General features: G+C 35.1%; 2 long non-coding RNA genes across 2 annotated transcripts; both read left to right on the forward strand.

Moving 5' to 3' along the window:
• The first annotated feature begins 10,807 nt into the window (after positions 1–10,807).
• Positions 10,808–200,721, forward strand: LOC109493090. The gene is made up of 6 exons (XR_006586081.1): positions 10,808–11,067; positions 156,538–156,643; positions 157,275–157,433; positions 167,755–167,805; positions 195,519–195,551; positions 199,777–200,721. It is a non-coding gene; the product is annotated as an uncharacterized LOC109493090 (long non-coding RNA).
• A 1,231-nt stretch (positions 200,722–201,952) lies between these two features.
• On the forward strand, positions 201,953–237,437 carry LOC123380389. Its single transcript, XR_006586083.1, has 4 exons — positions 201,953–202,271; positions 202,422–202,464; positions 229,068–229,154; positions 235,053–237,437. It is a non-coding gene; the product is annotated as an uncharacterized LOC123380389 (long non-coding RNA).
• The last annotated feature ends 50,921 nt before the right edge of the window (positions 237,438–288,358 follow it).

The following is a 288,358-nucleotide window of genomic DNA, read 5'->3' on the forward strand; positions in this document are numbered from 1 at the left end:
GATGAGAACAAGCATATAGATTAATTCAGTGGAATAGGGAATGAGGAAACACACTTGTATACTCAGTTAATTTCTGAAAAATGTACCAAAGCAGCTCAGTGGAAGAAAAAAACATTTTCAACAATCCATCCTGGAAGAAGTAGATACCATAAATAAAAAAATAAATAAACTACCTCACACCATACACAGGGATTGAATCCTACATGAAGAAGAAGGTTAACAACCATACATCTGTTGAAGGAGGTGACAAGATGCCTTTGTGTGTCAGTTGGTGGCCAAAATTAAATATGTTTCCAGAAAAAAATGTTGAAATCTAGGTCTTGGGATTATGAAGTCTGAATATCTATTACCATCTGATCAGAACCATATATGAAAGATGTCAGGCAAGAACCATCCAGCTGAGCACTGTTAACCCACAAGATGATGAGAAATAATAATTTCCTTTTTAGACCAATATTTCCTGCATGCCTTGTTTCTCAATAATAGATAACCAAAATGGAAGAATCTCACTACAGAGAGAAAACAAACAAAAACAAAAACAAAAACAAAATAAACAAAACAGTTGAACATATGCACAGACATTTAAACATGGCAGGAGATAATCCATAATAATGGAATTCAGATGGCACAGACAATTTATGACCTCAAGAATGTATTGGCAATAGATAATCCGAAAGAATGCATGCTATGTAACAGACCTATGCTAGATAAAATAAATCACAGCTTCTCTGTATTTTACTTGAGAGACTGAATTGTATCCTAATCATAGCTGAGACTTAATGTGAATTATGAACAGTGCTGGATATACCTTACCTAGAATGCATAATATATGACTTGAAGTGAAATAATATTTAATAAAACCTAGTATTAGTTATATTAACAAGCCAAGGGAGTAAGCAAAAGTTCTTATTGTAATTAATTAACTTGACTACCCTAAGTACTTTTTAGTAGTAGATAGTTTATTTTATAGCAATTAACTGTTAGAATAACTATATATTTATATTATCATGAACTTGTATTGTTTTAAACTGTAACTTGACTGAGGAGAGCAGTGTAGTTTGAGAATATAAACACTATTTATTATATTGTTTCTTGAGAAATTATATTCTGGATATTAGAAAACTAGGTTATAAACAGATAATTAAATGTGAAAATTAATTCTGTTTAATGGGGATCAATTACCTAGTGTGAACAATATAAATCGTTTAAGCTTAGTTGTTAAAAACAACATGCATATTCAGAAAGTCTATGATTACCCTTTATGAATAATAAGTAGATATATTTTTAGTCAAATTACCTACTATATGGAGGAATGCTAACATCGCTTACCTTGACAATGAACTTTCAGTTCCAGGTCAAGTTGTAGCTAAGCATCTGCTGTGGCCATATGTCCTCTCAGTAGACTGCCACACCAGGTGAAATTTGTAATGTGACACCAAATTCTAACAACTATCACAGGAGAAGCTCTAGTCCTTAAGGCTTTCTTTTGCTTGTCCCCCCCAACCCCCTCTCCCAGGTCCCAATTTCAGCTAATATTAGTTGGGTTCCTGCCATGGAGCTGGAGAATATTTCTGACCACAAAGACTCTCCCACTGGCATCTAGAAAGTGAACGTAAGATTAAAAGTCAGAGAAAGAGGGGCGTCTGGGTGGCTCAGCCAGTTGAGCGCCGGACTTCTGCTCAGGTCATGATCTCACGGTTCATGGGTTGGAGTCCTGCATGGGGCTCTGTGCTGACAGCCCAGAGCCTGGGCCTCCTTCAGATTCTGTCTGTCTGTCTGTCTGTCTGTCTCTCTCTCTCTCTCTCTCTCTCTCTGCCCCTCCCCCACTCCCATTTTCTCTCTCTCTCTCTCTCAAAAATAATAAAAAACATTAAAAATTTAAAAATAAAGAAAGAATATATTACTCGTGGTGGATGGGTCCTAAATTTTTCATTCTCAGAGACTCCCAAAGCGTGATTAGATTTTTCTACTATTTTGAGTCACCCTTGGTACTTTAGCTCTCTTCCATAAAGCCTGAATATCCTTGATTCAGTAAGATACTTTCAATCCTTAAGTACTTACAAGTCTGATTCCATAATTAAACTGTTGTGTCCATTATTCATTATTATAGGTCAATCTATTTGCTCTTTAAACAGAATGGAGTCTCAATGTGTCAGTAAATGAAATACACTAAAATATGTTAAATTAGTATAAAAAGAGGAACATTAGATATTATCTGACATAATTTTAAAATAAATGCAAGTATTTTATTTTATTTTCCATTCCCAAGTTCTCAAACAACAGTTTGGCATAGAGTAGGAATGGGGAAATTCAAATATGGAAACACCAGTGTAGCTAAAAGTTACTGTATTCAATTGGACAAGATATACTTTAGATTTTACACTTGAAATGTACTTATAAAAATTGTACCTGGATACTAAAACTATACCCATTACATTGCTGTTTTTTAAAATTATTATTGAAGTATAGTTGGCATACAATGTTATATTCATTTCTGCTGCACAACATAGTGATCTGACAATTCTCTACATTATGCAATGCTCACCCCAGTAAGTGCAGTTACCATCTATCACCATACATGTTATTGAGTTAAAGCCTTTCCTAATCTCACCTAGAAGAAGAGAGGTTTATAATGTTTTGATCAAGTTTGGGAAAATGATCTGTGCTGGACAGAATTCTAAAACACCCATGTTTCTTTCCCCTGATATATGTGCCCTGTGTAATCCCCTTCTCTTGAGTGTAGTGAACCGATGAATATGATAGGATGCTATTCCTGTAATGAGATTATGAATCCCCTCACGTTAATCAAGACAGAGATGATCAAAGTGGACCTGACTTAGTGAGGGAACCCATTTGAAAGAAAATGAAGCATCAAAAAGATGCCCCCATGTTGTCCTTGAGAAAGCTGATCACCAGGCTGGGAAGGCCATGGGAAAGAACACAGTGGGTAGCCTCTTAGAGCTAAGGGCCTCCTTCCTATGCAATTACAAGGAAATGAATTGTGCCACTAACTAATGAGTTTGGGAATGGATTCCAAGCTTAAAGGGGAATGATGCTCCCTGCCAATGCTTTGATTGCAGCCTGTGGGAGCACAGGACCCAGCTAATACATGTCTGGACTTCTGACCCGTGGAAATCGTAAAATGATAAATGGTATTTACACAGCTAAATTTATGGTGATTTGTTGCAAGGCAATAGAAAACTAGGTCATATTGCACTTATACTGTCTCCAAAACACTAAGCTGAATAAGAATGATAGCAAGCATGCAACTCTAAGTCCAATTCAGATAATACCAAACCAGCCTCAACTGACTTTTGTTCTTTCTCAGCTGTGAAAAGCTTAGGTGCTGCACATTTGGAAGGCATGACATCTGTGTTTTTGAGGTTGAAAATGTAGTAACTGGATGAAAAATGCACAAATCTATTATATATCATAGATCATATCACATATTGCATAGCTTTGGGAAAATCAGAATAGTGACAATCTTCCTAAAATATGTAAATCGTCTAATAATATGTGAAATTATATATATATAAACACACACACACACACATATATATATACGTGTATATATATACACAAATCTGTGGGATAGCTTCTCAGAACTCAACAATCCAAACTGCTAGGCATCTTGTAATTAGGAGGGAAAAGATTTACATGTGACCCCAGGTAGAAGGCAGCAGCATAGGGGTACCTGGTTGTCTTGGTCAGTTGAACATCTAACTTTGGCTCAGGCCATGACCTTGCGGTTCCTGGGTTTGAGCCCTGTGTTGAGCTCTGTGCTGGAGCCTGCTTTGGATTTTGAAGCTTCCTCTCTCTCTGCCCCTCCCTCACTCATTCTCTGCCTCTCTCCCTCTCAAAAATACACATTAAAACAAATTAAAAGGGCAGCAGCATATGACTTAATAGTCCAGGTTGACAAACCATGTTGTGTGAAATGTCAGCTTTACCTCTTACTACCTAGGTATTCATAAACATGTTATTTAATGTCTTGGTGTTTCAGTTTTCAAGTCTATAAAGTAGGGATATCACTCCCTTTTGTCAATTCTTTGCAGGCTGCATGAATTAAAGTATGCAAAATCTTTCTCACACATAATAAATGCTTATAATTAGCTTTACTGTACGTCAAAAGTATAGAAGACCTTAAAGTGCTGCCTATAGAACATTACTACGAATGTTTACATTTTGTTATTTCTAGCAAATAATACCTACACTGAAATAATTCTCCTCAAAAATGGTAACTCTCAAAACGAAGCATTGTGTTCCAATGCATGCTATGCGTAATTAATGTGTTGCTTAGCTGGATGCATGATTTGTCAAGGTCTTTAAAGAAGATAATGTTGATTTTTAATCTAAAATTAGCAACTGATTTGTTTGCTCTGTTCAACATTGTGTTTAGTCTTCCTGTTCCCCTTCAAGTTACCTTATTTGCATATCTTTAAACCACCCTGTTTGGTTTCATCATGTGGCCATATTCACAGTTTGCTTGGTTGTTTATAAATTGCCAAACTGAATTCATCAAATGAATAATGAATACTACATATGACATTCATTATTTTGATTTTCAATAGAGTAAATTGCATCCAATTTGTTACTCATTTCACTTTGAAATGAAACAGATAGTTTTTCCAATAATTATTCTCTTTTATTGACAGTAACCAGTCTCTTACATGAATACCAAGTAATGGTTTTATTATATATCTATAAGTATAACTTTTCCTCAAATGGAGACATTTAGTTATTAAATTGATGATTTTTTAATGAAAATTAGCATTGAGCAATACAGCCTAAACAACACAGAAAGTAAATATCATCCCTGTGGTAAGCAGAATAATGTATTTCCTTACCCCCCAAATATCTATATCCTAATCCCAGAGACCTGTGAATATACATGTTACGTGACAATTGGCAATTAAAGTTGCAGGTGGGATTAAATTTACTAAAGAGTTTCCCTTAACATATGGAGATTATTCTAGATTATCTGGGTGGAACCGGTGTTATGGTTTAAAAATGGAAGAGAAATCCAGAAGAAGTCAGAATGATGCCATGTGAGAAGGATTCAATCTACCCTTTTGAAGTTGGAAAAAGGGGGCCTTGAACCAAGGGTTGAGGGCAGCCTCTGGAAGCTGGAAAGACAAGGAAATGGATTCTCCCCTAGAGTTTCAGGAAATGAACATGGTCCTGCCATCCCTTGATGTTAGGTGTAACCTGTGTTAAATTTCTGACCTACAGTACTGTAAGATATTAAATGTGTCCTGTTTTAGGCCACTGCATTTGTGGTAACTTGTTATGACAGCAGTAGAAACTAATATGGTCCTCATCTTCTGGAGGGGTGCTCTCCTGGCTGACTTATAGACTAGCAGACTAGGTGCAAATTGAACACCTATGACCATAGAGTCACTTAAATTCCAGACAGCATAGTTTACAGAAGAGGAATATTTCAGGAATCCCCATTAGAGAAATGTTACAAGAGTGACAGCAAGTCCACCAACAGGAACACATCTAGCAGTTGCTGCCAATTTCACAATAACTTCCTTCGGGGGGTGGGGGAGGTTAGCTTAAGACATCACATGAATCTATTGTATATACTCTGTTTACCTAGTAATTTTAAATTTTACTCAAATTGTGATAAATATCATACAGTTTTCTATATTTTGCTTAACAGCTTAGAGATAGAGCCCCTAGATCCATTGTTCACATTGCTTATTCAAGGGAAATATATTTGTATATATGTAAATATAAATTATATATATAAATAAATTATAATTATGAATAAATTATATATATATATATATATCAAAAAAGAATAAAGGAGAACCACCGTGAGTTTAGAACTATATGGCTATATTCACTCATGAATTTGCCATAATGAATTGGAAGGTGTTTTTTTTTTTTTTCTTCCATCCTCTCATAAGAACCTTCTTACTTTGCTTGCCAGCATTTGAAGAGAAATGAAAGAAATAGTTCATAAGGTATGAAGGAGTAGGAAATTCCTTCCTAAAGTTGTCATGTTATCTTTCTGGCCACCTGGCCCACATTCTGACACAGAGAGACCAGTTTAGTTTATTATTTAAAGCTGAACACATTGGTTCTTCAAGAGAAGGCTAAGATCTAAAGGAGGTACTTCACTGCAGACAAGAAATTACTGTGACCTTGACTACATGTTTCATTAATAGTGAACTATTTTCATTTCAACTGTCTTTTTATATTAAAGCAGTAGGTTGTGGTGAACGTAAAACCATGGAGAGCAATTATGGCATATTAAATTGACATATTAAAGATTTTTGACGTTATAACTATTGAGAGTTATTTATTTCCAGAATGACAGTGTGGTACATATTAGAAACAACAACCTAAAATGTGGCAAATTTTCTAAAAAGATTTAATTTTAAATTTTAAAAAAGAAGTTTTTCATAGGTCAGATAAAGCACTGATTTATGAGTAATTATTTATTTTTTTCTCCTTTATCCCTCTTCCCTCTCTTAAAGAAGCACAGATATCTAACTCCTTAAAAAAAGAACTGGTACAATGAAATTAATATGTTGCTTCTCGCTGCATTAAAATGCAATACATAATAATAGAACTGGCAAATTTAAAATTTTTACAAAATGAGAAATATACAAGCAAGGGTCAATACACATAATGCTTACAATGTGAAGGCATTTGTTTTAAGCATTTTATATGTATTAATTCACTTAATTGTCACAAAAAAGTAGGACTGTTATTACTTGAGTTTTGCACAAGACAGGTCACACAGTGGATCTGGTAAACATAATAATCCTGCTAGTAGAGAAAGTTTCTTTTCTATGTTTCTATCCAAAACATAGATTAAAATGAGTTTCGGCTCTTTGGTTGCAAATGATAGAATAAATGCAAGAAAGAAAAGGGAAGATAGTAAAAAAAAACATATTTTAAGGGCACAGTAACATCTGGACTGGCACATTCAGGGAATAAGGAAGAGGTTGGAGCTATGCAATAAAAAAGCACTTAGAATTACATTAAAAATTTTTTTTTAATATTTATTTTTGAGAGAGACAGAGACAGGATGCGAGTGGGTTAGGGGCAGAGAGAGAGGGAGACACAGAATCCGAAGCAGGCTCCAGGCTCCCAGCCCTCAGCACAGAGCCCGAAGCGGGGCTCAAATTCACGAGCTGTGAGATCATGACCTGAGCCAAAGTCGGACACTCAACTGACTGAGCCACCCAGGCACCCCATAGAATTACATTTTAATCTTTCACTTCTTAGCATTTTCTTCTGTTGCTTTGTTCTTTCTTCTCAGTAGACGAGTCTTCTCAGTCCCCTTATCTGTTTCATAGAGGTTGGCCACCCCATAGCTCTTGAGGCCTTTCATTCTGTGATCAATCCATATGAAGTTTCTCCTAATTATACATTCTTATGCTAAGACATTAAGTTGGTTAATGTCTCAGATACCTCAAGCTTAGTTCAGGTATCTGTCTCTGTCAAAACAGTTCTACTATTAATAACTTGTCATTCGATGGATAAAAGAAGTCAAACAGAGGCAGTGGACTAGAAGATACTGTCATTTTGGTCACGGGAATTTTCCAATGTAAACTAATGTATTTGTTATATATTATTAATTCAAACTCATGTGATACCACTAGCTGAGGATCTGCTGTGCAAATTATGTAACTAGACAAAAATCATCAAAGCTAAAATAAGCTATTATTTGGCTCCCAACTCCCCCCACCTGAAAGATGCACAAAAAGGCTATGAGAGCACAGCGAAACTCAACAATACAAGGAAGTATTTATACGATTATATTAAAATAGTATAAATATATATAATTGTTGCTATATGCTTTTAATGCATTTAATGTCACTAGGTGTGAAATAGCTCATTCAAATCTTAAGATTCTTCTGTTAGATGAAAATTTTTGATTTACTAAAAAAATAAATTCCATTAGTATATACACATGATTAAAAAAATAAGCAGTTGTAATTTTATTTTTTTTATTTTTTTTTAAATTTTTTTCAACGTTTTTTTTTTATTTTTTTTATTTTTGGGACAGAGAGAGACAGAGCATGAATGGGGGAGGGGCAGAGAGAGAGGGAGACACAGAATCGGAAGCAGGCTCCAGGCTCCGAGCCATCAGCCCAGAGCCTGACGCGGGGCTCGAACTCACGGACCGTGAGATCGTGACCTGGCTGAAGTCGGACGCTTAACCGACTGCGCCACCCAGGCGCCCCAAGCAGTTGTAATTTTAACAGGTCAGTCTTGTACCTGTTTCTAGCACATTTCCTGACAAGATATATTTGGAAACTTATTATTAATTAACCAATTTACGCATAAAACATAAATCTTATGAATTTTGGGGGGCTTGCAGCACACTTTGGAAAACTCGCAGTGGACAAAAGTAGCATTAAGTGTATGCGGAGTATAAGGGGTGGACAGCCGAACGGATATTAATACAAGCAGGAAATAGGACCGTGGACCATTTCAAACATGAAATACCTTATATATTAAAACACTGTTTTAAAAAATGAAAAATAACTAAAACTAAACAATATTTTGTTTAAAGATAACATGTGATAAAAATATAAATAAAAAGGCAAAATTCAAAATTTGGGTTATAATTATTACCTCTGGACAGGGAGGGCAGCCATCAGGGATTTGGAATCTGAATGAGGGAAATATTAGATAAAGAGAGCTAGGGACATATAACAATGTTGTGGTTCTTGAATTGTCTACAGATTCTCAGGGACTCTTTTATGGTTCATAACTTATGTGCATGCCACATACACTTTATATATATCAAATATTTAAAATAACAAAACTAAAAAAGGAATATATTGATATAACTTAATATAAAATTAAATGCTGTTTTATAAACCAATTTTGTACTTTAAACTTTGTTCTTTAGAGTACAAAGGAACACAAGTTCTAAATCGGTGTTTCTTGGGGGCCATATGTTCCTTAAGGTTGTGAAAATTTCTTCCCTTTCTCCTCCCTCACTTTCCCCTCCCTGTCCTCCTCATTGGTGATTACCATAAGAAATTTTTAAGTGTCTGCATTTACTTCAATTATAAGTTTAAACAATGGGTACTAGTACGTTCTGCATCATTTCAATGGTTACCTTAAAAGTCATAACTATTACAACTATAATGGCTACATTAGAGAATGAATTTACTTCTATGTTTACAATCTGCTGAGTCAACAAATCATTTTACTTTTTAATGATATCAGGTTAATAAGAAAGGAATGGAGGTCAAGGAAAAAGTAAACAAAGTATTCTTGCCAAGACACGACCGTGGGATCTCATAGCACACAATGTAAACTCAAATTTTAGAGTGATTTGAGTAATAAAACTAAAATTGATTCAAGAATGGAATCATCACATACCTGACACTAGAGTATGTGTAGTGAACTCAAAAACCCTTACTGGTGTGGCAACTGGTGTTTTTATATTTTAAGTGGTGATTCGGCTTCAGCAAAACACTATCTGCATTTTTTAATTTATCATCTAATTTATCAATTGTTTAACGATTTCTATTTAATTAGTATTTTTTTTGGTTTTGTAATTGTATGATTGCATCATAGTTTATTACTAGCTCCATGTTTATACATTTTAATTAACTTTATGATTAAACAATTTACCGTCACTGAAAACAGCTAAATATATTTTTCTCTTAAAGGCTGTCTGTCACTAGTTGAACATGTTTGAGATTACCAGGTTGAGTCTTGAAAAGCTCAAATAATTTTCAAGAGTGGTGTAATTTGGATGATGAATTTTCATTTGAAAATCTGAGGGAATCATAATTAACAGAATAAAAAATTTGCATCTCAATCACAGTTGTAAGTTACTAAAAGGAGATTAAACCAATAATATTAGGTAGCAGGTAAGAAAGCAAACATGTTTATGCTCCCCTATTGAGCATTCCACAATATAACTTTTTAATTTTTCTAAGAAAGGTTGGAAGATACTATATGAATTCTCATTAGAAAGATATTATAACTACCTCTGTAAAATACGACTGGTATCCTTGCCTAGCATTCCAGCTCACTGCACACAGCTCATTATATACAAGATATTCACGTTTATTTGTATAAATCGATGAATGAATAAATAAATGAACAGATCTTGCAGAAATGTATTTCATATTGGTAGCATTTCTCTCCTTCAATAGAAAATATATTCCAGTATCCTAAGTGTCAGATACTAGTTATCTTTTCTGGTCTATGCCTGATCATTTCATGCTTCTTTTAATCTCCTCGTGTTTGTTTTCTTGCTCAAATGCTTCTTTTAAGTGCATCTGGATGTATTTAAGTATCCAAGATGCCTTCAAAGCCAGTGTCATTTCACTAATATATAATTAAGATTTTTAAAGTACAACATCTTGCAAAGTTTGAGATTTTGTATATGCCCCTAATGTACAGTAGATATGGAATTCCAAAGATAAATTACCATGTGAAGAATTCACCAAAAGAAACTTAAAATAATAAAAATAAATTGATCTTAGCGTTTGAATCCTCTCACCTCCAGGATAGAAGAGATAAAAGAAAGAAAGGAGAGAGGGTTTTGGAGGAGAAGATGTTAGGAGGAAGATATTTTTGGATAAAAATGTGATGTGATATTCTTTGCTTCCCCTTCTCCCTCCCTATACTTGAACATTCTTGTGAGTGCAGACTCTCACACGCATCTGTGGAGATCTTAATATGTGATGCCTTCATGTGGGAGGCAGAGACCACTAGGATCTGAGTTCCACCTTGGAACGCTCACGAAATAAAAAGAACTTAAAAACTCTTTAGAGAGTCACGCTATTTTGGGGTCGACCTACATACACTCCCTGATTGTGTGGTAACAATGGATGCCTCTAGGGTTCTCTTCTATTGGATGTGAACTGTGCAGAACAAGTCATCCTGATTTCTGTCCAATAGCGCCACCTGGAGTCACGGAGGGAACACAGCAGCACGAAGCTGAAGGTGCATATTCAGAGCCCAGGAAAAGAGTGGCAGAGAAAACCACCTAGAGTAGAAGTTAAGATAAAGGTAGAGGAGAGGTAGCCAGCAGGAAACCATAGAAGAACTCAGGAAAGAAACTCTCCCAAGGTATGTCAGTCCCCTAGAGATGAATGGTGGGTAAAGTAAGAACTGTCCTTACCTTGAAAACAGCATCTAGAAAAGAGGTGAAGGAAAGAGCTGTTTATGAGAGGGGTTTAGATGAATAAATGGAAACGCCAACTATATCCATTTTTAATCCTAAAGGCTTCCAGCCTGAAGCAGGCTGGTGTCAACGTAAAGTGATAAACATACTCTATTAAATTTCAGAGTTGTGAGGAGTATCTTGCGTTGAACGTTCTAATTACAGAAATGCGTCTGTCATAACAATTTAAAGTTTCTCTACAACTGATTTTATCTAAGGTTGGGCAGAGAAGTCCTGAAAATTACCTCACTAAATATATTTTAAAGGGGCAATGGTTAACAAAAATACATTTGCATTTTGGATTCATCAGAAGGAGCTGTTCAACCTCTAGGTCACATAAAAAAAGGTAAAAGTTTTCTTAACTAAGCTAATCCAGTCTTCTATGCTACACTGTCAAAAGAGGGGGTTGTGTTCTTTGACAAGGTTATGTCTGCAGTGCAACCTGCCGGATTCTGTTACAGACACTGTAGTGTACTTTGGAAATACTATATAGGTGCTCATTTTCAGCTGAGGTCAGGGGAGAAGCAGGATTTTTTTCCCCCTTTTCTTTCTTCTTTAATGGCGAATGTCTAGGTCAAGTCTTATATTTGCTTTAAAGTGTGGATTTGGAGATATCTTCCATAGTGAGAGGCAGTTATATTTAAGCAACCTGGAAAATTGAAAGTAAAGTGTTGCTTGAAGAAGAGTCCTTCTGAATATGTTCCCACACAGATTTAAAGCTGTTACTGCCAGTTGTATTTTCTTTTTCATTTCTTTTATATTTGTTCCACTTGCTGCTTTACAGAATCACCTGAGTACTTACCCTTAGGTGTATAAATTTGGCAATGGTGCCATGGAATTGGTGTTCAAGTAAAGCAAGTTATCTGGATTATCATCATTTTCATTACACACTCAGCAATTTCAACATCTTCCCTGCAAAAGATGTAGATGAGAGTCTACAATAGGTCTCATTTGAAAATTGCATGTATTTTGAAGATATATTAATATTATGTGTCTTTAAAAGCTACCATCAGGTGAACAATTTCCTGTACAAGTGGGCATCTTTTATTAATATCTGTTGTTTGGGATTGCTACTTGCAAAGTAACATTTAAGATTTCTATTGGTCAATCAGCCTTTCAACACTGAAATGCAGCCATTGCGTCTTGTTTGAACATCGTGTATAAATATGAGAAGATAATTACAAAATCTTTTCCATGTCATGAGGTTTCTGTAGGGCTTAAAAAATGATGAAGAGAGATTGGTTATCCGTTGGCTTATAACCATTTTATTTTATTTTTTTGCTGTGATATAATTGTTTTATGAACACATAATTGAAATGAATAAATAAAACAACATATCATATGCTTTTGATACTAGAGTTTATCTCAGCCTTTATCATATTTATCTCATTGTCATGACACTTAACTGATTTTCCAGTCTACAAATATTTTTTTATCATATTGCCATGTCGTTAGTTGAGTAACATCCTGAAGTCTCTCATCAAACAAGTAAAGCAGAAACTCAGTTAAGTTCATCATAAATCTACGATACTGTCAGGTCACAAAAAAGTGTCATTTCACATTTCCTAACACCTCATGTGTAATACATTTAAATAGCACAATTTATTATATAAACAATGTTATTGTGCACGAATTTGTGTACTACTACAGTAATTTGAACAAAGTGTTGTGGTAGCACAAAGGAATAAGGAACAAATAGTGCTTTAACAATGGAAAACTTTTGAAGGAGGAGGTATTTAAACTGTCAGAAAGAATGAGTAAGAGTTTTCCATGCTAAAGGCTACAGAGCATTTGAAATGACGCGGCCCCTGCCTTGCCTTTCTCCCTTCATCCCTTCTTTCCTTCCTTCTCTCTTTTTGAAAACTGTACCATCGGTTTATGTTTTCGTCCAGAAATCCATGAGTGACTAAAGATTGTTTTTTCATAATATAGGTATTTTTTTATGATTATCAGCACAATTCCCAAATATAGAGTATTCCCATTAACATATATGGCTTACACATGTTAAAACAATCCATTGGTTTTTAACTTCTATGTTTGTGCTATTTTTGATATTTAACTTCCATAGGTCTTTATTTTAAATCAAGAATTATACGCTTCTCCCTGTTGTCTTTCTCACATACTTTTTATACGAAAGCTATTAGTCTGTGCTTTTCAACATCATTTCAAGAAACTATTTCTTTTTTTAATTTAATTTTTTTATTTTTTTAAAATTTACATCCAAATTAGTGAATGAAACCTTGCCATTTGCAACTACATGGATGGAACTGGAGGGTATTATGCTAAGTGAAATTAGTCAGAGAAAGACAAGTATCATATGACTTCACTCATATGAGGACGTTAAGAGACAAAACAGATGAACATAAAGGAAGGGGAAAAAATAATATAAAAACATGGAAGGGGGCAAAACAGAAGAGACTCATAAATATGGAGAAGCTACTTGTTTCTTAATTGTCATTCAGTATGAAGAGGTGAAATAGACTCTTGCTTCCAAATCCTGTAATTTACCCGCATTTAAAAAATACTAGAGGCTAATATATTTCCTTTCAATAAAACCAATGTCACCTTGTTTTCCTATAGAACCATTAAAAGGTCCCCATCAGCATCTTTACCAAAGGTGCTTCCCTGTCCTGGTAATTTGTGCTTCAAGTACTTCGCTGATTGTGCACTCGCTCAGGTGATATTTTGAGTCTCATTTATAGTAGATCTGTGAGTGTCCTTTATGCCTTTATACCAGATGTAAATCTATTTTGCCCCTAAAAATAAAACATCTGAGAAATGTTGAACCCAAACTCTTATTGTTTTCTTTCACATTTTCATTGCACTGTGCCTCTAGAGAAGGGAGATATACTTACATTTTATATTTATACATACATTTACGTGTATATGTATTTATAAATACATATAAAAATTAAGAAACAAGAATGTAGATGAGCTAAATCTCTAGGTCTTTAAGGAAATTTACATTTCATTATTTGAAACAGACAAGAGTAATCAAATAAGCTCATACCAATGTATACCACGCTATAGAGTGGTAATAGGTACTATGAGGATATATGGAGCAAAGAGAACAATAGTGATGGTGTTGCTATTCTTTACTAGACCTGACAAAGTAGCCCTCTCAGATGAAGTGACTTCTGGAAAAAAAAAAAAACTGATGAAAGAGGGGGAATATGCTATGCACAAATATTTGAGGGACCAGCTCCAGGTTCAAGGAAGAGCAAGTACGAAACCCTGAGTTAAGAGCATATTTATGACCATGTTCAAGAAATACAAGGAGGATAGTGTGGATTCACTGATAAACTAATAAAAGTGATAGGATGTTAAGTGACAGAGGTAGGTAGGGCTGGAAGGGGTAGGTCCATGCTTCCTGATCTTATTGAACTAAGCATGCTATGACAAATATATGGATGTGTGTGTGTGTGTGTGTGTGTGTGTGTGTGTGTGTGTGTGTGTGAGGGGGGTATGTGTGTACATATAGGGACTCAAATATGACAAACCAAAATATGTCACTTATTTTGAGTTGATGCACATGAGGTTCAACAGATGAAGAAAGAATCCTTCCCAGAGTTTCCCTTGTCTGACTGAAAGCAGAAACTTTGGGGATATGAGGACTGCCGTAAATCTCCTCCTCTGGGCCAGTTTTATGGCCACGATGAAGATGGAAAGTTGGCTCCAAAATGGACCTCATAAACAAACCATATGCTATTAGTTTCCCCCATATATTTACCTTCTCACAGTTTACTACCTTGAAAGCCCAAACCCTTTCCTTTTGTCTTGTCATTTGTCTGAACATTTATTGTTCTCTGTTTGCATGTTGTGTCAGCCAAGTTTCTAACCACTCCTTTCCCTCCCCGCACATTAATGAGCTCCCATTGTTTTCTCTCTTGTGCCCCTGTCTTTTGTGGGTCTAATTTGTGGGGCACCAGCCAGAGAAATTAGGAGGGTAGAGGAAAAAGTTTTTCTTCTCCTTAACAATATATTTTAAATTTTGCCATCTTTAAGTGGAAATAAAAGATTATTTAGCCCACGTAATCATAGTGTTTTCTAAAGGCAATATAATGTACTAACAGTAATATGAAAGAAAAATAAAAATAATATAACTTATAAAAATATGGCTTCTAAAATAGGGGCGCCTGGGTGGTTCAGTTGGTTAAGCATCCAACTCTTAATTTCGGCTCAGGTCATGATCTCTCAGTTTTGTGGGTTGGAGCCCGCATCGGGCTCTGTGCTGCCGGCATGGAGCCTACTTGGGATTCTCTCTCCCTTTCTCTCTGCCCCTTTTTAAGTTTTTAAAATAAACTTAAAAAAATATGTATTTCAATATAAAGACACATCTATACTTTATGACAGAACAAAGTTGTCGATGCTGGTCTTCGTATGTACCCTTAGTGTGATTCTTGCAGCTGTGTGGCTGTGGCCTGAATTGGCAATTCAACACTACAGACACTTTCGATTACAGTAATGGGGCTGTTTAAAAAGTGAATGACTGGGGTGCCTGAGTGCCCAGTCTGTTAAGCGTCCGACTCTTCATTTTGGCTCAGGTCATGATCTCACGGTTCCTGGGATCGAGTCCTGTGTTGGGCTCTGTGTTGACAGCCCGGGATCCTCTCTTTACCTCTGTTTCTGCCCCTCCTCTTCTCTCTCTCTCTCTCTCTCTCTCTCTCTCTCTCTCTCTCTCTCCCTCTCTCAAAATAAATAAACTTAAAAAAAAGAAAAAAGTGCATGATTGCTTGGTTCTGATGAAAACACAGTCAGCCCTCCTTTTACTTGATTTACTTAATGTTTACCTTCTGAAGAATGTAAATTTACTAAACTTTTATCTTCTCAGGAATGTAAATACATGTAAATTTATTTACATTTAAATTCTAAAGTGACATTAGAGTCTAGGCATACAACAGAACATGCTGAGACATGCAGGGCGATTTTTTGTTGTGTGGTATTATCTTTGAATTTCAGAATATCCTACTCTCTGGACTTTTAAAATATAGTTGTGTCACAGTCAGTGGGATAAGCAAGGTACTTTGAAATTTATCCAAAATTCTTCCTTGGATTTTGGTAAAAATCTTAGTTTTATTCTAACTGTAATGGCATGTGTAATGGCAAACCACGGTGGTTTTTTGATGGAAAGTGACATCAGATTAATATTTTAAAAGGATTGTTCTGTTAAGCTTCAGGGTGTGAAAATTAAAAACCACAATCAAATCAAATGACTTTATTTACAAATTTATGTTCCTTTTTATTATTTTCCTCTCAATGTTTCAAAATAATATATTATTTTTGGACAAATATTAAATGTATTAAAAAAACAGAACAGTCTGTTCCTTGTTCTGTTAACAATAACCCAGTTACCAAGCTTTAAAGTTATAGTAGAGACATTCAGTCTGAAAAAGTTCAGATGTGGACAGTTGGGAAAATAGTACAAAACTGAATATTTGGAGTTGATATTTGTTAAGTTCTAAATAGCGTCTGTGTAGTTAACCACTATGTAAATGTGGGCAGCTACCCCTCCACACTCATAAATGTGAATCTAAAATTGCATTCTCCCTTTGAGTGACCTCACATTAAACTTAACACTATATTTTTGGGATAACAGTTTCCTTTCTCATTTTAAGAAAATACATAATCCAGCAATGAATCGGAAGAGCAGGTATCATTTTGGCTTAAAAATGAATTTCTGTTTATCCTCTCCCTGTCTGCTTGTATCTCCTGATACAAGTTTTCCCACCTCATAACTCATGCTGAGAGTAAAGTGACCAGGGTAGCTGGAAAGACTACTCAAATCAAAGAGATATGTGGTCCCGATGGAGACAATACTTCTCTCTGAACCTTATATCATGCTCACTTGATTCAAAAAATGGTAGTTTAAGGGAGATGTTTTTTTCCTAGGCCCAATTCATCAAATATATTAGAAAACTTTTCACACTAAAAAACTGTGTGTAGCAATAAATCACTCAATAGTATCTGTAAAAGAGGAAAAGAAAAGCCGCTTTAATTGTTTAAGCCATTAAATCAGTCAAGAAGGACATACCAATTTAGGAATTTTGACAGTCAAATCTTATTTATGAACCATCTGCTAAGTTCTCCATCAATTTTATCATTAATGTTATATTTGAAAGCATTTGATTTGGTATTAACGTCCAAATGTTAACATATACTAAAATTAGTAAAAATGTGGGCCCAGGATCAAACAACATTGCGTGTATAGAGTAATGAGGAGACAGTGTAGTAGTTCATTTAAAAGCAGGGACTCAAGTCTGGCTCTGGGGGTTTACATGTTAGCTCCATCACTAAGCAGGTATGTCACCTCAAGCAAATGATTTTCCTTTTCTACACCTCAATTTTTCTATCTATAAAGGAATTTCTAACTACACGTCTGTGGTGAGCATTAAAATAATGAAGTGCATTTAAAATACTTAGAGTATGTTTGGTGCATCGGAATCCGCAAATAAAGATGTGGAATTATTGCTGTGATTTAGAAGATGAGGTGTATTTATATTTTGACTTAAGAAGAGGAACACATTTTTGATACATAATAACTACGTATCTCTTAACTATGAGCGAGGACATAGAACTGAGTACTATACTATGCTTACAAGATACTTTTTCCTATTGTATCATGAACTGTGATACATTTAAGTTTCTCTTTTAAAGTGCAAAAGTTCACTTACGAATTTTAATCTCTTCTGCAGAATAGGCAGCTTCTATTGACACAACAGGGATTAAGGGCCAGATGTATGTGTTGACAGCCCTTGGATTCCTAAATAAAGTTGCACACATGGCTTGAGTTCATGCCCTTTTATGAATTTCCTAATATTTAAAGATAAAAAAAAATGGCTATGGTTAAGTTGGTAGTAACAGTTAATTCTACAAAGTCCTAGGGTGAAAGGGAGAAGAGAAATAATAGTTGAGAAGCTGCCAAATTAAAGATACTATGAAGATTATTTCAAAGCAAGAACACCTCTGCCTTCACCTCATCCGTTCAAACAAATTACCCATAGGATATTTGACTAAATAAAACAAATAATTGCTTCTATGTTTAACTTCAGTTTTAATAGAGACATCTTTGTTAGAACATATTAAACTTTTCAGGGAAAATAGAATGGAGAAATTATAGACATTTCCAGGGATATGAAACAAATTGTTATTCTAAATTTAGACATTAACAAGAATTTTTAAATATTTTCTTAAAAAAAAGAGAGTGGTAAAATAACAATTCAAGATACTTTATTAAAGTTGACAACCTATGTGGGCTCCTGGGTGGCTCAGTTGGTTAAGTGTCCAACTTCAGCTCAAGTCATGATCTCTTGGTTCATGGGTTTGAGCTCCATGTTGGGTTCTGTGCTGGCAGCTCAGAGTCTGGAGACTGCTTCTTCAGATTCTGTGTCTCCCTCTCTGCCCCTCCCCTGATTGCGCTCTGTTTCTCTGTCTCTCAAAAATAAGTAAATGTTACAAAATATTTATTTAAAAGTTGACAACTTAGGAAGAAAACCCTCCAAAAGACAAGAACATTGCAAAATATTTATCATATTTTCAAAAGCTTCAGTGATACAATTGTCCCGGTCCTTAAATAAAGGCAAATAAGATATGGCTCTGGGCTTTGTGTTGCTTCCAACGTGTTGGGAAACAATGAAGAATTGTAAGAACCTTGATGAGTATTGAAAAAGAGGTATATATACATAGGGCTAAGAAGAACATTGATGAAGGCAGAGTTTGATGGGGAATAGGAATTAATGAAGAGATGAGGTGAGGGAAAGGAATATTGAGATTGAATTTTGAAGATGCACAGGTGTTCCTCAGACCTCTCAGAAGACATGCATCATAAGCAGAGAACACAGAGAAAAATATTTGGAAGTATGCTGTGATACTCGGGGAATTGCTTTAGTCTGAAATGAATGGATGGTACATGCTATGGAGTGGGAATGGCAAAGGTTGATAGAAAAAGAAATTATAAATATACCTGGTCTTAACATTCCTTACAAAGAGACATTAGTAATCTAGTACCACAGTGTTAAACTTTTTTTCCAGGGCAATATTTTCCTACTTCCTGATGAAAAAGATTCCCTAAATCTCTTTAATAACTGCCCCTCCCTTCAAAGTGCACAACTGGAGCCCCATTATTAAAATACAACTTATTTGATTTTTTAAAGACTCAAAATTCAGTTCTCAGGAGGCATATGTATTGGCTTCAATCATTTGAAATTATAAAGGACTGACAGATAGATACTTCTTTACTGAAACACATTTTGATAGACAAGGATAAATAAAAGATGCTAGAGATAAGGACATTTCCAGCAAGGGAGTGAAAAAACACTGTAAGGAAAGTTAGCCTGGCTTCTTCCATTTGGTCTCTGGGCCTTATCGTGTTACATAGTAAAACTAAGGAGAGAATTTGCTGTATGTTTCTTTTTGTTCATTCACACAAATGATTTTTTTTTCTGGATAATTTAAGCTAAGCTTCGTTTATAAAGTTAAATGCCATACAAAATCATGGCAGCCACTGTGGAAAACACTATGGAGTTTGCTCAAAAAGTTAAAAATAGAACTATCTTATGATCCAGCAATCACACTACTGGGTATGTATCCAAGGAATTTAAGAATACTAATTCAAAGATATACATGTATCCTATGTTTATAGCAGCATTATTCACAATAGTCGAGCTATGGCAGGAGCCCAAGTGTCCATTAACTAATGAATGGATAAAGAAGATGTAAGACTAGATAGATAGATCGGTAGATAGATAATGGAATATTATTTAACCATTAAAAAAGAATGAAATCTCACAATTTGCAAGGGTGTGGATGGAGCTAGAGAGCGTAATTCTTAGTGAAGTAAATCACAGAAAGACAAATGCCATACAGTTTCGCTCATGGAATTTAAGAAAAAAACAGAAATTGAGAAATCAAGAAATAAACTCTTTTTTCAAATGTTTACTTTTGGGAGAGAGAGAGAGAGAGACAAAGACAGAGTGAAAGTGGGGGAGGGGCAGAGAGAGAGGGAGACACAGCATCCGAAGCAGGCTCCCGGCTCTGAGCTGTCAGCACAGAGCCTGACATGGGGCTCGAAGTCACAAACTGTGAGATGATGACCTGAGCACAAGTTGGACACTTAACCAACTGAGCCACCCAAGCACCCTGAAATAAACTCAATTATAGAGACAAACTGATGGTTATCCAGAGGGGAGGTTGGTGGGTGAAATAGGTGATGGGGATTAAGGAGCATACTTGTCATGGTGAGCACAGGGTGATGTATGAAAATGTTGAGTTACTATATTGTACACCTGAAACTAATATAACACCGTATATGTTAATTAACTGGAATGAAACTGAAACTTAAAAAAAAAGTTATGGCAGAAAGTCATACCAAAAAACTTAAATTTCTGTTAAAATTAATGGTGTTTTCTTTTCAAACCCAAGTTAGCCCATTAATGCAGCAAAAATCAAAACCTACTATTATGTTATTAGAACCATAAAAACACTATTCATCAAAGCTCTGGATTTTTATGGGTGAAGATGTGAAGACTATCCTATTATTTTTTTTATGATTGTTAACACTCCCATTTTATGTTATTTGTCTATCAAATGTTTGAGAAGTTATTGTGCTTCCTACTCATTTGTGTAGCACTTACTGTCCAGTGTCTACAATGAAATTTATTTTTTCTCTGAGTAATGTTCTCATCTGTTAGTGCTGTACAGCTCTCAGTAGCAACAATAGCAGCAGGAATTGCCATGATGTTCTAGAAGCTCTCATAAAGATAGAAGTATCTGAATGTCTGAAGGAAAGGGCTGAGGATTCCCTCTTCAGTTCCCATTTACCTAGATACGTATTTGGCAATATTGATTGGGTGCTTACTATGTATCTGGTAACTTCTTTATGTAATGGGGATGCAAACCTGAATGAAACAGAGTTACTGTTTCAGAGACACTCACCAAAGCCCCAGTGGAGTAAATACACACATACACTTGAGCTTGCGAAGGCCCCTGTTCTCTACGCCTCTCCCTTGTTATTAGGGTTCCCGTTAGTTTGGGCAAGCCTTTTCACCCCACTTCAGAGTTGATAATGAAAATGCAGTGGAGATTAAGATGCAAACACCTTCCCTATAACCTCATGTTTCACTGATAATGGTATTTATTGGTGGTGGTAACACACTGAAATATTTCTATTGGTAAGAATCTAAATTTCAGTGTAGGCCATGGTTGAGTTCTAATGGCTTTAGAGCAGAGTTTTGAAATGTCTAAAATCAGATTAAGGGGACTTTACTATGATCATTTTATTTGCCTGAGGATAATTGGGCTCTGTATACATATTGCCTTAAAGTCAAACCCACACATTACACATTATATTTTATATAACATATAAGATTACCTTTCATAGTTCAAAATTTAAAAGTCACATGTGTATACCATATATATAAATGTATTCAATGGCTACATATATGTATATGTATATGTTATACAACAAAATAAATGGACTCCAAAAGTTCCATAAATGTAAGAATTTTATAGTCTTGAATATAACATCTGGTATTTTTTTAGATCCTTGAGATAACTTTGCCACATGAAAATAATCAGCTTACAAAAATTATTCTATATATTACCAAATGTCGAATATTTAAAAGAAAGTATCTGTTTAGTTTATTAAAAGTCAATTAAGCAAGCTCAGTCTTAACCTTGTCTCAATGCTTTAATAAAACTGCATTGCATAAGGGACATATTTTATCACCCAGGTAAAAGTGGAACCTGAAAGCTATTGAGCAGTGTAGATTTCCCAATGTATCATAATTACAGAAACACCTGTGTTAAATAACTCTGAGTTGAGCCACTCTAAAAATATAGAGTCCTTAATAATCCCGTGAAATGAACACATTGCCAACAAGCCACAGGTGTTCACCACAGGAAGATATAAAAAATGTGATGATGAAGGATGTGATGACATTTCCCAACCCATAATATATATATCCCAAAATGAACTTATGCATGTATAATTGAGTTGGTTTTTAAAAGTTGTTAATGTGGCATTTGTTTTTTAGAATAAAAAGCAATACAGTTTCCCAAATGTGAATAATATATTAGTTTATAAAATTGGATGCAAAGGGATAAAATCAAGCAAAGAATCAGAGGCTTAGTTAAAAAAAAAAAATTATCCGTGGTAACACTTGACTTGCCTGTGTCTTACACTGAATCTACAGATGTATGCAGATAAGTGGCTATATGAATGAATGTTCATTATAATAAAATACAGCTTTTGAATTTTCTTAATTCAAGCAACGACCTTCAAATAGACTATTTACTGTAATAAAAAATTAGAATGTTTCACCTAAGATTGTATTTGTTATGTTCACATAAAAAGTTATATCTATAGGGAGCCATAATCAAATTGCCCCATATTTCTTTAACATGTACACTAACCTTTCTATTTCATTCCATTTAACATAAAATAATACTTAGCAAGGCATATTGCGAGCTTTATTAATGCCTACCAGACATTGATGTATAACTGAACTCAACACATGTTTATCCAAGCTGATGGAAGGCTACAGAAGCATGGATAATTGAAAGTTAGTAGGTAATTCAGAAAATTGCTATGCAGTCAAATGCACATACACAGAAACAAACTCACAAGTTTATTCAAATGTATTCCCCCCTCCCGCTGCCAGTCCTGTAAGTAAGTGGTCCAAAGTGGTAGATGAAAAAGAAGTGGTTTCTGGTTTCTGCCAAAGTACATGCAGGTAATAAAATATATGTGCCACCATCTGACCCACCACAGCGAAGAATGTCTAGGTTTCTACTTCTAGAACCTAACTGATGACTTTATGTTTCTATGTAGGTAATTCAAACCTTTCCCTCTAGGTTGGTTGTACCTGAGGTGGTCCAGTTGTAATACCAGAATATTAGCAGTCTAAAGAAAAAAGGATTAAGGTTACATAGCAGTTTGGTAGATCTGACTGGGACACAAGGGTCAGTACAATGGACTATAAATCAGAAACAGAAATAACTCCTAAATCTGATATTTTTGACATAAAATATATCATTAAGGATATGTAACTACTTCAAAAGAAGTCAAATGCCAGTCGTGTAAATAAGATAGAAATGTATTTCTCATTTGTGTTCAACATGACCTGCTAGGAGCAGCAGGTGATGGGTTTCTCTGCTCTAGAAAGTCAGGCAGGCATCCGCCTTCCTGTATTTTGTTGTTTCAGCATCCACTGCTGGTGTCCTCATAACCGTGTCCATGTCTCAGCCCACAGAGGGAGAGGGAAGAGGAAATAGAAGCAAGCAGTTTTCCTTCAATGAGGGCGCTAGAGGAATCCAGTGTTATATATATTCCAGAACTTAAGCACATGTTCTAGGCTGGCTGCAATGCAAGCTGTGAACTTAGTCTCTAACTCGGGGCTCATTTACTCAACTAAAACTCAAGAATTCAGACTAAAAGAATGAAGAGAAAATGAATATTTGAAGATAAGTATAGTCTTTTCCAGAAGAGATAACAAGGAGAAATATTACCATAAATTATAATGAATAGCTGGGATAGTTTTCTCCCTTTCTCTTTCTCTCTCTTTCCCTCCCTCCCTCCCTCCTCCCTCCCTCCCTCCCTCCCTCCCTCCCTCCCTCCCTCCTTCCTTCCTTCCTTCCTTCCTTCCTTCCTTCCTTCCTTCCTTTTTCTCATAAATGGCTGAAATCAGGTAAGATTCCAAGGAAAGAAAATTAGACCACCCCCCCCTTTTTTTTTTGGAAGAAGCTTCCCATGCAAAGATTCTAGGAGTGTCAAAAGTTCTCATCTTCCCTGAGGCACTATATTCTGAAAAAATAAATTGTTTGAATTCCATACTAAGTGGAAAGTTAGAACTTAAAGGGTCATGTTCATAGCAATGCTCATATTTTCCAGTGTTCTCCAAAATATGTCCTCTTAATTACTAGTCCCATGAAACAGTTTATGGAAAACTTATTTTTTTGTCAAGTAGATTTGGGAGACATTGCATACTATATCTCCACTTGGATAATTATAAGATAATTTAAAATATTAATGTATAGTTTATAATGTATAGTTTTATACATAGTAAAGAAAGCTTTAAATTTCTTTGTTCCAAATCAGTTTCAGAAAATTGATTTAATTCAAACTCCTTATTTTGCAAGAGAGTATAACAAACAAGAACCAAGCATTTATATACCTTAATGAGAACTAGATAAGTCAATTAACCTACTATTGACAATTGTATTGATTTAATCCAGGGGTCAGAAAACCGGTTCAAGGGCCAAAGCAGGACCGCTGCCTATTTTCATAAGTAAAGCGTGATGGGAAAACAGTTGTGTTCCCTCATTTACACATTGTCTATGGTTCATTTCTCACTGCAACGGCAGAGTTGAGTAGTTACGACATAGACTGTATGGCCCACAAAGCCTAAAATATACACTGTTGGGCCTTTTACAGAAAAATCATTTGTCGAGTCCTGATTTAATTCACTCAGCAACATTGTATGATGTCAATAGAAGTCAGTATCCCAAGCACCCCAGTGTATCGCAGGCCTACTTATAGAAGAAAACCAATTTGATATGAAATTGCATTGAGCTCAGTAAAACCTTTTGGAAACAGTAATTATTCTTATCGCAACCTATGTCGTTCCCCCCCCCCCCCACACACACACAACTTACTGGTGAGCAATTGAGCTGAATAATATCTAAGACATCTCAACTGGGTTTTGTCTGTTACTTGAAAGCCACTGAACTCCAATGATGCCATCATGTTAAGCACCGATGGTAGGGAGACGAATGGGGGCATAGTACCGGCTTTTGACGAACTTCCCAACTAGCTCCCTGTCCAGTAGAGAAGATAGAAAAGAAATCCATCAGTTATTATATGGCGACAGGATCTCTAATAATGTTAACCAAACTCTATCTGAGAGAGAGGTATGCCACGCTGTTTAATCGTAGTCTCTTTTTTTTCTTTTCCTTCGAAGTTACCTGTTACATATATGGCAGACATTGTTCCAATTACTTTCTATGTATTAATACATATAGTCATCAAAACAACTATAAATATAGTACTTTTCAGTCTGAGAAGACATAGATTAAAGGGAGAAAAAATTTTTTTACTCAGAACAGAATGTGCCAGGACACAGCGCAAGACAGGTGCTGAAGCAGAGAAAGTGTTTTCTATATTAAGTATTTCATATAAGTGATGTAATTTTTTTTGTTCCAAATGCAATATCAAAAAGGATGGGAAACAGGAGTGTATGGACCAACTCAGAGGAGCATATTATCTAGAAGGTTGTATCACAATCAGAAGAAGGATAAAAAAAATAAAATACCAGATGGCAGATATTGATGTCAGATAAATTCAGAGACAATGCTTAATATCATGATTTTGGTTTAGTCCAGTTCAGTTTTTTGGCATCAGGTGTGGTGAGATCATATTGTGAAATTTCTGGGTGGCTCCATGATGGTTTGAATTACTTCACAAAACTCCTTTTGATGTCTGATTCAGTCAAAACCGTGCAGTGTATATACAAGCTGACATTACAAAAAGTAGTTCAAATAAAATAATAGTTTATTAAATTATATTTTATACACAGACATATATGGATACCCTGGCATTGACAAAATACCAATAATATGATCTTAAGAGGTTATCCACACAGCTAATTCCATCATTCTGATTTCTAAAATATTAGAAAAGCCTTGTACTGCAGTGGGCTGACTTATATTAGTTACAGTACAAAACTATTTTTTACTGAAATAAAGTATTTGTATTTGTGACTTCTATCTTAATAAATTATATCTAGTTTTATAGCTAGTATTTTTGTTTTTAAAAATTTTTTTTCAACGTTTATTTATTTTTGGGACAGAGAGAGACAGAGCATGAACGGGGGAGGGGCAGAGAGAGAGGGAGACACAGAATCGAAACAGGCTCCAGGCTCCGAGCCATCAGCCCAGAGCCCGACGCGGGGCTCGAACTTACGGACCGCGAGATCGTGACCTGGCTGAAGTCGGACGCTTCACCGACTGCGCCACCCAGGCGCCCTATAGCTAGTATTTTTGAATAACACTGAAAAGACACTTAAATCTTTTTTAAAAAATATTTATTTTATTGTTTTAAAGCTTATTTATTTATTTTGATCAGGAGAGGGTCAGAGGGAGAGAGAGAGAATCCCAAGCAGACTCCACACTGTCCATGCACTGCCAATGCAGAGCTCACTGTGGGGCTTGATCCCATGAACCATGAGATCCTGACCTGAGCTGAAAGCAAGAGTCAGATGCTGAACCAACTAAGCCACCCACGCACTCCTCAAAAGATAATTTTAATACTTACTGCCATTAAAGCATATTATCAGGCCATTATAATATATTTGTTGACAGTATCACTGTTACATTCTTTGGAAATAAGACTTAATTCAAAAATGCCATTGGAAAAGAATCCAGCTTTTCAAAATCTTGAAAGAGAGAGTCAACAGACATAGAGATAAATGTTTAATTTTGGAAAAGCAATCTCTCAAGTGTATAAATATGACATAAAAATAATCACTGCCATTTATAAACTTAAGCAAATGCATTTAGTTACCATAATAAAAACAAGTTTGGCAAAAAATTTTATTGCTGGAAAAGTAATTGAATACTGAAATCAATAAATATTTACATAATATGTGGAAAACCAGATACAATCTTTCCCTTGTACTTTGAATTAAGTGCAACCGGACTGAAGGATTATGTCCAATTATGACTTCCGAAGTTAAAGAAAAGGTTCATGACATAGGATGGAATAATATGTAGGTTGCCCAAGAAGATATGTGGGGATACCATCCATTTACATTCAGAATAATTATGGAAAGATATGAATTAAGTGCCATTGTGGTGTCTGTAGATTTTGTGTTTTTGGTGATGTCTTTGGTCCTTTGTAGCCTTTGTTGCTTTCCACTCACAGACCCAGTAATTGCACTACTAGGAATTTACCCAAAGGATACAAACATGCTGATTCAAAGAGGCACATACACCCCAATATTTATAGCAGCACTATCAACAATAGCCAAATTATGGAAAGAGCCTAAATGTCCATCAACAGATGAATGGATTGAGAAGATGTGGTATGTAAATACAATGGAATACTACTCGGTGATGAAAAAGAATGAAATCTTGCTATTTGCAACAACGTGGTTGGAACTGAAGGTTATTATGCTATGTGAAATAAGTCAGAGAAAGACAGATATATGATTTCACTTATATGTGGAATTTGAAAAACTTAACAGATGAACGTAGGGGAAGTGAAGGAAAAATAAGATAAAAACAGAGGGAGACAAACCATAAGAGACTTTTAAATACAGAGAACAAACTGAGGATTGATGGGGGTGGGAGGTGGATGGGTGGCTTACATGGGTGACAGGCATTAAGGAGGGCACTCTTTGAGATGAGCACTGGGTGTCATACATAAGAGATGAATCACTGAGTTCTCCTGAAGCCAAGACTACACTGTACATTAACTAACCTGAGAATAAAAAAAATAAAGAAAAAAAAAAAAAGATATGTGGGAACATACTTGCAAGAAAAACAGGTTAAATAGCAATACATGATGAGATTTATTTTATTTAAAAAATTTTTTTAAATGTTTATTTATTTTTGAAGGAGAGAGAGACAGAGTGTGAGCAGTGGAGGGGCAGAGAGAGAGGGAGACACAGAATCCAAAGCAGGCTCCAGGCTCTGAGCTGTCAGCACAGAGTCCGATGTGGGGCTCGAAGCCACGAACTGTGAGATCGTGACCTGAGCTGAAGTCGGACGCTCAACCGACTGAGCCACGCAGGCGCTCCATGATGATATTTATTTTAATGTTTATATACTATAAACCTTGAGAACAAATGGGAGTTTTAACCTACAGCCTGACGGTAAACACTGGATCACTTAGTAACATTAGTAAAAGGAAAAATGGGATTAGTAAGAAGATTCATTTTCCAAACTTCTGTGTTGAAAAACTAGCATTGGTCATATCTGGGACAACATCTAGTCCTTGAATCAAAGGATGGATGGAGGGATGATGAGTAGTGATGCAGCAAACATAGTGATAAACCAAGACTTGTGTCATTAGAAAGATCATCTTAGACTTATACTGTGTCAATAGATTGTGACTTTCCTGAGGGGGGAAATGTAATATTCCTCTTCTATTGTTCAGTGACCAAAACAAGTATTCTAGAACCAGATTGTCTGAGTTTAAATCCCAACTCTTCATTTTATCAATTCTGTTACCCTGGGATCAATTCATTTCTCCAGACCCCATTTTAAAATCTTTAAAATGAGAAAAATGACAAAGCCTGTTTTATGATATATTCTAACATCAACTTTTAGATTTCATAGAAGACCAACACAGATTAAGCTCTGCAAGTAAAATATCTCTTTTGGCATGTACTTAATTGACACCTTTGTTGATGTTTGTTTTTACAAACTGAACTGGTAGTATAAAAAACAGCAAGGTTATTATCCTAAACTATATTCCAAAACTTTGGTGATGCTTATGTATGTACAAAATGTCCCTTGGTTACATTATAAGCCCAGAAGATATTCTGAATGAAAGTCTAGACAAAACTATGATAGGCACTTGCAAAGTAAATGTACTCTTCCAACTTCTTATAGTACCATTTATCGCATTAAAATTTGGGGGGAGGGTGGAGAGGGTCTTGGATCTGAATCTTGAAGTAGCCACTTATTATCATATACATACATATACACATATGTATGTATATGTATATATATACACACATATATATGTGTGTGTGTGTGTGTATAGTAATTGTATATATACACATACATATAGTGGAATAAATAGCAAGAAAAAATCCTCTGTTCATAAATAGGTAGTTTCCTCAGACTCTTGTCTGTTCTCCTACAAAGAGCAACAGTGTTAAAATGTATATAAAGATGGAGACTCTCTTGAACCTTTTAACACAAAACTTGAGAGGCTGATCAGACTCTTCCAGACTTTCTTTACACAGAAAACGTTAAAGAGCAAGGCTACCTTCAAAAGCAAAGCTACCTATCTGTCTCATTTATCATTTTAAAAACAATAATACAATTAAAAGGAAAATAAAAGAAATCTAAAAACAGAGAGGAAATAGCATATCTCTGCTTAGTGCTGTCTAAAATTCCTTCTTTTTCTCAAAAATTCAACTGCCAAGACTGATGACCCTGTTGTGTACTCTTGGATATAAAACTGAATTTACCAGATTTAAAAAAACCCAATAGCTTCTCATTGAGTGAAATCCTGCCTGCAGGAATAAAATTCAGGCAGTCTGGAAGCCCACGCTTCTTAAAGGAATGGTATAACTGAAAAAAATTGGTAAATGGTTCACTTAAATTCATAGTAATCCTTCAAATATATTCTGAAATTATTTGAAATTGGTGGAGAAACATGCAGGTAGCCAGGGTCACCAGAGGTGTTATGAGAAATCGAAATGGTTTAAACACCCTGCCATAAACTAAGAATGGCAGTCTACCCCTTGAAAGATATAGAATTACAACTTAGAACTGGGTGCCTTTGGGATTTCAGCAGGAGAGAAGTTTGTCCCCAGCTGGTAGGACCGCTCTTTCAGTAAATAATTTACCTTTCCATAAACTCAAAACTTACTATGTTTTTATGTACATTAAGACAAATCACATATAGACCTTTTGCCTGCTGGTGTCTTTCTTTTAGTTATACCATTGTAATTATTTTTGCAAAACTACCATCTTTCTAAGAGGGAAGAGAGAGAAAAAAAATAAAGCCACTAAAATGGGTCATTTGGACTGTCGGTGGATTATTTATTTCAGAAGATCCAAAGCCTGCATGCCCTTATAAGAAAGTTCTTGTCGCTAATAATGTTCCCATCTCCACCTTAGCTTCCAAATTCCCTGAATTGTGGAACCAGCCCATCTGGAGTCAACAGGGAGACTCTTGTCACTTGTTCCTCTTTTCTTCTCATGTCCCTAGCAAACCCCTTTTAGAACTAAGATATGGGGTGTCTGGGTGGCCCAGTTGGTTAAGTGACTTTGGCTCAGATCATGATCTCATGGTGGTTTGTGAGTTCGAGTCCTGTATCGGGCTCTCTGCTGTCAGCATGGAGCCCATTTAGGATCCTCTGTTCCCCTCTATCTCTGACCCTCCCTCTCTGTCTCTCAAAAATTAATAAATAAACATTAAAAAAAAGCTGAGACACATATTAACACATTCAGGATTTTACAAGGTCAGGCTCATTATTACAGTCAAAGTTTCATCAATTAACATGAAATACGTGCTAACAGGGTGGAATTTTTTGATTCTAACTTACCCATGCTATTCATCACTAAATATTTTGATAACATTCAAGAAAGATTTGCTATGTTAAAATGTTGTCTCCAAAGTTAGTAAATATAGTCCTCAAAGTTAGGACATATATATAGTAAAAATATATGTCCCAAATTAGTAAATGAATAAAAGCCAGTTAGAGTGTTGTATCTGTCAAGTAACTGACTGATGAAGCATTTTTTATTTTTATTTCTTAACCAAATAAATGATGTGATAAAAATAACCATAGTCCAAGAGCAAACCACTGCCTCATACTATATGTTTGGTCATCTCACTTTGCTATGAACTGGTAATTTTTCATATATTTTTGGGCTAGATACTTTCATGGTGTGAAAATGTGAATTAGTTTTTACAATTTGCCTTCATTTTCTATTTTCCTAAGAGTGTCCTTTTAACTGTGTCTGAGTCCCAGTCCCTGTACAGAGAGCAGCATGAGATTTCTGTATTTGTCCATTCAGCGTGGATTTCTAAAAAAAACCTTCAAGGAGTTTTAGTTCATCTATATCACATTCATGACTCATTCAGCTCTGATCTTTCCGGATTGTTCTTTCTATTGCAGATGTTCTGACTAAAAGATAATTCAGTTCGTAGTGTTGATTCTGACAGAAGAAAACATGAATTATGTCTTTAGTTTCATAAAAACAACACTTCTGGAGAATGGAATAAAACACATAAATATATTCACTCAAGACATTTTAAAACCTTAGGAATTAGAGCAGGTTTTATGACTATGTCAGGTAAAAATGGTATTAAAATATTTTGCAGTCCTTTATAGTATCTTTAGTTTAAAATAAAAAGGGCCTTTAAAAACAGCAGTATGAAATGAAATGTCAACTGTGTAGGATAGAAATTTGTCAGTAATACCAAGAGAATTAAGAAAGAAAGTACTCTCATAATTAAATAATTTTACTTCTGGAAATATAACCTAAAAAAATACCACCACCCCCGACCACCAACGCGCACACACACACACACACACACACACGCACACACACACACATATCTGTTACATTTTAATAAAGATGAGATGATTAGCACATACTGTAAGTCTCTGGAGCTCTAAATAACATGTAGCAATGATAAATAAATATTAAAATATAATAAAATTCACGACAGTGCTCAAAGGATGGCAAATTTCTCCGTAGTCCAAAGGTGGAAAAGAATCTTCACAATGTTATGTGAGGGATAATGTCATGGGGCTCATGATTTTCAGGAACAGCCCTGGGGAGATTGGATTCCAGTATGGTAACTAAGACTAAACTTCCCATTATGTCACTGATGATTAACTAAGGGACATCATTTTGTATTAGGATCTGGAGCAGTTTCCTGTACTCTCTTAAAATCCAGAGACAAACTGACAGCTTCCTGGAGTTGCCACGTTTAGAGTAGAAAGAAAGAAGAGAAGGCCACAAAATGGGACTTGCACCAAGGTATTCACTGATTAAGTGAAAAGATCTATGACATTAATCATATGAGCTGAGCACAGAAAACCTCACTCTCATTAAGAAATGTACAAGACTGGGGTGACATGTTAGTTGGCCGTGGTGGCCATAACTAGGGACACACACACATGCAGAGAGATAGATGGCGGAAGGACAGAGAAGGAAAAAGAGACGCTCACATTCAGGATGAGTATACAACAGAGCCCTTTTTTCCCAAAGAATTTGAAGAAAACTAGCGACTAAGAACAAATTATTATCAACTTACCTCACAATAAGTGTTAAGTGATAGATCACTCTAAACATAAAAAAAAGTATTTCCTCAAAGTGATAAAGGAATAAATAGCATACATAAAAATGATAAACTATAATATGGAAATAGCATATACTAATAAAAGCAGATATTTATTTTAAAAAAACCATTAAAAATTTTAGGAATAAAAATTATAATCACTGAATAATAAAAGGTAATATCACAATATTTAGGATGAATTCTAGAAATTACTCAGAAAGAATAAGAAATATGGAAGATAGTAGTAATTAAGTTACCCAAAATTCTGCACAAAAAGCAGAGGAAATAAAAGAATAAATGATATATTTAGAACCTCCAAAAATAGCTCCAGAAGTCAGGATTAGATGACATACTAGAGTTGCAATTTTTGAGGACATAATAACTGAGGTTTTTCCAGAATTGATGAAAAACTAGCTGAAAACTCGGTGAAGACTAAATAGGATAAATGAAAATAAGCTAACAAAAATAAGTGTATCAGTAATGACAGTATATCAAAAGGACTGCAGTCACCTCAAGTCGGTATTTTTAAACTCACTTTTTTTTTTTGCTGTTTACTTGATTTACATATAAAATAAACCGATAGTAAATATTGGACCTCTAACTCTAAAATGCTAAGCATTGATCAAAAGAAAATACTAAGAGTACTATAGTACAGTGCATTAGTTACCAAAAATATTGCAGTTGTAACAAAATTACCACAAAAAGTGGCTTAAAACAGCACAAATAGATGACTTTACAGTTCTGGAGCTCAGAAGTCTGCAATCACTCAGGTTCTTTCTGGTGACTGGGGAGAATCTGTTTGCTTGCCTTTCATCTGAATAATCCAGAATAATCTCTCCATCAAGATTAAATTTAATTACATCTGTAATGTCTCTTTTGCCATTATATAAGGTAATATTCACTAGTTCCAAAGATTAGGCCATGGGCATTATTTTGGGGGCCATTATTGAGCTAACATAGGCAGAAAATTAATAAGGAAACTATTTGGAGAAATATAATTCTTGTATAAATAAATCTATACATTCGTTTTGCATCATTATCTGAATATAATTTTTCAAGAACTTAATGTGGAAGAGCAAATTATAAAAAAACAGTAAAAATAATGGGGATTTTTTTACTGGTTATGAAGATACACACATTTATAGTAATTAAGAAACAAGCAAAGAAATAGTATTTGCCAACTGGTATAGGGAAATGTGGGTTTACGTGGAAAAATGCAAATTAGATATTTACCTTATACCATAAAAATAAACTTCAGATAAAGGAGACACAAAGATACATAAAAAACCTGAAAGCACTAGAAGGAAATAGAATTTCTTTACAACCTCCATATTATAAATAATTTTTTGAATCTAGCAAAAATATTAAAATTCTTAAAGAGGAAGGATAATACATCTGACCATGCAAAATTAATTGTCTGATTGATTAAGCAATGCCAAAAACAAACAAAAACCAAAAAACCTACTCCCTGGCATAAAACATTTGTCACATTGTGGAGTTATAAAATTGATATTATTGAACATAACATTCTTCGTTTACAGCACATGTGATTTTCAGCAAAATTAAAGTGATTAAAAAGTATCCACTTTAAGATTGATAAAAACTTAAGGTAAAACTGCGATTTTGGAATAATTGTTGTTAATACTTATTAAAAGAAGTCAACAAGAAGTTCTGAAGATACTTTTTTGATACGAAGATATATAATTAATGCATATATTTATAAAAAGGGAAATTTTACTTTTCTCTCTAATTTCCTAACAGTCAAATGACAGCGTGTTACATAGGAAATTAAATACAGGGTCTCCAAATTTTAATTACTTCTTTTTTCATTGGCAATGCTCTTTTCTCTTGAATTTTTCTAGAACTTTTTCATACTCTATCAACGTAAAACGTTATTTTAATAAACTTCCAAAGATGGTGACTAACTGCTAAACTTGAAATATTTTTAAGTTTTAGTATTAATGTATAAGATACATGTCAATACAGAGAGCCAATGAGTCTGAAAGCTGTTACTTTTAAGAAAGGAAATACTAATATTAAGGAACTTGATTTTAATTGATTCATTTTACTGTTTTGTCTCACTTAGCAAATTAAACGCTGTTATATCCATAAAAAATCACTTTAATAAAGTCCATTGATGAGGTAGCTGGCTTCAAAATCTTACTAATGGAAATTAAATAATCCTATTCTCATTCTTCTCTGAACACAGAGGATAGCCAGTTATCACTGTCATGGTTTATTTGCATGAAAAATGCTTTTGTTGTTTTGATAATCTCATAATAAGTTGATTTGCACAGTGACTGTATAGGAGGAGAGAGCATTCTGTACCGTATTTTAAAATGAATTAAAATGAAGAATGTTTCTGAAATGAGCATTTATTATCTCAAGAGCCTGGGCCAATTAAACTTTTTTTTTTTTAATTAATGTATTCTGTACTAAAACAGAAAGCTTATAAGCCTGTCACTTCACTGTCAAAAAGAGCATTGGTATTTTTTTAAGGAGTTTTTATCCTTTTGAAGTATTCAGAGGTTAGAAAATCATCTGCAAGGAATTCATTACAAGTGGTAATAAAGGTGATTAATATTTTGGTGGCGAGAGAGAGAGAGAGAGAGAGAGAGAGAGAGAGAGAGAGAGAGAGAGAGAGAGAGAGAATGACAACTCATTTACCTCAGAAATAATCACTGTGACTTCATGAACAAAAGCTGCGTTTGAAGTTTACATAGTCCATCCAAGTATTTTGAAGCTCTTCTTCCTTTAAGGACAAACTATTAGGTGAGGTGAATTTGTAAATTAACTTTTAAAACACATCCTCAGGGGTGCCTGGGTGGCTCAGTGGGTTAAGTGTCCCACTTCTGCTCAGGTCTGAAATCACCTTTTGTGAGTTCAAGCCCTGCATTGGGCTCTGTGCTGACAGCTCAGAGCCTGGAGCCTGCTTTGGATTCTGTGTCTCCCTCTCTCTCTGCCCCTCCCCCACTCACATTTTGTGTCTCTTTCTGTCAAAAATAAGTAAAAGATTAAAAAAAATTTAAAAAACACCCCCAAACTATCTTCCTGTTGCTCCCTGTCTCTTTCCCTTCCCTTCCCCTCTCCTCTCCTTCCCTTCCCTTCCCTTCCCTTCCCTTCCCTTCCCTTCCCTTCCCTTCCCTTCCCTTCCCTTCCCTTCCCTCCCCTCCCCTCCCCTCCCCTCCCCTTCCCTCCCCTCCCCTTCCCTCCCCTTCCCTCTGTCTTTTTTTTTTTTTTTATTTTTACTTGATTGAATCCTGAAGCCTTTTAAAAAATCAAATCATTACCTTTGGGCCCATAGTTCCAAATCATTTTACACACTTGTGAACACTGTATGAGAAACTAGTCAATAGATAACCTCTCCAGTATGTGAGGGTTGTTCTAGGACCTGTGCTTTTCATGTACATTTTAGAATCAGTTTGTCAGTATCTACCAAACAGCTTGCTAAGACACTGATTTGAATTGTGTTGAATTTGGTGATCAAATTGAGAAGAATAACATATTCACAATACTGAGTTCTCTAGTTCATGAACATAGAATATCTTGTCTTCTATTTAAGTCTTCTTTGGTTTCATTCATTGTTTTACAGTTTTACCTACAGATCCTGTAAATATTGCTTTGTATATTTACACCTAAGTACTTAATTACCTTTGGTGTTATTCTAGATAGTAGTTTTTGGTTTTGGTTTTGGTTTTTTGTTTGTTTTGTTTTTTAATTTGATGTCCCAATTGTTTATTGCTGGTATAAAGGAAAGCAATTGACTTGTGATTGGATGATGTTTGTGTTTTGGCGTTTTATACTATGACCTTTGCATACTTACTTATTAGCTCCAAATGGTTTTTGTAGAATCTTTGTGGTTTTCTATAGAGACAATCCTGTAATATTTGAACAAAAATATTTATTTCTTCTTTTCAAATCTATTATTTTCATATCTTATTGCATTTGCTAAGACATTGGTATAATGTTGAATAAGAATGGTATGAAAGGACATCCTGGTCCTTTCTTAATTTAAACAGGAAATTGTTCACTTTCTCACCATTAAGTAGGAGGTTTAATGTAGATTTTTTGAGTATATTTTCTTTATTAGATTAAGGTAGTTCTAAGGGGATGGGTGTGCCCTTAGGCCCAGGGTAGGGAAGCTATAACAGGTTAGGAACCCACATCCAGAACAAGTTACAAAGTTAGAAACCTGGGGTAGGGGTCCGGGGCTCAAGAAAATACAAAACAAGGGATTGGATTGGGCCATCAGTGAGATGGAAGGGACGGGAGGAAGGTCTCTTCCAGCTGTGGTTCAACAGTAGCTTCAGGTCTGACCCTCAGAGTAGAGGGACCAGCCGGAAGTGGGGTAAGAGGGTGGGGGACCAGCCCCCTCCCTTCTTTGCCCCCAATTCCTGTTCAAGGATCTCAGTTACTTATTTACTGAGAGCTCTTATCATGAATAAATGTTTATTGAATGCTTATTCTGAATCTGTTGGCATAATCATATGTTTTATCTTATTCAGTCTGTTAATATAATGAATTACATTGATTGCTTAATAATTGTTAAATAGCCTTGCTTTTCTACAAATAACATCACTTGGTCATAACATATCTTCTTTATATATTGCCAGATTTGATTCTCTAATATTTTAAGAATCTTTTGTCTACATTCATGAGAAATGTGTTTGATGTTTTCTTCAGTTGTAGTGTCTGTATCTGATTTTTATTAGGGAAGTGGTGGCCTCACAAAATTAGTTGTGAAGTCTTACCTTTGCTTCTACGTTTTGAAAAAAATGTGGGGAACTGGTATCATTTCCTTCTGAAATATTTAGTACAATTTACTAAATTTACCAGGAAAGCCATATATGGGTTTGGTGCTTTCTTTTGTGGATGTTTATTAATTTTTGATCCAATTTCTTTAATAGATATGAGTCTATTTATCTTATCTACTTCTTCTTGTGTGAGTTTGTGTCTTTTGAGGACTTGATCAGTTTCATGTAAGTTATCAACATTATTAGCATAGACTTGAATGTGTTATTTAAGTATCCTTTTAATGTCTCTCTCTTTTTTTTTTTAACGTTTATTTATTTTTGAGACAGAGAGAGACAGAGCATTAACGGGGGAGGGTCAGAGAGAGGGAGACAAAGAATCCCAAACAGGCTCCAGGCTCTGAGCTGTCAGCACAGAGCCCTACGCGGGGCCTGAACTCACGGACCGCGAGATCATGACCTGAGCCAAAGTCGGCTGCTTAACCGACTGAGCCACCCAGGCGCCCCCTTTTAATGTCTCTTTAATCAGTATCAACAAGCCCTTTCTCATTTCTGATATTGGTAATTTGTGTTTTTTCTCTTTATTTTTTGGCTAGGCTGGCTGGTGGTTTATTCACTTTATTGATCTTTTCAGTGAACAACATTTAGTTGATACTTCTGATTGGTTATAAAACGGGGTTCCTACTACTTCCTCTTAAGGTTTGGTAATTTGCTAGAACTGAAAACTGAACTCAGAAAAACACAATGTACTTACTAGAGTTCAGGTTTGTTATAAAATAATACAACTCAGGAAATGCAGATAGAAGAGATTTATAGACCAAGGTATGAGGAAGGGGTACAAAGCTTCCATACCCTTTTTCATGTATGCCACCCTCCCGGTACCTTCGTGTGCTGATTAAATTATTGGCCATTGGTGATTGAACTCAACTGCCAGCCTGTCTTTCCTCCTCAGAGGCCTGGAGTGGGGTTGCAAGTTCCAACCTTCTAATCACTTGTTGGTTCCCTTTGCAACCAGGTTCCATCCTTAGGTTCTTTCCAAAAATCACCTCATGAACATGAACTGGGGTTGAAACAGGTGTGTTATGAATAGCAAAGGATATTCCTTTGACTTTTATCTCTCCTTAGCTATTTTGGGAACTGGGAACAAAATCCAAAAATGATAACAAAAGGTGTTTCCATCACTTTTGTTCTTATCATTTAGGAAATTACAATGGCCAGGAATAAAGACCAAAAATAAAAACATATTCATTAAATGCTATTAAAATTCCCTCTAATTTACTGTTTTCACTTTCCCCACAACTTTAGATAATTATGTTTTCATGTTTATTTAATTTAAAGAATTTGAAAATTTCTCTTGAGACCTCTTCTATGACCCGTTGATTATTTATGCTGTTTGTCTTCCAAATATTTGGGGGAAAATTCTAGCTATTTTTTGTTGTTGTTAGTAGTTGTTGTTCTTCTTCTTGATTTCTAGTTTAATTCCACATATTTGAGAACTTACTTAACATGGTTTGTATTTTTGTATATCTTTAAGTAGTGTTCTATGACAGAATGCAGCCTGTCTTGGTGAATATTCCATGTGAGCTTAAAAGGGTATATTCTCCTTTGAGCACTCTATAAATATCAACCAGATCATACTCAATTTTACGTCATCTGTATCCCTCCTAATTTTCTACCTGTTTCACCTGCAAATTAGTGATAGAGGGGTTTTGACGTTTCCAACTATTTCAGTAGATTTTTCCATTTCTGTTATCATTATATCAGTTTTTATCTCATGTACTTTGCTTCATCTTTTGGTGCATAGGTGTTTAAATGTTTACATTTATTGGAGATTTGAACCATTGCTTATTATGTAACAGTACATCTCTTTATCTTTGATGGTTTTCCTTATTATAAAATCTGCTAGGACTTAAATGAATGGTGTCACTTTAGCTTCCTTTTTATCAGTGTTAACATGGTATCTATATTCTATTCTGTATTCTCTTGTAACCTGTCTGAATTTTTATGTTTAAATTGAGTTACTTATAGGTAGCATATATTTCTTCTTGTATTTTTTTATCCACTAAGATAATTAATCTTATTTTGCGTTTTTAGAATATTTATACTTAAAGTGATTATTGATATAGTTGGATTATTATCTACCAATTATTTTTTTATAATTTTTTTTCAACGTTTTTTTATTTTTTTGGGACAGAGAGAGACAGAGCATGAACGGGCGAGGGGCAGAGAGAGAGGGAGACACAGAAACAGAAACAGGCTCCAGGCTCTGAGCCATCAGCCCAGAGCCCGAAGCAGGGCTTGAACTCCCGGACCGCGAGATCGTGACCTGGCTGAAGTCGGATGCTTAACCGACTGCGCCACCCAGGCGCCCCATTATCTACCAGTTCTGAAACGTGCATTTGTTCTGTTTCTTTTTCTCCACCCACCCTTCTTTTAACCTTTTCTCAGCTTAATGAAGCGTTTCATATAATTACATTTTCTCTCTTCTCTGAGCTCATCATTTTATTTTTAAAAAAGTGGTTTCCCTAGAATTACAGTATGTGCTTTAAATTAACCTTAGCTATTTTAACTCCTCTGTCTGATTATTTCAATATCTGTGTCTTATCTGAGTCTCTTTTTAAAAATTGTTTTCAATGTTTATTTTTGAGAGAGAAAGAGAGAGAGACAAAGCATGAGGAGGGGAGGGGCAGAGAGAGAGTGAGACACAGAATCTGAAGCAGGCTCCAGCCCTGAGCTGTCAGCACAGAGATCGGCACAGGGCTCCAACTCACAAACCGTGAGATCATGACCTGAGCCACAAGTCAGACGCTTAACCAACTGAGCCACCCAGGCACCCCATCTGAATCTATTTTATGAGGACTTGTCTTCTTAGACTTTTTTTTTCTTGCCCTTTTTCATGCTTTGTAAGTTTTTGTTAAAATCCATATGTGTTGTATGGGACAATAAAAAGCAAGGTAAATGGGCCTTTAAGGTAATGACTAGGCTAGGGAGTCCAGTGTTTTATGCTTGTTGGAGCTTGTTACTGAAGATTAGGTATTAGTCTTCTAATCCTTCTAGTGTCTTTGTTTTTATCTCTTCTCTAGACTGGGGATTCCATGTATATTCCTCCAAGAGTTTGTTTCTTTCTCCTTTATTTCCAGTGTAGTCCACTATTATTAGACTAAGCCTTGTTGGTTTGGTTATAAAACGTGGGATAGGAGGAGCTTTCTATGGTTTTTTGATTAATTCCCAATTCTTTTAATGGCCCCGTGTTTTAGTTCTGTTAACCGTCACGAGTATTTCTCTAGTGATACAGCTTTTTTTTTTTTCCTGCTGTGTCATACTCCTTTCTTGAGAGACAGCATCCCACCTATTTTCTTGACATTCTGTCAAGAAATTTTCTTGACATTCTGTCAAGAAATTTTCTTGACATTCTGTCCCCTGTTATTGTTTCTACCCTTTAGGTGAGATAGAATCTCAGAAGCAGCATTGTGTGGGGAGAAGTTCCTTTCTGCCAGTTGGGATAAGATCTCTGAATTGCTCTCTAGCGAAGCCCTTTTTCCTAGAGAGGACACCTAAGTTTTGGAGGAGACAGTAGGCATGCTTCACAACGATTCATCTTCTTTTCATTTGAGACATAAGAAAAATCTTTCTTGGATCCTCACCATAGAATCTCCTGGCTTTCTAGAGAGAACTCATGAAACTGTGGAAGTTCTACTAAGAACCTAGGAGTTTCTGGCTCAAGCTAGTCTACAATTAGCCTCCAGGGTTGATCAAAATTACCAAGTAAGTGGCCACACTAGCTTATAGGTTCAGGAATATTTACACTAGAAGATCAAATCTCAATTGCAGTAACACTCTGAATTTGCCTGTCTGTCCGGATTTCAGAGTAGCCTGTGGCCTCTGTTCTGTGATGAGTACAAGAAAAGTGACTGCTTTTTAGTAGCTGACTTTTAGTACCAAATACATCTCATATTGGACATGCTGGGTACCCTGAATTCCTGACCCTCTCTGAATTTCTCTCAGAAGCAAAAGTTTATATCTTTGTTTTTCCCATTTAGTTGCCTAGTTTGGTTTCCACTCATCCATCTGTTTTGCATCTTAAAAAATTTGATATCCTTATTATTTCTTTTCTCTTAGTACTTGTGGATTTATGTTTTTCTTTCTCTCCTTCATTACCATTTGGTGTCATTTCAGTGGCAACAATTAGCCAACACGTGTTTATTCCATACTTTGCTAACTTAACCTCTTTCCCACATTTCTTTAATTGTTGAATGTGTGTATTAACTAAGCACATACTATATGCAGGTCTGGATATGAATGGTAACACCATTTAGTTCCTGGCCTTATAGTAATTTGAGCACAAACAGATGTTTATAGTAATTGTGAGCACTAACAGATGAGAAAAAGTATAAATATTATATTGAATTAAGCAGACTTGACGCTGGAAACTTTATTTTTCTTCTTAATCTTATTTTAAAATCCCTGGATGGGCTATTTCTCTCCTTATCTCCATACAAAGTCTTCATCAGGTTCTATAGATTTGCAATCATGCAGGCGTTCATTTCATGGATTGGTAGATTTCCTAGATTTCAATCATACAGTCAACTTTCTTTCCACTGATTAGGATAATATGTCTCTTCTAGCTGGCACTGCGTTTCTAACTTCCAGTCAAGAGATTCTATGAACTGAATAGAAGGGTATTATATCTTAGAAAATGTTGAATTTGAAACCTCTGTGAAACTAGGACCTGCCTCAGTTGCAGAACACTGCCTCACTAAAGGTCATACCCTTCCTGGAGCAGTGGGAATCTGAAAACTGAGTGAGACTAGAATATTGAGATCCAGACACCTTAACCAGGTATAGGACAATTATGATGAAAAATAGTTACTCTAGAGCTCTGTTTGGGGTTGTCTGTTATGAATGAATGTTTGAGTCTCCCCAAAATTCAGATGTTGAAATCCTAACCTCCAATGTGATGGTATTAGGAAGTGGGCCCTTTGGTAGGTAATTAGGTCATGAGGGCGGAGTCCTCATGACTAGGATTAGTGCCCTTGTAAAAGAGACCATGGAGACCTCTCTCACCATGTCAGCCATGTAAGCATGCAATGAGAAAATAGCCTTTGTACCTCAGAAGAGGAACAGCCCCAGAACCTGAACATGGTGGCTCTCTGATATTGGACTTTTAGAACTCCAGAATTGTGAGAAATAAATTTTTGTTGCTTAAAAATTATCCATCTATGATATTCTATTATAGCAGGATACCCTGACTAACATGTTAGACAAAGCTTTGTGGAGCCTGAATCACAGTGTGACTTTTCTCTCTGCCCAGTCCTGCTTCATCCACTTCCTTTCAAAATTATTGTTCCTTTAGTAGACAATTTATACCCCCAAACTCTATCCCAGCATCTGCTGAGAAGCCAACTCGTGATGATAACAAAAATCAGTTAAAACAGGAAAATTTCAGAATATTTGTTTTCACAATGTTCTCTTTAGCACAAGTTGATTTGGAGAAGCAGTTACCAACATGTTGTGTGTGCTACAGAATTATATTTACCTCTAAAGGACAGATTAATTCTGGGGCTAATGACGAGAGTACTTGTGCAACAGCAAAAGGGTCAGTTCTGTCATTTTTTATTACATTTGTATTTGCATATTAAGTATTTTCACCAAACCAATCTCTCAACTAGAAAATACGTAAGCCACTCCAATTTTGTGTTTTGGTTTAGCAGCTAAAGTTTAGCCTAAATTAGAAAAAATGGTCAAAAACTTGACTTAATTGGGCACAAATATGTTAAAAATATACAACTGAATGAAAGCACCATATTTCACTTTTCTTTGGGATACCTATTCCCCCCAGCTTAATAAAAGCAGAGCGCATGACAAGTGTAGCCCAGATCGCACTTACCTGAGGACATTACTGTAACAATGTGCCCGTCATTTCTTCCCTTTACATTGCAACATATATACATAAAAGTTCTACCATTTATTCTTACACCATATTCAAATATGTTGCATATTTCCCAGGATGTATTCATTCCCAATTCAATACCACTAACTAGATTAAAGTTCCACAAAGAGGAAAACTGTATCTTGTTTTAGTTCCTTGCATTGTATGGGACACAAAATGCATACATATACTTACATATATGTGTGCATGCATGTATGTGTGTGTGTGTGTGTGTATACACAAGTACATATGTGGTAGGAACTTGGAAAAATGTAATTTCTAGGTCATAAACTGATTCATAAAAGCTTGTAAAGATATATAACTTATTCTAAGAAAAAAGGTGAGTTCTTATCAACTTTACTGTGAATTAAAAATTTTTTTCAGCTATAATTAATTGTACTTTCTTTCAGAGCCCCCCTACTTTGCTTTTCATCCATATTAATAAACCTATTAGATTTGATGCCCTCTAATCCTTATATGCTGATCTCCCCACTTGTCTGTGAACACCTTAAAAGTCATGCCTTTATATTAACTTCTAAGCCCTAGTGCCTAGCAAAGAGTCTGTAATGTAATAAAATTTCATAAGTTTGCTGAATATAATTTAATCTACATTAACTTTTTTCCAGGCAAGCTAAATTATTAGAGTAAGATACAAAGGTATTAAAGATTTTGCCTAAAATGAAAAAAGTACAAAACCAAACACGTATAATGCTTGTAAAGTAGATGGATTTAACTGATTATTTTTGTCTCAGCCACTGTCAACAAAAGCAAATTAAGAAAATACAAAGGAACATTAATAAGTCTTTGCTGTATTTGTGCAATATTATGTTTTTCTTCCACAGCTGAATGATTTGTGACAATGAGAATCCATAGTAAGATTTTTAAGTAGTATTACTTTGAATTATCTCAAACTGTTAGCATTATGCCTCTTTTTTTCTTCATTATACTTCTAAATTCAAGGTAAGGTCTGGAAAAGAAATTTAAATAGATAGTCAATAAATTGAGGAAAGATTTTTTTTAAATCTTTTTTAATCTTCATTTATTTTTGAGAGAGACAGAGTGCGAGCGGGGGAGGAACAGAGAGAGAGAGACACACAGAATCCGAAACAGGCTCCAGGCTCTGAGCTGTCAGCACAGAGCCTGACACGGGGCTTGAACTCATGAGCCATGAGATCATGACCTGAGCTGAAGTCAGACCCTACTGGCCAACTCTGTCTTAGTTTGCCTTTCCTTTATCTTTGTTCCTTCCCTTCAGTTATTTACTTAATCACACTCTATAGCACCTGTGTGTTGTTCACCTATGCATGTGGAATGCTGCTATTTCCCTTGCTCTCCTTTTAATGGCCACTATCTTTAAGTGATCGAAATACAGACTTTTCAAAATAAGCCCTATTCTCTCACCAGCTGATAAGCTCCTTATGAATCATTTAGACCCTGGACCTACTTTAGATGTGGAGAGAGTACAACTTACTACGGACACTTTCATATTACCCATGTGTAAATTGAAACACATTGAATGTGGAAGCAATCATCATCATTGTATGATTGTTATAAAAAATCATTACCTTTCATGCTGGAAATGTCACTTAAATGTCAGTTTGGAAAATATAGAAATCCAACATGGGCCCTAACTACATGCTGCTTAATTCACCTATTTTAGATGAAGTGACATTATACTAACCAGCCATCATCTTGTCACTAAATATTTTCTTGATAGAGTAAAATGGCTAGAATATACACAATTTATCAACTAAATGATTTCAATTATTCCTTTTTATTCTCTACTTGTGAGACCAGCTGTGCAAACCTTAACAATAACAAGAGAAGTAAAATACCAGAGGAAATATATGTTTTCATGGTTCCTATCTGGTTATGCAGAGTAGGAAGGTTTAGCTATTTTGGAACTTTGCCTACATGAAGTTCAACTTTATAACTTCTCTTTCCTAGTAAAATATAGGTTACAAAAGTCTCCAAAACAGTTAGGTGAAGCAAATGTCAGAAGATAAAGAGTCTTTGCTATTGGAACCCTTCTGTTAAATCTCTAGAAATAATTTGATTTTTAAAGGCAAGTTGAATCTAGTGACTCATTAAATAAGGAAGCATGCAAATAATTTCAGAGGCAAGAAAGTATTATTCACTTATTTATAGTCCCCAAAATATCGTGTAAGGCTTCTAAAAGTTTCATCCACATAGTCTTTCACGCAGGAAATAAACATATCTCCCAAAGAAGTCCAGCTTGCGTGGTATTTAATGAAGTAAATAAGACTCTATTGCATGCAATTTCAGTGGAGACACATTAGTGGCTCTGGAGGGGAGAGATAACACAGTGCCATTAACAATGAGTGTTTACAGCTACAAACAATTTAACTAAAGGAAACCACATGCTTTACAACTGGTCTGTCTTACAACTAAAACCTAAGTCCCATGTGATCTCCCTAGTCATATAAATTAGACTATATCATTAAACAGAAGATTACAAAAGGAATTGTCATTTTTAAGAAGATATTAGAATTCAGAGAGTTGTGAAGAGGACGTACAATTATTAGCGGAATATCAGGGTCTGCATTTCTTTGGCACATTTCCCAAAATAAAGCCCCCACTCTGCTCTCTTACCAAAAGTCACAGAACAATACTGTATAAAACAAGTATAACTGTGAAGAAGGATGCCATTAAGAAGTCACCACAGGGCACTCAGGGACTCAGCGATGTTTCCTCATGTCCCAACAGCAGCAACTAGTTTCATCTTCCATTACAGGGAGTGGATACTGAAGAATTTTATCACTTCTCCCAAAGCATTTATATCTTCTCTATCCTTGGCCTCATCTTCAAATTCACAGAAATAATTGAGGCTAGCAAACACAATTTCTTTGAGTTTATTATACCTGTCATCTTCTATCCCTATTGTTACCTCTATAGTCTCACAAATTTCGTACTTCTTTCTCTAATCCAGTGGTTCCCAAACTTGATTGTGCAACAAAGTCATTTGAAGGGTTTTTTAAACATGGACTGTTGGGCTCTAAGCCCAGACTTTCTTCTTCAGTAGATCTGGGGTTGGGTTTGAAATTTTTTCATTTCTAAAAATTTCCAGGAGATGCTGATTCTGCTGGTTTGGGGAACTCTTTGAGAATCACAGGTCTAAGAAAAAGATGTGAGCTTCATCTTATCCGAGTTTAATTTTAGCACCTGCTCTGAATGACAACCCATTTGAACTTATTTCAATCTTTTCCTATTGTTTTTATTCAATTTATCCTTCATAATATAATTACAGTTAAATATAATTATAATGTATTAAATATATAATATAATATAATATAATATAATATAATATAATATAATAATTTTGGAGAGCTTTTGATGGCTGTGTGTTTATTAAGCCAGTGGCCATGTATTTTTAATATGCCCATTTTATTACCTAACACTCACCTCTCAGTGCAGTGTATTCTTATCTTCTATTTTTCTAAATCTTTTTTCTATAAATTACCATATTAAAAATTGGTAAAATTCCTAATTACCATATTAAAAATTATTAACTCCTTCAACCTTGGCCATTCTAACTACCCTTTCATCTTGAAACTTAACTGTGTCTTCTGTGCCACCTCTCATGTCCTGCCATTATTTCTCTGTGCTTCTGTTTTCTCTCTTCTCAAATCCATTTCTGTCTTGGTCTGTCTGGGCTGCTATAAAGGAATACTATAGACTTGGTGATTTATAAATAAAGAAACTATTTTTCACACTTCTGGAGCCTGGAAAGTCCAAGATTAAAGTGCTAGCAGATTCGGTGTCTGGTGAGAGCCTGCTTTCTAGTTCACAGACTGTCTTCTCTCTCGACTCTCACTCACATGGTGGAAAGGTGAGCTCTCTAGGGTTTTATAAAGGCATAAATCCCACTCATGAGGCTCCATCCTAATGACCCAATCAACTTCCAAAGGCCCTACTTCTTAATATCATGTTAGGGGTTAGGATTTCAACATATGAATTTTGGAGGGACATAAATATACAGTCCATTGCAACTCCCCTGCCTCCTTTTTGCTGGCATTTACGAGGATTGTCTCTATCATTTTTGTCATCATTCCTTGCTCACACTAGATGGATTAACTCATTCACACCCACAGGTGTAGCAGACACCTATATACTTGCACCCTTGTGAATCTCAAATCTGCCTCTGAAGCTTAGAGCCCTCCCCGGATCTGTACAACCAAATTCCTAGTGGATGTAATTACCCAGATGTACCACAAAAACTTTAAACTCCACAAGAATAGAAGATGAAAATTTTATCTTTGTGTAACAATTATTTTTTATTCATTAATATTCATGAAAAACATCTCCACTTAGTGGGTTATGCAATAAGAAATTTAGGAGATCTGCTCTGCCTTACGTGTTATCGGTCAACTAACCCTCCCAATGTGCCTCAATTCTTGCTACAGTTTGCCTTCTACATCCAACTTTCTCCAAATCACACTGTTATATTGCTGCCAGTGCAAAATTTCTGAAGCAAAACTCTCATTTTTTTTTTTTACTCTCCTGTGCAAAATCTTTCCTAGGATCTCTCCCTCTAAATAAGATTCAAAAGGTCTGCCTACATGACTAAACTTAATACCTGTCTCCTCTCTACTTAAGAGTTTACATCCTCACCTCCCAATTTAATTGCAGTTTCCCAAAGATAATATGTTACTTTTTATTCTTCTTGGTATTACTGGAATTTCTTACATTCTTTTTTAAGCTACATTGACATTTTCCCTGTGCAGTTTACTCTTCTCCTTAAATAATATACTTTAAATATTCTTTAGAAACTATCACACCATTTGGTAATTTTTAAAAGTTGGATTAGTCTCCTGAATTTGTTTCTTTATATCAAGAATTTTGACTTATATGTTTTATGTACTAAAAGTCTATTAAAGTGTCTGGGCACACAATAATTGCTAAATAGATGTTTATCAAAATGAAGTTAGATTTAGTAAGAGGATATGAAATCATTTGAAAGTGAAAGGGTCAACAAAGCCATTGTTTCTAGGACCCAAGAGAAATAAATACAAACAAAGACTTAATGCAAATATTCATAGCAGTTTAATTCATAAAATTAAAAAATGGAAATAATCAAAGTGTCTGTCAACTTGTGAAACAATAAGTAAAAAGTGGAATATCTGTACAGTGAAATTATTACTAAGCAATAGAGAGGAATGAACTATTGATAGACACAACATGGATGTATCTCAAAAGAAAAAAAACAAGACAGTGATCTAAAGAAGCTAGTCACTGAGTAGTATATACTCTATAATTCCATTTACATTAAATTCTAGAACAAAGGCTCCCAAGGAAACTTTTTAGGGGGATAGAAATGTTCCGTATCTTGATTTGTGGTGGTAATTTATGCATTTGTCTTTCAAACTTAAGGATCTGTACACAAAAAATGGATACATTTTATTGTACGTAAATTATAACTGGATTTTGTTTGTGGTTGGTATATAAACCTGGCTTTAGATCAGATGTTTCATGGTCGTGTTTAAAATCCATTAAAGATAAGACACGAAATGTGCATGCATGGAGATCTAGAAAAAGGCAATATAAAATGTTAAGAATTGTGTTAAATTGGAGAATGCATGCTGTACCTAAAAATTTTCAAATTTAAATATTGTTAAATATTTCTGTAGCCGAGGAACATAACTCCCTGATAGAGCCAGTCCATGGAAATTGCTTAGTAACTCCTACAGTAGATAAAATAATAGTTTTTGCAAGATCTGGCTGAAAGGAAAATCAGATAATTAAGTTAATTTATTACAATAAAGATAAAAGGTAAATTTTATCTTTTGTCATTTTTTACATTAAAATAGTTCTGCTATAAATTGACCCGGTGAGATATGGTGAGTCCAAAAGTATAAACTATTTTCTAGAAAAATATGACCAGTCCATGTGAGGTGAATTAATTATACTCGTATATAGAGTAAAATTTAAGAGGTGTGTGTGTGTGTGTGTGTGTGTGAGAGAGAGAGAGAGAGAGAGAGAGAGAGAGAGAAAGAGAGACAGAGACAGAGAGAGGGAGGGAGGGAAAAGAGAGAATGAGAGAGAAAAGGATGGAAAGAGGGAGAGAGAAGATATATATACATACACTTTCACACCAAAAACACATACATATATAACTGGCCTTTTGCAAAAACCATTAGGCTGCAAAAATTGTATTCAGCTGGTGAAACCCTTGGTAAATAAGCCAAAGAGACTTGGATCTTTTCTGAATTAGCTGCATTTGAGGTGGTCTTCACTGTCCGTTCTCTCAAAACATTTTTAAACATTTTAACAATATTTGTTCTTCCTATCCAGGAGCATGGAATATCTTTCCATTTTTTGTGTCTTTTTCAATTTCTTTCATAAGTTTTCTATAGTTTTCAGTGTATAGATTTTTCACTTCTTTGTTAGGTTTATTCCTAGGTTATTTTATGGGTTTTGGTGCAATTGTAAATGGGAGTGATTCCTTGATTTCGCTTTCTGTCGCTTCATTGTTAGTGTATAGGAATGCAACGGATTTCTGTGCATTGATTTTATATCCTGCAACTTTGCTGAATTCATGGATAAGTTCTAGCAGGTTTCGGTGGAATCTTTTGGGTTTTCCATATAGAGAATCATGTCATCTGCAGAGTGAAAGTTTGACCTCCTCTGGGCTGATTTGGATGCCTTTTATTTCTTGTTTGATTGCTGAGGCTAAGACTTCCAATACTATGTTGAGTAAGAATGGTGAGAGTGGACATCCCTTTCTTGTTCCTGACATTAGGGGGAACACTCTCAGTTATTCCGCCTTGAGGATGATATTAGCATTTGGTCTTTCATATATGGCTTTTATGATCACAGGTATGATCTTTCTATCCCTCCTTTCTTGAGGGTTTTTATCAAGAAAGCGTGCTGTATTTTGTCAAATGCTTTCTCTGCATGTATTGAGAGGATCATTTGGTTCTTGTCCTTTCTTTTATTAATGTGATGAATCACACTGAGATTTTGCAGATATTGAACAAGCCCTGCATCCCAGATATAAGTCCCACTTGGTCGTGGTGAATAATTTTTTTATTCTTTTATTATTATTTTTTAATCTTTATTTATTCTTGAGAGACAGAGAGAGAGGCAGAGGATGAGTGGGGGAGGGGCAGAGAAAGAGGGAGACACAGAATCTGAAGCAGGCTCCAGGCTCTGAGCTGTCAACACAGAACCTGACGTGGGGCTCAAACCCATGAAACATGAGATCATGACGTGAGCTGAAGTTGGCTGCTCAATGAACTGAGCCACCCATGCACCCCCAAGTAATTTTTTTAATGTATTGTTGGATCCAGTTGGCTGACATCTTGTTGAGGATTTTTGCATCCATGTTCATCAGGGAAATTGGTCTATAGTTCTCCTTTTTAGTGGGGGTTTTGTCTGGTTTTGGAATCAATGTAATGCTGGCTTCATAGGAAGAGTTTGGAAGTTTCCCTTCCATTTCTACTTTTTGGAACAGCTTCAAGAGAATAGGTGTTAACTCTTCCTTAAATGTTTGGTAGAATTCCCCTGGAAAGCCATCTGGCCCTGGACTCTTGTTTTTTGGCAGATTTTTGATTACTAATTCGATTTCTTTACTGGTTATGGGTCTGTTCAAATTTTCTTTTTCTTCCTGTTTCAGTTTTGGTAGTTTATATGTTTCTAGGAATTTGTCTATTTCTTCCAGATTGCCCATTTTATTGGCATAAAATTGCTCATAATAGTGTCTTATTATTGTTTGTGTTTCTGCTGTGTTGGTTGTGATCTCTCCTCTTCCATTCTTGATTTTATTTATTTGAGTCCTTTCTTTTTTCTTTGTGATCAAACTGGCTAGTGGTTTATCAATTTTGTTAATTGTTCCAAAGATCCAACTTCTGGTTTCACTGATCTGTTCTGGTGTTTTTTGTTTGTTTGTTTGTTTGTTGGTTGGTTTTTTGTGGGTTTTTTTGGTTTTGATAGCGTTGATTTCTGCTCTAATGTTTATTATTTCCTGTCTTCTGCTTGTTTAAGGGTTTATTTGTTGTTCTTTTTCCAGCTCTTTAAGGTGTAAGGTTAGGTTGTGTCTCTGAGACCTTTCTTCCTTCTTTTTTTTTTTTTTAAATTTTTTTTTTTCAACGTTTATTTATTTTTGGGACAGAGAGAGACAGAGCATGAACAGGGGAGGGGCAGAGAGAGAGGGAGACACAGAATCGGAAACAGGCTCCAGGCTCTGAGCCATCAGCCCAGAGCCCAACGCGGGGCTCGAACTCCCGGACCGGGAGATCGTGACCTGGCTGAAGTCGGACGCTTAACCAACTGCGCCATCCAGGCGCCCCCTTTCTTCCTTCTTTAGGAAGCCCTAGATTGCTATATACTTTCCTCTTATGACTGCCTTTGCTGCGTCCCAGAGGTTTTGGGTTGTGGTGTTATCATTTTCATTGGCTTCCATGTACTTTTTCATTTCCTCTTTAACTTCTTGGTTAGCCCATTCATTCTTTAGTAGGATATTCTTTAGTCTCCAATTATTTGTTAACTTTCCAAATTTTTTCTTGTGATTGATTTCAAATTTCATAGCGTTGTGGTCTGAAAATATGTATTGTATGATCTCAAACTTTTTGTGCTTGTTGAGGGCTGATTTGTGTCCCAGTATGTGGCCTATTCTGGAGAACGTTTCATGTGCACTGGAGATGAATATGTATTCTGCTGCTTTAGGATGAAATGTTCTGAATCTATCTGTTAAGTTCATCTGGTCCAGTGTGTCATTCAAAGCCATTGTTTCCTTGTTGATTTTCTGATTAGATGATCTGTCCATTGTTCAAGTGGAGTGTTGAAGTCTCCTACTATTATGGTATTATTATCAATGGGTTTCTTTTTGTGTGTGATTAATTGATTTATATATTTAGGTGCTTCCATATTGGGCACATAAATGTTTACAATTGTTAGGTCTTGGTGGATAGACCCTTTAATTATGATATAATGCCCTTCATCGCTTGTTACAATCCTTATTTTGAAGTCTAGATTGTCTGATATAAGTATGGCTACTCAGGCTTTCTTTTGTCGATCATTAGCATGATAGATGATTCTCCATCTCCTTACTTTCAATCTGAATGTGTCTTTAGGTGTAAAGTGGGTCTCTTGTAAACAGCATATAGATGGATCTTGTTTTTTTATCCATTCTGTTACCTTATGTCTTTTGACTGTAACATTTAGTCCATTGACATTTAGAGTGAGTCCTGAAAGGTAAGAATTTATTGTTGTGGAAGGGGGGATGGGCTTAATGGGTAAGGGACATTAAGGAATCTACTCCTGAAATCATTGTTGCAGTATATGCTAACTAACTTGGATGTAAATTAAAAACATAAATTAAATAAAAAACATTTGTTAATGTTTATTTATTTTTGAGAGACAGAGACAGAGCATGAGTGGGGGAAGGGCAGAGAGAGAGGGAGACACAGAATCCAAAGCAGGCTTCAGGCTCTGAGCTGTCAGCATAGAGCCCAACGGGGGCCTTGAACCCATGACATGTGAGATCATGACCTGAGCCAAAGTTGGATGCTTAACTGACTGGACCACCCAGGCACCCCCCTCCCCCCAAAAACAAAGCGAAACAAAACACATTTTTTTAAAAGTTGGCATCAGGTTATTAAATCTGAGGTTCTTGGTAACAGAGAGAGGAATCTTGGGTTAATTTGGTATTTTGCCCTGAAACCATTGTTATCAGTTCAGACGCTCAGGACTGGGCTATCAAAATGCACACAGAAATGTAAAGTTCAAGTTATCAATCTGTAATGATAATCAGGAGCAACAGAATAGACATTATGGAGCAGAACACATATAGGAGCAGAGCAAACCTGTAGAGAAGAGTCATCATCTGCAAAGCAGATTGCCACAAAGGCCTGATTTATGTGTGTATCCCACTGGGAGTCTTCCTCATTAGCAGATCCTCATTTGTAGGTTAGTGAGGTCTTGACTGTACATCAGACTCACATGTAGATGTTTTACAAATATGAATCTGTCCTAGAATCACTTGAGAATGTTTAAATCTAAATTTCTAGGGTGAGATTCAGGCAGCTCTGTTTATTTTCAAAGATTCCCAATAATGCTAATGCCCCTACAAGTTTGAGAAGAAGCTCTTGGTGGGTCTCTTTTCACATAGTTTACATGCTTCTCTGACACAATGTGCTCCCCCATGTTCATTTCTGCTGTAAGTTGACCTAGGTGAGCGTCTTAACTACATATTTAATTCTTATTCCCATGTTAAGTTTAAATGAAGTGATTTTGGTAAATATGCTATGTTAGGAAGAGTGATATAAAGCACCACTCCCAGTGTTTAGAGGTCAGGTGCCTACCAGATGCATTTACCTATAGATAGTCCAGAGGCCAGAAATCAGCACTAACCTTCCATCCTTTCCATGTCTTCTGCAGTTATTTTAGTTAAACCCTCATTACATCTCACCAGGACTATTGTTTTAGTTACCTAATTGGTGCTCCTGTCTCTATTCTCTTACTTTTCTAATCTATTCTACACAGTCTTGTCAAATTAATTTCCCTAAATAACAGTTCTATTCTGGGCATAGTCCTGTTCAAAATCTTTGCCTACTTACTAAAATACAAATGTTATTCAAAGCCTCTAAGCCCAAGTCTACATCTATACTTTCAATTTAATAGTTCTCTACCCCTATTCATACAATGCTCCCCAGTCAAGCTAATTGTCTCCAAAATGGCCTCATGGTTTTCTGATTATTTGATCCAAAAAAAGTGCTGCTTTCTTTCTGGAATACATTTCCCCACCAAAATAACTTTAACCCCCAAGAGGGGGCTAGTGACCCATGTCTGAACACACAGGTTTTTATTTTTGTTTTTTCCTTGTTTAAGTGGTTACTTGTTCGTAAAGAGAATCCCTCCCAACAGGAAGCTAATATGGTCTTTATGTCCCATCTCTCATTGATATATACCGATGGCTAGAATCAAATTCTACCATGACCCTTCAGTCAAATACAGACTGGAATACAATTGAAGAAGAGAAAACATTTATGCTAAAAAGGCCACATTATATTTACCAAAAGGTAGGGATTTTAAATAACAACCAATAACAATAACCAATCAATAACAACAACCAACCAATAACAACAAAAATCTTGGGGAATATTTAAAAATGGTCTGAATCCGATAAGTGATTTCATATATGAAAACATCTGCATTTGGAATGCTTATTTGAAAACTGAGTATTGTGCTTCCACTTTCTCTGGCTGATTAATAAAAACCTTAACTAATCATTGACTCTGTTTAAAGTAAATTGAGGGGCCAGATAGCCTCTGCTAAAATGCAGAGAAAATACTCTAAATAACTATGAATTAAGGAATTTTTTATGTATAGTGTACTGTATTCTTACCCTCAAGGAACATTTCTTTAAAATACTCTCGAATATATATTTCTTGACATATATTTGATGCATACATTTGTGTGGAAAGCATCAGCCTGTTGAAATGCTCTTTAGTGACTGATTGATCTTTTGAATGAGGATGCTTAGGAGAGCATCAGCTTATGGGCTTCCTGATATCAGCGAGAATGGAATGTTAGAGGTTTTGGAAGGTAGCCATAAGATTAATGTAAGTGGCAAATTCCTACCGTTGGGATAAGTCAGCTCTCCATTTCTGCACCTCAGTTTAGTCATCAGAGATCTTAATCATCTAGCCATTTCACAGGATGCCACACTTTATTAAAGAGATCACACCTATGTGTTTTGGAGAAAAAAAGAATTAGGTACCCTAAACACAATAGTAACCCTGCCTGTGTACTAGATAATAAAAGGTCAATTCTATTAAAAGAGCATATTCTATCTCTGTAAGGTTTCAGGCCATGGAGTGTTATGTTAGCATAAAGACTATGCCAAGTTATTCTCTCCTTAGTGATGGACAAGGTGATTACCTTGTTGCTCCATTAACAAAATAGCTTAATAATGTCTGGTATCTTCTTTTGAGCCACCGTGGGTGCTTTGTTGCATGAGCGATGAAAGCAAAAAAATTACAGATCATATTACTGATGGGAAATTAAAGTAAAAACATTTCTAAATACATTATGGCTACCAGCTGGTCCATTGTGTGGGATGCTTATCTCATTCTACCATAAAGAGCTGAGGATTCAAAACTACTTAAGAGTTTGGTAGAATTTCAGGATTTTTGCCTGGGCCACACTCAAATAAAAGAATCACAATGGAAAATTCAAAAGGCTTAAGACATTTCAGGACATTAAGTATTCTCTTTGGGAAAATACTTATTGTTTATACTAGGCTTTGGGAGAAACTGAAGATGTCTATACCTGAAAAGGTAAATATAGACATGACCTGAACCAATTCAAACATGAAAAGCCTGGAGGAAGTTACCTGAAGTCTTCCATTTACAGGCACACCAGGTCCTGCCACAAAGACATTACAAGTTCACACTTGTCCTCTCTCTGGTTCCCCATGAAGACTAAGTGAGGTCAAGTGTCCATACCTGTCCATAAATCCCTCTGCTCTATGCCTGTACCAGCTGCAAGATGGCTGCTTGACCTCACAGAGACAGTTGTACATGTCTTAGCCAGAAAATGAAAAAAAAAAAAAACAGTAACATAACAGGATTTGAGGGTTCAATGGAGTATGAAAAAATAAGTCATCCTCGATGTTGGGACTTCTCTTCCAAGCAATAGAAATTCAGTTCCATTTTCTTCATATATGTTTCATTTTATCTTTTTGCTTCTGCAAAAATTTCTCATCAAGGGTGACCAGGTTCTCTTGTGAGAAGAGACTAATGTCTTATAGAGATGAAGGTTTTTGCTTTCTTTTATACATTTATCTGTACTGTTTGTTTTTCTTCTTTTTTAAATGTTTATTTATTTTTGAAAGAGAGAGAGACAGAGTGTGATCAGGGGAGAGGCAGAGAGAGAGGGAGACACAGAATCTGAAGCAGGCTCCAGGTTCTGAGCTGTCAGCACAGAGCCTGACATGGGGCTTGAACCCACAAACCATGAGATCATGACCTGAGCTGAAGCTGGACGCTTAATAGACTGAGCCACCCAGGCGCCCCTGTACAGTTTGATTTTCTAGCCATGTATATTCATTTCTTTGTGTCAATAGCAGTTACATAAATGGTGACTTCAAAGCCATTTTAAGTATGTATTTTATAATTCTCTACCAAAAACACTGAAATGTTACTAAAAATAAGTAAATGCAAGAGTACTACTGTAGAGAGAATTGGGGAGGTAAGACAAAGGAGAAGTGAAAAGAATGTAAGAATCCTGGATACTACATAAAACAAATCAAGAAATACAGATATGTTATAAAAAGATTTACAAGTAGTACTATTACTAAAAATAATAGTATGAAATTCGGGAAGGAGAGTAATAGGAAGTGGGGTGAGTGTATTTGAAATAGAGGTAGAAACATATGTTCTAGCTATGGAAGGAATCACTTTTTGATCTTAAAAAATAAAACTTATAAAAGTGTTACCTCCTAGAACAATGATTCTTAACTGGGGAGCAAATTTTGCCCCAAGGGACATTGGTCAATGACTGAAGATATTTTTTTTGTCTCATACAAAGAGAGAAGATAGATGCTATGGGCATGCATTGGTAGGGGGCAGGGGATCCTGTAAAATATTCTATAATGCACAGGACAGTTCCCCCCCACACACAAAAATTGTCCAGTCCAAAATGTCAGTAGTCCTTAGAATCAGAAAGCCTTTTATAGATAGCACTGTTAGGATAGTGGGGAAAGAAGAGAAGGCAAATTTTTACTTTCATCTATTTGTAATGTTAGAATTTTCATATCTTTTATTATTTCCATATTCATCTTGTGGTTAAAGATTCATTATGTTCCAGAAAAAAATTTTGAAAACACACCCACATCTACATATGTAGATGACATTTTTATTTGAAAAAAAAATCCCAGAAGAATCAAAGATTACAATTAAATACACACATACATGAAGAGATAAAATCCAAGTTGTCCTCAGAATTATCCTCAAATGACCTTCCAGTTATCCTCCAAAGTACTAAGTCCTGGAAGATAAGCTCCGTGGACCAATTGCCTTTTAAGGAAAGAGGTTTGATCCCAAGAATTCACTTTCTATCCTACTCGTTATTTATATGTAAACAGAACATAATTGGAATCTTAGGTTTCACTGGCTGTTTTGGTTTTCAGAATTGTGCAAAGGTGACAAAATTGGGCCTGTGCGAGTCAGTCTCATTACATTGTTCCAGAAGATTCCTTAGTAAACATGTAGTTTGAGGAAAGAATGGGTTGTGCCTTTTCATCTCCCCTCCCCAAGGTGCTTCTTCCCTTATATGGCCTCAGAAACAGGTGTCAAGAACATCTTTTCACATACTGGGAACACTGGTTTCTCTTCTTGGCTGATGCATGCTGAGCCCAAAGATGTCATATGTTCACCAAACAATTCAATCAGAAGTCAAAATTGTTCTTAAGAAAGCATGATACATGTTCCAGAAGTTTTCTGGGATTGACTTGCACTGATAAAATGGGGGCTTGCCTCTTGTCAAAACAAACCAGAATATGGGTTGTCATCTGAAGCAGCTTAAAACATTAGGCCAAGAGAGAGGGTTGCAGTAGAAGCAGCCTGCATTTACCGAGTTTGACATAGCTAACATATGTGTGTTTTCCCTGGGGCCGAGAAGATAGCCTAAAACACAACCAGCGTAAGGTATCTGCCAGCTAGAACAGGAGAGAACTGTTGGAGTCAAGGAGTGCATAGCCCTTACCAGGAAATGATGTATGGGGATGGTGGGGCTCAAAAATTCACTAAAATAATAAAATATATAGCATTTGGGTACCTGTCATAACAGTGGATCGGTCATAGACATCAGTCAACTGCAAATAGTACCAACTAACTACAATCATGTTACTCCTATTTTTCTTATTCCCTCTCCTTCAGATCTGACCATGGAGAGTTAGAAGTCAGAATATGAGGAGAAACATGCAAAACAGGGCCATTTCCTATTTTTCCACCAAAATGTTTAGGCTGTGGAAAATGTTTACATGTGGTATGAGGTTAAAGTTAGAGCACAGACCAAATCAGATTTCTTCAATGCAAATAAAAAAAAAAAGGACATGATTCAAGACCCTAAAATGTCCAAAAAACAAAACAAAACAAACAAACAAAAAATGAGGACAAGAGAAAAGCTTAAGTTGTTAATTAGTTGTGTGTGTGTGTGTGTGTGTGTGTGTGTGTGTGTGTGTGTGTCTGTGTGTGTGCATGCGTGTGTGCATGGGAAGTTACACCAAAATAAATAAGAAAAAAGAAGATTCCAAAATGAAGCTTTACACAAACTATATCCCTTAGAAAGCAATGCTAGCCAGTCACGTCATGACTCAGAAGCCATTTTCCTATGCATCCTCACCAGCCAGAAGCTGTGTGTTCATTGACAATGTAGCAAAACCTGAGGGGGAGCCAGGCACAATTGCCTTTTGCTCCTGGGAGTTGTCAGAAGGGCATACACAGTAGAGAATCTTCTGAAGAACACTGATAAAGCACTCACAAGGGAAATGATCAGCTTTAACCCCATCAGGCCTGGAGAGTCCAATGTTATCTTGTAATAGGTCTAATTAAGTAAGAAATTTCCACTTTTTTTTTCCTTCACATTGCATCTTTATGCATTTTCCTTAGACAGAAAACTACAGCCAGTTGCAAGAGAGATTTGAAAATAGTTTTGAAAATAGTTTTGAAAATAGTTGCCCATTCTGTATTTCCAGACTAAAGTTTCTCACCTGCTGAGTGAAAATTTAATTATCAAATCGGCTCTGTTTTCAACCCGAGCAAAGGAATAACCTCAACATGAAAGAAAAGTGAGATGGAAATATTATTATATGCTGATTATATGTCATGAATTGTGTTGGTTCCAAGTACCAAAATTGTGGAATTGTGTGTGTGTGTGTGTGTGTGTGTGTGTGTGTGTGTTTGTGTGCAGAGAGAGATAGAGAAAAACAGAGAAATATTGGTTAGAGGCCCTTATTTCATGCAATTTAAGAATATATAGAAGACTAAAGATTGGGGAAATGTGTTCAGATAATTAGTGATTAGTTCTATAAACTATAAGACAGAGGTTGATAATCTGGCTCACTGGCCAAATCCCACTCACCACCTACTTTATAAATAAAATTTTATAAAGACACAACTGTGCTTATTCATTTATATATTGTCTATGGTTGCCTTTATAGCACAAAGGCAGAATTGAGTAGTTGGGATAGTCTGGCTGAAAAAACCTACATTATTTACTATCTGTTCATTTGCAGGAAAATTTTTCAATCCTCTTGCTATAAGAAATTAAAAGCAATGAGAGATTTTAGGTTAAAATTATGAGTTGACTATATACATATAATTTCACCCTCTCTGAAACTTTGCTAAAGTGATTAAGGAAAAAAAAGATTAAAAAGAAAGTGAATCATTAGAAGGAAGGGAGGACAAAGGAATATATTATACATCAAAAAATATTGAAAGCTAAGAAAACAGATGGTTCAGTGTTAACAGAAATTAACAGAACTAATAATACTGAATTCTAAGCAGGAAATTGGGAAAGCTGAGAAACAGAAATATTTTATAGTGCAGAATCCTTAAAAAGTTCATAAATGGTAACAACGGAAATAGGGATGAGGGAGAAAGTAATTTTGATAATGTTTGGCTGAACTGAATGTCAAGACATTAAAGATGTGGGATCCTTTTATGTATATTAATGTTAAAGTCTGGTCCCTCTCATTGGTCAAGATTCTGGAAAGACCATATTGATCTCTGTAAAATATCTGTGATGATGATAGAAACTATTGTATCTCCAGAAAGCTATACAAGCCTTTATTACTGGGGTTGCCTCTGGGGAGAAAATCTAGGTATCCTGGTGAAGGTTATGAAGAAGATTTATTTTTATTGATTTGACCTTCTGTACCTTTGGCAGTTTTTTCATGAACATTTATATATCACGAATCAAAAAGCAATGATATAAAAAGCACCTCCCAAAAAGATTGTTTTTCTTTTAAATAATGTTTTTACTACCTTTTCCAAGAAGTAAGCCGAAACTTGATATAATTCTTTTTTCTGGATTTCTTGTTGACAGGAATTATTAAACAATGGATTTTATTTTACAATGCTGAAATTCAAAGTTGTTCAGACCCCCAGAAGTCCTCCGATGTATTCGGCCTCCCCCACTATCCTGAAATACACATAGTCCACTGATAGGCTCCGTGTGTTCCAAAATGGCTCAATTGGGAAATGTAAGAAAGGCCAGCTCTGAGAAATGAGAGGACACTCAACTGCGGATGAAAACATAAGTTTCTTTCTAAGCAAATTTTCTTAAGAATCTCATCTACTCTGTTCCCAGTTGAGGGTCCTATCTCTCACCTCCTAGAACCAGACTTACACCTGAATATTATGAAGGAAATCTGACATTAGGCAAGTAAGTGTATACACACATATATAAAAGTGTGTATATATATACATATATATATACACACATATAAAAGTATATATATAAATAAATATATATATACATCTGATAAGTACTGTTCTATAAAGGAAAATTGCTATATGCTTGAAGAGCTAACATATTGGCATCTGATGAAGTCAGCCAAGTTATAGAGACTGTTTCTTTGAACACATTACCTTAGAACTGATGTTTTAAGAGTGAGTTAGAATTTTAAAATGGAGAGGTAGGGTAGGTAGAATCAATTCTGATAGAGGAAACCACATGTATAAATTATTTATGGCAGAAGACAACATGGAATTTTGGTGCATCTCTAAGAAAGGCCCATATGCTTGAAAGGGACAGAACAAGGAAGGATATAGTGGTATGAGGCTGGACAGGAAGCCGGAGCTATAGGGAAAACCTGTGGGTGACATGAAGAATTTTCCCTTTATCCTGAAAGCAATAGAAGACTTGAAGATTTTGTACACTAGAACCACATGATTTGAATAATCTTTTTAAAAGATTCCCTGATAAAATTGAGAGTGGCTTACAAAAGTACAGGTATGGAGAACAGATAGCTTTTAAGAGGGTGCTATAGTACATCAAATAAGGTATTGTGATAATGTGGATTTATTGGAAAAGGGACTAACACAGAAGGCTTCCAAGATCCAAGGATTCAGTTCGGGAAACTGGAAGTATGATAGAGAAATTTCCAAGACAGCGACCACTGGGGAACATTTGTCAAGCATGTACGTTGTGTGTGTTGGGTAACGCTAATAGACAAGAAAGTCACAGGCCCTCCATTCACAGTATTAAAAACAAAACAAACATAGAATGAGAAACAATTGTGTTATGGATTTTATTACAATACAGGGAACCAAGACACCATTTTTGCTAGGAGTCAGGAAAGGCCTGCCTACAGAGTGATATTTCAGCAAAAGCCTAAAAAAATTAGAGGTAGCCTTGTGAAATGTTCAGGAATACTTGTTCTAGGCAGACGGGATGCTGAAGAGAAATTACAGCATGAAACTGAAAGAAGTTGATAATCTTAAATATCAGAGAGGGAGAATAAAAGCCAAAGAAATGTGATAAAAGGAAATGACATAAAATGTGGATAAAGATTTTAGGTGAAATTTACTGCAAAATTGTTTAAAGGAGGATATATTTGGAAACAAAGTGAATATTCATGAATCAAAAATGTATAAATACATGGCCTTACATCCTGTGGATGCATATTGTGGATATAGTTAATAGATTAGACATTGTACAGCCATAAAGCATAAAATTGTATATGCAATACAAAAAATGTTTATGCTTTCACATCAATATAAAATATTATGATTGCAATTAGCAAATCTCTATGGATGATTATAGCCTTTTTTATTATAATTTTATGTATTTTAGAAATTTCCATAATAAATCTATACTATTTTACTAGTAGTTGAAGCAAATAAAAAGAGAAGGCTTGAAAGTTTCTCGTGGGTTTTAGAAGACTTTCCAATATAACAAAAATGGAAATAGCTTTATTTGTTTAAGAAGTAGCTCTAAGAAAAAAAAAACAGGAAAGAAGAAATGACTTTATTTACTGTTGTGGGTTGAATTGTATCTCCTAAAGAGATATGTTGAAGTCCTAACCCCCCAGATCCCCCAAATATGACCTTATTTGAAAATTGGGTTTTGCAATGTAATTACTTAAAAGTAGGGCAGTGGAGTGAGACCTTACTCCATTATGACTGGTGTTCTTGTGAGAAGACAGACTTTCCCAGAGGGAAGACAGTGTAAACATATGGGAGTATACTTAACAGGGAGAGAGATTGGAGTAATGCAGCTGTAAGCTAAGAGATGGCAAGAGATGATTTTCATCTCCAGAAGCTAAGTAGGAAAAAAAATATCCAAAGTCCAGAGGAAGCGTGATTCTGGTGATACCTTGATTTTGGATGTCTTGTGTCAAGCACAGTGAGAAATAAATTTCTGTTGTTTTAAGCCATATCCTGTTATGGCCTTAAGAAATTAATTAGCTCAGATGAAATAATTTGTTAACCAACAAAACCACCTAAATCAAGAGCCACTCCTCTCACTTAAAAGGACCACTGAATTCATGTCCAGATTTTAATTGCACCAGAAAGCAAAGGTATGATTTCGGATGTATGTATATGAGCCTATGTATGTTTTTGTGTCTTTGTGTGTCTATGTGTGTCTGTGGATATCCAGGAGAAGCACTGTTTAGAAACAGAGAGATGTGTCTTTTTCTGTTTTTCTGTTTGGATTCCGTTAAAGTTTCCTATAGCTTGTGTTTATGTGAAAAGGGTAGACTAGCACATTTCAGATATTTTTAAATCAAACTGACAATGCTGGTGTGAGGACCACACTCTACGTATCTGATTTATAGTCTCCAAAAGCCCAGCTTTACGGTGCTTTGAAACATGGATTGGTTTCAAGATTTACTGATCAAAACATAAAGAAATGCAATCATATTCAAGATGAGAACTGTCTCTGTGACAAATCAAATAGTCCCTATTTTATAGGCATTCAAAGACTTCCCACAAACTCAGATTATTTTCCTTACAAGTTTGAAGATAACTTAGCCAAGGAAAATGAATGCTTCCAAGCTTCAGTGCTTTACCACAATTAACTTTTTGCTGACAGTAGTGTGCTCACTTTCTTTCCTCTTTAATAAACACCAAGTGGAGCAAACAGAATTACTTTCCTAAACCTCTTTGGTGAAATGATGATAATGGATCCAATTCCTTGATCAGACTACTGTAATAAAGTACAGCTAATTTTTTATTTTACCATGTATAGTCCTTTTCCCTCCCTCCCTCTCCTTGTTTCTAGTCTCTTCTCTTCTCTTCCCTTCCTCCTTGCTCTCCTTCCGCTTCTCTCTCTCTTTTCCCTTCCCTCTCTTCTTCCCCTTCTCTCTCTCCCTCAATGTAAGTCTTCTTTTCTTCTCACTCCTATTCTGCCTACTGTCACCTTATCCTCTTAGTAACATTTTAATGTGTGATACCATTTTGGTCCTCAAAATATTGTGCTAGTCTGTACAACTAAATGAGCAAAGTTCTGCAAGCATCTTTTTTACTATCATAGAAATATATTCATTAACCTAATCCCAGTTAAATTATGGATATGCATAGTGATTTAATACATTTCAAGATTTCTTAATGAAATGGTTTTATTGCTCTAAAATGTAAACATTATGCATTAGAAATGCGTTTGGAAAGCCCCGTGAGCAGTAGAATTTATACGTTTTTGTTACTTCCTAAAAATGAATGTGTCTGCTTTTTATACTGACAACTCGCTGAGAAACACAATTACTTTTTTAAACAACTGGATGTCATAGATTTACAGCCTAGTGAAATCATTTCTAGATTTAAAAATATGTCTATACTAATGTTATGCTTAGGAGGATATACTGAGTTTTCTTTCTCTCTTAAAATTATTTTATTTTATTTAAATTCCAGTGTAGTTAATATTCAGTGTTATCTTAGTTGCAGATATGCAATTTAGTGATTCAACAGTTCCATATATTACTCCGTGCTCATCAAGATAAGTGTAGTCTTCACCTATTTCACTCATCCTCCCCGCCCCGCCCCATATATCAGCAACAGAAACTCCTCTTGCTTTTTTGGATTTCAGTGACCCCAGCAAACAACTAGGCAGAACAGTACAAGATTGCATGTGAGATATCTCCAAGGTACAAACAAAAATACCAAACTCCTCATGATTTATCAGAGGTGGCTATGACCATCATAAAAAACAGTTCCGGAAGAGAAAGGGGCTTGTTTTGGTGAGGAAGTGCGTCAAGCAGTGTGATTGCTAACAAAGGGGTAACAAACATGCATATTTTTGTAATTTTCCTGAATCTTAGGATCCAAAGACACACCCAGAAGTGCTGGGGTATAGAAGAGAGGGCACAAAAGATGGCAGAGGGACACAGCAAGTAGATAGAGGGCAAATATCACCATTTTCACCACCATTGCCACTACGGAGATTATGAAGTTCCCACAGTGAAATACAACAGGCTTTATAGAGCCCTAGGGTTCCCTTCTCATGGGTCACTGGTACACACAGGGAGGGTTACAGGTAGGAACCTGCTGGCCGTGCCAAGAAGGTTTCTTGTTGAGGACTTCCGTCTCTGCAGTCGGTGGTTGCTAAATATGTAACAAAATTTATAGGATGCATGTGGGGAAAGTTAAGGAATGAAGAGCCTGAGAATGAGATTTAAAATTTTCCCTGTCACTTTGAAGTTGGTTGTGACCATGTGACTACTCTGGCTAATAAAATGGAATTGCAAATGATCTGTGTTTAAAGCCAAATCATGGCACCACTGATGCTTGGCTATCAAGCCCTCTCTTGTCCCACCATAGTGATTGAAGACACTTTGATATCCAGATGATGCAGTTATATGATTGTGGAGCCTTAATCATCATGAGTCCTAAATCACTATGAAGACCTGATACTCTTTCCCAACTTGCACTGAATATGTAGATTGAAGTGTGTGTGTGTGTGTGTGTGTGTGTGTGTGTGTGTTTGCTCTTAACTTACCATGATTAATATAATACCCAAGTTCTGAAATAAATGGGGAATATGGAAAAAATGAGATGGAGGTCAAAAGATTAAATGGGGGACGCCTGGTTGGCTCAGTCGGTTGGGCGTCTGACTTCAGGTCAGGTCATGATCTCATGGTTCATGGGTTCAGGCCCCACATTGGGCTCTGTACTGACAGCTCAGAGTCTCAAGCCTGCTTCAGATTCTGTGACTCCCTCTCTCTCTGCCCCTCTCTTGCTCATGCTTTGTCTCACTGTCTCTCAAAAATAAACATTAAAAAATTAATAAAAAAGATTAAATGTATGGTTGATACAGGTTAAATTATAGAACAAAAAATGTGATAATAGATCTTCTAAACTCAACTTACAAGCTAGGTAGATTAGCCACCATAGACAATGCTGTCCCTAATAAGTTCTCCCTATCAGATGAGCATTCATGGGGAAAGGCAGCCCACAGTATCCCAAGGGTTTTCTTCCACTATCAAAATTGTTCCCTTGGGTTGGTTTTGGAATCCCTGGTGGGAAATAAAGATTTAGTCCCCAGAAGGCTCTGAAATATATTGAACAGCACATTAATTTTATTACCTCCAAAACCACTCTAAGTCTGAGAATTAACTCTTTATTCAATTTCCCTTTCTTAATTATATCCCAAATAACATTCAAGGAGATGGATGAAATACTCCAATGGATAGATACTCAATAATAATGTACCACTGGGGCGCCTGGGTGGCGCAGTCGGTTAAGCGTCCGACTTCAGCCAGGTCACGATCTCGCAGTCCGTGAGTTCGAGCCCCACGTCAGGCTCTGGGCTGATGGCTCAGAGCCTGGAGCCTGTTTCTGATTCTGTGTCTCCCTCTCTCTCTGCCCCTCCCCCGTTCATGCTCTGTCTCTCTCTGTCCCAAAAATAAATAAACGTTGAAAAAAAAAATTAAAAAAAAATAAAATAAAAAAAATAATAATGTACCACTGACAATGTTTTAAATATTAAACACCTTTTATTTTTAAATTTTCAGGGTAATTAAAATTTGAAGATTAAATATCCTTGTGAACTTATGTCCAGATACATTAAAATCCAAAGGAATTAATACGTGAAATATTAGTTTTCTTGCCAAAGTGACTTTATGGATCCAATGACCAAAACTTCTTAAGTTAAAGATGAGGGACCATGTTACCTTCTTCATTTATTCCATTTTTCTTAATTTGCTGATTCTCAAACTAAAAAATTTTCAAAATCTGGTAGGAGTTGAAGTTATCTCAGGAGATTCAGCCCAGTTCTTACAGGAATGGGAATAGTTAACTTCAGAGAATTAATTCAACAAGTATCTGAAGTCTTCCTTTTTGAAAGAGTCCGGCAGTTAATACATTTATATTAGTTCTTTTGTTTCATAACAGATCACCCCAAACCTAGAAGCTTAAAACAACAATCATTTATTTAGTTCACCATTTCATGTGTTGCCAATTTGTTTTGGAATCAGCTTGATGGTTCTTCTAGGCTTGCTTGAGTTACCATGGCTGGGTTATCTCATTGGACAAAGCAGGCGACAAGCCTAAAGCCAGTCAATACAGGAAAGAAAATAGACTTCACTGCTTGATATTAGTTGCTGAAACATTTTGTATCTGTTTTGGAATCTACTACAAACACAGAAGATTGTCAAAGCGCAATCACCAAATGTAGAAAATATGCTTATCTGTGGCCTTTCAATTAGTTTCCCAGATTTTGTATCCCAGACAATTTGAGTTGCCAAAAAATAGAGCAAAAGTGTATTTGGATAAGAATGTAGTTAGGGAGAGGAAAAAGTCATTATGCTTTTAAACTCACCACAATGCCAGTTATTTTATACCATCAGTTGAGACCTATCCAATGTGGTAGTTACTAGCCATATGTGGCTATTTACATTTGAATTTAAATTACAAAAATTAAGCTAGATTAAACATTTAGTTCCTCAGTTACATCAGCCACATTTCTAGTGTTTAGTAGCTATACCAGGCTAGTGGCTATCATATTGGGCTGTGCAAAATAGAATAATTCCATTATTGCAGAAAGTCCCATTGGAGAGAGCTGATCCAGACATTGTGACCTGTGAACATATATAACCAAATGATAACAATACTTTTCAGTTCAAGGGATTTCCTCAATACTGCAGTCATTTGTGTGTTGTCTCGTTTATTTGTTTGTTTTCCTTGGAGGAACCACAATCCATTCAGAAATTATAAAAAAAGGGTGTTCTACAAATTAAAAATTTCTGCCCTCTCTGGAAAGTGACTCCTAAGACATGTGGCCACAATCATCAGCCTGAATTAGTCCCATGGCCAATGTTTCCCTTCAAGGAGATCATAAGTACACTGCTATTATGTGCCTAGAGGAAAAGCAGAAAAAATTGAAAGTAATGTACAATATCTCATAAAGTTTTACACATTTCTTATTAAGTTTATTCACAAGTAATTAAACTTTTCTTGATATTGAATATATGATCTTTTATTATATACCAATTAAGATTGGTTATTTTTACTTAGGTAAACTTTTGATGTTTTTATGTTAATTTCATACTGTGCTATTGTTTTTCATACTTTTTTCTATTGATTTACTAGGTTTTCTAGGTATACAATACCATTACTTGCAAAGAAAGGTAGCTTTATTTCATTTCCAATTTTTACCTCAAATTGCATTCTCTTGTTAATTATTCCCTCCAATACTATTATAGCCTCAATTAGGAGTATACCTATAATAAAGCAGCCATGGAAAATGATCCCAGTGGCAAAACATAAAGTAATACAATCATTTGTCTACATTCTCTTGAATGAAATATGACCAGAAGTTTGGATCTACTTCAATTCATAGACAGCAGCCAACAATTTTGCTGGATGACCAAGGGCACAAAGGAACAAGACTGGAACATATATGACAAAAACTCTGGGGAAGAATTTTGTGTATGGACTTCTCAAAATGAGCAAACACGATGGCAGTGTTGATTTCCTGTGTCAATGCTCATCCACTTCAGAGGAGTATCAGGTAGTGAATATGACTTTATCTGTGGCTATCTATCAGCCTTCTTCCTTAGCTACTCTGTACTTGTTCAAGGGGCCTAAATATCACACAGACATGGGATAGAGTTAGAAGCTATGTTTAAGAATCTGAATTATCCCTATGACTGTTCACCAACACTGATAAGGTACTCTCTTCCGATAGCAGAAATCAGTGCTGAGTCCCTTACATTAGTGTCTTGGGAGAAAGTCATCCATCTTTTGTCAGATTGATTAAACTGGAATCCTTCAGGTATGGAGAGACGGTTTATCTTCACTGGAACAGACAGGTATTCAAGGGATGGATTTGGGTTTCCTCTCCAAAGTGTAGGTGGCAACATGACCATCTGCAGACTTAAAGAATTCCTTGTTCACTGTATTACTATCCAACACAACATTGTCTTTGAAAAAGGAATGCATTTCACATGAAAAGAAAGTTAACATTGCACTTATGTTTATAGACTCAACTTTCTTGATGGAACAATGTGATCACCTACAGAATATTTATTTGTAGTATACAGAAACAACAGAGATATATTGGAGTCGTATCCTACAGAGGCTAATGTTTTGAATCTACAGTAAATATGTGTTGTTCTTTCCCTCATAGTCAGAATATACAGGTCTGGAAATCCAGGGATAAGAGTGACTCTTTTGCATTTTATTTATTTCTATTAACTTTATTGAAGTATAGATTCTATTCAGTAAACTGTGTCCTTTTATATTATATGATTTGACGAGTTTCAATAGATACGTAAACTCATATATTCACAGCCACAATCAAGACAGAAATTTTGCATGAGCTCTAAAAGGTTCTTTTTACCTTTGCAGCCATGACTCAATCCATTCCTGGCATTTAGGGTCAGGTCTAGAAGATGTGAGGTCTTTAATGCAGAGCTTGAGCTGGGAATTTGAAGCCCTAACCTCATTTTTCCTTCATTTACTTTCTCCAGAGCAGTTAGGAGGAACCAGTCAATCTAAAATATTCTAAGATAGCAAATACATGGTGACCCTGAGCCTTGCCTTCTACAGATATTTGATTAGGAAAATCCAATGGTGACATTTTGCATATCTCTATTGTCACATCACACCATGGCTTACCTTCCGATACCAGTGCTGCCTTTGCTACAAGAAATAGAGTCATTAATGCCTACAAATATGAGTAGATTAGAGAACCCATTCCAGAAAACTCAGAACTAATTCAGGAAACTCATTCTTAAGATTCTGTTGCTTAAAAAACCCTTCCAGTACCAAAATTTGAATCAGTCAGGTTTTATTTACGATAGAAACACAATAGTGCCAGAAATATACTAAGACATTTACCACAAGGAATAGATTTACATGACTGCTGGCTATGCAGGTCAAAAACTGTGGGCCAGCCTGTCAGGAAGGGCAGGCTGAAACATGGGCACAGGTTAAGGCTGTTACTCACAGGTAGAATTTCCTCAAGAAAGTCTCAACTCTGCTCTTCAGGCATTTCAAAGGATTATATTAGGGCATGCAGAATATATAAAGTCAACTGATTGTGGACTTTGATCACTTCAACAAAATACTTTCACAGTTGGGGCACCTGGGTGACTCAGTCGGTTAAGCATCTGACTTTGGCTCAGGTCATGATCTCATGGTTCATGGGTTCAAGCCCCATGTTGGGCTCTGTGCTGACAGCTCAGAGCCTGGAGCCTGCTTTGGATTCTGTGTCTCCCCCCCTCTCTCTGCCCCTCTCCTGCTCGTGCTCTGTCTCTGTCTCTCAAAAATAAGTAAATGTTAAAAAATAATAAAAAAAATACTTTCACAGCAACACCTGTTCTGGTGTTTGATTGAATAACTGGGGGGACTGTAAACTTTTATAGTTGACACATAAAAAAAAAACACATCTATACTATCCACGAAATATATGTTTTTCATTCTTTTGTTTATGTTTTCTACACTATTGAATTTTTGCCTTGATCTATCTTTAGTTGAAGAAAATATTTAATTAGTTAACTATCAACATGTAATTGTACCATAAATTTGCTGGCTTAAAATAACACATATTCATTTTATCACAGTTTTTGTGGGTCAGGGATCCAGCTACTGCTTAACTGGGCCCTCTGCTTCATTGTGTAACATGAGTCTACAACGAAAGTGTCATTAATGTCTGGGGTCTCAAATATAAGCTCAGCAGAATAAGAACTTACCTCCAAGATCATTTATATAGTTGTTTTTTTTTTTTTTTTGGCAGTTTTCAGTTCCTTTTAGGTTCTTGGACTGTAGACATCAGCTGTCATGTGGACTTCCCTAACATGGCAACGGTTTCATGGAAGTCAGTAAGGGAAAGTTTATACTACAAGACAGAAGTCAGACTCTTGTAAACTGATCATGAAAGTGACATTCCCCTAAGTATTGAAATATTCTATTGATTAGAAGAAAATGATTTAAGGAAAGAGAATCATACAAGGCTATGATATGAGGATGCGGGCATTACTGGTGGTCATTTTAGACATTACCTACCATAATTATAGAATTATTTCTTATTATTTATGTTATGTCCGTCTCATTCATCTTACATTGCCTGTAGTTCGTTTTATGAAACTCTTTTCTTACATAATTTTGTATTTTCTTAAATCTCTGTGTGTATAACACCAACAGTCCCTTTCTCCTTATATCTCAGAAAAAATAAAAGCTATCTTCTCCTGAACAGAATTTTCTCTGTGGTAAGTAATTATTGAAACACACAGGTTAACCTGAAATATTTAGTCACTCTGGAAATTTTTTAAAAAAAGCAAAACTTAATTTTTCCACAATTTGAAGGTACACCTGGCTAACCAATTACACTCAGAACTTTATATCCACTCAGCCACATGACACTTGTCTTTCAATTAAAAAAAATAAAGTCTTTTACACATTTTTCTAATGATGGATATTTTATTTCTCAATTAAATATTTTTATTGTTTTATTCAAGAGTCTCTCGTATATCTGAACCTCCTGCTATGTACATCATTAAAAATATTATTGGACTGCACAAATCACAGAGTGTAGGACTGATAATGCCCAGAATGGTATGGGGGAGATTTAAAAACATAAATATTCAGCTTTCAATTTTAGCAGGTGCCTCCATTACTACATTATTTTAAGGAAGAAAAACCATACAGCTTGTTAAAAAACTTTATTGTGATCATTGTTACTTCCTCCCACATCTAAAGTCCTTGTTATCTTTATATTTTCCATCTTTTATAGTTCCTGTATTTCTGAACACTTCTACACTAAAATTTGGTGCAGTAATATTTAAAACATTTCAGTTACAGTCCCGACCTACCTTACATTTAAAACCTTGACATCTTTTCCTGGAAAGTTGCTAGCTACTAGCCTACTGGGAATGCTAAGCCCACGCTTAGCCCATGGAAACTGAACCATCCACCATTTCCAACACCATTTCCCCATGTGTGTCTTCTGCAAATATATCGATCCATAGTTTCAATGTCTTTGTTTTTCACTGGTTGATAATTGAGTTCATCCCATCCATTGGAGTTTATGGTTGTCACCTCAGATTGTGCCTTCTTTCTATTACAAACTCAAAGGTTTATGCTATGAATGAAATTGTTTCCTACCCACCCCCAACTTCAAAGATTGTAGCCTTGACCCCCACGGTGGCAATGTGTGTTTGGAGATAGAACTTTCAGGATACCACTCTGCATGATAAATAAAGTATGAAGTGATTTACATAAAGCCAAAAATAAGAAAGACAAAGAATACAATCCCATACACAGATGGATATACAGAACAGGAAATGCAACATAGTTCTATCAGAGGACTCTGTATCAGACACCCAGGCCTTCAGTCTGCCAGCTTGCAATAATGTCATCTGCCTGGAGTGGTGATTTCATCAAGCACTCTAATAAGCTCACTTAGCTTTTCTCACAAAGTTTTCAGGCAACTTTTGGCCTCTTCTAGCACTTCTGAAAACTGTAGATATGTGCCTATCAGCCCAGCAGGCACAAGCAACCAGTAACAATCTCAGAAAATTCTATGTACTTAGTAGTACGTGGTTGATATCACAAGAATATCTTCTCTTTATCAAGTGCTTATCAGGCCTAAAGTCTATCCTTCCAGGAAATTACACACACTCTCATTTTACAGTGAATAACATTAGCATACCTGTATTTAGGGAGCCATTAAATATAAAAAAAAAACAATATATGTGGCTTAATCTGATTCTCCTGATAGATTTTTTTAATATATTTTAAATCTCAGTAAATTGCTTTTTAATAATTCACAGAGATATGTGAAACTAGATTTTAGTGTTCCCTATTTTTGTTTCTATTTAAAAACTTAAGAAAAAAAACACTATGGCTGATTTGGGAACTATTTTCAGTTCCTCTTCCTTAAATCTTCTTAAAACACTAATACAAACTCACACCTTGTCACCAATTTCACATGAAACATTTAAAAGTATTAATTATTCCAAGGAACACAAAGTAAGATCTATATATAAGGCAACCAATTTCTTCTTGTATATTTTCATTTGTCCTGTGTGTACTCACTGAGTTATTTATACCTAATCTTCATGTTAAAATTAAAGGATGTTTCTAATGTAGAAACACTACATTAGAATATCTACACTAATTATATCATGACCCTTAGATAATGTAATTATAATAGCTAAGTTTTTTAAAGTTATTCCAATATTATGAGACACTAAATGGAAGTTAACTCATAGATTATTAAAAAATATAGAACTACATACCCACTAAATATTCAATAAAAGAGCAAAAAAAGAGGTTATATACTTTGTCTAATATATAATGCAATACAAGTGGACTTTTTAAAAACTTCTGTCAATGTCAACATAGATAGTAATTTTTTACACACAAAGGTGTAATATTTAGTGTAATAGGATTCATCTGCTTAATTTTTAAAAGATGAATTATTATTATCATTATTATTTATTTCAAAGACTTTAGATTTTAGAGTAGTTTTAGGTTCACAGCAAAGTGAATAGGTAAGTATATATTTCCCATACACTCTTGCCCCTACACATGCATAGCTTCCCCCATTATCAATAACCCCAACCAAAGTAGTACATTTGTTTTAATTGATGAATCTACATTGACAAATCATAATTACCCCAAATCTATAGTACACCTTACTCGGAGTTATACTTTAATTGGATTTGGATGAATGTATAATTATATGTATCCATCATTATGGAATCATGTAGAGTACTTTCAGTGCCCTAAAAATCCTGTGCTCTGGCTATTTATCCCTCCCCACCAATCCCTGGCAACCACTGATCTTGTTATTGTCTCCAGAATGTCTTCCGGAATGTCACATAGTTGGAATCATACAGTATATAGCTTTTCAGATTGGCTTTGTTCACTTAATAATATACTTGATAAGCTTGATAGCTTATTTTTTCAGTGCTGAATAATATTCCATTGTCTGGATGTACCTCAGTTTATTTCCCCATTCTCTTGCCAAACGGCATCTTGGTTGCTTCCATGTTTTGGCAACATGCTCCCATGTTAATATCAATATGCAGGTTTTTGTATGGACATAAGTTTTCATTTCCTTTGAATAAATACCAAGAAACACAAATTGTTGGATTATGTGGTAAAAGCATGTTTAGTTTTGTAAGAAACTGCCAACCTATCTTCCAAAGTGGCTGTACCATCCTGCATACTGACCAGCAATAAAGATTCCTATTGCTTCACATCCTCGTCAACATTTGCTATTGTTGGTGTTTCAGATTTAGGCCATTCTAATAGGTGTATAGTGTTATCTCATTATTTTAATTTGCATTTTACTGATGACATATGATGTAGAAATCTTTTCATATGCTTATTTCCTATGTGTATATCTTCTTTGAAGAGATATCTGTTAAGGTCTTCAGCCTGTTTTTTAATCATGTTTTTTTTTTCTCTTGTTGATATTTAATTTTTCTTTTTATATTTTGGATAACAGTCTTATCAAATAGGTCTAATGCAAATATTGTCTCCCAATCTGTGGCTTGTCTTCTAATTCTCTTGATATTATTTTTCATAGGTCAGAAATTTGTAATTTTAATGAAGTCCTACTTATCATTTATTCCTTGTGTGGATTGAGCCTTTCTTATTTTATCTAAGAAGTTATTGCCATTCCCAAGATTGCTTAAGTTATCTTCTGTGTTATCTTCCAGGAGTTTTATAGTTTTGTATTTTACATTTAGGTCTATGATCCTTTTCGAGTTAATTTTTGTGTAAGATGTAAGGTCTGTCTCATGGTTGTTTTTTGTTTGTTTGTTTGGCATGTAGATGCCCAGTCGTTGCAGCATTATTTGTTGGAGAGACTATGTTGCTCCACTGTGAGTCTTATTATTTTTCAGATAGAATTATATGTTTTTCTAGAGTAAGAAACATAAGCAGCTAAACTATCAAACAATAGTAAAAAGCTTATAAGTTGAAATACTTTTATCCAACAAATTTTAATTTTTTAATTCTTTCCAGAGGAGACTATTTCAGTATTTTTAGTTACATTCTGGTATTTGTCTCCATATATATAGATATTTATTTATACCCTGCTATTACTTGGTATTTTAATTTAAATGATCATTTCTTGACTTCTTATATGGTAATGAAAATTGTGCTCTCAAACCTCAGTTCTCTCTCAGCTGCTTCCCAGTATCCCTCCAACATAGTGATTTCATGATTTTTCAGATTAAATCATTATCAATATTTACATGATTATACCTATGAAAATATTTTTAAATTCTTATTCAAAATACTTCTGAGTTAGTTTTTCTTCTCATGAAATTTCTTCAAATTTTTCCTACATTTGAAAAGGTTCATGATTTATCCTTTATTTAGTTTTTAAAAATATGTATGGATATATGTATGTATGTATGTATGCATTTATATACAGACACACCTTGTTACTTTTACAAATATTTCAAATAGTTATCAATGTATTTTCTAAAATTCCAAGTAAGCAAAATATATTACAAATATTTCCTGACAAACATTTCTCTCCTGTCTCTCTAGCCTCCTTTTCCGTTCTGGAATGTTATAGTCCACCCCACAGCAAGTGTCCTGGATTTTTTTTTTTTCCTTCTCTCCTACTTCAGATTTCAGATTTTCTAAATCCATTATTTCTCAGATTATTCTTGTTTTACCTGTGTTATCTAAGCTAATTCTCTAACAGTATCCTGAGAATGATCAACAAAGTAAACATTTTGAACTCTTTCATATTGCACTTCCTTTTCCTTCAGAATTCTAAAGGCATTGCTTCACTGTTTTTAAATATCTTCAGCATTCCTATTAAGCAATTCGAAGCTCTTTAGATTTCTATTTCTTGGTATGCAATTTTGTGCTCTCTGACACTTTTAAGATTTTTTTCACTCTCACTTGTATTCTCATATTTTATTAGGATATGCTTTGATGAAGGTCATCCTTTCGTTATGCTGAGTACAAGACTGATCTTTTCATACTTGTGGAAAATCTTCTTCCATGGTTTACTTTTGCAATTCTTCATCTTAATTTTTGCTTTTATTAATTTCTTGTTCTCACATTGCTTCTCAGACGTTACATCTTCTGGGCATATCTTCTAATTTTCTGTCTTTTCTCTCATTTTCCATCTCTGTCATTTGTGGGAATTTTTAGAATCATTCAATTCTTCTGTGAAGTTGTTTTAGTTTGAAACAGCATATTTGAGTATGTAAGAAGTTTTTATTGCACACTTATTTTTTATTTCACATAAGTTATTATACTTGATTTTTAAATATATCTTCTCAGTGATCTTGAGATATAAATGTTTTTTCTTTTCCTTTTATTATTTTTATTATTTTGACACTTGTCCCTCCTACTGGAGTCTTTTCTCAAATATCTGGATATCTTTGAATGTCCATTTATATTTAAGAATTTGTCCTTAAAAATCATAAAAAATCTCAATATATGTGTTGATGAATGAATGAAGGCTCATGAGAAGTGGGACTGCTCAGGAGGAGGTATGTATACTGAATATTTTTAGATCTCCTTTACCTGTCTTCTTTTTGAAACATATTCTCCCTGATCCTTTGACTTCTTTCATTTCATTTCATTTCATTTCATTTCATTTCATTTCATTTCATTTCATTTCATTTCATTTCATTTCATTTCATTTCATTATCCTGGTTATTTTTCTGATCTTTCTTTAATGCTCCTACTAAATTTCCAGTTGAGTATCTTCTCCTATGAGTAGAAAATAATAAAAGGAGACAAGGTCAGAGGGTAGCAGGGCCCAATTATGTAGAGGTTTTAGGCCATTACTGGAAATCTGGCTTTTATTCTGGGTAAAACGGAGAGGATTGAAGGGTTGGGAGTGGAGGAGTGACATGATCTAATTTTTAGAGGACGTAATGGCAAAATTGCTACACATAGGTTTGAGATAGGAGAGTGGGAGGTAAGAAGGGGGGAAACAAGTTAGTGGCTGTAAAGTAAACTTGGTAACAGTCCAATGTGTTTGTTTTAAATGTAAGAGGGACTAGCTGGAATCTAGATTTTGTGTTCATAGCTATTTGTTTAGCTGTGTACCTGTATTATGTTCTTTGCTAAAATTATACAAATGATGGATACTTTAGGTTTCCAAGAGGCATTGAGACCAGTTAGAAGGATTTTCTGCTGCTTTCTTATTGACTATTCAAAATAATATGACACCAGTTTAATTTTGTTTTCTTGCTCTTTCTTTTCTTTCTTTCTTTCTTTCTTTCTTTCTTTCTTTCTTTCTTTCTTTCTTTCTTTCTTTCTTTCTTCCTTCCTTCCTTCCTTCCTTCCTTCCTTCCTTCCTTCCTTCCTTCCTTCCTTCCTTCCTTTCTTCCTTTCTTTTCTTTTTCTTTCTTTTACATTAGTTTCAATGTCCGTTATTGAAGAAATTTTTCAGGCATATCCTAAACTCCTGTAGAGAGTCTTTTGTCTGACTGAACAGCGCTTGGAGGTAACACTTTAGATGCTTCTGAGGCCTTACAAGATTTTATAGTTTATCTTTCAGCTTCATCTTTACCATGGTTTCCTGTGAGTGCCCTGGATATTGGGTTGGAAAATATTTATTAATTTTAGTATTTTTGCCATTGGAGAGACTTAAGAATCTTCAAAACCAGCAAGATCTAGCTTCTTTTCATATAATTTCTTCAGCTTATCACTTTTGTCTTATACAATAGGCAGCAGGAAGAAACGAAGGTAGACTTTCATTCCTTTGCTAGATTACCTCATCCTTTAAGTCCATTTCCCACCTTCCGTATCACTATAGAAAATAAGATTGCTGAAAGTTCTGCCACTTGGTGCCACTGATCTACTTTCCTATAGTTTCTGCCAAGATTTTTCTCATTTTCTTTTAAACCATCCCCAGTTCCTTATCAAAGCCCCAAATTCTGTGAATAGTTTGGTCAAGGCTAAAGCTTTCACTACTTCTTTCCTCAGAATACTTAATCTTTTTAAACTTCTGCCCCCTGCCATTTTGAAAGTCTTTCTCACAAGTAATGGTTTTGTTATGAGGGCCTTCCACTTGTGGTGCAAAATTTCTATATTAACTATGAACTAGCCATGCAGTAGTCATCTATCACTCCATAACAAATCACTCTCCAATTTAGCTTTTTAAAGCTATAAGCATTTACTATATAATATTCCCCATGGGTCATGAATCTGAGGACAGCTAGTTGCATGGTTCTGGTTCTAGGTCCCTTATGAAATTGCATTCAGGTGGTCAATCAGGCCTTAGAAAAGCTTCCAAGTTCGCTCATGTAGTTTTTGGCATGCTTCAGTTTCTCACTGGTTGTTGGCTGGAGACTTCAGTTTCTTGCCACATTAGTCCCTCCATAAGTTCCCTAAATGTATTCATAATATAACATCTGGCTTCCCCAAGAGTGATTGATGACAGAGAGAGAGAGAGAGAGAGAGAGAGAGAGAGAGAGAGAGAGAGCCCAAGCAGAAACTTAAGTCTCTTATCATCTAATCTCTGAAGTGATACGTGGCATACCATCACTTCTGCTTTAGCTAAATCATAGAGACCCACAGCCTTGGTAGAATGTGGGAGATGTGAGCGTCAGGACAAGGGGGTCACTGGCAGCAATCTTTTAGATTACTGACCACGCTGAGTAAAACTGAGTTCCTCTCAGATCATAAGCAGCAAACTTAGATCTTTTCTTGGTAAACAAGTGACTACCTTAAAGTGGGAACTACAGTGTTTCTGACACTGAAATTTCTCTTATGGCAGAAGTGTCTGGCACTAAAGCATTCAATGAACTGCAGTAACTCATTTTATGGGTCATTGGATTTAATGGACAGATCTTTTTTTTTCTTCATTAATGATAGTTCATTTTCAGAGCATTGCTATTTTTAAGAATAAAATGCATGGAAGCTATTAAAAAAGCCAAGACATTTTAGAATTACAATTTCTGCCTCAGTTTTCACAAGAGTCAATCATAATGGGAACTGGCATCCAATATAAATATTAAATACAGGCTGATTTCCCTCCTGGTCATATGCATTTAGATGGTCCCTAGGGGTACACTTTAGACATCATGAAACATAGCTTTTTAAAAGCAGTTGCCATTTTTATCAGAACTGATTTTGTTTTCCAACAAAGTAAGCATTTTAAAAGAAAACTGCCAAAAATCATGCTATGTGCAGGTCTAGATATGAACCAAATATTTCCGTTTAAGAACATATTCAGTGTTATCAGGATATTTTAAACAAAAGACATATACTTCGTAATTAACATAACTAGACAAGTTGAAAGATACAATAACTGTTCATTTGGTTTTAATTAGGTTGGAATTATGTCTTGGTTTCAACAAATTCTTTCTTTAATTAGGACCCCAGGTCTCCCATTGAAAAAACAAACTATTGATATACTAAAATCTTCACTGGATGAATCTCCTGGGCAATACACACACACACACACACACACACACACACACACACACACACACACATACACACACACACACACACACACATATATATATACATATATATATCTATATATATTTCAATCTCAAAAGTTTAAATGCTGCATGATGCCATGTATGTAATAGTCTCAAAACGACAAAACTATAGAAATCAAGAACGGATCAATGGTCGCCAGGGACTAAGGCGGTGGGCAGAGTAGGTACTAAAAGGATAGTACTAGGGAATTCCTTTGTAATGATGGAAGGTTTTTGTATTTTGATTGTGGTGGTAGTTACATTAATCTATAAATGTGGCAAAATTGAATAGAACCACACACATGTACATGCACACACACACACACACACACACACACACAAGCATGTGCATGTAAAAATTGGTGAATTCCAAATAAGACCTCTAGATTGTTCCAACTGACCAATAAACTTCCTAGTTTTGATATTGTACTTACAGTAATGCAATATGTCATTGCGGTGGAAAGTTGAGTGAAGAGTACACAATACTGGTCTGGACTACGTTTCCCATTCTTGTAAGTGTATAAATATTGAGCTAAAAAGTTAAAAAATAAAATAAGTGAGTAAATTATTAAATGGATTGCAATCAGAATAGACGTGTTTAATTCCATATTTCACATTTTTTCATGGGAATATATGGAGTCCGTACTTGTCAGAATTCAAGGAGAATTAAACTAACAATAAAATGATAATTTAAGTAAATCATAAATATATAATTTAACAAATAAATGTGAAATACTAAGAATTACACTTTGAGCTTGATATAAATGAGGGCACTGCATTTAATAGCATTAAGTTATTTATGACACTTTTATGTTACTTTAGTGAAATGATGAAAGTCTGTCCTTAAATTGCAAATTACATTAACGCCAAAATCTTATGTAAATGAATTAAAGGTATTATTCTCCAAGGTTATACAAATTTAATGTTACATTATTTTTTTCTGTTATGACATCAAAACCAAAGATATCCAACCCTCCTATTAATGTTAAAAATTATTTAATAGTCACACATCACATTATAGAACAGTAAATTTAACTATTTAAAAATGGAACTAGGAGAATGTGCCTAGAACAGGATAAATTCTTTTGTCCATGGACTTATTTATTTATTTTTTAAGTCAGCATGACTATATTTTTCTTGGCAATTATCCTAACATATAAATATTAAAAAAAAACTCTTGGTAATTCATTGACCTGGCATTTAAGATGGACATTATTGCATCCTTAATTTCTCTACTGAGAGAATTTTTTCATAATTTAAGTTGAAATGTATATTTAACACCAATTATAAAATATTAGTGAAAATAGAAAAGCAATTTCTATTGAATAATGGTACACATTTTCTTTTTTTAATTGAAAAAAATTTTAATGTTTATTTTTAAGAGAGTGAGAGAGAGACAGAGCACGAGCGGGGATGGGGGGGGGTCTCTCAGAGAGAGAGAGGGAGACACATAATCTGAAGTAGGCTCTAGGCTCTGAGCTGTCAGCACAGAGCCCGACTCAGAGCTCGAACCCACAGGCTGTGAGATCCTGACCTGAGCTGGAGTCGGACGCTTAACCGACTGAGTCACCCAGGTGCCCCTATGGTACACATTTTCTTTTCCTTACTATTAACAGAAGTAAAATTAAATATTTTAAGTGTTTTTAATAAAATATTTACAGTTCTAATGTAAATTATGCTCCTTGATTTTTTTACTTCTATATTGAATATAGAAATTGTTTTTGTTAACTTCTGGAAAATGAAATAAGGTGTTAAACTGAGATGTAACATTTGTAAAGGAAGATACAGAATATTCTATCCATGTACATAAATAGAAACAACTGAGAAGCTACAAAAATTAGTAAATATTTATTATAGTTCAAATGAATCCTTAAAAAATGTGCCTCCAAGGAAAATAAAACAGAGGAAGTAAGGATGTAACATTTAAAAAATCTGTCCCTGAGATTTGTTAACATATCATGAACTAAAATGATTTTAGGGGTGTATAATTTGTATATCAATTGGCAGTGTGCTTCATAATGGAACAGAATAAAAGACTCAGAAATACATCCAATTTCACAATTTAAAAACAAATTAATGTATCCAAATGAATGAATCATAAATATTTGGGAGGGAGCTCATTATGAAATAAATTATGTGCAGAAAATTCGCTATTGTTTGGAAGAGGAAATAACAAAGCAGAACCATATAGCTTAGCATTCATCAACAAATTCACAGATGAATTAAACATCTTTTTAAAAAAGAAAAGTATAGTTGCATATTTAATACTTCAGAGGGTTTCTGAGTCATATTATGCAAAAGTGACATTTGAAAGGTGTCAAGGAAAGCAACAGCCATAATCCTGTGCTTTTTGTGTGTTGAGATTCAGCAGACATGAACAGTTGGGAGGAGGGGGCTCTGGGTGTTTTACCTAAAACTCTTGCTTCATGTAGAGGAAGCTGTGATCATCACTAGCAGCATCTTGGGTTTTAGGCTCCTCCCTGACCCCTAGAAATCTAGCAAAGGCCTCTCCTTACCCTCAATCCTCCAGTACTTCCTTCCAACCATTTTATTTTCATTTAAGTCTGTGTAATTATTTTTTTTGTTGGTATATATAGATTGGTTTCTATTTTTCTGACTAAAATGGGCTGTTACAATGACCATTATCGGGATGTGAGATTTAAACTGGGGTAGAGGAGTGCGTTCAACACTTGAAATAAAATGTTATTTTCAGGGAAATTGTAAAAATATAATTTTGTTCAACTCAAGGTCTAGATGATTACTTCATGAAACATGATTTACTCACTTGATTTTCATCAGTTTCTGGCATAAGTCTATTTGCTCAATAGTCTCTAATTTAATTTTGGATATTACATACCTGAAAGTTTTCAGTCATACGACGGTCTAAGCAAATTACGAAGAAAGGCAATTCCACATGTGTGTTGAGTATGTCTCACTATGAAAAACTTGGATTATCCTGTCAAAATTGGCCTACCAGATTTAATGTCCTCTTGAAACCTTAATAATACTTTCTCACAAAGCAAATCTGATAATAAAATACAGGGAAACAAACTAGCCTAGTGTTTTTCTTCCTGAAATATATTACCTAATGATTACAGAACTTCTATTGGTTACAAAATGAATGTTTATTTTTAGAGATAGTATGGATTTTGTAGAGGAATTTATTTTAGCTGCTAAGTTCTGAATGTCTTTAATCCTTAGAAATATTTTTCCATATTTTATTATAATACACATTTTTTATTGATCATTTTTCATAATTGTTTTAAAATGATTGCATTAGATAATGCTATATTTTAGAATAACCACTGGGCAATGGCTCATAGTACTGTGATTTAGAGAATGTACTTTGGTTAAGTCCACCAAAGCCATGGACTAGTAAGCCAAATTTTCGTTGGCTTGAGATGTATCATTTATGATTACTTCTCAGTTATCCATGTGGAGAAGCTTGTTTGTAATTATAAAGTACCCAAGCAGCCAACAAGATAATGTATTCTTTGGGACCAAAATAAATTAGTGTGAAAACTTAAGATGCCCATAAAGACAAAGGATTTTTTTATGTTTATTTATTTTGAGAGAGAGAGAGGGAGGGAGGGAGGGAGGGAGGGAGAGAGAGAGAGAGAGAGAGAGAGAGAGAGAGAGAGAGAGAGAGAATATACACAGAAGGGGCAAAGAGAGAGGGAGAGACAGTCCCAAGCAGGCTCTGTGCTGTAAGTGCAGAGCCTGACTCAGGGCTTGAACTCATGAACTGTAAGATCATGACCTAAGCTGAAGTCAGACTTTTAAACGACTGAGCCACACAGGTGTCCACCCCCTTTAAAGATAAACTTAATACAAGAATGCTTGCTTCTCCTGAAATTTGTAAGAATGAATTCATTCCGCCCACAAACTTCTCTTCCCATATTATCCTAAGTAAGATCTAGTGCTGAAACTAACTAAACAGAGCCCCAATGTATACATCTTTTCCCAAAGCACTTACATTGTAAGATAATTAGGAATATGCTCAGAAAACAATCTGAGGATTGTGCATAATTAAAACCATAATTTTGCAAGCATTTCTGCCATTTTGGTTAGAAGAAATGTTTGTAGTGATTATAAACCAGGATTTGCAGCTTCTGTAATACGGAGGTAGAGAGAAAATTGGGAGCAGCCTTCAAAGTATGGTGCCTTTCATTTGTGTATTTGAAGATACACCAATGGAAAAACAACTACAATCTGGCACCTACAAAATATCAAATTCTTAGGTAGATTAACTGAGATTCGTGCTCACAACATTCCCATGGGGAATTTGTTTCCCAAATTTACATGTGAGAAAATTGAGCCTGGATAGTATGGTAGAGATGAATAGCCATTTGCTCAGATGTATGTTTTGTTTGTTTGCCTTGTTTTGTTTGATTTTCTTACCTTTTTTCTAGTGTTAAGAAACAAAATTAAACCAGATATATTTGAAGATCTCATTGGCTGTATTAAACAATTTATAAATTGGGCAGCATCCCAGCTAGCAAGGGATGGGGGGCTCAGTTGAGCTGCAGAAAAGGAAAGGTTTTTAAAAGCAGACAGGGAGAAGAAAAAAGAAAATTATTAGCAAGCAATGCATTATTTTAGGCAAGGTTGCTCTCCTAAGATAAATAAGATGGTATGGATTACTCCCAGTGCTGATCAGGAAATTCCATTTTGTCGGTTAAAGGTTACATTTCTGGGAGGGTTGAAACTGCAGTTAGGTTAGGTATTAAATCTTGGTTTGCTGATGTGGGACCTTAATATCAGTGACTCCATTTTGGCCTATGGTTTTCTTTTTTAATGCTAGTTCTTATAAAATTCATTGTGTCCACATGACTAAATTAGATCAATGGAATTTGTATATTGGTGTAGAGGTGACCTGTTCCATTTCCAGTCCTGGTTCATGTAAGTATCCCACAACCTTTTGCCATGATTTTTTTTTTTCTTGTGGCTGGGTTGGGAATAACTTCTAAGGAAACCAAGGAAAACATATTGTGGAAATGAGGGTGTGTTGGTCAGCCTGGCTACATGGAGGAGGCTTACTTGCCTACATGTCCACTCATTTATCACAACCCTACCATGCTTGGGGCACCTGAGTGGCTCAGTGGGTTAAGCATCTGACTCTTGATTTCGACTTAGGTCATGATCTCATGGTTCGTGAGATAGAGCCCCATGTCGGGCTCCATGCTGACAGCAAGGAGCCTGGTTGGGATTCTCTCTCCCTTACTCTCTGCCCCTCCCCTGTTTGCATTCTCTCTCTATCTTTCTCTCTGCCCCTCCTCTGCTTGCATTCTCTCTCCCTCTCTCTCTCTCTCTCTCTCAAAATAAATAAATAAATAAACATAAAAAAAAAACCCTCTACCCTGCTTGAGCCATACATTTTGTATGCAGTTAGTCCTCTCCAACTAATTAAGTTAGTTAAATTGCCTGAATTCTCAAACTTGGTAAACGGAAGAAAGAATTCTTGAATTCAAGTCATAAGATTTAAAATCCCAATGTATCTACCACAAAGTCTGTTCTGTGTGTGTAAGTGTATGTGATGACAGATAAGCATGGGTACAGTAGGATCCTTGTGACTGATCATTTACAAGGTACATAGGTGTTTCTGAAGAAATTGACATATAACCAGCAGGACTTTGTAATGTGCACACATATTTTAAAAGTTGTTCTTTCATTTGCTGAAACTGTTATGTGTCACTGTTTAACTTTTAGAACTATTTGGCTTTGTAAAAATTAAAGATAATATTACTGTGGCTGTAAGCATTACATACCAAGAGTCTCTGTCCTTATCCTGTCTTTTACTTGGGAAATCATCCATGATTCCATTTTGTTTTGTTAGAATCATTGGGTGTCAGTCTTCTGAGGGCAGGCGTTTGGTTGCTGTAAGTTATCAAGCAAGGATTAACAAACTTGACTAGACAGCTACTGGTAGTGTTTCTTTGTGCAACGACTCTACATAACTTGCATCAGATGTATCTTTTATTTGAATGGATCACTGTTGAGTAGGAGATAATACCATCTATGATTTGTGTAGTATGGAATAAGTAGAGAATTATCCTAAATGGAATGAATTAGTAGATTCTCTATCATTAATACAAAAACAAAAGGGAAACAGTAGTCCTCTTGCCCCTGTTCCTCAATGATTTCATCCATCAGGGTGATTGTCTCCACACCCGCAGATCATCAATCCATTCCTTTTCCTAGGGACTTTTTTTCCCCTAACACAGACTCCTTCTATCAACCCTAAGTACAACTCAGGGGGAGTGATTGTATTTAAATACAAGTCTGATCAAATGTTCAATAACTTCTTTTCAAAGGCCTTTCATTGCCACTTCATTCTAAGGTTATTAGGAGAAAGTCTAACTTTCTATATTCATAACTGCTAATTCTAAACTTTTAGGAGAACAAATCCTGACCTATTTTAGATCCTACATAATTAATTTTTGAATAAATCTTGAATTTATTCAATTTTTAAATAATTAAATTTGAATAAAAAATGAAATCATGTTTGATAATTGTGGCTTGGGAAGGTTGGGTAGTGGGGAAGTCATGAGCCATGCATTAAAATTTTCTATGAATGGATGTTGGTGGGATAAAGGACTCCAGAACCCCCAAAAGAATAGTAGAAAAATGTTTTTAAAGTGACAGTGAGCAGTGAAGGTAATAACTTTACATCTAGATTTCAGACAGCCAGGTTTCAATCAAGGCCAGAAAGTTTAGGGAATATTCGATTATAAGATATAGATAATTAAAAGGTTTCTGTTTTGTTTTTGATTTCCTTTAGTGGGTCATGCCTTTCATGTTCCATATTCTCCATACATTAATGGTATGTATATATAACATCTCCTTTGATGTTATGATAGGCTTCAAAAATACTACAGTATGACTCAGCACTCTCCCCTTACCCCCCAGTCTCCTCCTCTCCAGTGTTCATTTCCATTAATGTCATTACTTAACATTTCCCAGTTATTTAGCTCAATAGCCCGAGTCATCCCAGAATTTTCTCATTCCCATTAGGATTTTAACTCCTCAGTATTTCTTCAGTTGTGTTCCTGTTTCCATCCATGGTATCTATGCTTTTATTCAGATTATCATTTCTCTTGGGTATTGCAATCATTTTCCACATATTTCCTGACTTTACAGGAGACTCTGGCAGAGAATTTGTAGCAAAGGCTTTGTGTCAGGGCAAAATACACTTGGATATGCATTCTGCCCATGCTAATGACCTTGGACAGGTTGATTGCCTACATTTTTCTTATTTGTAAATCACTACAAATGTAGTGATGGGGTTCAGGAAGGCCACCCTTGAGTGTGTCACTTTGGCTTGTGGATTATTTCAAGCTGAAAACAGTCAAGGCCGAAGAGCCTCAAGAAGAGCTTTTTCCTCCCCCTTAATTGCCTATAAGAACTTAGATAGGGAGTCTGTACCAGGAAAAGAGCTATTACCAAAGATAACTTTTTTGTTTGTTTTTTTTAAATCAGAAAGACTTCTCTACTTGGCATGGCAAGGCACTCATTTATTTAAGAAGCATTTGTTCTTTCCATCTTCCTGTTAATTGTCCTCCTGCCCTTTAAAGTCCCAGACCCCTACCCCCTTATCCACCATTCATGTGACTTAGATGATTGTCTCTCCTTTTCTCTTCATTCAGGAGGCATAATGTACAACACTGTACCAAGGTTCTCATATATGCTTACTATATTTTTTCTTCCCTCCTCAGATGCAGAATTTCAGAGACTTAAAAAGATTTTGTGACCCCTAAATTGTTATAGAAATACAACTTACATTATATATTTGTATGTTCAGTTATATACTTGTCAAATATCCATGTATCAAGTAATTTTTATGAGTTTAATTGGAAATTGATTAAGCCATTCAGAAATTTGACTGTGTATATCAAACAAATGCCAGTACACATTCATGAAATATTGCTAAACTGAAGATTGTATTCATGAAAATAGCAAAGCATTAGATTCTTAAAATATTGTGATTTTAAAACTAGATGATAATGAGACATTAAGCATTATTAAATAAAGATAGGATATTTATTATAATGTAGGACTTCAGATTTCTTATTTTGGAGGTCACTGGAATAAGGAGAAAGCAAAAAATGCTAAAGCATACATAATATAAACTAAATGGCTACATATATTTAAATTCATATATACTCAAGGGTACCACTTCTGACAAATCTTACTAAATGTCAAGCTTAATTATAAAACTGAAGGCAATTTTAATTATCAATTAATATAATTTTAGAGGCTTTTAAGAATTTGAGAATCTCTCAAATCTTACTTAAATCAACTTCATTGATTGTTAATGCAGCCAGCTGTCTTAGATTTCAAGAAAATATATTTACTACTAACATTTTGAATAATCTTTTTAAAGCCAACAAATGGCTCCAAAAATCTATCAGAAAGAATACTTAACTATAATATCCTATAGAGGAGATTTTTGTGTTCTCTGAATTTTATAATAAAATGTTTTACAGAATTTTTTGTTAATTTAGCATCAGCTCAATAATGCATGCATAGGAAAAAAATATCTAAGAGACTACATGTATTAGTTATCTCTTGCTGTGTAACAAATTACCACAAACTTGGTGACTTAAAAAAACAACACAGTATTTATCTCACAGTTTCTGTAGTCCAAGAGTCTTGTCATAGCCTCTCTAGGTCCTCTGAAGGCGGTGCCCAATCTTGCCAGAATGGGGCTGTCATGTGGAGACTTGAATGGTGATGCATCTGTTTTCACCTCACTCAGGTTGTTCGCAGAGTTCATTCCGTTGCTGCTCTAGGACTGAGGCTTGGGCTTCCTGGCTGTTGGCTAGAGGCCATTCTCAACTCCAAGCGATTGCCTTTGATTCCTTTAGGCTACAAACTTTTATGGGCCAGTGTTTTTGCCATTTGAACTCCCCATTGTGGCCATTGACTTCATCAAGCCAGCAAAGAAAATCTCTAGAGCAAGCCTGCCAGCAAGACGTTGTTTTATGAAAAGTGCACAATCACAGGACTGATTTCTCATCACCTTTCCATATTATATTAGTAAGAAGCAGGTCATAGATCCTGCCCACACTCAGGGGAGAAGATTATGTGAAGAAGTGAATATTTGGAGGGGAGATTATACAACCTAGAATCTTTCCATCAGACTATAGAAACAATAAACTTACAAAATTTTAAGTCTAGTTTCAGGTCAGGAACAATGATTTGGAAACTACTCTAGAAATTCAGTTCTCTGAACAACATATACTTCCCAACACTTTCCTAATGAAGGTTTGGGAATGTCATAGTTTATCCATAATTGGTTATTGAATGAATAGCTGATGAATGATGAAGGAATGATGAATAATTATGAAGGAGTAATGAATAAATGAAGGATTGCATGTTTAGTTTTATCTTATACAGCCACTAAAATAAATGATTTCTCCATAAACAAATGAGAAGTAGATGAATAAGGGAGAATATAAGCTTAATGACTTTGGTTTTTTGTTTTGTTTTGTTTTGTTTTGGTGACAAAATGTGTCCTTTTCCTTTTTTAAAAAAAATAAGAGATAAAGGTTCACTGAGTGCACTTTATGAGAATGTTCACCTAATGCACTTTTTCCCCATATACTCACCATTTTTCCAATACAATAGAGTCCAATGAGTTCTTTATAAAAGGCAGAGACATTTGGAAAATTAGGAACCCTGTTTCCATTTCCCTGTTTCCACATTATTACAAATAATGGTCCAATGCAAATAATTACAAATTACAAATAATACAAGTGGTACCAACAGTATATATGGAGGCAGTTGTAGCAATACATTTAAAAATGTAAAATATGGGGTACCTGGGTGGCTCAGTCCATAGAGCATCCAATTTCGACTTGGGTCATGAACTCATGGTTTGTGAGTTCAAGCCCCAAGTCAGGCTCTGTGCTGACAGCTCAGAGCCTGGAGCCTGCTTCAGATATTGTGTCTTTCTCTCTCTCTGTTCCTCCCCTGCTCACACTCTGTCTCTCTCTCTCTCTCTCTCTCTCTCTCTCTCTCTCTCTCAAAAATAAATAAGGATTTTTTTTAATGTAAGATGTATTACTTACCAGCCCAAGGATAAAATGTTATAGTGCAGATGAAATTAATAAAGCATTTTTATCTTCCAACTGTGACAGCTTTTTATCTTCAAGCATATTAGACCTACATACAGCAGGTGCATAGCCCTTAGTGGCAGGCCAGTTACTCCCTCACCACATGTTGCTGTGAAAATTCATTGCAAGGGAGCAAAAATAGAAGATTTTTTTTTACTGCTGTTTGCAATCTCTGGTCAAGACAAAACTGCACAACGGGGCACCTGGGTGGCTCAATCAGTTAAGGTCCTACTCTTGGTTTTGGCCCAGGTCATGATCTCATGATTTCATGAGTTCAAGCCCCGCGTTGGACTCTGTGCTGACAATGCAGAGGAGACTACTTGGGATTCTCTCTCTCCCTCTCTTGCTGCCCATCACCCCTCAAGCTGTCTCTCTCTCTCTCAAAATAAAAAATAACTTTAAAAAATTAAAAAAAAAAGACAAAACTGCATTTGTAGCTCTGAGATACAAGAAACAATACTGGTAAGAACATGTTAGGAAAAAATGCAGAAGAGTTTTTTCATGTCACAATCTATGGGAGTGTAGAATTTGACTTGTTCATGTAAAATTGGAAGCTCTGAGAATATATCGAATTCAAGTCTATGTCATTCTTGCAAATAGATGACTCTTGCTTAATTTAGTGAGTTATTCTATTTAAATAAAGGCTGTGAATATTTTTACTGCAACATTTTTATAAAAGCATAAATTTAAATATAATTTACTATTTTCACATTTTAGAAATCAATATTTATATGATGCTATTTTGAGAAACGTTTGGAAAATATGCACTATTGGAATTATTAGGTTGTTAAGAACTCCTTCTGTAGCCTCTTCCTAGCTCCTATTTTCTCCCTTTTGAAAAAGAACATTTATGATATTCTGGAACATAACACAATAGTTACTTAATTATTGTTACTTTCAGATAGGAATAAAAATAACTAATCTAATACACTTTATTTATAATTGATGCAAATGAAATTATATAAATATTACTTTAAATTCAAAACAGATATCAGCTAACCACTGACATAAATGTTTGTAAACTTATTCAATGGAACTTTAAATGTTTCCCTTCTCTCCAGAAGTTCTGCATTTCTAGCTAATACTGTTCAATGTGTCTTGACAGACTACATAAATTTTACATAAATTTCCAGCTTGTTAAACTTTTTTTCCTATTAAGAACTTTTGAAAATTTGTCAATCTATTATTGTTGCATATGCATGAGTGGTGTCATACAAACAAACGCAGAATTAAAAGTGTCTGGAAATCTTTTAATATTTTTCACATTTCATCTCCTCTAAGCCAAAGATATTCTTTTAAATATGTGTATAAAGTTCTCGTCACTTCCTCATTAAATATTTCTGCAATTCCATTAAAGCTTTCACACATGATAGCAATGCCATCTTAGGCCTGGAAACACATTTTCTTCACATAATAATGGCTATACTGAATTTTTTTTAACTGTTTAAGTTATACTCATCTTCACTATCAGTTGAAAACAAGGAGTATGGTCTCTGCGGGCATCATATCCCATTGACAGACGTGACTTCATCTATAGACACAGTATTGACGTTGCAAACTGCATGTTTGTATCCCACCAAAACTCATATCTTGAAACCTTAACTCCAGAGGTGGTAGTGTAAGGTTGGGGCTTTTAGGAGGGGATTAGTCATGAGGGCAGAGCTCCCATGAATGAGATTAGTTGCTTTATATAAGACACCACAGAGCTCTCTCTCACTCTTTTTATACCATGCAAGAATAAAAGGAGAAGTAGGTTTTCTGCAGCCTGGAAAGGGATTCTACCAAAACTTGACCATGCTGGCACCCTGATCTTGGACTTGAAACCTCCAAAACTGTGAGAAATGAATGTTTGCTGTTTAAGCCCTCCAGCCTATGGTAACCTGTTATAATAGTCTGAACTGACCAACACACTGGGTAACCTGTGTAATTGTTGATCCCAGTTATGATCTCTTTTGACATTTGGATCTTTTTTTTTCCCAAAGATTTTCTTTTAAAAACAGACATATTGTGAATGATGCATTGCCATACTCAACTCCTTTTTTCAAAACAATACCATATTACATTCTAATCATCAAATATTTGGGGACTGGCACATACTTTGAGATGTGTCATGAAATGTTGTACTTTTAAAGTAACTTTATAGAATGTCTTTCATTATATTTGGTATACATGATTTTGAATTGAAATGTTAGCTATGTTTTTCCGTTATAATGAGGCCAGATTTAACTTGATAATTTCCTATTGGTGATACAGGTAGTTATTTTGCATTTCTGTCCTCAATATTATCCTTGTTTCTCCAACAGGCACTCTGGATTGAGGGTCTTTGCATGTACTGCTCTTTGGGTACAAGTGTTTTTCTCCACATCATGCCTGTCTGGCAAAATCCATTATTCCCCTTAAGACCTTCCTCAAATATCATTCTCATAAGGAGGTCTACACTGACCCTATTTGCTCTCTGGACCTTTTGAATTTTTTCCAAAGCCAAGTCCTCCCTGTTTACTTTACTTGGAAATAATTCAACTAACTTTTACCATAGAATTATCATTAGTTATCATAATATGTAAGTTACTTATTATACCTGTATTGTTTATTGTCCCTGTACTCCAGAAGACAGAAATAATTTATTTTGTTTATTGATGTGTCCCACACACTTAGAAGAGATCCCAACATATAGTAGGGAATGAATACGTACATGTTAAATGGGTACACCAATTTGGGAATGAATAAAGGAATCAGTAAAATCCTAGCTTCCCTAAATGACATATTGGAAGTTTTTGGTTTTTTTATTAAAAATGAAAATGCAGATTTATATTTTGATACACTTTTGAAGTAATCAAAATTAATGAAAAAGATCATATGTTTACCATAATGATCTCAGAACAATTTTGGAGGTCTGAAAGAAAAATAAATATCTACAAGAGTAATTTCTTTTGGTGAACAGGTGGAAAGAATACACAAATTTAGAGAGCATGTGAGTAAATATTACCTCTATTACTTATGCCAATGTATAGAATTTAGTTTCTACCTTAAAAAAATCAGACCACCTTATTGTTATTTGATCCTTACCAAACAGAACTGTGGGCTATGTTTCAGAATTTATATACCTGATTTTTAAAAATTTATTTTAGCAGTTCTGTAAAGCTTCCCATCATAGTTATTCCTTTTTTCTCTTTTCTCTATGATGTTCAGTAGAAAACACATACCTTATTTTACCTTGTCTAGAGGTTGTGTTCATACAAAAAGGTAACTTCCTAATTAATAAATTTCCAAGGTGAAAAAACCTAAGGTATCCAAAGTCTTTCCAAAAATCAATAATCACTTCAAGTGAAAATTAGTTTAAAATCATTAATTTAGTTAACAGTTCAAGAAATACTTACCCCCCCCTTCCATAAGTCCAGCCCATAGTATTGGTTCATGACTGAAGGAATAGATCATTATTTCCTCTGCTGAATACCAAATAAAGTAATAGACTGGACTTTAGGAGTCTAGTTTTAGAAAAAGAAGAAAAATATCTTCACACACTGTAGCTACATTCAGACTGGTGAAATGGTAGTGCAAACCTTGGGAAAGGACAGTCATATTTCTTATCAGAAGAGATCTCACAGGTATTGGTTCATTGATGGAATTGCACTGGAATTTCAGGTGGAACTGTATACACCTTGAAGATTCTCTACTCCTCTCTGTGCCTCTTTCCCTTTCCCCCTCCAACTGAAGTATATAGAATGTACCACTGAGGTCACTATTAAGGCATAAGGAGTTTGATTCTCTCTATTCCCCTGAAAAGTATAAGTGTTGGTTGGAGGATGTTACAAAAACACTATAATTTTCCTGAAATTCCACTCTGGACAACAAGCTGTGTAATCAGTGTCCCAAGGTTTCAGATACCTCTCAGGGCAGTAGTATTTTGTAAAAAGGTTGAGATTAAGAAAAAAAAATTGCAACACAGTTCAAACCTTATCATTAATACTGTTTATCCTTTCATAAACATCAGTGGCTGTTATGGACTGAATGTTTGTGTTTCCCAAAGTTCATATGTTGGAAACCCTAATCCCTAATGTTATGGTATTAGGTGGCAGGTCCTTTGGGAGGTAATTGGATCAGGAGAGCTGAGCCCTCATGATGCAATTAGTCTCTTGTCAGAAGAGAGCTTGCTCTCTGTGTTCTCTCTGCCATGGAGGACACAAGGAGAAGGAAGCCATCTGAAAATTAGGAAACAAGTTCTCACTAGGGGCCAGCACCTTCATCTCAGACTTCTTAGCCTCCAGAACTGTAAGGTACGTGTTTGCTGTTTCAGCCACACAGTTGGTAATGGTAATTCGTTAATAACAGCCCAATCTAACTAGGACAGTGGCCATATCAAGTTTTACATTTGATTTAGCAGTTTGTTAATATCTTTTAAAATTCAAAATATATCAACCCTCTTCACTTCCCCTTCCTGCCCAGTGTTGGTGGAAAAAACATCCTCAGTCTAGGATTCAATGCTCTGCCAGTACTCGCACATCACTACATGGTACAATATGATCTATAGAGCCAGAAAACTCAAATTAAAGTAAATTTGCATCAATAAGGAGATGACTGAAAAAAATTCAGTGTATCATATCATGGAATAATATATCTTTTTCAAAATAGTGAGTTTCTTCTGAATTTATTGACTGAAAGAGGCTTCCATGATGCTCTATATAGATCTATATAGATCTATATATAGATCTTCCTCAATTTACGATGAGATTATGTCCCAGTAAACCTATCATAAGTGGAAAATATTGTTAAGTCAAAAATGCATTTAATATTCCTAACCTACCAAATATCAAACATGGTAGCCTAGCTTAGCCTATTTTAAGTGTGCTCAGAGCAGTTACTTTAGCCTACAGTTGGGCAAAATCATCTATCACAAAGACTATTTTATAACGAAGAGTTGACCATCTCATGTAATTTACTGAATACTGTACTGGAAGTGAAAAAATGCAATGGCTGAATGTGGACAGAACAGTTCTAACTGTATCAGTTTTTCACTTTGGTTCACGTGGCTTACAGGTTGCCTAAAATCTCTAGAGGGTATCATACCACACGTTGCTAGTCTTGGAAAAGATAAAAATTTAGAATTCAAAGAATGGTTTCTATTGAATGTGTATTGATTTTGCACCATTGTAAAGTTGAATAATTGTAAATTGAACCATAGTAAGTCAGCGACTGTCTGTACAGTATTATATCTTGATGTAAATCACAAATGAATAAGCAACATCCAAAACTTATATAATTTCATAACCATGAAGAAGGATTTTGAAGGAGAAATACTAATCTAGTAACACTGTTTATAGAAAGGAGGTGGAAAGGGGAAAGTAGAGGGGAAGATGCAGGTTAGATTCTAATAAAACAAGTAACTAAGAACCTCAAAAATGTCCAGCCACACGGGTGATGTTTAAAATGGCAAAAACTTAAGTAAACACCTGTATGTTTATATGCATATATATGCATGCCATGGGAGTTTGGATGGATTGATTTTGTTACTTCCAAACATGATATTTTGTTGCTAATTAAAAACTGATGCACATTTTTAATTAACATAAGACTATTGATAGAAAAAAACCGGAACCATCTTATATAGTGTAATCTCATTTATTTCAGGAGATACAATGGAGAATTTCTAAGTTTTCTTTAGAAAATTATATTTTTAATTTATTTCATAACTAAATAGTGTAAAAACAATAAAATATTTCACTACAATTCAAAAACAGGAAATATGGAAAATCTATGAAAATTGTGAGGAATGCTCTTGGGGACAGTAGTGATTCAGAGTGAAAAGGAACCAAGGTGCCATATTTAGTAAAACACATTGTGCAAGCAGTGACATCTGGCCCTTCTCCTATCCAAACATTTTAGTTTTCATCTGCCCTTTGCAGGTGGTTTGTTAGGGAATTTAAGTGGAAGTGTATAGTCACTAAATCATACCATCCTAGATTTCAATTAATTTTTTTCTATTTTTAGATTTAAGTGATTTTAAACAATTTTCTATGTTTCCTGAACTAAAAATTCTGCATTTTAAAACTAATACTTTGCAGAAGGCTTTTCAAGGTAACATGGTTGTGTCCCTTTCTCCAACTGCAGGTCCCAAATATTCCCACCTGCTCTTGCTGTCACTACACCTCATTTGAGATTTCTTTTTCTCCAATGCCTGGCTTCCAACATCCACAGAGCAATGAACAAGAGAAAGGGTTAACAGCACTTGAATCAGATACTGAGATATTACAAGTCTACCCTGGTCTTCTGGGGTTTAAGATCTCAGGATGTTCTCTTAAACTAGTTGATTCAAGGTCCAAGTAAAATGCCACATAACAAACAGCTCCTTAAGATGTCTGCCATCCATTCCTTGCCTGCTTCCCCACTTCCCTCAGACCAGGACGGGGCCAAGCAGGCAGTTGTAAACAAATGACAGAATAATTGAATAAACAATTATAAATTCATCCTTCACTTCAATTCTTATATATTCTCATAGAATTGGGAAAGGAGGTTGAAAGGTGATAAACAGTCACGTGTTAGGCTAAATACTTCCAAGTGGAATGAAAGGTGAAGTTGCATTGTCGTACAAGAATTTCCATCCTAGCACTCCCATCCCTGCAATTTAATCTCTGGAGTGGTATTTAATTCAGGATAAAATAGTATTCAGCTGGTTTCTTGCTTATTACCATATTAATATTATTAATACTTAACTCAGTATCTCATTATTCAGAATTGAGGTGGTAAAGATCAGGTTGTATTTATGGCTCTATATAAGGACTGAGAAGGTTCTGGCTCTAAGACTAGCCTACTCTGTCCTCCCATCTGTCTGGTTGGAAAAGCCTTATTGAAATCCTTCTTTGTAGGACAAAGCCATAAGTAATGAGCTTTAAATTTACCAGGGCTAAATCTACACCAGGAAAAATTCTAAGAGTATGACCAAGTTTTTGGATGCTACCTCTGGACAGTCAGCATATATCACTAAGCAACTAAATAAGCTCCTGTGCATAGAACTTTAAGTGCAGTGCCCAACACATGATGATGATGATGTTAATTTATTGGCAGTATTGCACTGATTCCCAAATGGTTTTGGTCTCAGGGACTCAGATAAGCTCACTTGGATAAGCATCAGTTGCATAAGCATCTGACTCTTGATTTCAGCTCAGGTCATGATCTTACGGTTTGTGAGTTTGAGCCCCTTGTTGAACTCTGCTGATAGTGCAGAGCCTGCTTGGGATTCTCTCTCTTTCCCTCTCTCTCTGCCCCTCCCTGCTTGCAAGCATTCTCTCTCTCTCATATATATATATATATATATATATATATATATATATATATATATATATATATATACATATATACACAATGTAATATATAATGTAATATAATATATAATATATATTAATATATTAAAAGCTCAAAAAACTTTATTACATGTTAACATGGAAAACATACTTTTTTATGAAAATAAGCGTATTTTAGAAAATATTTAGTAAGAGGTAGTGTTAGTTTTCTTTAGATAACTAGATATTTCAGTAAAATATGTAGACATATATAGAAATAGATTTATTATGAGGGATTGGCTCATGGATTGTCAAGACTGAGAAATCCCATGATCTCAGTCTATACACTGGAGCCCCAAGAAAGCCAGTGGTATAGCTCTTCTCCAAACTTGGAGGCCTGAGAACCATAGAAGACAGTGGTGTAAGTCCCAGTCTGAGTCTGAAGGTTCAAGCACCTGAGCACCAATGTCCAATATCCTAGGGCAAGAGAAGATGGATGTCCCAGCTTGTACAGAGAGTACATTCATCTTTCCTCTTTTTGTTCTATTCAAGCCCTCAGTAGACTGGATGATTACTACATTGTGGGGAGTGGTCTACCATTTCAAATACTGAAGGACATCCTCACAGACACTCCCACTAATAATGGTTTACCAGCAATCTGAGTATCCCTTAGCCCGGTCAAGTTGATACATCAAATGAACCATCACCTAAGTGACAATGCTTTATACTCTTTTGTTTTTTCAAATGTCTTTAATAGTTGGTTCAATGATGTTCAAAAGAAATATAGAGCAAGGCACAAGTATTAGCCATATATACAATTTTACATTTTCCTGTTTTAAAAAAAAGAACAAATTACATTAATCGTAATATGCTTTCTTTTTCAGTATATCCAAACTATTTTCAATTTAACATGTAATTAATGTACACAGTTATTAAGATAGTTTACTTTCTTTTTTCACACAAAATCTTTTAAATCCTATAGTTGTTTTGTACTACAGCTCAGTGCTCAATGGCCATGTGAAGATAGTGGATATTATACGGAACAACACTGGTTTGGTGGAAGAAAGCTACTTTCAATGTGGTGTTGATATCACATACCATTTGGCTTCTTGAAATCTTCTCTATACTTATTAGAAAAATGAGAATAAACAGACAATAATTTATAACTTATTATGAAAATAATTTGATCTCAGAGACCTCCTGAAATTGTCTCAGTGACCCCTAGGGGTCTCTAAACTACACTTGGGAGGAACTTCTACACTGAAGAGGTGAATTGATTCTTGTCTTCCGAAGTTTGAAAGTGTAGTGGGTCTTTCTTTCCTACCTCTTTGCCCCTCTTCAGTGGTAACAGAAATATACTGGCCTCCCTTCTACTGTGTGGTTCTCAGGAAACTCATAGAAGTGGTTGAGTTGGGAATGTAAGCTTGTGCAGCTTTCTGTTCTAGATTTTCTTGGCTGCCAGGTCAACCTAGGAAATAGAAAATCTTTCCATAAGGCTCCTGCCTCCTTCAGGCTTACATTGGAAATGCTCATGTTTACTTAACTCTTGCCTGAGTTGTTTGCTTATTTGTTTCTTTTAATCATTAGTCCCCTTTAAGAAGCCTCACCCCCAAGGCATCCCTGCTCCCTTTTCACCCATCTGCCATGTGAATGAGAGAAGGCAATTGGCCTCTTTCTTTCTTTCTTTCTTTCTTTCTTTCTTTCTTTCTTTCTTTCTTTTTCTTTCTTCCTCCCTCCCTCCCTCCCTCCCTCCCTCCCTCCCTTCCTTCCTTCCTTCCTTCCTTCCTTCCTTCCTTCCTTCCTTTCCTGCTATCTTAATTTTTAATATTTTATTTCCAGTATAGTTAACATAGTGCTATGTTAATTTCAGGTGTACAGTATAATGATTCAACAATTCCATACCTCACAATTCCAGTGCTCATCACAAGTGCACTCCTTAATCCCCATCACCTGTTTCACCCATCTCTCACCCACCTACCCTCTGGTTACCATCAGTTTGTTCGCTGTTGTTAAGAATCTGTTTCTTGATTTCTCTCTCGCGCTCTCTCTTTCTCGTGCTCTCTCTCTCTCTTTTCCTTTGCTCATTTGTTTTGTGTCTTAAATTTCACATATGAGTGAAATCATATGGTATTTGTCTTTCTCTAACTGACTTATTTCGCTTAGCATTATACTCTCTAGTTCCATCCACGTCATTGCAAATGGCAAGATTTCATTCCTTTTTATGGCTGAGTAATATTCCAGTGTATATACATGATATGTTTAATTGACAATGGGCTGTTTTCTAAAGAGTGTAACCTTCAATTCAATGTTCCAAGCTAGTTGTTTCTCTGTTTCTGTCTCTGTCTCTTCTCTCTATCTCACCACCCTACCTCACTGGTAAATATTAAGCAATTTCAAAGGGCAGAGTAATCTGCTCTCTCTACAGTGTTCTCTTTACAAACCATTATTTTCAGGTAAAGTTTATGCTCTCAGTCTTTCAGCCTCTGGCTTTTAAAAATCTCTAGTTCTTCCAAGTCACAAACACGTTTGTCTTTACTGCTTCCAACTCAAATTTACTTGGCTCCAAATTGTCTCTTCCATCTTTTCTCTTTTCCTATTTTTGTACCCGCACTGCCCTGAGCTCACTGAACATAGAGGTGGTCTAGTTATCACCTAAATAAGATACAGTTTAAAAAGAAAGAAAAAAAAGGGAGTGAAGGAAAATTGGGGAAAAATACAGTAACCGTAACAAAAACTTGAATTAATATCTCTGGATCTTAGCCCTCCACAGATGTAAATTGAATACTACGTGGTTTCTATGATTTTCTTTTAAGAAATTTAATGATCAAAAAGTGACATAAGAAAATGCCAAAAGTAGAAACAAAGAAATGCTGTTTTAAGGAAGCCAGCTGTCTTGTATGTTTGCCAATTACCATGTTGTAAGGGCAAATAAAAGTTATAAATAATCTCCCTGTTAATAAAGGATGAGATGCCTTCCTTCCTTGTTCTTAGATCATTTACTTTAGAAAATTTATCTGAAGCACTGTATCCATTTTTGGGAAATATTTATAAGTCCTTTTGAAAATGAGATAGAACCTTTTGCCAGCATTCGATCCCAAGAACATTTTTCTCCAGGACTTAGGAGCCATCTCCGAAATGTAAACATCACCTCTTGTCTCTCAATTTCTGTGTGAGCAGGGGCCTAACTTCCTAGGTGAGCACGTGGCATCACGTTGCAGAACCACCTCCTTTCATAAAGATATGAGCAGTTTATTTGGCCCATAGATAGAGCCAACTAGTGAACACACATGGTCACTCCAGTGAATCCAGGATGAACTGCAGGATTGTCAATTCCTCTTGAGGACTAACTGCTTATCTTGAGAACGTTGTACCTGCTCGGCTTTATAACGGGGTAAAACTTATTTTTGTCTTCTCTGTATCTTAGCAGATTGCCTGCAATATGCATCACATTCTGGTTTAATGCTTGCTCAATAATAATTTTTTTTCTAATCCCTTTGTTAAGATATCTGGGTTGGGAAAAAAAGTTTTAAATTATATTTCCTCCACACTTTACCTTAACAACAACAACAACAACAACAACAATAACAACAAAAGAGATGGTTGGAGAGACAACAGCTAGACAAAGGCCAAACTGTTACAAGTTCTAGGTTGACGAAATGCACACTATTCAGCACTCTGTGTGGTTGCACACTGCCTGGCTGGTAAGCGGCGTGGATACGAATTGAATCAAGGCCACCCTTCCTGCTGTGCTTTGTGCTCCGGACACAGAGGTGACTGTACTGATGTGCCAGTAGAAAGATGGAAAATAGGCTGAGCTCTAGTGGAAGGTCTAGAAAATGAGTGAGAATACTAGGAACATTGTATCATAGCATAATTATAAAACTGAATCGATTCCCAGACAAAAGGGCAAATACTAAACTCTCAAGTTAAAACCAGTGTCATGGCTTTCTTAGTGAAGCTAGTTCCACATGCACAGTTCCCAACAGAAGAAAGTGAACCCATCATTGTGGGAAGAAGCAAGGTTGGCATTTGAGAAATTTGGGCCAAGGCTAGGTCCTAGAAGAGTGAAGTAATATCTATCAATATCACAGATAATACATTGTGAACAATCCTCTCAATGAAACAACTAAGTTACTCTCTATATAACATACACATATGCGTGTAAACACACACAAGGCATACACACACACACACACACACAGAGGCACAGATACAACGTTACACTAGCGTGGCATAAATCATAAAGTAGAGAATTCACAGACCAAAACCAAAGGGAAGGCAGGCACCATAGAGTTATGACAGCCTAGCCAACTTTCAAAAACCTGTTTTCTAACTGAATCGTGGAGACCAGGAACTATCATTTGATGACACACAGGGTTGAAGGGCAGAAGATAAAACTTAGGACTGAAGAAGAAGAGAGGCTTAAGCTAGGGCCACAAGAAACACAGCCTATATGCAAGAGTGGACAAGAAATTATTCTCACCATGCAAAAGAGTAGAGTAAGATTTGTCTTCCCTGAAGTGATCAATGATAGGATAGGGAGAGAAATTCTGTTCAGAAAATTTAAAATCGTAAGTGAGCCCTCAGTATTTTATTGGATGTTTTTCATGTTGCTAATTTCTAGGAGTCTTCTTCTTTATATTGAGGATTTTTCTTCTTTTATAAAAGTAACATCTTAAATTTGCAGATACCAATTAGATTGTCTTAAAGTACTCACCACAGGGGCACCTGGGTGGCTCAGTCGGTTGAGTATCTGAGCATCTGACTTAGGCTCGGATCATGACCTCGTGGTTTGTGAGTGCGAGCCCCACATCAGGTTCTGTGCTGACAGCCAGACCCTGGAGCCTGCTTCAGATTCTGTGTCTCCTTCTCTCTCTGCCCCTCCCCAGCTCATACTCTGCCTATCTCTCTAAAAATAAATTAACACTAAAGCGCTCACCACAGCTAGTTTACTTGCTACATGGTGAGGATAGATAATAACAACAGATAACAATAGATAATTCCCCCCCCCCCCCCCCCCCGTGATGGAAAGCTTCCCATACTGGATAGGTGAGATCATAGCCATTCTTCAGTTGGGTAAACTGACAGACAGGGAGAGGAGGACATAGGGCACCATGCAGGGTGCCTGGGAACCAGGATCTCTGTGAGGCAGTGTTTGTAGGAGAGAGGAAAAGGTGGACCCTGGTATCCATGGGAGTATGTGATTGACTTGTTCGAATAATTACACTGGCTGGTAGGGAACTGAAACATGCTACTCAAATATCAGCAGGAACTGGCCTGGTTTCCTCAATAAGGAAGACTTTTTGGCTCTGGCGCCTTATCAGTGAGAGGAGAGAGGGGAGGGAAATGGTGGGTAAGCCATTCCAGGTCCTCTCCATTCGTGAGATATCAAGAGAACACAAAATATTGCACCTTAATGTTAGGATTTATACTATGAATTCCAACAGAACATATAAAGTATGAGGAAAATTTGAATGAATGAATGAATGAATGAATAAAAGACAGCAAAGCTCTGCCTGATATTGTTGGAGAGAAATTTAAAAGGAGACAGTAAGAAGATTCACTTATATATTTTGCAATTTCATTGTTTATATCTAAATAAAGCTGAAATAAAAATATAAAGTAATGAAAAAAAGATTCTTTAAAGCCTGATTGATTTCTTTTAGTGTTTAAAACAAGTAAAGGCAAAAAAAAATTAAAAAAGAATAAAGGGGCGCCTGTGTGGCTCAGTCAGTTAAGTGTCTGACTTCAGCTCAGGTCATGATCTCACAGTTCGTGGGTTCAAGCCCCGCATCGGGCTCTGTGCTGACAGCTCAGAGCCTGGAGCCTGGAGCCTGTTTCAGATTCTGTGTCTCCCTCTGTCTCTGCCCCTCCCCCACTCACACTCTGTCTCCCTCTGTCTCAAAAATAAATAAACATTAAAAAATTTTTTTTAAATAAAACTAGTAAGGGCAAATAAAGCTTATTTGACTTGAGAAAAATAATGATTAGAACACCTATTAAAATAATATTTAAATCTCTATTCCCATGTATTTATTATTTTGTAAAATATCCATTGTAAACTCATAATATTTTAATTAACACACTGTGTATATGTATTTGGAAATCTGTATCACTAGAATTAGATTGAGACAGAGATATAGATAACATTCCTTTCCTATGAATGTTGCTGGTAAGCATGCCCATAATTACCTTTTAAGTTCAAAGATTATGCAGTGTTTTTTACAGAATTTATGCAATGCAGATTGCACACACACACACACACATTCACACGTTCGTTTACTGAACAAGTTTATGCAACATTCAGTAAATATTTTTGAATAATATGCCCTGAACTGTTCTAGTCCTCAAGAGGAAGATAGGCACACTCTCAGTATGCTCATGACACAGGGAGGGGACAGACATGTATATGCTGAAACTTAACAGAACCTTTATATGAGACTAAACATGATCCAAGTGTTGTATGTGTGAAAGATGAAAACACTTGTAGTTAAAACTAGTAATATATATATGGGTATATATATATATGTGTGTGTGTGTGTGTGTATATATATATATATATATATATATATATATGCATATATAGTATACTATATACTATACTGCATACTATATATATGCTACATGTATACTACACATACTAGTACATATATACTGTATATATATATATATGTGTACATATATGGAAATATTAAATTGTTATTAAAATACAATAACCCAAAAGCTATTCAATGGCTTCTAGAGCTAGAGTTTCGTATTACTAGTAAGGTTTCATGTTCATACTTTGGTATTGTTTATAATTATTAAAACTATATAGGCAATATGACAATTTTCAGAAACTCATTTAGAGTAATTCAATTAAGCACATCTTGACTAATATTTTACCAAATAGAATCTCCATATACAAAAACGTAACTTAGCTTTGTGGAAATTATTGTATATTTTGTTTTGTATGTTTTGGTTAGGAATTTTTTTTCTCCGTATTTAAACCATGCCATTTTTTCATGCCATTCCACATATATCTTTCTCATTCTTTCTAATTGCTGCATACTCTTTTGTAGTTTGATGTATTATACTTTATCTAGTCCTTTCAAATGTGGTGGTTATTTAGGTAGCTCCTGTATATTTATATTTAAAAGCAGGGTAAAATAAAAGATTTTATCTGAATCTTTGTGCCTTACCTGCAGACATTTCTCTAGGACAGTTAGCAAAATGAGGCATTATCAGGTTAAGTGCAATTTCTTTTTTCCAATGTCTTTTTTCCCCTTACAATTTCAGTTTTCTTTGGGATTCTTTTCTTGGTTCTTCTCTTTTTGCCTATTCTTGTTGGTGAGTGCTTTGTGACATTGTTCTTTAATATTAATAAATAGCTTGTTTAATTAATTAATTGGTAGCAAAGTGTTTTAAAATGTATGTTTTGGAGTTGCTTGCCTTAAATAAATTATTCCTTGAAATAGAAGGCCAGCTGTGGAGAGGTACAAATGAATGAACTTTATAAAATGTCAGGCTCTTATTAAAATAGTTGAAAGGATGGGCCTGAATTTACCTTAATTGCAGGTTTGAAATCAGACCCCAACTGCTTTCGAGACTCAGATCCATTCAAAGCCACCATTCCCCACTGCTAAGATTTAGGACAAGATGTGATGCAGCTTCATGATAAACAGTTGTAGGCTGATGGAAGAAGGAAGAAGAGCCAATAATGCTTAAATTGTATCATTTTCCATGGTGCTCAAAACAGGCTACCTTCCAGTACATCTGATTCACTCCGTTAAGTAAATACCAAGGCCCTTAAACTCAGCAGGAATATTGTATTTCACACAATCTTATGAACCTGGTTTTCTGAGAGCTACGTGGTTTTGTTCATTACACTGAGAAAGGCCACCGGGGTGTGGTAATAAACAGAGAAAGGCATTTGCCAAATCCAAGTGGCCTCAGATTTATTTCTTGAGCTCCGGAAGCATGACCAGTGAACCAAATCAAATGATCCGTTCTTCTTTGGGCAGTACAACTGTACCAGCAAAGAGGAAAGAAAGTTCACACACAAACAAGGAAGTCTTTGGAACAATAATTTTGTAGTGATTCTCAGCCTTGGCTGAACCCTGAAAACATCTGCACGACTACTTCAAAATATCAATTCCTAGGCCTCACTCTGACCTTTTGATTCAGAACCCCTGGTGGTAGGTAGGTAGCAGGTATTGGCATGTTTTATGGTTATGTGATGACTCAGTACACAGTTGGCTTGGAAATCCCTAGCGGTTTGTGAATAAAGAACAAACCACCCGGCTTGGGAGACTTGGAGAATCTATAGCAAGTAATTATGGTTTTTCTCCATGCGAATAATTTAATAGGTTTCCCTTTGGAAAAATGTTGTCTTTACTGGATCGGAAGTGTGTATTTGTTCATGTACGTGTAAACACGTGCATGTGAGTGCAGGTGTGCCCTTTTTCCTGCTTATTGCGGAGAATTAAATTATAACAGTTTTTACAGTTTGTTCATACACTTGGATCCTGAGCACGTACCAAGGTAATCAATTTTTGGAAGTTTTAAGGTTTCTAGTTTTGTCCTTGGGAAAATACTTAGGGATAGGCACTCCTTCAAAACTTTTCCTCTGTGGAGGGTAAGGTAAAGGTAGCCTGGCTGAGTTTATTCAATAATATACAGTAATTCTATCATCAATGTAATAATTAAAATAGCTCTATAATTAATTACTGGAATTAGTGTCATATGGTTCACCTTTCTTTTCTGTAACTCAGAGAAACTACTGTGTATTTGCATATTCATGCATGGGACTTTTTTTCTTGGGCTTGTCTTTTCTTTTCTTTTTTTTTTAATTTTTTTAATGTTTTTATTTATTTTTGCGACAGAGAGAGACAGAGCATGAGCAGGGGAGGGGAAGAGAGAGAGGGAGACACAGAATCAGAAGCAGGCTTCAGGCTCTGAGCTGTCAGCACAGAGCCTGATGCGGGGCTCGAACCCACAGACTGTGAGATCATGACCTGAGCCGAAGTCGGACGCTTAACCGACTGAGCCACCCAGGCGCCCTGGGCTTGTCTTTTCTTATATAACACTAGCCTACTTATGCTTTTTGGTAACTCTCCAAACTTTCTAGACTGGAGATGACACTCCATCTTATATTATTTTGTCATTACTCTTATCAATGTATGCATTCACATTTTAAAATTTGTACTGTAATGTCAATAACTAGGTCCAATTCAGAAATGCATATATTTGGATCCAATATCTTGAAAGGAAAATAGTCTTATTTAATTGTGTTTAATTGATTTTAAAACATTTTTTATTAAATATGTATTAATCTAGTTGAAATGGTATGTAGTTTTAACTCATATACAAAACCATGCCAGAAATATTTTTAGAGGGCGAATATTGGCCTTATCAATGAGTGAAGTCAATTAAAAGGTGTGAAAAGTGTCTGAAAAAAGGTCTACAACAGACATCATACTAGATGGTGAAATGTCGAAAACCTTCCTCTTATTATGGAGAACAAGATAAGGGTGCCCAGTATTCCCACTTCTTTTCAGCACTGTAAGGCTGGTCCTATCATTTCATAGAGACAAGGGAAAGAAATGATTTTAATTATATAATTTTAATATAAAATTCAAAAAAAAATCTAGAAATAAAATACTAAGTTTTTTAGAGAGTGAAAAGTATAAATTCTGAGTTCATATACAAAAAATCCCAAACAATCACATTTCTATACTTCAAAAATAGCTAGAAAACAAAACAAAACATAAAACACATTTAAAATATTACTAACAGTGCAAGATGTCTAGTAATAAATCTAAATCAAAGTTCGAGAAGGCATTTATATCAATATAAATAATATAAAATTCTATTTTAAAATATGGACAAACACAAATAAATGTAGATAAATCAAAATCATAGATCTCAATCTTCAAATTTATCGATAGATATGCATTAACATGCAGTCCTTATAAAAGTTGCAATTGTTTTGAGCAGCTTGATAATCCAACTAGTTTTATATCAAGGCGCCAAGGTCAAAAATATCCATTCCTGATGAAGTATAAGGATATCAAAAAATATATTCATTAATAATAAAAGTAATTAAAATATGATATTGAAACATTGAAAAACCGAACCACAGTACGGAAATCAAGAGGCCAGTGAATAACAGACACTTATATTTAAATTTGGTTAGAGTCTGCTTTTGGTTATTTATTACTGTATTAAAATCTATTACAATATTTGGTGGTTTAAACCAATACATGCTTTATTTGTTCAAAACTCTGTAGATTGATCTCATTCTTCTGGCTCACTTGGTATGGATGAAGGTACAGGAATGACTGGAAAATCATGGCTTGGAGTTGCTACTTATGGTGGATAATACCTCAACTGAGGCCTCAACAGAATCTGGTGTACCTTCATGGGAGCCTCTCTGCATAGACACTTTTGTTTTCTTACAATATGGTGCGGGTGGGTGGTTTCTAAGAAGGTGCATTCCCAAATAAAAATGAGATCTGCAGGTCTCTTAAGGAATCAACCTCAGAATTAAACAGCATGATATTCCACCTCATTTTGTTGTTGGAACAGCTTATAGAACCAGCTAAGATCAAAAGAGAGGGAAACTGAATTCCCCTTCTAGCAAGGTCACATCACAAAAGAACACCTCAGTATCCTACCTATAGTTGAGAATCACTGGGGAAATAAGCTTTTTAATAAATTGTGGCGGTGCAACTGATGATTCCTTAGGGTGAGAAAGAAGATAAAACCTTAGAACTTTTGTTCTAATTCCAAAATGAGACACCATAATGAGAGTGAAGAACAACCCATAATAGAAAATGTTTTTAAGTCATATGACCTGACAAAGACACGTGCTACACACAGAATTACTATAAATAATTAAGAAACAGAATACAAAACAATGAGCACAAGAAAATAATAGAAATTTCGTAAGTAAAGAACGAATGGCCTATAAATATACAAAAAGATGGTCAACCTCACTGTCAATCATGTGGTTGCAAATCAAAACTATAAAGACATTCATTTTTGTACTCATGAGATTGAAAGAAAAAATTACTGTACATTTACCAAGATATATTTTCAAGGGGGAGGGACCTCTAAGTCCATTTTTCCTTGAGCTTTCTTCCTTTCTTCTTATTTTCCAACTGGAAGGATTTATTAGACACCATTTGATGACACCCAGAGGTTTGAATGAAGGTTGTAAAGGACATACACTAGATTTGATCTTTATTCCAAGGCTTAGTTCTAATGACATTTATAGTTCAAAGGCGCTCTGACTTGTATCTTTTCTTAGTTGCTTATTCCAAACATATACATCCTTGAATCACTGGGCCTTCTTTATTCTCTTTCATTTCTTCATCCAAATCAGGCAGTTCTTTTCTGGTAAAGAAATTTTACTCTTTCTGGTAACATTTTCTGAAATGTAATCAATTGAAATCAATGCATGCCACTAACATTCTGTTTTACAAAATCTCTTGCTAATGCTAGACTTTCATATGTATATTGTGTTAAAATTATTTTAATCAAAAATTTCCCCTTGTAACATGGATTTTCACCTTTCCAGCTTGCAAGAACTCTTTCCTCATTGCAGTTCTTATAATTACATACATGCTTACACACACATGCACACACACACAACACACAATGTGTGTGAAATATACATAAGTGACAAAAATTATGAAGAAAATCAAGAAAGTAATTAATAAAAAGACAGTAGCGTTATTATTTCTATGGGAGAGGAAAGGTGGTGCTATTAAGAAAAGCACACACGCTCAGATGTGTGATATATTGTCACCTGTTTGCTAAGTACATGTATTTGCAATTTTATACTGTTCTTTAAGTTGAATGGATACACCTTCATACACTTTTTGAATATATGCCATAACTTTTTTTTTGCATTTAAAAAATACTAGGTGACAGACCAGGCCACTAACATTGTTGAGAGAGGCTGACTTAAAAGACTATCGAGGTCTGGATATGTCATGTACAAGATAACTATTTGGGAAAGATTCCTATTGGTGAAGAATAGGAAGATAAATATTATGTACAGAATATCAAAGCAGATTAAAGAATCATTGGAGAGGGGCACCTGGGTGGCGCAGTCGGTTAAGTGTCCGACTGCAGCCAGGTCACGATCTCACGGTCCGTGAGTTCGAGCCCCGCATCGGGCTCTGGGCTGATGGCTCGGAGCCTGGAGCCTGTTTCCGATTCTGTGTCTCCCTCTCTCTCTGCCCCTCGCCCGTTCATGCTCTGTCTCTCTCTGTCCCCCCAAAAATAAATAAACGTTGAAAAAAAAATTTAAAAAAAATAAAAAAAAAGAATCATTGGAGAAATCCAGAAAATTAATAAGCAGTGGGGTCTGAACATGAATTAATAAATGGAAAACTCATTTTACTAGGGAAATATGAAGTCACTTCAAAATTTTAGCTTTTATTTTTGTCAAAATTAATGCCAGTTGATGGCTACATTGAGTGCTGAGTGCAATACAAAGGTAATACAAATATTTTATATGATTGTGGTATAATAAGTATAGTTGACCTTTTTCCCAGGGACTTGACATGAAGCTCCTAAAAACACTTGGAATTTCCTGAGGGACAGGAGTCTCTTTTGTTACACTTAATGTGCCCCTTTTTGAGCACACCTGAGTTTACACTAATAAACTGACTTAGGGCAGGGCCCCTAGATAGCTTCAGAATGGGGCAGGTCACCAAAACACCAAGTGATTAAGAGATTGGACCTTTCAGCCCTACTCAGGGACTTCTGGGAGAAGGGGGAAGGGGCTACGATTAAGCTTTATAAAAACTGCTGAACAAGAGTTGACAAGCTTCCAGGTTGATGACCATGTACACATGGTGGGAGGGTGGCCTCCCCAGTTCCTAGATGACAGAGACTCCTGTGTGGGCCACCACCCAGACCTTGCCCTGTATACTTCTTCATCTGGCTGTTCACATGTATCCTTCATCACATACTTTATACCAAAGTGGTTAACATGAGAAAATGTTTCTCTTCCTTATGTGAGCTGCTGTATCAAATTGACTGAACTTGAGGAAGTAGGTGGTGGGAGCCTCCAATTCACAGCCAATTTGTCAGAAGCACAGGTAACAATCTGAACTTAGGTTCGGCATCTGAATTGAGGGCAATTTTGTGGGACTGAACCTTTAACTTGTGGGATCAGATGCTATCTCCAGGTAGACAGTGTCAGAATGGAATTAAATTTGTAGGACATGGTGAGTCAGTGTCCACTGAGAATTGGAGAATTGCCTGGCAGTGTAAAAAAACAAGTGCTGGAATTGTATCGTCCTGACCACAGCAGTTAACTTACTATACGCACACACATGCGCGCGCGCACACACACACACACACACACACACACACACACAGATGCACACATATACGCACACTCATGAGTATGCTGAACAACTCTGGAAAGCAGCGATGGGAGATTTTGTATGTATTACTGTATTTGTGTTGTTCAGGGCATGTAGTTCTCATGAGAAGTATGATACACATACGTATAAGAGAGACACAGCTGAGGTTTTTCATTATTATTTACTACTTTGTTTTTGTAAATGGCAGCATTCTTACAAACAGAGTGTTTACTGATATGAAGTAATTCAGTTGTCCATAAAAATAAATCTCTCATGGTTGAGTAAACCAGTTAAAGTGTTGGTGTGAACAGACGCTTCTGAATAAGCACTGTAACTATGCCATGAGAGAGTAAGGAAGGCTGGGAATATAAATATAATGCTAAAAATATTTCAGGAGTAGGTAAGTCAGAAGCTCTAAATCTATAATTCATCACATGAAAAAATAATTCTTCTCAGAACAGAGTAAAATTTTGTTCTGTCAAAAGCAGTTCTTGTATTCAAAGTACAACAACAGTTGTACTAAGTGGTGTCAAATATATAACATTGCCTTTATTTCCTTTACATCGTAGTTTTTGAAGCTTTGGAAAGCTTACTTGTTGCGATAGCTAGAACAAATAGAAAGACAAACGTTCGGGGATAATAAGAAAGATAATTTGTTCTCCTTTCTCTGCTATGGTCTTAGTTGCATAAAGCAATTTAAATTATTTTGATTGGTGCTGGTTGATACAAATGAATAGTAGGACAACACTAAAAGGACCAAAATTTGGGGTGCCTGGGTGGCTCAGTCGGTTAAGCGGCCAACTTCGGCTCAGGTCATGATCTCACGGTCCGTGGGTTTGAGCCCCGCGCCGGGCTCTGTGCTGACAGCTCAGAGCCTGGAGCCTGTTTCAGATTCTGTGTCTCCCTCTCTCTGACCCTCCCCCGCTCATGCTCTGTCTCTCTCTGTCTCAAAAATAAATAAATGTTAAAAAAAATTAAAAAAAAATAAATAAAAGGACCAAAATTTTAAAAAGACAGAAAATACCAAATGTGGATGAGGCCATGAAACAACTGAAACTGCCAAACATAGCTGGTAGGAATATAAATTGGAACAGTTACTTTGAAAAACTCCTTAGCATCCTCTATTAATAAAGCTGAACATATACATTTTTGAGGTGTGCATACCTTTCTAGACATAACCAACATAAATGCATGGATGTGGGAACTCAGTAACAAATTAAGCAACATAGCCTCAAACTGGAAACTGTCCAAATGTCTATTACAAGCAAGTGGATGCATTAATAATGTTCGATTCATAAAATGGAATAATACACAGGATGAAAGTAAATCACTTGCAGCTCAACAAAAACACACATGTGACTTAGCAAAACAGTCCTGAATTGGATAGAAGGTGGGCAAAGGAAACACAGCATATTAAACACACATGTGACTTAGCAAAACAATCCTGAATTGGATAGAAGGTGGGCAAAGGAAACACAGCATATTATTCCATTTACTGTAAGTTCAAAAGAAAGGAACATTATTCTAAGTTGTTAGCCCTCGGGGTAGTAGTTAACTCTGGGAGGGAGAGAGTAGGATCGGAGACAGAACAAGTGACCTCTGTTTCCTGGTTTAGCTATTGATTACACGGGTGAATCACTTTGTGACATGTCTTGAAACTGAATCTTACGATGATGGCAGCTTTTTGTATGTGTGGTATTCTTTGATAAGCAATTGTTGTTAACATCAGCACTAAAGAAATCAGCATTGGCATCATTTACTGATCATTTGGATTGATACCTTAACTCACTAACACTCTATCACATAACATATTTATGTCATTGGATATCTTGAAGTATTTTTGAGTCATTTCCTTAAAATGCTGTGGGGAGAAGATATATATCAAGCCATAGAAGTTATATGTCAAGATTGACATGTGGGACTGGTCTTCAAAATTATATAGACATTGATTTAAATATTCTACAATTTATCAGCTACGTTACCTTGGTGGACATGATATTTTCATTAAAGTATTAATGCATGAGTTAATTTAGTTACTTCCATATAAGCAATTGCTTTAGAAAAAAATAATGTAAAGGTGATAAATATAGACCATCTCTTTGAGAAACTCATGAAACTCACAATTTGGAAAGGAAAGTTAAATAAAGATATTATAATATAATATGGTAAAATAATATGCAGTGCAGTTTGGAAGAACATAATGTATTTTGTAGAATAATCACTCTTGGGATGGGATGAAATGCTAACAAAGAAGAAGCACATGCTAGATGTAAAGACACTGCTGAAGGAAGTGAAGACAGAGAACTCTGAGAATTGGGATTACAGGAGTAAAAAGAATGGCCCAGGGAACAAGGACAGGACTGTTAAGCAAAACGGGGCAGGACAGCGAATATGTGTACCTCTGTCTTAATCTGCTTAGTCGGCTGTAACAAAATACCTTAGGCTAGGCGGAAGGAACAACAGACATCAATTTCTTATAGTTCTGGAAACTGGGAAGTCCCAGATCAGGTGCAGGCAAGGTAGATTTCATTCTGAGGCCTCTGCTCTCAGCTTGGCTCTTACAAAGCCACCTTCTCACTCTGTGATCATATGACCTCTCTGTGCAGGTGTAGGGGAGAGATTGTGTGTGAGTGTGTGTGTGTTTGCATGTGTGTAACAGAGAGAAAGAGAGAGAGAGAGAGAGAGAGAGATGGGGAGAGAGAAAGTACTCACTCTGGCGTCTCTTATAAGGACACTAACACTATTAGATGTGGGACCTGCCTTATGACCTCATTTAAACTTAATTACCTGCTTTTAGACTGTTTTCTCAATACAGTCACATTGGGGGTTAGTTCAACATATGAATTTGGGTGGGGGGTGGGGAGAGACACAATTCAGTCAATAGAAATGTAAAATTTTAATGTTTGTTTTTAATTAAATTTACATAAAATCTACCAACCCCATAGAATGGTCATAAATATTTAATGACTTCATCCTTTCCTAGTCTCATTCTTTTTCTTTCTTTTTCTTTCTTTCTTTCTTTCTTTCTTTCTTTCTTTCTTTCTTTCTTTCTTTCTTTCTTCACTTCTTTGTTTCTCTTTCTCTTTCTAACTTTCTACTTACTAAAAGGAGAGATAGATGTCATGTACGTGATAGAACCTTTAATAGTTTCTTCATGTCATGTCTTCCTAAATTGATCTATAAATTATATGTACTTTCATTTAAGATTTCTAAAGACAAATTTGAAGATAGTACATTTAGAAAATATTTAATGACAGCCAATAAAATTTTGAAATGGGAGAGTAATGAAAGAGCTTATTCTTCCATACATCAAAATGTATCATAAAATTATAATAATTAAAACTGGATATTCATGAAGAGATGAGTGAAACAGAATGAGGCAGTATAAGTATAACCTTGTTTATAAAATGGGTCTCAATCTCACAATATACAAAAGTGAATTTCAAATGAATTAAATAACCAGAATTGTTTGTGTATGTTTTACCTAACATACACACATACACACAACTAGGGATATGTATGTGTGCACATGTGTATAACTTCAAAATATCTTAAAGTGAGGAATACCATCCTAGACAAAAATTTGTTTAATGTTTATTTATTTATTTATTTATTTATTTATTTATTTATTTATTTTTTAATTTTTTTTCAACGTTTATTTATTTTTGGGACAGAGAGAGACAGAGCATGAACGGGGGAGGGCCAGAGAGAGAGGGAGACACAGAATTGGAAACAGGCTCCAGGCTCTGAGCCATCAGCCCAGAGCCTGACGTGGGGCTTGAACTCACGGACCGCGAGATCGTGACCTGGCTGAAGTCGGACACTTAACCGACTGCGCCACCCAGGCGCCCCTAATGTTTATTTATTTATTTATTTATTTTTTGAAAGAGAGATGGAGGGATGGTAGAAGAGACAGAGGGAGATAAAGAATCAAAGTAGGCTCCATGCTGTCAGCACAGAGCCCAACGCCAGGCTAGAACTCAAGAACTGTGAGATCTTGACCTGAGCTGAAGTCTTGATGTTCAATGGACTGAGCCATGCAGATGCCCCTAGACAATTTTTTTTATTTTTTAATTTTTTCTTTACTTATTTGTGACAGAGACAGAGAGAGACAGAATGTGAGTGGGGAAGGGGCAGAGAGAGAGGGAGACCAGAATCCGAAGCAGGCTCCAGGCTCTGAGCCGTCAGCACAGAGCCTGACGCGGGGCTCGAACCCACAAACTGTAATATCATGACCTGAGCCGAAGTCAGACACTTAACTGACTGAGCCATCCAGGTGCCCCCTTTTTAAATAATAATACAATGTTTTGGTTTAAAATTGTGACAAAAATAGAATGGAAAAATAAACAGAACAACTTCTCTAGGTCAAGCAAATGAAATGGAAAAAAAGTCATAAAAAGAAACAAAGGTAAAGAAGTCAACAGGATAAAGATCCTGCTATATATATATATATATATATATATATATATATATATATACACACACACATATATATATGTATACACACACACGTATATATATACATTTGAATACTCGGAGATATATATATACATATATATATACATATATATATATCTCCGAGTATTCAAATATTTATAAGCAATTTTGCAAATTGATAAGAAAAATTGTAAAACCCCAAGTTATCTTTTCTCATGACTAAAATTTAGGTTGGCCTCCACCACGTGATCTAATGGTTGCAATTTCAACTACAAATGTTCTCACTCTGTTCCCAATGGAAGGTGGTGGACTGCCACACCGTATATTACCTTCCAATTGCAAAATGATATTGTCTCTAGCCATATTTTTCCTCTGGTCCTCAAGACAGACCAGGTGCTGCTTTTCATTATCCTGCAAGCGTTGAGCTAACTGAGAAAAATAATCACCCCCAGTGTAATAGATACACAATTATGGATCAAGAAACACAATATGATTATATGGTTATGAAAAGTTGTCAAGAAAAGAATTTCTAGAATCGGATAGCCGGTCTTAAATTCCGATTTTTACCGTAATTGCATGCGTGTCATTTCACACCTACGTACGTTGTTTCCTCCTTTGTAAGAAGAGAGTCTGTGAGAGCTAACTTCTTCTCTGTGTGCTTTCAGTGTAGTCAGGACTCTTCACCAAACTGTATATGTGTTAATTCATTGAATCTTTACAAATTCCTCATGAAGGAAATGCTATTGGTGTCTTTATTTTAAAGCTGAAGAATATGAACTGGAGACGCAAGGTGAACTTCTCAAAGTCATAGAACTGAAAGTAGTGGAGGAAGAGGTCTCTGGGGCAGCAACTTGCCTGAGCATCAGATCAGAGAATCATCTATGTCCTGCAAGGGAGGATGTTCTCATATAGCAAGTCTAGTGGGTTATTTATAAGAAAGGTTCACCTGGTGTCTGGTACTTCAGAGCTCCCTCTCAGGGAAAAGCTGGAGAACATTCATGTAGGAATGAATATCCACCTAATTATAATTGTCTTCAGAGTTTTTGGTTACTTGGGGAGCTGCGATGTTCTGCTTTGTTTGGCAAAATTCAAGCACACACGTGTGTCTGCTCAACCAAAATGTGTGTGTGTGTGTGTGTGTGTGTGTGTGTGTTGTTTTGTTTCAGCTTTATTTCCCTAGTTGACATTCCATGGACTTGATACCAATTTCAGTTGTTTTTGTTTGTTTGTTTGTTTGTTGGTCAGATCTGCCCATGAATCCCTTTCCAGAATCACTGCTTTGCAAGTAACTGTTCTAGGATAACCCTAGCGGAAAGCTTTATTGCTTAGCAACCGTGGGGCAATCATGCCTCTTTTAGCCTGAGGGCACTGGTGATATGCAGGGTTCCTTGGGAGTGGAGCTGCAGGGACCTTTTCTTCTGTAATATGTTTTAGCTCATCTCCCCATGCCCCCTGCCACGTAGCAACACCAATTAGTCTTTACAAAGGGGTATACTAAAGAAAGCTTCCACATAGGATGCACAGCAGATGAATCCAGGTAGCTGTGTTTGCACAGTTCCCTAAGGTCTCTCATACGTCCAAATTTAATTCGCCAGGATGATTCTACTTGCCAATCAGTAGACCTTATACGTATAGGTCAGAAATAAGATGCCCTGTGGTTTAGAATAAGAAATGATTGATTTCTGGCAAAGCACTGTGACTCCAAGTCACAATGTCTTTTTTTCCCAATAGGGTATGAAGTTCACATTCTCATTTCTGTTTTAACCTTAGCAACCCAAGACTACATTTTTCCTCTTTTCTTATGGATTGAGCAACCATTGTATTTGCTGCCCCTAAAGCCTGTACTTCATGTGATACGAGGTCTAGGCTCCTAAAAATTTCAGGGGACAGCTTAATTAGTTGATTCGTACTTCGTTACTTGGTGGTGGTAGGTTTATGCCCCACGGCTGGGTAAACCTCACTCTGTTTTCTGGAGTCTCACTTCCAGGTTTTTGATGCTCGCAACTAAATTCTTTCTCTCATAGTGATTGTTACCTTCAAAGGACAAAGACCACTAAAACCAGATGAAATGTAAAGGAGAATTCGTAGGGTTTACCTATCAGCAGCCAAGGAATATATATCACCCAGCTGCATTAAACTACCTCATTCAAGATCTGGTAATTCATGAACTGATGTTACTCTCTGTGTCTTTGATGCAACACGGACTCAAGCCTCTTTCTCACTCTCCTCTCTGAAGCACCTGTTATAGATACACATTCTTGGAAGATACCTCATTTGCAAGGACTAGGTCAACTCTTCATCTTTTATCAAATTATCTGTGGCTAAAAGGCAGAGCCATTTTTACTTAGATGGAGGTCATGTCCATCCCTTCAGCACAGACCTTAGCGATGGAGAGTTCTCAGATAAAGTTGCAGGACATTTCACCACATTATGCCAGTCATTCAGCATGTGTGAGAAATAATGTGGCAGGAGTGGGGAGAAATATATAAAGCAGCATCATAATAAAACCAAGGTTATACCAAATTTAAGTTCACAAACGCTGAGCCCCATCAGAGACAAGAGGAAGAGTATTCTGAGGGTCAATATAATGCAGTGGCTAAGGATAAAATAGAATGGTTGAGATCAGGTAGCAGGTTTGGACTGGAATCTCAATTCTTCTTATCACCAGCTGATTGACTCTGGGCAAATTATTTAACTTCTCTGAGCCTCAGTTTCCTCTTTTATGGAATTTGAAACTTTTTTAAGAATAAAAATAAATTTACTTAGTACAATTTCATTATAGATAGTCTGTAACAAGGTGTCCAGTCCATAATAACTGATCAGAAAAGGTTAGCTACACAAATAAAAAAAAAAGTCATATGCTAAATGTCATGAGCACGCTATGAAGGCATACACACGAGTTGTGTCTTTCCACGATGTCAGCTTTATTCAATCATAAAGTTAATCATAATTATAAAGCAGGTCCGGGATTCCAAACTCAATGACATTTCGCCATGTGATTAAACTTGGCTTCTTACACAGCACACAGAGCAGAACATAAGACAAGCCACACAACAAACAAGATAACGAATGAAATGCGAAGTTAGTCTGTGGGCTCACAGTTGAGATAAGGCCTCAGTCTGGTCCAGGTCAGCTCTTGGCACTTACTGCCTATTATGTTCAAGCAGGGAAGGATCTCAGTTCTGTTCGGAGATCAATCAGGCTGAGCCTTCGGTGGCAGCTGCCTTTTTAAGTGGTCAGACATAGAGGGGTCACATTTGAAGAGTCTGACAGTTTGCTGCAAAAACCCTCCACTTTTAAAAGGGATTTAGTCAGTCTTGGGCCCCTGCAGACCTCCTTTGCTTCTGCCTGTTATCAGTTCTGGAGTGTCAACTGATGCTGGCCCCGGCCATATCTCCTAGCTGCAGTCTCTGTAACTGCTTGCGTCATGGCTTGACACAGGCCCTTGTTTGACACAGGCTCCTGCTTGACATGAGAGACTCCATTTTGCCCCCTACAATGACTTATAAAGTGAACATAGTAGAGGTAAGCAGGACTGATGAGCGGTAGAGATGTTGAAGAAGAGTGGAAAAGGTAACGTTTGTACTTGACAATTAGAACTCCTGTTATCTGAAAGGTTATTGATTACGGTGACTGTTGAAAGACAAAGTTGGAAGGGAGGATGTGATGGGGAACGTTACAGTTATATCGAGCCGTATTGCTTATGGTTATGGAGAGAGTAGGGTACAGAAAAGAGAAGTCAGTATATGTAGACAGTGTATCACTGCAACTTATGGAATTAAGGAAGTAACGTGTGTGATGTTTGGCCTAAAAAGAAATCTCAACAAACAAGATTTTTCAGCTCTCCTCCCACCTTTTCAGATAGAGATTTTAAGGGATAGAAAGTTATAACTGTGGGCTCTTGAATAATATAAATCTTGACAACAGGCTGCCAACTTTTGGGGGCAAGATATGTATGTATATCCTTCCTGCCTAGTATGGTGCCTGATACATAATTCATGCTTAGAAAGGAAAGAATTCTTTCACTTTTCTTTCTTATATTTATTCAACAAATACTCATTTAGCATTGACTGAGTGTCTGGAGATATGTTAGGTGAAAGATAAGAAACAATAAGTGGGATGCAGATTTTTTTTTTCACACATACATCAGTCCAGTGGCTGATGTATGTTTTGAAATACTATTAGCTGGGGCTCACGAGTACTAAAGGGATGATTAATTTTGCAAAAAATACTTTCTGGGGAAAATGACATTTAAAATGCATCTTGGAAGTTGATTGGAAATTCATGAAACAGAAAAAGAGATTATTCCAGTAAGAAGGAAAAGCAAAAAAAGTTCAGAGATGAGAAGGCAGTTGATAATTCATTGGAACTATGCTCCCATGTGACTATTTACAAAGCATGAGATCCTTGCAGATGTATTTGTGATACTGGGAATGTGATCACATTGTGGTCACATTTTAAATATTTATATATTTCAGTACTGATGGAATGCTATAAAGACCAATACTCTAACTGCACCTTTTATGTGGTTTTAAGATTCAATGAAAAATTAAGCTTTCAGGAGAAATAATTACTGTATTGCATAACATGTATTTGATGACTTAACACACTATAATCCATTATTCATCTTCTGTAATGTGAAATATTAATTTTAAGACAAATCACTAATGATAATTAAGACAAACTAATTTTAACAGATTTGGTATGCATTGTACTTTTATCCCAATACACACACACACACACACACACACACACACACACACACACCACACCCACGATAAACACCAAAGGATTATACTGAGATGTAATCTAGGTTAATGGGTGAAACATAGGATTTGGGGTTTGAGACCATAAATTTTAAGTAATCAATTCTTGTCTGATCTTGTTAAGATTCCTATTTTATTATATACCTAGTCCTAACAGTGAAATGGAAATCTTCACTGGTTTGTTAATTATAAGTTAAAAAAGGGGGGAAAAAAGAAACAAAAAAGAAAAAAAAGGTTATCACTAACGACTTATGGAAAACTACTAAAGTACTAACCATCTCTTTCAACAAAAGCAAAATTGGAATACAAGTGAAGAGACCTGGGTTTCACCCAGATCTGAAACTTTATTTCCATAAGATACGACAAACCTTAGTTGCTTTATTTGTGCATAAAAGAGACACACAACCAGGTTTTTAAGTGTGAGACCTCATTTGAGAAGCTAATGAAAGCTGAAGACATTGTTACTTTCTATTGCCCTTATTTTCACTTTAAATCTGTGTTTTCTCAACATATTTTTAGGATTCAGGAAGCAAGGATTACTGAGTCATTAATTTTCATAACACAGAAAGGTCTGTCCCGGGCGGGTGATTTGACTCTGAACATGTTTTCTTTAAGTTTTGGCTATCACTGGTGGGTGTTGCTCTGGTGAACAGCAGAAAGGGACTGGGGTCTAGAAATTGAACAATGATGCAACAGTCACCTGAGGTATATGTAATTTCACCATTTTCAGGAAGTAATAGTTTTTAAATAAGTCCTATTGTTGGGGCCCCTGGGTGACTCATTTGGTTAAGCCATTGACTTGATTTCAGCTCAGGTCATGATCTCAGGGTTGGTGAGTTGGAGCCCCGCTATGGGTTCCATGCTGACATTGCTGAGCTTGGTTGGGATTCATTCTCTCTCTCTCTCTCTCTCTCTCTCTCTTTCTCCCTCCCTCTTGTCCTCTCTGCCCCTCCCCCCGCTCATGCTCCTGCTCTCTCCCAAAAGATAATTAAATAAACTCTATTTTTTTAAATTAAAATAACTAAGCGCTATTATTTATAGACCTATACAGGTAAATTGTTTTAGCAGACATATATTGTACAACTTTTAGGCTGATGTTTTTTAATCTCAACACTGTACATATTTCATTCCACTCTCCTCTTCCTTGTGTGGTTTCTAAGGATAGTTGCATGTATCCCTATCTTTGTTCCTGTAAAAGTAAGATGTTTACTTTTTTTCTTTCTTTTCTCTCTCCCCCTCCCCCAGGCTTCTTTCAAGACTTTTCTATGTCTTTGCTGTTCTTTAGTTTGAAAATGATATACTTAGGTATAATTTTTTTTCTTTAATTTATCCTTTGGTGTTCTCTGAGCTTTCTGGATCTGTGGTTTGGTGTCTGACATTGATCTGAGGGAAATACTTGGTCATTATTATTTCAAATATTCTTCTGTTCCTCTTTCTCTTTCTTCTCTTCCTAGTATTCTCATTATGTGTATGTTACACCTTTTGTTGTGTTCCAGCCCTTGGATATTCTGTTCTGTTGTTTTGGTTTTTTTTTTTTCCTTCAGTCTTTGTTCTGTTTGCTTTTCAGTTTTGGAGGTTTGTCCTGAGATATTCTCAAGCTAAGAGATTCTTTCCTCAGCCGTGTCCAGTCTGCTAATAAGCTTATCAAATGCATTCTAAATTTCTGTTACAGTGCTTTTTACTGTAGCATTTCTTTTAGGTTCTTTCTTAGGATTTACATTTCTCTGCTTAATTGCTGGTTTGTTCTCCCATGCTGTCTCTTTGTTGGAGTCCTCAGCATATTAATCATAGGTGTTTAAAATTCCTGGCCTGATAATTTGAACATCTCTGCCGTTCATGTCTGCTGTTCAGACATTTGCCATGTCTGCTTCTGATAACTTGTCTCTTCAAATTGTGTTTTGTTTTGTTTTCTGATTTTTAGCTTGCTTTGTAATTTCTTTTTCTTGATAGCCAGACGTGATGTGCTGTGTGGAAGGAAGTGTTACAAATAGTCTTTGGGAATATGATGGTCAGGTGTCAGGGGAGGGGAAGGGGTCTACAGCCCTGTGACTAGATCTCTGTCTTTTAGTGAGCCTGAGCCCCTGGACTGTGAACTTCACAAGTGTTTCCCAGTCTTTTTCTCCCTGCTCAGGTGTAACAGGAAGGCTGGAGTTGGCTGGCATTGGGTATTTCCCTTCCCCAGGTCAGTTAGGCTCTGATGATACCCCAATAGGTTAGGCTGCAATTAACTAGTTTCCTCTGAAGGCAGCCCCTGTTAAGGACAACAGAGTATGCTGACTATTTCAAAATGGTTCCTTTCCCTGCTCCTTGCTAGAAGTGTGAGGGGATTTTCCTCATAAATTTCCTTTGGGAACCTGGTTGATCTCCTGGAGGTAAATTCACCGTGTCGTGGGGCCCTCTATGACTGGGTCCCCCTGGAGTTTCTAACTCTCAGAGTTGCCCTTACTGTGCCTCCAGCACTTTGTCAGTTACCATTTGGGCCTTCCTCACAAAGCACACTCCCCTCTGGTGTTTTCTGCTCTGGGATCTCTGTTCCAGGAAGCCTGCCTTTGCTGGTCAAATTCTGGGAGCCGCAGTCTGCCCTGTGTCTTCTCCTCTTTTCGGGTTTCAAAAAGAGTTGTTGTTTTTTTAGTCTATCCAGTTCTTCACTTGTTAGAACAGAATGGTGACGTCCATGCTCCTTTCATGTGGCACTGGAAAACACAAGTCCATTTGTACAAGTTGTGTGCACCACAGACTTCTCCATGTTCTAGGGGTGAAGTCGTGAGAGAACGTAGCTGAGTTAAGATCCTGAGACCGGAAGAACTAAGGACGGGTGCAAACAGATACTTCTGTGTATGTAACAGGTACCAGCTTCTCTCTCTACCCCTGAAAATAATTCTGCATTTTCTTGGGAACATCTCAAAACACTTGGACATATTGAGGTACAGAAAATTGTCCTAAGCTGCGCTGGGAAACAGATTCTTGTATCAATGCTGCTTCTTACTGGTTATGTGACTTCGGATAGAACTCTTGGCCTCTCTGATCCTCATGTTGTTACTAGGGACAACTGGACTTGTGGTATCTTTCCTCAAGGCTGTTTAATTTCAAAAGAAAAAAACTTGAGTAGAAGCACTTTGAAATCTCTAATGACCTAAAGAAACATAAGCTATGACTCTACTTTCTGGAGATCGTTTTGTAAACGACATTAGCATTTTTAAATGACCCATCTGATTAAAAACAATCCTGCACTTAATCCTGGCTACTTCAATATCATGTCCGTAGGCATGTTTTGATTTAGACATTATTATGCAGAGCTTTGCGGTTGTTTAAATATATCCAGTCTTGCCTCCAACAAGTGGGACTCAGGGCAGAGATTTTCGTGGTTAGCAAGTTTATTTAAAGATCATTAAAAAGACCCTTCTCCTCTGATTGTTGACCAGTGATGCTCTCAAATTCTCCAGTCAAGTCCTGGTTCTGAAATCGTTTTCATGTTGTGCCACTTTGTTTGCCTGAGCTGTGCTGCAAAAATCCCTCCTGACAGTCCAACATCAAAGGAAACAATGTTGTTTCCTTAAGCAAAAAGGACAGAGCTGTGGCTGCCCAGGCTTTACAAGTGCCAACAGCATTTCTTTCTAAAGCACCTGCTGTTACATATCAGCCTCAGCTGGCAAAGGACACAGACAATGACAGCAATTTTTTTTATTATTATTCCTTTCCAGTGTGTGAAAGCAGGGTCATGAATTTTATATGGAGAGCATTAATTTATGGCACGCAGACAAGCACTTGCTTCCTTAACCTCCAGACTCATGAATCGTAAATATTACTGTGGAAGGTAAGAGAACAAGTAGCTGCAATAGAAAGTAATTGACAGGCAACACCAAAGAAAGAACTCTGTTTGGAAGGTATTCGCCATCACAGAGCACTGGATGTGAAGCAGAAAATGAGATGTGCACAGTCAAAAAGAAAACTAGTTACAATGGTCTTGCTCATCTTTTTATCACATCCATCCACCTAGTTTTGTTTTCTGTCATCTCTCTAATCTTATTGGACTTCTGAGAATCAAATCTAATTCTTAAAAATCCTATACGTTGTTTATACAGGCAAACCTTGGTCAACAATGCAGATTTTGCCCCCCGGCCCCCCATAAAATAAATGTAGACAGTTAAGTACTTACTTTGGTTCTTGTTGTGAGGCTCTGGTGACCATCTAGGAAGATCCTGGAATTTTAACCTCAGCTGCTTCCAAGTTTTCAAGACTGATACTCAGAAGTATCAGTCTTAGTCAAAGGTTGTGTTGTTTTCCATGCCCAATGCTTTATGCAGATAATATCACATTTATCTCAGGAACTTTGAGTTAGAAGCGTACCCCAAATCAAAGTGCTAGCCAGTCTCCAAGTCTGAAATCTTTTATTGATCTGCTCCTGTCTCTATCACTATTCTCTTTGGGGGAGCTCAGCCCTCCTGCTCACAAACAAAATTAGATGTCTCTTCATCAAAACTCCACTTACTTCCGTGGTTCTTTTTATTACGTTCTAAGCTTTATGTTTGTTTTCCTCCTAAGACTGCTTTATGCTTTGGGACTTCTCAAGTCCTTCTTCCAGGTCTTCCTTCTTGTTCCAAGACCTCTCTTTAATTAAGTTCCCTTTGCGCCCCCTCCAAACAATTGTAGGTTAGAAAACTTAAATAATTTTCTCATTTCCTCTGAAAGAAACAAGGATTAATTTATCCTCCTTTGGAAACAGGGAATGAAATATTTATTTCTTTTATTTTTATTTGAAAGTCGGAACAGTAATAAAATTCCTATCGTAAAAATGTCAATGCTGTTAGTGTTGTTATTACTGCCATTATTGATAAACCTGGATCTGTCGGCCTCTATAAAAATAGATTTCTTTCCTTGATGGTGGCAGAAAAGAAATGAGAAAATGCCCCTGTGCCTCTTCTTGTAAGCAATCCTACTGTCTGGAAAAGTCTGGTTATATATTAAAGGCTGAACTCATAGAATTTCTGTTGTTCAAAAATTCTTCCAGGCTGCTTTTCATGTTGCCCTGAGTTTTTCTTGAGATGACATGGTCTCTTCACTGTTACTCGGACTGTTTTAGCTTGGTGATGCTTTCTTCTTTTTGATTTTTCTGTGCAATAGGAAACAAAATATGTATGCATTACTTGTGAGTATGTCTGACTGCTTAAGAAGGGCTTAAGTCTTTTTCTTTATGTGGTAAACTGCCCATGTCACCACTACAACCACTGGCAGAATATTTACCCCCTATTCTTATAGATGCCTCTGCTCCTCTCCTCAAATTTATTTACAAGCAACTTAAGATACAATGCTTTATTTCCTTATTTTTGATATGGAGTGAGCCTTCTGGCTAATTCCATATTTCTAGAACAAGACACAATTAATTTTCATCAGATGGCCAGTATGGTTCAAACAAATGGAGAATGAACCCCGAGGACTTCAAAGATTATGAGGGAAACGTATTGGGTATCTGGACAAAATAACGTAACGATAAAAATGATGCCAATATTGAAAGGCTTTTCTCATCTCTCTCTTCCCCCAACCTTATTTTACCCACCTTCACCCCTGGCAACTATCTGCCACCTTCTCTTTATCCTGACCACAGGATGCAGACATAGGTCCAGGGTAACCCTTGGGAATGATGTGGCTTAAAGAAGCTGCAGGGTTACTCTCTCTCCCTGAACCTTGACCTTGGCTCAGCTGTGCAGATGTCTAAATTCTGTGTCTCAGCAAGAGCTAGAGGAGTGTAGCTGAGCCTCTGGTTATCCTCACAGGGTGGATGCAATGACATCAATGTCAGCTTTGCTCTTTGGCTAACGCTAACATTTGTGCATCAGAGTGAAACTAAATTCCTGCTGGTCTTTTTTTTTTCCCCTCCAAAGCAAGCAGGAAGCTTATCTGTCTAATTGCCCAATGACAGTGTCTTAGTTCAATTTCTTGCATGCACTTTTACAGTCCGCTCATCTTTTCTCCCTGGATCTATAATCCATTTTTCATCTGGCTATCATTCATCCTACTGGGTGAATTGCAAGCTCATTAGTGCAATGAGGAAGGTCCATTTTAATTTGGCACTGACTTTTCTTATCCCGTACCTACCAATGACCCAGGCTTCTATGACTGATTTATAAGCACCATATATGTCTCATTCTTTACTCTCATTCCTATGCACCCTGTGTCTGTAATGCATTTTCTCAATTTGCCCTTTCAGTGAACCCTTGCTTACCTTCAAGATTCAGATTAGTTATTACTTGTTCGGAAAATTCTTTTCCAAATTCTGTATTTCTATCTCAGGTGGTGTTAGATGATCCTCTGACTCCACACAAATATAAACCAAGATATAATTATATTATGACATTTATCACATACTATTGTAAATGTTTCTCTACTATGGCAATATCCATTTTATTGTGGGCAATAAAAAAAGAATGTTTCTTTTTAAAAAATCTTTACATCCACAGAGTTATACTGTGCTTGCAACATTAGGGCTAGTAAGTAAATATTATTTGAATTCACAGAGGATAGCACATCAATTGCACCAAGAATTTTGTTGTCTTGTATATCAGTCAATTTTTCTGTGGTAACAAAAGAACTTGCAAATTTTAGTAGCTTACAAACAACAGAATTTATTTTTACTCCCATAGTCTTTGGATGGTTATAAGTCTGTTGTGTCTTCTGCAAGTCTACTGAGCTCTGTCGGCCTGTGATCACCTGATTCACGTCTTTTACCACTCTAGAACTTGAGTTAAAACAGCGGCTTCTGTTTGTAATATGCTTTTCTCATGGCAGAGCAAGATTAATGATAGAAAAACAGATGCATTCTAAATTTTTCTTAGGTTTTATTTATTTATTTTGAGAGAGACAAAGACAGTGCAAGTTGAGGAGGGGCAGAGAGAGAGGGAGACAGAGAATCCCAAGCAAGTTCCATGCTGCCAGCACAGAGCCCAATGTGGAGCTCGAACTCTTAAACTCATGAAACTGTGAGATCATGACCTGAGCTGAAACCAAGAGTCAACACTTAACCGACTGAGCCACCCAGGCACAGGTGCATTTTAAATAAGATGCATTTTAAAGTTGCAGTTCGTATCTGGCATATTGTCACTTTGGCTCATATTCCACTACCTTAATCAGATCATGTGACTGAGATTCATAGCAATGAGTTGAGGATCTAACTCCTCCTATAGGAGGAGGAGAGCTTAACAGGACAATAGATGGGGGGAATGTATAAAAAAATAATACAATATAGTATATATGTATACATTATAATATTATATGTATATATGTATAATATGTATATTATAACATAATATACATATAGGCATACCTCAGCAATATTGTAGGTTTAGTTCCAGACCATCACTATAAAGTAAATATTGCAGTAAAATGAGTCAAATGAATTTTTTGGTTTCCTGGTACACGTAAAAGTTATATTTACACTACATTGTACTCTATTAAATATGCAACAATAGTATTATGTCAGAAAAAAGTGTATATACCTCGGTTAAAATACTTTATTGCTAAAACTTACTAATCATCTGAACTTTCAGCAAGTTGTAATCTTTTTGCAGGTAGAGGGTCTTATCTTGATGCTGATGTCTGCTGCTTGATCAGGTGGGTGGTTGCTGAGGTTTGGAGTGGCCGTGGTAGTTTCTTAAAAGAAGAAAACAACGAGGGGCACCTGGGTGGCTCAGTTGGTTAAGCACCCAACTCTTGATTTCAGCTCACGTCATGATTTCACCATCTGTTGGGTGAAGCCCCATGTCGACCTCTGCACTGAAAGCACAGAGTCTGCTTTGGATTCTCTCCCTCTCTCTCTGCCCCCACCCCTTCTCTCTCTCTCTCTCTCTCTCTCTCTCAAAATAAATAAATAAACTTAAAAAAAACAGGAAAACAATGGAGCTTGCCACATCCCTTACTCTTCCTTTCACGAACAATTTCTCTGTAGCATTCAAAGATGTTTGACAGCATTTTACACACAGTAGAACTTCTTTCAAAATTGGAATCAATCCTCTGAAACCCTGCTATTGTTTTATCAATTAAGTTTATATAATATTGTAAATTGTTTGTTGTCATTTCAACAATCTTCACAGAATCTTTACCAGGAGCAGATTTCATCTCAAGAAACAACTCCTCATCTATTCAAGTTCTATCTTGAGATTGCAGCAATCCAGTCCCATCTTCGGACTCTACTTCTAATTCTAGTTCTCTTCCTATTTCCACCACATCTGCAGTTACTTCCTCTACTGAAGGCTCGAATCCTTCAAAGTTGTCCATGCGGGCTGGAATCAACTTCTTACAAACTCTTGCTAATGTTGATATTTTGACCTTTTCCCAAGAATTATGAATGTTATTGATGGCATCTAGAATGGTGAATTATTTCTAGAAGGCTTTAAATGTACTTTTCCCAGATCCATCAGAAGGATCACTATCTATGGAAGCTGTAGCCTTAAAAAATCTATTTCTTAAATAACAGGATTTGAAAGTTGAAATCACTCTTTGACTGACCCATGGACTGCAGAATGGAATTTGTGTTAGTAGACATAAAAACAACATGAATCTCCTTGAACATCTCCATCAGAGCTCTAGGGTGCAAGTGCATTATAAATGAGTAGTAATATTTTGAAAGGAATCTTTTTTTCTGAGCAGTAGGTCTCAACACTGGGCTTAAAATATTCAGTGAACCCATGTTGTAAACAGATGTGCTGTCACCCAGGCTTTGTTGTTCCATTTATAGAGCACAAGAAGAAGAGATTTAGCATAGTTCTTTTAGGGTCCCTAGGATTTTTGGAGTGATAAGTGAGCCTTGGCTTCAACTAAAAATAACCAGGTGCATTAGCCTTTAACAAGAGAGTCAGCCTGTCCTGTGAAGCTTTGATGCCAGGTTTTGGCTTCTCTCTAGTTATGAAAGTCCCAGATGATAACTTTTCTCCAAGAGAAGGCTGTTTTTTCTACACTGAAAATCTGTTGTTTAGTGTACCCACCTTCATTAATTATCTTAGCCGGATCTACTGGATAAGTTGCTGTAGCTTCTACATCAGCACTTGCTGGTTCACCTTGCACTTGTATGTTCTGGAGATGGCTGTTTACCTTAAGCCTCAGGAACCAACCTCTGCTAACTTCAGTCTTTTCTTCTGCAGCATCCTCACCTCTTTTAGCCTTCACAGAATTGAAGAGAGTTAGGGTCTTGCTCTGGATTAGGCTTTGGCTTAAGGGAATGTTGTGGCTGGTTTGACCTTCTATCCAGATCACTCAAATTTTCTCCATTTCAGCAGTAAAGCTGTTTTGCATTCTCATCACTCATATGTTCACTGGACTCGTACTTTCAATTTTCTTTAAAAACTTTTCCTTTTCATTTACAAGTTGGCTAACTTGTTTTGTGCAAGAAGCCTAGCTCTGTGCCTATATTGTCTTTTGACGTGCCTTCCTTACTAAGTTTAAACATCTGTAGTTTTTTATTTAAAGTGAGAGACATGTGACTTTTCCTTTTCCTTGAACATTGTGAAGCTATTATAGGGTTATTAATTGACCTAATTTTAATATTGTTTTGTTTCAGGAAATAGGGAGGCCCAAGGAGAAGGAGAGAGGTGATTTAGTTCACCAACATACAATATTTATTAAGTTTGCTGTTTGATATGAGCATACAAAACATTTATTATAGTAAATTCTAAGATCACTGATCACAGACCACCTTAGCAAATACAATAATAATGAAAAAAAATTGACATATTATGAGAATTATGAATACATGACACAGGGAAATAGAATGAGAAAATACTTTTGGAAAAATGGCACAAATAAAGATGCTCAATATAGGGTTGGGCAAAGCTTCAGATTGCAAAAAAACACAGTATCTGTAGAGTGTAATAAGGCAAAGCACAATAAAATGAGGTATTCCTATGTATAAAATATACTGATATTTTATGTAATGTATATGTATATACATATAATAAAATATGCATGATATATATCACTGTATAGGAAGCAAGAGTAAAGAATGAGAAATAATAATGCAAAATAACATAGTTTGTACTCCTCGTCACAAATATTCACTTCTTTGTTTTTCATATGCAAAATACACTACCATTCTCCCGGAGGAGCTCTCATCACTTCCATCCATTGTGGCATCAATTTAATACCATAATTTCATGATAGACTCTACTATATATATATATATATATAGTATATATATATATATATATATATATATATATATATATATACTATCTTTTGATTTAGAGATCTACATGCTAAAGCAATGAGTATCTCATCATGGCACCCACATGCACATGAGGCTATAGAGAGTATATGAAGAGAGAACAGAGACAATAAGCCTCTGATTTGGAAAGGGGAAATGCATTTTTGTCACTGGTCCATAGCAGTTCTGAAATACTACCTGGCAAATATCACAGGCACTCCTTATTCTGAGACCAGGGCCCTTATTCAATTCCTTTGCATTGCTTCCCCACCCAGTGATATTCCTGGAAATTTCATTTGAGTGGATGTCCTTCTTCCAAAATTCTTGTTGGCCTCATTTGAAGAATATCCTGGAAAATAAATCTTTCATGGTGACTGTCCAGTTTTCTTAGCCCAATCCTATCTTGATATTTCTGAAAATAACTAAAAAATATAATGGTCTTAAATTTTTTAAATATTGCTGATAGATCATTTGGAAGTTTTGTTATGGTAACATTCAATGGCTTAACACCAAAATCTGTATTTAAGTCAGATTTATGCAAAACTAAAAAAATAAATCTCAAAAGTTTAGTGACCTACCATATAATCTACATTTATTTGTTGACCTTAATTTATCTATCCATGTCAATCCATCTTGTCAGCTATTGTCTGAAGCTCTATTCAGATCAGTTTTATCATTTCCTTCCTATCATTTGAACCCAATTCAAAGAAGCAACCCTTATTTATACGAGTTCTTTATTGGTAGAGGGAAAAGAACAGAAAAGATGGTGGCAATAGAGGATGTCTCTTATGGCTTCTGTATTGAACTAGCACAATGTCACTTCTGCTAACATTCTGTGGACCAAAACAAATAATATGATCATGCCCAACAACGGTGGGTGAAGAAGCACATGTCTTATAGGAGGTGCTGCAAGGCACATGACAATGGACAAAAGTGTGCACTGTTCTTCTATAAATGTAGAAAGGATGGTTGGAATCAATAAGGCAATATATCCATTGGCCTGAAAGTAATATAATAAGAAGAGTTTTGAAAGGCAGCAGCAATTTATCCTTTACTTCTCAAATTTCTAGTTATGTAATAAATGTTTATTGGGCAACTACTTAGTGTCAGCCGTTTCACTTGGTTTTAGTTAAAAATCTTAAACAGATATTATCACTGAAGTAATTTCACATAGTGGGTGAATAGGCAGTAGGTAACAAGAAATTTTTATATATGGTGGCATCTACTATAAAAGGTTAAGAATGTCCTGTTCTAGGAGCATGTGGAAAGTGCCTAGACCCAAACACATAGCAAAAACCTGATCTGCACTTGGGAGGGTCACAAATGTACGTGTAGTAGATCAGGAGTAGATAAGTGTGAAATGCAAACAAACTGTAAGAAGCATTTTGGAGGAAAGATTGCCTGGAGCATCTCACTGAAATTTAATATTGTCTCTGAGGCTTACTATGCATTATATTTAAACATAGGCAAGTTTATTATTTCCTTCAATTCAAATTTATTATCTGATATTTATTTATCTGATATTTCATCATCTGCAATATTTCAACGCAATTAATATTTCTTGAAGACTATGTTCAAAGCACATGTGAGTGTTGTAGGTGATACAATGCAAATATATTCCTCACTGATAGTTTCTAAATAATATAAATTTTTTCCATGCCAACCACTGACTGGGGAAATCAAGCTGCTGATGTACACTCAATGTTGGCAACAACTTGAATTTAACATTGAACTAAGAAAATGAGAACAAAATTTGATGAATATGAAAAGCTTTAAGTAGCATATAGTGTCCATTAGTTGCTCAACTTATTCCAGAAACAAATATGTGACTTTGTGATGTTAATATATTTTGTACTAATACTCTACATTAAAGCATTCAGGATATACATCAATCCACTTATGAATTGATACAAGTAATTCTTCCATGTGGATAGATGAAAACTGTATAGTGCATTCACTTAAATATCTTAAAATAAGGAGATAAATAGTAAAATATATTGAAATAAATTTCTATTACATCAAATGTATGTTTGTGTATACAAAGTACAGTGCACATAATTAGTGTATATGTTTGTGTATTTACTTATGCAAATAAATGAGCAATGACATGTATAATGATCCCTAACTTAGAGACCTTTGGAAATAGCTCTGTAATTGAATTTATGAATGCATATGAGCAACAAATTGTCTGGGCCTCAATTGTCCCTTTCTTTCTTTTTCCCTTCCTTTGTTCTTTCCCTCCCTCCCTTCCTTCCTTCCTTCCTTCCTTCCTTCCTTCCTTCCTTCTTCTTCTTCTTCTTCTTCTTCTTCTTCTTCTTCTTCTTCTTCTTCTCTCTCTCTCTCTCTCTCTCTCTCTCTCTCTCTCTCTCTCTCTCTCACTGAGGCTTTTAGATTCTAGTCTAAGATGTCTAATTTAGGATCTTGATAGTCCTTTTAGTATCTAACATTCTATTACATAAATATTGGGGAATGGAGGCATGGGGATGTCAATTTATTTTTCCAGTTAGGAATGGAGTGGACAGAAACACTAAAAGTGTTTCTTGACAATTTATTTCAAGGGAGAAGTCCTCTGCTTTCATCTTTCAGAAACTTTGGTTTTATCCACTGACCTTGAATTTCTGCATATCTATTTTACTCTATACTTAATATGCTTCTATTATATCACCTTTTCTCCTTCATCTTGTCAGAGCAATTCAGCCAAGACTTTTTAATATCCCCCTCATTTGGAGTCTCCTCCTAGAGTATTATTTATGATTACAGTCCTTTTCATTGTCCTTCACTAGATTTTTTCTATTTCAGTTAGTTTTATTTAGAGACGCGGTGACCACAACTAAAAACTTTATTGAAGGTGAAACAGATTATGATACATGTACCTTGTACACATGCAATGGGATTTTTATTTTCATTCATTATATCTCCTTTATAAAGATATTAGGTCACTGTGAAAATATTATCAAATGCTAAACATATGACCATACATTTTTTTAGGTGAGGAAGTTATTTAAAAAATTTTAAGAATATAATAATATTTTAAGAAAAGATAATATGTCCCTTCAAGCCAGTATTTTTCCATTAGCTAATACTTACCTGATTTTTCATCATCTTCAGTATTTCAATGCAATTAATATTTCTCGAGGATTGACTAGGTTCAAAGCACATATGAGTGTTGTAGGTGATACAATTAGAGTAAAAAATGTTATTAATGATGTACATTTTAGCAAAGCAGGTGAAAACAGTTGAATAAATTTATCTAAAATATGGTAAGTGATATAATGCAGTCAAAGTACTATGAAGAAGAAATTACTTTTGGCGGTGGTGGTGATGTAATTAGGGAAAATATACCTAATACAAGAGAAACTTACAGTTTTACTATCATATTGCTACAGGTCATATCAATTCAGTCCTACAAATCTAGAGCCTGTAGCTAATATTAGCATCCACCAGTATTTATTATATAACCAGCAAATTTAAAAAAACAGTCACCATATTATATAGGCACTTCAGCTTCTTACTCTTTGTTTCTATAGCTGAAAGTGATGTATCAGCTGATATGTCCTTCCTTTTCCACTACCCTTCTGAATTCTCTTATCCACTGTTATCAGCTTGGTGGAAAGGATTTTGTAAATTTTCTTCCCCAAAGGATCCATGTCTCAGTGTTGCCATACGTATTGGTTAGCATAGGTTCCTCAATCAATCAATTCCTCATAGAACTCATGGTTGCCCTCTTTGTCATGGCACAGATCCAGTATAATCAACCCTTTGCCAAGAAGCTAACTGGAGCCACATGGTGTCCTACATGAGGTGTAGCTTTGGGCTTTGCTATTGGCAGACTAAGCAATCAGTGTTAGCTAGACTTGCTTTGGTGAAGGGAAGTCCACCACATTTAAACTATGCATAGACTCCATCATAGGAATTTTGTATACAAATTCATTGAATGAAAGTCAGGTTGACAGGAACAGAGGTTGACTGACATGCAGAAAACAGACCTTGCACATTATTTTATAGCTTTATCTGCCACAGATATTCTGTGCAGGGCATTAACGTATGATGCGCACATCTTCACATCTGGTGTCTTTTTTTTTTAAGTTTATTTTTATTTATTTTGAGAGAGAGACAGAGAGCAAGTGGGGGAAGGGCAGAGAGAGGGAGGCAGAAAATTCTAAGCAGGAATTTTTTAGGTGAGGAAGCACAGAGCCTGATGCAGGACTGTCAGCATAGAGCCTGATGCAGGACTGGGACCCACAAACCATGATATCATGACCTGAGCCGAAGTCAAGAGTCAGGTGCCTAACCCAGGCGCTCCGTGGGTCCTTTCTGATAAATTCATCCACATACCTCTTCATCAGAATTCCTTGCCATCAGTTTTCCAGTGTCATCAGTTTCTGATCATTTGGCCAATGCATTAACCATGGCCTATGAATTAATTTATAACTCAGTTTATTTCAATATTTAGGCAAAGTAGAAAATTCTACATATTGCCTAATTTATCTCAGATTGGAAAATTTCTTTTCATCATTACCTTTTGGATTATCTATAAGGGAGGCTTTAGTGCAATGCTTACCTATTACCAGCTATGATCAGTACATCATCATGATGTGTTAACAAGACCTGAACTTTTTCTTCCAATTGCTTAGCTTAAATTCAATTAAAGTTTAGTATTTTACACAGACCTTGTCTTAAATAAGTTGTAGAACCCCCATTTATTCAAAGGGTTGAAGTATACAAGGTCCTTCCTGATGTACAAAATAGTTTAGGAGAGGTTTACATAAATAATGAGGGTGATTTTGAAGACCCAAGAAGTTTTTTGAATTGTCTGCTATCCAGAAAAAGGCTACAGTGTGTCAAGTGCATTATCTGAATGTGATTACATTTTATGTCTAGAATTTACATGGTAACATGACCAATCTTTGTTGCCCCTGAATTACAATTTATATTAGTGACGAGTTTTTGTCTGTTTTCTGCTTTGATCTTGAAACTACTCCAAGGAAAACAACTGGGAAATTATGCCTCTTAAATTTTTTTTAGGAAACTAATAAAACAGAATTGATAGGAAATTGAAACACTCATCAGAGAGTATGTCTAGACCTATGGGTATTAAAAGAAGCTAAAAAATTCTGATAGGTAAGTGTAATATAACGTCACGGGAAACATTTCTGAATGTTATGTTAACAGCTAGAACTTCAATGAACCATTTCAGTAGGAAATAAAATAGAAAAACACTAAATAGAACAAGGTAGAATTCAAATAAATGGTGTACTTTTGGTCTCAAGAAACTTTGTCATTTTGAGGACAAAAGACATTACATTGAACCTCCAAAATAAATCTTTGTCATGTATCTTGTCTTTAAAATGTTTTTGCTTCCATTTCTCTATTTCTTTTCTTTTCTTTTTTTATTGTGCCTTATTTATTATAAATTGATAAATCTTGTGTATGTTATAGGTATTTAAAAAATGTTAGAGGTGGGGCGCCTGGGTGACTCAGCCAGTTGAGCTTCCGACTTCAGCTCAGGAAATGATCTCACACTCCATGAGTTCGAGCCCCTCGTTGGGCTCTGTGCTGACAGCTCAGAGCTTGGATGGATCCTGCTTCAGATTCTGTGTCTCTCTCTCTCTCTGCCCCTCCCCTGCTCATGCTCTGTCTCTCTCTGTCTCAAAAATAAATGAAAACATTAAAAAAAATTAAAAAAAATAAAAAATGCTAGAGGTAATTTTAATTGCCCAAATACCTTAATGAATCTTGTTAAATTTAAGATATTTAGGGAAAATACAAGATTGGGGTTTCAATTTTTGTTTTATGAAATAAAACTATTATTTAAAAAATCTTATTGATATTCTTTAAATGCATACATTAAATGCATGTCTAAACTAGATGTGTATTTAATATCTTGTGTTCAGATTTTACTTTTTTTTTTAAGGTGTAGTGATGCATGGGGAGATAGAGGCAGAGAAATTTAACCTCAACTTGTGGGAATGGATTCCAAATGAAGAACAAAGAGAAACAAAGATGTAATATTATTTGAATTATACTTCTATGCACTGGGGATTTGTTATAGTTTCCAGGCAAAAATGAATGACTGCAGACCAAATGAAAAATGGAAATCCATAAGAAATACATAAAAACAAGACAAAAAGGATTATGATGAGAGGTATTACTTCGGTTTCTCAGAAAGAAGAGGAAAGTACAGAGGTTGTGAGTGCATTTGAAGGAATGAACGTTTTCCCTAGCATTTAAAAATAACTACTTGATAATTACATAGCTTTCTTTGTAGACTAAGTTAAGTACTTGACTTCCTAAAGAGTAAAGAATAGTAATTACTATGAAATCAGGTCGGATTAATGATACAATTTCTTCACTTTTAATTATTCTATTTATATGTATTTAGGTTGATGTTTAAAGTAAGACGTTCTTATTGTAGGAAATTTGAACAATACAAAAGTATTACAAAGAAGAATCTGAAAATTAGTTTTTTTCAAATTATTCCAAATTACTTTTCCATGCACATATGGGTGCATATATATTTTACATAAAATTATATTCACTTTATAAAACATGCATGTAAAATTTAAGTATTTTTCTAGTATTTAGTCCTCTAATTTTGATTTTTTATTGTTTGTACTATTTCCAACTTACAGGTGTAGCATAACTAAAGACTATTATGTAAATGGTTTACAAATATTTCAAAATACCACTGTTATGGAAATACTTACACATCATTTGTTTTCCAAATATATTGTTAGAATAAAATTCTAAGAGCAGAATAATCTCTGGATCAAAAGTGCATCAACAGTTGTCTTTTGCAGCTCTCAGAACTTTCCTCAATTAGTTGAAATTCAAATAATGTAATACAACAAATTTTGTAAATACACACAGAGATATACACACATGTGTTCTTATTATGCTACATTTTACATTCCAATATATAATCCATTATTTGTGTTACTCTGTACTTGTGAGTGTGTGGGTAAAATTTAAGATAAGGAGACTAATTAGCCTAATTTTATTTTGTGTTTTCCATTCTGATCCTTGACTAACAGCATACTGCTTTCAGTGTCATTCTGATGCATTTTAGTAAATGGGAAGAAGTATTTTTGTTATTTGTCTTGAAAAAAATGTTTTGTAGAAATAAGCATTCATATTCATCCAATAAGATCACTCTGTGAATCTCTATACTCTTGAATCCTTTTGGCATTGGCATTTAATTGATTTAATTTTATAGATAAATTTCAAAGGACATAATAGTCATATGTTACTGAATGTATATATCTACTTTAGCTTTTTATTACTTAGGTAAATTTTGTGCTTTCATAGATACTTCATTTTTAAGCTTATTCCTAACTACTTATTTTTATGTTTGTATTGGTACATCTATGAATAAGTTTTTTTTTCTTTTTTTATGTTATTAACCTGCTCACTGTATATAAAAAAAACTCATTGGTTTTACATAGCAATTTTATAAATGATAATGTTGCAACATTATTTGATTCTAATGTTTTTTCAGCTAATTTTCTTGCTTGCTTAGATGAAGGCATACATGATTGCATATAATTATATTTTTCTTCCTTCATATTTTCATTGCCATTTTTCGTATATTTGCATTGGCTAGAATGTCACTATTTTTTTATTATTACTATTACATCTGTTGAAATAAAATATTTTAAAATCAACTTAAGAATATCTTATATCTACTTTTTTAAATTAATTACATCAGGAATGTATGAATAACATCATTAAATACTAAGCCAAAGCTATAAGCAGATTACTCTCTCCTTTGCACAACTTGTAATGGTAGGCAAAATTCTAAACTGACTCCCAGGATTGCCCATCCCATGGTGACCACACCTTGCTCCCCGTGACTGTGATTATGAGGAAAGTCACTCCTATGACTAGGATATGTTATATTGGCACAGTTGACTTTAAGGAAGGGAGATTATCAGGATGGGCCTGAATAGGTACACTGGGAAGAATGGTGTTTTCAGGTAATATTCTCCATTTCTTCAATCACTTTAAGTATGTCCAAGTTTTCTAAACAACTTTGCTTGAAACAACTCTGCTAAGTTTTCATTATTACAATTTTGTTAATTTTATTGCTATCTTCAAACATTTTACTAAGTTGAACTTTTTATTTGCATCAACATTACTTAAATTGGGTTCATTCTCTATAAAGATTATAAAATGTGTTTTTTTAATTTTTTAAAATTTTTTTTTCAAAGTTTATTTATTTTGAGAGAGAGAGAGCAAGTGGGTGAGGGGCAGAGAGAAATGGAGAGAGAGACTCCCAAGCAGGCTGTATGCTATCAGTGCAGAGCCCCAGAAAACAGGGCTCAATCTCATGAACTGTGAGATCATGACCTGAGCCAAAATCAAGAGTTGGCTGCTTAACTGACTGAGCCACCCAGGCCCCCCCATAAAAATGGTTTTTAAATAATATTATAGCTCCCATCTTGGGCAATTATAAGAAAATTCTCCATTTATGGATATCTTTGATTTTTTTTAACTTCTTATAATGGGAGCATTTAAAAATGTAGCAAAACACAGAAATTAAAATTAGATGCATTTTTATATCCTGGAATTGATATTTATAAATATTTACTTGTACCTATTTCTTTGGTTTCCAGTATAAGAAGCGATGAAGTACAGATAAATTTGGACACCACATTACAGAACCTTCATTTCCCTCCTGACATCAAGTTCTTGCTGCACATTCTTCAGCCCAGTTTTACACATTTGCACACATACATTGCATATAATAGTTGACTTTGGGCTTTAAATGTTATATTGTTTTATTCTTCACTTTGTTCACTAAATATGTTTTGGAGATATAGCCTTGTTGGTAAATGTCAAGCTTTTTTTTTTATTCTTTCTTTTTGATATTTTCCTTTGTATGCATATACTGCATTTTATTAATTTCACTCTTTTAGGATATTCATGTCAAGTCATTGAATATCCTTGTATTAGGGCCTTGAGCATGAGACATTTTATAAGTTCCCTGTGTGTATTATTAGACACAGAGTGGTTGGATTGGAAAATAAACATATTTTAAATATCACCAGATATTCTAAATCACCATAAAATCCTGATATTTCTATATATTTTCCTTTCAGTGGTGTGGGTTTTTCTTCTACATTTTCACTAAATAATGCATATTTAGTATTATCCAACTTTAATTTTTAATGTTTATTTATTTATTTTGAGAGAGAGAGTGTGTGTGTAAATAGGGGGAGGGGTAGATAGAGAGGAGAGAGAGAATTCCAAGCAAGCTCCACACTATCAGCTTGGAGCCTGATGTAGGGCTTGATCCCATGAACCAAGAGATCATGACCTGAGCTGAACCCAAGAGTCCAACACTTAAGTAACTGAGTCACCCAGGTGTCCCTAAAGTTTATTTTTTGAGAGAGAGAGAGTGCACAAGTGTGAGCCTTAACAGTTAGAGGATAGAGAGAGAGGGAGAAAGAAATCCCAAGAGGCTCTGTCCTGATAGGCACTGAGCCCGCTGCAGGGCTGGAACTCACATACCCTTGAGACCATGACCTGAGCTGAAATCAAGAGTGGGACGCTTAAGCAACTTAGCCACCAAGGCATGCCTCCAACTTTACTTTTATTGCCAATCTGAGGGAAGTAAGTTAAAATCTCTTTTTTTGGTTCTTTCTTTATTTCTTTAGTATTTAGGTGATGTGTGTAGCCTTCCTCCTAGGTATACTGACTATCTGTTCCTTTTCTACAAATTATTTATTTATAGTATTTTTTCATTTCTAATTGACTACTTGTATGTTTTTTCCTTTTTTATATTTAGGACTACTTTATATATTCTGGGGAATGACTTTTATTTTATTACGTACATTACTAATCTTTCCTTGTCTTGCTGATGTTTTTATTTTAACTTTTTAGTTATATTTAAAATACAAAATATTTAATCTCACTGTCTAACCTGTTTTCCCTAACTGGTCACCAATTTATGCATACTATTAATTTTTTTTAAAGATTTTATTATGTATTTATTTTTTTACTATTTTTAAAATGTTTTTATTTATTTTTGAGACAGAGAGAGACAGAGCATGACCAGGGCAGGGGCAGAGAGAGAGGGAGACACAGAATCCGAAGCAGGCTGCACGCTCTGAGCTGTCAGCACAGAGCCCGACACGGGCCTTGAACTCACGGACTGTGAGATGATGACCTGAGCCGAAGTCAGACGCTTAACAATTGAGCCACCCAGGCACCCCATTAAATATTTTAGTTTTAAGCAATCTCTATACCCAAGGTGGGGCTCATTCTCACAACCCTGAGATCAAGAATTGCATGCTGTTGGGGCACCTGGGTGGCTTAGTCGTTTAAGCATCTGATTTTGGCTCAGGTCATGATCTCATGGTTCATGAATTTGAGCCCCACATCAGCCCCACATCATCAATATATATATATATATATATATATATATATATATATATATATATATATATAAAATGGAATATTAGCCATAAAGAGAATGTGTTCACGCCATTTGCAGCAACATGGATGGATCTAAAAAGTATAATGCCAAGTGCGACAAGGTCTTCAGACAAAGAGAAATACCATAGGAATTCACCCATACGTGGAATTTAAGGGAAAAATAAACGAAATAAAAAGATAACAAAAAATCAGACTCAAATAGAGAACAGACTGGTGGTTATCAGAGGGAAGGTGAATGGCGGAGTAGGAAAATAGGTGAAGGGGGTAGGTGAAGAGTATTTTAGGAAAATAGGTGAAGAGTACTCTTATTGTAATGAGCACTAGTTAATGTATAGAATTTTCAAATCATTATACTGTACACCTGAAACTAATATAAAGCTGTACATTAATTATACTGAAATTTTTTAAAAAGAGTACACTTCTATCACCTGATAGGAAAAAAATAACTGTGAAATTAGTTGCCAAACTGGTTTAAATGAAGAGTTGAAAAAGCAACTGGTTGGAATAAAGTGTATGCAGAGTAAACACTGTAAACAAATTAATAATTTTTTCCAGGGAGAGAAACGTCTTTGTCATATCTATTTACATTTCATTGCAGTACATTATGTGGTTTGAAATGACTCTTAATTTATACAAAAAATAAGACATTTTAGAAAACAAACACAAGGTATAATATTCAAGAAAAACACTTTCCTCAAATTGTTATTATTTGAGAAATAAATTGGTAAACACAGACTTTATCATTCCAATGATCCAAGTTGCATGATATATTTTGAAATATATTCACAAATATAAATTTAAAAGATATAAGGTAGTTAGGGTAATGTTAGAAAACATATTAAAAAAATAAAAATAAAAATAAAATAAATTTTATTATATATATTATATTATATATATTATTTTATATATTATATATATTATGTATATAACCCATTATATATATAACCCATTATATATATAATCCATTATATATAATCCATTATATATATAATCCATTATATATATATGTGTGTGTATATATATATACACTTATATACATATATATGTATATATATATGTATATATATATATATATATATATATATATATATATATATAATCACTTCTTTTTCACCATATAGTCATTTTATCCATTTATAGATGAATGAACACTTAGGTTGGTTCCATGTCTTGGCTATTGTAAATATTTCTGCAATAAACACTTTGAATTAGTGTTTTTATTTTTGGAGGAGTAAATACCCAGTAGTGAAATTGCTGGGTCATATGGTAATTCCATTTTTAATATTCTCAGGAACATCCACACTGTTTTCCATAGTGGCTGCATCAGTTTGCATTTCCACCAACAATGCACGAAGAGTCCTTTTTCTCTATATCCTGCACAACACTTTTTATTTCTTGTGTTTTTGATTTTGCCATTCTAACAGATATAAGGTGATATCTCATTGTTTTGATTTAAAATTCTCTGATGATTAATGGTGTTGAGCATCTTATCATGTATCTGTTGGCCATCTGTATGTCTTTGGAAAAGTGTTCATGTCCTATGCCCATTTTTAATTGGATTATATGGGGGATTTTTGGTGTTGAGTTGGTATTTTGTATAACCCCTTACCAGATATACTGTTTGTAAATATCTTCTCCCATTCAGTAGGTTGCCTTTTAGTTTTGTTGATAATTTCTTTTTCTGTGCAAAAGACTTTTATGTTGGTGTAGTTCCAAAAGTTTAATTATGTTTTTGTTTCCCTTGCCAGAGGAAACATATCTAAAAAAAAATGTTTCTATCACCAATGTCAAAGTGATTACTGCCTATGTTTTCTTCTAGGAGTTTTATGGTTTTCACCTCATATTTAAGCCTTTAATCCATTTTGAGTTTATTTTTGTGTGCAATGTAAGAACGTGATCCAGTTTTATGGTTTACATGCCAATGTATAGTTTTCCCAACACTATTTGTTAAAGAGACTATCTTTTTCTCATTGTATATTCTTGCCTCTTTTGTCATCAATTAATTGACCATAAAACTGTGGGTTTATTTGTGGATGCTATTCTGTTCTATTCATATATGTATCTGTTTTTGTGCCAGTAACATACTGTTTTGATTGCTATTGTTTTATACTATATCTTGAAATCTGGGATTATAATAACCTTTGGTTTTGTTCTTCTTTTTGGATATTCAGGGTTCTTTTGATTCTATATAAATTTTAGTATTATTTGTTTTAGATTTGTGAAAATGCTGTTGGTATTTTTATAGGGATTGCATCAAACCTATAGGTTACTTTGGGTAGTATGGATATTTTAACAATATTAGTTCTCCCAATCAGTGAATATGGAATATCATTCCACTTGTATATCTTTTATCAGTGTTTCATAGTTTCTGGAGTAGAGTTCTTTCACCTATTTGGGTAAGTTTTTTTCCTAGTTATTTTGTTCTTTTTGGTTCAGTTGTAAATTGAATTGTTTTTCTTAGTTTTTCTTTTGGCTACTTCATTATAGTGTATACAAATGCAACAGATTTTTCTGTACTAATTTTGTATCCTGTAACTTTACTGAATTCATTTTTCAGTTCCAGTAGTTTTTTGATGGAGTTTTTCATGTTTTTCATAGGTAGTATCATATCATCTGCAAATATTGAAAGTTTTACTTCTTCCTTACTAATTTGGATGCCTCTTTTTCCCCCTTGCGTGATTGCTGTACTTCCAAAACTATGTTGAATAAAACTGGTGAGGGTGGTCATCCTTGTCTTCCTCCTGATTTCAGGAGGGAAATCTCTCAGTTTTTCCCCATTCAATATGACGTACACCATGGGTTTTTCATATAAGGACTTTATTATGTTGAAGCATATTCCCTGTAAACCTATTTTAGTGATTTTGTCATGAATGGATGTTGTACTTTGTTAAATGCTTTTTCTGCATCTATTTAGATAATCATATTGTTTTTTGTACTTTCTCATGTTAAAGTGATGTATCGTGATTGATTTGCAAATATTGAGCCATGCTTGCATCCCTGAAATAAACCCACTTGATCATGGTGAATGATTTTTTTTAATATATAGTTGGATTCAGTTAGCTAATATTTTGTTGAGGATTTTTGCATCTCTGTCCATCAGAGATATTAGCCTGTCATTTTGTTGTTGTTGTTATTTTTTTAATAGTGTCTATTGTCAGGTTTCTGATTTGGGTACCAGGGAAATCCTGGCCTTGCAGAATGAATTTGGAATTTTTCCTTGTTCTATTTTTTTAGCATTTTGAAAATAATACATACTACCTCTTTAAATGTTTGGTAGAATTCACGTGTGAAACAATTTGTTTCTGAACTTTTATTTCTTGGGTGTTTTCTTATTGTGTGTTCAATTTCATTGCTAGTAGTATGTCTGTTCACATATGTTCTATCTCCTCCTGATTCAGTTTTGGAAGCTTATATGTATCTAGGAATTTGTCGACTTCTTAGGTCATCCAATTTGTTGGCATATAACTTTTCATCATATTCTCTTACAATTCCCTGTGTTTCTATGGTACCAGTCGTTATTTCTCCTTCTCCATTTATGATCTTATTTACTTGAGTCCTCCCCCCCTCCTCACCTTTTTTTTTTAATGAGTCTGGCTAAAGATTTATCAATTTTGTGATCTCTTCAACAAACCAGTTCCTAGTTTTATTGATGTGTTCTATTGGTTTTCTTTTTAGTCTCTATTTCATTTATTTCCGCTCTAATCTTTATTACTTCCTTCCTTCTACTGGTTTGGGGTTTTGTTTGTTCTTCTTTTTTCTAGCTCCCTTATGTGTAGGCTAGGTTATTTATTTGAGATTTCTCTTGCTTCTTGAAGTATTGCTATAATCTCTCTTAGAACAGTGTTTGCTGCATCCCCCAAATTTTGGACTATTGTGTTTTCATTTTTATTTATGTCCATGTACTTTTCTGATTTCCTGTTTGCTTCCTTGGTTGACCCATTCATTGTTTGGTAGGATATTATTTAGCCCCCATTTATTTATGTTCTTTACAAATTTTTTCTTATATTTGATTTCTAGTTTTATATTGTTGTGTTTAGAAAAGATAAAAGGTACAATTTCCTTTTTTAAAATTTGTTTGGGCTTGTTTTGTAGCCCAATATGTGATCTATTCTATAGATTGTTCAATGTGTAATTGTAAAGAATATGTATTCTACTATTCTTATATGTAATGTCCTGAATATATTTGTTAGATCTATCTGGTCCAATGTGTCATTCAAAAGTACTGTTTTCCTTGTTTCCTTGTTGATTTTCTGTCTGGATGATCTGTCCATTGATAGAAATGGGATATTGAAGCCCTCTACTATTACTGTGTTACTATCAATTTTTTTCTTTATGTCTTTGAATTGTTGCTTTATATATTTGGGTGCTCTTATGTTGGGTGTATAAATATTTACAATTTCTGTATGTTCTTGTTAGATTATTCCTTTTATCATTAGGTATTATCCTTCTTTGTTTCTTGCTACAATCTTTGTTTTAAAGTTTATTTTTTTGATATAAGTAATGCTTCCCCAGCTCTCTTTCTGCTTCTATTTTCATGATAAATGTTTTCCCATCTCTTCACTTTCAACCTGTGTCTGTAGGTCTGAAATGAGTCTCTTGTATGAAGCATATAGATGTTTCTTGCTTCATATATATATATATATATATATATATATATATATATATATATATTCAGCCCCTCTATGTCTTTTGATTGGAGCATTGAGCTCGTTTACATCCAAAGTAATTATTGATAAGTAAGTACTTATTGTCATTTAATCACCTATTTTACAGCTGTTTTTGTAGTTGTTCTTTGTTCCTTCTCTTGCTCTCCTCCCTTGTGGTTTGATGACTTTGTTTTGTGATACACTTTGATTCCTTTCTCTTTATTTTTTGAGTATCTGTTATTGATTTTTGATTTGTGATTACCATTAGTTTGATATATAACATCCTAAGCATATTACAGTTTATATATATATTTTTTTAATTTTTAAGTTTATTTATTTATTTTGAGAGGGAAGAGAGAGAGAGAGCATGGGAGGGGCAGGGAGAGTGGAAGAAAGAGAATCCCAAGCAGACTCTTAGGTGGGCTCAAACTCACAAACCATGAGATTATGATCTGATCCCAAACCAAGAATCAAACACTTAACCGACTGAGCCACCCAAGCACCCCATATTGCAGTTTAAGTTGATAGTCCCTTAAATTTGAACCCATTTTAAAAGAAGTAAATTTTTACTCCTCCTCCCCACACTTTATGTATATGATATCATATTCCACATCATTTTATTTTGGGAATCTCTTGACTGATTTTATAGATATAATTGATTTTTACTGCTTTTGTGCTCTAACCTTGATACTGGTTTTATAAGTCATTAATCTACTACTTTTATGGTTTTTATTTACCTGTGAATTTTTTTCTTTCCTAGTTTTCTAACTTCTGTCCTTTCTTTCAACTCAAACAATTCTCTTCATGTATGTTAAAGTATCTGACAACATACCCAAATAAAGCTCTTGAAAATCACCTCTTAAAATTTGAAAGAAAGTGTTTCAAGTCTTTCCTGTACCTATTCTCATTTTTTATTATTCTTTTTCTTTTTGCTGTTCAGCCTGGTTGCTTTCCATTACTTTGTCTTCCAGATCACTGATCAATTCTTTTGTCTCCTTTAATTTACTATTAATTCCCTTGAGTGCATTCTGAATTCCAGTTATTGAGTTCTTCATCTCTGATATATTCTTTTTTCATATTTTCTCTCTTTGTCAAAAGTCTCGTTGGGATCCTCCACACTTCTCTCAAGTCTGGTAATCTTTGTGACTGTTACTTTGAATTCTTTATCAGGCATCTTGCTTATGTCTGACTCTAAAAGATTTAGCTCTGTTGCTGTGATTTTATTTCAATTTTTTTTTAACTTAGGAGGTATTTCTCTATCTCCTCTTTTTGTCTAACTCTCTGTGCTCATTTCTATGTGTTAGGAAAATCAGCTACATCTCCTGCTCTTGAAAACAGTGGCCATATGAATAAGAGTCCCTGTAGTGTAATGGTCTTCACCAGAATCAGGCCCTGTAGAGGTGTCTTTATGTGTGTTGTGTGTGCCCAACATTTGTGACTGAGCCATGTTTGTTTTCAGTCCAGTCAGCTGCAATGGCCTACTTTTCTGTTGTGGGTGGGTTTTGTCCCTGTTCTATGAAGGGGTCAGTGTGAGGCTTCCTTGGCTTTGTAGTTGGGTCGGACCAGATGCCTGCCTTCAGCCTGTTGCCAGGGCTGTGATTGCACCAAACTGAAGGACACTCTCCCTGTGTTGTCTCTGAGAGGCTTTTGTTGGTGGAAAGGTCCTACAGTCAGACCAGATATCTTCCCCTGGTATATCTGTTGGGGTTGCAGTGCGTGCAAATGATAGGGCTCTCTCCTCGTGCTTCCTCCTGTGAGTTTTTACTCACAGGTGGGTAGAGCCAGTAGCAAGATCAGATAACTGTCTGTAGGTTTCTGTTGGGGCTCCAATCAAACTGGTGAATGTGGTCATCTTCCTCTCTCCCCAGGCAGGAGTCACTTTGGAATGGTCACTGTTGTGACTGCTTGTAGAATGAGACATGTGAGAGCCATTTTTGGAGAGACCTCTGCTAAGTAGTTTAGGATAGATGGGGCGAATCCCCCAGAGAATGTGAGGGCAGGGCACTCAGTGTTAGCAAGCTAGTTGGAGAGTGTTCCCGCTGGTTCCCACAGGCGTCTGGCTACCTAGGATGGGACGCACGGGGTGGAAGGTAGAGAAATGGTGCCTAAAAACTCATTTGTTTTTGGAGAATCCTTCTAAAGTTCCCTCCCCTTCAGCACATATACTGAAAATAATAAATAAGTCTCCCTTCCATATAACCCAGATGCTTTTCAAATTTCTGCTTCTACACTGTATCTCTGTGGCTGTTGGTTATGCTCTTTATGGTGGGAATTCATTTCCTATCAGCCCTTCCAGAGCTAAGTCCTAATTTTTAAAGTACCCAGAGTTAAGTCCAGCTAGTTTTACAAACTCTTGAAGTTAAGCCCATTGGATTTCAAAGCCAAATGTCAAGGAGACTCATCTTCTCAGTGCAGGTCTCTCATTTTAGGGGTTCCTAGTGTGGAGTCTGTTCCTCTTCCTTCTCATGCTTGTGATGTTCCTTCTATTTGTGGTTAGTCTCCATGAGAGTTTGGTTCTCTGTCCCTGGTACCCTTTTCCATATAGCCTCGCTATGATTAATCCTAGAAAGTCCATTCTGCCACTCTTTGGGTCATTTTCTGAATTAGTTGCACAGATGTGGCTCTTATCTCAGTTTATCCATGGACAAATGACGTTTAGGATGTTCCTACACCACCATCTTTCCAGGCTCTGATGAAAGCATTCTCTTAACCATAAAGTCAACTTTTATATAAAATATCTAAAGTGTAAAATGCTAGAGCTCTTTTCCACTTATTTTTGAATATGTGTTTACTTCCTGATTTTATACTCTCAAGCTAGGTAAAGTTGACACCAACACAAGAATTGAAATAAAGCTGCCAAGAGTTGAATAAATTGCCATTCAATTAGTAATTATGTTTCCATTCAATTAATAATTATTTTTTTAATAAACACAGATAGAAGCACCTGGGTGGCTCAGTCCATTAAGCCTCTGACTTTGACTCGGGTCATGATCTCATGGTTCTTGGGTTCGAGCCCCACTGCAGGCTCCGTGCTGACAGCTCAGAGCCTGGAGCCTGCTTCAGATTCTTTGTCTCCCTCTTTCTCTGCCCCTCCCCTGAGTGCACTCTGTCTCTCTCAAAAATAAATAATTTTTTTAATTAAAAAATAAAAATAAAAACACAGATATAGTATGGCAGAGTGGTATGGTTTGCAAATTTCAAGCTCAAATGAAGAATATCATCTCCAATATGGCTGTGATTTAGTTTATTTTCCTATGGGCACAGTTTGAATCAGATGTCAAGCTAAAGAGGAAAGTCTGTCTTTTGACTAAATTAAGATGAAAAATTTTGTGCGTAGGTTTGTGTGTGGATGTGCTGGGTGTGGGGCGTCATTAATAGCCTCACTGTACTTCTTCTGTCTTCTGTCTTTACTAATCCTGGTTATTTCTAAACCTAGTATTTCCATTTGGATTTATTGTAGAAAGAAAATATGCCCCTTTCTGTAGAATTTTTTTCCCAAATTCTGACTTTTTTTTTCTTTTTGTGAATCTCCTGGAAAATGGTCTCTTTACACTCGGATCTGTGCCTTCAATGCCTTCAAAAGGCCCCTCTACCCATTCTGTAGACAAGAATTCCATCAGTGATTTAAAGGTGACTACTCTGTTAAGGAGTGACCAATATTTTGCCATCCTTTTTGTTAAAGTCTTAAAGAACATTATAATATCTGGTAGGGTATTTTATCACTACTGTTGAATAATCCATTTCTTCCCTTAATGAACATCTCTTTGTCCAGTAGTGCTATTATTGTAATATATTTCTAAATATCATTTGGTAAAATAATATTTAGGAATTTGACTCACTAATTATAGGTATAATTGGTATGAATTTTTCCTTTCCTGCACTATTTCTGATAGATTTGAATGTCTACTGATGATGAATATGAATACACATACACATTTATATATATACCAAATAAATTTCAGATTAATACAAATACAGACACAAAATTTACTGGTCTTTAGAAAATTTTAATGTAATTCAAATAATTTTTTCCTTAATGGTCTCAGTGGACTTATCTTGCCATTTCATTGCTAGATTCCTCTTTTGTAATTTTATTACCCACCCGTCTCAACCCGCCATTTCTATTTTGCTTGTTTTTTTTTTATATGCTATATATTAGCTACATATTCTATTGACATAATATTGTTTCTATATAATTACATACATATAATTACATATATATTTTTATGTATATGTAGATTTTTGTACTTTTTTGTAGATTTTTTTTGGACTTTTTGTAGATTTTTGGACTTTTTAATAAACTCATAGTTAGCAGTTTTATGGTTATTTGGACTTTTGTCCAAATTTGTAGATTTTTGGACTTTTTAATAAACTCATAGTTAGCAGTTTTATGGTTATTCCATATTATTTAACTTTGTTACTTTTAATATTTTTATTGATTTATTTATTCAATGAACTCTTTTTTAAAAATCTTATGCTTAGAACTGAAACCGAATTTTTTTATAAAGCAGGTGCTAATGTTCATTCTCATTAATAATTCCTTAAAAATATTTTAGCTGTATTTGAAATATGTTACTGTATGTTTCCTGTGTCTGCTGTATCAAATTGCCACAGACTTGGTGTCTTAAAACAAGAATGTATTCTCTTATAATTCTGGGGGGCAGAAGTCAAAAATCATTATCAAGTCTGATGGAATCAAGATGACAGCAGGGTTATGCTCTCTCTGGAAGCTCTAGGGGAGAATCTCTTTATTCAGGTTTTCTCCACGAATATTGACTCCCGTTTCCTTTGTAATCTTGCTGAAGCTAAGTGCCAGCATCTATTACTATATATTCAAGTTTTATATTTTGTTTGTTTTCCTCTTTGGTTTCAGGAAATTACAAAGCAGCATTATACTCTATTTTAACATAGAGATGCAATAGAAACTGAATTTTAGAAACAAAAGATCACCATAATGTTATTTATAAAGCAAAGAATGGAAATATGTGTATTTTTAAAATTTTTTTTTCAACATTTATTTATTTTTGGGACAGAGAGAGACAGAGCATGAACGGGGGAGGGGCAGAGAGAGAGGGAGACACAGAATCGGAAACAGGCTCCAGGCTCCGAGCCATCAGCCCAGAGCCTGACGCGGGGCTCGAACTCCCGGACCGCGAGATCGTGACCTGGCTGAAGTCGGACGCTTAGCCGACTGCGCCACCCAGGCGCCCCGGAAATATGTGTATTTTAATACTATAGAAATTGTTTAATGTGTTGTATTAATTCCATATGATAGCTAATTCTATAATTCTAAAAGTATATTTGTGGAAGAGTATTTAATTGCATTTAATTACAAAAGTGGTGACAATGTGGTGACAAAGAATAAAGTAAGCTATAAAGGAGCAAAAACACAATAATTTAATTTTTAAAAGTACGTATTTTGAGATAAGTTTGGGTTATAGAAGAATTGTAATAGTCAAGTGTTCCATATGTCCTTCCCACAGCTTATATTTCCTCTTACATGACCATGGTATAATTATAGCAACTAAGAAATGATCATTTACACATTCTAGGAAGTAAAAAAAAAAAAAAAGACAGTTTTGATATCACTGGTTTTCCCCACAACATTCTTTTTCTTTTCTAGGTCCAATCTAGGAGACCATGTTGCATTTAGCCTTGGTGTCTCCTTAGCTTTTTCCAATACATTATAATGTCTCATGTTTCCTTAGTCACAACCTTGACACTTTTGATACAGTAGCAGGTATTTTTTTTTAATGTTTTTTTGCTTGTTTTTTGTTTTTGTTTTTGTTTTTTGAGAGAGAGAGAGAGACAGAGCATGAGCCAAGGAGGGGGAGGGAGACAGAATCCAGTGCAGGTTCCAGGCTCTGAGCTGTCAGCACAGAGCTCCAGCTGGGGATTGAAATCATGAGTCCTGAGAGATCATGACCTGAGGCGAAGTAGGACACTTAACAGACTGAACCACCCAGGCGCCCCTACAGTAGAAGGTATTTTAAAGAATGTTTCTTGATTTGGGTCTGTTTGATGAGTTCTTGTGAGCAGTGAGGCTGTGGCTGCTTAGGAAGAATACTACAGAAGTGATTGCCCTGATTATTGCATCATATCAAGGGGCGTGAAATCAATACAATTTAGTGGTGATGCTAACTTTGAACACTTGGTTGGTTAGAGTGGTGTCTCCCAGGTTTCTGCACTCCAAAGTTATTTTTACCTTTCCACTCATTTTTTTTCAGTTAGTTATGTACATCGTGTGATTTGCATTATTTTAAATGGGTTAAAATTTGAGTTATGTCCCAACATATGGTCCTTCTTTGTGAATGCTCCATGTACACTGAAGAAGAATGTACATTCTGTTGTTGTTGGGTGGAATGTTCTACAGATGTTAATTAGATCAAGTTGGTTGGTAGTGCTTTCCTGGTCATCTATATCTGAAGTGATTTGCTGTCTAATTGGTCTATTAATTACTAGGAAAGGAGGAGTTTTGAAGTCTCTAATTGTATTTGTGGATTTATCCATTTCTCTTTTCATTATCCATCTTTTTTTTCTCATATATTTAGAAATTCTACTGCATAGTACATACATAATTAGGATCGTTATGTTCTTAAGAATTGACCATCGGGGTGCCTGGGTGGCTCAGTCGGTTAAGTGTCCGACTTCAGCTCAGGTCACGATCTCACGGTCCGTGAGTTCGAGCCCCGGGTCGGGCTCTGGGCTGATGATGGCCCAGAGCCTGGAGCCTGCTTCCGATTTTGTGTCTCCCTCTCTCTCTGACCCTCCCCATTCATGCTCTGTCTATCTCTGTCTCAAAAATAAATAAACGTTAAAAAAAATTAAAAGAAAAAGAATTGACCATCACGCAAAGACTATCTTTAACCCTGAGAGTATATCCATATTTATTTCCCCAAGTTTTTAAATGATTATCATGGATTTAGAGCATACATTTTTAAATAATCCGTATCCACCCCTAAGTAATATTGTATGTCTTTGCTTATTGTTTAAGAGACTTATAACATTATATTCCCAATTAATCCCTCCCATCCTTTGTGCCATTATAGTCAAACATGTAACTTATTCAAATGTTATTACTTTTGCTGCAAGAGTCAGTTTTCTTTTAGAGAAATTAAAATTCAAAGATTATATTTTATCTTCACTGAGTCCATTTCTGAAGCTCACCATCTCTTTGTAGGAATCCAAGTTTGTTCTAAACTTTGCTTTATCTGGCTAAATAAAGTATCTCCTTTCTTCTCTGTGGACACCTGATGGTAATCATGTTCGGAAAACTCACAAGAAGTTGCAAACCCCATATGTTTGCAGACCTCTGAGTTTTCACACATTTATACTATCTAAGGCTTGATCTTTAGCAATCTGTTAAACATTCTTAGCTTAATCATTTTACTGGTTTATATGGCATCCACAGCATTTGTCCCAAGAAAGCAAATGTTGGGATTTTGTTTCTCCCAGCAAATTCCTGTCTCTCCCCAGATTTAGGGTTACTCGTCCTATGGTGTCAGTTTTCTTAAGGCTCCCCATAAAAGGTAATTTGCAATCTTCCCAGTACCTACAAGGATGGGAACAACACTCATTCCATCTTTCCACCTTTCATCTGAAAGTCCAATAATTTAGTTTTGTAAGAAAATACACAGCTTGATATAAAAGAAAGTCAATTCACTTCAAAATTAACAATGTCTGTTCTGTTTGAATGTAGGTTCATATTTTGAGCCTTTCTACATTTCCGAATATAGTAAAATTCCCCTGTATTATATAATCTCAAAAATATTATTAAGATCATAGAATTATGAGCACAGTATAGTGAATGTATAAGAATTAAAACGGATTTGTGAGGGAAAATACTACATTTGAGAAAAAAGTAGTTAAACAGAAAGTATAGTTAAATATGTAGTTATTTCTAGTTCTTGCTACTTCAAAATTTATTCGTATAAACTGAAAAGACTATATTTTTCATAAATAGTATCTGCTTTTTTTTTCTTTGTTCCTGGCAGAGAAACAAGAGAAATCTGGACTTCATTGACAGCTGATTTGAATTCTGTTTATGTTGTTATTCCACAGTCCCATCTCATACTTGTGGATATGGGTCTCAAGGGAGCTTAAAACCGTTCTTGATTTTGCCAGGGACTTCATGAAATGATCTAGGGGAAAAATCACTTAGACTTCCCTTCAATTTTCTTTTTTATCTGCAAAAGGGGTGTGGCAATGACTTTTTGTGTCTTCCACGTCTATTTTGATGGCTGATGAAGTGGCATTCTGTATACCTTGGAACAAAAGTGATAGATAAAAATGTGTGTGTAATAGAGAGAGTGAGATTATAAGTAAAGTTTGGAAACAAATAAAATTGGAAATGTATAAATACATTTCAAAACGAGTGCCTCCGTCCACTATTTGAATTCACTTTGATTTCATTCTGTAAATTGGCTTTCATCTTCCTCACCTATGACAATTACACTTCTTACAACCACAGCTTGTCTCACCTTAAATGTATCTCAGAGGGGCTGCTTTGGCTGGTCTATCCACTGTCACAAGCTGACTGAGCGTTGACACTCCCACCTGCTGTGGAACAGCAAGCTCCCAGGTCCAACTGCCAGGGTGAAAAAAACCTACTGACACTGAACTGCACCAAAGAGACCCTTTCTCCACCTAATTGCTTCCCAGAACTGTTGAGGAGGTCTGGGTTGGCACCTCTTCAGAGAGACAAATAGAAAATGAGGCGTGTTTAATATCAATTCAATCAATTCTATCTTCCCGATGTTATAGGGAACTATACTATGCTGCATTTTATAATTTAATTATTGACTCTTGTGATATGGACTCTAACAACACTTTGTGCTGTGTGAAACCCCACTCTGTCTCTATTATCTAAGGGCAGTGCTTGTTCAAGTCTACAGCAATTGGGGAAATCCACCTTCCTGCAATTTTTTTTTTTTTAACACAGAAGGCAACTTGGGCCTAGAAAGTGGACAGAGATATATGATGACAAAAGCTGTTTTTATTTTTTTTTAATATTTAATTTTCTCTGTCTTTGTGTTGAATTTAGTCGGTAGGACCACATTGGTTGTTAATGTTTGACATCTCATGGGGAATATAAGAGTAAAGAAAAAGCAGTTAATGAAATGTAAGGAAAAGAAACTGGAAGCAATGCTAAAGTCTGACATTAAGGAAAAGTACACAGGAAAAAAAGCCATATAATAAAATCTCTGTCATGGAAGAAAAATGGTACTATGAGGAGACTATTCATGTTTAATCATTGTACATTAATTAGAGTGTGTATAAATAGCCAATTTATTTTAAGCCAGGTCTTCAAATATCAAACATAAGAAAATTATATTTTCATATGGATCCTTTTAGGCAATGTTGATCATATACGTTATCCGCAATTACACTTTTATTTGGTAGAAAATAGCAAGAAAAGCAAATATACATGTGAGAAATGAATTTGTACAAAAATATTTTTAAAAGAAAAGTAATAAATTTGCATAATTTTTAAATAAAGCTTTAGGGATACACTGTTTAAAACATAAAAGATCAGTCGTATGTGCTAGGTTTCCACCTCCCTTCAAATCTCTTTCCCAAGAAAGGACTTGCAGATTTTTAGTTGTTTCTTCTGATAGGACACGTTCCAATTTTCACTCTAACATTATATGTCCCTTCTCAAATACTTTGCTGCCTTCAATTCCTTTTAACAGCTTTTCAATGTTAGAAAGCTCTCGAGTTACCTTAATATATCTTGAAAATCCCTGTGTATTTGTTTGGGTTCTTCAGAGAAAGAGAGTCAATGGGGAAGATAATATAATGTAATATAATAATAATAATAATAATAATAATATAATAAATATAATATAATACAACATAATGTATAGTTATATAGCTATATAGTTATATATAGTTATAATATATATGATATATGATATATAATATATACAATACAGAGGGGATTTCATAGAAGAATTGGCCCACATGATTATGGAGGCCGAGTCCCACAATCTGCTGTCTGCAAGCTGGAGAACGAAGAAAGCCAGTGGCGTCAGAGTCCTAAGAACCAGGACAGCCAGTGCTGCAAGTTTCAGTTTAAGTACAAAGGCCCAAGAACCCAGAGAAGATACATATGCTAGCTCAAGCAAAGAGAGCAAATTTTTGCTTTTTCTGCACTTTTGTTCTATGCAAGCTCTCAACAGTTTGGATGATATCTATCACATTAGTCAAGGTGATCTCCATTAGTTAGTCTACTGATTTAAATGCTATTCTCTTCTGAAAACACGCTCACCAACACACTCAAAAATGATGTTTTACCCAATATCTGGGCATCTTTTAGCCCAGTCACATTGACACATGAAAGTAACCATTCACACTCTGCATTATAGAACCAAACTCTAGGTCATTTGCCATGTGGCAATGATTCCTTGTTCTGGCAAAAGAGGTTCATGATATTTTGTAACCTGTCTTTCTAGAGATTCATGGGATTCCAAGCCCTAGGACTTTCTTTTCCGTCTCTTAATGTCTGATATGCAATGTGAAATTATTTGTGCATAACATCACAGTCACTTACGTTAGCACCAAAAGAAGTAGTAAAACTATTTATCCTTGAGAAGCAAAAATCAGTTCACATTGACAAATCACTCTTTTCGTTTTTCCCCCTTTCCTTGATCTAGGAAATATACAATGTTAGTATTGTTATTAAAGAGTCAGCAGGATAATATAAGATTGGAGACTGACTTCTCTGACGTGTAGCACTTTGATTTTTATATCCCTGTTTTCATAATTAAATGTGTCTTGGAAAACTCAATCGTGTAGAACACATATAACTCAACTTTGGTTGAGACACTCTGAAATCCTATTGGTTAATTTGTCTTGTGTTTTTGTATCAAATTATACAATCTGAATCTATTTCACTGACAAATGATAAGAGAAAAATACAGGCACAAAATATTGCCTACCTTCTTCTTCCAGCTGCTTAATGACCAAAGCGAAATAACAATGGAAGGGGTAGGAAAAGAAAATAGATGATAGCCCTCTGGACTGATTCTATAAGATAAAGCAACTTAACAGGGAAAAAAGGGATTACATTAAGGTGAAGATGAACTTCTTCTAGCAAGTTTGATAAATTGTTATCATTCCAGACAATTTGAGATAATGCAATCTCCAAGGCTGAATGACATAATTACTAGATATGTTGTGAGTTGTCAGGAAATCCAAAGATCAATCACCGGAAGACTTGACTGGATCTGCATCTATTTATTTGCACCCAGGGCGAAAAATCACAACCACAGTAAAAACAATGAAGATTAAAAAAACAACCACAACAACAACAATGATAAAAAAAAGAAAAGAAAAGAAAAGAGGTTAAATAATAAATATAGATGTGCAATTTCTGGCTTTTCACCAGCAAAATGTTCAAATCCATGAATATAAATAAAAATCATCGTGAGGTTTACCTTTACATAAATCTAGGATATAAAATCAGAAGGTAAAAAAAATATATGCCTGCTATTTTATAACTTAAAATACAAAGTAACTTCAAGTTTTTATAATTTTTATGCAAGTTAATTTGAATATATATATATATATATACACACATTATATCAAAATTAGGAATCTTTGAGAACATGGAATTTATGCCTAAGGTGTGTATTTTCTATACTCTTAGGAGGTGAATAGACAAAGATAAGGTATAAAAGATTTAGTTATCTCTGGATATAGACACTCTACGAAAGAGTGGCACAAATCACTATATTACTCGGGTTATAATGGTTAAACTAGGAAATGTACAAAGAACCACAAAGAAGTGTCATTTCACTACTCAAAGATATTTTCCATATGCGGTAAATGAAAAACAAAAACAAAACAAAACAAAAAACCATCATCCATTGCAAATGGAAACCCTAAATACTGCATTATGACTTTATTTCACATGCATAACTTTCTCTAATGGTTTAGGAAATTTTTAGAGGAAAGATACTATGCTCATAAAGAATCTGTTTCACTGGCTGAACAGACTCAATCTTCTCCTTACACAGGGCGACCAAGTTTAAATGTTTCATCAGCAATTCAATCTAATTCAACAAAAACTAAATTCATCATCATCCTCCCAGTAGTCCTGACCCATCTTCATGCTTTCTGTTTTGTTTAACGATATCATCATTCACCCAATCAACAATTTCAAAATCTTGAACTCTTCATTAATTTTCCTTCTCTCTCATCATGTCAGCAATTCTATTGGTTTCATCTTGACCAAGCATTTAACTTCCCTTCTTTTTCCAAAACGCAATGTCTCCGCCAATGTTAAAACCTGCTTTTATTGTTACAGTGTTTTCTTACAGAACCATTTATTTTAAAATACCCCTTTTTTCTTAATCTACCTGAGGCATCGCTGCCTCAGCAAAAATTTTCCATTTCATCTCTAAATGTGACTGTATTAGTTAAGATAGAAATTCAGCTGTGTGCTGTAGAACTCTATGACAATATTTATTGAATGGGTATAGGCATTTCTTTTTTCTTATCATGGTTGGTGTTTTGGCATTCCTCCATTATCCAGGGACCCTGGTTTCTCCTATCTCCTTTGTCCTCGGTCCGTTGAATCATTTGAGATGACATGCTACTGTGAACATGGTGCAAGCTGAGGGTGGAGGAAGAATGTAAAGGTAGGAATAAGCATTGCATACTTTAGCTTATATCTCATTGAATTCGATCTTAGTTATATGGACATACTTCGCATTCACAGATGACTGGCTAGTTGTACCAGCCTAGACAGTACACCACTCGAATTTCCCTTCAAGGGAAGAATGTAAAGGTAGGAATAAGCATTGCATACTTTAGCTTATATCTCATTGAATTCGATCTTAGTTATATGGACATACTTCGCATTCACAGATGACTGGCTAGTTGTACCAGCCTAGACAGTACACCACTCGAATTTCCCTTCAAGGGAAAAAGGTACTTAGCTGATGGCCTCCACTTGCCACACATTTGGGAACCACCGGTGTTCAAACTGAGGCTATACTCCCTCGCAGCCGTATCCAGCTAATGACTTAGTATGAGGGTATACTGGAGCCAGGCCATTCCTTCCCAACATATGAGAACATTTCTAACCGTCTTTCTTCTGGAGCTCTCTGTAACCCTAGGTAAATATTTCTTAGAACTGCTCTGCGGTCTGAAACTTTCTCACTCGATCCTACTTCCTTCCTTCTCTCAGTTCACAGATGTCAAACCTAAATCTCTGTCTCAAGACCATCCCTGCCTCCTCATGTTGCTTCTCTCCTTTATCCTTTACAGGCATTTCCTTCAATACATGTTTTGAGTGGAAAATTCATCTTGTTATCTGCCTTCTAGAGGATCAAATTCGGCCAGCAATCGCCCAACTTAAATCAAGAGTGCTAATATTTTGATAATGAAGGAGAGATCCATGCTGGGGAGCCATCAGCTGTCTCTGCTGTAAGTAAGATGTCTGCAGTAGTTTTCTAGAACCTACAATAAAGTTTTAAAAAGTAGCTGCAGATGAATACTAATTATCAGAGTGGTAGTAGTTCGCATATAAGAAAAAAATATTCTCATTAATGCTGTAAAATATTAGCATGTAAAGAGCTCTGCTTTGAGAACATCTTGAGTATGTATGGCACAAAATGTTTTTAACTTCTCTAGTGGATTCTGATATTAAATAAGCATCAGTTCAAAAGCAAGTCTGCAATTGGCAACATGTGAGATGTTGAATAGGTCACTAAATCTCCCCAAATCTCTGCTTCTGGATTCATTAAAAGTGGGTATGAATTGTTTTCCATTAACGTTATTATAATATACAGTGAGACACTGAAGAATACAAAAGACTTAGCAAAGTGCCTACACAAAGAGAGAATTTCTCCTTCCTCCTCCTCCTCTTTGCTATTACTATTGTATTATTGCTGCTATTATTATTATTAATTATTATTATTATTATTATTATTATTATTTTATTATTTTGTCTGCAACATCCTGAGCTATTTCTTTATTTTGAAAATCCCAGTGTCTGGGGGAATTGCCTCTCATACATTTGGCCTCTATATAATTAGTGTTTACAGCATGATGGAATAAAATTATGTTTGAACCTTTGTGAGACGTTTATGAGATTTTCCAGATATACCTGGAAACACAGCTTTCTGGAGGCGACTGAAGTTGTTCATTATGAAGTGTGAACAAGAACTGACGAAATGTGAATGGCCATTTTTCATGTGCAATCACCTCTCATTTGTTTTATCGATTGTTGCAGTCTTTGAGTGCTTAAATTACTTTTTTTGATGTTGTACCTTAGGCTGCTGTGAATTTGGTTGAAACTCAGTTTTTTATCTCATTATTGGCACTCTTGAATAAAACCAGGAGGGCATGCCGCCTCAGAAGAAAACCTGCTAGTTAGATGGGACCATGGGCGGACAGACCTGATCTTTGTAATACCAACATGAAATACAAAAGACAGGACATTATTGATTCTTTGGGAAGTGACCTAATATCTTTGTGCCCCAGTCTTCTTTTGTTAAACGAGGCTAATACTAAATCATAGATGTCATGTGATGATTAAATTATACACAAAAACTGCTTTCACCATGCCTGTTATATAGTAAGTTGCATCTAGTGTCTGCTGCTCGGGTATTATTCTGGGCAAAATTTGCAAGACAGTGAGCTCTATAAAATTTTATGTGTTGTTTAAGCTAATAAGATGATCAAAAATTCTCCTGACAATTTCTTGACAAGGAAGTGCTCTGGAAATTATCATTGAGGAATAAATCTCCCTTTCTCTCTAACCTCTGGGGGGACTAGCCATGCTTGGATTGAACAATAGTCCTTGTCTTCTTACAGGTAGCAACTTAGAAATGCCTCAACAACTAAGCTCATGCTCTGGGAAAGGCAATTCAGGGAGCAATAAAACTCATGAAAGAAGCCACATATTATCAATAAATTCAATTGTTTTCTAAATATGTGTTGCTAAACTCTGAAGAGGAGGGTTTTAATGGGGGCTAGACCAAGGCACTGTGATGTTACAACTGTAGTGGTTCCTTGAGGCAGAAAAACAGGACAGATAATAGCAATTCTCCAGGGCCTTGAATTCAATCCATCTGTGTCTTCAAACTGAAAAAAAGGGAAAGTTCATTAAAAATGGAGTTGGAAAGCCCTGGAGAGGGAGCTTTCATTCTCTACCCCTCATGGTAAGAAGGCACCTCGCCTTCCCCAACAGGAAGAAGCTTACTTTATAAACCCAAGCAGAAGGAAGGAAGAGTTTCTCCTAGTCCAGCAATAGCCCAGCCAATGAGAAACTACCACACTCCAGCAATTGAGAAACTGTAACAGAACCTCACAGTTTCAGCTTTTCCCCTATAAAAGCAAGCCCCTCTCAGCTCTTCTCCAGACTTGCTGATGGTTAGGCATAGTTTGCTTGTTCTGAATTGCAATTCTTTGTTATTCTCAAGTAAGGGTTTTTTTGTGTTTTTGTTTTGTTTTGTTTTGTTTTGTTTTTTTGTACAATAGCTGGCTCTTATTTTCTCAAGGTCAACATTATGTGGTGATCAGAGAAGGATCCAGAAATGGTGAACCCTTAAGGAACTAAACCCAGTAAACTGTGAAGTACCCACCTGAGCCCTTTGTGCTCTCTGCTTTTGCAAGTTGTCTTTCCTTTAGGTTTGGGAAGTCTCTCAGATCTGAGCTCCCTCCTTTTGTTGGAACTCTGACTTTCTTTGGGATCTGTTTAAAAGTTTTTGTCTTTACTGGTGAGTATTCCATTGTTTTTGTTTTTAATGAAACTCTGATTTGTAATACTGGGATTTCAATCTGCCAGACTCTCTCAGGAGTATCGTTTTTGGGGACCCCAGCCAGTTTTGTGTTTAAAAACTGTGGTCTCTCCTCATGTGAATTCTTAACTAATTGTATTAACTTAACCAAGTTACTTTCATAATTTCAGTGGCCATTAGGGGAACTTCCTTCCCAAACTTACTCTTCTCAGAACTATATTAGAAGACCATACCTCTACAATAAAACTGAATGGCACACTTACTTCAATTGGTATTTTCGAGGTTTCCAAGTATATTCAGAACTCTAAAATTTCTTCTTTACAAAATACCCTTTCTAAATTGACCAAGGCAAAAAAAAAAAAAAAAAAAAGTAAAAAGGCATCAAAGTCCTCTTTGCTGCCTCCTCCCATGCTTCATTCTCTTCCCCTGTGGCACCCCTGAATACGCTTCACCTCTTCATGTAACCCTCTCAATGAACTTAGAAATTGCACCTTTAAAATCAGACCCACTGGGGTGCCTGGGTGGCGCAGTCGGTTAAGCATCCGACTTCAGCCAGGTCACGATCTCGCGGTCCGTGAGTTCGAGCCCTGCGTCAGGCTCTGGGCTGATGGCTCAGAGCCTGGAGCCTGTTTCCGATTCTGTGTCTCCCTCTCTGCCCCTCCCCCATTCATGCTCTGTCTCTCTCTGTCCCAAAAATAAATAAACGTTGAAAAGAAAAAAAAAATTAAAATCAGACCCACTGAGGATTCTTATACTAAGGCCCTAATTCTTTATGTCCCTTGGACTGAGGCTTAATTGTGAACCATTCTTCCCAAAGTAACTGAGGATTCCCACAAATTTGCTGAGGAATTTAATATAGTCTTTCAAATTTAGTTTTCTCCAATGTGTACCAATTAGTTCACATGCTCACTGGCGAAGGCCAGGCCAGACACTGAATGAAAACAACTAATTGGGATCCTGAAAATCTCTAAAACTTCAGGTAAGAGACCAACTCCCTGCCATGTTATATGATTGGACCTTGTTATATGATCTGGCAGTCGCTAAGTAATGTCACCTGGCAAGCTTTAGGGTTTTCCCAAAACTTGTCGACTGGAATAAATTTCAGGCTTGTACTTAGAAACTCAGGAAACCTGTGCATGGTTCCAAATTGTTTTTTAGGAAAATTCTGGCCTTCCTCTGGATGTTGAATCCACTCATGTGGCCTTTAACTCTATAGTAATTAATAGACTGAACTGGGATCTTTCTCTACTATTTAAGAGGATCAGGGTAGAATAAAAAATCTATGTCTGCTCCTCTTTAGTTACCAAATAAGTTCCCCCATACCATAGATGATTGAACTAAAAAGACTGCTAAAATCCTCCAATTCTTAACTCCAACAAATGGAGGCTCTTAAGCAAAACACTCCCCACCCAACCCATTATCTGCCACCATTGCAAAAGCCAGGACACTGGGTCATAGATTGTTGCAAACTTAGTGCTGTAGGAATCTTCAGTCCTCTAAACCAGCCTTAGCTTAGTTACTGGCTTCAAAGACCTACAGGGGCTGTTTCCACTACTCCCTCTTATCTGGCTCCGAAAAGCAATTCTCCACACTGGAAATGAATAGCTAAACAGCTCTTGCCTCAGAGCACTACAAGTCATAGTTCCTCCACTCCTGTTTGTTTATCAGGTAGAGATTTCTTGGAGAAATATGCCAGAATTTCTTTCTCCCAAAAGGGAGCGATAACTCTAGAATCTAACAGCAGAACCAAAGTAGCCAACCAGATGAATCAAATGACCCTTCGGAATCTTTTATTTGCTTCATCTCAGATGACATTAAGGCTAATTTTAAGGATATTGACCATTTGTCCCTATTGGATCAGCTGTAAGGTATCCAACCATAATATAAGATTGTAAGGCTCTGGGCCTCACTGTCTCCTGGACTAGCAAACTTCATCACCCATAGGTGCTTTTGTCCCCAGTTACCCAAAACTCAGTGCTAAAGAGCAATTGGATATACCTATTTGGTAACATGGAGAGTAAAAAGAAATAACATCCATTTAAAAACATCAGAAAATGATTAACACTTATTTTTTACATTAGTAAAATTAGTGGCAGTACAAAAATTGTCAGTGCGCAGCTCAATGAATGTTCACTGAATAAATGAAATTTCAATGAATTCGAATATCTCAAACACTATTCAGATGAAGAGACAGAACATTACTAAAGCCCGTGAGGTATATTATCTCTTTTGTGATCACTGTCTCTGATAGGCAATGCCATCCTGCCTCTAATTCTAGAATTACCTCAAACAGTTAAAGTAGTACCTGGCAGGGGCACCTGGGTGGCTCAGTCGGTTGAGGATCCGTCTTCAGCTCAGGTCATGATCTCGCAGTCCATGAGTTGGGGCCCTGCGTCGGGCTCTGCACTGACAGCTTGGATTCTGGAGCCTGCTTCAAATTCTGGGTCTCCCTCTCTCTCTCTGCCCTTACCCCACTCATGCTCTGTCTTTCTCTCTCTCTGTGTCAAAAATAAATAAACATTAAAAAAAATTTTAACGTTGTACTTGTCAGGTAATTTAAAAAGAAGAAAAATATTATAAACAACAACAACAACAACAACAACCCTCAAACCTGAAGTCAGATATTAGTGATGAAGTAGATTGTGACCTCCTAACAGAGCAGTTTATCAGGGCAATCAAATAAAATAGTAATCTACATATGCCTAACTATATAACATCAAAATAAATAACAGATTTTGAGATAATTATCAATAAATTGACAAAGCCACAACTATATAATTTCTTGTATTTAACTTCCTATTTTGGAACTAAATGATATTTGATCATTTATTTCACACACACATACACTTATACTCTTATTTTTTATTTATTTAGTTTTTTTCTGGTAAGGGGAAGCACTCTGGCTCCTAGACTACTAGCATAAAATGTATATGACTTGAAGATAGACAGTACAACTGTAAAAGTTCTGATTTGATATTTTTATGGAGCATTTTTAAAAAATTATTTTAGAGAGTACACGTGCAGGGGAGAGAAAGAGAATCTTTTTTTTCTTTTTTAAGTTTAATATGAGAGAGACAGAACATAAGCAGGGGAGGGGCAGAGAGAGAGAATCCCAAGCAGGCTCTATAGGGGCTGCACAGAGCCAGAAGTAGGGCTTGAACTCAATGAAACTGTGAGATCATGACCTGAGCTGAAATCAAGAGTCCAATACTTAACTGACTGAGCCACCCAGGCTCCCCTGGGAGAGAGAATCTTAAGCAGGCTCCATGCTCAGTGCAGAGCCTGACACAGGACTCGATCCCATGACCCTTGGATCATGACACTTGGATCAAAGTCAAGAGTCAGAGGCTCAACTGACTGAGCCACTCAGGCGCCCCTTATAGAGCATTTTAAATAATTAAACTTTACTAATATTAATTTATCATGAGTAGGAAAAATAAACATCTCTCATTCTACATAACCTATTGCCTATAGTTATGGTTCAAGAACAGATTATTCTGAATGTTACAGCCATGGAAACAATACCTATCCAGACACAATTCAGTAAGACTGTTCCTCAGCAAATGTGTGATCTAGTCAATTCCCATAAGTTTTCTTAAAACCCGTCAAAGATATTCCTGTAATGTGGAACTTTATAAAGAACTGCATATAATTTGAGAATTTTGGAAAACATTTTAATTAGATTACCTTGTCCTGTGTCTATCATCAATCTATCTTTAATCTATCATTATTCTGTTTAGTTATTTAATCTCCTAAAGCCTCAATAACTGCAACTATAGCTACGGCTTGGTATTTATTCATTCATCCATCAAATATTTATTGATGTTACTATGTGTATGGAATTCTAGGCACTGATGAGAAATAGTGGGCTTACATTTTCATGTTACAGGTTTCTGATAAAATATAAAATTTTGAGTTTATTTTGGTTCATGTATAGATTCTTTTGGTTCAGAATATGTTTTATGGTTCTCCATGTTTTTATGTGGCTTGCTGATCTATTACCAAGTATGGCCTGGAGTTTTTCTTGATGCACTTATGCCTGGAAAATTTCCCTTGAGAATATTATGGTAAATAATTGTCAGAAAGTTTCTGGCACTTGACAAAAATAACACACCAGTATATACAAAATGAAAATTGGGCCCAAACCATAACATTTTTATTATTCCTTTTTTTCTGTTGTTATATTTATTATTGCTTAAAATGATTTATTTACTATCAAACACCTTTTATTTCCATTGCTATATATGAAAATGAAAGCTCAGAATTTTGCTGTCTACCTATAAGCACCATATTTATTCAATCAGTACACTGGAGATTCAGTGCCATATTAACACAGTCAACATAAGATATTTTTACAAGTTTACTGAGAAGTGTTTACTAAATATATTGAAAGCAAAGAGACAAAAATCGCTAAACATGTCTATGAAGAAATTATTTTGATTAAACGTTATATTTTATGTATTTTCCATTTTAATTGAGCATTTTTTTTAGTAGTAAACTACACCTTATTTAATAAAACTTAAGATAAACAAAGGTGTCTGGACTGTTATGTCTCCTTGGGGAATAATTTTGTTACTTTGCACAATTTCCAACTTTTGTAAATATTATCAAGACACTTAGATTTTACAAATCTAACTACATATAGGATTTTATGAATAAAATAAATTTGTGCATTATTAAAGCTAATTCTTAAAAGCGTTTCATAATAAGGAAGGCTAGATTTTAATTCTTAATGGAGAGAGAGGGGCGGCAACTATTTTCATTAGACATGAGAATATAATTTGATATATTCTACATAGCTTCTAAATTATGAATAGATTTAAATAAAATTATGTATAAAATAAGTATAGAGTGAGGACAGTAATGTTTATTATGGAATATGCTGAAATATAAAATGATTGTGAAACAGAATGAAATAATTTTTCTGTAAACACTCAAAATACATGTAAAATTATATTTATTTTCCCATTTTCCCTTTTTTCCATTTCAAATTATTTACACTAACTTCCACAATTTCACAAGTTAGTAAGATATAATAAATATGCAACAAGAGTGGAGTTAGAATTCAGAATGGGAAATTAAAAAGGTGCCAGAATATAGTTAAAACTTTAAAAGTTTAAAAAGAATTGATAACCCCAGGGGAAAAAGGACAAACAGTATACAAAAGTAAATCAAATGAATTAGAAGCAGGAATTTTGATAAATACATATAAAATACATAAAACAAAGCTGAAACTGGCAAATACAATCAAAAAATTAAAAAAAAGGAGGCAGAGGGGGGCATCTGGGTGGCTCAGTCGGTTAAGCGTGCGACTTCAGCTCAGGTCATGATCTAAAGGTTCGTGGGTTCGAGCCCCAGTCTGGCTCTGTGCTGTCAGTTCAGAGCCTGGGGTTTGCTTCGGATTCTCTCTGTCTTTCTCTCTCTCTCTCTCTCTCTCTCTCTCTCTCTCTCTCTCTCTCTCTCTCTTTGCCTCTCCCCCACTCATGCTCTGTCTCTATCAAAAAATGAATAAACGTTAAAAAATTTAAAAGAAATTAAAAAAAAAGAAAAAGGCAGAGGGACACAAAAAGAAGTAATGAGTTCAAGGATATCACAATCTTGTACTCAAAACCCTTGGCTCCAGATATATTTTGATATCAGAACTTTAGAGAATTTAGAACTGTAGTGAGGACATATATTATTACATTTCCAACAAGAATAAAATGATTTGTATCATAAAATGTTGTCCATATTCTTCCATTTCAAGGACCTGTTATAATTTTGACACAAATGATGCACATAAAGAAAACTCTTGCCAAATCCCACCGCTAAAAGTAAAATTCAAAATAACAATCAATTTCAGTTCCGTATAGTGTAATTACACTCATGGTTAAGTAAATATATTTTAGGAGTGCAAATACACTCCAATATTAGAACGTACAACAGATTCAGTAAGAAAAAAATTGGCAATCAGTCTATGACAAAATATTTCTTACAAAGTCACTAAGTTTATAAAAATCTTGTTAATGACATCGTTGGTATGGTGGGGAGTATAAAACTGAAGTTTCTACAAGAGAGGGACACAGGAGAGGCTCTCTCATTAAAGAACAAAGCGGTATGACCTGTGACTCTCCGGCTTTCCTTAAAGACTGTTTGAATATTTAAGCCATAGTGGTAACAGGAATAGAAATAGAAGTGCTAAGGAAAGAAAAGTCAAGTATTATTTCCTACATTTTTTGGTGGTATCTAAAAACTTGAGATGATCAGTTAGGAGAAAAGAATGCAGTTATTCTTACAAATCAGAGTTCAGGGAATTGCTTATTATAATCGTCAAGAGCTTCTTTAATACCACCGTGACCAGTTAAAGAATATATCAGATAAACCTAATCCATTCATAAGCTTAACAAAAATATAAAACCTTTAAGAATTAGCAACGAGCATAAAGGATATTTAATGCTTTTTCATCAAATTGATTGATGTTTTGAAGCTTGATTTTTAAACTTCATGAAGACGTAGTTTAAATTATTCACATTATAGCCTTATTTGAAACTGTGGAAAATCCCATTCACTTCATCTTTTTTTAACTTATTTATTTTTTAACATTTATTTTTTGAGAGACAGAGACAGAGCATGAATGGGGGAGGGGCAGAGAGCGAGGGAGTCACAGATTCCGAAGCAGACTCCAGGCTCTGAATTGTCAGCACAGAGCCCAATGGTGGCTTGAACTCAGGAACTGCTCTATCATGACCTGAGCCGAAGTCGGATGCTTAACCAACTGAGCCACCCAGGCACCCCTCCATTTACTTTAAGTACACAATAACTCAGGAGGAATTATACTGAACTTATAATAGTAAAAAAATATGTTAGTGGAAACAAGAAAAAAGTTAATTGCAAAGTTAAAAAAAGAACAAAACCTCAGGGTACACAAAAATATATGTAATGATAGCAACTTTCTGAAAATGTGTATGTTTTTATGTTTCTTATATGTGTTTGTGTATATGCAACATATGAATGTGATATTTAGTAGGCTTGTGGATATACACATTTAATAGTAAATATACACTACCCAAATTAAAGGCAAATAAAACACCATATCAATATACTTGCCTTTGTTAGGATTATACATTTCAAACTTTTGTCTTACTCTTGATAGAATACAAATTTTTCTATAATAATCATAATTGCTTATGTAATTAAAATACATAAAAGTTAATGCACAAAGTCAGGGCCATGAAAAATGCATACTAAAATCTTTCATCTTATTAAATATTATTCTTCTGCATGACTCTAACATTTATAAAAAATAATGTGAATAAGTAATAATAACCAGTTGTTAGTAACCACATCCATAAGGTTTTATTCAGGAGAAATCTATCTATCAGTGATGTTCAAATTAGAAAAATGTTTCCTCCTAGTAAACTCCTAGAAAGATTTCCATTAATTTCATTAATAGCATTCTTGCAAATCTTTATGTTAAAAAGTGACAATTTCTGTGTGAGTTTTAAAAATACTGTTCCAATAATTATTGTCCAAAATAGTGCACTGTCATCTTCCAATGTTAATTCAGGAAGCTTGGCCAATCGAGCTAGGTCCAAATCCTAGTTAATTGATGGTTAGAGTTAATCCAAGGATAGATTCATAACAAAACAAAATCCAGATTCACAGACACAGAGATTAGAGCAGTGGTTGTTAGGAAGGGGAGTGACAGGTGGGCAAAATGGATGAATGTGATCGAGAAGGTACACATCTCCAGTCATAAAATAAATAAATCATGATGACGGAAGTACAGTCAATAATAATGTATTTCCTTTGTATGGTGATAGATGGTAACTACACTTAGGTGGTGAGCAGTTCTCATGGTATACAAATGTCGAATCACTACACTGCACACATGAAACCAATAGAATATTGCAGGTCAATTATCCATCAATAAAATGTAATTAGTGTATAAATATTTCTTTATTGTAAATATACTGATAATGCAAAAGTAGATAAATTAGAATATCCTGCATACTTTTTTCCAGGGGTAACCCGTCTTCATGGTTTGCTTGGTGTCATTCCTGACATTTTCTATGGTAAGGACACTAAATATCTATGACATATATAGTCCACTTGTTACATTAATATAATTAAATTTTATGGAATGTTTTCTTTTTTTATTTCAAACTTGCTCTTATGTCTTGAAGATATCATATCAGAATATAGGAAACTATTACTGTATTTTCGACCATATTTAACTGTTCCCATATTCATAGATAAGGTTGATTCTCCTTTTGGTCTTTGGAAAACAATTTTTTTAATGTTTATTTCTTTTTGAGAGAGAGACAGAGTGCAAGCAGGGGGAGGGGCAAAGAGAGAGGGAGGTACAGAATCTAAAGCAGGCTCCAGGCTCTGAGCTGTCAGCACAGAGCCTGACGCGGGGCTGGAACTCATGTACTGCGAGATCATATCTTAGCCGAAGTCAGAGGTTTAATTGACTATGCCACCTACTTTTAGTCAGCTGTGCCCCTACTTTTAGTCATTTTAAAATAAAACTGCATGACCCAGCAATAACACTGCTAGGAATTTACCCAAGGGATAGAGGAGTGCTGATGCATAGGGCCACTTGTACCCCAATGTTTATAACAGCACTTTCAACAATAGCCAAATTATAAGAAGAGCCTAAATGTCCGTCAACTGATAAAGAAGATGTGGTTTATATATACAATGGAATACTACTTGGCAATGAGAAAGAATGAAATCTGGCCATTTGCAGCAATTCGGATAGAACTGGAGGGTATTATGCTAAGTGAAATAACTCAGTCAGAGAAAGACAGATACCACATGTTTTCACTCATGTGTAGATCTTGAGTAACTTAACAGAAGACCATGGAGGAAGGGAAGCAGACAAAAAAAGTTACAGAGATGGAGAGGGAGGGAGGCAAACCATTAGAGACTCTTAAATACTGAGAACAAACTGAGGGTTGATAGATGGTGGAGGAAAGGGGAAAGTGAGTGATGGGCATTGAGGAGGGTGCTTGTTGGGATGAGCACTGGGTGTTGCATGGAAGCCAATTTGACAATAAATTATATTAAAAAATAAATAAAATTGCAATAGACATACTGTTTATATCTTTTTTCATATGCATACTCATGTAACAGGTTTTTAGCACTGAAATTATACTGAATGATAAGTGCATTTTAAATTTCAGAAAATATAATTATTCCACATCAAGAGTTTGTGCCTATTTATAACATTATCTGTTGATAACCATTCCCTCATATATTCTGCCCTATCCCACTCCTCTTGGGGAAAATTATTTTTATTTACTCTGCATTTCTTTTGACCTTATCATTTGTTCATTTTAATGGGAGAGTTTAATCTTTTGTATTAATATTCTAAAATACTTTATTCTAGTTTTTAAGATTATGCCTATTATACATTGTCTTATCTATTTTCAATACTTTATGGTATCATCTATATTAATTAATAACATGGATTTTCTGTTTTGCTTTGGAAAGACTTCCTCACCCTGACTCAAAATATATGGTGCCAATTGATGTTTACCTTTACATGATGCTACTTACTTGAATTGTATTATCCATGTAAAATTAGTTTTTCTGATTCTTATTAACATATTACATCGAAAATTATTTCTGTTTTGTTTTATCAATGGTTAGCCATTTTTTTTAAATATTTTATTGACTATTACATCTTTCCCTATTCTTCTGAATTCCAAATATTCATTAAATGTGTCTAGACTATATACTGTTCCAACAAGTACTGTATTATTCACATCATTTACGTTACTACTTTATTTTTCATCTAATGTTGAAATTTTCAACATTTTCTTTTATTTTTGTCATATTTTTAGTTTTTTAAATGTCTATTTGTTTTGAGACAGAGAGAGCAAGAGCGAGTGAGTGGGGTAGGGAGAAAGGGAGAGGGACAGTCACAAGCAGGCTGCATGCTGTCAGCTCAGTCTCAGTCTTATGAACAGTGAGATCATGACCTGAGCCAAATCAAGAATCGAATCAAGAGAAATGACTGAGCCACCCAAGTGCCCCAATTTTTGTCATGTTTTTAATAAAGAATATTTCCTCATCATTTTTGCCTCCAAAGGAAATTTATTATCCAGTTGATTAATTACAAAATCTTTAACAATTTCAATTATATTGAATATTTTTCTAAAACTTTTTGTTACATGGGGCGCCTGGGTGGCTCAGTCATTTGGGCATCTGATTAGCTCAGGTCATGATCTCATGGCTCATGAGTTCAAGCCGCACGTCAGGTTCTGTTCTGACAGTTTAGAGCCTGGACCCTGCTTCAAAATCTTTCTCCTTCTCTCTCTGCCCTTTCCCCACTCATGCTCTGTCTCTGTCTCTCTCTCAAAAATAAACAAACACACACACACAAAATAAAACTTTTTGTTATTTGTATAATTATTGTTATTTGTTTAATACTGATTTGTTCAATACAGGAACATTTTATGTCTCTGTGTATTTTTATGTGTGTCTTTTGGTATTTAATGCACCAATACTATTTGATTATTCCTATTTTATAATTGTTGATAACATGCAATATGCACTTTAAAAATATTTTCATTGGAATAGATTTTGCTGGTATATAGGCAAACTAAGAATTTTAAATTTTCATCTTGAATATGTTATCATGATGAACTTTAAATCTAATTTGGTGTAGTTTTTTTTTTTTTTTCTTTTTTCTTTTTTGGTAGTTGATAACATAGGACAAGCATAACTCTGCAAGTAATATCATTAAATGTCTCTGTATATTATACTATTTTTGTTGTTACTTTTCTTATTCTTCCAACTAGGACTTTAACTTTAAAAAAAGTTTTAACTGTTAAGTGCAATGTTTCTACTGGAAATAGATATATTTTATTAAAATTAATATATACTTCAATCCCTATTTACTGATTTTATTTTGTAAAGAATTGCTAGCATATTTTGCAAATGTTTTTGTGTTATCTTTTAAGGTTGCTTGGTGATTTTATGTTTTAATCTGTTAATCTGTGGAATTTTATTGATACTAATTAGCCTCAGATTCCTAGGATTAACCCTACTTAGTTCTATTGAATTAATTTTTTAAAATATGTTGGAATTTATTTTTTAATGTTTTATGTAGACTCTTTCAATCTGTTTTTACAAGAGAAATTGACCTGCAAGATGTGTGTGTGTGTGTGTGTGTGTGTGTGTGTAATTTTGTCTTGTTTGGGTATCATGCATATGATATCCTCATAAAATGAGCTGGCAAACATATTGTATTTCCCAAGTTCTGAAATAGTTTATATGATACGCACTTATTTTTTCTCTAAATATTTGCTAAAAACTCTTTCATATCGGGGCGCCTGGGTGGCTCAGTCGGTTGGGCAGCTGACTTCGGCTCAGGTCACGATCTCGCGGTCCGTGAGTTCGAGCCCCGCGTCGGGCTCTGGGCTGATGGCTCAGAGCCTGGAGCCTGCTTCCAATTCTGTGTCTCCCTCTCTCTCTGTCCCTCCCCCGTTCATGCTCTGTCTCTCTCTGTCTCAAAAATAAATAAAACGTTAAAAAAATTAAAAAAAAACCTCTTTCATATGTAAATTTTTAAAGGGTGATGATTTTATTAATATTTATCATAATTATTATAATATAATAAGAAAAAAAGAGGCTTTGAGTCCCGAAATGATTGACTTTCTGTAATCTTTCTGCCCTATACATACAAACCATCTTAACTCTTTAAGAAGACAGAAAGAGGGGCATCTGGGTGGCTCAGTCAGTTAAGCATCTGACTCTTGATCTCGGTTCAGGTCACGATCTCATGGTTTGTGTGTTCGAGCCCCGTGTCCGCCATTGGGTTCTGCGCTGACAGCATGGAGCTTTCTTGGGATTCTGGCTCTCCCTCTCCCTGCCCCTCCCCTGCTCACTCTCTCATTCTCTATCTCAAAAATAAATAAAAAATAAGAGGTTAAAAGGCAAAATATTATACACACACACACACACACACAGTAAGGTAAGACTAGTAAGGGATAGTATTTTTACCTCAGGGCTGCATTATATTTAAAAGTAAATAAAAGTAACCATTTTCATGACTTAGATATCAGCTGTTTAGACCTGTCTTACTATATTCCAGCTATCACTGCCTGTCAGGCTTTCATTGGTCCAGGAACTATCTATAAGTATTTATTCATGTATTTGTTATGCACTCAGTAACTGAAGATAAACATTTGACCTGATTTCTTTCTTTATGGACGCATTCTTGTTTAATAAAAAAAAAATAGGAGATTCTTGAGCATTCATGGACTAAATCCAAATGATAGTTTGATCAACCATGAAACCTTTATTAAATCAAGGGGAACATTTGCTTCATTATTTCCTTTCTATAAAATGTTCACAAATGTAAAGAAAGGACAAAACTAAAACTTGATCAATGAACAAAGGCTTTATCAATTTCACAATATCTATTTATGTATCTATCATGACCGTAGATAAATTCTCATAAAACTTCACATTCTGATTATTGCCAATACTGTAATTAAAGAGACAAAGGAGTCTTTTGTTTTCCCCTGAATTCCATAGTCAACGACAACACTAATAGCTTAGTTGATTATAGCACACTTTGTATTTTGTAAAAGCTCAAATCATTGCTGTTCTTTCTCCATTTGTTTTATCAAGTTATTTATAAAGATAGTTTTAAGCAAGTATATATTTTACTCAATATATGCAGGAAAGAAAATTCAGGTCCCTCAGTCTTCCAAAGCTGATATTTTATATATTTAAATCTGTGTCAAAAGTACTTATTGTCAATGATATATGTTACAAGTAATGTTGTGACCTAACTTGATGATGTTTGACTAACATTAAATTTATAATCAGAATCTTTTTGTATTATAAACAAAAACAATGACTCATACTTGATTTTAGCACATTGCTCTACAGTTGGTATGTTGGTTATTAGTGGAAAATATGCTTGGGCAATTGTTTAGTTGAAAGGTGCATTTGTATTTTGTTTAATTAGAAAATAAGATATTTCTGTGAAATTAGAAAAAAGTATACATTCAGTATTATATGAATAATTTGGAGGCTCACTGACATGCAGAAATCATTGGATATAGTGGATTTCAAACTTCTAGAGAAACACAAAATTTCTCTTACATTATAATATGCAATGAGCATTTATAATCCAAATCCCATGCTGGAATTGTGGAAATAACACATTGGCATTACAACTTGATATCAGATATTGTAGAAAGGAATAAAGAAAAATTTATGGGTTTTTAAAAGTTTATTGATTGTTTATTTTTTAGTAATTTTTACACCCATGTAGGGCTCGAACTCTGACCCGACCCCAAAATCAAGAGTCACATGCTCTTCTGACTGAGCCAGCCAGGTACCCCTTCATATTCTTAACAGAATTCTGCATTTACTTCATCTGAATATGTTATCAAATAACTAAAAGGAACAGCAAATACAACTGCTTCACCCAACAGGAAATTGTATTCTGAATAGTTTAAACATAATTCTAACCAACCTATGTCTTAATATAGGGGTAAATATTATCAAATAGCATTCTATTTTATAATGGTCAATGTAGGTTTATTCATATACCAATGAATGCAAAATTCAGTGGGGAAAATTGTTAATTTAAGACACCCAAACTTCCAAATATAAACAGAAAACAATGCTAAAGGACTTGAATTTTACTTAAATTGACTAGCATTGCCAATAGTATGAAATTAGTAATAATTGGTTATTAACCTTGAAGACTGGGTGAATAGAGGATTGACTGCACAAAACATAGTGCTACTGAACTGCAAAGTGTTACTGATGACCTTTGTGCTTCTTAGTGAAATTTAAAGTATAGATTTTTATTTCTAAACTCTGATATGGTTTGGGATTTAGTTACCTTGGAGACTGCCTCTCTACCCTTGCCAGAAAAAGGATCATTTGAAGGTTCCTGTTGTTTCCAGCTCAAAACAATTGAGAAAATAACAGTTTCTTTTGAAATATACTCATAGTTCAAAATTTCTACAGTAAAATGCATCAGGAATATACATTTCACGTTATCGATACCTGTGTATTAACCAGTGTTAATATAATAACCTACCTTTCTTGAATGCACATTTTGTGACCAGCACTATCATAAGACTTTATAGATAATACCACTTGAAACTCATAAGAAAAACAAACCTGTATGTTAAGACTATGCCCCTCCCCCCTTAAATAGGAAACCATTGAGCTTGTTGAACATATATGTTCAGGGTAGAGCTTCCAGGCTATTCCAGAGCATGTGTTCTCCTTACTCTCTTTCCTGATTCTCATGTCTGTGTACTTCAAAAAGAGTTTGCCTTAGTTGTTATAAAATACAGTGTGATTGAGCACAAGTGTAACAGGGACACTATTTCTACAATCACCTGAATTTATTGGGGAATATGCAAAAGGCTGTCTTCAGTCACATCCTGATCAGGAGTGAAGTTTTGCATGCCATTACCCTCCAAACACACCCCTAAAGATTTTGAAATGTTTTACCCACAGTTCAGAGTCTTAGGACCATCCAGGACTGTTAAATAAGTACATAAATAGGCCATTGTGAAGTGGAGATATGAATGACATTTCAAGAATACTGAATGTTCAAGAAATTTTACATTTTATCCACTAAATGTTAACAGTGCTAATGGAAACAAAAATTCTATAGCATTAATATGTCCATATATTAAAAATGTAAGTCTTACATTTAACTCTCACATTTGTTTGCAATTTTTTGAAATTATCTAGGGTGAGGCATTTAAGCAAAAGGTATTCTATTATTTTTTTGAAAGGTTTTCCATTAAATGAGTATGAGATGAAGTATTGTAGACTGTGAATATTTATAATTAGGATACTCAGCAACAGATGATCTATAATAAATTCTCTTTCCTTTTCTTTCCCTTTCCTTGCTCCGTTTCTTCCATCCTTCCTTTCTTCCTTCTTTTTTAGCTTTCTTCCTCCCTTCCTCTACTATCCCATTTCTTTTTCCTTAACTTTCTCCTCCTTCTCTCCCTTTCTCCTTCTTCCTTTTCTCTCATTCTTTTCTCCCTCCCTCTATCTCCCCCCTTCCTTTTTTCCTTTCTCCCTTTCTCCCCATTTCTTTTTCTATCATCTGTCCGTCTGTAATCACTATCTATCTACTACACGAGCTGTAATTGTGATTTAAAATGTAGCCTTTAAAAATGAGATAAACTAGCACAAAGAAAAAAATAGTTCCCTAAGTTATTGTGTAACTGTACTGCTTTACCCCTAGACATAGACTTTCAGGTCTTATGAAAAATATGAAAACTCAAATTTACATCATTTATTGATGAATGATCACAGTGTTGTTCTGTCTTAAAAAGAAAAAAATGCACTATATTGTACACCTGGAGCTACTATTACACTGTATGTTAACTGGAATTTAAATAAAAACTTAAATGAAAGTAAAAAACAAAAAAGTACATCCATATCATAAAAAATATTTAAATAGTATTTTAATTAATCTCAGAATAAGTAATAAACCTGGTATTCACTATGAAATATGCCAATCCATCAGTAAGTTTCATGTCATACATTTTATTTTAATAAAGGTATAAAAAATACCTTGATATAAGAGCTATTTGTTGGGGTTTCTGGGTGGCTCGGTCAGTTAAGTGTCTGAATCTTGATTTTAGCTCAGGTTATGATCTCAAGATCATAACCTGTGAGATTGAGCCCCTCATTAGGCTCCACACTGACCATGGAGCCTGTTTGAGATTCTCTCTCTCCCTCTGCCCCTCCTCCACTCTTTTTTGCTCACTCTCTTAAAAAAAAAGATATTTAATAATTTATTATTATTATTTATAATTTAGAGAGAGTGTGTGAGTGGATGAGAGGGGCAGAGAGAGAGAGAGAGAGAGAGAGAGAGAGAGAGAGAGAGAATCCCAAGCAGGCTCCATGCTCAATGCAGAGCCCAATGTGGGGCTTAATCCCATGACCCTTGGATCATGACCTGAGCCCAAAAGGATTGTAATAACAAATAATACTCTAGGAGAAGACTCCAAATGAAGAGTATATTAAAAAGACTAGGCTGAATTTCTCTAAGAAGATGAAGGAGAAAAGGTGATAAAATAGAAGCATATTAAGTAAAGAATAGAATAAGAAAGATATGCAGAAATTCAAGGTCAGTGGATAAAACCAAAGTGCCTGAAAGATGAAAGCAGAGGACTTCTCTTTTGGAATAAATTGTCAAGAAATAGTTTTAGCATTTTCTGTCTGCCCCATTCCGAACTGGAAAACTAAATTGACATTCCCATGCCTCCATTCCCCAATATTTATATAATAGAATGTTAGATATTAAAAGGACTATCAAGAACCTAAATTAGACTAGAATCTAACAGCTTCAAAGAAAGAAAGAAAGAAAGAAAAAGAAAGAAAGAAAGAAAGAAAGAAAGAAAGAAAGAAAGAAAGAAAGAAAGAAAGAAAGAGAAGGAAAGAGAAGAAAATAAAAAGTAAAAGAAAACCACTCCTGTGACAAATCAGGAACTTTCTGTATCCCTGTCTAAAAAGGAAAGTATATTGTAGACAACCACACATTTTTCCATTGCCCATCATAACAAAAGATAGTTTTCTATTAAGTGTTTTGTTTTAATTCTAATATAGTTAACATGCAGTGCTACATTAGTTCCAGGTGCACAAGATAGTGATTTAACAATTCTGTACATTACTCAGTGCTCATCCTGATAAGTGTATTCTTAATCCTCGCCATTTCACACCCCCCCCCCCCGCCCATTTACCCTGGTAACCATCCTTTTGTTCTCTATAGACGAGTCTGTTTTTTGGTTTATTTTTTCCCTTGTTCATTTGTTTTGTTTCTTAAATTTCACATATGAGTGAAATCAAATGGTATTACTCATTCTCTGACTTATTTTGCTTTGCATTATACTCTCTAGCTCCATCCATGTTGTAGCAAATGGTATGAATTTATTTTTTAAGGCTGAATAATATTCTATTATATATATATATCTATATATCTATATCTATATATCTATATATAGATATTACATCATATTGTATTAGCTGTGGCTAATATATATATATATATATATATATATATATATATATATATATATATTACACATTCTTTATCCATTCATCAATGGATGCATGGGCTGCTTCCATAATTTGACTATGGTAAATACTACTGCAATAAACATAGGGGTGAATATAATCCTTTTGAATTTGTATTTTCATATTTTTGGATAAATCCCCAATAGTGTGGTTACTAAATTGTATGTAAATTCTATTTTGATTTTTTGAAGAGCCTCCACACTATTTTCCAAAGTGACTGAACCAATTTGCATTTTCACCAAAAGTCCATGAGCGTTCTTTTTCCTCCACATCCTCACTAACATTTGTTTCGTATGTTTTTGATTTTAGCCATTCATACAGGTGTGAGGTGATATCTTATTGAAGTTTTGATTTGCATTTACTTAATGCTGAGTGATGAGCGTCTTTTCATGTGCTTATTGGCCATTGTATGTCCTCTTTGGAGAGATGTCTGTTCATCTCTCATGCCTTCTGCCCATTTTTTTAGATTATTTGTGTTTTGTGTGTGTTGAGTTGTATCAGTTATTTATATATTTTAGATACTAATCCTTTATTGGATATGGCATTTGTAAATATCTTTTCCCATTCAGTAGGTTTTCTTTTAGTTTTGCTGATTTTTTTCCTTTGATTTTTATTTTGATGTAGTCCCCAAAGTTTGTTTTTGCTTTTATTTCTCTTGGCTTAGGAGATATATCTAGAAAAATGTTGTTATGGTTGATGTCAGAGCAATTACCAATTGTTATCTTCTAGGATTTTTATGGTTTCTGGTCTCGCATTTGAGTTCTTAATCCATTTTGAGTTTGTTTTTGTTTATGGTATAAGAAAGAGTTCTAGTTTCATTCTTTTGCACATAGCTGTCTAGTTTACCCAACACAATTTGTTGAAGAGACTCTCTTTTCCCATTGCATATTCTTCCCTATTTTGTCAAAGATTAATAGACCACACAGTTTTGGGTTTTTTTTTTCTGTGCTATCTATCCTGTTTCATTAATCTATGTGTCTATATTTGTGCCAGTACCATACTGTTTTGATTACTATAGCTTTTTATTGTAACTTGAAACCTGAAATTGTGATAGCTCTAGTTTTGTTTTTTTCTTTTCAAGATTGTTTTGGCTATTCAGGGTCTTTGGTGCTTCTATGCAAATTTTAGGATGGCTTGTTCTAGTTCTGTGAAGAATGCTATTGGTATTTTGATAGAGATTGCATTAAATCTATAGATTGCTTTGGGTAGTATGAGCATTTTAACAATATTTGTTCTTCCAATCCAGGAGCATGGAGTATCTTTCCATTTTTTTGTGTCGTCTTCAATTTCTTTCATCAACTTTTATAGTTTTCAGAGAACAGGTCTTTCACCTCCTTGGTTAAGTTTATTCCTAGGTATTTTATTGTTTTTGGTGCAGTTATAAATGAGATTGTTTTCTTAATTTTTCTTTCTGTTGCTTCATTATTGGTTTATAGAAATTCAATAGATTTCTTTACATTGATTTTATACCCTGCTGCCTTACTGAATTCATTTTATTAGTTCTAGTAGTTTTTTGGTGGAGTCTTTAGGGTTTTCTATATATAGTGTCATGTCATCTGCAAATAGTGAAAGGTTTACTTCTTCCTTACCAATTTGGATGCCTTTTATTTTTTCTGTTTTCTGATTGCTGTGGCTAATATTTCCAGTACTATGTTGAATACAAGTGGTGAAAGCAGACATTCCTGTCTTGTTCCTGATCTTAGTGAGAAAAGTGTCAATTTTTCACCAGTGAATATGATATTAGCTGTGGGTTTTTTATATAAGGCCTTTATTATGTTGAGGTATGTTTCCTGTAAACTACTTTGTTAAGGATTTTCATCATGAATGGATGGTGTACTTTGTTACATGTTTCTTCTGAGTCTATTTAAATTATCGTATGGTTTTAATCCTTCCTCTTATTGATGTGATGCATCATATTGATTAATTTGTGAATACTGAACCATGCTTGCATCTCTGGAATAAATCCTCCTTGATTGTGAATGATCTTTTTAAAATGTATTGTTGGATTGAGTTTGCTCATTTTTTTGAGGAATTTTGCATCTATGGACATCAGAGTTATTGGCCCATTGTTGTGTGTGTCTGTGTGTGTCTGTGTGTGTCTGTGTGTCTGTGTGTCTGTCTATCTTTATTAGATTTTGGTATCAGGGTAATACTAGCCTTATAGAACAAATTTGGAAGTTTGCTTTCCTCTTCTCTTTTTTGGAATAGTTTGAAAGGAATAGGTATTAACTTTTCTTTAAATGTTTGGTGGAATTCACCTGTGAAGCCATCTGGTCTTGGAGTTTTGTTTGTTGGGAGGTTGTTGATTACTGATTCAATTTAACCTCTGTTAATTGGTCTGTTCAATTTTTCTATTTCTTCCTGATTTAGTTTTAGGAGGTTATATGTTTCTAGGAATGTATCCATTTCTTCTTGGTAGCCCAATTTGTTAGCATATAATTTTTCATAATATTCTCTTACAATTCTTTTAATTGCAGTGACATCATTTATAATTTCTCCTCATTCATTTCCATTATGTTTGTTCTCTCTCTCCCTCTCTCTTTTTATTTTGATGAGTCTGACTAAAGGTTTATTGATTTTGTTGATGTTTTCAAAGAATCAGCTCCTGTTTTCATTGATCATTTCTGTTGTTTTTTTTGTTTGTTTGTTTTTAGTTTCTATTTTATTTATTTCTGTTCCAATTTTTATGATCTCCTTCCTTCCACTGGAATATCCTTCCTTCTACTGTTTGATTAAGATTTTTCTTGCTTTTTGAAGTAGGTCTGTAGTGCTATATACTTCCCTCATAAAACAGCTTTTGCTGCATCCTGAATATTTTAGACTGTTGTGTTTTTATTTTCATGTGTCTCTGTGTATTTTTTTTTATTTCTGCTTTGATTTCTTGGTTGACCCATTCATTTTTTACTAGCATGTTATTTAACCTCCATGTATTTATGCTATTTCTGGAGTTTTTTTCTGGTCAATTTCTAGTTTCATAGTATTGTAGTTCAGAAAAGATGCATGGTATGACTTTGATCTTTTTAAATTGGTTAAAACCTATTTTGTGGCCCAATATGTGGTCTGTTCTTAATAATCTTCTATGTAGACTTGAAAAAATGCATATTATGCTGTTTTAATATAGAATATTTTGAATATATCTATTAAATCCGTCTGGTTCAACGTGTCATTTAAAGACACTGTTTCGGGGCGCCTGGGTGGCGCAGTCGGTTAAGCATCCGACTTCAGCCAGGTCACAATCTCGCGGTCTGTGAGTTTGAGCCCCGCGTCAGGCTCTGGGCTGATGGCTCAGAGCCTGGAGCCTGTTTCCGATTCTGTGTCTCCCTCTCTCTCTGCCCCTCCCCCGTTCATGCTCTCTCTCTCTCTGTCCCAAAAATAAATAAAAGTTGAAAAAAAAATTAAAAAAAAAAGACAATGTTTCTTTGTTGTTTTTCTGTTTGGATGATATATCCATTGAGGTAAGTTGGGTGTTAAATTCCTAAGCTATTATGGCATTGCTATTGATTACTTCCTTTATGATTGTTATTAACTGCTTTAAGTATTTGGGTGTTCTCATATTGCTGAATAAATGTTTACAACGATTTTATCTTCTTGTTGGATTTTTCCCCTATTATTATATAGTGTCCTTCTTTATCTCTTGTTATCATCTGTTTTAAAAAGTATTTTGTGCCTTATAAGTATTGCTATCCTGGCTTTCTTTTCACATCTATTTCCATGGTAAATATTCTCTATTCCTTCACTTTCAATCTGTATGCTTCTTTAGGTCTGAAATGAGTCTTTTGTAGGCAGCATATAGATGAGTCATGTTTTTTAATCAATTCCTTCACCTTATGTCTTTTGATTAGAACATTTATTCCATTTACATCCATAGTAATTGTTGATAGGTATGTATTTATTGCCATTTTTTAAATTTGGTTTGTGGTGATTTTTGAAGTTTTTCTCTGTTTTTTTCTCTTGCTCTCTTCTCTCATGATTAGTTGGCTTTGCTTAGTGATTTAATTGGATTCCTTTCTCAAATTATATTTGCATATCTATTACTGATTTCTGAATTATGGTTACCATTCTGTTTGTATATAACATCTTTTTCACATAGCAGTCTATATTAAGTTGATGGTTGCTTAAGTTTTTACTCCTCTCATCCCCAAGTTTTAGGTATACTATATATCCTTAATTTTGTGGGTCACTTGACTGATATTTACAGATATACTTATTTTTACTGCTTTTGTGCTTCCTACTTTCCTTACTCTTAGTCTTTCCTTTCCACTCAAAGAGTTCCCTAAAAAAGGAAGTTTTTATAGTAATTATCATTTTATCCATTTTGCATTTGTGTGCTTTTAAGGAAAACAGTTCATCCTGTAGTATGATATCATTGAACCATTTGGAGCTACATCTAGACTTGATGAAGACAACTGAACACCAACCAAAGATGTTATACTAGAGGTTAAATACAGTAATTAACTTTTGGTTCTATCTATTTGAGGAGGAATTGAGACATATTTTATGTGAGCATGAATATTTTAAAAATATATTTGTAAAATAAGCTCTTGGATAACCAAAGAGCTTGTAATATTGGATAGTTGTTCATCTATCCACATTCCATATCCCCCTTTCCATTTCCCTACTAAAAACTGAACCCATTTACCCCAAATATCCAATGCTTTCTATGAAGCCTATATAACTCAGTAGAGACTTAATAGGCTGAATTTAGCCTACATCAGTCACAATATGTATCTTCCTACTTGTCAGTGATTGGTTGGAATACAGACATGGGATTTACTCAGAATTAAAATTGAGAAATCTGCTGAGAAAACTTCTGAGAAAGTTCTTTCTTGCTCTTCTGGAAAGAACCTAAGAATAGGAGTTAGCCTGTAACAGTGATTGCTACTGACAGTCACCTTATAACCCTGGGGGCAACCAGTCTTAGCATGAAGACAACCCTGAGGACAAGAGTCAAAAGGCAGATAAAATTAATGACTCTGATGACCTCATTAAGTCATGTATTCAATAAGTTTAGAAATCTGCTATAACTTCCAGTACTGAGGCAATAAATGTTCTCGTTATTTTAGGAAGTTTATACAAGACTTCCATTAATTAAGCCCAAAACACCCTAAATAATGTAATCATGTTCCCCATTTATTCCCGTCAGGAAAGCTAGAGGGTGCTTGTAAAGAGATTCTACCTAGAACAATTTTCCAGTAGTATCCACAGTTATCCCACACATCAAGCTCTCTGTGGTCCATTATTCCAGAAAAACAAGTGGTTTTACTTTATTCTGTTCTCTTTGCTGATGATCCCCAATAAACAGGATTGTATGTACATGTCTAAATCCATTTCGAAACTATTCAAATACTTAGCCATGTGACTTTAGGTTTCCTTGGAGAGCAAAACATTACACTGGGAATTTATTTCATTGACTGGACAGCTTATGAGAGAATTTTCTCATTTATTTTGGTTTTGTCAATAAGGAGGGCAGTGTACTCAGCAAAAAAGAACCAAAACAATATAACATTTTCACTTGGTTGATAGTAGTAATGTTTTTAAATATTTCCTCTAAAACATTATACATAATGAATAACTGGAATTCAACCCTATGTGTGAACTTTACCTTTCCCTAATTTTTCACTTGGGTTTTATAATTGGCTTTTGCTATTGTAAGCAATGCCTCTGTGATTATTTTACACAAAATAAGTATTATTTAATAAAAATATTATTAAAATGACTATTTTGAGCAAGATGCTTATGTAGTTCAGGGTTAGTATTGGGTATTCATTAAGGAATTTGTCTTCTGTCCTCATGGAGACTACGCAATAGTGAGAAGAGAAACATGAAATGAAATCTCACAATGACATATTTTTGTGATAAAAAACAGTATTTCACAAGAGAACAAAAACGAGAGAGTAAATGTATTTTGCATTAAGAATAAAAACTCATTTCTGATGAACTAATGCTTATACTGAAGTTTGACTGAATTGTAGAGGAGACTGGGCCTTTGAGGGAGAAGATACATCTTCCATGAATGTCTAAATGTGGAAAATAGCTTTCTGTACTAGCGAAACTGAAAGAAAACTATTGTTCTTAGAAGAAGCAAGAAAACACACAAGATGAAGAAGTAAGGAGGAACTGGAATGTGCAAAATCTTGGATTATATAATGAATGTAATGGTGTGCCAGTTAGAGTTTGGTTAGGAATATAATAACCATTTAACCTACTGAAAAATATTTGATATAAAGAATTAGAGTTTTACACAATATTATTCTTAGTCACCAAAATGTACTGTCACTCAATGTAATTTGTTTAATAAATTCATAAGTAATAGACTGGCTGGAATATGTAGAAGGAGAATGTACCCAGAAGGACATCGAGGTTTCTGATGTATGTAATTGGATTGGAAAGATGAAGGGATAGTTTCAATAAAGAAATCAAGTGTTTAATTTAGAAAAAAAAAAACTGAAATAAGGTATAATAGAGAATGAAATAAATAATCATACGTAGTGATACAATTACTTGTTCAGATTACCAGACAATTTCAAGCTAAGACAAATACAATAAACTAATAATAATTGAATTTTCTGTGTATTCCTTTATAACAGAGGTCATCAAACATTTTCTGTAAATGGCCAGACAGTAAATATTTTAGGCTTTGGGGCCATGTGGTCTCTATCACAACTGGCAGAAATCTGCCATTGTAGAATGAAAATAGGCATAATTCATAGGTAAATGTATGAGGTGAAACTCCACAGATTAATTACACTTTTATTATAAAGTATTTTCTGTTACTCAATTTCAATAAATTAGAAAACATAATAAATAATTTCTTTGAAAATTAATAATCTTGATTTATTGATTGATATATAATCAGGAAGCTTGAATAAATCAATCATCATAGCAAAGAAATAAAATATCTACTATCAAAAGTAACACCACCAAATTAATTTATGAAATCATATCACCATGATAGTAAAGCCAGATACCACAAGAAAAAAAAAAGCCTATAGACAAATATACCTGATGAATATAGATTAAAAAAAAATCTCTCAATAAAATACTAGCAAACTGAATTCAACAGCACACTGAAAGTATCTTACATAATGACCAAATGGAATTTATTCTCGGGATGAAAAGATGGTTCAATGTAAACAAATCAGTCAATGATCAGTCAACACATTAACAGAACAAGAAAAAATATTATCATCTCAATAGATAGAGAAAAAAAGATTTGCATATTTTCCAACATTCATCCGTAATAGCTCTCAATAAAGTAAGTATAAAAGAAACTTGCCTCAACACAATAAAGGCTATATATGAGAAGCCCATAGCTAAAATCATAACCAATGGAGGAAAACAGAAGCCTTTACTCTAAGATCTGGTACTGGGCAAGGATGCACATTCTTGACTATTCAACATAGTACTGAGATTTTAGCCAGAGAAAATAAATAAGAAAAAGAAAGAAAAAAACATTTAAATAAGAAAGAAAAAAGTAAATCGTATCTGTTTTCAGATGATTATATCTGCTTTCAGATGATATAATCACATACATAGAAAAATTTAAAGATTGAAAAAAAACTGTTAGTACTAATGAACAAATTCAGTAAAGTTGCAGGTACAAAATCAACATACAAAAGTTTGTCGTATTTCCTGTAGTTAATAAGACTGTATTTCATTATTGGGGCATTGAGCCCATTGATGTTTAGAGTAAGTACTGAAAGATATGAATTTATTGCCATTATGATGCTTGTAGAGTTGGAGTTTCTGGTGGTGTTCTCTGGTCCTTTCTAATCTTTGTTGCTTTTGGTATTTCTTTACATATGCATATAATAATAATGCACACACACACACACACACACACACACACACACATATATATATATATATATATATATATATATATATATATATATTCATCTTTTCTCACCTCAGAGAGAGTCCCCCTTAAAATTTCTTGCAGGGCTGGTTTAGTGGTCACAAGCTCCTTTAATTTTTGTTTGTCTGGGAAACTGTTTATCTCTCCTTCTATTTTGAATGACAGCTTTGCTGAATAAAGAATTCTTGGCTGCGTATTTTTCTAATTAAGCACATTGAATATATCCTGCCATTCCTTTCTGGCCTGCCAAGTTTCTGTGGATAGGTCTGCTGCAAACCTGATTTGTCTTCCCTTGTAGTTTAGGGACTTTTTTTCCATTGATGCTTTAGTGATTCCCTCCTTGCCTGAGTATTTTGTGAATTTGACTATGTTATGCCTTTTTGATGGTCGGTGTTCGTTGAATCTAATGGGGGTTCTCTGTGCTTCCTGGATTTTGATGTCTGTGTCTTTCCCCAGGTTAGAAAACTTTTTCACTATGATTCTTTCACATTACCCTTCTACCCCTATTTCTCTCTCTTCCTCTTCTGGGACCCCTATGATTCTGATGTTGTTCCTTTTTAATGAGTCACTGATTTCTCTAATTCCTAAGTTGTGCTCTTTTGCCTTAATCTCCCTCTTTTTTTCTGCTTCGTTATTCTGTATAAGTTTGTCCTCTATATTGCTGATTCTCTGTTCTGCCTCATCCGTCCTTGCCACTGCTGCATCCATCCGTGATTGCAGCTCAGTTATAACGTTTCTAATTTCATTATGACTATTTTTTATTTCTTTTATCTCTGCAGAAAGAGATTCTAATCTATTTTCAACTCCAGCTAGTATTCTTATTATCATGATTCTAAATTCTGGTTCAGACATCTTGCTTGTATCTCTGTTGGTTAAATGCCTGGCTGTCATTTCTTTGTGCTCTTTTTTTTTTTTTTTTTTTTTTTTTTTTTGCTTGTATCTATGTTGGTTAAATCCCTGGCTGTCATCTCTTCGTGCTCTTTTTTGGAGGGTGAATTCCTTCATTTTGTCATTTTGAAGGGATAAAAGGAATTAATGAGGTAGAAAAATTAAAATTAAAAAAAGTTAAAAAAATATTAAAATTAAAAAATTAAACACACACACACACACACACACAAACTAATAAATTATGCTAGATCCTAGGTGTGTTTTTTTCTGGGTGTTGAAAGTGGTTTGACATATTAGAGAAAAAAAAGGGGGGGGGGAAGAAAAGGAAATCGTTTGGGAATTTGAAAAAATGAATACACTGAAGCAGACTAAAATGAGATGATGGGAATAAAATAGAATTTGAAAAACATTACACAAAATTAAAGAATATAGTAGAAAAAAATTAAATAAAAATAGTTTTAATAAAAATTAAAAATAAAAGTGATTTTTTCTTTCTGTATTCAAGAAAAAGAAATGAAAAAGCGAAAAAAATCATTTGAAAAGTTGAAAAAGTGAATGCACTTTAGCAGACTAAAATAAAATGATGGAAGTAAAATAGAATTTGAAAAAACTTACATAAAAGCAAAAAAATAGTAAAAAAAATTAAAGAAAAATATTTTTTTATAGAAATGGAATGTAAAAAATGAAGTTTTTTCTCTTTCTGCATTCAAGAAAAAAAAAAGAATCAAACGAGAAAAAAGAAAAAGAAATAAGAAAAAAGAAATCGCTTGAACATTTGAAAAGGTGAATACACTGAAGTAGACTAAAATAAAATGATGGAAGTAAGATAGAATTTTAAAAAAATTGCACAAAAGTAAAGAATATACTAAAAAATAAAAATATTTTTAATAAAAATTGAAAATAAAAATGATTTTTTTCTCTTTCTGTATTCAAGAAAAAGAAAAGTAGTGTAAAAGAGAAAAAAAGAAAGAAAATTGAATAGATGGACCTGCTAATAGATTGAAATAGGACTGAAATTACTTCGTTTTCCTCTATAAGTCATACTATGTAGGTCTTTATAGTCCATAAACTAAGTAGGCGGTGAGACTTGTGTTCTTGAAGAGTGAGGTTGGCCCAGTTGGGCAGGGCTCAGTGTAATGGCTCTGTTCTCCACTAGATGGCACTGCTAGCCTACTGGGGTGGATTGTAGCCGCGCTTGTAGGTGCCTATGTGCATGCGTGGGGGCAGTGAAAATGGCATCACACAGCTACCCAGTCTGCAGTATCAGAACTCTGTTCTCTCTGATCAGCAATTGCACACCTGTCCTCTGTCTTCAGCTTTCATCCACCTCCCACTTTCCCACTGTCCATGACCAAGCCCCAGGCAGTACCTCTCTCCTGAGTTTTGTCACAGATGCGGCTGCCTCCCCCGGCCCCTTACCTCTGAAGGACCGCAGGCTTGACCCTCTCCACCCCTCAGCGGGAGAGTCTCACCAAGCAATGGCGTATGAGCAATGGCTGAATATCAGCTGCAACCAGGAATGCTTGCTGGACCCCGCTGCTGCCAGTGCCCTGAGACTACGGCCAGGTGCCAGCCCGCCCCAGAAAAAGTTTGAGAGATACTGTAGCAGCACCTTTGAGGGATTTTGGAAAATTACAACACACATCTGACACTAGGCTTCACCCTTAACGACCTTGTTCCAGCAACAGTGAATGTTGTCATTTTCAGGGGTCTGCTGGGACCAGGTGGCTTCAACAGTCTCTACCAAATGTGCTTCCAGCAGTGGAACCACTTTTCCCTATGTGGCCCGAGAACCTCCCGGACCCCACTCTTTTCCTGGGGATTCGCCCTTCCCGCCAGAGAACCGCCAGTTATCAAGCTGCGGAGTTGCAGACTTTGCACTCCCCCTGTTTACAGTCTTAGTGGAATTTAAACCCTCTCCTTTCTCCTTTCTCCTTTCTTTTTAGTTTAGTATCTGAGGCTGTTTCCAATTTAAAACGTTCTTTCCAGCTGCTTTTGGGGAGGGGTGCTTTTCCCGCATCTGCCCCCCCCCCCAGTCTCCGTCCTCTCTCCTCCTGAAAAAGTGGCTCCCAGCCCACTGCTGGCTTCTCTCTCCCCAAGTTCACCTCTCCGCACCACATACCTGCTGAATTCTGTGGTTCAGGTTGTGCACATTGTTGTGTTAATCCTCCAATCAGTTTTCTAGGTGTGTAGGATGGTTTCGTGTTGGTCTGGCTATATTTTGTGGGCCAGACTGTATTGCGTTATTAAAAGAGTACATCTTAAAAGTTCTCATCACAAGAAAAAAAATTTGTAAATACGTATGGTGATAGAAGTTAACTACACTTCTTGTAGTGATCATTTTACAATGTATAAATATCAAATTGTTGCCTTGTATATTGGAAACTAATATAATGATATATGTAAATTATACCTCTATTTAAATAAAAGAAAAAACCCAAATGAGTCACATTTCTTTTCACAAAACTGATCTCTCTGAAAAAGAAATTAAGAGAGCAGTCCCATTCACAATAACAACAAAAATAAAATACTAAGGAATAAATATAACCAAAGAAGTGAGGACTTGTACATTAAAAATTACAAAATATTGATGAAATAAATCATATACAGACAAATGGAAAGGCATTCAGTTTTCATGGATTAGAAGAATTAATAAAGTGATCACTACCCAAAGAGATCTACAGATTCCATTCAATCCCTATTAAAATCTCAATGGCATTCTTCAAATAAATAGAAAAAAAATCTAAAATTCATATGGATCCATAAATGACTTTGAATAGCCAAATCAGTCTTGAGCAAGAAGAATAAAGCTGGAGGGATCACACTTCTTGATTTGAAAATATATCAGAAAGCTTCAGTAATCAAAACGAGTATAGTACTGCTCTAAAAACAAACGCATAGACCAGTGAAAAGAACAGAGAGCCCAAAAATGAATTCACAATTCTAAGGTAAACTGCTCTTAACAAAGGTTCCAAGAACACACAGTAGGGACAGGAAATTTCTTTTATAAATGGTGTTGATAAAACTGAATATCAACATGCAAAAGAATGAAATTGGATACTTAGCTTACACCATGTACAAAAATCAACTCAAAATGGATTAAAGTCTTAAATGTAGATCTGAATCTATATTATTACTTTAATAAAACATAAGTAAAAAGTGTCCTGACATCAGTCCTGGCAATGCATTTTGAATATGACATCGAAATCACAGGAAACAAAAGCAAACAAGTGGGACTTTGTCAAACTGAACAGCTTCTGCACAGCAAATAATCAACAAAGTGAGACAGCAACCTAAGTATGGAAAAAAGTATTTGCAAACCATATATCTGATAAGAAGTTAATACCCCAAATACATAAGGGACTCATATAACTCAACAGCAAAGTAGTAATAACAAGAATTCAATTTAAAAATGGACAAAGGCCCTCAATACAAATTTCTCAAAGTCATCAACATGTCCAAAAGGGGCATAAAAGGGTGTTCAACATCACTAATCTTCAAGAAATTCAAATTAAAATCACAATCAGGCACGCCTGGGTGGCTCAGTCGGTCAAGCACCTGATTCTTGATTTTGGCTCAGGTCATGATCTCACAGGGGGTTCTGCTGTCAGTGTAAAGCCGGCTTGGGTGTCTCTTTCCCTCTCTCCCTGCCCCCCCTCTTCCCCATTCTCTTTCTCTCAAAATAAACAAGTACACTTAAGAAGAAAACTACAATGAGATATCACCTCGTACCTATTACAGTGAAAAAAAGGTCAAGAGATAAAAAGTGTTGACGAAGCTATGGAGAAAAGGGAACCCTTGCACACTATCGGTAGGAATGTGCCGATTGTGGAAGAGTGTGGGGGTTCTGCAAAAAATTAAAAATAGAGATATCTTATGATCCAACAATCCCACTTTTGAATATATATCCAAAGAAATGAAATCAGTGCCTTAAAGAGATATCTTCACTCTTCTGTTCATTGCAGTATTATTCATAATAGCCAAGATATGCAAGCAACCTAAATGTCCATCAACAGTTGAATGAATAAATAAAATGTGGTTTTTATAATGTGAGTATATAATGGAATATTATTCAGCTTTACAAAAGAAGGGGACTCTGCCATTTGTGACAACATGGATGAACCTGGAGGACATTATACTAAGTGAAATAAGCCAGACACAGGACACAGAAAGGTGATCTACCTTATGTATGGAATCTAAAATAGACAAAATCATAGAAGCAGAGACTAGAATGCTAGTTTCCGGGGGGTAGATCTGGATAAGGAAGCAGGGAGCTGTTGACCAAAGAGTACATAATTTCAGTTATGCAAGATGAACAGTTTTTGGAGATCTAATGTAGAGCAGAGTGACTATAGTTAACAATACTTATTGGGTACTTGAAATTTGCTGACAGAATAAATCTTGTGTTCTTACCATGTGCACACTTACACACACACACACACACACACATACACAAGCAAATGGTAACTCTGTGAGGAGGTAGATCTGTTCATTAGCTTGATTATGGTGATTATTCTCCAATGTTTACATATATCAAAACATCACGTTATGTGCCTTTAAATATATATAATTTTATTTGTCAATTATGCCTCAATAAATGAGCTGGGAAAAATAAGACCACACACACACACACACACACACACACACACACACAGGTAAAGATATTTGTATAGTTAATTTTCCTATAAACTTTAAAGTAATTTTAGTGATATTTAACTCACCCCTACCATGGAATAAGACATAAAACTTTTTGATTAATTTTGCAAAGTAAAAATAGAGCAGAGTGAAAATATTATGGTTAAAGCCTAGTCCTATATAATATATAACTGATATATCTGTATATACCATACTATATGGTACTGTAGCAATGTATTGAGAGCATGGTATGTTATAGCAATGTAGGATTTATCTCGAGATTGAAAAGTTAGCTCAATACCTGGAATGCCATCAGTACATCTCATTATATCCATAAAATAATATATCAGTACCTGTTTCTCATGTGCAAACAAATTTCTTGGTAGCACTTAAAAATAATTTATAATAAAATGTCTAAGCAAAATGGTAATTGCAATCAAAATCATTTATCAAATTTTAATAGCAAGCACCACGTTAGGTAAGGGAACTTTAAAGTCTTCACCAAGGAAAAGTAGGATAAAGACAGAGAAGAATGACATCCACATTATGCAGTATTCTAAGTTTTGTCGCAATTAATAAGGTACATTGAAATAGTTTTTATAAATATAAAAAAATGAAGAGAGAGAATATATATCTTTTTGAAGACATGATTTTTATGCCTAAAAAACTAAGAGACTCAAATAAATTCTTAGCAAATATAATAATGGGAAAAAAAGAAAATGTAATAATGGATATAGAGCGATCGAACAGATGCAAAAAATAATTTATTACTTGGTCTCTCCTATTAGAAGTAGTAACAGAATTTTAAAAAATCCATTAACACAGTAGAAAAGCTGTAAGATACTTTGGAATAAACTTAGAGGAAAAGTACCTAACTTTTATGAATAAACCAATACAGTTTTATTGAAGGATATAAAACAAGACCAAAACAAAAAGAAGAAACATACCATATTGTTTGATGGAAACATACATGTTTATAAAAATGTTGATATTTCCATAATTATATTAAAAATTCAACGTGATTCTAATTTGAAATCACTTTTTAAAGTTATGCTATAACCTTAAGCCAAGGCAAAAGTTTTTCTTTGCTTATTTTGTGTTTTGTTTGTAAACTGGGAACCATTTATTGTGTGTGATAAGAAGCTTATGTACAAAAAATACGGGGCGGGGGGGACTTTCCAGTCCACCGTGTGTGGTGAGGGGCTGGAAAGTGAGCCTGATAGAGAGTCAGGAGAAGTTCTTTGAAATTGACTCAACTTTTACAATGTGTCTCATGGCAACTAGCCTCTGGGACACATGGGCAAACCAGCAGACAAGATTGACTGTAAAAGCCAAGAATTTTTCCTGCAGTGGACTCTGACCAGATTTGGCAGGGACATAACATATCTCCTGTGACCTATATTCAAGCCCTGCTTTCTCTGTGATCTTGTACATGTCCTCCAGTTCCTTGTTTGAGACCAGGAGGTTGGTGGTGGGTCATATTGCCTAACTGCTCACAAAATTATTTTAAAAGAATGGTTAGTTGGGAATTTTCTAGATTTTAACATGTAATATAGCTTAAAATAACTAAGAGACCCCAGAAAGCTATAGACAAAGTATCCAGTCATAACAAGGACAAATGACACATTCAGAAAAATGGAAACTGAGAGAATTTTTTGCCAGTGGAACTGTATTAAAAGAAATACTAAATGGTGTTTTTCAGGCTGAGGAGAAACACCACCCACTGGAACTCCCATGTAAAGGGAGGAATGAGAAAAACAGAAGTTTTAATTATTTAAATAAACACGAAAAAGAATCCAGCATTTTTTCCTGCTCTTAATTTAGATGAAAACAGCTGACTACGTTAAGCCAAAACAATTCAAAACAATTACAGTGTACTATATGATATAACTCTCCCTAGGCAACAAACAAATAATAAATAATAAGAGTATAAGTCAATGAAATAAAAAATATTCGATATAAATATAATTAACAGAGACAAATTTTTTCGCTTGTGAAAAACAATTAACAAGATTGGTAGAATTTTAACATGAGGAAGACAAAGGGAGAGAAAGAGTGTGGCTGCATGAGTGTGAGAACACCATCACTAAGGAGTAAAAAGATTTATTACTACAATCCTGTTGATTTTTAGAAGGAAGCCCAGAGTGGGCTGATGCACTACAATCCAGAGGAGTGTAGTTTGAGAAAAGTCAAGCAGGGAGATTTCCGGTAAGATATCCGGCAGTGACATACGTGACCCTTAGATTTGGCAATGGAAGGTTTTCTGGGGTCCCAAACTTTTGGGAGAAGAAGACGAGCCATGCCAGATTGTAGTTAAATTAACTGTAGTGTTTGGATGATGGTTTGAAAAAATTTTATATGCAGACAGCTTATTCAAGAAATTTGTGGAGTAGAAGGCAAGAGTACAGTCTAGCAGGAAAGGGGTATATACAGTCAATACAAATTGTTTCCTTCTTTCTTCTTTTAATCTTTTTAATTGAAAAATTGAATGTGTTTACACATCTGCAAAGAAATTGGCCCACAGGACAATTGAATATTATTTCCCAGCTCTGTAAAAAAAATACATGGGGATAAATAATATGACATCAGTTGTTTTTATCATCTGAAAAACCTTGCTGCAAAGGGACAATAATCTTGGTTAAATGTAAAATATAATGTTATTTTGTTTGTTTGCGTTCACCTTCCTTTCAATAATAAGAGCTCTATTAAGGATTTATAATTGTGGCTTATTGAATATAGCATTCACAATGAAACTGACAGCCAATTAGTCAAGGATCTGTTGAATTAAGTAAAACTGCAATTTACATGCTATAAACAAAATGAAAGGGGAAAAAAACAGCATTAGTTAAGAGATAAAAAGATTAGAAAATCTTGTAGGCAACTGACCTTTGTTTCAGATGAATGCATTTCTGTACATACAGATACATTTAAGAGTAGTAAATGTATCTTGAATTCAATAGATAAAATGGCCAAAAGTCTATAATTATATTGTTCATTGTGTTAGGCAATTATTGTCAGTTTTAATGCTTCAGCACTGTATCATGCCTTAGGCAAATACTCTCTGTGTTCATGAATATTGGAGAGAGCAAGTCATAAATCTGTAAACTGAACATAAGCATCTTTCAAGCTGTCTGGCCTCTTGCAGTGTTTGCAAAGCTTAACATATATTTTAATCTGTGCTCTGCTGTTTTTATTTGCTGCTTTCCATCTTTCTGTCCATCTTCTTGCCTCCTGTCTTTCCATCGATCCATCATTTTTTCCAATTAAGGGCAAGCTAGATGACAGACATGACAGGCACTCACTGTCCAATGCCACAGATTCTAAGTAGAAGTAATTACTGTGTATAAAGCTGAAGCAGTGCACCAATGCTGCCACCATAGGTCCCCACGACAGTAGCCCACTTGTTTGAGTAATAGGCATACGGATGACGTGAAAGGTGGGGAATACTGAACACAGCCTCAGAAATGATCTTTTAAGATTAATCCCTTTTCCTTTTGACCCACTGAAAGTAAAACTTATGTTTCTCCAAATTTATAATTGAAGAAATTATTTCATAATGCATACTGGTATACTCTGAACAATTCAGCCCTGGAGGGAAAGATTTTTGGAAAAATGCTATAGGCTTTATGTGCAGAAATATCCTTGATTTTCTCTTGTTATAGGACTTGTCATTAGAAATAAGGAAACAGTACCTTGCAGCTGAGCTATAATAATGATATCTATTTATTCAGCCATGCGTACAGAGTGAATTGTGTATAAAATGTTGGACAGAGGCAAATACATACACATAATTTGTACGTATCACCATGTATGATTTATATGTATTTAGTAAGCTCAGAAGATATTTTTGGTTTGTGACTCTGTAATAAAAGATGTATCAGTTTTTAAACCAATGTATTAATCCTTGGTCCCTTTAGATGAAAACAGTGAGTTAGGGGTCCTGTTAGAAATGCAAGATTTGTGAGATTCACAAGAAAAATACATCCAAATTGTGTTTAATAAAATAATGATATCAGAGTAGACTGTAAGCAATCATTTTACTTGTTATAGTGTGGTATAACTTGAGATGTAATTTTTGTAAAGAAGCAGGAGACACCACTCTACAAATGATATAAAAGCTGTCCCAATGTCAAAATTGTTGTCTTTAATACAGTTCATCCAATTAAGGGGGGCTGAATTTGCCTTGGGGAGATAACTGTTTCTGTGTTTGGGGTAGAAAATTCACAAGATAGATCTGGTGCATACTACTACACCAGAAAAAAACATGGCTGTTCAAAATTAAGAGAGTCATGTCAGGAGGATCCAAGAGTTAGTTTTAATAGAAACTTATAGGCCGATATAAGATAGTTTGAATTTTTAAAAAAAAAAATGACTATACAATTGATTAAATCTCTTTAAGTATAGAAAATGAGTTCATAAAGACATTCATGAAAAGAAAAAAGTAGCATATGAAAATGACAAAAATCATTAGCGTTCACTAAAGCATCAACTCATTACTCTGAAAATAGATTAATGGTAAAGAAATACACATTTTACTATCTTTCTGGTAGGAATTCATTTTAGGATCATTGCATAACTTCGAAAGTCACTTTTCTTAAAAATGAAATCTAGGTCATAAAGAAGAAATTATCAAATTTAAGTAACTTTCTTTTGCAATTTATATTGAAATACATAATCTAATCAACAGTCATGATGGCTGATACCATTGTGCTAAGGTAGAGTGTTAGCGGGAAGTATTATAATAAAGGAGTTAGGTCTCTACTGGAAAGCATTACAATCTTAGCATCAGAGAGAGGTTAGTTACTATGAAGGAAATAGCCTTAGCTTCAAGTTTCCTTATTTGCATTTGCCACTTCCAAGCTCTGAGAGACCAGAGCAATGTGTGAAGTTTGCAGTAACTAGTTAGGGTTTTGTTTTGTTTTGTTTTTTAATTTTAATTGTTGTGTGTGTGTGTGTGTGTGTGTGTGTGTGTATGTATGTGTATGTATGATTTCCTTATTATTTTTTTCTTTCAAAAACTTTTTAATGTTTATTTATTTTTGAGAAAGACACAGTGTGAGCAGAGGAGGGGCAGAGAGAGAGGGAGACACAGACTTCAGAGCAAGCTCCATCCAGGTTCTGAGCTGTCAGCACAGAGCCCAATGCAGGGCTCAAACTCATAAACCACAAGATCATGACCTGAGCGGAAGTCAGATGCTTAACGGACTGAGCCACCCAGATGCTCCATTTCCTTATTATTTCTAACTAAATACTTATACTAGTAATTTTTTTTTGGTAATTTTTAATTTTTTAATGTGTTTGTTTGTTACACAGGAGACTTCCAGTTGTAAGAGCTCCAGGCTTCAGGTAATTTGGATTCATTCGTTATTAGAACCACTAGATTTGAGACAAACATTACGTGTTTCCCCATGTTATGCAATGCAACCATCCAAAACTACTCCAAAACTCTTGCCAACAGTTTTGAAACTTAATGTATTCAAACCTTTATATCTATTGTTCAGAAACATTCAGAAAATATGAAGAACAAAGGAAAAAGTTAAACTATCCCATAAGGAAACAATTCATAAAATTCAAAATATTGAGTATACTATAAAATAATTGAATACATTTTTAAAAACTATTAGTGGAATAGAATAACAAAAAATCAGAATGTTGGATTGCATGTTTTTTATGCTGAAGTAACAAGAAATATTTTTTATAAGGAATAGTGTAAGTTGATTATGGATTATTATATAATATTCACAAATCATAAAATGTATGATATGAAAATATGATTGTATTTATGTAAGAAATATTTTTATTATTATTTTTGAAATTCATGCTAATTTTAAAATTGTTCGGTTTAAAGAACAAATATTTGGGGATAGCTTTGAAACATGTGGAAAAACATGTTTTGTTAAAGCTTGTTGATGAGTTCCTAAGAGTAACTGACCTTTCTGCTGAATAGTTGAAAATATTGAAAATTTGTGAATATTTGGAAATTTTATAATTCAAAAATATTTAAAGCTTTTCTCACAAGCTTTCTATCTACTTACACCATCACTGAGTGGTATTTATTTCTGGCATGCCAGGATGGGTAAGCATGTTAACAAATATAGGCAAAAAGGGAAAAATACAGATAAATTGGACCACATCAAAATTAAAAGCATTTGTGCATCAGAGGATACTATCAGGGTGAAATGTAATCGACAGAGTGGAAGAAAATATTGGCAAATTATATATCCTATAAGGGAGAGATATCCATGATATATAAAGATCTACATCTCAACAATAAGCATACAGGAAACCCAATTAAAGTATAAAGGACTTGAGTGGACATTTCTCCAGGGAGATTCTAGAAGTAGCCCCTGAGCACATGAGAACATGTTAAACATCACTAGCCTTGGGGGAAACTTGGATCAAGACTATGATGGCATGACACTACATGCTCTGGGATGGCTGTTATCAAGGAAAACAAAACAAAACAAAACGAAATAAACAAAACAAAACAAAACAAAATACCAAGTGTAGGTAAAGATATGGAGAGGTTGGAATCCTTGGGCATTACTGATGGGAACATAAAATTTTGCAGTGGGTATGGAGGAAAGTACGTGTGTTCCTCATAAGTTGCACTTGTAATTACCTTGTGATACAGCATTTCCACTTCTGGGTATGTACCCATAAGAGGTGGAATGAGGACTTGAAAAGATGCTGGTATGGTCATGTTCGTGGCAGTATTTTTCACAGCAGCCAAGGAGTAGAAGCAACCCAGGCGTGCATCCAAGACTAAGAGGATAAAATGCAGCCTACACATACTTTAGACTATTGCTCAGACCTGAAAGAGAAGGAAATCCTGGCATATGCTACAGTTTAGATGCACCTTGCAGATGTTACACTAGATGAAGTAGGCCAGTCTCAGAAGGATAAGTATTGTATGATTCCACTTGTGTGGAAGTGCCTAGGATGGTGAGTTTCATAGAGACAGACAGACAGATGGTGGGATAGTAGTTACTAGGGGCTGCAGGGAGGGGAAAATGAGGAGTTGGTATTTAATGGGTACAGAATTTCAGTTGAGGAGGATGGAGAGGTTCTGGGAAAGGATGGTGGTGATGGTTACGCTGAAGTGTGGGTGTGCTTGAGGTACAGCTTGATGCTGGAAATGATGAGAATTGTGGATTTTCCATTGTGTGTATTTTGTCACAACAGACAAAAAAAGAAAACAATTTAACAAAATAAATTCGAAAAAATCAGAAATATACCACGTACACATAAAAATACTATGCTTACAAAACCACATTAGCTTTATATTTATGGGCTCATATTTATCATTTCACAGGAATTTTTGGTGGTAAGTGTGGATTGCTGCTTTTCACACTCATTAATAAATAGCATAGACTCCTTTGGGGACCTCTCTGAATTTTCACATGTCCAATATCACATCAGAAACAAAGGCCCACCACTAAAAGAAAAAAATTTAAAAAGAAAAAAAAATATATCATCTGTTATATATGCACTTATATCAATAGTCAGCAAACTTTTTCTTTAAAATGCAAAAATAAGTATTTTAGACTTTGCAGGCCATACATAATTTGTTGCAACTATATAAATCTTCTGTTGTAGTACAAAAGCAACCATAAACAATACATCAATGAATAGGCATAGCTGACTCCATTAAAACTTGATTTATAGGAACAGTCATTGCCCGGCCCTAGATAATTTGCTGGCCATAATCTTTACCATGTGGTATATTTGATTTTTAAGAGATTCAGCTTTCCTTTCGGCACTCAGCTGAAGCTAATAGCTGGACTAAATGTAACCTAGGTAGGCCTATGAAGTGCACTGGGGTGGAGTCCTCAGTAGCTGCAGCAGTCATGATTAGTGTTGGCAATCACTCCAGGCCTTTTCCTCTTTCATTCTGATCTTTAAAAAAAAAATTAACATTTATTTATTCTTGAGAGACATAGTGCGAATAGAGGAGGGGCAGAGAGAGACAGCGACAGGATCTGAAGCAGGCTCCAGGCTCTGAGGTGTCAGCACAGAGCCGGATGTGGGGCTCAAACCCACAAATCGTGAGATCATGACCTGAGTGGAAGTCGGAGACTCAACTGAGCCACCCAGGCGTCCCTCAGTATCTAATCTTTAAATTAAGTATTGTCGGGTGCCTGGCTGGCTCTGTCAGAAGAGTGAGCAACTCTTGATTTTGGGGTCGTGAGTTTGAGCCTCATGTTGGGTGGAGAGCTTAGTTAAAGAAATAAAACTTAAATTAAGCATTGTCACGTGACTTGCTTTGGCCAGTAAAATGTGACCAGAAGTATTATATGAATTTCCAGTTGGAGAATTTTGAAATCTAGGTGCGACCTGCCATTTAGTCTTCTCCTGACTCTAATGATTGTGGAAATACATGTTAAGATTGAGTCTCTATCATCTTAGATATCTGAGTGACAATCATAAACAGAAAGTCCCTGCAGTACCACAATAGACATGTTTAATTGGCAAGGAGTAAATTTTGTTTGTGTTAAACCAATGAGGTTTTGTGATTTTAAATTATCACAACATAATTTTATCCATCATGTGTGATATTACACTATTAGATTAATAATTATATAATTTAAAAATTTTTATCAATCATAAATCATGGTTTGCCAATATCTGAAGCACTGATTGAAGAGGTGACCTATTGAAGGGTATCGAGGTTTGCATCGACATAGTTATGCATTGACATAACTATGCATAATATTGCATCGACAATGTTAGTGATGAAACATTTTGGAAATGCGCTAAGTCCTCATGAAGCAGACCATAAGCAGTATTGGCACAGGCTTTCTTAGCTCACACAGCCCAAACTTGATTTTTATCTGGAGTACCATAAATCTATATCAATGTAATTCCTGTAATTGCTACTTCCATCTCAACCATCGACTATGAAAATTAGGAATTGCAAAGCATATTTTATAATGCTGATTTTAATACCGAGGCATGTAAAAACAACATGATTTTCTTACATGTATGTAAAAAAATTAAAGATGAGTCAAAGTCACTTTCCTTCCCTTTGCCTATTGAGAAAGCTCATCTTGATTTTAAAACATAGTCCTTTTTATTATAGCTCTATTTAATTTTAACTTTATTCTGATAGAAAGGACCCAAACTAATGAATAATCTATACATATGACATGAATTCTAAAATAAAATAAAATAGAATAAAGACAAAAAATAAATTGTATTGTGCATATTGCTAATTCAGGTTACCCATTTCATCGTAACACATACTTGACTTTCTAATATTTAACTTATAACCCTTTATCATTAACCTTGAAAAAAATAAAATCCAAACCTACCATTGAATATCCACAGCATGTCAGTTGGGTCTCTGAATTTTATGAATCTGATCATTCTGTGAAACACAGCATTCATCATTTTAGTCTATGTATGAAAAATGCTGAGAGTATTTCATTACGTATTCCTTGCCACAGGTGTAGACAAATGATGATGACAAGCTGTGAACCCAAAAACTGTATTTAACGGTCTATTAGAATAGGTTGAACATTGACAGTGAAAACATTTATTGATAAAATTTCTAACTCATGCTGTGCAGGGAATGGATGACAGAGGGAACCGACTCCTGACTATCAGCGCGCACCAGGGAAAACACAAGCAATGAATGTGTTCGCAACCTCTGTCACCTCCTATTTGCTTTACATTTACCATTGGTTTTAATAAATAGGAGCCGGGTTCCAACAAATCTCAGCAGGGTTCTTCAACTTCTGTCTGCTCTGCACTTCTGCAGCTAACACATCTGCTTGAACACATCAGCTATGAGAAGTGCACATTTTGAGTCTTCCCAGGATCTGCAACTTGGGCAAGGGCAGCAGTAACGTAGAGACCCTCCACAGTTTTAAGACATTTTTCAAATCCCCTTCTAGGGCAATTTGTCCCCAAGAGCAGCGTATGCAGTCTTTAGAAAAGCCTTAAACATCTGCTTGAGACACCGATGTTTCACAGACTTCAAAGGCAACAGATGTGACAATGCACAGGGATTCATTGAGCCTTAGGTTAGACTGGGGAGATCAATGACCCTGGGCTTTAACTTAAGCAAATATATTATCTGAGTTAGTTTTTTTCTCCACAAAATATCTGTTTAGTAATTTTTATAGTGCTTATTATGGTTAATTTTGGCTTTCAGTCTACAGCCTCTTCTCGTTTCCAGAATTACTGAGGTCAACACCTATTTTTCCACAAACCCCCTTAAGTGTGATTGTTTTATACATTTGTACTAAGTTCGATCGGTCACATACTGCATGCCATTGCAGGATTCTCCTGACATTTTAATGATTTTTTTTAATTTGCAGATATTATAGTTCACCCTTTGTGCTATGAATTTCTATGGGTTTTAACAAATGAATAGTATCAGATGTCCATCAGTACAATATTATACAGAATAATTTCACTGCCTTAAAAAAATTCCCTGTACTTCTATTTAACATTTGTCTGACCCCAGACACCTGGCAATCACTGTTTTTTTTTTTCAAATCATTTTTATAGTTTCACCTTTTCCAGAACGTCATATTTTTCATTATTTATTCTTTTCAGACCAGCGTCTCTCACTGACCAATATACATTTATAATTCATCCATATATTTCTGTGACTTAGTACCTCATTTATTTTTATCATTGAATAACATCCCCTTGTTTGGATATACCATAGTTGTTTATTCACACCTCCTGAAGGACATCTTGGTCACTTCTGGGTTTGGACAATTGTGAGGAAAGCTGGCATGTTTATTGGCACGTAGTATTTTTTTTTCAGAACTTTATCTTTGATTTTTCTATACTTTCTTTGTCTTTGATTTTCTATAGTTTCTATGACATGCCTGCATATAGTCTTTTGGCATTTATTCTGCTTAATGTCTCTGAGCTTCCTGCATCTCTGATTTGGTGTCTGACATTAATTTGGGGGGAATTGTCAGTAATTGTCATTGAAAATATTTCTTCTGCTCCTTTCTCTCTTTCTTCGCCTGGCATTCTCATACATATATATTACCTTTTGTGGTTCTCCCACACTCCTTAGATATCCTTTTTTCTTTTCTTTTCTTTTCTTTTCTTTTCTTTTCTTTTCTTTTCTTTTCTTTTCTTTTCTTTCTTTTCTCTTTTCTTTTCTCTTTCCTTTCCTTTCCTTTCCTTTCCTTTCCTTTCCTTTCCTTTCCTTTCCTTTCCTTTCCTTTCCTTCTCTTCTCTTCTCTTCTCTTCTCTTCTCTTCTCTTCTCTTCTCTTCTCTTTTTTTCTTTTCTTCTTTAATTCAGTCTTTGCCCTCTTTGCTTCTCCGTCTTGAAGGTTTATATCGAAATTATCTCAAGCACAGAGATTCTTTCCTCAGCTGCATCTAGTCCACTCATTATCCCATCAAGGCAATCTTCATTTTTGTTAGTGCTTTTGATCTCTAGTACTGCCTTTTGGTTTTTTCTTAGGACTTCTCTCTCTCTTGTTATATTGCCCATCTGTTTTTGAATGTTAACTACTCTATCCATTATGCCCCTTAGCATATTAATGTTCTTTTAAAAGTCCTGGTATGATAATTCCCACTTTGAGGCTTCCTCTGTCCCTTCAAATTGTTGTATTTTTCCCCACATTTTAGAATGCCTTGTATTTTTTTTTCTTGATAGCCAGACGAGAACAAGGAACTGCTGTGTATAGGTTTTTAGTATGTGGTGTCAAGGTATTGGGAAAAGGGAAGTGTTCTCTGGCCCTACTATGATTAGATCTCTGTTTTTTAGTGAGCTTAGACTGTGAACTTTACAAGTATTTCTCTCTTTTTTTCCCTCTCTCCTTAGGTAGCTGAGGATGGCTAAGTGGGTTGGAGTTGATACTTTCCTCCTCCTTTATGGAAAGCTATACTTGACTGAGGTTGGGTTTTCACCTTCTCCCAGGTGAGTTAGGGAGGGACTGATAACAGCCAGCACATTAGTTTCTGGTTAATTTGTTTCTTCTGAGAGCAGGCCTCCTTAAGAACAGAGTGCTCTGGCGTTTTTCAAAATGGTTCCTTTTCTCTTGCTGCCACTGGAAGCCAGAGGGGATTCTTCTCTCCTACTTACGGTGAGAATCTTGTTGGGCTCCTAGAGGTAAAATTCACGAAAATGTGAGAGCCCCTGTAACTGGGTCCCCCTGGAGTTTTTAACTGTCTGGAGATGTCCACACTGAGCCTCTAGCACTTAATCAGCTACAGTTCATGTTTTCCTCCTCCAGCACTGGCTCCCTTCGCATCTTCTGCTGCTGAGTCTCTGCTCAGGTAAGTCCTGATACCTGTATGCACTTGGGTGACTCTCTCCAATCTTAGGGGCGGTGGTTTGTGTCGTGTCCTCTTTTATGGATTTAAGAGGAGTTGTTGGTTTCTGAAGTCTGTTCAGCTTTTTTCTTGTTAGTATGGGGTGGTGACTTCCAAACTCCTTATATGTAGAATCAGAAACCTGAAGCCTGCAGGGTTTCTGTGAATATAAGTTTTCAGTAAGTTGGGTAACTTGCCTAGGGGTATGACTGCTAGATTGTATGGTTAAGTGTATGTATAACATTGTAAGAAATTGCCAAACTATCTTCCAAAACCTTTTGCTTTCCCATCATCAGTGAATGGGAGTCCCTGTTTCTCTGCATCCATGCCAGCTATTATTATTACATTTTTGGATTTTAGTCATTGTAATGTTGTGTAGTCCTATCTTTTCTTGTTTTAATTTTCAGTTTTCTAATGATAAATGATTTTCAGCATATTTTCATATGATTTGCCATTTGTATGTCCTTTATGGTAAGGTATTCAGATATTTTGCCTATTAATACTTTTATTGTTGAGTCTTTAAATCCTTCTCTGTATTTTGCATACAAGACCTTTGTCAGGTATGTGTTTTTTTTTTTAAATAGTTTATTCCAGTCAATAGCTTGTCTTTCTATTCTTTTAAAAGTTTCTTTTACAGCATGTATATTTTTAGTTTTAATAAAGCCCAACTTAAGTTTTTCTCTCATGGAATGTGCTTTTGATATTGTATCTAAAAACCTATTACCAAATTCAAGGCCACTTAGATTTTCCCTTTCTTCACTTTTGTGGTGATACATTTAAGCATCTTGTTGTTTGCAAACCTTTTTAACCATTGCAATTCAGTAAAAGCTCTAAAATCGGAATATTTAGCTTCCTAATTTTCTCTTTAACTATTGATTTATTAGTCTGAAAAAGATGCAGTCTAAAAAATGTTAGTCCTTTAGAAATTTAAAGGACTTTCTAGCAAGTTCCATGCATTCTAATGACACTTCAGTCGTTTTACAGAGTTTTCTTCAAAGGCTTAAATATTTGAAGAGTAACAGAAATTTATACTGCCACATGGAAGCTCTTTCTTTTGTCTTCTGTTTTATTTTCACATTAGTTTAGTGGCAAAATTTTACAGTCAGTTGTAGTGTGTATATAAAATATTTTCAGATCTCCGTTTCTTTTTTCCGCGTCTTATTGAGTAATAATTGAGAAACATCACTGTAGACTTAAGGTGTATACTGGCTTGATTTCTAGGTATTGTAAAATAATTCCCACAAAAGATTCAGCTAAAGTCCATTTTCTCATGTAGATACAATTTAAAAAAGGAAAAAAGAAGAAGGTTGTTTTTTGTGATGAAGATTCCGTATTTACTTAATATTTAGTATTTAGTATTTAATTTCCTATATGCCATGCAGCAGTGTTAACTGTTGTTTTTTTAATATGCATTTCTGTCAATTGAGATAAAATTTAACAATTTCCTGGAAACAAGATGTTGACATAACTTGGAATTGAGGTGTATTTTACATGACCTCCGATTGCCAAAGGGGTTTAGGATATGAACGCACTCATACATTTTGGTTTTGATCTATATTTTTTTCAGGAGAGCTGACACACAATGTTACATTAATTTCAGCTATATAAGATAGTGATTCAACAAGTCTATACATTATACTATGCTGCCCACAACTGTAGCTACCATCTGTCACCATGCAACCCCGTTACAATGCCACTGACTATATTCCCTACGATGAACTTTTTATTCTCCTGACTTATTCCATACTGGAAGCCTGTATCTCCCACTCCCCTCCACCCATTTTGCCCATTCTTCCACTTCCTCCCCTCTGGCAAGGGGAGGGTTCTCTGTATTTATAGGTATGTATTTATAGGTATGATTCCACTTCCTCCCCTCTGGCAAGGTGTGTTCTCTGTATTTATAGGTATGATTCTGCTTTTTGTTTGTTTATTCATTTGTGTGTGTGTGTGTATTTAAGATTCTGCATATCATTCAAATCATATGATATTTGGGTTTCTCTGTATAACTTACTTCACTTAGCATAAAACCTGTCTAGGTCCATCTATGTTGTCTCAAATGACGCGATCTCATTCTTCTTTATGGCGAGTAATCTTCCATTACACGCAAACACACACACACACACACACACACACACACACACACACACACAGTGTCTTCTTTATTCATCTATCAATGGACACTTAAGTTGCTTCCATATCTTGGTTATTGTAAATAATGATGCAATAAACAGAGGGGTGCATATGTTTTTTTTTTTTTTTGAATTAGTGTTTTCATTTTTCTTAAATACCCAGTAGTGGAATTATTGAATCCTATAGTATATTTATTTTTTTAATTTTTCGAGGAAACTCCATACTGTTTTCCACAGTGGTTGCACTAATTTACATTCACACTAACAGTTACACGAGAGTTCCTTTTTCTCCACATTCTTGCCAATACTTGTTGTTTCTTGTGTTTTTGGTTTTAGTCATTTTGATAGATGTTAGGTGATATTTCACTGTGGTTTTGATTTGCATTTCCCTGAGGATTATTGATGTTGAACACCTTTTCATGTGTCAGATGGCCATCTGTATGTTTTCTTTGGAAAAATGTCTATTCATGTCCTCTGCCTATTTTAATCAGATTATTTGTAGTGTTGTGTTTGTGGAGTTGTATAAGTTCTTATATTTTGTATATTAACCCCTTATTGGATGGTTTGGATATTTTTTTTTTGGTTTGTATATTTTTTAATAAATAAATTATAGGGGCGCCTGGGTGGCGCAGTCGGTTAAGTGTCCGACTTCAGCCAGGTCACGATCTCGCGGTCCGTGAGTTCGAGCCCCGTGTCAGGCTCTGGGCTGATGGCTCAGAGCTTGGAGCCTGTTTCCGATTCTGTGTCTCCCTCTCTCTCTGCCCCACCCCCATTCATGCTCTGTCTCTCTCTGTCCCAAATAAATAAATAAACGTTGAAAAAAAAATTAAAAAAAATAAATTATAGGTAAACAGCTGTAATATATAATTTCTGATAAAAATTGAAGGATCAAAAAGAAATCAGTTCATTCAAAATGCTAGAAATCTCAGACTAAAAGAAGATAGTGAACCTGATCACAAAAAGAGTTAATATGAAAGGAAAAATAGGCATTTGTCAATGACCCTAGAATCATCTCCTTTTATACCTTCAATGATTTTAATAGTATTTTATCTATCTATGTCAACTTTTTTTCAGTGATGATAGAAAAATGCCATAGGAGCACCTGAGTGGCTCAGTTAAGTGGCTGACTTTGGCTCAGGTCATGATCTCACAGCTTGTGAGTTCAAGCCCCACATCGGGCTCTGTACTGACAGCTGGGAGCCTGGACCCTGCTTCGGATTCTGTGTCTCCCTCTCTCTCTGTTCCTTCCTGCTCATTCTCTCTCTCTCTCTCTCTCTCAAAAATGAATAACTATTAAAAATGGCATAAATGATTTATGATTCAAATTTACTAATCAGGGCAAGAAATTTTCTTTATATGATAGGAAAGTTCCATGTGAAATACTCTATTTAAATAAAGAGGAGAAAATGTGGAAAGATTCCACCATGTAGTAACCTGACATAGTGAAGGTGCTCAAAGTGCTTGCTGAATAAGTTCTAAAATGATTATGAAAAGTTGGCCCAGCAAAAGTTGAAGAAATTGTATCAATATTTTTGAGTCTAGTTCGCCAGGAATATTAATATTTGCTAAGTACCATTACGTATTTTGCAATCCTTATTCCACATATTTTACATACACTAATTTATTCACCCCCAATTATCTTGTGAGTGGCTGCACCTTACAAGCAATTTACCACTTGTGATTCATCTTTGGTTTATATAAAATTGGTACCTAGATCTAAGTTTGATTATGAGCTTATGTGTGATTAAGACACTCATACCCACTGCATTGAATTGAAGGCCGTGGAGGCCTGGTCCAGGCAAAAGCATATGCCATGAGGTGGAAGTAGCATACAAAGACTTCATTGGAGCAGCGCTTGCCCGCCACAGAGGAGAAAATCCCCCTCAAAAGGAGACATTTTGGACACTGGGGCAGGACCGTCATCCAGAAAGAGAGCCCGCCAAAGGAATTACTTGGGAGGAAAATTGAAGAGGAGGCTTAGTGTCAGGAGGTGTTACTCAGCAGCAAGATAGGGACTTTCTGGGTTTGAGAGACGTGGCTTGGGATCGGGGATGGCCCCAGGGTTATCTTATTTACCACTAGCAGATGCCGGGTGCAGTTTCACGGAGTATGGGAAGCAGGCCAGCTTCTAAATAGCTAAATATATGCTAATTTGGACTATATTTAAGGCAATTGGATGTGTAAGAATAGGAGTTTTGTACCAGCAGGCTTTTGAGCTAATAGTCTTAGACTGCTGTAAAGAAGCAAACCATACTAGGGCCTTATGGGGCTCATTTGTATAACATCTCTCAAGACACAATAAATAAGCATACATTTTGCTGATTTTTAAATTACTTGGTATAAATACATGTAACATCACATGAGCTGTACCTTTTTTGAAATGTTTATTTGTATTTGAGAAAGAGAAAGAGAGCGCGTAAGCGAGTCAGGGAGGGGTCAGAAAGAGATGAAGATAGAAATGGAAGCAGGATCCAGGCTCTGAGCTGCTAGCACAGAGCCTGATGCAGGACTTGAAATCAGGAGCCAGGAGATCATGACCGAGCCAAAGTCTGACGCTTACCCAACAGAGCCTCCCAGGCACCCCTGAGCTGTACTTTCAAACACACACACACGCACAAGCTCTAAAACTATTAAATATTAGGAAAAAAGTTTTCTACATAGGCTATCATCCAACAAGATTTGCTTAGGGAATTTCTTTGTGCTTTTTTGCCTTTAAGCAATTGTTAGTCAGCTAAGGCTGCCATAATAAGACACCGTGGGTACATTGGGTGATTTAAACAATAGAAATTGATTTTCTCATTGCTTTAGAGGCTGAAAGTCCACAGTCAAGGTGTTTGGCAAGTTTGGTCTTTCCCTAAGACTTCTCTCCTTGGCTTGCTTGACTTCTTGCTGTGTCTTCATGTGAACTTTTAATGGTGTCTCTTCTAATAAGGACACCAATTTTATTGGATTAGGGTTCCAAACTTACTGACCTCATTTAACCTCCTCAAAGGCTCTATTTTCAAATATAGTCCTTTGAGGGTTAGGATTTCAACATATGAATTGGGGGGCATAATTCAGTCTATAATATTTAATCTCTGGCTTGCTTTTGTAAATATATAATATACATACATAAATGTTCACATATTTATATATAATACATATATTTGCATACACATAAATGTTTTCATTTACATATAATACATGCCCCCAAATTTCACCATTTTAATTGGGTGTGTGTTGTATACCAAGTATCGACTTCACTTGAACAAGAATTGCAGATTCATTTGGCTTATGAAATTCAGTTCATTTATAATCACAGTTTCACACAGCACTTCAGAGAACAGGAAATTAACTTTTCTAGCTGAATAAAACCAAACATGGAAACAAGTTTGTAGTTCCTAAAAGAGCTTTGTAAATGATTTTGTATCACACATTGCATTTAATTTATTCCAGCAGACATTAAAATATCTGTTAAATACTCTTTTTTCATGAAGATGTTCACAACCACCAAATGGAATAGCCATCATATTCTTAAGAGTTCAACATAATTGTCAAGAATAGACTTTATTGAGGGGCGCCTGGGTGGCACAGTCGGTTAAGCGTCCGACTTCAGCCAGGTCACGATCTCGCGGTCCGTGAGTTCGAGCCCCGCGTCAGGCTCTGGGCTGATGGCTCAGAGCCTGGAGCCTGTTTCCGATTCTGTGTCTCCCTCTCTCTCTGCCCCTCCCCTGTTCATGCTCTGTCTCTCTCTGTCCCAAAAATAAAATAAAATAAAATAAAAAAAAAACGTTGAAAAAAAAAACAATAGACTTTATTGAAATCAACCAATTCCATTAAAATGAATACATTGAAAGGATTCTCAGAAATGAGAAGGAATGGTTATGAGTTACTGACATTTGAGCTCTATAAGGAAATTTGAGCTCCATGGTTTTTGTTTATACGTGCAAATAGACAAAAGCTGGTAGCATTTCAGTTTAAAATGATTCTATATTAAGTTTATGCATCCCTACAAATATTTGGTAATTTTCAAAACTGTATCTGCATGCAAGACACTTTTCTAGGGTTTAGGACTAGATCTCTGAATAAAACAAATACCCTGCCCTCATGGAACTTCCTTCCAGCACAGAGGCAGATAATAATCAAATTCCTCCTTTAATTTGGTTTTCCCCTTTGGGACTAGCCCTTGACCTTGACAGAAGCTTATTGGTATTCACATAAATATATATCTGTAATTTCTAAACTATAAAATGTTCATATAGGGGCGCCTGGGTGGCGCAGTCGGTTAAGCGTCCGACTTCAGCCAGGTCACGATCTCGCGGTCCGGGAGTTCGAGCCCCGCATCAGGCTCTGGGCTGATGGCTCAGAGCCTGGAGCCTGTTTCCGATTCTGTGTCTCCCTCTCTCTCTGCCCCTCCCCCGTTCATGCTCTGTCTCTCTCTGTCCCAAAAATAAATAAACGTTGAAAAAAAAAATTTAAAATGTTCATATAATAGTGGTACCTGTAACCATTTCAGGGGACTAGCATGGCCTACATAATCTAAATGGCTAAAATAGTCAGTAAAGACAATTCAGCTTTAATTTCTAAATTACTCTAAAAAGTAGACAGAAATGCAAGAGCCATATAAACAAATGGTTAAGAAATTAATTTTTTGCTCTCCTTGACTCAGTTCTTTGTTATGTAATAACTCTATGATATGAGGTAATCTATCTCCACAAAACTCAGATGTTTTCTGGGTAAAATGAAGGAAATAGTAACTATATTAAAGGCAACTCTCAGTATGATGGAAGTTAATATGTACATTGTATTTAGCATGATGCCTATCATGTAAGATTCATTCAGATTTGTAGTAGCTATTGCTGAAATGTAGATGTGTTAAAGAGGTGTAAAAGTTTCTATCTGGGGCAAATTTCTTTCATATAGATTTTTTAAAATAAAACTCATTCTATAGTGTATGAGAAACTTTACATAAATGGTTATTATAATAGCACTGCCCTAGAAAACAGAATTATTTCCTGGCTGTATATGTTCAAAATTCAAGAATATTTTGATGTGTTTGTGAGAAAATTTTCAGTAATCTCAAATTTATTTTTGATACATTTGTATTCTCCAGGTTTTATATGTAAAATATATATATATTTTATATATATATATATATAAAATCAAATATTCTCACTACTAGAGTGTCAATTTACAGATAAGCATATATTTTATATATGTATATATGTATGTATTTACGTATGTATAATATGTATATTATTTATGTATACTTTAATATATATACGCATGTACACATGTTGTTATACACACATATTTTACCTTGTCTTTCATCTGAGAGGGCTCAGGAGTAAGAACTCTCCAGTAGCAATGGGTACACTTAGTAATGTTATTTTGGTTTCTAATTCCTCATTATTCAATAAAAGGAACCAGTGCTTCCTGAAGAAATGGCTGCCTCTAGCATCAGAGGAGGAAATTCACCATATGAGCCTAGAGGATCATCTAGTGCCAGGAAGCAAGGAAGGGCAACAAAACACCTATAATGATGAGAGTAGGTTGAAGAGACAGAGAACCAACTGAAAAAGGTCCCAATGGCTAAAGCTGGAAAAATTTGAGCATCAAAATAAATTAAGTGTATTGAGTTGTAACATAAAGTATAAAATTAACATCAATGAGGCCATATTTATATAAATAAATGATTATTGAATTGCGAATAATTTAGATACTCCACCCTCAAAGACATGGAACATAACTCTCATTTCTGAAATGTGGCCTATACACAGTGATTTCCTTCCAATGAGTAGAGAATGAGAGACAGGGTACAGGAAAAATTAAAACAAAAACCAAAAACTTTATAGTGGAAAAAAATTGAAATGCTATCTCAGCCAGGTGGTCAAGGTCAACATGAACATTGCTAAATTATGTTGATAGTATATACACTTGATATGATCAAAATGTCATGTCTCTTCTGTGCATTTTCTTCTCCAAATCTCAGACTCCCATGTAATAATAATAAAACATCAGGCAACACTCAATTTAGGGACATTTTGAAAAGATACCTGAACAGTTAGTTCTCAAACTGTCAAAATCATCAAAATCAAGAAAGGCATTAGAATCTGTCAACAGCCAAGAGGACCCTAAGGTGACATGACAACTAAACAGTGTGGTATCCTTGATGAGTTTCTGGAAAAGAAGACATTAGGTAAAAACTAAACAAATCTGAATAAAGTATGGACCTTAGCTAATAATTAGTTAATAATATAGCAATTTTGGTTCATTAACTGTGACAAATGGACCACAACTAATACATGTTGTTATGACAGAGGCTACTGGATATTAAATACATGAGAACTTTCTGAACTATCTTCACATTTTTTCCTATAAATCGAAAACTATTCTAAACACTACATTTACTAATGTATAATCAGAAATTTTAAAAAATTCTGGTTGGATGGTTTGGATGGTTCAGTAATAAAATGGTGGTGTTCAAAGGGAAGTCATGGAAATAAATACACTCAAAATTAAAAGTTTATGTACAGAGTGAATATAACTATACCTGTTTTCTTTTTAAAATTATCTAAATGTTTGAAATACTTACATAATGAGGCAAAATAAAGGCAAAAGAAAATAAAGGTAATAGAATCTTTTTAAAAGTGACTCATCTGGGTGCCTGCATGGCTCAGTTGGTCAAGTGTCTGACTTTGGCTCAGGTCATTGTCTTGCAGTTCATGAATTTGAGCCCTGTGTTGGGCTCTATGATGACAGCTCAGAGCCTGAATCCTACTTTGGATTCTGTGTCTCCTTTTCTCTGCCTCTCCCACACTCACACTGTCTCTCTTTCTCTTAGAAATAAATTAAAAAACAATTTTACAGTAACTCATTTGATTCATGTCAAATTCATATCAAATGAATACTATTATTTATACTTGACCAAAAGTTTGCAAAAAAATGACTATCTTTATTTACTTTGTGGTAAATATGTAATTTTAAAATACAACTTTTAAAATATGTCATGACTGGTAGAGTATAGAACTGACAAATCAGAGCAGATAATGGTGGTGAATAGCAATCATACCTACCTAACACCTAAATATTAGACTGGCACTCCTAAATGTAGAATGTCAATACATCCCAAAGATAAGATGTTTAGACGGAGTACCTGAAGTTTTGCTATGTTTCATAGTGAAAGAAAATTATATTATAAAAACAGGTGTAATGACAAATTTCCACAACCAGCATACTCCAAGCCCAAATCTGGGGCACAGATCTAAAGGAAGCAAGGAGGAACCATTACTCATCTTCCTGACCTCAGTGTTCCACTTCCTGTCATTTGGGAGCTCCATTGCTCTTTGACTATGACATTTGGTACATATCTCCTCCCTTGGACAGATTCCTATTCATCCTTCAAGAACCGGATCAAAAATCAGTTTCTTCAAGAAGTCTTCTATGAAACCACCGGAGTTAACTGCCCCTCATCAGTATTTTTATATAGTATTGTGTTTATTTTTTTCATTCATTCAACAAATATTTACCACGTAGATACTATATTCTAGGTCCATATTTGTATCTCTGTACCATCATTCCTTGAACTGTATGACAGCCACATCTGATTATCCTACTGGACTCAGACCTGGTGATCTTGGTGTAAAATGGAGAGAAAGGAGTCCTCACCTACTTCTCACAGCCAGCTGTTTGCATGCAGTACATCCTTTATTAACCAGATTTTACACATGTGAAAAATGAGACACTAGAACGTAGGTAACGTGACTGGGATAAAATTTTCTTCTTTATTCTTTTGATGTAATTGAAGATTGATGTTTAGCCAATTCAGAATAAATCCTATTCGGTCTAGTATGAAAATTCTTTTTACAAAGTTTTGGGCTTAGTGTCCTATAACTCTTTAGGATTTTTCATCTCCTTAAGAGAGATGTTGGCTTGTAGTTTTATTGTAATGTCTGTATCTGGTTTTGATATTGGGATAATTCTGGTATCATAGAATGAGTGAGGAAATGTTCAACTGGCTTCTATTTTATAGAGTGTATTAAAGACATTTAATTCATTTCTTTCTTAAATATTTGGTAGAGATCACCAAAGAAAAAATCTGGGCCTGGTGCTTTCTCTTCTTGAAGGATTATTGTTTGAATTTCTATAATAGGCGTCGTCTTATTCAGATTACCATTTCTCCTTGTGTAAATTTTGGTGGGTTGTGTCAAGTATTAGTTCATTTCATTCAAAGTATCAAATTTATGATCATAACATTTTACATAATCTGTTAGCTTTTATAATGATGGTACTCTTGGGGTCCTGGGTGACTCAGTAGGTTGAGTAGCTGACTCCTGATACCAGCTCAGGTTGTGATCTCAGGGTCACGAGATCAAATTGCTCATTGGGCTCCGTGCTGAGCATGGAGCCTGCTTGGGATTCTCTCTTGGCCCTTCCCCAGCTCGCTCATGTGTGCTCGCTCTTTCTCTCAAAATAAACTTTTTTTTTTTAATGATGGTACTGTTTCATTTCCGATACTAGTCACTGTGTCTTCTCTCCATTTTTGTTCCTAGTCTGTATAGAAGTTTATCAATTACATTACTGTTTTCAAAGAGCCCTGATTTTTGGTTTCATAGATCCTCTCATTTTATCTATTGATTTTTCTCTACTTATTTTAAACTTCATTGATTTCTACTTTAAGGTTGTTATTTCTTTTCTGCTTTTTGGAGGTTTATATTGCTCTTCTTTCTCTAGTATCCTAAGATGAAAGCTAACGTTTTTGGCTTTAGAGCTTTCTCCTGCTATACTATAGGCATTCAATGTTCTCCATTTCCCTCTAAGCACTGCTTTCACTACATACCACCAATTTTGATAATTTGTATTTTCATTCAATTTAAGTTATTTTAAATATCTTTTGGAATTTACCACTTTCTGTCATTGACTTCTAGTTCAGTTCCATTGTGTTCTGAGATCATGCTTTGGATGGCTTCAACTCTTTTCAATTTGCCAAAGTCTGATTCATTTACTTGAATGTTATATATCTTGCTGCATGTTCCATGTGAGCTTGAGAATTATGTATATTCTCCTGTTGTTGGGTAACTATTCTATAAATGTCAATTAGAGGCACTTGATTGATAGCCCTTCAGTTCAACTATACCCTAACTAATACTCTGCCAGCAAGATCTGTCAATTACTGATAGAGGTCTGTTGAACTCTCCAGCTATAATTATAGAGTTATTTACTTAATCTTGCTATTCTACCAGTTTTTGCCTTATTTATTTTGGTGTGTTGCTGTTAAGCACATACACATTAAGGACTGTTAAATCCTCTTAGGAAATTGACCCCTTTATCACTATGTAATGCCTCTCTTTGTCCCTGATAATTTTCCTTGCCTGAAGTCTGCTTTGCCTAGCATTAATATAGTTACTCTAGCTTTCTCTTCATTAGTGTTAGCATGGTATATTTTTCTTCATCCTTTTCTACATAATCTATCTGTGTCTATGTATTTAAAGTGGGTTTCCTGCAGACAACACAGAGTTTGTTCTTTTTTAAAAATCTATTTTTTTATTTTGTTTTTAAATAGTTGAATTTTTTTAATGTTTGGGGTGTTTAAATCTTTCTTAATGTTTATTCATTTTTGAAAGACAGAGACAGAGCACAAGCAGGGGTGCGGCGGAGAGAGAGGGGGTCACAGAATCCGAAGCAGGGTCCAGGCTCTGAGCCATCAGCACAGAGCCCAACACGGGGTTCAAACTCACAAACCTGGGCTGAAGTCAGACGCTCAACCAACTAAGCCACCCAGACGTCCCAATGTTTGTTTATTTTTGGGAGACAGAGAAAGAGGGAGCACACAAGAGAGGGGGAGGGGCAGAGAGAGAGGGACAGAGAATCCCAAGCAGGCTCTGCACTGACAGCAGAGAGCCCAGTGCAGAAGTCAGATGCTTAACCAACTGAGCCACCCAAGCACCCCCTAATAGTTGCATTCAATCCATTCATATTTAAAGCAATTATCTATATACTTGGATAATTCTCACCTCTTTCAGTACTGTTCTTTATTCATTGCGTTGTTTTTCTTTTAATCTTCCATACTTCTGCCTTCTCTGACTTGATTAGTCATTTTTTGTGATTCTGTTTTCTCTCATTATTTATTGATATTTTATTTTTATTTTAAAATTTTTATTTTAGAGAAAGTGTGCGAGTGGGGAGAGAGGGGCAGAGGGAGAGAAAGACTCTTAAGCAGGCTCCACACTTAGCATGGGTCCTGACGTCAGGCTCAGTCCCACAAGTCTAGGATCATGACCTGAGCCAAAATCCAGGGTCGGACCCTCAACCGACTGAGCCACCCAGGTGTCCCTGTTTTCTCCCAGTTTTTAGTAGAATTATTTATACTTCTTTTAAAAATTATTCTACTGGTTTCCTGGAAGTTTTCAACATATATTTATAACTAATTGAAGTCCACTTTCAAATAAGACTACACCATTTTATGAGTAGTGCAGGTATTTCATAACAGAACGTTTCAAATTTATCCCTCCATCTGTTCTAGTATTGCTATCATGCATTTCACTTATTAATAAGCTATTATTGTCTGTTATGTCTTGCTGTTATTCGGGGCACCTGGGTGGCTCAGTCCGTTGAGCGTCTAACTTCAGCTCGGGTCAGATATCGCAGTTTGTGAGTTCAAGCCCCGTTTCCGGCTCTGTGCTGAGAGCTGAGAGCCTGGAGCCTGCTTTGAAGTCTGTGTCTCCCTCTATCTTTGCCCCTCTCTACCCCCCGTGCTCTTTCCCTCTGAAAAATAAATAAACATTAAAAAAATTTAAAGTTACTGAATCAACTATATGTAAAAAAATTATCTTTCCTTTATTTCCTTTCTAATGCCCTCTTTTGTGTAGATTTCAGTTTCTGATCTTCATCAGTTCTTTCTGTAGACACTTTTTTAACATTATACTTTAAATATTTTTTTAAAGGGAGGTCTATTGGTGACAAATACTCTTGTTGTTTTACTAGTTTCAGAAAATCTTTATTTCTCCCTCACTTTTGAAGAATAATTTTCCTTGATATAGAATTCTAGGTTGGTGATTTATTTCACTCCTTTCTTTCGTTGTTTGCATTGCTTATAGAAGTCTGCTATGAATCTTATACTTCTTTCTTCCTAGGTAAGATGTCGTTTTTCTGTCTATGTGTGTGTTTCAAGATTTCTCTTTAATTTTTTTGTAGTTTAAGCATGAAATGCATAGGTAAAGGGTTTTTGTTATTCTACATGGAATTCTCTGAGTCTTTGATCTCTGGTTTGGTGCCTGCCATTTTAGGAAAATTCTTAGCCATTTTCACCTCTTACATGATTTTCCCTCCTTTTTATTTTTCTTCTTGCATTTCCAACATGCATATATTATGCCTTTTGTACTTGCCCTATAGTACCTAGATTTTTCAGTTTTTTTTTTCATATTTTTTCTCTATGCATTTCAACTTAGAAAGTTTCTGTTAAGGTGTCTTCAAGCTCAGTGATTCTTTTCTCTGTCCAGTTTGTTCATAAGATCATGAAAAGCAGTCTTCATTTCTGTTACAGTGATTTTGATTTTTAGCATTTACTTTGATTCTTAGAGTTTCCATCTAACTGCTTACATTACCCATTTGATGTTGCATACTGTCCACTTTTTCCATTAGTTCTCTTCACACATTAATCATACTCATTTTTAATTTCCAACCTGATAAACTCAAAACGTCTGCCACTTCTGAGTTTGGTTCTGTTACCTGATTTGGCTCAGAGTATGGTTTTACTTACCTTTTAGTATTCCTTGTAATTTTTTGTTACTTGCTAGATATATTGTATTTGGATAAGAACTACAGCAAATAGGTTTTTAGTGTGAAGTTGTATGCTTATCTAGCTATGGCTCTGTTTTTATTGTCTGGTGTAACTATATGTGTCAGAGCTTTAATTTCCTCTGGTGTCCTTGATTTTTTGTTTCCTGTGTTTTCTTCTGATTTTTGGATTAAGCTTCTCCAGAGAAAAAGAACACATGAGAGAGAAAGAAAAGGACAGCAGAGACAGAGAAACAGAGACAGAAACCGAGAGAAAGAGATATTTAGGGAATGTATTTTGGAGACTTGGGTTTATTTGCTCATGTAGTTGTGAGGACTGGCAAATCCACAATCTCCAGGGCATGCCTGTAGACTGGAAATTGCAGCAGGAACTGATGTTGTAACCTTGATTCCAAAGGCTTTGACTCTGTGTCAGCTCTGGAAATTCTTTTCCTCCTTCATCCAATTTTGTTATTGTTGCTATTTGCTGTTTTTTTAATATATGTATTTTAAAATTTTAGTTGAAATATAGTTGACCTACAATATTAGTTTCATGTGTACAATATAACGATTTGATAATCAAATAATTACGAAATGTTCACTGTGGTAAATGTAGTTACTGTCACTATATAAAATTATTACAAAGTTATTGATTGTATTACCCATTCTGTCCTTTTCATCAACATGACTTATTTGTAAATATCCACTTCCTATATCCCTTCAGCTCCCCCAGAGTTAAGCTCTACTGACTTTCAGAGACAGACATTATGATGGTCATTTTCCCCTTGCCTGTCTCCAGGGCAAGGGGTATCCAATGTGGGGCCTGATCCCTCACTCCTCAGGGAGGATCTTTGTGCCTATGGTATTCCTCCCAGTTGTGGTTTGGTTGTACCAGTGGTTTGGTTCTTGATTCTGTCTCTGCCCCTCCTACCCTTCTTAGTGTGGCTTTCTATCCCTTGTTGTGGAAGAGTTGTTCTGCTTGTCTTCAGAGGCATTTTAGGTGTGTACATGGGAGGAAATGAACTCAGAATCTTCCTACTCTGCTATCATCCTTTGTTTAGGACTTTTCTGGACTAATTCTATACTGTCTGTATTCTTTGTTGTATGTATTGGCTGGCCTCTACTTAACTTCGTGGAAGGGAGATATACACCTTCAACTAATGGGTTTCTAGGACTTTGCTGAGTGGCTCTGTGTGTGGGTGTGGGTTGTGTTGGGGTACAAGTTCACTGCTTTAGCCAATAGTTTAAGACTGTGTCATAACTTTCACTTACTGCTTTTGTTAAGCCTCAAGGTCAAGCAGAGGTTAAAGTACATTTTCATGTCTCTTCTGGGCATGTGCACAGTTCTAAACATGAACATGACCTCCTAGATTTCCAGAAATATGATGGAAAGTTTTTCAAAGCATTTTAGTTCCCTCCTCCTCCCTTATCCTTTTGTGGAGCATGCACTAAACCAAAGACTCATTTTATTAATGATTCTATTTGAATCCACAGCCTCTGATAATTTTTTCTAAGTTTTTTAAAAAAATATTTTAAAATTCTTTCCTATTAATATAATATGTGATATCTCTGTTTTATAATAATGGTACAGATAGCTATGTGCTTAAATTCCAATGCTTCTAAAATTGAATTATTAATTAATAAATAGAATATAATTATATATCAATTATCAATACATTTTATTTATTGAATGTCCTTATTCATTTTACATTCTTGAGCTTATTGTTTTTAATCATAACGGTAAGCTTCCTTTTAATCTACTTAAATGTAGCTTTATGTATTGATTTAAATTTTTATTAGCTTTAGTAGAAAGTTTTGTTTTAAATAACGACAATTTAAACAATTTCCTAATACTTCACCAATGTAGCTATAGGCATCTTGTTTTATTATAAAATTAAGTTTTTAAGTGTCATGCACAATGCCCAAGGAAAAAGTAATGAATGTATTTGAGTATTATCCCTGATTAAATTTGTATATTTTATTAGATTAGAAGCAAAGCTTTGCCAGTGGGTGTATATCATTCCATGGGAACATGGAATGGCCCTCATTTCGTGGAAAAGCTAGTTTTGTGTTGAAGTTGCATATTTTTTCTTTAAATCTCTCTTTTCCTGTATCTTTTGAAAATTTTCAGCAATTGTGAGTCACTGGATAAAATGTTTAGCATATAAGAAATTAAACACAATTACATTTTTTTAAACCCTTCATATTATTTCATGTTATCTGGGTCTCTTGTTAAGTAACTCAGCATTCTTTAAAAAGAAAGTTTCTCATATGGACCAATTTATGTCATGAACCTCTTATATATAGTGGAAAACTGACAATTTTCAAATTCTTGTGTTTTTATTTATAAAATCAAGCTTAAAAATAGGATTAGTAAGTAATCTAAAATAAAACATTGGCGTACTGATTCTGCAATATATTGATAGGTATTATGATTAATAAAATCATGATAGATCATCAAATCCATTTTATAAATGATGGATTAATAATGTTCAGGTTTACTTATGGCAGAAATTCTCAGTGCATTTGCAAAGTTTAAAAAAATACATTATTTTGGTTTTATTAACCTGACAATTTTCATCTTGACAAAAAAATACATCATCAAATATTTTTATTAGTGTTCTAGAATATTCTAATTACTAGAAGACTTACGATATCCATTTTTAATGTTTACCCAGCCAATTCACAGAAACTACTTAAATCCACAATGGTAAAATATATTAAAAAGTAAGTCAGTGAAGTATAACAAAGAATGCAAGGCTACATACTGAATACTGCCAGTTTCCCATTTTACCCCACCACTCTGTCTAGGGCAGAAAATGGCTTTCTTTATCCTGGGCCACCATATGAAAATATTTTCAACAATGATTTAACTGCACTGAGTTTTTTCAAGGCTTTTAATAATATTTTAAGGTTATCAAGTTATGTTCCTGGGCCTTATATACACTTAGCCTATGACCACCTCTGCAGTCTCATCTTGTGAACATCTTTTTCATTTTTGTTTGTTTTTTATTCCATACTCCTCTAATAACCTATACATTATAGAAGACTAGCCACCTTATAGCTCCTCTAGGTCGATTTCTGCTGAGTCAAAGTGGGAACTAGTCTTGAACTGGTTTTGTCCAATTTATTTTCTTTGTAAAGCACTGAGTAGTGAGAACTTTAATTGTAATTGGATCAACTGTTGTCTTTCATATAGTGTGAAAAATGTTTAATTGTCAAAACACATGTATATGGCTGTTATATATACTACCTATGTAATGCAGTGACTCTTTACTTGGAAATGTAAAACCCAAGGCAACAAGAATAAAAAGGTGGGGTCGGGGGAAGTGAGGCAAGGTTTTCTTCTTATTACTTATTTTTTAAAGATTTATTATTATTATTTCTAAATTATTTACTTAAGTCATTCTAAATTAAGTCATCTCTTGTCAAATCAAAGTGTTAGAAGACCAGTCTACACAACATCATTTGATGCAGCTAAAGAAATGAGCTTAAAATCACTTACATTTTACTGGTCCATGTATAGAATAACGGTCCAAATTGGTGCTGTGGTCCACAGTGTCAGAGTAGTGGTTTTCTTTATTCATATCATCATGGGTTGAAAGTGTCTTCGTATGAAGGCTACGGAATAGAGCATGGTAGCCATCTTTCCAGAGAAAGAGCTTGGACCTGATGCAGAGATGAGGGTAGGTAGAGAATACGGGTTCTTGTGCTCTCCCTGGTGTGACTTCAGGAAAGCAGTTAGCATATTGACTCCAGCTCCAGGGAGCTTGATGAAGTAGATGAGGACCTTCCTTGTGGATAGGTGGCCCCAGTTGTGACTGGAACCCACAGAGTAGTCCAGAAATCTGGTATTCAGCCACCACCTCCGTTATGACCTGAAGCTATCATTAGCTCTTAATTTATGCAATTATTCTAGAGATTAGAAATAAAATATGTATTCCCGATTGAAAGAAGAATTATCAAATTTAAAACTGTTATGGCAGTAAACAAGTTATATTCCTTAGAAAATCAATGCAATGAAACAGATATTCAGTCAACTTGTTCAGAATTCAAAATAAAATCATAGAAACTAGATATGATGAGAGAAACATTGAGAGAAGTAGACAATAAAATCCAGTCTGCATAAAATGGCAATATCATGAAACAAAACTGATAAAATATTGAATGCGAAGATTACCATGTTAATGTGAAAGAAGAGCACAGTTGACAAATTTTTTTTCATTAAAAAATTAATTTATAGGGGTGCCTGGGTGGCTCAATTGGTTAAGGGTTGGACTCTTGATTTCAGCTCAGGTCATGATCTCACAGTTTGTGAGTTTGAGCCCTATGTCTGGCTCTGCGCTGATAGAGCAGAGCCTGCTTGGGATTCTCTCTCTTTCCCCCTCTCTCTCTATCTCCTCTCTCTCTACCCCTCCACGAGTCATGCTGTCTTTTTCTCTCTCAAAAGTAAATAAACTTAAAAAATTAATTTATAAATCTTCAAAAGCATCAAGCAAAATTAATGAATTATCACACTGGCTACTTTTGCAAATTACAAAGAGGTTTTTTTTCCCTTTTTTTTAAATCCAGAAAGTTACATAAAGATTTATCAGTTACTAGGTTCAGTCTTCTTCCAATATTTTTGAAGACACAAGTCAAGATGAAGCTGATATTTACCAAACACTTGATCTGATAAAAGCATAATGCCACTAATGGAAGAGAAGTTTCCTCTGTTGACTGAGTAGATGGAGGTGGACTGAAGGGGTAAAAACATTTTTTAGAGCAAATTTTTGCCTCATGAAACTGAGAATACATGAAACAATGATGAGAACAATTTTGATTAACCAGAGATGTTACATATTGAAATTTAAATAAATACTTAAGGTTCTCCAAGGCAATCACTCATCTTCTTGAGGCCAGCAGTGGGTACTAAAACTCTTTACTATACCCCATGCCCTACTATTTTGATAGATTATACACTCAAGTGCTTGGCATTCTTCACAATATTGGTTAAAGAGAAACCTCCCTCTCTTTTCTCTCCCTTCCCCTATATTCATCTGTTTTGTTTCTTAAATCCCACAATGACTGAAATCATATGGTATTTGTATTTCTCTGACTGGCTTGTTTCTCTTAGCATAATACACTCTAGCTCCATCCATGTCATTGTAAATGGCAAGATTTCATTCTTCCTGATTGCTGAGTAATATTCCTTGTATATATATGTACCACATCTTCTTTATCCCTTCATCAGTCAATGGACATTTGGACCCTTTCCATAGTTGGCTGTTGTTGATAGTGCTGCTATAAACATTGGGGTGCATTTGTCCTTTGAAAATCAGTATTTTTGTATCCTTTGGGTAAATACCTAATTGCTGGATCATAGGGTGGTTCTATTTTTAACTTGTTGAGGAATCTCCACATGGTTTTCCAGAGTGGCTGCATCAGTTTGCATTCCCACCAACAGTGTAAGGGGGTCCCCCTTTCTTCATATCCTTGCCAACATCTATTGTTTCCTATGTTGTTACTTATAGCCATTCTGACAGGTGTGAAATAGTATCTCATTGTAGTTTTGATTTGTATTTCCCTGATAATGAGTGATGTTGAACATCTTTTCATGTGTTTGTTACTCATCTGGATGTCTTTGAAAAAATATCTATTCATGTCTTCTGTCCATTTCTTCACTGGATTATTTTGTTTTTTTGGGTGTTGGGTTTGGTAAGTTCTTTATTGATTTTTGGATACTAACCCTTTATCAGATATGCCATTTGCAAATATCTTAAATATGTACACTTAATTAGCAGATGGCTCTTTTTATATAGATCTTGAAATACAAATCAAAGTAGCATTCAGATGGAATAAGGACTTAAATGTATAGAGCATAAAATCCTACAATTATATAGGAGAAAATTGAAACTGAGCTACACTATAAGGAGTTACAATGATTTGATTAAATATCAAAAACTTCAGGGCACCTGGGTGGCTCAGTTGTTTCAGTGTCTGACTTTGGCTCAGGTCATGATCTCATGGTTCGTGAGTTCAAGCCCCACATCAGGCTCACTGCTGTCAGCATAGATCCTGCTTCAGATCCTCTGTCCCCCCTATCAAAAATAAACATTTTTTAAAAATATCAAAAACTTCAAAAACTGCAAAGAAATTTCAAAATAGAGAACTTCTTCAATGCAAAATAATCAATAGAGTCAAGAGATTTAATAAAATACATAGAAGATAAATATTACATTGAATCATCACAAGCAATTCAAAACAAATAAAGCTTATAAATATAATAAAACATATAAACTGCTTAGCATTCAACCAAACCAAATTTAATATTAATACAAATGTTTTATTTATATATTGAATTCATAAAATTAACTAAATGTAAGTATTCAGATTGGTAGAAATGTAAACATTGGACTAGTATTCTTTGTATTGCTTTGGATCATGCTTTTTATCTTATAATAAAATTTAGAAACTTTTTTCCATATCTCTTTATAGATATATACTTTTTCAGAATACCTTCATAGTCTTATATATTCTGGATTCTTCATCATTTATTTCCCATTCCTATGTGGACATTGAGTTGTCCTCACTTGGCTGCTGTACAAAGAGTTCTATAATGGAAAGCCTTATCCATCCAATTTTTGGGGGATGTGTTTTCTGAGCATTCATCCATTCTCCTGGGGAAATCTTGCCCTTTTCCCAAACTCCAGTTCAGGAATCACAAGATTGGTCACTTACATTTAGAACTTTGCATTGTATTATTGAGATGTGTGTTACCTCTGTGATCTCAGATTTCGTCCTCAATTTGGTCATATTACATTAACAAGATCATCTTCCATTAGATTTTCTATTTTTAATGAGCATACACTTATTTTTCATCTTCCTTTTGTTGGTGGCACTAAATTACTGAGAAAAGGGCCCAAGAAACAACTTTATTCTGCCATCTATAATTATAAATCAGTTTAATTTTTAGTTTTATGTAGTAATATTGGTTCTTTTCATACATTATATAACTTAAAATTTAGAATATTTACAAACTGTCACAAACACTAGGATATTAAAATTACATATTACTCTGAAATTACATCTGATAAGTATTTGTATTTTTTTAAGGAACAGTATGTATAAATGGTACTCTTTTATTGAAGTATAGTATAATTACAACGCTTAGTTTCCAGTGTACAGCACATTGTTTCAACAGTTCTATACATTACTCAGTGCTCATCATGATAACTGTAGTCACCATCTGTAACCATACAATATGACTACAATACTATTAACGGTATACCCTATGCTGTACTTTCCATACACATGGCCGTTTTTTTATAACTAGAAGTTTGTATTTTTTAATCCTTTTTCTCTATTTTGTTCATTCCTCCACCTACTTCCCCTCTAGCAAACCACCAGTTTGTTCCCTGTATTATGTCTGATTCTGCTTTTTGTTTATTTATTAGTTTTTTTCAATACCTCCTATAAGTGAAATCATATGGTATATGTCTTTATCTGTCTGATTTACTCCACTTAACATACCCTTTAGGTCTATCCATGTTGTCACAAATGGCAAGATCTAAGTCTTGGCTTTATATTATAGTGTGTGTGTGTGTGTGTGTGTGTGTGTGTGCCCGCGCGCGCGCGCATGTGCGCATCACATCATCTTTATTGATTTATCAATCAATGGATATTTGAATTGATTCAATATTTTGGCTATTATAAGTAATGCTGCAGTATGTATATATTTTCAAATTAGTGTTTTCACTTCCTTTCAATAGATACCCAGTAGTGGAATTACTGGATTGTATGGTATTATTATTTTTAACTTTTTGAGTAAACTCCATACTATTTTCCACAGTGGCTGCACAAATTTACATTTCTACCAAAAGTGCACGAGTGTTCCCTTTCCTCCACATTTTTGTGAACACTTGTTATTCATTTCTTGTCTTTTTTTGTGTGTGTGTGCTATACTTTTTTTTAATATGAAATTTATTGTCAAATTGGTTTCCATACAATACCCAGTGCTCATCCCAAAAGGTGCCCTCCTCAATACCCATCACCCACCCTCCCCTCCCTCCCACCCCCCATCAACCCTCAGTTTGTTCTCAGTTTTTAAGAGTCTCTTATGCTTTGGCTCTCTCCCTCTCTAACCTATTTTTTCCCCTCCCCTCCCCCATGGTCTTCTGTTAAGTTTCTCAGGATCCACATAAGAGTGAAAACATATAGTATCTGTCTTTCTCTGTATGACTTATTTCACTTAGCATAACACTCTCCAGTTCCATCCACGTTGTTAGTCATTTCTTGTCTTTTTAATACTACTTATTCTGACTGGTGCAAGTTGATAATTCATTGTGGTTTTGATTTGTAGTTCTCCAAAGATTAGTAATGTTGAACATCTTTCCATGTATCTGTCGGTTATGTCGTCCTTGGTAAAATGTTTGCAGATCCGCTGCCCCGTTTTGAATTGGATTTTTTTTTCTGTGTTAAGTTGTATAAATTCTTTAGGTATTTTGGATATTAATACTTTATAGGATATATAATTTACAAATATCTTCTCCCATTCAGTAGGTTGCCTTTTTTTGTTTTGTTGATGGTTTTTTTACTGTACAAAACTTTTTATTTTAGTGTAGCCAGAATAGTTTATTTTTGCTGTTTTTTCTCTTGCTTGCGACTGTCTATAAATACATTGCTAAAGGCAATGTACGAGAGATTACTGCCCATGTTTTCTCTTAGGAGTTGTATGGTTTCAGGTATCACATTTAAGTCTTTAATCCATTTTGAATTTATTTTTGTGTGTGATGTGAAAAAGTAGCCCATTTCATTTGTTACTTCCTTTCTCTCTCCCTCTCTCTCTCCTCAGTGTAGTTCCCCAGCGCTAGCGCTGGTGTGGTGTATACTTTTGTTCCTCCATGCTTGTGGTGTCCCTCCTATTTTGGGTGTGTTACAGGAGAGTTTAGTTTCCAACTGTATCTCCACCCTTGCTACCCTTTTTGATGTGGCCTTTTCTCTGTGATTAACTATGAAAGGTCTGTTCTTCTAGTCTTTAGGCCATTTTCAGAGTTAGTTGTATACATGGCAGCTATTATCTTGGTGTATTTGTGGAATGAGGTGAGTTCATTATCCTCTTAGTCTGCTTCTTCCCAGGAATCCTATCTTTGGTACTTTTTGATATAACATTGCATTAAGAACATTTTCCATGTTACTGAGTATGTTTTGAAGATATCTTAGTATCTACAAAAGATACTCATCTTATGAGTACGTTAACTTACCTGTACTTTTATTCCTTGCTATTGAATGTGTTTCTAATTTTTCCTATCCCAACAAATTTTGTAATAACCATTCTTATATATTAATTTTAGTCAGTTATTTTATTCCTTTAAAATGAATAATTATTATAATGCCATATAAGGTATGCTCTGGTCATTCAAATCCATAGAGAAAACAGTACATCTGAATATACTGGTGTTTAAGAATCATAGCATGTCTAGGGGAATTTTAAGTAAATGAACTTTGTGATCAAATTTAAGAACAAAAGCTCTATACAACCAGATATTATGTGCCACCTAATGTAAAGAAACAGGAAGTACAACACATCAACTATGAATTAAACCTGCCAACCAAATCTAAATCTAATCAAATCCCTTCCCTGGTTACCAATTTATAGGAAAAACATAAAATCAAAGAAATATGTTAAAAATAAAACCTATAGGAATGCAAACAAAAATACAGAATTTGTTAATTCTGTAGGGCAAGTAACTACCTACAAAGAAAAACAAACTTCATGGAAAAAGAGAAAAAAAAAACCTATAAAGACAAAACAATCATCAACCAAGCTATCAATATTTTGTGCCTATTGGAATCCTGATTTCAATAAACCAATTTTGAAAGAGACGTCATGGAAACATGTCCACAAACTAGATTTTTATATTATTAATGAAGTATTGTTAAATTTCCAGGTCGACAGCTAAATAATATTTTGTTTAGTTTTTATGCTAACTTTTTTTTTGAAATGTTATGATGTCTAGGATTGGTTTCTGTACCAGTAAAGGGCTAAGGAAAACTGGTATAGAACCAAAACATGATTGTACATGTGTTTATAATTGCTGATGCTGTCTAGCTTATAGACATATGTGTCTTATGACATATATGTCATATCTTATATGCTATCACACATATATGTGTTTATGTGTATATGTGTATATGTGTATATACGTGTGTGTATATGTACATGTATGTGTATGTGTGTGTGTGTATATACACACACACACACACAACGCATACATACATACATTTTTTTCTATTTAAAATTCCACAAAAGAGGGGCATCTGTTTGGCTCATTCAGTTAAGTGTCTGACTTCAGCTCAAGTCATGATCTTAGGGTTTGTGAGTTTGAGTCCCAGCCCCACGTCAGGGTCTGTGCTGACAGTTCAGAGCCTGGAGCCTACTTCAGATTCTGTCTCTCTCTCTGCTCCCTGGCTCATGCTCTGTCTCTCTGTCTCTCTCTCTCTCTCAAAAATAAATAACATTAAAAAATTTAAATGCCACAAAAGAGGCTAGTAGTAAATGGGTTTAATATTTAGGCAGGTCACATATAATAGAGTCTTGTACTGCATGTGTGTGTGTGTGCGTGCGTGTGTATGTGTAGAGAGAGAGAGAAGATTTGGGGAAAGAATAAAATCATTAGATTCACAAGTTAGAGTACAGTGTTATGAATGTAAACATGAATTGGTCCAGAAGCAAGGAGACCAGTAAGTCCTTCTTCATTTTCTACAGAAGCAAGGAGACCATTAAGTCCTTCTTGATTTTCTATAATCCCAGTTTCCATACCGGCACACTCTTATGTGCTGTAATTTCTCTATAGAATGATAAGAAATATAATACCGAAGTGTGACAGCCAAAGGGACTTAGTAGAGGCAAGGAGACCCTCATGTCTTACAGTAGGAGTGCAGAGATAGCCAAACATAAAACTTGAGATTTATTAGCTTGGCAACATACATACCATTTAACATATGCCCTCACTTTCCCTCCTGGTGATGTGGCCTTTATCTAGGTTTAAGTCACAACAACCTGCTGAAGATAACACTGAGCTTGGTAAGGAAAGAAAGTACTGGGGCACCTGGGTGGCTCAATTGGTTAAGTTAGACTCTTAATTTCAGCTCAGGTCACGATCTCATGGTGAGTTGGAGCCCCACACTGGGCTGACAGCATGGAGTCTGCTTGGGATTCTCTCTCCCTCTCTCTCTGCTCCTCTTTTCCCCCAAGTGCGTGCACATGCTCTCTCTCAAAAATAAATAAACATAAAAAAAAAAGAAAGTACTATACTGCAAACCTTTGACATATATTTGTCATCATTTGGGCAGCATGAGTGGCATTTGATTAGAAGATAATTTATTCAAAGATTGGAAGATAAAACAGGGAAGATTTAATTTACTTGAGAATACTCTCTGGAGGTAAACAGTTTAGCATCATGGAAAGAGATCCAGGAGATTGTGCAAATTAAATAATAAGATGGCTCCCAGTGGCATGTTAAACACAATGGCCAAGTTGAGCAAAATCACAAGGTGTAAAATGCCATGTCAGATGATCATAAAGAGATTAGAAAGTTCAAGGAAATGGACATGCCAGAATGGATATAATATATACAATCAGAACATGAGCATGATGATTCCTTGGGAACATTCCTTGGGAAAACTCAAAGGACACACAGAAGGCCAAATGTGAATAGCCTGGTAAAAAAAAGCAGGAACATCATTAAAAATTCAGTGTGGCTCTACTTTTCAATCCAGGACTAGAGATAGGAAGGACTGTTATAGAACTTGTCTAGCTGAAAATAATGGCCATGTATGGACTTCAAAACTGTAGAGTCCAGGGCAGGACTTAACTGCCAGAAACCAGGTGGTACTTAACCATAGATCTTGTGATGACTAGCAGAATTGGAGCAGCAGCCCCAGGAACCCAATCCAAAGGGACTAATAGGGCTAGTTAATAGAATATGACTTCCTTAGGGGCAAATGAGACTGGTGGCAAATAATTGTATTTCTCAGCTTCAACCAGCAGAATAAATCAAGGTTTGGTGTCTGAGAAACTGAGGGTGGCCACCTTAATTAAAATATGATCCCTTGCAGAGTTTCCAGACTTGAGCTCATTGTTCAGAGTTAGATCCCAGTGAACATTGGTTTTTCAAGTGGAACAACACCATAGCACTATGGTGTGTACACAGTAATTATTTCTTCAGTTTTTCCCCAAAGGGGATTATAAACACTTATTCAATTGACTATAAATTAGAAAATGAGGGCTACCCACATATTTTTAGCACTTGATAGTGCTGAGTTTGATGATATTGAACTGTGGGAACATTATTATAGCCCTCATATTTATAAGGGGGCATATGGAAGCCAGGAAATATATGGCTTAGATTGGCTCTCTGGTGATAATTTCCCTGGACCCTGAATGTTGAACTGTTATCACATACTTGGAAGTTAACACAATCTCCAAATTGGGTCCTTGGTTGTGGATAACTACCAAAAGGGAGAAAGTCAAATGTAAGGTTCTGAAACTGTCCCCTCCCTGACCACGTTATTAAAAATAAATTTAAAAAATGTATCTGTATATGTTGCAGAATTTAGGAGATTCCTGCCAGCTTTCTGATGGATGCAAGGGTGGTGGTCCTTATCATATCCCCGGTTAAGTTACTAACATTATCCCTGCAGAATCCAGATGGGTCTTGGAAGATGACTGTAGACGACTGCAAGCTCAATCTAGTAGTTGCCTTGATTGAAGCTTCCATGACTAATGTGGTAAGTTTGTTAGAACAGATACAGCCTCAGGTTCATCGTATGTGGTTACTGATTTGGCATGCACGTTCTTTTTTTATTTCTAATAAGAAAAAAAAAGATCAAGAAAAGTTTTTTTTTTCACTTACAATATACAATAAAGATTCACATTTTACCCTGGACTAGTAACTACCTTTTTCTCTCTTATAGTTAACAGGGATCTGGACTATCTAAAGATTGCAGAGAGCATCATATGAATCCATTGTTTTGTTTTTTTTTAATTTTTTTTCAACGTTTTTATTTATTTTTGGGACAGAGAGAGACAGAGCATGAACGGGGGAGGGGCAGAGAGAGAGGGAGACACGGAATCGGAAACAGGCTCCAGGCTCTGAGCCATCAGCCCAGAACCTGACACGGGGCTCGAACCCACGGACCGCGAGATCATGACCTGGCTGAAGTCGGACGCTTAACCAACTGCGCCACCCAGGCGCCCCTGAATCCATTGTTTTGAGGATAGCACCCTGATCTATTCAATTGGCTTGTGCCCTGAAAGTTTTGTAAGACACATCTACTCTAGAGGATAGAGTAATTATAGTGGCAGAGATGGAGGCCAGTAGCATGGATTTTCATTTACTAGAGCTGACATAGCTATTGCTGGTGCCGAATGTCCAACATGTAAGCAAAGAAAAACCAATCTCCCAAATGCTGTAATTTCTTGATATATCCTGTCTACTTGGTAGCAAGTTGACGACTTTGAAACTCTTTCATAACTGATGCAGATTCACATTCTAGATAAGGGTTTCCCTTTTTATTCTGATGCACCTCAAAAGAAAGACCCACTATCTCATGGTTTACCAAATATTTGATCCATTAGCATTAGAGTCTGTAATAAATTGCACCAGATTTCAAAGCACAAGAAGTTTAAGTGTTGGTACATGGCCAAAAACTCTACTGGTCTTTCTGCATACTACACTCTCCCAAAAGTGACCAGACTGACAGAGAATGGCCTACTGGAGATGCAGATGAAGTTTCACCATGGTGGCTACACTCTAGAAGCTCTAAGTAGGGTTGAAGCTTCTGGCCCCCAGTGAATTTGCCTTAGCAGCTTAGACTATTGCAACAAAATACTAGACTCATAGACTCAGTGGCTTAAAAAGCACAGATTTAGGAGCACCTGGGTAGCGCAGTCGGTTAAGCGTCCGACTTCAGCCAGGTCACTATCTCGCGGTCCGTGAGTTCGAGCCCCGCGTCAGGCTCTGGGCTGATGGCTCAGAGCCTGGAGCCTGTTTCCGATTCTGTGTCTCCCTCTCTCTCTGCCCCTCCCCCGTTCGTGCTCTGTCTCTCTCTGTCCCAAAAATAAATAAGCGTTGAAAAAAAAATTTAAAAAACATTGGTGCCCCAAATCCCATTTCAGCATCTGTGTCTGAACTTTTGGAAAAACCTAACCTGCAGCTATATTTACCTATTTATATATATGGGAAGCATGTGATGCATAATCTTTATGACATATAAATTACGTATTCTAGAGACTGTTCTGTACGTTTTCCCCTCTTAACTGCATATCCTATTATTTTCATTATATAGAGATGTCCCTTACTCCTTTTTTGTAGCAGCATAAACTCAATTGCATGGATGTACCACAGTTAATTCAACCAGTCCCTACTGATGGAGAATGGGATGGGTTATTTCCTGTCTATTGCTTTAAATAATACTCTATGTAATCCTGCAAGTTACTAAGTAGTGTTTTAGCAAGTGTGTCTCTGAAATTATTCTTAGAAAGGGTTGCAAGGACAAGGGGTGAATGTATGCTTATTTTGTTAGGAATTGTCAAATTTGTCTTCCTTAGAAGGCATAGCAGTTTGTATTCCTAACACTTAAGGATTTTCCCATATCCTTAACAACAGATTATGTTATCAAGATTTTAGATTGCTGCCAAACTAAATGATAAATTATATCTCAATATTATTACATTATTGACTTATCTTTGTATGACAAATTTATTATATTTATTTCTTTTACTGTCTTATGTCTTGTAGGTATTTGCTTTTCCCTTCAATTTTTAAGACTTTTCCATAGATTAGAGATACATTATTTCTCCCTTTTATTTAAATAGCAAACATTCTTCAGTTTTTTCTTTGTGTTTTTTATCTTATTTTTTTGCCATGCAAAGTTTATTATTTTTATTTATGCTAATTTATCAATATTTTACTCCTTTCAGATAGTAAATAATATCTTTAAATTTTATGTACTCTCTTTTTAAAAATGAATTTTATGTATATCCTGATTGTTTTTAATTAGGGAGGTAAGTCATTTGGAAAAATTGTCTTCTTGAAAGTTTTAAGTATGGATCTAAATATGTCTTTTAAATTTTTTCCATGCCTATCAAGTTTGAGTTTTCGGTGATGTCTCTTAATCCTCTGTTTTCTCCAATCCGAGGTACACTTCTGCATAATTTTCCTAGTTCATTCTTTCAGTTAATCCCTCCTTTTTCATATTCTTATGTTGTACAGACATATTACTTATGAACTTAAAAATTTTTAATTTGTGCTATTCTTTCAAAGCATTGATCATTTTCTTACCTTCTTTAAAACTTTTACTGATTTTGAAATATGCTGCAATTTTCCTTTCATTTTGTGATGTCATATTTTATTGTTACTATCTCATGGAATGTTGCCAGCTAATTTCATATTTTTCTGCCAGCATATTTGTGTGGGTTGTATTCCTGTTCTGCTACTTACGTTTCAAAGAAATGGGTGTCATAGTAGGTGTGATTAATGTGAATCAACTTGGCCCAGTTGCCCAGACGTTTTGTGAAACATTAATCTGGTGTGTCTGTAAGAGTGTTTCTGGAAGAGATTAACATTTGAATTGGTAGACTGAGTAAAGCAGATTGCTTTTCCTAATGTAGGTGCCTCTCATCTGATCAACTGAAAACCTGAGTGGAACAAAAAAGACTGAGTTAGTGGGAACTTCTCTTGTCTGACTGGCTTCACGCTGGGGCATTGTTATTTCCCTGCCCTTATACCGGCTGTTCTTAGGTCTCAAACCCGCAGTCTTCCTGCTGGAACTGACACCATTGAGTCCCGTGGTGCTCAGGCCTTCAGAATCAGACTGGAATTACAGGATCAGCTCTTCCTTGTCTTTAGCTTATTGACTATAGATCTTCTCAGCCATAATGATCAACTGAGTCAATTCCTTATAAGAAATCTGGGTGTAAGTGTTGTGTGTGTGTGTGTGTGTGTGTGTGTGTGTGTGTGCAGTTGGTTCTGTTCTGGTGAGCTCTGAAAAATACAGACTTCTGAAGTAGTAGGAGCTTCTTTTGTGAGGACTTGTGAGAAGTTTCATGCTCAAGGATGTACTCTTCTGTTGTTACCACTTAGTATTCAAAACTATGGCCTCTTTGGGTGGCCATGGCTCTGTATCTCAGGGTTAGTGTGATTCTAACTCTGTTGTCCTGAAGGCTATAGGCCTTGACTTTTTCTTTTCTTTTTTTATGCTTTGACTTTTTAAAGTAGTGATTTGCTTTTAATATTGTATTATTTTGGAATGTTGTTTCCTGAGATCTATTTACTCCGGATCTGTTTACCTCTAGCGTCATAACAATCTTTCTGTGGGATTTCTAGCATTCCTATCTTCTTAGCACAAATTATGTTCCCAATAGTTTTCCTACAGGGTAGATCTTTGCCTTTATTATTTTTATCTTTTTAAAGTTTATTTTAGGGGCGCCTGGGTGGCTCAGTCGGTTGAGCATCTGACTTCGGCTCAGGTCATGATCTTGCAGTCTGCGGTTTCAATCCCCGCATCAAACAGTGCTGACAGCTCAGTCTGAAACCTGCTTCATATCCTGTGCTTCACTCTCTCTCTCTCTGCCCCTCCCCCACTCCTGCTCTGTCTGTCTGTCTCTCTCTCTCTCTCTCTTTCAAAATTAAATAAACATTACAAAAAGTTTATTAAGTTTGAGAGAGAGCATGTAAACAGGGAAGTGGCAGACAGCGAGGGAGAGAGAATCCCAAGAAGGCTCTGTGCTGTCAGCGCAGAGCCTGACATGGGGCTCAAACCCATAAAACTGTGAGATCATGACCTGAGCTGAAATCAAGAGTTGGCTGCTCAACCTGATTGAGTTGCCCAGGTGGCCTGGAACTTTGGCTTTGTAAAACATATTTGTGGCATGTTCAGTGATGCCTGGCTATTTAGTCTGTTATGGTTGATCTTCACCTTGCCCCAATGTGTTTCCCAGACTGTTTTGTTTTGTTTTGTTTTGTTTTGTTTTAACATGTCTCTGAAATCTGAAGCCTGCAAGTTCTTACAGTATTTCAGATTTTTCTAGGCACTTTTGAGATCAAGTTTTTGTTTTTCCTGGGTCCCATGACCTGGGTCCCATGCCCTTTTTTTTTTTTTTTCCCCTGGGTCCCATGACTGCATCCTTCAGTGCTTACCTGTGTCTTCTAATCTAACACTGGGCAGCAGCTGATCTGTCGTGGATCTGATGCTGTCACATGGTTCGGCCACACCACTCACCCTCAGATGTTCTTGGAGGATTTCCTGCCACATAGCTGCCATGAATATGTCATCTGTGAATTATTTAACTTGCTATCTCTAATGGCCTATATGGTTTTTATGAAACAGTTTGGGGAAATTTAAAGAAATTGCTGCAGTCATGATCTTGTTGTTAGTGGCTTAGAAATAGTTTTTTATCTTTATTCATAATATTGAAGTTACTTATTCATTTAAAGAACTCATTTATTAAGTATTTATATAATTATAGATAAACTCTTAGGTATGTATCATGTTAATACATTTTATCATATATTTTAAATTCTGATTATTATATAGTATGGATTGGTCATTATATAACATATTCACATACAGCATATATCAAATAATTTAAATATGATCATTTTACACAATTTTATGTTCACCTTATATTAATAGACATATTTATACACTATCTCCTTCATTAGAACATAAGCCATTTGAGAATTGAAATTATATTTTATAAATCTTTATAACATAAGTGACAAAACAATCCTTGATGTGTATTTGCAATAAACAATGTAATTGACAATGTACCATGATTCAAACTTGAAGCATTTTACTAAACATTGGATAATTTTAGCTCTGAACCTAAAACACCAGAAATATATCCACAAAATCAAGAAATCATGTGTTCGAAAAGTGAGCAGAAAAAAATTATAGGTAACATCAAAATCATATTGCAGATGTATCCACATTTCATATGTAAATCTCCATAGTTGAAATAGTTTTATTTATATGCTCATGATATCTTAATCATTCTTGTATATAAGACTAAGTTTCCTGAAGAATTTCTAAAACTGAATATGAGATCAAAATATCTAATATTTATAAGGTAATTTTTGAACATTTATTTGCTAAGATAGCAGAGCAACTTTGACACTCATTGTTCTTTTCAAAATTCTACTTTATATTTTTGGTAGGTGGTTGGAAATGTTTTATTTTGATATTGAAATGTTTTTGCCTGGATATTATCCTATACCCAATAAAATTATAACACGTTAGTAGAAACTTCCTTAATGGCATGCAGTTTGGGAAGATGATATTTTGGTAGAAAAAGTGTTCTTCTATTATCCAAAAATGTTTCTTTTCTTTTTACCTGTTACTAATATTCTTTTTTTCCCCTCAATGTATAATGAATCAGTCCCTTCAATACAATCCATATTACATGTTTTTTCCTATAGAAAATTATATTTTATATCACTGTTTTAATGTGTTCCTTCCCAGCATTGGAAATGTACCCAACTTGACTTTCCAGTTTTATAGTTCCCTACCATCCTGCACCACACCATATTATTCTAATCCTGAATGTTTGAAAGAAACATTTATAAATAGAATTATTTTGAAAGTGTTTGCAATTTTTACTGTACGTACTTTTGAAATTTACAGGTAAGAAGATCTGTAGACAAGTGTTTCCTATTCTTGGAAGACAAACCCAGCACATTTTCAGCAATTTATTGGACTTTCACTGCCCATGTCTTCTAAGAAATCAGTTTATCTTTCTTGGTGGAATCTGTGAACAGAACTGCATTTCCAATTGACAGGTGCAGGAATTTCCCTGGTTAGCTGCCCCTTTGCTCTTTTTCCTGTGCTGTCACCAGAGAGAAATGACTGGAGGCCTTGGTAATGAAAACATTTTCTGACAAATAGTTCCATCCATGTGGAAAGAGGACAACACACGTCCATATGCAAACCTCCATTCAAGTTCCTTCTTCCTAATAGGGTTTGTTCTTTCTATGACTGTTCAAATCATTCGACCATTCACAGAAATTTTAAAAGAGTAAGAATTTACAGGGGTCAAAGCAATGGCTATTGGCTTCTACATGTAAAGTGGGGTAGGTGGACGAAGGTCATCTTTGGGACTCTGCTGTTGGTGTTTTCAAGTTATACTTGTAGAACATTTTTTTTTTCTTTTCCCGTCCATTTCATGGCTAAATGTCTAATATGAGAAAGGTGTCCTAATGAAAGAAGTACAGTAATTACCCACTAGAGAGGCAGGAAGCCATATAAAGACACCAGTTGGAAATAAAGGGCCTGGGGCCTGTTTTGTTCAAAGCTAAGGCTTTAAGTGTGTCTTGTATCTCTCTTGCTTTCTTTTCTCTCTCTGAAAAGATTTACCTGTCGATGAGTGAGCACTGTGCATCCTTAGTGAGAACACATGGTACTGTGTAACCTCTCCTGGTGGATTATTTCATATATCATTTTAAGTGGGCAATAAAAGATATTGCTATTTAAGTCATTAAGAATAGTGACTTTACAATGGGGCACTTGCAAAAAAAGATGGCATTAATTTTCCAAACAATTCTGCCTAGAAAATCTGTAAGGACAGCCTTGGTAATGGAAATAAGTCAGAAGTTCTTTCTACTCCAGATCCTTGTTGAGCTGGTCTTTTTAGTAGAATCCCATGGTCTTTGTTTCACATCAGTGTCTTAGTTTTATCCCTTGACAAAACAAGAAATATAATAAATGTGTGTCTAAGGATCCATGCCCTCACTTCAAATTAATTCTGTTCCATTTTCCATTGCTAGGATTAAAATCTCAGAGCTTTCTCCCATGGTTTAAGGTGGTCACTTTGTGCTTCTTAAATTTATATAGAACATCTAAAATGAATTCTTTTGATATTATTGTTTGACCTTTTGTACCTGTCTCTATAATAACAGAAACAGCAGGTTATAATTATATAATAACTTACCTGTGTTTTGGTCTTATGGTGTTTGTTTTTCCGTATACGGTTTCAAAATATAAAATGCTTTGAGGAAAGGGTAGATTTTCTTGTTTGATGGTTACCACTAAGGTCTGATGGTTATCAACAAAGCAATCTTCATATTATATATGGTCTTGAAAATGAAAAAAAAATTGTTTTCAAAATCAGTGTAATCCACTCTTGTCTTAAAGCAATACCACTATCTACTAACTAATATGCTAACCACCCTCACAGAATTCCATATTCATTACTTCTTGAAATCACTTGGGTGATATTCATTTGGTAGATTCAAAAGTTATATGATTTTTTTAGTCAAATAGCTTTTATTTTGTTAAAAAATGTCATGAACAGAATAATAAGCCATCCAGGACCTATAATGGTAAATGTAGATATCAATTAACATTGTTTTACTGGGGGAAAAATCTATGTAGAGTATCTGTGGACTAAAGAATCTTATTTCCATGCATCAAAAGACGGTCTAATGATTTCTCATGGTTTTACTACAACAGACATGGTGCCTTACACGTGTGTCTATAGTAAGTGGATCTACTTTGGGGGGAAGTTAATAATCAACCCATTTTCTAGTTTAAATTCTAAAAAATACCATCATTGGACATTGTTACAGTACATCTTAATTCAGCTAACAGTATAAACCTATAAAACCTTAAGTGTTATTTCATATTCAGTCTTCTGTATGTCTTAAAAATATTAAAAGTGGCTACACACAAGAAAGGTAAAAGTATCCATTAATCCAAGAATATTCTTGAAACAATGTAGACAGTGGTTCCATGAACTTGAGTCAGTCTGCTGAGTTTAAATTTTGGTTTCACCTACTGGGTGTGTCACCGTGGGAAAGTTATAAGACTCCTTCAACTATCAGCTTCCTCATCTATAAAATAATTCCAGGACTTAATTCCTGGGTTATTGTGAAGGCTACATGATAGAGTATATGAGATGATTAGAACAAATCAAGGTACCAAATAGCACAAATTAAGTGGCAGTTAATTTGTGAGCTGGTCCAAACTATTAGCTATGTTTTTCCTTCCAGGAATAAGAGAATTACTAAATAGCACTCAAAACCGTTATTTGTAAAGCTAAAAAAAAAAAAAAAGTGATTTGCTGAAGAGATAGCATCAGAATCTCTCATTTTACCATTTGGGCATTTTTTTTTTTTTTGGCACAGGAAAGTTGATTCTTTCCTAGCAAGCACCTAATATACCTTGTTTGCCTTTTGAAAATTTATGCTGCTATTAAACATCAAAAATTGTGTCACATGGAAATGCCTTCCTGGGAGGGTGTGCTGTTACTGTTGAATCATCTGTTTGTGCTATCATTAGGTACAAAAGCTTTGAAGTAAGACCTGAAGCCAAAATTCTCACAGATGTTGCATGGAAATAAACTTCAAAAAGGATGCACAGCGCTCATTCATAGACAGGTAAACATCTGTGAAAGAGAGAAAGGAAAGTGTGAGAGACAGAGAGGCTCACTTAAAGGCTTAGCTTTGAACAAAACAGGCCCCAGGCCTTTTCTTTCAAATTGATGTCTCTATTTATATGGCTTCCTGCCTCTCTTCTAGTTAACTATTGAAGTCTCCGTCTTTGAACTAATTTACATTGACCTCTCCCTTAACTCCCACTAGTTTCTTTTAAAGTAAGGTTTGTTTTCCCTAATGAGGATCGGCTGTGAGCAAGGGCGACCAAAAGAAAATAAGTTCCCTTTTAACAAGTTAGGCCTCTACTTAGGCTGATATTTGGAGGAGAGGCCAAGAATACATAGAAGATCTTGAGTCTGCGGGTTTAAAATTGAAGATCCTGTAAATGCAAGGTGTTTAGACTCACCACATATTTCTTTTTAAAGAAACTATATTCCAGACACTAAGGCTATAAAATAAAGACAAGCAAAGTGATAAAAAGAATGACCATTTTTGATGGCCTTGGGCCATCAATTAAACTTTCTCTATTTTTTATAAATGCACAAAATTTAGATCGAGTTTTACCTTCATAAAATTATTCTTTTTCTGTTCATTTTATCAACAGATGGTTTAGAAGTACTAACACCATCACACAATGAACAAGAAAGCAAAACTACAAATCAGAAAGGGTCAATCTATCAGAATGATAACTTGATCTCTCAAAGCCTACAGCTTGCTCAAAACCCCAAAATAATTTCATCAAACAGCATTGTAACTGGAGATAAACAGCCCAGCTCTCTTTGAGTTTTCAGGTCTTTTGTCTTCCATTATTAGTTTATCATATGATTTATTTTTCAAAAAACAAGGATCTGACAAATTTGTGCCACTAAATCCCTTCACTACTTTGATCTTCATTTATGCTTTAGGGCAAAACAGCTTATGTGATGCTCTGCTTTATGGAATGTAGATTCTTTGCCCTTCATGTACAAGCCAAGCTTCCTCACCTCCAAGCATTCTGGAACTGATCGATGGCAAGTGTGCCTCAAAAAGTCTTTTCTTATCCTCAGTAAGAATATATCAATAAATAGGAAAGGATGACGATGCTACCAAAGCCTGTGAGCACAGCTTCTCCTTTCATCAGCTCTGCTGATGTTACCTCTGGCTCAGGGGTTCCATCTCCTCTGCCTCTATGGGATACATCAGGATTGCTTTGACAGAAAGGCCCAAAGGCATATGGCAGAAAGTTTCTTGCTTTTTTTTTTTTTTCAACGTTTATTTATTTTTGGGACAGAGAGAGACAGAGCATGAACGGGGGAGGGGCAGAGAGAGAGGGAGACACAGAATCGGAAACAGGCTCCAGGCTCTGAGCCATCAGCCCAGAGCCTGACGCGGGACTCGAACTCACGGACCGCGAGATCGTGACCTGGCTGAAGTCGGATGCTTAACCGACTGCGCCACCCAGGCGCCCCAAGTTTCTTGCTTTTTAAGCCTGCTTTTATTGGCTCACCAGTTCATCGAAGTAGCTCAAATGATAACCAGGGAGCTGGTAAGGTAATCCAAAGAGTGCTGTCCTCAGATTCTGAGTTAATAAAAAAGAAGGCAAACTCATCTGAGTGAACATACTTTGTTCTCAAGATAAAAAGAAAATAGGGTAGTCCTCTGGCTAATATTATTTTATTTTTATTACAATATTTTTATATTCTTTTCCTTAAGAGATCATGGGTTTTATGTCACAAAAACACGGATGGAAATTCTGACTTTATCAGTGATGAGCATTGTGACTGAGGAAATCAGATTAATCCTATAATCACCTTGAAATCCAGTCATCTCCACTACCTGTGGGTTTGAACCCAGCTCTAAATCGAGACAGTATGCTGATTGAGGTTTTGTGATGTGTCAATGACATGTGTTCATGTTTTGGATTATAATAGACACAGAAATAATCACTTAGCATGAATTCTGTTGGAAAAACAAAAAACATACAATCAAAAAACAAAAGCTTAAGACACTTTATCTCTGCCTGGTTAAATACACCTACCTCAAGAGCTTGAGTTCCCTGACTTCATTCACTATCCCTATACCTTTTGGTGTTTATTGGCCATAATGCATTGAATCATGGTCCTCAAAAGATATGTCCATGCCCAGTTATCCAGAACCCTTGGCTATTGCATAGCAAAGGTATGATTAAGTTAAGGATCTTGAGAGGAATGATTTCTCTTGGATTAGCCAGGTGAGCTTTAAATGCAATCGCATTATCTTTGTGAGAGAAAAACAGGGTTTTGAGACAGAGGAGAAGATCCAGACAGATTAGAGCAATGCACCCACAAGCCAAAAAATCATCTGAAGTCCCCAGACGCTGGATATTCCATCTAGCTTTTGGAGGGAGTGTAGCCCTGCACCACCTTGATTTAGCACTTTTGGCCTCTACGACCATGAGAGAATACATTTCTACAGATTTAAGCTATCCAGCTTTTGATAATTCTTTATACCAACCATAGGAAGCTAATGCGTTGCCATTTTATCACTTTGAACCTTCTGTATGTGTTTGGGAAACCTTATCAGTAGACTGCTAGGATCGTCAATGTGGAAATCACATGTTGCTTCTCTTTGCGTTGGATTCAGTACTTAGCACAATTTCTTACACATAGCAGGGGCTAAAAGAAAATTCTTAAATGGAGTATTGAATGGCACATTAGTGAGAGAATTCTTCAGGAAACAGTCCCAAAATACAAAGATTAAGAATAGACTGGTAAATATTCGGTAAGGTAGACCAACTATTAAGAGATCTATCTTTAGGGGAAAAAATAAAATGAAACATTCATTTTTACACTGAACAAATTAAGAGCATGGAACAGTAAGGAACTGTGACTGACAAGTCTAATTGACAAGCTAAGGGAAGAATTAGTAACAATTTTTGTAGATTGATTATACTTCCAGTGTCCAGTTCAACTTGTAAGGAGCTTGGGAGTGGTCACTGTCTTCCTCACAACAAGAAAAAAGATGGATAAACTGAAAGTCATCGACTCTATTTAGTCATCAGTGAGTCAAAACCACGTGGCAGACTGTTTCCCTTAAGACTAGAGAGATAGGTGAATACAGAGAATCACAGCTTATTGGGTGGATGAGTCCTGAAGTGGAACATAATCTTGTCACTAGTGTCAATCCTAATAGGAAAACAGACTGCGATTGACAAATTGCTAGAATCCCAGTGTGCACTAGTTTGGGAGTTAAAATCTCCACGTGGCCCCAGTCTTTCACAAATTTTATGTCCAGGAGTCCCATCAGGGACTCTAATCAGTGAAGGTTAGAGAAAAATCATCTCCTACATCTGGCAGGGGAAGAGTAAAAGCCACTGCTCTGGAATAGGCCTCTATCTGTTCTTCTTAACAAGGCCTGCCCTCAAGGGAAACTAGTTTAGCAGAGCCTGTTTGGAATTTATCTAAGTCCAAAGACCCGGCAGAAGGGAAGTCACCAATTCTAGCCCTCCAGCTCTTTGAAAGAGAAGAAATTAGTAGATGATATATTAGAATACGTGTTTAGGAAAGAGACGTGTAATGAAAGAGTATTAATTCTTTTAGCGGATTAGAGAAGTTACCACCCAGAGTGACTGGTTAGGGGCATCCTGGCCATCACCAAGACCGTTTGATACAGAATCCAAGAAAATTCAACACCAGGACTCAAGACAACTACTGATGGATGGACTCTGGCAAAATTAATAAATTAATCAAAAATGAGAAAGCATGGAGGTCAGAAAACAATGGATGCTACATAATGGAGGAAGTCCTAGGTTGAAGATGAATGAAAGTGTGAGGAGGAAGACTGTGCAGCAAGACTAGGGAGCAACCAGTCCAAAAGGGGATGGAAGAACTACCTGTAAGAAAATATTATGGTTAGGAAAAAGTAGAATAGATCTGCAGGACCATTTGGAGAAAACTATTTAAAAAAATTTTTTTTACATTTATTTATTTTTGAGAGACAGAGACAGAGCACAAGTTGGGGAGGGGCTGAGAGAGAAGGAGACACAAATTCCGAAGCAGGCTCCAGGCTCTGAGCTGTCAGCACAGAGCCTGATGCAGGGCTCCAACCCACAAACTGTGAGATCATGATCTGAGCCGAAGTCAGACGCTCAACCGACGGAGCCACCCAGGCGCCCCTGGCGAAAACTATTTTTAAATAGAGAATAAAAGGCAAAGGAAACACTGAAATAATTATCTTCAGGAAAACGTGAGAGTGTACAGAAAGGACATTTAATAATGTGCACAATTGGGCGATGTAGTGAGCACACTTTACATATTTTTCCTCTATGTGTATATTTGTCAATTTCCTTAACTAAAGGGAAGAAAAGAGGTCTTTATATTTCCTAAGGGTGAATTAGTTTTTTTAAAAGAATACCCATAAAAATACATATTGCAGAGAAGAGGTTACAGCTAGATTGGTGGTGATCAGCAGATAAATTGCTAATCTGTTGTACATTCTCAGACTTTGTAAAGTTGTACTCCCTGAAAAACATTTTATGTTAAGTGGTACTTATGCATATTTTGGCTTTAACCAGTTTTTTGTTTCTGCAGCAAAATTGTTTAAAATATTATAATACAAGTATATTTTCCTTCTTCATTTCTCTTTTCTCAGTCTTGTTGAACTTTGTTTTCCCCTTCAAACTCTTTCCCACCTCATTACTTTCCTTCTTTTACAGTCTCATCCCTTCTTAAAATATAGAGCTGTTTCTCTTCTAAAGGATACACAAGAATATGTGCATAGATGGAAATGAACTGGGATTCTGTACACCTAGATTTTGTACCATTTCAAATCCATACTTCTGGCATATTATGTTCCCATATAGTACCATTTTATTGTTCTTAAACTGATTAGTTATATTTCCCTGGGTCTCACTTTGTTTCTTCCTTTGATAGGTAACAAAAACACTTCAAGAAATGTATCATTGTGCTCTTAGAATGGTTTTCTCTAAGCATTGTTTGGAGTTCTCAGTTTAATATGGAAATAAATTATTCATATAACTTATGCACTTTGTTGCATAAAAAGTACATACTAAACATGGACTAATATATATTTTCTATCTTCACAATTCTTAGTTCAATCATGTAACATTTATAAAGAATCCTATATATCAATCTTTCTTACAGACTGGTCTACGAAGTTCTACATCAATAATAGTTTCTCACTAATTTATTACTGACAAATAAAAACAGCTACTCTTTGAGGCCTATATTATTATATATAATTTAATATGAGGAAATAGAGACTTAGATGAGTAGTTCTCAAGGTGGCCTTGTTAATAAATAAGAGATGCTGCTGATATTTATATTTAAATTCACACATTTAAATCCAAATTTGATATATATTAAATATTGACTGATATTGTAAACATTGATAGATATTGGTGACTATTATATGTCATGATAATTAATGTTATATAATATTCATTTGATTTTGTCTATTTTTTAGACTCACAATAGGCTAGCAAAAAGGAAACAAAACAACTTTTCTATAAGAATAGTTTTTTTTAATGCATGATGTGGAATTGAAAAGTAAAATTCAAAAGATCAATAATGTATACATAATAATGGATGTTATTGACTTCTTAAATTGTCGAAAGTAAATATGTTAGCATAAGCCTGCACAAGATTTAATTATAGGCTCAAATAGACAGATCCATCTCTAGAAGCAGAGTGTAAAGCATTTCCAGTGACAGGCCATGGAGTCCCTCTTATTGAATTCTGCTCAATAGCTAAAGAAACAGTCATCAATTTGGTGACTTAAACATTTAATTTTCTAGAGACATCAGAGTAAACACCCAGTGGAATGAGAATTATGCACACAATTACAATTTGTATTGCAAACAACAACTAGCACTGCAAAGTGACATAAAATAAGGTTTGCAACAACTGAGATATTTAACATACTCCTGACTAAGAAAGCTCAGCATTGTAAATATATTTTCCCTTGTGAGTGTGTGTGCGTGTGTGTGTGCACACCAAAAATTAATAAAAATTTCACACTTAAACTAATTAGCTTAAAAATTAGTCTGGAAAAGAAATGGAGAATCATTTACCTCACTTTCTTTGGTACAAGTTTGTACTTCTGTTTGTTTTTCTTGTATAGCCTCGGTCCATATTCATTAAACTGGTCCATCTGGCCATATTCATTAAACTGCTATCTCCAGGCTTATGCCCCACTTGGGTCATGTAAAAAAATAATACAAGATCCAGCCAAGCGGATGGCCTTGTCAATCAACTGCCTCCAACTGTCTAGCAAACCCATCCTGTTCCTCTCCTCATGCATTTTCACAATTACTGGGAAAGGACAAGTTCTAAGTTTTTCACTCTCTTCGGGCTTTCAAGATCCTCATGTTCCTCTTTACTTTAAGGTGACAAGATTTTTCACCAACTACACAGAAAAATAGAGCACATTAGGACATAACCTCTTCAAATTCATAGCTCCAAATCCCCAGACACATTTTTTTCTTCCTGTCCCATATTTACACATCCAAGGCCATCTCTGTTAGTGCCCTGAATATGACTAAATTTTCAGGAAACTTGTAATATTCATTACTTATTATCTTCTATGAATCTCCTGACTCCCCTCATTTACTAGACATCTTTGACAGCTTAAAAAAATGTTCTTAATGTATCTCTCATAAAGAACATATTAAAAAAAAAACTCTTCACAATATATATGAGGATCCTCTGTGCTATCTTTGCAACTATTCTCTAAAAGCCTAAAATTACTTTGGAACACGAACTTGAAGACCTAGAATTCTACTTCCTTTTACCAATGTTAGCCTACGTCTCCATTCTTTTTCGTAAACAAATTTTGTGGAAAAAGTTTCTCCACTCCTTTCACTTCCAAACCATTTGGAGTTTATGGTTAATGCCCCAAAGGACCACACCAGGGATTTCCATCCAATACATCTGATAAGCAACTTTAGACTCAACTGTTTTTATTTAGCAGCAGTGTTTCACACAGCCCAGCACACCTCCTTTTTGAAATATGACTATTGTCACTTTCTTTTGTCAAAATAGGATCATAGATTTTTGTTCCCTGAGGTCCTTTGTGTATAAATTCCAACTATCGTGTAGGACTGTCAACCAGGCCCTCTTCTCTCTCCTGGCTTATATTGCTACGTACATGAAATAACTTCCCAATCAAAATCTCTAGTCCAGGCAACTCTGTTGTTATTTATAATGTGCCTACATTTAATAATTCCCATTGGGTGTTTAAAAATACACCCTAGAGTTAATGTAATCAGCTCTCCTTTTACCAATGTTTCCTTCATCCAGACTCTTCAGTTTCAGTGAATGGGCAGCCATTCATCTGTGTTTGAACTATACATCTTTGAGTCATCCTTAAATCACTCCTGCATATTCTCTCACCAATTTATCACCAAGTCCTCTTTCTAAAGTGGACTAAAGTCTTTCTGAAGTCCTCCTCAGTCTCAGTTTTATGCAATATTTTTGAATCTACACTCGGACAACTACATTGACTTCCTAAATACTTTTTCCACTTTTATGTTTGTGGAATCCACTCCACACACCACGACTAGAGTGATCTTTAGAAATACAAATCTAATCATGTGACTCCATATTATAATCTTATGGCATACAATCTCTAATGTATGGCATGGAAAAATACATGTAACTCCTATCATAGCTTCCCATCCTCCTTCTCTAATCCTAGCTTCCATTGGCCCAATATTCCTGCCCTCCCCTTATTTTCTTTGGATAAATATGTTTCCATTTCCAGTAGATTTTCACACATGGTTTTCCCTCTGCTTGGAGGATTGTGTCATCACTTTGTCCATTAAAGAATCCTACTCTGTATTCGTATATCACTGTATTTTCTTTAATGTTTATTATTTTTGAGAGAGAGATAGAGAGTACAAGTTGGGGAGGGACAGAGAGAAAGGGGGACAGAGGATGTGAAGCAAGCTCTGCCCTGATAGCAGAGAACCAGATGAGGAGCTCGAACTCAAGAACCATGAGATCATGACCTGAGCTGAAAACAGGGGTAGGATGCTTAACCAACTGAGCCACCCATGCTCTCCTACATCTCAGTCAGTTAAAACATCCTCTGACAGTCTTTACCTTACCGGCTCTTAGCTTTTGTCCATCTAGGTTTCTAGAACACCTAGGAGTCTTTCTGTCACTTTGCATAGTGACAGATTTCATAGCAGGACATGATGGACACGTACATACACAACATACATTACATTTCCTTCTGGTAAGAGTATAGTTTATTTAACTTCAAAAAATTTCCCTGTCATCTGCATATCTCTGCGGCATTGCACAGAGTAGAGGTTTTCCCTTCACCCCCACTCAAATAACCATGAACTTGTATTGTTCTTAAATGCAGTTTTAGGTACACTAAATATTTATTGGCTTGGGCTGCCATAACAAAATATCATATCATAGGTGGCTTAAACCACAGAAATTTATTTTCTCACCATTCTGGAGGCTGGAAAGATCAAGATCCATGTCTGGCAGAATTTACTTTCTGTTGAGAGGGCTCTTCTTGATTTGCAGATATCCATTTTCTTGCTGTGTCCTCACATGACAGGGATAAAGAGATGAGCGAGACAGAGACAGGCAGATAGAGGTGAGAGATAGGAAGAGATTGAGTTGGCGGGGGAGGGGGAAGATGGACAGAGAGCGAGCTCTCTGGTGTCTCTCCTTATAAGGACACTAACTACACTAACCCTATCCTATCAGGACCTAACTCTTATAACACCATTTAAATTTAATTACCTCTTTATAGGCCATGTCTTCAAACATAGTCACATTAAAGGTTAGAGATTCAGCATATGAATTTTGGGGAAAATACAACTGAGTACCTAGCACTAAATATGGATTGGTTAGCTATATGGCTGAAGTACTGGCTCACTTTTTGATGGTATTCTATTAGCTGTACTTGTTAACTGTACATGGATCAAACATATCTATGTTCCAGCAGACTCTTCCAAATTATGAACTTAAACAGCTCTCTTATCTTTAGGGGAATTCTCAAGAAATCCATCCTTAAGTACTTAAGAAGCTACATAGTAAATGTCTTATGGTATATAAGTATATATCTTTATAGATATCTATATAGATATAGATATATAATTATAGTTGACACGTGATGTCACATTAGTACAGGTTACAACATAGTGATGTGACAACTTTATATCTTAGGTTAAACTCATCACAAATGTAGCTATTGTCTGTCACCATACAACACTGTTACAATATCATTAACTATATTCCTTATCCTGCACCTTTCATTCCTGTAACTTCCATAAATTGAAGCCTGTGTCTCCCATTCTTTTTCACCCCTTTTGCCTATCACCCAGTCCCTCTCCCCTCTAGTAACCACCAGTTCTTTGTATTTATGGGTCTGTTTTTGCTTTTTGTTCATTTGTTTTGATTTTTAAATTCCACACATAAGTAAAATCACACATTTGTCTTCCTTTTAGTTCACTTAGCATAATACCCTTTAGGTCCACCCATGTTGTCACAAATGGCAAGATCTCATTTTTTTTTATGGCTGAGTAACACTCCTCTGTGTGGGTGTGAATGTACATGTATTTTAATAAGCAATGTATATTTTTCCAATATTTCATTAGGAAAAATGCATCAGAGCATATATTTTCACTATATTCCATACCAACCGATGTACATATGTTTTTTTGTTTTTGTTTTTTTGCTTATGTTCCCCATGTTTCATTTTCTCACAAACCCGTGTTGCCACCCAGGCTCTGTTTCTTCTCTTTTTTTCCACACTGGATAGTGACTTTCCCTAAGCTCCTATAAGTTTCCTAAGATGATCTTGAAAAATTTCACATTATTTACCCATTCATTATTAAGAGTATATTAGAATTCATCTTTGCTATTTGAGCATGTCCTAGAGCTTAGGTAGTCTGCCCAAATGGATAATCAAATATTTCTTTCTGGTGAATAACAGAAAATCCACATTAAAGTTTCTCTTTATGTAAATATGAGTTATATCTTATAAATAACATATTTCAACCAGACAAAATAATTTGCAAGTTGAGAATAAAGAACTAAACATTTTAAAATAACATGACTGGATCTCTGAAAATATAGATGTCTGAGTTGTAAAATATGGGAAATAGATAGTTACACTATATATGATGGGAAATAGTATATATATTTTCTCGTTACTGATTGTATTTACTATCTTTTAGAGTTTACGTTGGTCTTGGGAGATGTCAGAATATGTCCAATAGTTCTGTTGGTAGTGTTCATGAATTTTTACTAGACATTGGGCTAGTTCATCATCACACTTGTTCAGAAATTCTAAAGGACAGCTGAACACACTGAGACTGGTAAAACCAGTATTTTCCCTTATTGACTTATCTGCATATTTTGAGGTGTTAGAGATAAGAATTGGTAGGTTTAACAAGAAACCCTCAGAAAACATCATAATAAATGGCAAAGACCTAAGTAAAGACATTTCTGGAGACAGAGTTTAGTGTTTCAAGGGAATGGATGGAGATGGGCAGATGAAAAGTAAGACTATAAAAGCTGACCCCATATAATAATTGAACTCTAGACTGAGAAATCAAGGCTAGTCAGTAAGTGGAATGTTGAGAACTTGTGACACATTTCATTTTGGAGGGTTTTGCTTTCTGGATTTTGAGAACATTTGTAATTTATACAGTTTTCAATTTTTCCAATACTACAGTATAACGCTTTGTTGAAATTTTTCTTGTCCTAGAATATCTACAGTTATTAAACCTATCATGTTTGATGTGTAGGGATATATGAAAATGTCAGGGAATTAAAGGGAGAACTGGGAGAGTTGTGCTAGCAGAGAATAAACTGCATTCTTTCCAGGGAACTTTGTCCCAGGATTCTAAACATTGGCCCAGGATGAAACTGAGAAAATTGAGGAAAAAGCCAGGATGCTGAGGAGGAGGTTTTAATGGAGAACAAAGGAAAGGGGAAGAATTAACATAGTAGCAACAACAACAAAACATTTGTTTTGTTTTTCATCTGTTTTTTACTGTTGCTGATTCTTCTCATCATCTAATGTGGTCAAAGTTGCTGATACCATGTGTGTTTTGTTTTTTTAATCCTCGTTGATATATTGCTAGTTATCCAAGATCCTCAGATTTGAGGTTATATTTTATTTGTTCCTTTATTTTGTTTTTGTATTTAGAAACTGACACCATCATATTAAGAGATTCCAGGTATGATTTTTAATGACTCTAGCAGCCTAGCTTCCTAAATGTTATAGAGAAAGGTAGTTGTGTGATAATAACTAGATATGATTTTACTTCCACAAACGTGAATCCTAACCTATCAACATGTTTTGATATAAATTTATAGATTTAGACATTAATGGGCCATCTTACATTTAGGAATACTTGGAATTCTTATGGGTAATAATAAGACGATACGCTGTAAGACATTTCCTTTGAGATCTCTGCATCCACGGAGCATGTTAGTAATCCTGTTTTAAAGTTTTGTCTGCTAATTCTGTCCTGTTGTTTCTAGTCTGTTTCTAGTTACTGATTTTTTTCTTTAGTTATGTGTTACATTTCCTTGCTTTTCGTATGTCTAGCAAGTTTTGATTGGCTTTCAGGTAATTTATATGGGTGATTATGTTTTTTGTTTTTGTTTTTTGTTTTTAGTATAATGCCAAAGAGTTGTGGACTTCCTATGTGGTGAGCTATTAACTTATTAACAAACCAGGTTGATTGTGTGAAAGGCTTGCTTCTAAGCCCTTTTGTTTTAAGTCTAGAGTGCTCTTTACATTTGAGATAATTTAGTCCCACTTCTAAGGTATGCTTATAGTTTCACCATAAGGCCCTCTCTATTTCCAAAGTCCCTCTGCTCTAGATACTGTGAACTCAATTTTTTATTTTGTTTGATATCTGGATTTAATTTCTTTCTTCCTGTAAATTGTCTTTCCTGGCTTCAGTGAACCCATTTCATACATTTTCATACAGATACTCAACTGAAAATTGAAGAAGACTTCTATTGAGACTTTAGAAATGCATACCTTCCTCTATTTTGTTACCCTTCTTTGCAAGTTTTAGCAACTTTTCTTCTTCACGTTATTTCATTTTTGCTCAAAATTAACAAAATTATAGGGTTCTATGTTTCTTGTTAATTGATTTCTTTAGATGCCGGTTGCTTATTCAAACCACAGCGTGGCTAATTATCATACATTAAATATCTAGTTGTCTTTAGCATATTTTTATGGAGAAAAGCTGCCATTTTACTCATATTTTTAACATTTTATTTTCATATTATTTTCGTATCATTTTGCATAATGATCAAAGACTTTAAGTGCTTTTAAGAAATATTTTCTTAGTTCTTCATAATAAGTTACTGTTTTATGAGTTTTACAGAGTATTTTTCAATTTTAAGTGACATTTTTTAGATATGTCCTAACGCTAGAGACACGTACATAACAATGAGAAGTATGATGATGATGATGAAAATTATAATGATGGTAAAAATATTAATAACAACATTTAAAAAATATTAACACCTATTTTTTAAATCTGTTAGTTACAGATTTTGGAAAAACTTTCACATTTCAAGTTCTCATAAATCTCATGAATTGAAATTTTAGAAATGAAAAATGATTATTTTTTCACTGGAATTTACACCCCCAATTTTGATATTCACATCAATTTTGTAATTTATGTACTGTGTAATTTGTATATTATTTAAATACATTTCTAATTCCCTCTCTTTTTACACTTATTGCTATATTTTTTATAATAACTTCTTCACTTCTGGAATTTATATTGGTAATTTTCTTGGATGGGCAGTATGTTTCTCTGAGATTTTTTAATTTTTAAATTTCTTTTTTAATTAAAACAATTTTTTAACGTTTATTTTTTGAGAGAGAGAGAGAGCGAGTGAGCGAGCGTGCGCGCCAGTGGGGGGAGAGGCAAAAAGAGGGAAATACAGAATCTGTAGCAGGCTCCAGGCTCTGAGTTGTCAGCACAGAGCCCAGCGTGGGTTCTATCTAACCCATAAACCTCAAGATCATGACCTGAGCCAAAGTAGGAGGCTTAACTGACTGAGCCAACAAGGTGCCCCTCTCTGGTAGTTTTTTAAAAGATGTTTTAACTCTTATGTGGATCCTGAGAAACTTAATAGAAGACCATGGGTGAGGGGAAGGAAAAAAACAAGTTAGGGAGAGAGCCAAACCACAAGAGTCCCTTAAAAACTGAGAATAAACTGAGGGTTGATGGGGGATGGGAGGGTGGGGAGGGTGGGTGATGGGCATTGAGGAGGGCACCTGTTGGAATGAGCACTGGGTGTTGTATGGAAACCAATTTGACAATAAATTTCATATTAAAAAATAAATTTTACATTAATTATACATTTAAGAATACTCTTGAGGTGCCTGGATGGCTCAGTTGGTTAAGTGTCCGAATTCGGCTCAGGTCATGATCTCATGCCATGAGTTTGAGCCCCGCATCAGGTTCTCTGCTGTCAGCCCTGCTTCAGATCTTCTGTCCCCCTCTCTCTCTGCCTCTACCCCGACTCATGCTCTTTCTCTTCCCTGTCTCAAAAATAAATAAACATTTAAAAAACCATATTTTTTAATTGCCTCCACCCATGAAGGGATGATGGATGGATGTAGCTTTCTTTTCCATCCCATTATTTCCCCTTATTCACAGTTGATGTCCATTTTCATGGAGAAGCACACTTAGGGAAATTCTAAGCATTGCTGTTGTCACTTTCTCCTTATTATTTACTGCTTTTTTTTTCAGTCCACTATTTTTAAAGGTGTTTAAATTAGAATGTACCTAGGTTTTAATAACTTTTTACCAAATTCTTCTCTACAACATAGGAAACACTTCAAATTATCAGACTTAATGTATTCTTTAATTATTGATGTGGGCCTCTATTAGCTCAGTTAATTCCAAGTGTAATTCTGATGATATTAAGAGGGCTCTCATATATTACTTCATTATCTGCAAATATCACTGTTGTTGACTGGCAATCCAACTTGAAAGAAGCATACGTTTTTAATAATATTTTGTTCACCTGACTTACAAAAAGAAACTGAACAGAAAATCCAGCATGGTCAGCATTTCCATCTCATCAGTTGGCTCTCGGTTACCCACGTGTATTCCTCATCAGAATGGGGCGCGTGAGGGTGACAGTCAATGGGAATGCACATCACACTGATGCAGAGAAACCAGTCTAAGTGTCCCACATTTTTTTGTATATGATTCCAGTAACGTGCATGCATCGTATGGCCTGCATGCCCGCTCTCAGCAACCGATGGCCAGATGTGGTTCCACAGATCAGAAGTTTCACAACCAGCAAGGCAGATATGATATTCCATATTCATCTTCATTTTTTTTATTTCCAAACAAACATTCATGTGAAAACCAGCCCCAGATGTTGTTGTCCCAGGTAGTTCTAGGTCAAGCCAAACTTGATGTCATTGCTTTATTCTCAAATATCATCATCTTCAGATTCCAACTTCTGTTTTCCTCACTACGGTGACAAATTTTGTATAGTGTTGTCATCTCATGTAACTTTTGGTAGAGAATCCACCTTTACGTTTCTTGCTCTAATTCATGGCTGTAGTACCCCTTTAAATCCTGTTGGAAGCACACTTTTATTTAAAATTAATAATTGTCCCATTTCCTTGTAAGCTTTTATTTTAAGGGCTTGTTCTCATTCACCCAAGTGATCACCCTTTTTAACTTCAGTATTTTTAAATTATATGCTTATCTAGTTCCCCAGTCATCTTTATAATATATATTTATTTTTTTCCTTTGTGGAAATTGACATAAAATATTTCTTGACACTATCAGATAATCTGTAAGGAATAGCAGAGATATTTACATTAACTATAGTTTGATTTCATTAGTTCATAGATTTATATCCCTGGGAGAAATATATGGAGAAGTAAATCTTAAGGCAAGTGTAAAGTCTTTCATAAAATTTATCTAACTTAAGAAAAAAATTATACCTATCTGGAACTAACTGCTAAAAAATCTAATTACTAAATTAACGTGAACAGACTTTTTTTTTTCTTTTGATTGGTGGTTATATTAACAAGGGTTACAAAGGGATGGACAGGTCTTCTATTTGCCTATTTCAGCAATCCATACCAAGTGCAAGTGATGAGAATAAGAAAATATGATGTTTTATCCATCACCAGCCTCTCCAAAGTGGTATTGAAATTCAAATGAGTATACTCCTTAGCCTGATTGTTTCCAAACTTTTCCAGTGCATATTTTTATATGTCATCATATAACAAATGATATCATATAGCATCATCATTATCAAAATTAAACTATCATTTTATATATTTTTATTTGTGCAATTAACCACTTAATAGTTTCTGATGCTAAATAATAAGTAAATAAATAATAAACAGTCAAATAATTTAGTAACAAAAAAGGAGTTAGAGTAAATCAAATAATTACACATTATAATCAAATAACCATAAATAATTTGATAATAAAAATATAATAATGATGAAATAGTTATTATTTCATCGATTTCCATTTATAAGAGAAGAAATTAAAGAAGGATATTATATATACATTTCTAAGTTTTTATGCTCATAGTTATTTAATATGAAATTGAATCTAGACTTTCTGAATTTATGATCCACTCTCAATAGAAATTTGCCCCACTTAGAATATCTTCTGTTTGTCATATCACTAGAAATGTGTGTTAATTTATCAGAACACTTATAAAAATTACATAAAACTTGGAAGACCCAAAATATATTTCTTCATTTGTTATTAAAGTGTCGAGTTTTCTAGGATATGATACATAAAGCTAAAAACTATTTTTCTGTGATTTAAAAAAACGTCAAGCTCATCAAACATATTTACTTGTGCCTTTAAGACAATGAATCAACTTTAATATCATTATATTGACTTTAAAATCTACAGATTTTCTTTGCGTAAATTTTATCTTTTGTAAATTATAATACAGCAGCCCAATATTATCAAAACATATTTAATTAAATTTAACTAAACTTCAGTGCATTTTTTAAATTCTAAAGATTTTTGTAATTTTTGTTAGTTTCATATTTTTAACAATACACTAAATGTATTATGTATTTTAAATGAAATTTTTGATACAATGATGAATAAAAGCATCTTCTCTAGGAGATTTCTGTATAATTGAAAAATCAGGCCTAAAAACGGATAAATAATAAAACAGTGTGGTGTTTGCCATGTGGAATAATTTTGAAAGGTGCAACAGTAGTATTAAGAGGCTAGGGGCGCCTGAGTGGCTCAGTCAGTTGAGTCAGCTCAGGCCATTCATGATCTTGCGGTTTGTGGATTCAAACGCTGTGTCAGGCTCGGTGCTGAGAGCTCAGAGGCTATAGCTTCAGATTCTGTCTCCCTTTCTCTCTGCCCCTTCCCCATGCACTCTCTGTCTCTGTCTCTTTCTCTTTCCCCAAAATAAATAAACCTTAAAAAAAAGAAAAAGGAAAGGAGGCTAATTATTGGTATTAGATAAAATCCTAAACTTTGAGGTGAAGATAATATCTAAAGGAAATTGAGAACATGACTAGAGTTAAAATGGGGATAACAATGCAGAATTAATTATCTAGGAGGAAATACATTTATATAAGAGAAGGGAATGTTTGTGTCCATAAGTTAGACACATGGTATAGGAACATGAGAATTAATATCACAGGAAGATTATTAATTCTGTAAACCAAAATCATTAAAGTAAGAGCAAACACTTTGACATGTTTTGCAGTTAAGAATATCACGCTCTAGGGGCGCCTGGGTGGCGCAGTCGGTTGAGCGTCCGACTTCAGCCAGGTCACGATCTCGCGGCCCGTGAGTTCGAGCCCCACGTCGGGCTCTGGGCTGAGGGCTCAGAGCCTGGAGCCTGTTTCCGATTCTGTGTCTCCCTCTCTCTCTGCCCCTCCCCCGTTCATGCTCTGTCTCTCTCTGTCCCAAAAATAAATAAACATTGAAAAAAAAAATTAAAAAAAAAAAAAAGAATATCACGCTCTATTAATATTTCAGGAAAAAGGGAAGAAAAACAAAACATTATCACACATTTAAACAAACATTATTCTGATTTCCATTCCTGGGGATGAAGGTAACAGATTCATAATAAAAGCAACTTAGAACCCAGAACGGCTTTTTTTTCAACTGTATTTATTCTTTAAGGAATGCGTGAAAACAAGTGTGGATTAAAAAAAAAAAGAAGACTAAATAAATATAAAAACCTTATGGAAGTCTGTTGTCTTTGCATCTGATTGTGGACACATTGAAGGAAACACTGGAAAAGATAAGAATAGTGATTTCAAAAAAAGTGAAAGATTCCATTGAAGAACTTAATTCTTGGAAATTATGAAAGATAGGAAATACAAAGGAGATATATTTTTATCTGAGAGAATGACAAGAGTTAAAAACAAGAACCTAGCGTTGGTTCAGACTCCTCCAAGCATTTTCGTTGAGAACTTAAATTTGTACAATATTTCTAGAACACATACCCTTTCTTTCTTATATTTTTGAAAATTTGCTTTGAATACATTGTCTCACATATATGTTTGTATGTTCAACATTAAACAATGTATAACGGATACAAAATAGGTTACTAATAGGAATTATAGTAAATTAAAATTTACTAAAATCTCATACTAACAGGATTTCACATAATTTTTGTTCTTTTCTATATATCTTTTCCTTATTTTCAACATTTTAATTCACAAATGCAATATGCATCATTTACTTCTATTTAAAACTTAAATTCATCTTTTCTTTCAAAGATGCACAAGGGGGGAAAATGTTGATTTCACATGAAAGACTGAAAAGATCTGCAGACAACCCTCTCACTAATATTTCAACTAAGTATTATCTACACCCTTTCTATGATGGAGTCCTTCTGTAATACCTGTTAATATCAGAAATGATAATCGTCTGAGAAATGCATTTTATAAGTACTGAACTATATCATAAACCTTATGTTAATATTTTTAAAAATAGAAGCTAAGGATCTGATAGGAATTCTTCATTACAAACAAAATAATATAACAAGGTAGCAAAGGGAGAAGTCACTTTTTCTTTAGTAAACAAATCGTAACCTGGTCAAATACATAAGCGTATATGAGGAGATGCCTGATTCTTCAAAGTAAATATGTAGATTGCAAGTTGGTTGCACTAGGGCACAATTGCCGTGTTCAGTCCATCCGAGGACTAGTGAAGCATAAGAGTAGTAGCAGTGTGCACGTCCATAGTTGTCATTTTTAGTGCTGCAAGGGAATTTCCATGTGTGACACTCTGTCAAGGTTGGAAGAAATATCACATATATCAGAAAATATTAATTACAGGTTATACATAATTGGCAGTCAAGGAGTTGTTAAAGCTAGATTGGATTCATATCATAGACCATAAAGTCAGATAAAGAAAGTTCATGGTATAATTTATTTATTGGAGTTTATCAATATATTTTACATTTTATTAAATATTTTTATTGAAAATGTAATAAGGAGAACAATGAAAAAAACCTGAAAAGTAGCCACCTCTGTCATTAAAGACCCATTCATAAACCTCAACCTGAGTCATGGTGATTACTTTCTTGAGGGTAGGCAACTAAAACAAAAATGATTCAAACACTTTATAGATAATATAGATTTGTTCCCATAACAAAATATATAAGAATGAATGCTGAGTTCATAATCGTAAGTCTTCACAATATTTAAGTATTGAATGATCACTATAATTATTAAACATTTTTGCATACCTTAAAAATAGGATTAGACAAATACAGAGCAAAAATATGGTTGTGGCCAATTTTTCATTAACTGCATTTGTTAATCTATTTTCTAGATTTTCCACAATAGATGTATATTACATTGATAATTATGAAAAAATAGATGTCATAGTTAAAAATATTTTCCTCAAAAGTTATCTTAAAATGTGTTAGAACTTAAAATTCTTATGGCACACTGATGCCATGCCCATCAAAATAATTCTCATTTTTCTAAACCTTCTCAAATATCTGTATTCTGTGCCAAGACATTTGCCCTGTAGTGCCTCTGTTTTATGGAACCAAGTCTTGCAAAATATCAGTACCTGTGTCTCTTAACATTATCATAATGCTTATATAAGTAATAATCATCCGCTTAAAATTAGTGAATATGAGAATCAAAGTGTCCTTCAAATGATTGCCAATCACATCAATTCCATGCAGTATTCTGTGGTGCACACATATTATGAGGTGCTCTATTTGTTAATTTAATGTGTCAACTTGCCTGCCCTAGGGGATGACCAGATAGCTGGTAAAACATTATTTCTGGGTATGTCTTCCAGGGAGTCTTCATAAGTAATTAACATTTGAATCAGTAGACTCAGTAAGGAAAATCCTTCTCACAAATATGGTGGTGGGTACTAGATAACATCCAATCCACTCTGAAGCCCAAATAGAACAAAAATGCAGAGGATGGGCAGTCTCACTATATCAAAAGCTGGGGCATACATTCTCCTGCCCTTGAACACAGAGTTCCTGGTTCTTGGGCCTTTGGACTAACTGAATTACAGCATAGCTTTTCTTGGGTCTCCATATTTTTAGATGGTACATCATCATCTCTCTCAATCTCTCAAATTGCATGAGCCAATTCTCATAATAAGTCTCCTCTTATATCTATATATCATATTAGCCTGTTTTTCTGGAGCCTAATACAGATGTCAGCCACAAGCGTCATCCTTTCTAAAAAAAAATGCAGTCTTAATATATGTGCATATTTTGTCTATTTTCTGAGAACTGCACAAGCATTGGAACAAATGAATTGTATTTGTTAGTATTTAGTGCAAAAATCAAATACGTAAAATATATTTTAAGAAAGTTTTAGTTAGGAATCACTGCTCTAAAGGAGGAAATACCTAAATGAAAGTGCTAAAATATTTTGAATTACTAAAATCAGAATATCGTTCTAGATTTCTCATTAAGTCTGTGTTGAAAAATAATGCAAAAACATTTAAGCAAACATCGTAAATTAAAATATTTGATTTCACAGTCTATAACTGCTGTATATATTTTTTGAAACTACTATTTACGTATACTTTATGAATCTGATTTTATGTAACATACTGAGGAGGAAGAGGTATTGAATCAAAATGCTTTAAGAAGCCTAGAACTATGTATATATTCAAAATGTTTATTGAGGAAAGTAACTGAAGCTGTATTATACTATTATAAAATGTTTTGAATGCTTTTCTCAAGAGATTCTTACTGAGCTGAAGAGAATAATAATTGAATTATAATTGCATGCCCATACAAGTCAAGATACATTTACTCTTTGTGTAAATATTAGAATAGAACATTAAGTTTTTTCTTTAATTTTACAGTAAGATTGTAGTGCTATAAATAGAAAACTGGCTACCAGATACACCTTATAAAGAATGGAAACAAATTTGCAATTATGAAGGATAGATGAGTAGTTTACATACATTACATTACATACATTATACAAAATGTAACTAGAAAGCAAAAATAAAGCTACAAATTCATTTCTACCAGATTTTTTTAATCTAGATTACATTGTTCATTTCCCATTCATTAGTTTTATTTTATTTTTATTTTTTTGCAAAATTCAAAACTGTTCACACTAATATCTAGGAATCTTTTTTTTGTGTGTGTGCATTTGCTACTGGTTTCTCTACCCTTTACTGATTACAGTGTTAATTATTAATGCTATTGCTATTATCAAAATTTTAAAGATAAAGTTGGTAGTATTTTGGTTAGTCATAATCAATGTTTAAAAAGTTTATATATTTTCATATTGTTTTCATAAAATATATACTACATTACTAATAAAGTGAAGAACTTATTTCTCCCCATCTCATTCATTTTTTAACTTCTGTAGGTGACCATTTATATTTTGCACTTGAATTCTTTTCATCTCTTATTGGAACTTTATCTACCGTCTACATTATCTGTCATCTCATCTTTTAAGTGGGTCATCCATGTCTAGGTCTATGTCTATCTAACAAATTTTTAAATTTGTTATCTGATGTTTATCTTTTTCATATTGATATGACTTTAAAATAATTGCTGGATGGCAATTTTTTCTTTTTTTAAAAAAAATTAATGTTTATTCATTTTTGAGAGAGAGAAACCTAGAGAGAGGGAGAAGGAGAGAGAGGGAGAGAGCACGAGAGCAAGCACGAGCTGGGGAGGGTCAGATTGAGAGGGAGACACAGAATCCGAAGCAGACACAGGCTCTGAGCTGTCAGCACAGAGCCCAACACAGGACTCGAACCCACAAACTGTGAGATCATGACTTGAGCTGAAGTCAGACGCCCAACCACCTGAGCCATCCAGGCACCCCAAAGGATGGCAATTTTTCCATTTCATATTTTAAGATCTCTTCTACTGTATGTTTTAAACACCTACAATATCTTTTATCATTAAAAAAATCATTCTGTTTAATTTGGAAAGTCTACTTTCTATATGCTTTTGTTATTGAATGTCGTTTAGTTTATCCTTACATTAGACAAGAGTTTAATATTCTATATTATTTCTGATTTTCTTTTTATGTTTAGGGTTTTAATTAACCTATTGTGTTTGTGTGTGTGTATTGTGAGTCCAGTTATATATTTTTTTTACAATAAAAGCCAATATATAAAATGTAATGAATAATATCCAATTTCCCCAGTATGTCTGTTGGCATAAGTATGAGCAAATTGCATATATGTTTCAACCTGTTTGGGGGCCCCTGGGTGGCTCAGTCAGTTGAGCATCCAAATCTTCATTTCAGCTCAGGTCATGATCTTGTCATTCGTGCTGTCAGTACAGAGCATGCTTGGGGTTCTGTCTCCCTCTCTCTCTGCCCCTTCCCTGCTCTCTCGCTCTCTCTCTCAAAATAAATGAATAAACATTTAAACAAAAATACATACATACATACATATATAAATAAATAATCTTTTTGGCTCCCTTTATTCTTTTTTGATGATTATTTCTGTTTTTTACTATTCATTCTTCTAGATTACCATACTTTAAACGTATTGGCATAAGATAAGGTATGAGTCTGTCTTAATTCCTTCTTTTAGAATTATCTTGACTATTCAGGAATCCTAACAATTTATTATAAAATTTAAAATTACTAATTCAATACTTACATTTTTATTAAACTTTACTAAACTTGTGCTAAATTTATAAATGATTTTGGGAGAAACTGGCATCTAAATAATTTGAATCGTTCAAGTCGTACACATTGTATATCTTTCCCTTGTTTTTCCTCTGTGCATAAAAATCTTACGCCCATTTTATTAGATATATTTCTAAGCGTCATTTGTCTTGCTGCCATTTTGAATGTGATCTTTCATTATTATTAAATGTTCTAATTTTAATCACCCACAAGTAGAAACGTTATGGATTTTGTAATATTTTCCTGACTCTGGCAAAACTTCTGGCATAAACTCATTTATTAATTCTAAAATTTTGTCTTGAGGTCCTCTTGGATTTCCTATGGTGACAATTTCATCATCTGTAAATCACTGCAACTTTTTTTTAATTGAACTATAGTTGGCAAACAATATTATATTCGTTTGAGATGTATAACATGGTGATTTGATGATGGTGTACATTGTGAAGTGCTCACCGTGATAAATGTCATCACCATCTGTCACCATCAAGGATTCTACAATACTATTGACTATATTCCCTCTACTGGTATAAAATAAGTCACAGGGATGAAAAGTACAGACCTGTCGCTCTTCACTTTCCTGTCTACTCCCTGGGCCTTTTATACTCTCTCATCATCTCCAACTCTTGGACCTCATTCCCCTCTTCCTCCTTATTTAAAAAATCTTAATCAGGACTTAAACCAAAATACTAATGAGGTAAAGAAATATGGAGTGTTTTTTTTTAAGCAGGCACCACTTAAAAAATTCATGTCCCTCAGGCACCTGGGTGGCTCAGTCGGTTAAGCAACTGACCTCGGATCACGTCATGATCTCATGGTTCTCGTGAGTGAGTTCGACCTCCACATGGGGCTCTCTGCTTTCAGCACACAGCCTTTGTCGGATCCTACCCCTCTCCTGCTCATGCTGAGATCAAGTGTCAGATGCTTAACTGACTGGGCCACCTAGGAGCCCCGAAGATTTTGGAGTATTTTTAAATCTCTAATATATTAATGTCTCTTTGGTCCTCCTTGTCCTTTGTCTTCTTCCTCTCCCTTGAATATTTTAATTTATACTATAATGCTTACATTCCATTTTTTCTTTAATTCATTAAAATTCAGACTTTTTAATTTCAGAAAGAGATTTAGGGATGCAGGCCTACTTAGGTGATCTAGACTTGTAAATGGTTTTTGAAAAGAATGTTCTATCTCTGTGTATTTGTAGGCAAGCTCTTAACTGTGTTCTTCAGATATCCTTTATAGCTTCTTTCTTTTTTGTCAGATGTTTCAAAGTGAGGAATTTTAAAATTTATAACTTTGCAGATTTTTCATATATCTATTATTCCAATTTTTCCTTTATGTATTTCAACATAAGGTATATTTGGTGCATAAACATCTGTGATTGCTTAATCTTCATGGAGAATTATTCAGTTAATCATTAGCTAAATGTCAATTATTTTTATCTCAATTCTATTTTGCTGCAGTTGATAGTGATATACAAACTTGAAGGATGGTAATATTTGCCAGATTTGTTTAAAGTTACTACTTATTTAGCTAAGCAATGTACTTACCAAGTTCTTTATTGTTTCAGAATTCTGCATTTCTGTGTCATTTCCTCTTTTCTTTAAAGCCATTTTTTTCTTTGCCTTTGGGGAAATGTTTGGGTTTTTATTTATTATGTTAACTTTAGAAAAGTCAAAATTTTCAAGTATGTGGAGATCATTATGATTTCAATACTGGATTTGGGCACAGCATATCTACTTACATAAAGAATGTTATATCTAGAATTATAAGTGATTGACAAGGACTTTCGCTTTTAAAAAATTTGGGGGGGGGCACCTGGGTGGTTCAGTTGGTTAAGTGTCTGACTTTTGATTTTGGCTCAGGTCATGATCTTACAGTTTGTGAGTTCCAGCCCTGCATTGGGCTCTGGGTGACAGCACTCTCTCTCCCTTCCTCTCAAAATAAATAAATAAACTTAATTTTTTTTTAATTTTTTTCAACGTTTATTTATTTTTGGGACAGAGAGAGACAGAGCATGAACGGGGGAGGGACAGAGAGAGAGGGAGACACACAGAATCGGAAACTGGCTCAAGGCTCTGAGCCATCAGCCCAGAGCCTGACACGGGGCTCGAACTCACGGACCGCGAGATCGTGACCTGGCTGAAGTCGGATGCTTAACCGACTGCGCCACCCAGGCGCCCCTTAATTTTTTTTTAATTGTGGTAAAATGCACACACAAAATTGATCACTTTAGCTATTTTTAAGTGTATGTTTTAGTGATATTACCTAGATTTACCTGACTGTGCAAACATTACTACCATCCATCTCCAGAACTCTTTTCATTTTGCAAAAACGAAACTCTGCATACATTAATAATAATTGTCCATTCTCCTCTAATCCTAGCCCCTGACAACTACTGCTCAACTTTCTGATTCTGCCAATCACATAACTGGAACAATGCAGCATTTGTCTTTATGTAAATCGTTTATTTCACATAGCTTAATGTCCTCAAGATTCATTCATGCTGTAGGTGTGTGCCAGAATTTTCTTTCCTCTTATTGCTGAATAATACTCCATTGTATTTATGTACCACATTTTCTTTAATCACATCTCTCAATGGATACTTGGCTTGCTTCTACACTTTGGATTTTGGAAATAATGTCGCTATGCACAAAGGTGTAAAAATATCTCTTTGCTACCCTGCTTTCAATTTTGGGGGGTGCATACTCAGAAGTGTAATTGCTGGATCATATGCCAATTCTACTTTTAATTTTCTGAGGAACCACCAAACTGACTTGCATAGCAGCTGCACTATTTTACATTCCCACCGTGTACAGGTGCCAGTTTCTCCACATCCTCACCAATACTTGTTAGGTTCTGTTTTGATTTGTCTTATAGTAGCTCTCCTAATGGGTGGGGGTGGTATCTCATTATGGATTTATTTTTATTCCCTAATGGTTTACGATGTTGAGCATCTTATGTGTTTTTTCCATTTGTATAGCTTCTTAGAAATCTATTCGAGTGTTTTGCCAATTTTAACCCAAGTTGTTTGTAGACTCTTTGTCATTTAGTTATGGGAAGATATTTTTGGTTTTTATTTAAAAAGATCCCTGTAAAGTACAGAAGATATAGATAGATGATAGATGGATAGGTACATACATACATGCATGCATACATACATACATACATAGTTTGGATTGTGTTTAAATATGGTGGTAAAATATGAAAAAAAATATACATTTAAAATGTATAAAATGTATAAAGCTATGTGATTGTAATCCTCTAGAATACTGAATTTCCCAAATAAAATATCAAATGGTATCCAAGGAGATACACCAAAAATATTTTCTTCAGTCATTGACTTACTTTCATTTTTGGTAAAGAAATATTGAATGTATTCTGTGACATATATGTATTTTTGTTTTGTTAAAAATCAGATACCACTAAAAATATTATACTCATTTTATCTTTATTTCCTTCAGGTGTATTGGGTAGGTAAATGCTACAAACGTATTCAAGTATAATGATCCAATGGAAAAAAAATTGAATGCTGAGGAAATATTTCTAATATAAGGTAAAAAAAAATTAGAGATAGCCAGTGCAAGTGGGTGAGGGGCAGATTGAGAGAGAGAGAGAGAGAGGAGAGAGAGAGAGAGAGAATATCAGCGCAGAACCTGACATGAGGTTTGATCCCAGGACACTGTGATCATGACCTGAGCCAAAATCAAGAGTTGGATATTCAACTGACTGAGCCACACATGCGCTCATAAAGTTAAATTTTAAAAATATTTGTAGAATATTAAATTACTAATAAACCAAAGTATAAAATCAATTTAAAAAATTAATCTATTTTACAATAGGAAGCTTTGGTTTGTCCCCAAGAGATTAAAATTTAACTGACTTCGATCATTCCCTAAATTTTAGAATTAAAAAACGTATATTTACATACTTGACAGAAAATATATTTCAGCTGCATTGAGATTAATACAAGAGCTTAGAATAGTGAAAGGGGTGCCTGGGTGGCTCAATAGGTTAAGCGACCGACTTGTTTTTGGCTCAAGTCATGACCTCAAGGTCTGTGGGTTTGAGCCCTGCATTGGGCTCCGTGCTGACAGCTCAGATTCTGTGTCTACCTCTCTCTCTGCCCACACCCCCCCAACTCATGCTGTATCCTTCTGAAAAATGAATAAACATTAGACAAATTAAAAAAAAGAATAATTAGTGAAAAAAGGCAACTATCAGATGTCTCTCATTGTTACCATCACCCCCCTGTGAGCCACATCAAAAATTACATTTAATTTGAGGCCACATTTTCTAGCTGACTTCTGTAATGGAGCAAATTTGATATTTATGACTATACAGGTATTATCTACAACATGGAAACTTGAATGGTCCAGTAGTTAAGGATATAGGCTTTCAGTCAAACGTGTCTGTTTAAATTTCTGCTTTGCCCTTTAGTCTCCATGTAAACTGAAGCAGATTGTTTAAGTATGTATACATATATACTTGTGTTGTTTTTTCCATGTACGATATGGGGTCCATGATGATAATAAATGGTCATCTTTTGCAGAACTGTGAATATTAGAAGAGTTAGCTAGCATACATTAAGTCCTATGTACCCTAAAAAGTTTACAGTATGACAACAGATGTGGAGGAGAAAATTGATTAGATAAGCAAGGTTTGGGGTGAGAGTAAGTCTAAAGCCCAGATCTACTGCTTGCTAATTTCACTATAAATTTGTGTGTTTATATTTATTTTATTTATTATTTTTTAAAGACATGGGTTCTTTAAATTTTTTTTTAAATTTATTTTGGAGAGAGAGAGAAACAGAGTGTGAGTGGGGTGGAGCAGAGAGAAGTGGAGAAACAGAATCCAAAGCAGGCTCCAGGCTCTGAGCTGACAGCACAGAGCCTGATGCGCGGCTTGAATTCACGAACTGTGAGATCATGCCCTGAGCCGAAGTTGGATGCTTAACCTACTGAGCCACCCTAGCGCCCCATAAACTTGTGTATTTATATTTTAAATGGGGATATTATTTGTTTCATTTCCAAGGGTTCCTATGTGGTTTTAATAGTTTAATTCATTTAAAGGGCTCCATACAGTGACTAATAAAGAAATAAATTTAATATCAACTATTGTTTTAATAAATGATAACCATCAAAATAGCTTTTTTTGCTTTTGGGGCGCCTGGATGGTTCAGTTGGTTGAGTGTCCGACTTCGACCCAGGTCATGATCTCATAGTTCATGGGTTTGAGCCTCATGTCAGCTCTTCACTGGCAGCTCAGAATCTCTTTTGGATTCTCTGTCTCCCACTCTCTCTGTGCCTCTTCTGCTCATGTTCATGTGCTGCCTTTCTCTCTCTCTCTCTCTCTCTCTCTCTCTCTCTCTGAAAAATAAACATTAAGAATAGTGTTCTTGCTTTAAATAATAATGTACACATTATTTGTTTTATTTATTTTTTAAGTTATTCTTACTTCTTACCTCTGAATTTGTTTTTGCAATACCTTCTTTCTGTACACCTGCACTTTGCTCTTGCTACAAATTCAATTCATGTCTCCCAGGGTCAGTGGCTCTGACTCTTGTGTAAATATATGGGTGGTTGAAAGATGATTCTGAAGGAACAAACATATACATTTGAGTATATGACAGAATACTTGTGTGAGTGTGTATACATACTTTCAGCATACAGATTATGGAAATATTCACCTAGTTATATCTGAGTTCTACTGAGCCATCTCACAGTAAAATCATGATATGACACTCTATTCAGCCTATGACTTGGAATTATTATGCATCCATTTGTACACCAGTATGATAAAGCAGCCTTATAGTATGTCAGTTTGATAGATTTTGTACATTACTAAAATTGTTGCTTATTTTATATTCCCTATTTTTTCCATTTTTTATTGTTTTAAAACATTTACAAATATTTAGAAGAGATTTATACGCAAAGCAACATCTTTGCAAACATCATTCAAGTCTTCTAGTATAATTTGCTCCCAGCTCTAAACACATCTGTCATTTAACACAATGTTGCTTTATGTTATTCATGAAGAAAAAGAAAAATATCACATAAAATAAGATATATTTTTATAATAATAAATCATGAAAACATAGTTTTATTTAACCAACTAAATAAACATTTATTGGTATTGTAAATAAGTTTAGAAAGATAAATGCCTTTTTTAATGAAGTACTTTCTCTGTTGTGTTATGAAACTAAATACTGCATGAACATGTCAGAACCCGTCAAATTTTGTACAAAGTGTTTTTTTATTGGGTAAATCCTAGAAGGAAAAAAATGAAATCACTATGCTTCCTATTTAGTCTTAACAATACAAAAAAATTACAAAATTTGCCTACATTACTTACATCGTTCTTCAAAGACATTTTATGAGTCTTGTTAAACAAGAAATATGGAATTTAGTTTTTAGTTTTAGATAGTGAAGTGGGAAACTATTTATTGATTGATTGTTCTGCAAATGATTCCTTTATATATTTTTGTAAGTTTTTAAATTCTAGTTACTTAACATATAGTGTAATATTGGATTCCGGAATGGAATTTATTGATTCATAACTTAAATACAACACCCAGTGCTCATCCCAACAAGTGCCCTCCTTAATACCCATCACCTATTTAGCCCATTCCCCACCACCTCTCCTTCAGTAAGTAATCCTCTCTTCTCTATAGTTAAGAGTTTCTTATAGTTTGCTTCTCTCTTTTTTTTTTCCCTTCCCTTATTTCCATCTGTTTTGTTTCTTAAATTCCACATATGAGTAAAATTATATGGTATTTGTCTTTCTCTGTCATATTTCAACTAGCATAATATACTCTAGCTCCATCCACATCATTTCAAATGACAAGATTTCATTCTTTTTGATGGCTAATATTCGATTGTATATGTAATATATGTATTTGTATACATAATATATATATATTTGTATATATATAATATATATATGTATTCCATTGTACTATATATATATACATATACATATATATATATATATATATATATATATATATACACACACACACCACATCTTTATCCATTCATCAGTCACATGTGCCCTTTATATCAGTATTTTTGTATCCTTTGAGTAAATACTTGGTAGTAAAATTGCTGAATTGTAAGGTAGTTCTTTTTTTAACTTTTTGGGGGAACTTCCATACTATTTTCCAAGGTGGCTGCACCAGTTTGCTTTCTGACCAGTAGTGCAAGAGGGTTCCCCTTTCTCTGCATCCTTGCCAACATCTGTTGTTTCCTGTGCTGTTAATTTCAGCCATTCTGACAGGTGTAAGGTGGTATCTCGTGGTTTTGATTTGTATTTCCCTGATGATGAGTGATGTTGAGCATCTTTTCATGTGTCTGTTAGCCATCTGGATGTCATCATCGGAAAAGTGTCTATTCATGTCTTCTGCCCATTTCTTAACTGGGTTGATTTTAGGTGTTGAGTTTGATAAGTTCTTTATAGATTTTTGGATACTAATATTTTATCAGATATGTCATTTGCAAATATCTTCCCCCATTCCATTGGTTGCCTTTAGTTTTGCTGATTGTTTCCTTCCCTTTGCAGAAGCTTTTTATTTTGATAAAGTTACAAGAGTTGCCTCTGGAAACATGTCTAGTAAGAAGTTACTGCAGCCAATTTCAAAGAGATCCTGTCTCCTGTAGGACTTCAATGGTTTCCTGTCTCACATTTAGTTCTTTCATCCATTTTGAATTTATTTGTGTGTGTGTGTGTGTGTGTGTGTGTGTTGTGTGTTGTAAGAAAGTGGTCCAGTTTCATTCCTCTGCATGTTGCTGTTCAGTTTTCTCAACACCACTTGTTGAAGAAATTTTTTCCATTGGATATTCTCTCCTGCTTTGTTGAGATTAGTTGACCATATAGTTGTGGGTCCATTTCTGAGTTTTCTATCCTGTTTCATTGATCTATGTGTCTATTTTTATGCCAGTATCATACTGTCTTAATCACTACAGCTTTGTATTATAACTTGAGGTCCAGAGTTGTGATGCCTCCAGCTTTGCTTTTCTTTTTTCAAGGTTGGCTTGCTATTCAGAGTCTTATGCGGTTCCATACAAATTTTAGGATTGTTCGTTCTAGCTCTGTGAAAAATGCTGGAGATATTTTTATAGGGATTGCATTAAATGTGTAGATTGCTTTGGGTAGTATAGACATATTAACAATATTCTTCTGATCCATGAGCATGGAATGTCTTTCCATTTTTTGTGTGTCCTCTTCCATTTGTTTTATCAATGTTCATAGTTTTCAGAATATAAATCTTTCACCTCTTTGGTTAGATTTTTTTCTAGGTATCTTATGGTTTTTCGTTCAGTGGAAATGGGATTAATTTCCTAATTTATCTTTCTGTTGCTTCATTATTGGGGTGTAGAAATGCAACAGATTTCTGTATGTTAATTTTATATCCTGGGACTTTACTGAATTTGTGTATCAGTTCTAGCAATTTCTTGGTTCTTTTTCAGGTTTTGTATGTAGAGTATCATGTCATCTGAAAATTGTGAAGGTTTTACTTTTTCCTTGCTGATTGGTTTGTACGCCTTTTATTTCTTTGTTTTGTGTGATTGCTGAGGCTAGGATTTCCAGTACTTATGTAACCCATAACAATGGTGAAAGTGGACATCCCTGTCTTATTCCTGACCATAGAAGAAAAGCTCTGCATTTTTCCCCTTTGAGAATGATATTAGCTGTGGGTTTTTTATATAATGCATTTATTAAATTGAGATATGTTCCCTATAAACCTACTTTGTTGAGATTTTTTTTTTTATGAGTGTATGGTCTACTGTGTCAAATGCTTTTTCTACATCTATTGAAAGAATCATATGGTTCTTATCCTTTATTTTATTAATATGGTGTATCAGGTTGATTTAACTACCCTTGTGGGGCAACTGGGTGGCTCAGTCCATTGAGCATCCGACTTTGGCTCAGGTCATGATCTCATGGTTCGTGGGTTTGAGCCCCGCATTGGGTTCTGTGCTGACAGCTCAGAGCCTGGATCCTGTTTAAGATTCTGTGTCTTCCTCTTTCTCTTCTCCTCCCCAGCTGGTGCTCTGTCTCTCTCTCTCTCTCTCTGTGTCTCTCAAAAATAAATAAACATTAAAAGAAATTTTTAAATAATAATTAATGATAATAATAAAAACTACCCTTTCAGCCCAGGAATAAATCCCACTTGATCATGGTGAATGATTCTTTAATGTATTGCTGCATTCAGTTTGCTACAATTTTAGTGAGAATTTTTACATCCATTTGCATCAGGGATATTGACCTGTAGTTTTCTTTTTTAGTGAATTCTCTATCTGGTTTTGGTATCAGGGTAATGCTGGCCTCATAGAGTGAACGTGGAAGTTTTTCTTCCTTGTCTATGTTAGGAATAGTTTGGAAATAATATTTTTAACTATTCTTTAAGTGTTTGGTAGAAATCTCCTGTGAAACCATCTGACCCTGGACTTTTGTTTGTTGGGAATTTTTGATTACTGATTCAATTTTTTTTTGCTGGTTATCAATATGTTAAAGTTTTCTGTTTTTTCCAGTTTCAGTTTTGGTAGTTATATGTTTCTAGGAATTTCTCCATTTCTTATTGTTGTCTAATTTGTTGACATAGGGTTTTTCATAATATTCTCTTCTAATTGTTTTTATATCTATTGTGTTGGTTGTTATTTCTCCTCTCTCATTTGTGATTTTATTTAATTGAGTCTTTTCTCTTTTTGATAAGTCTGGTCAGGGGTTTATCAATTTTTATTATTATTTTCAAAGAACTGGATCTTGGTTTCATTGATCCATTGTATTGTTTTGTTGTTGTTGTTGTTTGTTGTTCCTATATCATTTATTTGTTCTTTAATCTCTATTATCTTTATTTCTGATGGCATTAGATTTCATTTGTTTTCCTTTTTTTAGCTCCTTAAGGTGTAAGGTTAAGTTGTGTATTTGAGATTTTTCTTCCTTCTTGAAGTAGGTTTGTATTGCTATATACTTTCCTCTTAGGATTGCTTTTGTTATATCTCCAAGGTTTTGGACCTTTGTGTTTTCATTTCCATTTGTTTCCATGTATTTCTTTTATTTCATCTTTGATTTCCTGGTTGACCCAGTCATTGTTTAGTATCATGTTGTTTAACCTCCATGAATTTGTGGTCTTTCTAAATTTTTTCTTGTAGTTAACTCCAAGTTTCATAGTGTTGTGGTTAGAAAATATGTGTGGTATGATCTCAATATTTTTGTACTTGTTGAAGATTGATTTGTGACCTACCACATAATCTGTTGTGGAGAATGTCCCATGTACACTTGAAAAGTATTTGTATTCTGATGTTCTAGAATGGAATGTTCTAAAAATATCTGTTAAGTCCATCTAGTCCAGTGCGTCATTCAAAGCCATTGTTTCCTTGTTGATTTTCTGTTTAGATGATCTGTCTATTGATGTAGGTGGCATTTTAAAGTCCCCTGCTATTATTGTATTATTATCAATTGGCTCCTTATGTTTGTTATTAATTTTTTTATATACTTGGGTACTTCTGCGTTGGGTAGATAAGTATTTACAGTTGTTAGATCCTCTTGCTGGATTGTCCTCTTTATTATGTTATGGCACCCTTCTTCATCTCTTATTACAGTCTTTGTTTTAAAGTCTGGTTTGTCCAATATAAGTATTGCTACTGTGGCTTTCTTTTGACGTCCATTTACATAATAAATGTTTCTCCACCCCCTCACTTTCAATCTGCAGGTGTCTTTAGATCTAAAATAAGTCTAATGTAAGCAGAGTATAGATAGATCTTATATTTTATCCATTATGACACCCTAAGTCTTTTGATTGGAGCATTTAGTCCATTTGCCTTCAGAGTAAGTGTAAACAGATATGAATTTAGTGCTGTTTTGTTACTTGTTTTGTCATTGGTTTTGGAGATTTTCTCTGTTCCTTTCTTGTCTTTGTCACTTTTGGTCTTTCCACTTGAAGAGTCCCCTTTTATAATTCTTTGATAGCTGATTTAGTGGTCTTGAATTACTTCAGTTTTTGTTTGTCTGGAAAACTCTTTATCTCTCCTATTCTGAATGATAGCTTTTCTGGATAGGGGTTTCTTGGCTGTAGATTGTCTCCATTTATCACTTTGAACATATCATGCCACTCCCTTCTGGCCTTCCATGTTTCTGTTGAGAAATATGCAGCTAGCCTTATGGGTATTCCCTTAAAAATTAAGAACTTCTTTTGTCTTGTTTCTTTTAAGATTTTTTTCTTTATCACTATATTTTGCCAGTTTAATTACAGTATGTCTTGGGGTTGATCTGCTTTTATTGATTTTAATGGGAGTTCTTGTGCCTCCTGAATCTGTGTGTTTGTTTCCTACCCAAGATTAGGGATTGTTTGAGCTATTATTTCATCAAATAAATTTTCTGCTTCCTTTTACATCTCTTCCTCTTCTGGAATTCCTATAATATGAATGTTAGTATGTTGGATGGAGTCACTGAGTCCCTAAGTCTATTCTTGTGTTCCATATTTCTTTCCTTTCTTTTGTTCAGTGTCATTATTTTCCATTATTTTATCTTCTATGTCACTTACTCATTCCTCTGCTTTTTCCAGCCTGCTATTCATTGCATTAAGTATGTTCCAATCTCAATCATTGTAGTTTTCATTTCTGACCGATGTTTATCTCTACGGCAAGGATCTCTGTGAAGTCTTCTCTCCTTTTTTCAAGACCAGCAAGTATTCTTTTTTATTTTTAATTTTTTTTAACGTTTATTTATTTTTGAGACAGAGAGAGACAGAGCATGAATGGGGGGGGGGCAGAAAGAGAGGGAGACACAGAATCGGAAACAGGCTCCAGGCTCTGAGCCATCAGCCCAGAGCCCGATGCGGGGCTCGAACTCACGGACCGCGAGATCGTGACCTGAGCTGAAGTCGGATGATTAACCGACTGCACCACCCAGGTGCCCCGTGGACCAGCAAGTATTCTTATGACTGCTGCTTTAAATTCTCCATCAGACATGTTACTTATATCTCTTTCATTTAGATTTCTGGCCATGACCTTATCTTGTTGTTTCATTTGGAGTGAATTTGTCTGTTTTGAAATTTTTTTTTAACGTTTATTTATTTTTGAGACAGAGAGAGACAGAGCATGAACGGGGGAGGGGCAGAGAGAGAGGGAGACACAGAATCAGAAGCAGGCTCCAGGCTCTGAGCCATCAGCCTAGAGCCCCACACGGGGCTTGAACTCACAGACTGCGAGATCGTGACCTGAGCTGAAGTCGGACGCTTAACCGACTGAGCCACCCAGGCGCCCCTGAATTTGTCTGTTTTGGCATTTTGTCTAAATCTCTGCCTTCTTCAATGTGGCTTCTTCAAGCCCTTCAGTTGTGAAGTTTTTTCTGTCAGTCTTCAGGTTGATTTCTTGGGTATTTAAAATGATTTGATAGATATCTAGTTGTGTTCATGGAATAAGAGGAGCCTAGAGTCCTACTATTGTGCCATTCTCCTTCCCTCCACTACCAGTAGTACCTTGGACAAACTGCTTAACCACTTTGAACTTTGGTTTTCCTGGGTGTTTCTCAATTTTTTTTTCCATGGATCTGGCTTCATTCATTGCCACTTAAAGAAATATTACTTTTCTGTTCAGTTCTGGAGGCTAGAAGTCCAAGATCAAAGTGCTGGCAGGTCTGGTTTCTTCTGAAGCCTTTCTCCTTGGCTTGCTGCCTCTTGTTGTGTGCCTTACCTCTGTGCCCATGTGTGCCTGGTGTCTCCGTGATTGTGGATAGTTTTTAAGGCTCACCTTACCCTCTTTCTCTTCTGCCCTTCATCTGGACAAGCTGATAAGAAAGCCTGAGTGATTGCTCTATTATGTATCAAATAAATCATCTCCCAGTCATCTATCACTTATCAATAAATTATCATATATCCATCATGTTTCAATTATTTATTCATTTATTTTAAAGTTTATTTAGACAGAGAGTGCGCACAAGACTGTGCAAGTGGGGGAGGGCAGAGAGGGAGAGAGAGAATCCCAAGCAGGCTCCATGCTGCTAGCACAGAGCCTGATATGAGGCTCAGTCTCACAAACCATGAGATCATGACCTGAGCTGATATCAAGAGTTGGATACTTAACACTGAGCCACCTAGGCACCCCATCTATCAATCATTTATTATCTAAATACCATACTTCATCAGTCTTTCATTTATTACATGTCATCAATCTATCATGGATTAGCAATGTATCTTCAAATTATAAGTACATACTAATAATTCTAGCCGTTACACGATCTTAACATTCTTCCTTGCCTTCCCTTGCTTAACATTTCTTACTTCCTTTCTCTGACAGTTATAAGTGTGTCTTCCGGTTTTATCAATATATTTCTCATTTGCTTACTCAGACAGTAAAACAGAAAATTGTCTCAGAATTGCTCACTCATATCACTGAGGTGAAAAAAAAAAATCATGCACTGCATAGGATTCAGCGTTTGTTTGCAGTTCTTTTTATCTTCAAGCGGAGTAGAAATGGTGATAGTACACTATGTTTTATGGTTACTCAGTTTCCTTTTCAGTAGCTATAATTATATTCAAAATAAATGCAGTGAGTTTTATTTATTTCTGGTTTCTAGAATCTCTGTTGTATTTTTGAGACAGTACTCTTAATATTCTCTTAATTCGAGCAGCTTTGTAGTATGTCTTTAATTCAGGTAGTGTAAATCCTGTTATTTTGTTCCTCTTTTCCTTTTATTGGATATTCTAGGCACTTTGCATTTCCTATAAACTTTAGATAAATAAAACATTTTTAAATGTTTATTTTTGAGACAGAGAGAGACAGAGTGCAAGCAGGAAAGGGGTAGAGAGAGAAAGAGACACAGGATCTGAAGCAGGCTCCAGCCTCCGAGCTGTCGGCACAGAGCCTGACGTGGGGCTCGAACTCACAAACTGTGAGATCATGACCTGAGCCAAAGTCAGACACTTATCCCACTGAGCCATCCAGGCGCCCCTAAATGAAAGATTTTTAAAAAGGATTCCATATAAAGCCATGGAGGTTATACTTACACTTATTTTGGATTTCTAAATAATTTTGGTAAAATTAATATCTTTTGTAAAGTCTTCTAATCCATAAAATTTGAATATTTTTGCATTTACTTAGGTCTTCCTTAATTTCACTTAGCAGTGTTTTGTAGTTTTTACGGTAAGGTACTGGTTTTGCATAACTTTTGTTAGGTATATGCTTAGGTTTATAGGATGTATAATAAGACAGTAATCTGCTTTTATTCAAGAGTCAAATATGTGAATAACTTTAATATCTGAAAAGTTGTCTGTTCTATAAACTGAATAATAAGGAAGGCATAATGACAGTTTTACTAATATTTTAAAAATAAATAGAAATTTGATGTTATTTTTTTTTCCAGTAAAGCTACCAAATTTATACATTAGTTTTAGGTTTTATCTGTTTGTAGTTATCATCGAGCATTATTTGTGGACCATCTTGTCATTTAAAAATAATGACAGCTGTAATTCTTTTCCAGTCTTAATTTCTTTTGTCCTTGCTTTATTGCATAGGTGACTTTTAAGTACAATATTACAAAAAAAAAAATGTGGAGATAATGAAATTTCTTTTCTATTAAACTCAGAGGAATATGTGATTTTTCATTCTTAAGTAGAATATTCATTTAATATTGTTTTATCTTTCCAGATTGCAAATTTTTAAAGTTCTGAATTGATTTAGATTTCTCAGTGATTGTCTGTCTCTCTCTCTCTTTTTTACCAAGTATTTTAATATATTTATTTGGCAAAAGTTCTTTTTCCCCTCCATTATTCTGTTAATATGCTGGATCACTTTGAATTAATTTTGAATGTTAAACTAATTTGAATTATTGAAATAAATCTCATATAGTCACAATATATTATTGTTTTGTGTATTTCTGAATTATGTTGCATCATATTTTCTTTAGAGTTTTTGTGGTTATGTGTTAATAGAACATATTGCCTTTACATTTGTTTTTCTTGTGAGATTTTCATATATGCTTATTCTGGATTCATAATATATGGGTTCAATTATTTTTTAATATAGGGAAATAATTGATTTTTCTATTTTTTCTTGTTTATGTTTTCATAAGCGTTCTTCTTTCCTGAACATTTTGTACATTTCACCTAACAGGTCAACTGTATCACCACAAAGTTGTTTATATTAGCATCTTATTATCATTTGGGACTGAAGGATCTATTATATAGTGTAAGTAGTTTGTGGTTTGGTATTCTTTTTGTGATCTGATTTTCAGTGTTTATATAAATTTTATTAACACTTAAATGTCAGTCTTAGGCTTTATTGATTTTCTTTTTTGAAAAATGTTTATTATTTCATTTTTACTTAGACCTAATCATGTCTCTCTTATTGTTTTCTTTGCTACAATAAAAGTTTGGATTGTTGTTTTAGTTTTTCTTTTCACTATTTAATTTAAAGTATTCTTTAAACACTTTTTTAACTGCAGTTTCCCCAAACTTGATGTTTTGTTTTCATTACTTCTCATTCTAAAGTATAATTGCCATTGCAATTTTTTTATACATTTTATGTTACTCAATTTCACACATTTAAATTCAATTTAAATTTCCTAGTTGTATCTTTGGTTTCTGGTTTAATTCAATTATGTCAAATGAGTATACCATATATGATTTACATTTTCGGGTATTTGGTAAGACTTGTTTTATAGTTCTTTATATAAACTATGTCTTTTGGTAAATAGTCCATGTGTTCAAAGAAAGGACGTATATTTTGCAAGTATTGGATGCATTTTTAGTAAAGGACTTTTCTTAGCAATTACTTTGTTGATTGTAGATTTCTGCAATGAAAAAGAGCCTTCTTTAACTAGCATTGCACCTTTGATTTCTTCACACTGTAGATAAACAGCTGACATTTCAGGTGATATTCAGAAGTGAGTCACATATTTGACAGTTGAGTAGATCTGGGTTACTGAATTGTTAGCAAATATTAAAAGTCTCATTCTACACTGCTGCCACAAAAGAAACACTTTTTTAAAAAAATATTGTCCTTGATTTTTAAATACATGAATCACTTGTTTAAAAAGAAATCTATGTTAATGGATTTACATGGCTATATAAATGATGAGCTAGTCTGTAAATGGATTCCTAGGAAACTCACTACATGTTGAAGAACATATTCTAATAATTTTTCCCCTTGCTGCATTTCAATCCTTTGGATGTGTTTTCAAGCCCAGCTTTAACTGCAGATATTTTATTGTAAACAGAAAAGAAATGTGTCTGAGATCATTTGATATGTCTGTTGGGAAGAGAGGTTTCACAGTTATGAACATTTTCCCAATGCTTTCAATACATCTCCAGTATATTTCACCCTCCTTATTTTATTCTGAAAATATAAGAATAAAGAGTAAATATACAATACATATGCCATCCTTATTAGAAAATAAGCATGAGGATTTGACTAGCCTGAGAGCCAACTGGACCTATTAAATAAAGTTCAGCATTCAGCACCTTTATCCTCCCAATGACAGTTTCAGACAGGATAGGTCTGACTCTGTAGAGAAGAGCCGACAGGTGTTCTCTTTGAGCAAGCTACTCCCAAGTAGAAATAGCACAGATCACAGACAAATTTTGTTTTATTGCTTCTCAATGCAACAAGAATGCTTTATAACAAACCACCTCTAAAGTCAGTAGTTTAAAACAATACCTGTTGTTTACTTTTTTTCTCTTTGTGTGTAAGTAGATCTTCAGGCTACCAACCTACTGGACTTGACTTAAGGCTGCAGTGAGTTTCTTTTTATTTATCTTTTAATGTTTATTTATTTTTGAGAGAGAGAGACAGACACGCAGAGAAAGAGGGAGACGTAGAATCCAAGGCAGACTCCAGGCTGAGCTGTCAGCACAGAGCCTGACACAGGGCTTGAACTCATGAACAGTGAGATCACGACCTGAGCCGAAGTCGGACATTCAGCTGACTAAGCCACCCAGGAGCCCCAAGGTTGCAGTGAATTTCAAGTCTGCCCCTGGGTTTCCACATTCTCTTTGCACCTGCACGTAGCTGAACATGCTTTTCTCTCAACAGATCACTGAAGCACAGAATGGAAACAAACCCCTTAAAGGCTTGGCTCAAAAGTAGCCTGTTTACAATTCTGATCACATTTTCTTTCCCAAAGCAAGTCATGTGAATATATACAAATCAGTGGGACTGCAAAGTATAGAAATCATATGAGGGATTAAAAGCCCACGTGATAAAGAGTAAATACGTAATTCCAAATACAGGTAAGAATGGAAAACTGAGGGTAATAATTCCACGCCCTACACACACCCAGTTTTCTAAATTTAGCAATCGAACAAGAAAATTTGCCTCCTCAATAGTAGAGTAAGGAAAAAGTTACTAAGAGGTTCAGTGTTACTAATGTGTCTGCTTTCACAGAATAAAAATATTTTTAATAGGGAATAAAGGTTTCTCTTTAAAAACTAACACATCATTGTTAGTATACTGAGTAAAGATGCTAATAAAAATCAGCCTAAAATTACATTTCATTTCAATAGGGTTTTTCCAGGTAGTCATGAAATATTATTTCATTTTAACTGAAAATGAGAGATAATAATTACTGTAGATGTTGATGATCACACACATTGTAATTTTTATAGACCTCATTCCCTGGCAGCCCAAAGAAATTTGGAGGAAATGAAATAAGAATAACTTGGACCCTATTGCTCTACTTGGAAGTCATTGGATAACAAAGACTGCTCCAAAATCCATGTTAGGACTAAGGCCTTTTATAGAATTTGGACTTTTGACAAGAAAATAAAATTTTAAATTTCATTGTGTGTGAATTCATTGTCTCATTTTTGGAAACGGCTAGTTTTACTATAGAATGCAGGAGAATTTAAATGGACAAAATAGACGAATGTATGGTGTCAGATTATCACCTCACTTCTCAGGGATGATAGCTTTATAAAACTTAAATGAGGATAAAAAAAAAAGGAAAAGATAAATATAGACACAGATTTCTTTAAGTTTGCTTAAATGTATCTTTGGAACATATTTTAAAATAACTCCTGGAATGGATAATACTTTAAACTTATCTATATAGAAGCAGAACAAAGGACTTACTCCTAATTTAGAATCTTTGTTCATTCCTTCACTTTAAAAAATTTCAAAGTTCTTTTGCTTTGGAAAAAAACACATAAAACTGACTTCCTATAGCACCATTCAAAAAAATAAAGTACTTTTCATAAAGTAAGCAAAAATAGGTGATTGTGATTGATGAAGTTTAAAATTTGCCTATAGTATCAAAGACTTTGGTTTCAATAAGAACTTTTGCTGAAATTTCTTAGATTCTAAGCTTCTTTTACATTAACATGTTCATATCCATTAAAAATGACAATATTTTTAAATTTTTTAATGTTTTTTTTTAATTTTTGAGAGAGAGAGAGAGAGAGAGAGAGCGAGCGAGCGAGCAGGGGCGGGAGAGGGGCAGAGAGAGAGGGAGACACAGAACTTGGAAGTGGGTTCTAGGCTCCGCGCTGTCAGCACAGAGCCCGACGCAGAACTCGAAGTCATGAACTATGAGATCATGACCTGAGTGGAAATTGGAAGCTTAACCGACTGAGGCATCCTAAATAATAATATTTTAAAGCTAGTAATTTCATCAGCAACAAAACATCTCTTGTTTTACTTTATTAACATTCATTTTCTCATAAAAGATTCAGGACAGCTTATAAGACACACAGTCTAACCTTACATAAAATAATTATTATATATATCATATATGTATATATATGCAGATTCTTATACTTTATGTAAGTAATGAATTATTAACACTGAGTAAACTGTGAAAAATTGATCAGATATTAAAAAAATAAACCTAAAAGCAAAAAAGAAGTTGTAGCTACAATGTCAACAGAGAAAATAATTGAAAAATGCTTGATTATTCCATAAAAGGAAGGAAAGGAGGAAAAAGAAATTTTACATGGCAGTAAAAAAGAAAGTGAATTATTCTTATGCCTAAGACCACGGATGAATCTCAAGCTGCTATGCAGAGGATCAGAAAAAGGACATAGAAAATCCACATAAATGACGATGTGTGTGTGTGTGGGGGGGGGTATCTGTTTGAGATAAAATTAATGTTTCATAGGGAGAAACACCCCCAGAAATTTGGTTGCCTCCAGATGAGAAATTGAGATAAGAGGAACAAGAAAACTTTGTGGCATAAGAGAAATGTTCTGTACATTGGTAGAAGTACATGGACGAATCATCATTTTTTTTCTGAATGATCAAATTTAAATATAGAAATAAACTTAATAGATGTGTTTTCCATAGTGGTATGAGTTAGGATTTCTCAAATATTTTCTGTGAATTCTAGATTTAAAAAATTAGTAATTTTATTGAGTTTCTTTTATCACAGATTACAATGTAGAAAGCAGGAGATCACAAATGTAGAAATAGACAAGAATGCCCCCCTAGTGTAGATCTAAATTGGAATTTTAGGTATGAGTATAAATTAATGATTATAAGTATAATTTACATAGCAATCTTTGTATAGAAAATAGCTTTATATAAATCTATACATGTAGTTTTAAATATTTTTATATATGTATGTATATATGAATATATAATTCATACATAAATGTTATATGTATGTATGTGTAAGTATGTTTTATATGTGCATGTATGTTTGTATTTTTTTTTCTAGTTCTGCTTTCTAACAACACCTGGGGCACCTGGGTGGCTCAGTAGGTTGAAGGTCCAACTCTTGATTTCAGCTCAGGGTGTGATCCCAGGGTTGTGGGGCCAAGCCCTGTGTCAGGCTCTGTGCTGAGCATGGTCTTTCTCCCTTTGCCTCCTCCCCTGGTCTGTCTGTCTGTCTGTCTGTCTCTCTCTCTCTCTCTCTCTCAAAAAAAAAAAAACACATATACACAAATGCACATATACACACACACAAATATACATATATTTAAGAACACCTAGAAGCAATGACATACCTTTATCAATGAGTATACCTAGCATCTATATCTTGCTTTAAAGAAATTAATATATTTTTCCTGGGAAATTTTGGATTTACAGTTGCATTGAAACCAGTACAAAGGCTTTCCATAAACCTACTCCTGTTTCTTCCTCCCTCAGTTTTCGTTATTATTATCTCTCATTAGAATGACAGCTCTGTTGCATTGATGGGCCAATATTGATACTTTATTATCAATGAAATTTCACAATTGCATTGTTTCTATCTTTGTGTTGTACATTTTTTGAACGTTGACAAACGTATATGGGCATGGATCCTCTCTTAGAGAGTCCTACTCTCTCTCTCTGCTTTGCTGTAGTTATTCCTCTCTCCCTCCTCCCACCCGCACTCTGACCTCCTGGGATTCACTGATCTTTTCACTATGTCCCTAGTTTTGCTTTTATGGACAGACACATATTAAAATCATGCAGTATGTAACATTTTTTATCTGGGTTTCTTTCACCTAGCAATATCATTTAACATCCTACCATATTTTTTTTTCATGGCTTCAGAGTTCATTTCTTCTTATTGCTGAATAGTATACCATTGTATGGATTTCCCATAGTTTGGTTATCCATCCACTGAAGAACATCTTGGTTTCTTCCAAGTTTGGCCACCACTAATAAAGTTGCTATAAACATTATGTACAGTTTGTGTGTGTGTGTGTGTGTGTGTGTGTGTGTGTGTGTGTGTGTGAACATAAGTTTGGAGCTCATTTGGGTAATTGCCTAGGAGTGTGATTTCTGGATAGTATTAAGACTGTATTTAGTGTTGGATTAACTGTCAAACGGTATTCCAAAGTGGCGTTACCATTTGTATTTCCACAAGCAATACGTGAGAATTCCTGTTGCTTCAAATTCACACCATCATTTAGTGTTGCGTTTTAGATTTTAGCCATCCTAGTTGGTGTATAGTGGTATCTCGTTGTTTTAATTTGTAGTTTTCTCAGGACACATGATGCTCACAACCCTTTCATATGCTTATTTACGATTTGTATATTTTCTTGGGTGAGATTGCTTTTTAGTAACATTCTTAATTGTGTGGAATGTTTTCTTATTGTTGTGTTTTAAGAGCTCAATATATTCTGTGTAATAGTCATGTATCAGACAGATACATGTCTTTTGCAATCTCCCTACATTGTTTGTCTATTCATTCTCTTAATACTGTCTTTCACAGAGAAGTTTTTATTATTAATGAACATTAATTGTTTTTCTTTTAAGATGGCGCCTTAGGCATTTTTTTTATTTTTTTTTTCAACGTTTATTTATTTTTGGGACAGAGAGAGACAGAGCATGAACGGGGGAGGGGCAGAGAGAGAGGGAGACACAGAATCAGAAACAGGCTCCAGGCTCTGAGCCATCAGCCCAGAGCCTGACGTGGGGCTCGAACTCACGGACCGCGAGGTCGTGACCTGGCTGAAGTTGGACGCTTAACCGACTGCGCCACCCAGGCGCCCCTAGGCATTTTTAACTAAATGTCATTGCTAGACTCTAAGAAACAGATATTTCTCCTTTCCTATCTTTTAGGATTTCTACAGTTTTGTGTTTTACATATAGGTCTCTGATCAATTTTGAGTTAATTTTGTAAGAAGTATAAGGCCTTTTTTGTTTGTTTTTCTTTTTGCATGTGGATGTCCAGTTTTTACAACACCATTTTTTTTCCCAAAATAGTCTCCTTTCTCCATTGATTACTTTCACTCCTTTTGAAAGATCAGTTGACTGTATTTGTATTGGTCTATTCCTGGGCTCTCTAATATGTTTCACTGATCTATTTGATATTTTGCCTACACCACACTATCTTGATTACTGTAGCTTTGTAATAGGTCTTGAAACCAGGTACTGTCATTCCTATGACTTTGTCCTCCTATTACGTTGTGTGTGCTATTTTGGGTGTTTTGCCTTTCTATTTATATTTTTGAGTCCATTTGTTGATATCCACAAAATTAGATAAAATTGAGATTGTGTTGAATTTATATGTCAATTTGGGAAGAACGGATATGTTTACAATATTGAGTCTTCCTGACTGTTTATGTGTAGTATCTCTTCATATACTTAGATCTTCTTTGATTTTATTCATCAGATATTTATAGTTTTCTTTATATATAAATCTTGTTATACCTGTAATTAAATGATTTTGGTATTAATTGAAATAGTACTGTATTTTAATTTTCATTTTTTGGTTATTTGTTACTGATGTATAAGAAAGCAAATGACTCATGTATTAAATTTATATCCTGCAATTGTTCCATACTTCCTTACTAGTTACCGGGAGTTGTTTTGTTCACTCTTTGGGACTTTCGCCCTAGACAGTCATATAATATGCAAACAAATATAGTTTTATTTCTTCCTTCCCGCTTTGTATACTTTTTATGGCCTTCTTTTTTCTTACTGCATTAGTTAGGACTTCTGGCACAACATTGACTAGGAGTGGTGAGTGTAGATATGCTTGCCTTTTCCTATGTCTTAATTCTAGATACAATTTTCCATGGGAATAGTCTAGGGATCCTTAGAGGAAAGTCTCTTTCCTAAGCTTATGCTAAGAAAGCCTAAGATGACTTGGAATATCTCCTCATTCTAGAAATGAAGAAAATAGCCCAAGAATAATGGGGACAGAGGAAAAGGAAGTAAAGAACAGCATGATGAGATTTTCTCTGAGAACATTTGGGGTAGTTTGGACCTCAAAATAAATAATGATAGCAATTGATTATAATTCATTGAATAAATAAAAATCCTTAACTATTAGTATTATAAATAAATAAATTAATGGTAAAATTTCCATTTATCAATATAAATGCAATGATAAACTTATATAATCACTAATGCTTGCTAACATTATGGCAGTATAAAGAATTAAAATATTTGTTTAAAGCATGTCTACAAATTATTAATGACAATGTGAAAAAGAAAAACTTTACATGGGAGAGATGTAGTGGACATCACCTAATCCAAGTGACCAAAATTAACATTACTAATTTTAGGATAAACGAGTATCATGCGGCTTCTAATATGATGCCCCGAGATGGACACATCATGTTTGTACCAATATTACCAAAATGCACAATTAGAGTCCTAAAAAATACTGTATAAGTCCTAATTAAGGGATATTCTGTAAAAATATCTTACTTTAGTTCATAGGACAGTCAAGGTAAAAAGATAAAATAAAATAAAGGATACTAAGTAATTTTTTCAGATTAAAGTAGACTAAATAGACCTGACAATGATATACGGTGCTTGATGTTTGATTGGATCCTAGCAAGGAAAATTTTTGATAAATTACAGTATTAATATAATTGATAAAATTATTAGTTTAGATAATAGTGTTTGTATTCAATCTCTTGATTTTAATAATTGTTCTATAGCTAGGTAATAGCATATTTTTGTCTTCAGGATATACTGTATCTAACCTTAGAGGAATGGTGAGTTTGGATAAAAGATATGTAGTAATTTTACAGGACCTTGGGTGATTCATTTGGTTAAGCGTCCGATTCTTGATCTCAGCTCAGGTCATGATCTCATAGTTCATGGTCTCCTACATCTGGCTCTGCACTGACAGTGTGAAGCCTGCTTGGGAGTCTGTCTCCCTCTCACTCTGCCCCTCCCCCACTTGCTCCCCATCTCTCTCTCTCAAAATAAATAAAAATAAACTTTTAGAAAAGATCTATGGTAATTTCTTGTATAGGCATACCTCAGAGATATCATGGGTTAAATCCAAACCACTATAAGAAAGCTAATATGGCAATAAGGTGAGTATCTCAATAAAGCGGGTCAAAGACTTTTTTGGTTTCCAAGTACATATAAAAGTTATGTTTACACTACACTGCAGTATACTAATTATACAAAAATGATAGGTCTTTAAAAATAGTGTACATAACTAAAAATATATTTTATTGCTAAAAAATGCTAACCGTCATCTGTGCTTTCAGCAGGTCATAATAAAAAATCACAGATCACCATAACAAATATAATAATAATGAAAATGTTTGAAATCTCATGAGAGTTACCAAAATGTGACACAGAGATACAAAATGAGCAAATGCTATTGGAAAGTGGCACCAATGGTGTTCTTATATTTATATAGAATGGTACCTGTGAAGCCCAATAAAGCAAAGTACAATAAAACAGGGATGCCTGTGCTAGTCTTATGATCTACAATATTACATACATATTATTACATATTTAATATTTATACTTTAAGATATGTGTGTATAGACACATACATATGTATATGTTAGCTCCTCCCTCTGGAAAGATTGAAAGTACAATAGATCCAGGCATTGTGTTTTATCCTAAAGAAATATATGGAATCTTCTTTACTACTTTCTAATAATATTTCAAAAAGGATATATTTTAGTATGTGAAATTCAGAATAAATATAGAATAAATATTTAGAAGAAGCAAAACTACCCAAACATTTGTGCTTCAAGATTTTGCAAATTCTCAGAGAAAAAAAGCTGTGCCATATAATGAGTTTTCATCAAATAACAGGGAAGTTTCAAAAGACAGTTCTTATAGCGCCTTGAAATAGAAGTTAATGGTGACATTTTTGCTATTTTCTAATGGCTATTTTCACATCAGAAGTAGATTGTAGATTAATGGATGGGCTTAATAATTGTTAAAATAATTTTCTTTTAAAAAAATACTTGTGTTTTGGAAACCTATTACTCAATTGATTGTAAAACTGCGATGTGTTGAGAATTTATTACCTACCATGCACTACACTAAGGATTAGCATACAATTGGTCATTTGATGTCTTTCAGGAGACTTGCAAGTTTTATAGTTTGCTTTAAATCACACAAGTAAGGATTAGTGCACAGATTCAAATTGATACTCCAGCTATGTTATTATAATCCCTGTGCAATACAACTTAGTTCCCTGTAATAAGCATTGCTAAATGAAATCATGATAGTGTATGCAAAATGACTTAAATATGCATATGTCACTGTAAGTGATTTTCATCAGCATAAATTCATTGAGCATCTATAAAGATGATGGTTTTACTAGCATTAGATATACAAAGAACAACTATGTCCAAAGTGGATGTGGCAAGAAATAGAGATACTGGGATATCTGCATAAAACTAAAATTAAAAATAAAAGTTATCTTTTTGCTAAAAACAATCCAATTACATAGAGAGTATTTTCACATTGTACCAAGATAGTATTCGTTAAGGATATCAACATACATCACTTAAAGAGACATTCTAAATCTAAATAAACTTGGGAAATACTGAATTAAGCACAGCTGAATCTCTTACAGGAGTTCTTAGAGCATTTAATATGCAAACTCGTAATTGTATATCACTTAGAAGTTAATGCAATACACAGCGTACCTCCAGTTCAAACTGCTAGAGAACCGCAGCTTCCTTCCTCACTTTTATCTCCCTAACAAAATATCTCCAGAGTTAGAGCTCCACAGGGTACATGCATTGCAGTTAAAGCAATACTGAGATGATGTGAGAAGCTTCAAGATAGAGGAGGATAAAGTTCAGAAAATCATTAAAATTCAGCTAATTGTCAGGAAACAGACATTTCAGTTATTTTGAAAAGAGAGATCAGAGACTGAGTGAGAAAAAAAAAATGTTACTTGATGAGGAGAAAGCTTCCATGCAAGAACTATTATCTGTGTTGTCGAGATAAATGTCAGTGAACAGTGAAGAAATGAAATGTTGAATATAGATTCATTGTAACAATAAATGAATATGGCATCTTGAAAAGAGTATTCATATGGAAAAAACATTGCAATAAAATTTGTATTATATTTGGTAATAAATAGCAAGGAATTGGAGAAAAAAGACAATGATACATAAAAAGGAACAAGGGAATAATCTGGAGATCAAGGGCCCCAATTAACACAAGTCAAGGGCTCCCCCTTGGAAATGGTGTGGGATGCTATTTGCTATGAGGCAGAAAGGCGCTAGATCAGAGGTTCTCACATGTGGCCCCTGTTCAGTCTCATCACCTAAAGACTTATTTGAAATGCAAAGTCTTAAACTCTGTTAGTGGGCGTGGACTCTATAGCAAATTACCATAGATTGGATGGTTAGACAACAAGTATTTATTTTTCACAGTTCTGGAAGCTAGAATTGGAAGATCAAGGTTCTGGCATGCTTAGATTTTTGGTGAGGGCCCTTTTCCTGGTTTATAAAGGGGTGCCTTCCTAATTAACTCTAGAGGTGGAGGGGGTGCCTGGCAGTCTGTGTTTTTATAAGCCCTCCAAATGTTTCTGTTTCATCCTTATTTTGAGGACAAATCCATTTCGTGTGAATTTGGAGAAAACAGTGATGTTTTCAGAAAGACGGTGCATGTTCAAAGCATTAACATGAAAAACTCAGAAAATAAAATTACCCCAGCTTCAGTCCTTTTATGCTTACTGATTATGGTGGATTCTCAAGTGGGCTTGTGATTCTGCTGTGTTCTTAGCATTGAAAGGAACACTCGTTTTAAATTGGATGATTTGTTTTTTTTTTTTGTTTTGTTTTTTTGTTTTTTTGTTTTTTGTTTTTTTTTTGGTTTCGGTTTTGGTTTCTTTGTCGTTTTGCTATTGAGCTGTATGTGGTTTTTAAACATATTTTGGATATAAACTTCTAATAAAATGTATGCTTTGCAAATATTTCCTCCCATTCTTTTAAGTTTCTTTTTTCATTTTGTTGATCATTTTTTTTTACTCTGAAGAAGCTTTTGACTTTGTTATAGTCACAATTGTTTTTATTTTGTTGCTTGTGCTTTAGGTGCCATATCAAAGAAAAAAATTCCAAAACCCAAGTCAAGGATCTTTTCTCCTATGTTTTCTTATAGGAGTTTCATGGTTTCAGGTCTTAATTTAAACCTTTAATCCATTTTGAGTAATTTTTGTGAGTGGTATAAGATAGGCGTCTAATTTCATTCTTTTACGTGTTAGTATCCAATTTTCCCAGTACCATTTATTGAAGAGTCTATCTTCCCCCATGGATATTCCAACTGTTTTGTCAAATACAATGGGAAAAGGGCAAATAGACATTTTTCCAAAGTTGGTAATCAAATGGTCAACGGATACGTCAAAAGTTGCACATTATTAGTCATTAGGGAAGTGCAAATCAAAACTACAATGAGATAATACCTCCTACCTGTTAGAATAGCTACCACCCAAAAGACGAGTGGTAACAAATGCTGGTGAAGATGTGGAGAAAAGGGAATAGTTACGCACTGTCAGTGGAAATGTAAATTGGTACAGCCACTGTTGAAAAGAGTATGGATATTCCTCTAAAATTTTAAATGGAACTACTATAAGATCTAGCAATCTCACTTCTGGGTATATATCCGAAGAAAGTGAAATAGTATGTCAAAGAGATATCTGCCTGCCCATGTTTATTGCAGCGTTACTTAAAATAGCCAGGACATAAAAATCTTAAAATCTTAAGTGTATAGAGACAGTTGAAAGGATGAAGAAAATGTCCATATATTTACACACACACACATATAGCCATTAAAAAATGAAGGAAATCCTGCCATTTGTGAAAACATGGGCAGACCTTGAGGTCATTACGCTAAGTGAAAAAGCCAGAAAAGGACAATTATTGTATAATTTCACTTATGTGGAATGTAAAACCAACCAAAATCATAGAAAAAGACAACATATTTGTAGCTTCTGAAATGTGAGGGTGGAGTGTGGTAGAATTGAGTCAAGGTGGTCAAAAGGTACAGACTTTCAGTTATAAAACGAGTAAGTACTGGGAATATAATGTACAACATGATGACTATAGTTAACACTGCTTTATGGTATATTTGAAAGCTACTATGACAGCAGATCCTAAAAATTCTTATCACAAGGAAAAATTGTAACTATATGAGGGGAAGGGTGTTAACCTATTTATTTAAATTTACTTTAATCACTTTGCAGTATGTGCATGTCAAGTCCTTATGCCATACACCTTAAACTTATATAGTGTGCCAACTATATCTCAGTACAACTGGAAAGGAAGGGAGGGAAGGCAGGAGGGAAGAAGGAAGGAAAGGAAAGGAAAGGGAAGGGAAGGGAAGGGAAGGAAAAAGGAAAGGAAGGAAGACTCATGCAACCACATCTACTTAGAGGAACAAGTGAAATTGGTGTCTGGGTGATGTCTGAGACTATAGGAAGGGACTGAGATTTAGACTTCCCAACAAATGCAAAAACTAGATTCATTAATTGAGACACTGTCTTCAGTGTCTCAAGGCTTACTATCTCAAGGCTCACTACCTCAATACTCAGATAAAAATATTTAGGGTATAATTTATGAAACAGTGCCAGGTGACAAGGTCCTGTATAGTGCCACAGTGTTAATGAATAATTACACTAAGGTTTAGCTGTCACAGGAGTCCATCAATTTTTAAAACTGCTAGATCAGATTGAAAAATAGGCCATGTGAGCTGGAGGAGGAAATATATATATATATATATATATATATATATATATATATATACACACACACACACACACACACACACACACACATATATATATGTATATATA

This window comes from Felis catus, chromosome A1 (assembly GCF_018350175.1).
Source record: "Felis catus isolate Fca126 chromosome A1, F.catus_Fca126_mat1.0, whole genome shotgun sequence".
Classification (NCBI taxonomy): domain Eukaryota; kingdom Metazoa; phylum Chordata; class Mammalia; order Carnivora; family Felidae; genus Felis; species Felis catus.